The 286,508-nt window shown below is 47.1% G+C and overlaps 9 protein-coding genes, 1 long non-coding RNA gene and 1 other non-coding gene across 23 annotated transcripts; 5 read left to right on the top strand and 6 right to left on the bottom strand.

The window, feature by feature from the left end:
• Positions 1 to 8,648: 8,648 nt before the first annotated feature.
• Positions 8,649 to 16,491, bottom strand: Nd-b18 (NADH dehydrogenase (ubiquinone) B18 subunit). The gene is made up of 3 exons (XM_077693025.1): positions 16,253 to 16,491; positions 13,279 to 13,447; positions 8,649 to 8,861 (listed from the first exon to the last, which is right to left on the bottom strand). The coding sequence occupies exons 1-3, from the start codon at positions 16,383 to 16,385 to the stop codon at positions 8,762 to 8,764; spliced, it is 402 nt and encodes a 133-aa protein (XP_077549151.1). The 5' UTR covers positions 16,386 to 16,491; the 3' UTR covers positions 8,649 to 8,761.
• A 185-nt stretch (positions 16,492 to 16,676) lies between these two features.
• LOC144162476 (serine/threonine-protein kinase Nek8-like) lies at positions 16,677 to 45,576 on the top strand. 5 transcript variants are annotated; one of them, XM_077693017.1, is made up of 16 exons: positions 16,677 to 16,935; positions 20,988 to 21,193; positions 23,856 to 23,911; positions 25,214 to 25,390; positions 26,914 to 26,963; positions 27,057 to 27,138; positions 29,677 to 29,888; positions 32,591 to 32,655; positions 33,581 to 33,744; positions 36,156 to 36,276; positions 37,174 to 37,250; positions 37,372 to 37,489; positions 40,270 to 40,420; positions 41,863 to 41,993; positions 44,011 to 44,142; positions 45,165 to 45,576. In XM_077693017.1, exons 1-16 carry the CDS (start codon positions 16,889 to 16,891, stop codon positions 45,335 to 45,337), a joined length of 1,962 nt encoding a protein of 653 aa, XP_077549143.1. In that variant the 5' UTR covers positions 16,677 to 16,888; the 3' UTR covers positions 45,338 to 45,576. The 5 variants fall into 5 exon arrangements, with proteins under 5 accessions (XP_077549143.1, XP_077549144.1, XP_077549146.1 ...); XM_077693018.1 differs by having other exon boundaries at positions 33,581 to 33,741; XM_077693020.1 differs by having other exon boundaries at positions 33,581 to 33,648.
• Positions 45,577 to 48,277: 2,701 nt separating this feature from the next.
• On the bottom strand, positions 48,278 to 51,993 carry Alkb (alpha-ketoglutarate-dependent dioxygenase AlkB). 2 transcript variants are annotated; one of them, XM_077693023.1, is made up of 2 exons: positions 51,838 to 51,993; positions 48,278 to 51,780 (listed from the first exon to the last, which is right to left on the bottom strand). In XM_077693023.1, the coding sequence occupies exons 1-2, from the start codon at positions 51,973 to 51,975 to the stop codon at positions 51,019 to 51,021; spliced, it is 900 nt and encodes a 299-aa protein (XP_077549149.1). In that variant the 5' UTR covers positions 51,976 to 51,993; the 3' UTR covers positions 48,278 to 51,018. The 2 variants fall into 2 exon arrangements, with proteins under 2 accessions (XP_077549149.1, XP_077549150.1); XM_077693024.1 differs by having other exon boundaries at positions 48,278 to 51,460; positions 51,536 to 51,993.
• Positions 51,994 to 52,211: 218 nt separating this feature from the next.
• Positions 52,212 to 88,546, top strand: LOC144162480 (uncharacterized). Of its 5 annotated transcripts, none has more exons than XM_077693026.1 (15): positions 52,212 to 52,300; positions 56,216 to 56,440; positions 60,559 to 60,678; positions 61,090 to 61,287; positions 62,469 to 62,653; positions 64,012 to 64,139; positions 65,009 to 65,148; positions 70,142 to 70,334; positions 73,663 to 73,735; positions 75,392 to 76,851; positions 78,035 to 78,381; positions 78,471 to 78,652; positions 79,157 to 79,204; positions 79,931 to 80,047; positions 82,467 to 88,546. In XM_077693026.1, the coding sequence occupies exons 2-15, from the start codon at positions 56,255 to 56,257 to the stop codon at positions 82,543 to 82,545; spliced, it is 3,456 nt and encodes a 1,151-aa protein (XP_077549152.1). In that variant the 5' UTR covers positions 52,212 to 52,300; positions 56,216 to 56,254; the 3' UTR covers positions 82,546 to 88,546. The 5 variants fall into 5 exon arrangements, with proteins under 5 accessions (XP_077549152.1, XP_077549156.1, XP_077549155.1 ...); XM_077693030.1 differs by having other exon boundaries at positions 75,395 to 76,851; XM_077693029.1 differs by lacking the exon at positions 52,212 to 52,300 and adding an exon at positions 52,369 to 52,516.
• An 8,991-nt stretch (positions 88,547 to 97,537) lies between these two features.
• Klp10a (kinesin-like protein 10A) lies at positions 97,538 to 141,657 on the bottom strand. The gene is made up of 20 exons (XM_077693031.1): positions 141,459 to 141,657; positions 116,644 to 116,738; positions 115,277 to 115,345; positions 114,978 to 115,146; positions 114,626 to 114,899; positions 113,943 to 114,046; positions 109,729 to 109,891; positions 108,631 to 108,721; positions 108,168 to 108,231; positions 107,833 to 107,924; positions 106,359 to 106,501; positions 105,629 to 105,703; positions 104,977 to 105,112; positions 104,756 to 104,866; positions 103,776 to 103,843; positions 100,713 to 100,833; positions 100,279 to 100,380; positions 99,462 to 99,534; positions 98,985 to 99,047; positions 97,538 to 98,198 (listed from the first exon to the last, which is right to left on the bottom strand). The coding sequence occupies exons 1-20, from the start codon at positions 141,517 to 141,519 to the stop codon at positions 98,119 to 98,121; spliced, it is 2,154 nt and encodes a 717-aa protein (XP_077549157.1). The 5' UTR covers positions 141,520 to 141,657; the 3' UTR covers positions 97,538 to 98,118.
• Positions 141,658 to 142,794: 1,137 nt separating this feature from the next.
• Positions 142,795 to 179,023, bottom strand: LOC144162483 (dystrophin-like). Of its 3 annotated transcripts, XM_077693034.1 has the most exons (19): positions 178,863 to 179,023; positions 177,954 to 178,020; positions 177,528 to 177,664; positions 175,344 to 175,548; positions 173,429 to 173,514; positions 173,130 to 173,209; positions 172,213 to 172,287; positions 168,813 to 168,924; positions 167,710 to 167,764; positions 167,509 to 167,620; positions 164,836 to 164,951; positions 164,498 to 164,570; positions 162,738 to 162,823; positions 157,680 to 157,830; positions 156,087 to 156,297; positions 154,975 to 155,156; positions 152,931 to 153,108; positions 151,492 to 151,547; positions 142,795 to 149,082 (listed from the first exon to the last, which is right to left on the bottom strand). In XM_077693034.1, the coding sequence occupies exons 2-18, from the start codon at positions 178,004 to 178,006 to the stop codon at positions 151,537 to 151,539; spliced, it is 1,923 nt and encodes a 640-aa protein (XP_077549160.1). In that variant the 5' UTR covers positions 178,007 to 178,020; positions 178,863 to 179,023; the 3' UTR covers positions 142,795 to 149,082; positions 151,492 to 151,536. The 3 variants fall into 3 exon arrangements, with proteins under 3 accessions (XP_077549160.1, XP_077549158.1, XP_077549159.1); XM_077693032.1 differs by lacking the exon at positions 151,492 to 151,547; XM_077693033.1 differs by lacking the exons at positions 151,492 to 151,547; positions 178,863 to 179,023 and adding an exon at positions 178,542 to 178,820.
• Positions 179,024 to 179,213: 190 nt separating this feature from the next.
• LOC144162485 (plasminogen receptor (KT)) lies at positions 179,214 to 188,310 on the top strand. The gene is made up of 5 exons (XM_077693038.1): positions 179,214 to 179,333; positions 179,436 to 179,593; positions 179,680 to 179,810; positions 180,764 to 180,873; positions 184,982 to 188,310. Exons 2-5 carry the CDS (start codon positions 179,525 to 179,527, stop codon positions 185,122 to 185,124), a joined length of 453 nt encoding a protein of 150 aa, XP_077549164.1. The 5' UTR covers positions 179,214 to 179,333; positions 179,436 to 179,524; the 3' UTR covers positions 185,125 to 188,310.
• On the bottom strand, positions 187,930 to 226,005 carry LOC144162484 (spindle assembly abnormal protein 6 homolog). Of its 2 annotated transcripts, XM_077693036.1 has the most exons (17): positions 225,867 to 226,005; positions 225,532 to 225,665; positions 225,129 to 225,183; positions 224,581 to 224,660; positions 223,870 to 223,963; positions 222,215 to 222,394; positions 217,306 to 217,503; positions 215,058 to 215,174; positions 211,003 to 211,118; positions 210,267 to 210,420; positions 206,009 to 206,163; positions 201,007 to 201,121; positions 197,096 to 197,177; positions 196,306 to 196,397; positions 195,399 to 195,494; positions 190,903 to 190,967; positions 187,930 to 189,234 (listed from the first exon to the last, which is right to left on the bottom strand). In XM_077693036.1, exons 2-17 carry the CDS (start codon positions 225,657 to 225,659, stop codon positions 189,027 to 189,029), a joined length of 1,935 nt encoding a protein of 644 aa, XP_077549162.1. In that variant the 5' UTR covers positions 225,660 to 225,665; positions 225,867 to 226,005; the 3' UTR covers positions 187,930 to 189,026. The 2 variants fall into 2 exon arrangements, with proteins under 2 accessions (XP_077549162.1, XP_077549163.1); XM_077693037.1 differs by lacking the exon at positions 195,399 to 195,494.
• A 12,955-nt stretch (positions 226,006 to 238,960) lies between these two features.
• LOC144161889 (uncharacterized) lies at positions 238,961 to 259,818 on the top strand. The gene is made up of 3 exons (XR_013320521.1): positions 238,961 to 239,425; positions 244,802 to 244,965; positions 259,529 to 259,818. It is a non-coding gene; the product is annotated as an uncharacterized LOC144161889 (long non-coding RNA).
• Positions 258,853 to 258,925, bottom strand: Trnat-ggu (transfer RNA threonine (anticodon GGU)). The gene has a single exon. It is a non-coding gene; the product is annotated as a tRNA-Thr (tRNA).
• A 5,402-nt stretch (positions 259,819 to 265,220) lies between the features above and the next one.
• Positions 265,221 to 282,911, top strand: LOC144162486 (uncharacterized). Its single transcript, XM_077693039.1, has 2 exons — positions 265,221 to 265,567; positions 281,908 to 282,911. Exons 1-2 carry the CDS (start codon positions 265,436 to 265,438, stop codon positions 282,142 to 282,144), a joined length of 369 nt encoding a protein of 122 aa, XP_077549165.1. The 5' UTR covers positions 265,221 to 265,435; the 3' UTR covers positions 282,145 to 282,911.
• The last annotated feature ends 3,597 nt before the right edge of the window (positions 282,912 to 286,508 follow it).

The raw sequence follows: 286,508 nt of genomic DNA on the forward strand, positions 1-286,508 counted from the left end.
CAGTGACGCTAAACACGGGCCCATTTGTGAACAACGGTGGAATTGCAGAATGGAGGAAGTGCGTTAAAAAAAAAAAAAAAAGGCCTGTTTAACACCAATGTGGATAATCGCACACACCGACAGTTGTGAGATGCATTATATGTTGGTTTCATTGTAGGCTTTCCCCAAGCCTCGGCAGTAGTTACGAAAGCACCAGTTCAAGGCCTCAATGAATGCCAACGTTGAGAAACTGAATTCACACTGCCAAGTGTTCGAAAAACGATTTCTTCCCACGTTCACTCTACCTCTGCTGTTCTTAATCAGCAGGGTTCAGGTTGCAACTGCCGAGAGACGGAGTTACCACGAACTTGTTCAAAATTTATGCTTTGTTCACACAGTCGAGTGCAGGTTGTTTGCAACAGACACCAGTTGTAAGAGCTGTAGGTGCACTCAAAGGGAACAAACACCTAACATGACGGCTAGCAGATACGATTGTTACTTGTACTTACATTCAGCTTCAATTATTAACCACTCGTACATAGGAATGCGTTAAAAAAAAATTTCCAGCGCTGAAAAACTTTACAAATGGATCAGGCACTTTCAAATCTACTTCGGGGAACGGATGGCCGCCAATGAACAGTAGCCAGCAAGTATGAAAAAAGCTAAGCCTATAGCTATGGTACGACGCAAGCACAACTGCTGCATTGATCAGCATAGTCTAGCTAACACCGTACATAGTAGTAGAGCAGAAAAGCGATTGGTTGTAGCGTGCAATGTGAACGGCAGTTCGCGACAGCAGAAACGTGACACAAACGCAGAAAGCAGTTGGGGATGGAAGCTTCTTGTGCACTACTCATTAGCTCCACTTTCGAGTTGAACTTTGTCTCAATGGACGTGACTAGTCCAGTGGAACAGCAGCAGCGCTTAATAGAACTTCAGTGAGTTTCAACCCGGTTAGTTGCTGGCCCCATGAAAGTGCATGGCTTCTGCGTTTGAAGGCGATAAGGACCAATACAATCCAGCAACGAAGAGAAACCACAGTATGATCAACCTTGCTGGTCGTTGAACCAGAGACGGTACTTTATTTACTTTTTACCTTCTGTTTGTTTTAAAGCTGGCTTTAAGTCTATTAGCAAAACATGCTGTGGCTTTTGGCATTCCACAGACCTGTGCCTGACAAAAAGTGCAGTGTGTGACGCAAACTGTCGAAATGGAGGGGGCCAGAGGAAATGGTAATAGCATTAAGACTGGTTTAAATAAATGTCCAATTGTGACGTCGGAGAGATCTAAGGGTGACGGTGTCACTAGTGACTACTAGAGTATGAGAAGACGGGAGCAGTTGGACCTTGAAAGTCTTGTTTTAACTGATGACACATTCTCTACGTGTTATAACCATGTGGAACTGAAATGTACTAAGCCACGATAAATGCCGCATAAAGCAGGACTCGTTATGTACAAATCTTTGGTTACAAATGTCAGGTTTGTCTACCTTTGGTCGGACACGGGGAGTAGAATAGACATGCCATGTCTGAACACTTATTGCAATCATAGCGTTTCTCACATATACTAGAGAGGCGCCTGGCGATAGCGTAATGCAACTTGCACAAGGCCATTAGTGTGCCATTGCACATTTACGGGAAGAGCAGAGATTAGCCGTCATGGAACAGTACCAACCAGCCCAGCTTGCAACACTCCTGCAGAGATTTGTATTAGCATCATAACTGGCTTGGCTTGGATTGTGTCAGTGTGAGTAAAAACACATGTAAAGTGTACCAAAAATGGCGAGAAGGGGTTCATTTACGTAGGTAGGAACTAAAAAAGTTTTTGAGGGCATCCGCATTTATGCAATGAGAATGAGATACGAACCGACGTAGCATTAGTCCGTCATTAAGGAAGAGTTTTGGAACAGAGCTGGTGCACTTTGCGTCCATGCTCTCCAAGCACTGGAAGTCAGCCAAGAGGGAGACAAGGGCCTCGTTTACATGGTGGCAACAGAAGCGCAATGGCGCACCAGTGAGCACAACTGGTGGACCTTTTGACCACGGTTGTTGGGGACGCGTTGTTTGCTTGGTACGCATTTCATTTTTTTACTTTCATGAGCAAAGGCCCCTCTTTCAATACGTTTTGTGATGCCGGGGATTGGCCGACCGACGACCGAGCGCTTGGCCAGTGGCCACCAAATGTCAGCCAGCTCGAACGTAAGAGCCAGTACAATTAAGGCAGACTTGCCTGATGGCAAGCTGCGCTAGTTGGTACGATAGCACAGTTAGATAACACTTGACATCAGTAACAATTGAAACCGACTCATTGGCACGCCTCCTCCTCTCTACACTCCTGTAGGCCCTGCACCCAATTCCTGTTTCAAGTGAGTTCTCTCTTCTGGCTACTGCATTGCCATTTTCGGTTGGCGGTGATGACCTCCTTCCATGAGCGCTTGATGGGCACAGCTAGTACAAACCTGTTCTGGACGGCCTGTGCCTGCAAAAAGTCGCTCAATAATGCTCTCATGTTAAATAATGTGCCCTTTTTTCTCTCTCTTCTTTTTAGCTTTAGTGGGAGGACTAAATGAACTATTTCGTCTGTGATTCTAATGCACCAAGTCAGCCATTACACTGAACTTTTGCAATGCCATACGAAAGCACATTTGAATATTGAACTTTTGTGATACCATATGAAGGCACATTCTGATCATCTCATGGTTACTATAAACAAATAAATTACCAGAACCATCCGTAAACATTACATACACATGAAAGAGCATCTGCAATACGGTCACCTGATGCGCCAATCATAAGCAGAGAAGCTGTGTTGATGGGTGACTACAGTGCACTACGCGCCAACACAATGCAGGCGGTGAGGTGCACCGTAGTGGAGGGCTCTGGATTAATTTTGACCACCTGGGGATCTTTAATGTGCGCCGAAATCTCGAACACACAGGCGTTTTTGCTTTTTGCCTCTAACGAAGTTTTCTAACGAATCTCCAACGAAATTTTCGCTTCCATTTTTTCTCTCCATTTATTCGTTTCTATCTGCTGCTGATGATGATGATTTGATGATTTCTATTGGTTTCCCCTTTGCATCGGGGTGATGACATGTCATCTTACCAAAAAGGACTAATATACATATGTTTTACACTTTTGGTTCAATACTAGCGCTGCTTAGGGCAAAAGCTTATTAGGCACAAAATACTTTTTTTTTCTGTTACAGGTGGTAACTGTCCTAGGCAATATTCCCCTCTCTGCTTTTCGTCCACCAGCATTCTAATCTTCTTTTCGTCCCCTCGACAGCCTTGAAGGTAACTTCCTCTGTGATACCCTTAAATTCTAGGGCTTCTGAAAGCCCAATATTCCCTTCATGTAGATTTGGATGGATACCCTCACATTCTAACACGATGTGCCGCATAGTTTCTGTTTCTTTTCCGCAGACCACGCATACCCCATCATTTTGTGAATACTTCCCCACAAAACTCTTAGTTCGCAGGCAACCTGCTCTAGCCTCAAAAAGCAAAGCACTGCCCTGGGAATTATCGTAGAAATTTTCCTTTCTGATGTTCATCTTCTCAGCCCTGTACATCTCTAACGACGTTTTAGCTTCCATTTTTTCCCTCCATTTATTCATTTCAATCTGCCTTGCCTCTTTTTTGGTTACCTTGGCTGTTTTGGATTCCCCACTGTTCTTTCCGTATTTCATCGTTAGCCTTCTAGTCTTTCTTAACCACTGCGTGTCCACGCTTTTCAAGTATAGGTACCTAAAAACCTTAGCTGCCCACCTTCGTTGATCCATTGCCCTCAACCTCATCTCAAAGCATATTTTACTCTGAGCTTCTCTAACTTCAAACGACGCCCAGCCCATATCTCCCTGAACTGCTTCATTAGTTGTTTTTCCATGCGCGCCTAAGGCCAAACGTCCTACCGTTCTCTGGTTTACTTCAAGGCCTGATAGAACGTCGGATTTTAAGCAGAGTACAGCATTCGCAAACGTGAGACTCGGAACCATTACTCCTTTCCACATTCCTCTTACTACTTCATATTTGTTATACCCCCACAGAGCTCTATGCTTCATTATAGCTGCGTTTCGCTTTCCCTTAACCTTAAGTTGCTCCTCGTGAGTACTTAAGTAGTTATCCCCTTCGTTTATCCACACTCCCAAATATTTATATTCCTTCACTCTAGGTAATTCGCCTTGCTGGATAGACACTACGTCGGTGGTAGCGTCATTGAAAACCATTATTCCTGATTTTTCTGCACTGAAATTTAATCCGAGGTCAGTGGCTTCCTGGCCGCATATATTTATTAGCCGCTGCATATCGGTTTGGTTATCAGCTAAAAGAACAATGTCGTCTGCGTATAACATTCCCGGAATATGCTGTTGTACCACTTCGCCTTGCAGTATATGGGTTAGGCTAAACCCTACTTGACTTTCTTCCATTTTCTTTTCTAACCCTGCCATGTAAAGCATGAACAGTATTGGGCTAAAAGGGCACCCCTGTTTCAGTCCCCGATGGATGTTGACCTGCTGGGCGCATTTCTGTCCTTCCCAAGTAAGGTGCACTCTATTGTCTTTATAGATTGCTATAAGGAACTGTACTAACTCGTCATCTAATCCCTGGAGTTTCAGCATCCTCCACAGCCGTTCTCTGTTTACGTTGTCATATGCCCCTTTAATGTCCAAGAACGTAATCCATAGTGGTCTATTCTGTGCTTTCGCAATTTCAATGCATTGCGTTATCACGAACAGATTGTCATCCAGTCGCCTGTCTTGTCTAAATCCATTCTGCAGTTCCCCAAGTATTTCATTTTCTTCCATCCATGCTTGAATTTCTGATTTTATCGCCTGCATTACGAATCTATACACCACTGACGTTACTGTGAGTGGTCTGTATGACTCAATACTGGCTTTGTCTCCTCTGCCTTTATATATTAAATTCATCCTACTTTCTAACCAGTCCTCTGGTACTTGTTTGGTTTCTATTACCTTATCTATTGCCCTCATAAACGATTCCTTACTTTTAGGTCCAAGTAGGTTTATCAGTTGCATTGGTATTCCGTCCGGGCCCACTGCTGTCTGGGGGGAAACCTTTTGCTCTGCTTTTTTCCAATCAAGGTTGCTCAAACTTATTTCCCTTTCCGCAGTCTTTTGTGGCGCTGATGTTATCGGTGCAGGTTTCCCTACCACTATTGTCCTAAACTTCTCACTAATCACTCAATGAATATGCGCCAATGCGTGCTCTCCTTCTAAATGTTCCCCCTCTTCATCAATCAGGAATTTTTGATGGTTATCGTTTTTTGAGCTTAGTGATTTTACATGGTTCCAAAACTTCTTGGATGCGCTTTTGTCCTTCTTCCGTATTTCTGACATCCATTGTTCGCTTTTCTGCTTGATCTTTGTTTGCACCATTTTCTGCACTTCTAGATTTTCCCACGGTAGACCTCCCACTTCTCCTTCACTACCTCCGGTTCCATACCAGTTCTTTTTGCTTCTCTATGTTCTCTCGACGCCTTTCTTCGCTGGTCAATAGCCTCTTTTATTTCCTTATTCCACCAGCTTCTCGGCTTTCTCTTCCCTTTCCATCGGTTTCGTTCCTTTGCTTCATTCATCTTACCCTTTATGAACGCAATCATTTCGCCATAATCCCAATTTTTGCCTGGGTATTTATTGATTTCATCTTCCAATTTATCAGCGATGATCTTTAACTGCTCATTATTCAAATTATTTCCTCCTATTGTACCTATTTCTGCATTTGTCCGGGTTGCGCCTCCAAAGTGCAAGCTAAACCGCTTGTGGTCGCTTCCTGAGCTGTCTGTTCCATTTTCATCTATCCTCATTTCCCGCAGCCTTCCGTATACTGTCTCGGATACTAAACTGTAGTCTATGCTGGACTGTCTGTTACCGCTTTCCCACGTTATTTGTCCGTCACACTTGCTTTCCGTGTTTACTATTACAAGCCGATTTTCCTGGCACAGATCTATCACTAGAGAACCGTTGTGGTCTGTGTATCCATCCAAACCTTCTATATGGGCATTCATATCTCCAACTATGATTATTTCGCCCGAATCTTTGAACTCGTTTATATCTCTTCTCAAACAGTTTACCATTTCCTCATTTTCCTCCCTAGCACTACTTCCGGTCCACAGATACACCACTCCTAACCATGTATTTTTCCCCTCTATGGTTTTTTCCTCTATGTATTTTTCCCCTTGTTTAATGAGCATGCCAACAGCTCCCCCTTTCTTCATTCCTGTGGTCCTGTTGCCTTCATGGCCCCTTCAAGCTTCACCACACGGCACGCCCCTTCGCGTTGGCTTTCTCGCACGACGCCGAAGCTGTGTGAACAAGCCCAACACATGTTAAGCCTTGCGGCGAACAAATCTGCGCTGATTCTGGTGCATGTCAGCTGAAAAAGAAAGCTACCTGTGCAAAATGAATAGGCCAAATAAAGTTTTTTGCCAATACAGTGGCATGAGTGAGGTACCAAGAGGTATTACTCGATGGCAATGCTTACAGTAATGTACACGTGCCGCAAAAATTGGATGACAGTCTCGTAAATTTGAAGGAATTTCTTCTTCCGTAAGCTGCCTGGCTGTATTGGTGTATGTTTAAAGGAGTCCTCCCTACTAAAAAAAGCTTCCTGTAAACCGCTGTCATAAAGCCAGTACGACAAATAATTTGCGATATTCCCAAATCCTTGTTCCGGTTACTTATGATGGCACCTGTACAAGTTTTACCAGCCGCTGACATTCCTAACAAAGGCCTCTTCTCAATGGCTGGAGGGACTGCAGCCCATCAAATGTACTTCTTGTGATCACAGAATGTTTAGAAACCCACATTCTTTTGTGGCAATATATGCTAAATTTTTGTTCCACTGCCTTTTCATTTTGTATTAATCTCTTATCTCTAACTTTTTATACAATTTTCTTATTCAGCAATAGGACATGACCACGCAGACGTGTTGTCTCAACTGCCTAAGATAAATTCTTTTTTTTTGTAGCTATGTTTTAGAAACTCTGTATAAAAAAAACATTTGTATCCAAAAATTTTCAATTCGCACTCCCAAATTTGATATTCGCACACCTTTACTTTGCCAATTGGTCTAGTAATTTATTCTCTTAAGATAAAAATGAAATAATTACATGTTAGGGTTAACTGCGGTGCAGACTTTCTCGTGCGTACACAAGTTTACCGAGTCTTCTGATAATTTGTTACTTTAAAATAATCGTGAAACAAGTACAACATGCTTTGGTGGGGTATAAGGAAGTTAAATGTTTCATTCCAGCTGGCTTTGTCCATTAAGATCATAGAAGAATTGTAGATGAAAGATGTCTGTGTAATTTAACCGCTGTAAAAGAGAAAGATAGAGAGAGAGAAAGAGAGGCTAGGAAGAAACGTGATTTCATTTTCTCTTTGCTACAGCATTTTGATTTCCTCCCTTTGCAAGTAAACAGTTTCATCGGCATTTCAGCTGCACTTCACATGTTCTGACACTCACTAAAACGTTGTAAGCCAAGCCAATTACAAAGCTAACACAAATCTGTACTCCTCCATAACTCCAACTGCGGTACATGGTGGTGGCATCAAGTTTCCTCTCCATTTGTGACATAAACTTTACGGTTGCACTAGCCTAGATAAAATCGAAGTACTTTCACTGACACTTGCCTTTTACCTTCGGTCGAAGTGCTCTTAGTACACTCGGAAACCGGATGGCGCACGCTCTCTGCCGGTCTACAACCTGGCGTCTCTACTCTGTTAAACGTGTCATCCATGTGGTATTAGTGACATCGGCTGAGCAGCAACACGGTCTCCTTCAGAAAGTCGAAACATCGGCCTGCAATGCAGTGAACAAAACACTGCCTTTTGCACTCCATGCTAACGCGTTAGGCCTCTGGACCCACTGTGCCCAGTAACGTGCACACTAAGTGGTTGTAGGAAAAAGGTAATGAAGCAAGCTAGAGAAGGGTTAGAGATGTTTTTTTTTCCCCATGATGTATTCACATTTTTTGTGGCCCTTGTGTGGTTGGCAGGTTCTTTTTTTCCCCTTATATATATACAGCAACACCTCATTGCAAGAAAATATTCCAATTCAAATTGTTGCTTAATTCGAATCATTCACAACACCAATCCGGTACATTTCAGTACTTCAGTGTTTCAGCACCACTGCTTATGTCAGAAAATGGATTACAAGAAACTTTCTTCCATCCCCATGACTTTTATATAAAGCTTTGCTTTGTTCTACTGCCTTAACAAAACCTGTTCTCTGATGGCATAGCATCCCCTATATTTTTCATCAGCCATAAGCACTATTTTTCCATAAGGTACCGTGTGTATCAAAAAGCTTTTAGGCACTGTGCTTGGCATACTTAAGTGAACTCATACAAAGTTTCCCGGAATACACACGAACTGGAAAAGTAATTGTGGTTCAATAACAGAGGAAAACAATCCTTTGAGCTATGTGTTAAACTTGTTCCTTAGATTATATTCCAGGTGTTGTGGCCTAGAAACCTTAGACAAGGGCTGTGCCTGCCTAAATTCGATGGTTCAGGCCCCATGCAATGGCCAGTGTTTTGACCTGACAACCGCATTTTTAGATTCCAGCCACAAGTGATGTCATGAGCAGTGCTTCGAAAGAAGACACTTATGGCCAATGGGAAGACATTGCTTGTAATCCAAAAAAGTCTTGGGAATTTTTCTTTTTATTATTATACAACAAGAAGGAGCTAGCAGTCATACAGCATCTTTCACGTCTTGGCAGAGCGTTCCCAGAATGTGAGCCGACGTATGTTCGAACTCACTCGTCCATTTGCTCGGATAGCCTCTTCTTGGCAATGCGCTCTTCCCTGGCTTTTAGTCTCCTCTCTCGTTCATACTCCTTGTACCGGATTATGTAGCTGAAACAGCAATCACAGATTGGAGCAAGGTACAAAAACGAGCACCCCAAATGCACAGTGATAGTAACAAAAAAATAAAATTGGCTCCAATCCACGCTGTGAAGGCGGTTGGATTGCGAAGCTGTAAAGGACACCCACAGCGATTACCCATGCGGCGTCACTTAATATCCCACACGTGGCTCTACAAAGAGTGAAACCAGAGACTCTGCCAGCCGTTACCTGGGATTCACCGGGGCGGCATCCCGCACGCAATAACGTCGGCAGAAAGAAAACGGAAGGGGAGTGTCTTTCAAAGGGTGAGGAGGAGGGTGGCACGTATGGAAATGGTGTCATATCTCTCACTGCCTCTCCCTCACTTTTGTTTCATGTGTTGCCTCCAAAAAGCGCCCTCCCCAGCCGCTGAGTCAAAACCACTGTCTGTCTCCCCGTCTCTATGTGTGGGCATAGTTTAGTCAGCAAGATGATGGGCTCTTGCTCCGCTTCTCTTTGGGCCCAGGTTCGATACCTGGTGGTGCCAGTAGTTTGCTTGAGTAGCCTGGGTGTAGTATCCTGTAGTAACCTGGGATGTTTCTTTGTGTAGCCAAGTAGTAGCTGGCAGTTTTTTGCTGACGTGGACACGAAAATTTCCTTGGCTGGTTACACTGCTTCACAGTAAAAATCTACTGGCGGATTTCTATACACAACATGCCTACAGACTTTCAAAATTTGTGTTTGACAAAGCACTTCTAACTGCGATGACGATAGGTGAACTGCAATAACAGGCCGTAGATAGATGCAATAATCCAGTGATGGGGGCAATCGGCACAAATGGCTCAATTTTAGCTGTGGTCCTTGCAGTAATGCAGCGCCGCATCACTGTTCTCACAACATTAAGGTGAACAATTTTGGCTGTCTGCAAGTTTTCTGATTCTAATTAAGGGGTAACACGCGGAGGCTACGCCTGAGCCACAAGGCACACAGTAGTGGAGGGCTCCGGATTAATTTTGTCCACCTGGGAACATTTATCGTGCACCAAAATCTTGATACATGGATGTTACCACTTTTCACCTCCAAATGAAAAGCAATTACTTCGGCCGCGATTGAACCTGCGTCTTTGGGCTCAGCAGCACGTCTTAGCCACTGAATCACCCCGGCAGGCCTGATTGATGGTTGATTGATTATGAGGTTTAAATCACTGACGCTACACAGGCGCGCCGTAGTGGAGGGCTCCCGATTAATTTTGACCACCTGGGGATCTTTAACAAGCGCCGAAACCTCATACACACGGCTGTTTTTGCTTTTCGCCTCCATCAGAAAAGCGGCCGCCGCGGCCGGGAATCGAACCCGCCACGGCAGGCTGTCTGCGAGTCTTGTTTAGCCAACTACGCTGAGTTAGAAAGCATGTGCAACAAAACATTTTTCCCAATGCAAAGTGAAGGCGAGTTACAAGAGAGAGAAAAGCTGAAGGGAGGAAGAAAAGCAATTGATATCTTAACAACCTGAATCCGTGTGAATCCCTTCGAAATTAAAATTAAATGTGCTATCAGTTGGAGCAGTAACATGCCCAACACGTGAGGGAGGGCAACAAACAGTTTTGGAACAGTTTTGAACCCATGTTTGGAAGGAAAACAACAATCAAGACTAGAAATTGGTTTTGCGATCCGCAAGCGTCATTACTCTAGCAAGTCATCATGCAGGTCCTATCATAAAACCAGAAGAGCATCAACAACAACAAAAAATGCATTTATTGCAAAATATATGCCGAAGGCGTTAACAAATTATGTACAAACAAGAACAGGAATCAAAGACTACAGGCAATTACTATTTTTGAATGAGTACCACGGCTGTGGTCAAACCATGACAGAAATCCTGTTGACCTGAATTTGTTTTTAGCGCCCACAGCGAAAACGTTATCACCTCATCGGTGACTGGCAAAGAAAAAGAGAAAGTCACTCCACAGTGCAACTGACCATTCATCACAATTGCAGCTTCACCTATGAGCGAGCTATGAGCACAGGCTATGGTACGGCGCACAGCACTGCAGAGGATTGGTGAAGTAGCTAGAGAATGATTAATTTTTATCCGAAGTGACCTCCAGTGCAGTGTCAACATGGGCTACAGGATGGTGGTGTCGCTACACGAGCAGACAACAATAGACGAACACACGAGTCCCACACTAGCCCAATTCTACGTATGTATTACCCAATACTGCACATGTCAAAGTGTTACAATAAAATCTGACACCACTTATGCAGTCATTCTGCTGACCATAAAATTTACACCACATTTGCGTGGTCATTTTTCAGTCTCTCTTTTTCTTAACATCTCAGCCCTTCCAGCTGTACACAAAGATAATCGCTAGTTAGGTAGGTACTCCCCAAAACCCCTTTCCTAAAACTACTTCCTTGTCTTGTCTGGTTGTTTTGTGTGTGTGTGTGTGTGCACGCGTGCATGCACTTTTATTCAAGCAAAGTTCTAGTGCATTCTGGTATTTGTCAAGCCAGCTGAGTTTTAGTTTGTGCTGAATACAGTAAATCCTTCTCTTTCCCAGGTTACCTTTTCCCCTTTGTTCGAGTTAATCCGAATGCACCAACTCAGCCAGAAAACAGCACCCCCGAAGAATTCGCTAACCGCGCAGAATTGCTCTTGGATTGGTTTTCAAATCTCCCTGCTCCTTTTCACTCTAATGGATATCGAGATGCTAGAAGGGGGGCAAAAAACTTAACCACGTGTGCCGTCTTTAATGAACTAATCAAGCGACTTGTATATACGTGTCGACAGCCAAGCTTAGTCCAGTTTCAGTTCAGCATCCACTTCAGCATCGTAGATATGTGCTCAGAATAAAACTGGGATGGACAGGAGTTGCCATTTAATGCAAAGCAACAATTTTTCGCTACAGCCTTATCGCCCCAGAAAAATAAATAAACATAACACATTGTAGAAAAGAGTCATTTAAGGGGGCCATGAAGACAAAATTTAAGTTTGGTTCGTTCGAAAGATTGCTTCGTCAGAATTACACTGACAACCCCTTTGAATGCCAACTCCACTAAAAATAAGCTATACAGTTAGGAAAAAAGAGAATGGCCACGCAACCCACCGACTCATTTCCTGCACTAGAACCTGACGTATTCTGGGCAGCTGTGCTGAGGCCGGAAAAGCAAATGCAAGTTAGGCAGGGCTTATAAGCTTGCAGAACGAGCTATTCGCGCTTAAATTTAATGCATGTTGTTTTTATAGCAGTAAGAATGGTGTGGTAAGTGGTAAGTTAGGAACGGATGTGTAAACATAGAAGCCCCAGCGCGTACTGCGCGCAGAATGCTTGTTATAGCCGCACAGCAGTTCAGTGCTTTGGGGTTGTCTCACACAAAACTGGCCGATTGGGTTTGTCGCGCATACCCAATGTTTCACGAAACGATTACTTCCAATCGTAACAAAAACAAGCCAGGTGCAAATCCAATCAAAAACAGAGCGAGTGCAGGCAGCAGGCCTGAGCGGTATTGTGACGCCATCTAGAGGATGGACGGTAAACGAAAGACGTTTTGGTGTCCGCTGCAGCCTAACACACCTAACTTTTGTTTCAAATACCTGCCCTGGATACATCATCAGAGATGTCACAAAACACATGATCTAGCGGAAGAATTGAAATTTTGGTTTAAATTGTGTAATTTCTCGGTGAATAAAGCGTCGTTTGCTGCCGGGCAAGCGCTGGAAGCACTATAAAACAGCTACTCTTTCGAAGAAAACAAACTTGCATTTTGATTGATTGATTGTAGGGTTTAACGCGCCGACGCAACGCAGGCGATGAGGCGCGCCATAGTGGAGGGCTCCGGATTAATTTTGACCACCCGGGGATATTTACGCGCACCGAAATCTCGTACACACGGCCGTTTTTTCTTTTCGGCTTGTATTTTGTTTTCATGGCCATTTTAAACACGCTGTTTTTCCTGAAACCATTAGTGAATAGAATAGGTTACTGAATCACATCGTCTCCGTTAAGTGTAATGATGCATTTCCATGTTCGTTTTCTTAAGCTCCGGCTAGTTTGGCTTGTCGAAGCCATTGTTTGTTTACTTGCTTGCTTTTAGGTAAGTTTTCCTGTTTTCTCGCCTCCAGAGTAGTGCCATTGAAAAGATGCTGTGGGTGAAATAATAAATTAAATAAATACATAAATTGCCCTGACAGCCATTCGATCCGAGAGAACCTTACACGCATGATCAGAGAATTTCCTAATGATGTAAGAATTGATAGTACTACAAACACAGCATGCGTGAAAAGGAAGAAGAAATAACGTAACGTAATTTAAAACAATCAATGCAAACAAACAAAAAAAAAAAACAAGAAAAACGCCTATGCATTTGTACACTCCTGTTCCTGATTCACCACTTTTGGTAGCAAAGGAAAAAAAAGGCGAAAGATGCGGAAAGAAAACCGCACTCACTCATCGTAGACGCATGCGTCGTACTCGTGTCTCTCGTGCTTGCAGGTTGTCACGAAGGGGAAGCGAGCTCTGTAGCACGCGTACAAGTCTATTAACTTGTGCGCACAGTAGTCCTTGCCTTGCGGATCCAATTTAGCCGAGTACATTTCCAATTCCGTGGCCTTCATCTCTGCACACACAAAAAACGGCGAGTTTAAAAACCAGCGGTAAGATCGGCATTCATACATAGATGCAAGTATTTGTCAGCGCCAATTCCTGCCGGTTGATTTAAAGCAATAATTTTGAGGGATGGCGCACGTTTCAACGGTCGGGAGGGTTGAGTGTGAGTCTCTGAAAAAAGTCGCTCCACGGTCAAGTGCTTGTCTTGATTTGCCAAAGCTTCGGATCCGGGCGACAAGCACAACTACTGAGTGTCGTCACTTCCCTGTAAGACACTCAAGCTGCTCAGTTTCTGTGTTCTTGGTGCTTTCTGACATAAAACTTTTTTTTTCCACTTCCTTGGCTAGGTCCCAGTGCAACAGCCTGTGTGGAAATGCAGCACTGGTAATGGAACAGTGTAGAAAAACTAAAGCCGTTCCACTCAGTGTGAAAGCTGTCAGAAGTGCAGAGCAGTGATTCTCCATAATGAGCTGCAGCGCCGTTATCCGCTCACTGCTGCCACCCAATGCATTTCAAACTTCCCGCCTTCGCAGTGCTTGCGCGCCCCCTGCCCGAAACTGCGCCAGCGAGAGTTCTGTTCTGTTTTTGCTGCTTTAATTTCGTATGCTGGAGCTGTTTTGCGTCATTTCGTACGCGTAATTTTTTTTGCGCGGCTGGAGCCTTTCTGTGGCATTTCGAATGCGCCATTTCTTTCTTTTGCGGCCGCTTTTTTCGCGTACTATCGTCAAAACCAACCCAACGAGCATTCCTGACTAAATGATCGCGGGGATAATTATGTATATTTTGCCTGAAATGTACCTGCAGTTTTCTTTGCGCTAAACAACAGGGAGATGTATGACAAGCGCCAGCGGTTTACGAGGTTCGAATGGTTATGACTACTTAAACCGCGTGGTTTTCGATGCCTCAGCGTGATCCCCTGACGACGGTACTTCAGGCTCTACTTGGGTCCGTTATTTCACTGCGCCGCCTGATTCCGGCAGTCCCATCGACTGTTACCGAGCTAAAACGACAAGGCTACAAAGTGCTCTGCACTTAAAACTGCCATATGGCTGTCGCCAATGCGCTTGCATGTCGACACGGCTTTCACATATGTCTCATATGCCTTATTTCAACTGCACATGATACCACAGGTCAGACATGACGGAGGCGACAGTAAAGCATTCCACATGCTCTTCCAAGTCAACTGCCTGCGAGCGCTGTGAACTGGCACGCAAGACTGCCGTAGAATGTCATACCTGAATGTTGAACCACCATTGAAAATGAGCACTACAATGCTGACAACCTCAGACAGGTTGACAGTGCTGATCTTAACCATGAGAAAGAAATCCGGTGCAAGATAGGTATGGCCTAGGGTGTACTCAGCAAGCACTCTTAAATAATGAAAAGTAAACTACCTCTATCACTCAAAAGAACCAATGCATCCTGTCGGTGATAACATTGGGAGCGTAAACTTGGCTCCTCACTAAATAACTGGAAAGCAAACTTAGGTAAACAGGCCATAGAACGAATAATGTTAGGAATAACACTCAAGGAAAGGAAATGCGCTTTCTGGATCAAAGAACGAACTGGAGGAGAGGATATCATAGATTAAGTGAAGGAAAAGAAATGGAGATGGACTGGCCATGTAGTGAGAAAAAAATGACAACCGTTGGACCACTGGAGTAACAGAGTGAGGGGTCTAGAAGAAGGGGAAGGCCGATTATTCGATGGAGGGACGAAATAAGAAAATACGGATACAAAGAATGGATCCGAGCAGCGCAGAAAACGAGCAGTTGGAGGCCAGTTCGGAGAGGCCTTCGTCCTGCAGTGGACCTGATCAGGCTGATGATGATGAATGCTGCGGCAGCCATTCCTTGCGGAGTGCCTTCTATCCAGCTCCGTTCGATTCTGTCAGCGTCACCGCAAAAGCTACTTGGGTCAGTGCATTTGAAGTGGCTACCTGCCGTCGCAAATTCTGCCTACTGCGTTTCAAAAACTCTCAACAACCAACTAGCAAACAAACAGCCTTCGCTTTTTGTCAATTGTGACCCCAAAAGCCGCCTTGCATCCAACTTCAACGGCCCTCTCCGCTGAAGTTCGATTTGGTTTTGCTGGTTGATTCAGATTTGTTTTGCTCGCTGTTCATCTGATCTCCAGTTGTTAACTACAAGCACAAGTAAACGCAGCCACTTTTGTCACGAGCAAAAAAAAAAAAAAAAACTCGTTTTTAAATACTTTGCAGCTAACTGCGATTCTTGGCTGACCTTCGCGTCTTGTCTTAGAGTAATGCTGTGCGATAACTTGGAAAGCTGCAGAACTACCCACAAGGTAGCACTGGGTGTATATTAAAAACAGGATAACACAATAGGATAACTACAAGGGAGCACCGCCGAAAAGTGCAGAAAATGTAGACAGTTACACTAACGTATAGTCTTCTTTCGCTATTGCATTAATTGCAGGTCGAAGTGCCAAATGGTGTTCACAAAACCCCGTGCACTCCGGCAACTCGAGCTTCTTGACAATACGGACGCTGTGCCAAGCACACCAGTAAGTATTTTTGCGGCTTTTTCGCGTCCGCTATGAACGAACGCTTGCTTCTGCGTTAAACATTCGGCCATTTGATTCGTTAATGGAATTCACGAAGGATGTGAGCACGCATTCGACGAGCATCAATCGCGCATGCTGCCGGCCGCCAGCACCGCAGGACTCTGCGCTGCCTCGGGCTTCGAAAATGCTGCTCTAGCAGTAATAATAAAAAAATTGTTTCGAGTAGTTGCCGTGCAACAGCAAACGCAGAAAGTTGAAGCCAAACAGCACAGATCAAAGATCGCCTCACCTCTCGGCTTTCTACCGTCCGGGAATCCGAGCATGGGATCGTATTTGGGCTGGTAAGTTTTCATCTCGGTGCTTGGTATGGTCATCAACGGGTTCCCGTTGGTCGTGGTGAGCGTACCGTAGTACTGGCCCATGCTTGCGAAGGTTTGCCAGAAATTTTCCGAAATAAACGGCCGGTCGCGCCGAACAACCACGACGTCCTTCGCTTTCAGATGTCCTTCGTGGCCCGTTACAATCCTAGGCCTGCTCGCCTTCTTTGAAAGATAATTTAACTTCAAACCAAATTAAAGTAATACGTTTACAACAAAATACACAAAATAATTTTAAATATTACCTAAATTTATTTTATTTATTTATTAAATAACTCATGTCGCTACTAGTGCCAAAAAAAAGTTTAGCTGTCATCATCATGAGTCGCTAACGTTTTTGGACATGGAGGAAAGAATACCTTTTCTTTCCTCCATGTTTTTGGATGTTTTTGCCCGCGCAACAGGCCGCTTTTTAAAACGGCGTAATGTTCAACTTTTCCTTTAGCCTTTGTCAAATGCGAAGAACCACAAGATGAACTCGTAAACCTTGCAACTTAACGGAGCGCCGTAGTCTTTTTTTGTGTGCGCTCTGGCGTGCAGGAAGCGAAATGGATGACTACGAGAAGATCGAAGTCGTCGGACGAGGAGCGTTCGGGTATGATCGTGCGGCAACTACCACGGATATTGTATTCTCATAACAAAAGCACCGTCGTGAGAAAGCAGGAGAGAAATTCGTTAAAGCGACAATGTGTCTGAATGTAAATCGCTCCTTTTGGCGCTGTAACGAACGTAACCAAATCTCTGCGCTGCAGAAACGGGCCCCAACGAACGGCGATCCGTTCATTCGAAAGATTATACGGAAAAGATACGGAATTCAGTTGAGGAGCGACTTTTTACGAAACACCGTCCCCTAGAGCCCGTTTTTGAAATCGCACGGCCATCCCAAATAATGTCATTCGGTACTTTAAGGCCTTAAAGGGACACTGAAGTGATATGTAAACATTGCGGGTTTACTTGCGCAAATTGTAGTCCGGAGTCCCCAGACCATGTTTCGACCACCCTGGGCGCGTTTACGCGATTTTATTTAGTAGAAAAATTAATTCGAAAATGCTGTCCTCCTCTCTTTACGCTCACCCATTTTCTGCGGCGTTTTCGTGTGACGTCGAGAGGAGCCGAGCTCGCAATTGGCTGCGCTACTGCACGGCTCCCCCGCCTTCAGACAGTCAGTCGGCCCAGCGTTTCGTCCGCCGGCCGCCGACGGGTCGTCGCAATTCGTTCGCTCAGTTGAAACGAAGCCAGGACACGTTTGTGAATGGTAGAATCTGCCTTTCTTTACTTGGTTAGTTTGTACATTGTATCTAGCTCCAAGTCAAGGTCGCTTCACACAAGCGCTGCACAAGCGCATATGCGACGCTTCGCTGACTGGTACGCCAGTAGGAAAATATAAGGCCTCTTGAAGGCGGGAGAAGAGTCAGCGAAGTCAATATAGGTACTAAGGAAATAAAATCAAATGATATTTTTACAGTACAGCGTAAAACTAGGGTGCGGGAAGCACTTTTTTGCGCTGGGCGAACAAGCACAGCGGTCAGCAGCACGACTACGCATCTGCGAACGCTTTTCCGTCTACGAAATGCAATTGCTAGACGTGAGCTATTGTGGAAACTCAGGCGACGCTTACTGCACGAGCGCAATACAACAAATAGTCACCTAAGCTGCTTGAAATGCCAAAACTAAATAAAAGTGTAAACTAGTTGTACAATATATACCCTATATTACCAAGGCCAGCAGAGCCCGCTCCGTGGCCGAGTTGTTTGGGGCGCTAGATATGCCACCGAAACTATTTTGCAAGTCAGGAGTTCGAATTCCCGCGGGTACGTGCTTTTTTTTTTCTGTAAGTTAACTTTTTCGTTTTCCGCCGATGTTTTCTATATTGAGTTCACCTTTTTTTGGGCCGCAACGTTCATGGCTCCACGAACTAGTTCACAAAACGCGCGCAGGCTGGCACTGGCGCGCTAGCGAGTTCTCGTTGGCGTGCTGTTGCCATAAGCACCGACTGCTTGCAGGCAGTGGGCACAGGCCAGAATGAACAGACCCTTGGCCTGGTGAGAACACGCTTTTTACGATACAGGCATGAGGGAGGCAAGCTCCAAATATGGGGGAAAAGCGCATGACATTTGGGCGTCTGCGGGTACGCGGAGGGCGTTCATGCACTGCGTAGGTTTCGGCTAGTGAATGCTACGATTCCAAGCCGTCCTAGGAGGCTTATCTTTATGCATTTTTACAGCTGACAACATGGCAGAAGCGCCGTACGATGATTACTGAGTTATTGAGAATGCCCATTCAACAACACCAACAGTTGTGTTTTACAGAACCGAAACCGAAACTTGTTTGGTTGCTCACCTTGGGCATCGTCCAATCACGGTGCCCGCTCCTCCTAACGTCACAGCTTTAGTTGGTGCGGCCGCCGCAAACCGCGCATGGTAGTTTTTCTTCTTTCGCGCTTTGTAAAATAATTACCGATTTGTCAATCGTAAAAACAATGAAAAGTGTGCTAATTTGAGCCAGTCTACGCAGTGCAAGCAAAAACGGGAGCTTGACAAATTCACTTCAGTGTCCCTTTAAACACTGAATGTCATTTTTCGTGTGCGTGTGGCGCGGGTATAAGTCGTACAAGGCTTGAAGCATAGTGAAGCTGGAGTATTTATTTTTATGTTATAAGCCCTAAAGGACACACCATCGCGCATTGCATTAGGTTTGAAATTGCTTACTTACATGTTCCGTCGCTGCTTCTAACTGGGCTAGTAGTATAGTCATCCTCATATCCATCTATATCGTCGTCTTCCTCATGCATGACTGGCGGGCCCGGATCGTTTTGTCCGCAGGCTTTCACATTTTTCCGAAAGTGGAACGCGGCAGCACGTGCTAGAATCGGTGGCAACCGGCTTCGCAAACTGGGCGTCTGCAGCGCGCGCGAGCTGTCTTGTGCTCCCCCCTTGAGGCGCGTACGCACCTGAACTGTTTTCTTGGTAGTTTTTACGAGCGTCAGCGCTATCCTGGACGATTCGGATTCGCCTGCTCTGCCTCGGAAGCTCTTGCCAGCCCGATTTAGTTGCTTCAAATTGACCAGTTATCACATCGCTACCCCGGTTAGGGCAAGGTAGCACCGGCATTTCTGGCCCTACTCCCATGGTTGAAAATTACAATCCCACAGTGCTGCTTTATGTGCAGCCCTGTAGTTAAACCTCTGTCACTATCCAATTGACTGCAAGCTTGGCATGAAGGTCACACTTCAACAGTTAAGCTTTTATAACACCGCATTCAGCTGCAGCATTCACTTGTTTTGTTGACATCGTTACACCCTGTAGCGTGACACCTGTAATAGCGGCTTATTATTTTTTTAACTGGCTCTTTAGCCGTGCTTGTTACATTTTCTTATTCTGCATGCACATTGTATCCATATGGACTGGAGTCGCTGTTTCTGATGTGCATACCATTCGCTGTGTTCCTTGGGCATGCACTTAATCTCCGGCCCTCGGTCTAAGTATAGTCCGTAATAATGAGATGCGTAAGCCTGTAAATATATGTCACCTCTATCATGTCTTTCCTCTCTATGAATCTGTCATCCTCTGCCCCAACTCCCACACCAGCAGGCATTCCGGTGTTTACCCCTAGGTGTGACAATTTACGCCTGCTGGTGGTCTTCCCTTTCCTTTTTCTTGACAATAAATTCATTCATTCATTCATTCAAGCCTGATGTCCATACTATGTTTTGAATCAGGGCCCTTGGGGGGTAGTGGTTCGGCTTAGAAGGAAGAAAATAAATGGACTGGAGATATTATTGAACCCATCTAGGGGTTCACCTGTACAGGTGACCGGTAAAAGGTGCAAAGGCTCGTGGGTTCGTCGTCTGCTCCCGAAACTGCCAGTTCGAAATCTCTCCTGCCTCCCGTACGCCGGCGGCTTTCACGCGAGTATGTGCACGCTGTTTATCTGACACAGGGTGCCTCCCTTTCAGACTAACCCCTAGTAAAGTCAATTGTTGTTATTTATTGAATTTTTGATGCATGAGCGTTTTTTTTTTTTTTGTTGTTTGTTTTTCAGTAGAAACAGATAAACAGCAAGTGCACACGTGCGTGATAGCCGCCAGCGTGCGGGAGGCCAGGAGAGCTCTCGAACCAGAAGTGGTGCGACTCTGTGGGAGAAACCAATGTACCCATGAGCCTCTGCGCTTTTCACCGGTCACCAATTCAGCCCAGTCCGGGGGATGGGGATGTACAGGGGGAGATAGGGTAGAGGAAAGTATAGAGAGGTAAAGAGAGGACAGAAAAGAAGTTAGGGGGTTGTCGCTATGACTAGGACTACCCTGCACGAACTACAACAGAAACACAACATGCTGCGTCCGGGAGGAGGATCTTGACGGGAAGAGCTGCCCATGGTCCCAAGTCTGGAGAGCTTGCTGGATGAAAGGCAGTTTTGGGAAGAGAAAGCCTTGCCATTGTCATGGAAGTGTGAGGGACGTTATCATTCAATGCTTGTGCTCGAGTCCTCAACAGCAGCCTCCTATGACGTCGTACCCTGAAAACTTTGCCAAATTCTGGTCACGCAAAAGTAGTGCAGCGCAGCTGTTGTGGTTAACCACTAACTTCTGTAGCTCGTCCGTGTCTTGTGTGTCAACCGGCTTCCTCCCTTCGTTCTTGCGGAGTGCAGGGTGGTGACGCTGTACCTGCAGAAGTCGACGCAGCGGAAGGTGGTCATCAAGCACATCCCCGTGCAGCAGATGTCCGCGGAGGAGAAGGAGGGCTCCGTGGTCGAGGCCAAGGTGCTGGCCATGCTCCACCACCCAAACATCATCGCCTACTACGACAGCTTCCTCGAAGAGAAGAGCCTGGCCATCGTCATGGAATACGCTCCGGGTACGCTCGAGGGGGACAGGCCTTCCTCCTGCAGTGGACCTGGATAAACTGGTTGATGATGATGATGATGGTGGGGATGATGATGACACTTCGGGCGCTCCTGGTGCGCCTTATACTTGCAGACCTTGCTGGTGTCTGGACCGGTGGACATTGTGCAATGTTGGGGTTGTGTTCGACGACTGCAATTCATCGCAGAATGTGAAGTCGGGATGTACTGTCATGATCATTATTATCATCATGACCCTCTTGATTGTCAGGAATAAGCTGCTCCGCATGTTAAAGAGACACTGAAGTCAAAATACACGTTACAAAGAGGGGAACAGTGCAACACAGACGAAACACAAGAAAATGACAACCACGAGCACTGACAAAGTGGCAACCATAAGTGTTCAGCGCTCGTGGTTGTCACTTTCTTCTTGTGTTTCGTCTGTGTTGCGCTGTTCCCCTCGTTGTCATTATGCACCAACTCGCCCGAGCATTAACCATTGCAAAAAATACAAGCTGCTCTAGATCGATAGATTAGCTCACTGAGAACATAATTATACCACTCCTGCGCGTAGGTTTTTTTCAAAACAAGGTAGAAAATGGTGAAAACATGAAAGACAGGTGCGCCTCCGCTAGCTACACCGCGCAACTTCCACTGGAAGTGCTTAAAGGAGCCATGAAGAGAAAATACAACTTCGTTTAATGAATTTGAAAGAACTAGGATTCAGTATCTCACTCAGCTCTATTACAGCCCCAAAAGATGTTTTTTAACGAAAAAAAAAGCAAGAAGTATTTAAAAACTTTCAAATTTTGCACCACAGTGACGTGTTATGAGCAAGAATGACGTCATACGGGCCAACAATAAAATATAATTTTCAGTGCGTTAACTGCACGTTAGCATTCAAGTGATACGGTCAAATGGAACTGGAGGCCCCATTGCAGACGTCCAGTCATGTGTCGTCGCGACAGGTCAGTTAGGTGGCCGCCAATCACACAAACAATGTTCCGTGATGTCATAGACAAGTTGCGGGAAATTGGCTAGGGGGTCGCCATGGCTTCACACGTTTTCTTTAATATCTCCGTTACTTGTTCGAAGATTGCGATGATATTGGTATCATTGTTATCGGGACTAAGCAGTCTTTCTAATAAACCCAACTTGTATTTTGTCTTCATGGCTCCTTTAAACTGTCTGCCGTGCGCAACGTCTTTTCTGGCTGCTGCTGGGTGGTGCTACTCGTCCATACTTGGGGCGGCGGTACCGCTTTTCGAGGAAGCATGCAAGCTTCCTCGAACGGTTGGTTTGACGCAACATTCGCGGGGCCTCAGAAGGACAATATGTTTTTCTTCAACAAAGCGTCAATACTGATCACAAGTCCCATAAAGGAACATTTTGCTTCACAAACAGTGACTGCAGTCGCTGTTTGCATCACGTTTGATTAGTGGTTTCTCAGCATTGAAGGCATTTTTTGGCACCGAATCAGTGCTAAAATGGGTATGGAAAGGTCAGAATTCCGATCGAAACCAACTTGTTGGTTGCCGTCAATGTCCCCTTAACAGTGGAACGATGAGTGTGATATCACCCTGCTCCTTTTAAAAGACGCTAGGACTGTTTTTCATAGCCTTCACTGAGTGTAAGCTCAGTGTAAACCGAACTGAATATATTATATAAGCATTCAAGTCCAAACACATATGATGCTACACTGGCTGCACACTAGTGTGGCACCAGTGTAGATAAAATAGAATAGCCCTAGTGGCATGTGACTAGCCAGGCGAGTAGAATAACGTACACCATTGTCCCTGTTGAAAAGAGTAATTATGATTCCTCTTCCTATGATGGAAAGAGGGATATGATGTCCTGTGAAGGCACATAATTGTGACCTCTTCAAAGGCAGATTGGCAAGTTATCTTCGCACTAATCTGTATGCTGGATTGGGAACAGGTGTAGGTGTTTTTGTGCACCCATGTATACACCTAATACCTGAAGTCATATTCTGTGTGTGTTTTTTTTTTTTTTGACTAAGCAAACATACCTTGCATGTGTGAAACAATTAAAATATGTATATATATTGGCGACAGAAATAGTTCAGGCATTTTTTGCACATACCGATTCCTTCAAACAGATCAAAAAGGCACAACCATGAAAACATGATTTTTGAGTCTTACAGGATGCTTAGTATTTTCTGTGAGGAACCAGACGAAAATTAAAAATGGCTGAAATTAAAAATACCGAGCGATCTGCAATTTTTGACATGCAAGTGCAGGATTAGCTGTGATATCACCACCCAAGAACGAACTGAGGGCTAATTTTTTGCTCTGGGTGATCAAATAAACGTAGGAATAGGTTTTTGACTTTGGAATGAGAGGGCATGTAGTCGAAGGCTTGACGCAATACCGTCTTTTCAAGTAGCGTAATGATAACATAGTTTAAGGGCCACTGACTTGTGAACAAGGGAGTAGAGTTGCTCCCAAAACATCGTTTTGATTTTTCTTGACATGGTCAGTGACGCAAAAAATATATCCTAGATTTTGCAGACGCGATGTCATGACGCAAGACTAAATATCGAAGGTGATAGTAAATGTATGCACTCGTGACACATTTGGAAACCAAGTGTATGTTTTGTCCTGTTGAAGATAAATTGTATTGGGGTCATCCTCACGGCGTCAGTACTTCTTGCAGGTGGAACTCTGTGCGATTATCTGAAGCAGAGAGGTCGTGCTCTACTTTCTGAAAAGGTAACGTCCGCAAGCCATCCAGTTTCTGTAGCTTTGACATTTCGTCTCACAGTGCCGTTTGATAACAGGCGTTCCTCACTTTGATGCATGGTATGAGAGTACAACTGACATTTATTTTATTAAGGTGAAAACCTTATCTGTCTTATTCGAAGGTTTCCCTCGAATCACACAGGCATCAATGCCATTGACGCAAATACTCAAGTGAAGCAAGGAAGGCCAGAAGCAAACCAAAGAGTGCCAGTTGTGATAAGAGATGGTTGATAATCACTAAAGTTAGATAATGACTGACCAGTGATTGGTAGGAGCGATTATTAAGGTGGATTACCGTATTTACTCGCGTAATGATCACACTTTTTTTTCCAAAAATAGGATGCAAAGTTAGGGGTGCGATCATTATGCGAAGTAAATTTTTCGGGAAAAAGTTTTAGCGCAGAAAATGCAAGTTGCAGGTCAGAATGTTTACGATAAGGCTCATGAACATAATAAACATAACAAATAACAACTCCACTGATCACCGAATGACCACCGAGTAATGCAAAATGCAGTTTTTTCATTACGGAACCTGCCGGAACGAGTTTTGCTGTGAGGTGAGAACAGGTCGACCAATAAGTGGCTGCTGCTGTCACAGTGTGGGACATCAAGACATGGCTGCCTGCCGACGCAGCAAGCCAAGCGCGTTTTTTTTTATGTTTTGTGGGTACATTAAGTGCATTTAGTGAGAGTTTCTTCCGCACCAATAATGAACTCATGCACGCTTGCCGATATCTCTAATATCATCAAGTCCGCGGCAGTAACGTAAGCCATGTCCGCTTTGAAAAAGGAGGAAACTAACGTAAGCAGGACCATCGTCATCTAGACTTGGCACACAACGACATATGGCTGCGGCAAGTTCAGGGTGCGATCATTGCACGGGAAATAAAAAAAAGTCATATTTTGACGACGAACTTAAGGAGTGCGATCATTACGCGAGTAAATACGGTAAGTTTAGGATAGATTGAGGTGAGTTAAAATGGATTAGGGTGGAATAATGACTGAGTAGTGGTTGACTCTAATGATTAGTCAGGTTGGGTTAAGGTGAATTAAGACAGATTAAGGTAGTAATTAGGATGGGTTACAGTGGGACTAATGTGGACGATGGTGGATTGACATAGAATAAGATGGGTTAAGGACAGTGAAATAGCACAGCCACTGTTTCGACATGCGGACGTACATACATAAGAGGTGCCCATCACAATACGCCAGGCTTTTGGTTATGAAGCACGTTAGTGTACTAACAAATTTTTTTTTTTCCCTTGTCTCCAGGAGGTACTGCACTACTTTGGGCAGTTAGTGCTCGCTCTAGAGCACGTCCACTCCAGGCAGATCCTGCACCGGGACCTCAAGACGCAGAACCTGCTCTTGAACCAGTCCCGAAGCATCGTCAAGGTCGGCGACTTTGGCATCTCCAAGATCCTCAACAGCAAAAGCAAAGCTGAGAGCGTAAGCTCCTTGAATTCATTTTTGTGTCAGGCCTTCTTTTCTTTTTGAAATCCACAGTGCTGCGGTGTCTGTATACTTTAAAACGAATTTTAAATGCGCGAGTATTTCCATGTGGATTTGGCGAGGAACCCCGTTCGTCCGCCTGTAACGCTTGGTATGTCACAGTTTCGCCAAATATAGAAATACCATCAATAAAAGGCGGTAGGGCCTTCATACTTTGAAATCAGCCTCGTTATATTGCCTCTAAAAATGTCTTCCGAGCAGTGCATGCGAGTGTAGGAGTGAAGCCTATTTGAAGGGGCACTTAGTGTACAGTACAATTCAGCAGTTCCAACTTTAGAGTTCTGGCAATTTTATTTTAAAATTTAGTGTGGTTCATTAACCCAACTTAAATCATACTGGGGCACACGGATAGGTTTGCACGGCATCCATGTTACAAACAGTGACGATCCAGTAATACAGTTGAACCCCTTTATAAGAGACACGTACCGGGGAGCAGTTTCTGTCTCTTATATCAGATGTCTCTTATAAGCAGGGTACCATTTTTTCACTTACTAATCAGACCCTAGTTCAATGTGGGCACCGTATGACTAAAATAAGCTCAAAAGAACGCTACAGCATGTTGCAAAAGATCTATTCTAATTTATGTTCGTCCCCCAGAATTTATGAAACAGTTCTGAATATCTGTTTGCTTCATGACTGTATTTACACTGTATTTTACAACCGATTCTGCAAGCTTTTTTTTCTTTCCTCGTTTGTGGAAGGTGAATCGTACATGTTGAGTTCACAAGCCTGATGAATAGGCAGAGCGCACAGCTTCTTCCGCTGTGGGCTCAGGCTATTCATTATGCTTGCAGGAGTCAACATCTGCGATGCTTCTTGATTGGGAGCTATGCGAGTGGGAGAACCCGCATGTGCAATCGCACTCCATCCAATAGATTGCAGTAAGCTTCAACCACTTCTGTAAGTTGCATTTCCATTGGCAGGGCTTCTAATCGTCATTTCATAGCTGACTGAACCACTGTGTGTTTGCTGAAGTTATAATAAATAGTGACTGCAGGCGTCTGTCATTCACCTGTGCTTCCAGGATGGAAGCAACTGCAATTAGTGACTGGTGGCAGTGCGTCTGAAGTTAAAATGTCTGTTACAAGCGAGATTATTGATTAAAGTTCAAGGATGACTTGTCCCTTATAACCAATCTTCTACATCCGATGTCTGTTATAAAAGAGGTCGATTTAATGGGAAAGATAGGGCAGCCAACCATGTGGGTCAATAGTGTCTCTTATACCCATTTGTCTCTTACATCAGTGTCTCTTATAACGAGGTTCAGCTGTATTGCAATCGTAATAAGTTTAGAAGGCATTAGCGAGAAGGATGCGTAGTGCTGGTGTTTATTAACTAACTGTCATCGAAACGAGCATGGCCATTAGTCATCATCTCTTACTACTTAAAACATTATTCGCTGTAAGCAAGTCTTTTGTAGAGTGATGAAGTGTGGCCTGAATAAGTTGCCTCGGTTTCAGTTGGTTGGCACTCCAAACAACCTTTCACCAGAAATCTGCAAAGGACAACCGTAAGTGTCTCGTTTTAATGCAGCGACACCTTACTCCCGGTACTTTTACTGTTTGAGTGGTAACGATTTATTTCCGGTTTGGAACTATTTCAGCTACAACCAAAAGAGCGACATCTGGGCATTGGGCTGTATCCTGTACGAGCTTATGACACTCAAGAGTGCATTCCAAGGCGACGTGAGTGTGTCCTTTTGCCGTGCAGTGTGAGAAAGTACAGTCTTTGTCAAAATTTTCTAGTAGGCCACAACTAAGCTTTCTCTACCACAAAGAATTCAAAGAACCTCTAAATGTGACAAAATTATTTTATTACAATGAGAAAGAAAGGCTCACTTCCTCTAGCTTTCTGGCACAAAACGTTGCAGCCTTGTTCAGGACGTAAGCTTGTACACTGAATTTCTTGCGCTTTCAGCTTGGCCTAGAAAATTTTGACAATGACTGTACTTTTTCGGTGCCTCGTAAGAAACCACCATAAGGAAATGGTGGTTGAGGTATTCCACCATTCATGCCAATTAAGATAACAAGTTGAGTTCAAAGCTGGCATTGCCACATCACATGGGAGCCCGAAATTCCAATGCACTGAAACCTGAGTTCTAGTATATTCGTGAATTGAATGAACTGCTGCATGCACTGCAGAAACACTCAGGCTTTTAGACACGCCTTTTACAGAGCAGTCTATATGTAATTGATGATATTGTTTGTCACAAAACATGTTTTCACATTCATCAATTAATATTTTCGTTAGTATCAAAGTGGACGTAGCAAGAATAGGCTGAACTGGTTGAGCTTGTCTTTATGTAGCGCTGTAAGCATATTCCTCAGTACATACCATGCGGTGCTTTTTTATGTTACTTGTTCAGTGGGATGCCAGTTTCACACAGTAAGCGTGGAACGCCACAAAACTTTTCGTTAATCTGAAAATTGTCACTTTTGACTAATGCAGAATGTCTCGTGACAACAAGCAACCTATTTTCCGGCAATAAATTCTGCTCTGCCTTGTGTGTGGTTGATAAATATGGTCATTATGCGCGACTTCTTGTAGCTTGCAATAGGCCTTTCGCCCCCTCAGCCAAACATCTTGACGTGTTTCACTTGTGATGCCTCGTGGCTATAGCCTGGACTGCGCCTACCATTTAATCAGTAGTCCGCCTTTTTATTGTCTTTTCGCTCTCCCGGTAATATGTAAACAAGTCGCAAAACGTGGCATTTTCCTATTTTCTGCCTCTCTTGTTCAGCAAACCTCCGTAAAATAAGGTTGTGCAGTTAATTTTTGTTATAAAGTCAACTTCTCAAATACATTAAAATTCGTTCGTAAAACTGGGGAAACTTGGAAAATCGGGCTTTGTAAAAGTGGGTTTCAACCGTGCTGGAAATGCAGTCACCGCAACTGGCAACACGCTAGATTTCAGAACGCCCTGAACACTAATTAGCTGCAAAGGGAAGTTACACTAATTAAACTGCAGTCTCAGTTGGCACATTTTGTTTCCTAAATCATACGCCCTATATCCTGTTTCTTACCTCAAATTACGTGGTTTGTGATCTGCATACCTCGAAAAGCTGATCTGTTTCGTGATCACATGCTGTCAATTTCACACACAGCCAAGCATTTTTGTGTTGGTGGTATTCAATTGTGGGCACCAACACCATGCCATCTCGTCATCTGAAGAAGCAAGCCATGCATCTGCCAGGCAGATTGTGATGCTATATATCATGGTTTCTCAAAGTGGGTTCCGTGGAACCTTGGGGTTCCGCGAGCCACTGATAAATTTTCCCTGGTTCCGCAGTCGCAAAGTCTTATATGGTGAACTTGAGGTGTGATCGATCTAAGGAACCTCCATTACTCACGCCCGAGTGTCAGTAAGCACATCTCGGCGCATAGCAGAAACGCGCGTGCTGCGCAATAAATCTCGCCAGCAGCTTGTAGCCAGCCAGACTCCGAAAACGGGCCACGTGGTTAGACTATTGCACTTTAATCTCGGCCTTACGCATTTCTCCTGTTTGGAGATAGGTGCCGCTAGCGTACGAATTCGCGTAAATTGCTTGCTTTTGAATTTATTGCACGTTAATGTAGCATGAACGGAATGAAAAATGGCGGGAGGGGGGGGGGGGGGGGGGCGGTTCCTCGGCACCTAACGGAACTTAGCAGGGTTCCCTGGGACCAACATGCTTGAGAACCCCTGCTATATATTTTCGCTCCCCCTTTTTTTTTTCACACTCTCTCTCTCTCCTCACACAGTCAACCATGAATGTGTTTAAACTGCTTGCAGGTTACCAGTGGGATGTCTCTAACATGTCTCTAACATAACTCTCCTCGTGCAACCTGAAGTAGTTCATACTTCATCTTTTTTGCACGGTTTTGGCGTCGTGTGGCAAAACCAAGTTTTAAGGGAAGCATGCAAAGAATGTATAAAGGTTTGCGGCAAAAGCCTGCGCTTTGCATTCCAAATCTGACAGAAAGAACAGATCTCACTGAAAACATGCTTTCAAAGACAAATGCCTCTTGATAAACCTCTTCTAAGAACCACCTGCGTACAGATAATAGGTCAGGAAATTCTACGCTATTATTTCCATCTTTCTGCCGTCTTCTATCGCCAGGTTTTTACTAACACCACTGTTACTGTCACTGCGACAGCAGCAGCAACCCTGTACTGCTCCGTGCCGCACCCTGAATACTGCAGCACTGTCCTCGCAGAGTTGACGATGCTCTTTCCCGTGCAGCACGTGCCGACCATAATGATGAAGATCCTCAAGGGTTCGTACGAGCCCGTGCCTGACCGCTACAGCGCCGCGCTGCGTGGCCTGCTCGATCAGATGCTGCAGAGGGAGCCCTCGCTGAGGCCGACGGTCCGCCAACTCTGGGGGCACCCCGTCCTGCTGCCGGTCATCGTCAACCTCTGCCTCACCATCGGATCGCTGCCCTGCGTGGCGGAGTAAGTCCGGCATACCTCTCGCGCTCTCAGAGTCCATCAATGTACACCACATGTAAAACTGTGCTTCGGAATCGGAGCCGTGCAAGGCTTGTGCGGCATCTAGCGGACAAAAACTGGACTTTGCCAAACGTTTACGTAATAACACAGTTCAATGAAGTAAGGCTCACTTTTCAAAATTAGAAACATTAAATTAGGCAGTTTTCACTTATGTTTCCACAGTTTTTCTTTTACGACTTATGGCAGCAGACGCAAGCACTCGAGTACTACTGGATTTACTCGCGTAATAAGCCCACTTTTCTTTTCTTCTCTTTTTTTTTTTTTTAAGAAAATTTAGCATGATATGGGTGGGAGGGTCTATTATGCGGGAAAAAGTTGCAACAGATTTTCGAAATATGAAATTTCATACAATAAAGATGCTAAGCGAAGCGCCATGAAAACTTTACTTTTGCAGTAAAAATACGTAGGTAAATATGTAATGATATATATTTTTTTTTAATTCACAACATGCAAGTGGCCCCCTACTTGCCATGAAGCTGTCCTCCTCACTGAAGTCGCTTGCAGTTAGACGTTTGTCATCGACCCACAGCACACATCGTCTTCCGTGCTGCCAAGGCACTCCAAAACATCTTTTTCCACACTGGGAAGCCTCCCTTCTTTGGGCCCACGAAACACACGGCGATCCTTGTTCATCACCGAACCTCTTGTTTTCGCCAGTAATGTACATGCACTGGGTCAACACTGAAGTGCCGCCCAGCCATGCAGTTTCCGTGTGCATCAACGCATGCTGCACCACCTTCAGTTTAAAACTGGCTGTGCAGCTCATGTGCTGGCCCATCGTACGGCACACACCAAGAGCATAAAAATCATAGAACACAGCTGAATGACAAAACCATGGAGTGTAATGGTGAAGCCCTGGAACAGCACAGAGCAGGGAAGGAGTGTAGAGTACATTTGGTGCTTTGTTTGCACACCGCAGTGCTTTCATGGCTTTATGCAAGAAGGTTTGTTTTGTGTTCAGCAGGTAGCACTCCACAAGCGTGCAATTTCTAAATTGTGAGCCACGGCATCATTTGCACTCACGTCTCTGACTACTGTGGAGATTTTGTTTTGTTACAATGCTTTTTTGGCATTTCTGCGCATACTGTGACGTGATATCAAATTACTGCGATTGTTGACGGCATCAGAAACCATGCCAAGGTAACAATACATCAAACAGTACCTTTTCTATTCCCGCTGCATTTTTATGCACGGTAACAAGAAAGTAAATTCTCAAGAAGAAAAAAAGGGGGGTGGTGGCGGTTCGTTATGTGAGCGGGTTCATTATGCAAGTAAATACGGTACTTCAACTTTCTGTCGACAGATGGCAGGCTAGTCAACTTGCCCCTGTTTGCCCTCAGTGCGGGGGGCCAATTGCAGGCCGCTTTTTGAAACATGCACCCTATGGAGAATTTCACAACTGGTGTATATTGAGGAACTTGTTCATCTCCTGGCAATGCTTAAAGCTAGAATAAAAATATTTCTAAAATTTTAAATACTCAAGCACTTTATGAAGGCCACTAATCATGGCTAGTGTGTGTGGTATTGTATAATCTGATATAAAAAAGTTGGGATATACAGTTGGTATAAATAAAAGTAATTTTATATATCAGTGGACCTGTTGCTTGACAGGGAGACAAATTATGAGCTGATTACTGCTTTTGTTAAACCTTAACTAATTTTTTCCACCCCAATGGCTATGCAACATGTGACACTTCATGTACAGCAGAAAGGGCATTTCAGGTACTTTTATGCCTATCTTCAAACACAGTGTGTCGGCAGCTACTGAAAATCTGGGTTTGCAAGTTTCAGTAGGTTGATCTCGCAACCACTGTCACCAAACTCAGCTCAGCACAGCAGTGTATAAAAAATTGCCCACACCGCAAAGCTAGCTTGAATTTGTAGCTGACAAAATTTATGCAATTCGCAGGTGTGCAGACATGTGGCTGCACTTTTTTCTGGTTGCTAATTAATCGTACACAAGAACTATCATGTGACTGCCTATAACTCGAGCTTTAAATGTGCAAATAGTGTAGTGGGATACAATAGTGGCCATCACCGGACTCATTGAGAATAACCCCTAGGCCTCTCTTCCAAATGCTGCATAAAAATATGTTTTCTTTGGCAAGTGCAAGTGCATGACCTCCACCTCGCAACTTTTGCCATGACACTCGATCGAACAACGCAGTTAGAAATATCTTTGGCATTCAAATGATCAAGAAAAAGACACCTTGCTATTGCAGCATTTTTCAATTTGAAATTGTTTACTGCATTTTACGCTGTACATGCATGCAGTTCAAATTTAGAAAGTTTGCAGAAAGATAGTGCAGTTCGTACCTTGTGATGCTCTGGTAAAAACACTTTCTCTAAACGTTATTTCAGTGTTATGTGCATTCCAAACTGATTCAAAAGGGTACTTCTTCCCCAAAGTTGCTGCATATTTGATTTTTTAAGCGCCTAAGACGACATACTAAATGTTGTGAACTGCTCCAGATCAAGGTTTTTCTGCGCCAAAATCGAAATTTTGCGGCTCCAAAAACTGTTCCCATATCTGTTTGGGCTGTCTCACCCTTGTGCATGATCTGATGTGCAGAGCTTTCTGCTGTGCCATACCATCACCGAATGTGGCCAGTTGTGTTATCACGTCAAACTGTTTGCTTTTTTAGGAAAGACCACCAGTCATCCACGCCGTCCCTGACGAGTTTACGACCCCTATCCCGTGCCAGCTTAGGTAACAGTCTTCGTTCTGGTCACAGTTGTTAATTTGTGTTAACCACATTATATTGCTCAGCTAATACCAGTTACAAATAACTATCGCTCTGCTTTTTTTCCGCTGTACCAGAGATTTAACAAATATGCTTGAACTGGGAGGAAATTACAAAAGTGCAAGGGACTGCAGACTAAGGCAATTTATGAGAAAAATTGAGGAAAAAACAAAATTAGAGCACACACATGACGAAAAACTTAATCGATGACAACACATTCGAACTTTTACCCTCTGCTCTCTTGTCACTTTGTGTCAAAGGCACTTAGCTTTGTATCAAGTTGAAAATTATTCCTTGTCCTTTGGCTTACAAATCTTAGTGACGTGAAGCTTTGGACTCTGTTTTCGTTCCTTGATGAGACTGGTGTCATTGATAGTGGTGCAAACATTCGCGTTTTTAAACTGTTTTAATATTTTTGCTGTACTTTATGCCCACAAAATCTTAGTGACATGAAGCTTTGGACTCTGTTTTCGTTCCTTGATGAGACTGGTGTCGTTGAAAGTGGTGCGAACGCTCGCGTTTTTAAACTGTTTTAATATCTTTGCTGTACTTTATGCCCACAATCACATGCCACTTTTGTCTGTCTCTTTATCATTTTTTTTTCTTTTTTTCTCACACCTATTGCTCTCTCTTCTCCCAGCACGTGTTTATCCTTTCTACGTCTCATCCCTTCTGCAGTGTAGCCTGCACGCACTCGCATATTCCAACAAACCACTCTCTCCTTTTCGATAAAGGTAACTATCTATCTCTGCATTCGCCACTCTTCCCCCACTCTTTTACCAATCTTCGGAAAATGTTAAACTTTTTCTCCCTCCTTGAATAGTGAAGTTCTTGTGCAGTCGGTGTCGTGACTTATACCAATAGGTTTGACAGGAACTGTGCGCCTTTCAGGGGACCTGCCAACGTCCTTGCTTTTCTGGGAGCGCAGTAATACGGTGGCCACAGCTACCAGGCTGGAGGTATCCAGTGAACACGGTCCCATCACTGAAGTGGCTGCTGGATTGGATTATATCGTTGCAATCACAGCTGATGGAAGTGCCCTTGCCTGGGAGGTGGTACTGCCATAAGTTCCCTTTAAAGGAGCCATGAAGAGAAAACACAAGTTTGGTTCATTCGAAAGATTGCCTCGTTACAACCATAACGACACCACTTATAACGCAAACTTCGCTCAAATAAGCTACATAATTAGGAAAAACGGGAATGGTCATGCGACCCACCAGCTCATTTCCCGCAACAGAACCTATGCCGTCACATGGGCTAAGCTCTGCGATTGGCGGAGGCCGGCAAAAGCAAACGCATGTTAGGCAGGGCTTACAGTTTGCATAGCGAGCTAAATGCCCGTGAAACATACTGCACATTCTTTTTATGACAAAGAACGGTGGAGTAAACGGTTGAAGTTCCGAACGAACACGCAAGCGTGTGCGCCAATGCGTACGAAACAACCGCCTGGCCGAGCTCGACATCTCGCCGTCGCGCAGACGAATTTTCGGGTTCGAGGCGCTCTGACCTTGGAGGAAAAATGCCGTAAACACCGCGCATTGACGCTCGTATCTTTCTGGTCGAAGCAGAGAGCTCGCGCGAACGGCTTTCCATACACAACACCGGCCAACTGGCATAAGCGATACTGCTACTGAAGTTGAACTATTATTAACCGTAATACAAATACGGCACATACGTACCAGTCTGTATTCGTCCGTGGCGACGGCGCTGACGAGGCAGCGGTGCCGACGGCAGGGCGTTCGTCTGTTGTGGCTATCGCGGAATGGTCGCTTTCCCGTCCACCGCGTATCCCACAACTCTTGCCGCTCGTGCACTTAGAAGCGTTGAGCGTTCAAGTGGTGTGAGGTTGTTAAATGCAAGCCGGAGCTCCTCGGCGAGAGTTTTGTTCTCCGGATCAGGCGATTCCATGACTAGGGCTGCGGGTGCACTAGGTTTTACTAGCATTTTTAAAATGGCCGCCGTCTCGGTCGACTCCCGCGTGTGGGTGCTATATGGAGTCGACATACTAAGTATCTGTTTCATGGACCGGCCCGTGTGACACCATTGCTCACGTCACCAAATGTGCAATTTTAGCGGGAGATTTAAAATTTTGGCTTAAATTGCCTTATTTCTCAGTGAATAAAGCATCATTTGCTTCCGGGAAAGCGCTTGGGGTACTATGAAACACCTAATCTTTCGAATAAAACAAACTTTTGTTTTCTCTTCATGGCTCCTTTAACTCCTTTTTTTTTCTTTTGTTCCCTCGTGGTCTGCCTCCACACACGGAGTCGGACTGGGCTTCAATAAAAGTTTTACTCTCTCTCTCTCTCTCGTAACCTCATGTTCACAAAACTATCAATGCTTTCGACTCATTAGCTCACAGGTTTAAACTTTCCGCTCATTGTGTGTCTCGTCCCATTTCTAATGTAGAACAGGACCAGCTTTTCTTTTTGTTGTTTAGCACTTAGATATGAGAAGCGCAGACCTAGTGTATAGTTGTCGGCAAATCTCTCGGGCTTAGTGGGCACTGGAAAATGACCAAAATTATAGAAGAGTCACAAGAATCTCTTCATTATCATGCTTTTTTATTGTACATGCACTTGTGTTTGGACCTAGTATTGTTTGAAAAAAAAAAAAGTGTCCAGAAAAACATGTTATCGGGTAGTACCATTTACAAGGCTTGAAATATAGGAAAAAAAAATGAATTTATTAGAGTTTGAAAAATCCGGCGGTGACTATGAGCTTCATTTTTAGTGGCATCACTCGGGTGTTCTGAAGCATGCTTGGATATTTGCTGAATGTGCCAGGCCATAAGGGACTGAAGGTTTCACAAAGATATAGTACTTCACTATATTGCCAAGCACCAACTCTCTTATACAGTACAACCTGATGGACTCATTTTTCAAGACGTTTCAAAATAAGAATGCGTGATCTCGGAAAATGTCCTTTGAGGAAATATGTATTCTGAACTAAAAGAAATTATTGCAGGAATAAGCTTTGACAGCGTAATGTCTGAGAAAACGCCGTAAAACTGGGAACGTGCGAACAGCACAGGAAGTTCTAAATTTTGAATTTATTTGCTTGAAATTTCAGATAAGGCTCACTTTTATGTTTAGATACTAGTTTGAATACTTTGCTTATTTTTCCTGAATCAGCGGACTTTGAGTGAACAAAAGTATGTAGTGCACAAATGCACTATGCCTTATTTTATTAGTTCGTGCAATTATGTACAGGAGTTGATAAGAGGGAGAGCTTATCGGACAGGGATTTAATGAGCACGTCTTTTGAAAAGCGCAGATGCAAACGACACAGTTAGATGCTTCTTTCGCATGCATCAGCCAATATTTTCTTGTTCCAATCTACACCTTGTTTGACTTTTAAGATTGGCATGAAAGCAGGTGTGACGCTACAGTGTGCGATACCCTGCCAGCATGCTGAGTTTATCCTTCGTACACGCCTGTGTTCTGACTGATTTAAACTATTCCAGGCAGAAGCTAAAAAGACTGGACAAGGAAAGGAAACTTACGAACTGAAAATATTGAAGGACAAGCCCGTGGACCGAATCATCCACGCCAGCTGTGGAGCTGATTTCATCATCCTGCTTTCAGGTGCAGACCTTGGCAACAAAATTTTTACTTGAAAAAAAAAAAAACAAAGAAAAACTGCTTTTTTGTTGTAGCCTGGACTTTATATTTTGGTAACCTAAGAGCGGCTGATAGATTACACCATTCTAGTCTCTGTTGAAGCATGTTTGCTCTCAAATTATTTTAAGTAAAAACTCAGGAGGGATTTATTATAGTTTAATGCTGGAAATAAAGCAATTTCTGGCCAGTTTCGACGGCTTTAGTATTCAGTATCCAGGGCCACTTTTTATTATCCTACTCTAAATGAAAATATTTCTGTTACTCGCAGCCGTGCTTTGGAGCAGGACAAAAGCGTGTTTTGGTGAAAATTATTTCTGAATAGAACCTCAAGCACTGTACAGCTAACTTGCGCAAAATAGTGCAGAAAAGCTGTGCCTAATGAAATTATGTATCCTTGCTGCCTAGCTATTTCCCCCGGTATGCACTCCAACGACCAAATGTCAAACAGTATAAGATTAAAACATAATTTCCCCTGGTATGCACTCCAACGACCAAATGTCAAACAGTATAAGATTAAAACACAATGTCTGTAATTATGGACTGCTAATTCTAGATGACATGCAATGTTGAAAATGGCGGTATCGGAATTCCCCCTCCCCTCATCTTGTTTTCTCACTAACATCAGGCATGGATCACCTTTTGAGTGTTGATGAGTAGGTCATTATGATGATGGTGGCAGCATGTTAAGGTGTACCTATTACATACACGGTGTTCGGTGTTACACGGTGTTACATACAGATAAGCAAATGGATCCATGGCCCTCTGCTGTGGTCCACTTCATAGGCCAAGTGTAGAGTTTAGGGTCCCAAAACCCCAACATGAATTTTCTCTTCTTGAATAAACACTGACGACTTCTTGCAGAACGCAAAATGCTCCTGTCATTTGGCCGTGGGCAGTCAGGCAGCCTTGGGCATGGATGCCATTCGGACGAAAAAAGGGTATGTTGCGCTACAGTTCTCAATCCACAGCTTGCTGGTGTAATTTTCTGCTCCGTATTCACTCAGGAAGGAACTCCTTGAGACATCTTTCAGAAGTTCTCTCGTTTCTCGTCTCGAGCAGCCCAAGATTGTGGAAGCCCTGCTTGGCCACAAGATAATGCACGTGGCCTGCGCTGCTTCGCACGTGCTCGCCATTGACGAGAGCCACGACGTCTATGCCTGGGGAGATGCCAGACACGGTTTGCGTCACTTTTGCACGCTCCTTCGCTTCGTGTACTTTTTGGACTCTTGTGTGGGAAATTTAAATTTAGGCGGCTGAAATTTGTACACATTGAATAGAAAAAGAATGTTCAAATGCTTGCATGGTCACACTAGTACAACTGAACCACACTGTTGGCGTCAAAGGTTTGCGATGAATGAGAAGAGTGGAGAAAATGACTACTGCACTGCCTGGTGGAACGGCATGGGCTTGATGTGTGTTGAAGGAACACTGAAGGCAACCAGCAAGTTGGTTTCAAACGAAAGCTTGAGCTTCGCATTGCCATTTTAGCGTTGATTCAGGGCTGAAAGATGCTTTAATTTCTGAAAAATCGCTACTCAAACACTCGTCAAACGTGACACAAATAGCAGCTGCAGTCGTCGTTTGCGTCACGATAAACCAGAAGCAAGCAAGGCAGTGGTATATAAAGCAACTGAATAAAACGCTGCCACGTACAGAGTGGTTTGGTTAGTTTTGGTCAAATCTGTCGTGCTTTCCCATATTCCGACGTCCTTTGCCGCTCCGGACCGCTAAGCAGAATGTTCCTTCAAGGGATCCGTGGCCAGTATTGACACTTTGTTGAAGGAAAACATTATATTTCCAAGTCCCTGCAAAGGTTGGCATTGAACCAACTCCTTGTACATAGCTCGCAGCCTTACTCGAAAAGCGGTACCGCCGCCGCAAGTATGGAGGAGTAGCACCGTCCAGTGGCAGCCAGGAAAGACGTTGCGCACGGGGGAAATTTTAACCACATCCGGCGCAACTTGCGAAATACAGCCAGTGGCAGTGGCATGTGCCTTCACATTTTTGCTATTTTAGTGTACAGCACTTTCGTGCCTGTTACTGTAGTTTGACGGCAGCATTGTCCACACTACCAAGTGAACGAGAGAATCAAAGGCAGAAAGAAGACAGAGGAGTGTGGCCAAAGTGTGAGGGGGAGGGCGGTATGCCGGAGCAGTGCGAGACACTCCTCACCAACGACACATGGCGAAGGTGTGAGGGGGAGGCAGTGAGACATGGTGGGTCGTTGTGATCCGCTGCAAGATGATGCCAAAGCATCATCTTGCAGCGTTATCTTGCGTCATCTTGCAGCGACAGCGACAGCGCGTGCCGTCAAGCACTCGACGATGAGGCGTTCACTTCCCAAGAGGCAGTTCACGGTCCCTTCCCGAAACGCCGATTGCAATAATCTTGTGTCATCTTGCGTCATCTTGCAGCGACAGCGACAGCGCGTGCCGTCAAGCACTTGACGATGAGGCGTTCACTTCCCAAGAGGCAGCTCGCGGTCCCTTCCCGAAACGCCGATTGCAATAATCGCGCCGCTGACGCTGACATTTGCGCAGGAGGTTCAAACAAAATTTACGACAACATGTTCAAAGGCAGTGGTGCGCTGTGAGATCACGGCATTCACTCGTCCTGCGATCACTTCCTAAGGCGCAGGAGCTATGCGCCGTGACAGAGAAGTCTGCAGCTCGCACTTCGCACAAACTTCACATTATGGAGTATAGTAATTGTCAGCCATTTTTCTACCTCATTTTTAAAAAAAGCTACGCATAAGAGTGTTATATTCGTGTTCTTGGTGAGCCAATCTATCGATCTAGGGCAACTTGTATTTTGACTTCAGTGTCCCTGTAACGATGCTTGTTTTCCTTGAGAAAGCAGTCGTGTAAATAAGCAGTATGCTTTGCAGCCAGTTTAGATCACCAATTTGGTAGCTGCTCCTACAACCCAACAGGAATTTGCAGCCAGTAGCAATTGCTTACTTCAGAAGGGGGTCTACCAATAAGGACAAATTGTGAGCCTCAGACCGAGGACCAGCTAAAATAGGGAGCTTTTATGTGCACACAGTCAAAGAGCCTTAGCCCAACTTCTGGGTCAGTGCAGAAACTAAACTCGCACTTGTTTTGTTTGGAATGACCGTGAAAGGACCTACAGTTCTCGCTGCCTCTTGTTCATTTACTCATTTTCGAATGAATACATTCTTGTTTCGCACACTCCCCCTTTGAAATAAATCTACTAGACGCGCTTGCTAAACCTCAAACCCTAAAAGCAAGCATTGCAGATCTGGGCTCCCTAGTTGACTCAACCCCGCACACCTGAGGCTTACGCCGCCCTTCCGTGCCTCATGCCTTGTAACTCAGTGGCGATCTGATATTTTGCTACAATCCAACTAGCCTGCCCTTCGGCACGCCCAGCACAAGCTTCTTTTGTACGGCAACTGTGCCAAAGAGCACTAATGCCCCCAGAATGCTCCTTAGAACAGATTGGCTATGTTATTTGTCTGGCAACATTCTTGAAGTGCAAATCTCACGCAGCGGCGACCTGCTACAAAGGGCACAACCACATCGCCATCATCATCATCACCATCAGTTATCAGCATTGTGCCGACTTGATTCCAGCAAATTTCTGCGCAGCGGAGGAATTGTTCACTCCGCTGCTGAAAAGCCAACTGCAGTACAAATTTTGACTCATTGAAAACCCCATTTCCACTAGTCTGTGTAAAAAATGGACACCATCCCGCCCTGCGGAGGTGGTCGTCCAGCGCAGCTACTGTAAATTACTACACATGCTGATGGTATGAAATGTTCGTCGTTGTCTCGGCGGGCTTGTCGCATGCACTCGGCTTCTGTGGCGGCAAATGCTGAATCCTGACGCATGCGCTCAGCGTCCACTCCAGCACTGCGCTAAATTTTTTTTTGTGTGTGTGCCGGAAGTTGCTCCAAATCTTAACTTGGCTGGCCTACCAACGCTCTTTGGCAGGGATGCTGGGTATCGACTTCTCCCTCGCAACCAACCTCCCCGTGAAACTGGAGCTCCCCGAAGGCATTCGCCCGACGTGTTGCTTCTGTACGTCAGACAGCAGCTACCTGGTGACGGACGCTGGCGAGCTGTGGGCTTGTGGAAGCAACAGGTACCCGCCCCCCCTTTTTTATTCTCACATCAAGAACACAGCTGGTGCATAGAAGTGGCAGTTATAATGCTTTAAAACAGCGGTGTTTAACCTTGGGTGCATTGGGTATGCCTTATGGTTACCGTATTTTCGCACGTATAACACGCCCCTGCATATAACCTGCATCCCTCCTCCCCCTTTCCGTCGACGAATGAAAAAAACATATATCCCCGTATATTGCCCACACATTTTATACATAAAAAGAGGAACCAAAGCTACTACTCAAACAACATTACACATTTGTTTTTGCAAAAGAACTTACGTAGTTGGCTACGTAACTAGAGGACTTGCTGCGTACATTTTTTTAGGTTGGTATATTTTGAGCTGTGTGTGCAAAATGAGCACTGTCAGTGGGATAACAGTGGCTTAGTTGCTGTTACTGCTGTAGGGGCATCATGGCCCAACACGCATTGCGATGAAGCTGCACCAACGGAAATACCTCGCATATAATCCGCACCTCTACTTCACCCCTGAAAGTCTCGCATTTTTGGTGCGGGTTATATGCGCGAAAATACGATATTCTAAATTTATGGGGGCACGATTGGGATAAGGGGGCAGGTCAATGCATGGCATTTGTTGAAAGGCTTGTGCGTGCCTTGCTTGGCAGTTTGTTTGGCAGGTGGGGCAGGTGGATAGGCTATGCTTGCTTTGCTTTTTGGCACGACCTCAATTGTTGTGTAAAAAAAGCTTACGTAAGAAGGCATGCAGTGTAGGGTGTGCTTTGTGGCAAAGCCACCTGTTTGCTTTGTTCTTCCCCGCTAATTTGACTCATTCAAGGAATTAAATGATAACAGACGCATTTACATTGACATTATGTGAATAACATTTCTCTGTGAATTTCTACCTGCCGCGGTGGCTCAGTGGCTAAGGTGTTGCGCTGCTGAGTGCGAGGTCGCGGGTTTGATTCCCGGCTGCGGCGGCCGCTTCTCTGATGGAGGCGAAAAGCAAAAACGCCCATGTGTATGGATTTCGGCGCACGTTAAAGATCCCCTGCAGGTGGTCAAAATTAATCCGGAGCCCTCTACTACGCCGCGCCTCATCGCCTGCATTGCGTCAGTGCGTTAAACCCTACAATCAATCAAATAAATCTCTCTGAATTTCTTGCCCCCTAATATCATAATCCCAGGGCAACTAACGCCTAGTCTTAAGGGGTGGCATACATTAAGTTAGGTAAGGAAAGAAACCAATGATAGTGAGTGGCCAAAAACAGCCTCAACACTTCCCGTTTGTAGTTCTGTCTACAACTGAGTGGTCTTCTGCACATGTCCTCCATGACTCCCAGAAAGGTGTGTGAAGCCAGGGTTCATATGCAAACTCTCTGCCCTGTGTCCTTTTTTGACGTTATGGCTTTCCTCTTTCTGGACTATGCGCTGTATACCTGTGCACAATTCGTCTTTTCCCAGGAACGGCAAGCTTGGAATCAAGAACGGTGGCGCAGACGTCGAGAGGTTCACCCAGGTTCCTCAGCAGCTTTACATGGGGAATCACGTGATCCAAGTTTCGGGAAACGAGGGCAGTACCATCATCTTGACAGGTCAGGGCACCTAATTCACGGAGCTCTCCCAGGAAAATAGAATTTTTAAGCACCACGCACAATTTTACCCTACTTTCGTACTTAACAAGCACACCTTCTTTAAAGCAATAGCTTTCTTAGTGGGATTGGTGGCGTCCTGTCAAAAAACTAGTGCGTTTCCCCATTAGCCAGTTGGTCGACCGAAAAGCTGAAACAGTTGCTCGAAAATCTCGAAAAAGGAACGCTTCTGGATAAGACAATACACGTATCGATCGTGAAGGAGCACAATAGTATACTTTCAGCTCATAGAAAATTGTATCGTTATACACTTAGATCATTCACAGATGCATTTACGTAGCGTGCGAAAAATCATCGCGTGGCTTCGTTCTTCGTTAGCAATTTGGGTCTCGCAAGGTTCGACTATTAATTGGACGCACTTTTAGCGAAGGTTTTGACGCACTTTCGACCCAGTTTTGATGTGAGAACGCTTTCGTGCTTCTCTCAACTTTAAAAAAAAATGCTGTTTTTTTTTTTTGTTTTTTTTCCTCCCCGAGGGGTTTCTTAGTTGAGTTCTGGTGCTTGCTGTTTCCAAAGCAAAGAAAGTTTCCTTTACTAGACCATCTCGGAGCCCACATACTGTCTTTGCAATGCTACTGACAGCTCTGTTCAACGAGTTTCTTATTTCGCACAGTGAAAAAGGGACTCAGCCACCTGCAGAAACAAATTTTAGTGTTTATTTTTAAGCTTCAAGGTGACCTACGTGAGAGAGAACCTTGCAGAATTCACAGATCAACATTCACTGATCATCATCATCATCATATTTGATACCCGCTGCAGGACATAGCTTAACAAAGTGTACTGTTGGGCGAGTTGGTAGTTCATTGTAAAAGATGCTACATCACGAAATAAAACACAGACACAGAAAGACGACTGGACAAGCGCTGACTTCCAACAAAATTTAATACGATGAACCTTGCACCTTTTTTTATACACATTGTTCATGTTAACATAACTACAAAAAAATTCTAATCTCTGGTATTGCACAACCATATCAGCACACGTTCAATGCACTTGGCACAATCTATACAAACAACACGTCACGTCATGCCCAAAGTGCAGCACGCGTTCGAAAGGGAGTCTATCTCTTTTTTTGACAATACAATAGACGCCCGGCTTACACATTTACTACCTGCCTTAAAATTTCGTGCGCTTCAATAATTTTTCGAGTAGTTTGATTACCGCTTCTTCCTATCACCTCGCACATTTCAAAGTGAGGTTTGCATCCGCAAGATTTGCAATGCATGGTCAAAAACCCATTGTTTCTTTTTTTGACATTGTTGTCGTGCTCCCTCAATCGGTCATTAAGGCATCTGCCAGTTTGACCGACATACACGGACCCACATTTCCTCAGGGGAATGCGATAAACCACCCGATCCACGCATGGGACGTACTGTGTACGATGCTCAAATCAAACTACTCGAGAAATTATTGAAGAGCGCAAAATTTTAAGGCATGGTAGTAAATGTGTAAGCCGGGCGTCTATTGCATTGTCAAAAAAAGAGATAGACTCCCTTTCGAACGTGTGCTGCACTTTGGGCATGACGTGATGTGTTGTTTGTATAGATTGTGCAAAGTGTATTGAACGTGTGCTGATATGGTTGTGTAATACTAGAGATAGAATTTTTTTGTAGTTATGTTAACATGGAGAATGTGTATAAAAGGTGCAAGGTTCATTGTATTAAATTTAGATGGAAGTCAGCGCTCGTCCCGTCGTCTTTCTGTGTCCGTGTTTTATTTTGCGCTGTAGCATCTTTTATAATGCAGAACATAGGCCTCTCCCATGTTAACCCAGTCACTCCTATCGTGGGATGTCCCAGTTCATCCTCCGTCCCATAAATTTTTCATTTCACTCTCCACATCGAATTGATTGTGTTCCCCTACTTCTAGTCCCCTCTCAATGACTGGTCTGATCGCTGTAAAGCGGTGTCGACCCCACGCAGACAGCAGTAATTTTCTTTTCAATTTCACCTCTACGCAGACGTGGGCATGGTCTTCTTACTCGGGATGACATCCTCTACGAGCAAAAGTGCAATTTCCAGGATGGTATCTCTGGAAGAGCGAGCCACGCACATCGGCTGTGTCGGCAGCATGTTTGTGGCCGTCATTAAGGGTGAGTCATTATGCATGCACATTAGCTGCTGTCTACACAAGGCACTGATGAGTGTTCTCCAGGTTGAAGCCCTGGCTCACGCATAAATGCCGTATTTTTGCGATTCTAGGCACCCTCCCCTACTTTCGAAAAAAAAAGAAAAAAGTTTGCATGAGAATTTAAGCACCCCTAGCGTGGAGAAAAGGAGGTGTTTAGAATCGAGTAAATATGGTATACCACCCCCAAGCGCAGGAAACAAAAATACCTGAACATAAATACCCCAGAAAGTGGACGGGAAAATAGCCCCGCCGGTAGCGTAGTGGTCGTCGCACCAGACGCGTATTCTCGAGGTCGTAAATTAGGATCCCACCCGGCAGGTATTTTTTTTTTCTCCACTTTCTTTCTGTCTTTTGAAATTATCTATCTGTTTCAACGACCTACCACATCCTCCCCTTTGCTTTCCAAGGTTTTCTTGACTGCCAACCCTTATTTCTGTCTTATTTTCAACGAGCCCCTCATTTCCTATTCTGATTTGGTATATCTATGTGTATACAAGCACATACATAATAGGAGCAAGGATAGAAATGCTGTTTAGAGAAACAAAATTTTCTTACTGACTGTTTACGAGTTTTTCTGAGGTAAGCAGAAAGAATAAATAATCAAAACTGCGTTCTTCCGAACCATCCTAACTTGTCCCTTGCTGCACACTGACGAATATCCCACTCCTCTAATCTGATTAGATTTGCGAATGTTTGGGCAGGCGATTTTGTAGTAGTATGTTGTTCCATGATGACGTGAAAAAAAAAAAAAAACAGTTCCATGCAAATATATTCAGTGTAGAGTGTTTGACCATTTCTGCAGTTACGCACACGCGCTCTTTTACACATGCTAAAGGTGCAAAGTTCCGATAAGTACGGTTATGTGCTGGTGTTATTGGCAGACATCTATATCATCTTCCTGGTGTTCTATAAAAAATTGCTTCTTAGGCACAGAGAACCGTTGCAAGCTTTATTTATTTGTTTCTTTTTTTAATCACTTCGCAGAAATCAAGCTGGTACAGTGGAAGCAACTGAATCCGGACAATTCACCGGTCGAAATCATCCCAGCTCCCCAGTTACCACAAGGCGTCAAGGTCACTTCACTTGCCTGTTCTACTCGTGGAATTGTCGCTGTTGTCACAAAGAGACCTGAAGCTGTACCGAAGAGGAATACCTGATTTCGTCTCCCCAATTCAACGTCGTTAGTTGACCTCTGCCCAGTATTTTTGCGAGGCGATGATCACACAGAGTCATGTGTTGTTTCAATTTGTGTTGTAATTATAAAACTGATTTTGCGTTGATTTAAACTCACAGGTTTGTTGTACAGTGACACCCGAAGACTGGTGTTTCGATTGTCTAAAAGATTATTCACTATTCTTTGTTGCATAGTCGCCCAGAATAAAATTTTAAAAACAAACTGGCAATGGAAGAGTAATATAACTTTCTTAATGACTTTACTGGCATGACAACCACCACTTGTATTAAACAGAGTACAGTCTTTGGAGAAGTCAAATGGGTTACCGAGAGAGCTAAACAAATTTTTCAGAAATGTTAAAAATGCTGGACTCCTCAAAACTTTCCGATATCACTGAAAAACTTTTCATTATCAAGAAATTAAACATAATATAGGTACATGTGGGTTTTCTTCATAACTGCATAGTTTGAAATGACAGGAAGAAAAAATAAAATCTCTCAGCAATAAAAAAAGATTTGCCTTGCAGTTAAGTGTGAATCCTAAACTACCAGTAAAACAAATGATCACATAATCACACGTGAGCTAGAAAATAAAGTCACTTGCAGTTTGTGACTACAGCCAAACCCCGCGATAATGAAATCCCATGACTGCGAAATTCTCGCAGCAACGAAATATTTTCGGATTATCGGCGAGCATCCACAGAAGCCCACGTATTTTGTATCTCTTGGCAATGAAATGTTTTTGGGCAACGGTCTGCATTAATGAAATTCGCTGTAAATACGGTCAGAATGTTATCTATCCATTTGAGGCTAACAGTGTCTAAAAAGTGCTCAAATGCGTTTTTTGCACACTCAAACTGCGTAAACTTCAGCCACGACGCGCTTGCATGGGCGCCGCCCATATTAGTTTACAAAAAGACCGTGCAGCAGGTGACCGTGGAGGCAGCCTCTCAGGGACACCACCAGGGGGCGACACATAGTGACTCACGGCATGGCTTTGGCTTGGGCTACGCTAGCCGGCTACCGCCCTACCACATGAATGCGTGCATTTTTATAAGATCCCTCTGCCAGCCCAAAAACAGAAGTTTTTATCGCTACAAGATAAGGCAGTCATCACTGCCCAAGTCAGGGGCCCAAGTGGAGGAAGGAAGGATAGCGCTGACGATTTTGGAACCGCCTGCAGCTCACTCTTTACCATTGTGAAAAGCAATGCCGCCACTCTTCAAAGGGGCCGTAAAAAAAAATATATGTTTGTTTTATTCAAAAGATTAGATGTGTCAGTGCCCCCAGGGCTTGTCCATCAGTAAACGATGCTTTATTCACCGAAAAATTACACAGTTTAAGCCAAAATTTCAATTCTCCCACTAAATCGTGTGTTTCGTGACATCTGCGATTATGTATCCAGGGCAGGTATATGAAACGAATATTAAGTATGTCGACCAGGGCTGCAGCAGATGCCCAAATGTCTTTTGTTTACCGTCTGTGCTCTAGATGGCACCACAATACCGCTCAGGACTGCTGTCTGCACTTGATCTGTTTTTGATTGAATTTGCACCTGGCTTGTTTTTGTTACAGTTGGAAGTAATCGTTTTGTGAAACATTGGGTATGCTCGACAAACAGGGCCACGTAAAACAAAATCGCTTATGCCAATTGGCCAGTGGCGTGTGAGACAACCCCAAAGCGCTGAACCGCTGTGCAGCTATAACAAGCATAGTGCGCACAGTACGCGCTAGTGCTGCTATGTTTACGTGTGCGTTCGTATATTCCATTGTTTCACCCCACCATTCTTACTGCTGTAAAAGGAATATGCCTTAAATTTAAGCACAAATAGCTCGTTCTGCAAGCTTATAAGCCCTGCCCAACTTCTTTTTTTACCTCCGTGTTTTTGCCACGCGGCATATGATAGGGGGTTTAAAGATTGGAAGAGAGAAGAAAGGAAGGCATAATAAAGAAAAGAAAGTAGAGTGCAGCTTCTCTGCCTAACTTGTGTTTGCTTTTGCTGGCCTCAGCCAATCACACAGCTGCCCATAATACCTCATAGGTTCTAGTGTGGGAAATGAGCTAGTGGATCGCACGGCCATTCTTTTTTTTCCTAATCCTATAGGTTGTAGTCACTGGTGAGGCACGCATGCAGGCAACCATGCAAGTGCGCCATCGCTGGTTACGTCGAGCTCCGCGAGATGGTGGTACTTGTCCGTGCTAAGCACATAATTTGTGTCGGACGTTCCAAACTCCACTCCTCCAAACGCAAAGTAATGCCTCGACTCCAACGTGAGTGCGACTAATAATCTATCTGTTGACACCACTGTTGAGAATCGGGTTGAAACGAAGCAGACGACGCACGCCAGTTTTTTTCTTTTTTTGCGGCGTGCGGGCGCAGTGGCACAAGCCGCGCCATGTCCGTGGCAGCTCCCAGTGTTGCCAAGCGAAGAAATCGACAGCTAAACTTTTCAGTGAACACCACCTATAGCTTATTTGAGCAAAGTTTGTGTAAAAAGCGGTGTCAGTGTTACTCTACCAGGGCAGTCTTTCGAATGAACTAGACTTGCATTTTGTCTTCGTGGCTCATTAATGGTGCACGTGTGAAAACAAAATAGTGACGGCTACGGCCTTTCTGGACTTCGACAAAGCTGTGTCACTTGGTGTTGTGAAGAGAATTAGAACAATGAGGTGCCACTCTCTGACAAAATTTGTCAACAGAAGAAGTTGGACTTCGCTTGCACGTTCAATGCCGAAAACCAAAGGGAAAAGCGTGCAGAGAAGGCAAACCTACAGGATGTTTCGGATGCGTTTGACACGATTTGGTCGTTCTTAGGCGCACATCACGACTGGAAATGAACCACTTCTGGTAGTGTGAGAGCTGCACTGTGAAGTTGCTGCTAGGTAAGGCTCGCAAAATGTAATATAACCGGCTTTCAGAAATAAATATTCGGTTTGCAAACGATTTTTCTGTTGTTTATGTTTTTTCTTGCAGGAACAGAATTCTTGCAAAAGCGAATTTTTTGGCTTTTCCCAGCAGTTTCGTTATTGCGGGATTCGACTGTAGTTAGACGAGTGCGCTGTAAATGTCGTCTCTACCTAAGTGCATGAACTGTGCAAATCAGACTAAATACAGTGCTCTTTGTTTGCCTGAAGCTTGTACAGTTGCAATCCAAAGTAATTAGAACATGGGCAGACCAATTAAAGTGTACATCTCTGCCCTATAATCCTTTGCCTCAAAGGGTGCGTTAAGGAACACCCTTGCTAACTGAAGATCCATTCAGGCTTGCAACAGTTGCCATAACACTAAAATTTTGGAAAATTTGGTGATATTTATAAACCATTTTTTCTAATTGCTTTTGAAAGTCAGCGTATAAAAACCACCACTGCTTTTGCCACTTTTAAAGGTGGGGGATTCTGCCAAGAATAGATTTGGTTGCGCAGTTACATTGTATTGGTCGACTTGAATGCACCGTTACTGCACAAGCTAACAGAGGAAATAAAAAAATTCCTATCTCATTCAGGTTTTACAGCCAACATTATAAGTCAACATCCAATTTTTTAAATCTAGCATATAGTAAAGGAAGTTGACTTTAATGGCACGAATATGGCAGTCCAAACCTTGTGACAATCCGCTACTCGAAGAAAAACAAAAAGAATAATTCACCCCTCCCCCTTTTTTTGACAGGACTGAAAAATTACCTCATCAACCTTCAGATATTTGAAAAAAAATAAAGAGAGATCTCGTGATGAGTGATCTTTATTACTGGCTAATTTTTAGTGCGTGAATATTGAAGCAGTTATTGCATCCCTTTAGTTACTAGATTCGATTCAGAGCGTAATTTTGCTCATTCAAAGCGCAATTTGCCATGGGAAGTAATTTTCGGAGTTTTTGAAAAGTATATGAAAATTTCAAACAGCATTGAGTTGGCTTTGGCACAAAACGCACCCTTCTAACCTAGGCGCGATTTATGTCCTTAAGTTGGTTTTCCCGCACGACGACAGAGTTGTGCAAAAAGCCAAAAAGTCTAAAACATGCTGAAAATGAGCACAAGCTTGGACTTGCGACTGCGGAGGACAGTTTCTCTTGCATAGATGGAAATGATGTAAATACAAACGAAACTGCCACACTATAAAATCTGGCAAGCACCCACAAATTTCGGCTTCTAGCACAGCACAAGAACCCAGCAATCAAAGAGGCATTAAACAATTAGGGCACAGTGCACAGACCAGAGGTGTGTCCAGCTCTAGTAGCGTAAATTGCAATACTCTGACAGCCCCATTAGTTCTTGGTAGCATTCAACGCCTCAGGATCTGTCTGAAAGCTGTTTGCACAAAGCATCGTGCACTCTTTGATGCGAGCAAGGTGACGTCATCCCTTGTTGGTAGTGCTTTCGTTGATGCACAAATCATTAGGCCGTGACAGAAGTTTTTGAGCCACAAAGAATTTAATGAACAAGCTTAACCACTAGTGCAATCGAATTATTTGATGACAGCGAAACAGAAAGGTGCTCTTGCCAACTTTCTGGCGTTTAAACATTTCAGTCAGAGGCAAGAACTCTTGGCGTAGCCTAGAAATTTTTTGCAAAGACTGTACCTCACCGTACCAGTTGGTAGGGTGGCTAAAGGCGCAGCTCATTGGAGAGCCCCTCCCCTTTCAGAACATGCCGAGGGACTCAACTTCTGCGTAAAATCTTCCAAGTTTATTCGTTGCAATGTTTCCCCTCGCCCCCCATTCTCAGCGTTTAAAGCTAAGCCTTCACCCTCTCACCGATGTCGTCTGAAGGGCACCAAAAATGCATTGCAGGAAAGCAAACTGTCCCTGACGATGATCATCGATGAAGTGAAAAAAAAATTAAAATGCTTCCCATGGTCGGAATGGAAGCTGGGTCCCCTTGCGTTATGAAGCTGACATCTATCTGATTGCGTCATTCCGGCACGGTTGAAGCAATTCAGATTTGGAGGGGGGGCATGGACATGCCAAATTAGCCAGAACAAATCAACTCGCTTCTGAGTTAGCTCGTTTGGTGCTGGACTTCATTTTGGAAAGCTTTGTGTTCCCCCATCGTTTTCATTGTGGCAGAGGGGTAGCTGTCGTTTTTTTTTTTTTACTGAGTACCACGTGTAAACTGTGTCCCACACTATAAAGGTGTTGTTACAGTTGTTTTTTTGCCGATACCAGATTCGATGAGTCATACACTATAGCCTTCATGCATGTCATATTGAAAATACTTGTCTTCAACGACATTACATTTGCAATCGCATTTTGCTATTTGTATTTGATTCATGTTTGAAAAATATTCATATTAAAGTGGGCGGGCCTTTCGTAAGGCATTGATCGAAGTTTCACATGGGCGTCCAAGTATGAGAGGCAGTGGCAACATTACTGGATCTAGAAACGTTAGGCAGTGGCGTGTCATCCGCTTTTCACTAATGGGAGAGGTGAAAAGGACCCATGTCCCACATTTTCGGTCTCCATTCATGAAGGAGTGGGGGAGGAGCCAATCTTCGTGATTTCATGGCCTTGCTATCACTTATGCCATTGCCTTCTTCTAACAGTTCTAAAAAGAAACAAAAAAGCTGCGAGAACGAAATGAGGCTACATCGCTCTCAATCTAATTTCTGAAAGTTCACTTTTCAAAGCCCAGCCAAGCTCGCACAAAACCTGTGCGGCATGCTCAGTCATCAGCTCTTAGCGAACACCTGCCTCACGTTGAGGTTAATCCTGTGGTTCGAGAGGTAGCGCGCTTCGGCGTCCCAATCACCCACCGCACCGTCGACACCACACTCCTCGGCCGCAACACACCACGGCGCGTCGTCTTCGCGCGACAATACGAGCGGAACAGCGTGGTACGCCAGTCTAGACTCCCCGGTCATAACGACCACATCTCCGCTTCTGAGAAACATCGCCGTCGGTCTCACGTCTTTCGTCCGCCCCCCGATGAGGAACACGGCAGTCTGGCCGAAACTAACGGAGAAAAGGGGCGATTCCAGATCGAGCTCTGAATGGTCCACGTGGCCGCTCAGGGTCGAGTTCATGGCGTAGTAGTTAACGATCGCGGCCTCGGGTTCCAACCCCGGGTATCCGATCAAGGTGGCGAGCTTCTTGACCAACTTCCTAAGGCAGCTGGGGAAAGTGGAGACGTTTTTCAGGTCGTATACCTTGGAGTCCCAGTCGTGGTGTAGCCCCAACGTGACCCACCTGAGGTCCTTGTAAAACGGATCGTCTGCGGGCGAGGCGGGAAAGGCGGCCGGCGGCCGAAGCGCCTTCAGGTTGGTGACGTTCGGAGGGTTCGGGTAGGATCGAAGCGTGCGGCTGACCCAGATTCGCTGTCCCAGCGGAGTGAAGGGGTTTGGAAGCACTAAGAGACCTGGATTGGCCGGCACTGAGTAACATATCAGCTCTGCGTCGGTGACAAGTCCGACGTCTCGGCAGTCGGGTGTCGTCTGCAACCAAGAGTGCACTTTGACGGGGAAGTCGTCGGGCCTTTCGAAATCGATTACCTTCGACAGATCCGGGCGGATGGCTCGTCTTTTGAAGTACTTGAATTCTTCCCTAAATAAGTCGTTGTTGCCGCTTGAGTTCATGTTTAATGCAAAGTACGGGCAAACTTTTTTTCGATCGTAGGAGCTTTGCTGCATGCGCAATGGGCCATTACTCATTAGGACACAAAGCCTGGCTTGGATTGACACGACTAGCTACTCTGCAACATAATAAAAACAAAATAGCAATTGTTTGTATTAAACAATTAAAAGTTATTTCATAGTTTAAAACATTTTATACTGAGCGTAATAAAAAGGATCAACTTTTATATGACGGAAAACCGCATATTAGTATTGTCGAGTTTTCTGTGCCGTCCACCAGAGTCGCCGCGTTCGCCTCCTCTTCGCCTTCATGTTTACTTTCCCCTTTCTCCACCACCGCACATCCTCCAGCATGGATGGCCTGCGTGCAGCATCCTGTTAGGTAAGATCTTTCGACATCCCCGGCGTCCCGCGTCAAACCGTTTTCGCCGCCGTTGACCCGAGTTGGTCCGGATCGCCCTCCGGAGAGCGAGCCTCGCTGCACCGGCATCTCGTCGGCGACCCCCAGGGCAGCGAAATCGCGCTGATCGCAACACCACGGCAACTCGGGATCTCACATTTTCCTCTCTCCTCCGCTCCGGCTGTCGCGAAAGCTACGGTAAAACTCCTCATCGATTGAGCCGCGCTGCTCTCTGGCGATGAGGGGAAATTCTGGTTTCTCACCGCAAGCAGCGGGACGTGCTTCCTAGCAGCGCTAAGCGCCGCTTCGTCGACACCTCTCAGCGCCGCGAGCTCGATTTCGTCGGTACGCGAAAAGTGTCCGCTCCGTTTTTCTGTTCTTCGCCAAGCGGGCCAGGAATTCCTCAGAGCACGAACTAGACCTCGCGCTGCGTCAAAACGCTGGCAGGGAAAAGGAAAAAAAAAAAAAAAAAGCATGGTGGAGAAAAAAAAATCGGGGCGAAGAGGGAGAAAACGCGTTTCTCTTATTCTTACCAAAGAAACACGTTCTCTCTTCCACTTTGCTCTTTTTCTTCCCGTATGGCCTCGTTTCTGTCGAAACGCGCGTTGAAAATGGATACGAAATGACTATAATTGGACACGGGCGAGAAATATTCCTTCGCCAGGGCCAGCTGTCGATCACAGCTCGTTTTTTGAGGCAGGGGTCGGCGCGCCGCAAGCCCGGAGCGGCGATCGGAGCAATACCCGGCGACCACGGTTCGGCGAAATCGGCTTTTCTGGCGGTCACAACTACGCGCCGTTCTCAGAACGGCTCTTAATTGAGCGGCGTGCGCCGAGGCGGGGGGTCATTTCACTGCGCGCGCCGACGAAGATCGCCATTCAAACGCGATTTTGAGAGTGCACTGGAGTTGCCAGAATCAGTCATCGTGGAATCGGGTCGCCGGCATCACCTGATTGACCCGGGCGTAAGTGAAGTTGGCTGCGTCCGTGCGTTGGCTGCGGATACCCTCTAGTCCGGGGTATGAATGTCCTAAAAGAAACTGCCTTCGTCGGTAGCCAAGCGCGCGTTCGGCTCCCCCGTAGCACGTCGCGGAGATGCGTAATTTAATGCGTGAGTCAACTCATTTCCTTCCGCGACTCCGAAATTCCCTTCCTCTTTTTGTGTGTTTCGTTTTTCCCGGAGCGACGACCGACACCCTTATCAGCATAATTCTCGCCTATCAACCGCACCCTTCACGGCGGTGCTCTCAAGGGCTTCGAGTAGACGGCAGCGAAAATGACTCAAAAACCGAGCAGCATTTCAGTCGTGGGAGACGCACATCAGTCGGCTAGGCGGATGTTTTCGTCCACAACGTAACTGCAAGAGCTTCCTAATGGAGATCAACGCGAGGTCAGAGATCTGTGTTCATTCCAAAAACTTTGTTAAACTGTCGCATGAAACTGAATCCTTGCTGCTCTGTTAACGATGCTTCCAAGCTAGGTTGTGCCGGTAAAAGTGCTGCAAATGCATATATACGTACGAGGGTCTCTTTATTGGTTTCTGGAAAAGATGCTGCTACATTCTTGCATTGCGGCGGTGTGAAAGTACCATCTGATTCGGAAAACTTAGCATGGACCACAATAATCGCATAACATGTAGCGACATCGTGGCATGACTTTTCACTTTGTTTCTTGGTTGGAGCTCAGTGTTCTGTTGAGCATGTCAGTATCCTTACATAACGTCAGTCTGCGTCTTAATTAGACCTGTTTTTGCTAAGTGTGCTAGTGTTGCGCTCTGTGGCGTGAGAAGCTTATTTGCCCAGTTCTTGCATTTTGTAGCCACAAGAAAACCACAATTTTTTAGGCCGTAGAGGGTTCGCCTCTGTTTCTGAGTGTCCTGGTGGTTGTGTCGTTAATTATTGTGAATTCAGAGTTACTTAAGCTAGCTGTTACAGTAGCTGCGGCTGTCCATATTTACTTATTGGGAGGCCGCAGTGTTGCAGTTGCTGTACATTCAGCGTCTGGCTGCGTTGCCAAAACATCGCCTTGTTTCTTACTTTTATTGCGTAGTTGTTTCTCACATAGGTACTGTTTACAGTTATCGTGTTGTGTTTGCTAACAGAACTTATGAAGGAATGGCTAGTTTAGGGGTTGGTTATTTATTACGAGACTTGGTAGAATTGCTGCCAAAGCTGGATGAAAAAAGTTGGTGCAATTCAGGTACAGCCATAAATCACACCAGCTGCAGTTTTTCATTTAAATAAGCTGTGTCGTCATTTCATATTTGTAGAGTTGCAAATTTTGTGTGTAAGGAGTCTTTTTTTTTGTTTGTTTGTTTCATTTGTTGCCGACTGATTGGAAGCTCTCCCGTGAAGATCTAATTCGTTAAACAATCGTATGTTGCTCGTAGAAGTGTTCTCGTGCAGTCCTGTGGTATCTAGCTATGCTTACCTCAGCGTTAGCACGTTCGATTTTAAAGTGAAGCTTTAGTGTTCTGACTGACAGCGTCTGTAACGCGAAAATACGCTGCAGGAAAGCCAACTTTCTCTGACGATGATGATGAATGATCGTGGGTGACATGAAAGAGAAAAACGCTTCAGTGGCCGGAATCGAACCTGGGTCCCTTGCGTTATGAAGCCGGTGTCTATCTGATTGCTCCATTTCACACGGTCTCGAAACTCGGTCCAAACTCAGACGACAACCAAAGAATCTGTCACAAGAAAGCTTTGCGTTCAACCGTCGTTGTCCTTAGACGCAGAGGTGCATGATTTCTTTTTCTTTTTTTAACTTTGTGTTGATTTCCTTCATGCCCAACCCACCCAGAAATTGCAATGAGTGCTTCCGACTTCCAGTTTTTAGACAACAATCAAGTGTTATCACACTGCAAATCCTTTCAGGTGTCGTTGGAGGGTGCCTGTAGGTTGCAGTGCCAGTTGCCACGTTTACGCTGCGAAAAAAGCATTCGTAAGCTGTTGCCTGGCTCAAAGCTTCTGCTTTGAAAAGTGCCATGACAAACTCACCGTTCCTGCTGCTGGTGTTCCTCTGCAAGGAGCAGAAATTAATGCTCTTTGTCGTCTGCCATCACAGAAATTTATGAAAATAAGAAAAGAAGCTTAAATAAAACAATGCACTAACCTGACGAAGAATTCCCTCACTGTGCCATTTTCCTAGTTTATGTTAGTTGCAATTCTGGCAAAACCTTGTGGCCTCTTGTTATTTTTGTTTCCTTCTCCGTATATTCAAGAGCATGTACCATTAACAACTAAAATTCCAATATCTTTGTATCTGAGTTTTCGAGGGCTGTACACAGAAGTACTCAAAGCTGTAAATTCATATAATCCTTAATGAACTGCTATGCAAGGCCTCGCAATTTGAGAATGGGGTTGCACACCAACGCCCCTATGCAAGCACATTCTCTGGTATCACTTGTGTATGTGAACATTGCCATTTCCCTACAAGGATGTCCAGTTTGGTTGAAGGACCCACGTTGGGATAGTCGGTTTATGTTCACTTAAAAAAAAAACACTTATGAAGGTCGTTGTTTACCACTCAACCTTCGTCCGTGTATTTTTTGCACCTTTACAAATGGGAACTGTCCCTTCTCTTTGGAGCTGGGGAGAGCGACAGATGGTGACGCACAACAGTGTCACTCCTATCATGCAGCTGGCATCCTCTCCTCCCGTTTCCGTACTCGTCTACCTTCTGTTCTGTTTGTAGACGTTCTTCACCAAGCTTCATCACGTCTTGTCTTGGCTTGTTCGTAGCTGCAAGAGTGTGGCACTGTGACTGTGCACGCTGCCTACTGCGTGCGCCTCACAAAAGAGCAGCGGGGCTATTCGTCTCGGCTTGTCTCAGCTTGGCTGCTAGAGTATTGTGGCGCAGTGGCTGACTGCACGCCCCCTCCCCCCCATTGTTGCAGGAGCAGTGGTGGCCCCGAGCTGGCGGGGCATGGCCGGCCATGGCGGCCATAGGCGGGGCAACCACTGTGTCGGCGGCGGCAGTGGCCGAGGGGGGCGGGGGGGCCGCGCCCTGCTGCAGCGGCTCCTCGCGCTGCCCCGAGCCCACGCCCCCCGTGGTGGCGCCCGTTGTGCCGGCGCCCATTAGGGCCGGCCATGGGGACCAGCGGCTCGTCTCGGCCGCCAGGGTGAGGAGCTGGCTGCTGCCCATCCCCAGTGTTCCCCATTCCCTACTGGTGATGTTACCTATCAGCATGGAGGCGGGAAGCGAAAACGCCCGTGTGCTTGAGATTTAGATGGTCAAAACTAATCCAGAGCCCTCCACTACTGTGCGCTTCATAGCCCGTTTTGCAGCTTCAATGTATTAAACCCCGAGATCAAATTTTGATCCCTATCGGTGATATTCCTATCCCTAAAAACCACGTCGGCAGTTGAGGTGAGTGGTGGTGCTCCCTGTCTCCAATGTACCCCATGCCGAACACCTGAAGCTAAGACGTGAGCCATGATGCCGCCCAGCTACGAACACTTAAAGGAGTACTGACACCAATTTGCAGCGTTAATATTATTGCACAGTTCACTTCCTTTGCTGAGCGGCCTGCGACGCGAAGAACATACTTTAATTGGGCCTCATTTGTTGCGCCGACGAAACAGCATGGAGAGCGGCACTCAGCAAATGGACATCAGCATGACATCATCTCGTGGTAGCGAAAAGAAGTGACACGGACACCACTCATCAAAAACTCGTGTGACGTCACTTGGCGTGAGCGGCCCCGCGAGCGGCGCCTGGGTGCTGGCGCATTCACAAATGGGTGCACGTAGCCAGAGCTACAAGCATAACCGCTGCCCAGAAAGGCACTGTTGGCAAAAAAGGCTCCACACACTGGAAAGGAAGCGATAGTATAGCCTGGAATCGCAATAGAAGTCGCCATCAGGACCTTTATTGAAAGCGGTCATCGAGTTTCCGCCGCAGTGGTAGGCCTAGCACCTTCAGGCAGCTCAGCCGTTCAGCTCCGGCGGCGGCGCGGTCGATACAATGCCCCCACCGGCCTCCGCAGTGTTTTGACGTCCACGCAAAGCGGTGAGGTCATGCCTCAATTCTGTCATATGCGCCTTTCGGACTGAAAGCGCGGAAATTGAAACAAACGATTTTCAGGCCGTTCAATGTAATTAATTATCACGCGCTGAAGTATTTAAAGTGCTTTGTCGGGTTCACCAGACTATTAAGCATCGATAAAAGCAATAATAATGGATCATAAAATTTTCATGTCAGTACTCCTTCATGGGAAGTGCAGGGAAAAATAAGACTTGTCGTATTGGCATTCGTACATATATGCCCTGCTTTGCTCACTTCTCTTTACTTCGGCACTTGTTATGACTTCTACCAAGTGCTAGAACCTACACATGCTTGAATTTTTCACCACTGTAATTCATTAGATGAGTAATTCGTTAAGGGTGGTGGAATGATGCGATCTACAGCGAGAGTACCAAGCTTGTTGTGGCGCCTTTTTACATACCTGCATTCTACTTTTCATCTTTCACAGTACGCCGGTCATGTAAGATCCTCAATGTTTGCAATGGACTGTAATTGGCGGTGCAAACAAATTGTGACAAGAGGATTGATAACCCGTTGCTTTGGCTCTCTGAGATGCCCTCCCTTGACAGGGAATTCTGTTTCTCACATGGAAAAAAAAAAAGTCACTATGTTCAGCCAGAAACAACTGTGTTTTGTTGGTGGATTCAGATTTGCTTGCTCTGCCCTGCACTGTGTTGGCCTTTGGTGTGTTCGATTGCTTACTCTAGACTGACAGCTAGAACTTATGGTGAATTGAATGCAACATATACTCAGGTGCAAACGCACGTCAAACAGAGACTGGCCATCCTACAGTAGCAGAGGACAGTTGATAGGAACAGCTTCTCTTCTGACCTGTTTTCGATTCATTTAGATCTTGACTAGCTCTATATCCTAGCTTGCTGAAAAACTGATATCAGTAGCCAATGAACTGTGCTGTGCACATGGCTCGCAGATGAACTGCCAATAAATCTATTGAAGGCTGGCTTAAGTGCATGGCGTTGCATTGGGACTGATTTATTGCAGCCTTAATGTCTCTTCTCCTATCTTGTTGTATGTACTTAACTAACTTCACAATATGGCGTCTCAGGAATAGTACTTGCTCATATTCCTATTTAAAGCACATATATTCCTTGTCAGGTGTGGAGTGCTTTGCTGTGTGATAGAATTGCCGGTGGTAGTCCAAGCAAGGTTTAGCTTGCCACAGTGGCTGGCAGCAGTCTACAGTTTCATGTCTTTTTCGTGGGGGCTCTGGAAGCTTTAATGAAAGCTTCCAGTCTGATTTCTGGAAATGTACGGGACTTTGCACACAGTTATAGTGATTTCACTTGGAATAGCTAAAATATTGGTCATGGTGACTGTATTCTTGATGGTGTGATGCTTGTATATGCCGGGAGATATTTTGGGCGGCCTGTTTTTGTGTCGTCGAAGCTCGAAGCGTAATAACCTAGGGCAGCATTTCCAAAACTAGGTTATCCCTGCAACCCACTAAAAGTGTGAAGTATTGCATCACAGCGTCCACTTTCCCTCTTTCTCCTTGGCTTTTCAAAATGTTCGGAGGGGCTCTCGGTTTAACTGTAGCCAATATTTAGAAAATTGACGCTGAAATTTTTGTTTTATATCTTGAATGATGAAAAAAAAATGCCAGAAGGAATGTGTGTTTTCAGTGGCTAAAGTGAGCTTTTGGCTGTTGCTGGAGCACAGTTTCTCCGAACGAGGTCATACTTTCGGCAATCAGTTCCTTTTTAATTTTATTTCAAAAAAACCCTAAAGGCCCTCTGGGGAGGGTATTACATAGGGTAGGGAGGTTACACTGGTGTCACAAAAACTACAAAAAGAACAATTAAACACAAAAACTAAAAATGGCAAAAATAATTTACATCGCTAGAGTGCAAACAAATAGGAAAAATTCAGGAGACCAATAAGAACAGCTATTGTTACAGTAACTAGAACAAACTACACAGATTATAACAACATATAATGCCATACGTCGTTTGACAATGCAAGAACTGAGTGAAAGGAGGCAGTGAAATGATACATATTATACATTGATATTTTGCTCAAAGCATTAGTAAATTTCATGGTATTCAGTTCAGTAACAATGTTTGATGGTAGATTATTCCAGTCTATTGTGCTACGAGGAACAAATGATTCGGAAAAAGCAATGGTACTTTTGCATGAATGATCTCGGCGCGAAAAAATGGCTGCGGGTTCACAAATGAGTTTGTTACGAAGGGATATGTGGTAGTACAGTTCATGAAATAATGCTAAGCGAGATATGTTGCGACGATGCGATAAGGCTTCGAGTTCAGCGCGATTTTTTAATGCGGTTACGCTGGTATAGGGTGAGTAATCATAAAAGATGAAGCGGACAGCATGGTTTTGTAAGGCTTCTAAGTCATTTATTAGATATGCCTGATGAGGGTCCCAAATGGCGGCCGCGTACTTTAGTTTAGGACGAACATCATCACTAAGAGAAGCCGTGTTTAAGTTTGCTCAAGTATGTCACTACAGTGGGAAGGAGCATTGCCAAAGTTTAAAAATAACCATTCAAAACTGTAAATAGACGTTTAAAGGGATGCTGAAGTGAATACGTTGGACTCACCTTGTGGCCGCATTTTATGTTAAACTATGTGTAAATATCGTTGATCTGACTGTTCAGTGGAAGGCCAAAGGCTTTGTTTATCTGTCATGCTCGGAAGAGCAGCAAGCACCGGGTGAACTGCTGCAGTGATGTCACGGTGGTTTGCAATGCTTCTTGGTGTCATCTCAGTCTTTGTAGTGTTTATTTGTCACCCACTTTGTGGTAAAGGTTGACCTTTTGTTCACTTGCACGCACGTTCCGCAGGCTTGATGTGCTTGTGGGGTTTCAAATTTTGCCCTGGAGTGTGATGGTTTGTTGTTGCAACTGAGGTCAAGCAAATTGGCAGGGAGGAGGACGGTTCAAAGAAAGAGACTCTTCTGGGCAAACTTTTCCAGCTGAAAAAGGGGGTGGGGTTGTAAATAACCTTACACATTCCAGGCTTCAATTTCACTTTAATGCCACTTGTTTGCATGTTTTTATGGGAAGCCTAGGGGGAGTAGATTCTACCAGGTTAGAAACGCTGGTCTAGGGACCCGCATTCGGTATATAGGAGCACCTATCTAGACAGATCGGGTGCCGCCTCACTTTTTTCTCCTCTGTTTGTTTAAAAGTGGTGGACGTTTATAATGTGTGTGGGCCCTGGCCCTGTGCAGGACGGGGACTTCAAGAAGATCCGTCGGCTGCTGCAGAAGCACAGGGTCAATGTCAACGCCCGGGACCCCTCGACGGGCAATACGGCCCTCATGGTGGCTTCGTTAGTCCAGGACCCGGATGTGAGTCGCGTGCGCCTTCCCTCCTCTTCTTCCTTTTGCCGCTTGTTCCAAGTGCTTGCACCACTTGGGAAAAAATGGCTACTTCAGCAAATAGTGCGTTCTCTGGTGGGTGGGGAGTGTGATAAGAAGACATGGCTGTGCGTGAAGCATGAATTTTGCAATGTGGGGGTCTTCGTGCCACTGGGGCTCTTCGCCCAGGAAGCAACTAGGCATTCATTTTTCTCATATATCCCCGCGGTGTGGTGAGTCCGAGACCGCGGATCGAGGAGCCCCGCTGTGTTGACGAGCGAAGACGTATCTGGTGTTCCATTTTGGGCGGGGGCGGGGGAAAGCTTCCTTTCTTCGAAGACAAGGAGCCTCTGTCAGAGCGGGCGTCTGACCCGGCCACCCAATAACCAACGCGCGGCGCAGGCCATGAGCGAGCTGCTGCAGCACGGGGCAGACCCGACCCTGCACAGCTACACGGGGCAGAACTGCCTGGACTCGCTGCCGGCCTCGCTGGTGCACCTAGTGCTGGGCTTCCCCGACTACCTGCTCAAGGAGAGCCCCCACCGGAGCAGCGAGGAGCGCCGCCTGCTGCTGGCCGCCTGGAGCGGACAGCGCGACGAGGTCTGCTCGCCCTCCTCCTCCTCTCTGCATGCCTCGCCAGGAAGGGGCTCTCGGCTTTGGTTTAGCACACAGCAAGCGAGGTCGTAGCGGGGCAAGTTGGAATAAGCGACACTTGGAGATTGGGAAGCAGACTCGGGTGGAAGACATTCAAATTGAGCAGAAGGAGGGTTGGGCAGGACACGTCGTGTGTGTGAAGGGCAGCAGGTAGACCATCCAGGCAATGGCTACCAAGGGATGGTAAACAAAATAGTGCCAGGGACCTGATGAAGGAATGAATTAAAGAAATTCAAGGGCAAAGATTGGACTCAGTTGATCGCGATAGAAGGGGCTGAAAACCTGAGGGGGAGGCCCTCATCCTGCAGTGTACACAGAATAATGATGATGATAGTGTAGTCGTGAATGTGTGCTTGCAGTTACGAAGAAGCAGGTGAGTGCAGCTTTAGATGGAAGCGGCGTGTCATCTCATGCCTATAATTATGCACAGCCATTTGATGCAGGTTGCCAAACTCCCCATAGTTCTGGGCATCGAAGACAGGTCCCCTGTTTGTCCCCATCCCTGGGGACAAACGGGGGCAACTGGATTAGTCTGCCCCGATAGAAAGTCGAAGTAGTAATCAGCTGTTTGTGGCTGCTTCCACAAGCTGTAGAAAAAATGCCATCAGAACATGAAGAAACATTTCTAACTAAATATTTGCTCATTTGAAAACCAGGTTTTATTGAATAGATTGCGCTAGTATTAAAAGGAAATATTGTGGTACTGGTTCCCAAGAATGCTGCTGTTCCCAAGAATGACAGAGTCTCCGGAAGCGCACACCTTTACTTGGAGTCCCGAACCAAAAAGACTGATCCTAGCCACATCCTGCTGTGCACTCAGCCGCGTCTGCCATATTCTAATCCCGTTCGTACCACATCTCTCTCACCCGGCACACAGTGGTGCGGATGGCCGCTGCAAGGGATTGACCACATTTAGCGAAGTTCAGTTCTTGTCCCCTAGATGGCACACCAGTACGCGTGCTGTTCATTTCCGACGAAAGTGGAGTACACGCGCAGGGATCGGATTCAGACGCGGGGTTTCACAACTAGTCTATGTTAAAGAACGCTGTCCGTGCCTGTTTTTGTTCATTTCTTTGCTGACTGGCAGCACGAAGAGCCCTGCCCCTCTCTCCCTCCCCCTCCACCAGGTTCAGCATTTGCTGTCCCAAACGGGCAACGGTGGCCTGGACATCAACTGCACCAATGCCGAGGGCTCGACGCCCCTGGTGCTGGTCTGCCGGGACCTGGCCACCTTCCAGGAGCTGGCGTCGGCGGGCGTCCTGCGGTCGTACGACCCGCTGGGCGTCATACGGGTGCTGCTCGACCACGGCATGTGAGTCTCCTTCTGTTGGTGCACGAGGAGCGCGTGAGGTCGGCCGAGGTTGCTCCGTGACTGTTTGAGCTGTTTCGAAGTTCGCTAAAGGGGTCGTGAAGACAAAATGCAAGTTGGGTTTGTTAAAAAGATGGCTTTGTCCCAATAGCAGTAGTACCCCTTTTTACCACAAACTTCCAACAAATAATCCAGATATTGATGAAAACAAATGAGGCAGCAGCGACTCTCCAGTCACTTTGCGGCGATTCATCTACGCCGTCAGAGAATCTTGTTTGTGGGATTGGCGGCCACTGACGTAAGCCATTGCCAAGAAACATGAAGGGGTGATTGCAGTGATTGTAGTGAGCGGTTGTAGTTCTGTCTGATCATATCGCTTGAATTCTAACGTGCAGTTAACAGACTGACGGACGGCTATGTTTTTAGTTTTTTCTCTATTGCATCGCTGCTGACGTCATGCAGCGCGAAATTTGAAAGTTTCTCGATGTTCTTTGCTTTTCTTTGTTTCAGTAAAAAAAATGACTTGTGCCTGAGATTGAGCTGACTGGGTCACCAAGGGCTATTTCTTCCAAATAAAATGAAGTTGTATTTTGTCTTCATGGCCCCTTTCTTGAAGAGAGCGATAGAGTTTTGGTTTTGGCCGCTGACAAAGCGAGGCTTTTTAGAGTATAGTTGACATTACCTGCATGGCCTATTTTGCTATTAGCATCTGCCCCCTTTGTGTTGTTACAATACTTTTAAGTGAGTTGCTACAGTTGCAAGCACGCATGCGCCTGTTGTCGAACGGCAGGTGCCATAGCCAAAGTGAATGGTGAGTTCAGAGTCGCAGGCCAGGAGTTGATGGGGCACACTACTTTAATGCTTTTGGTGCACTACAAGACCCTAACACCTGCCATTGTTTGCCTTAAAGTTTCACAAACCCACTCACTAGTTTTCAGATTCCAGATGGATGGTGAAATATAAACACGAAGAACTGGTTTATGGTTTCCAGTGCATCACAGGTGGGATGCAGTATATGTAGCCTTTGAAATGTATGGCCTACAGGGATGTAACACAGTTTCTTCAGATTTGCATGCTCAGAACAGAAGTTTGCGTAAGACCGTGCACGATACATCCACGCTTCTAAGTAATTCGCATTAAAAGAGAGGGCTGTGCATCGTTCGAGCTTGTGTCAGCACGGTAGGCCACGGGCAACTTTGGGAACTTAGAAGAGAGTATGTTAACATTCTGGTGTGCAAAAGCAGCCGTGGCCTGTGTGGAAACATTCAGGGATTAAATTTTGAGACACCGCACATTCCAAGGTCTGAATAATTCTTTTGTCTCATATTGCCGTGGTGCCCGGTTGGGCGTCTACTGTGCAGCCTCATTCACCGGGATGTCAACCACCAGGACCGTCAGGGCAGGACGGCCCTGCACTATGCCTCCCACACGTGCTGCGAACACACCGCGGCGGTCATTTCCCTACTTCTGCAGAACGAGGCGAAAGTCGGTAAGGAGGGGTCTCACCCCACCCCTTCAGAGAGTTGTCCGATGTGGAAAAGATGAAAGGACACCTGTCTTCTGAAGTTTGGTCAATTCTTTTAAGTGATGAATAGGCTAGCGGAAGAAGGTGCGTAGTATGTAACATTGCTTGCTTTGTAGTGAACTTTTTTTTTTTAAGTATTTGCCTTCTTCCTTGGTCTGCTCATAACATCATGGAAATTATTTGAGAAAGTAGCAGAATTGCAAGGCTGGCGGTGTTTCTGAGCACGTTCCCTGCTTGTGGATATGGCTATCTTACTGTGCAGTGCAGTTTTTCTTTCGACAGCGGGATTAAAAATGGCCATCATACCACATGGAAAATAAAAGTAGTTTTCTTGCAACGCAGCAGATGGTGGTTGGGGTCTGGCAGCAATGCCTGAAGTTTGGTTCGAAACGAGCCTTTGGATTTCTTGACTGACGTTTTGTGGATGTGGGCACGTTCCCTGCTTGTGGATATGGCTATCTTACTGTGCAGTGCAGTTTTTCTTTCGACAGCGGGATTAAAAATGGCCATCATACCACATGGAAAATAAAAGTAGTTTTCTTGCAACGCAGCAGATGGTGGTTGGGGTCTGGCAGCAGTGCCTGAAGTTTGGTTCGAAACGAGCCTTTGGATTTCTTGACTGACGTTTTGTGGATGTGGGGCAGAAAGAACGCAGAAACAGACGTCTTTCAAGTGAGCAAGGCTGTGCCTGCCAACTGCAGTGGTCGACAGTAAAAACACTCAAACACTTCCATGTCTATTCAGGAGCTTTGAAAGGCAAGCTGAGAAACTTTCTGCGAAGCTGTGCGTCTGCAAGCGGCATTCCTTGACACTGTTGGCGCGCATGATTGCAGACATCAAGGACAAGCACGGGTTCTCGCCTCTGCACTTTGCGAGCCAGGCGGGATCCGTGGATGCCATCCAGCTGCTGCTCGATGCTGGGGCCGACCCGAGTGCCACGGGTCTCGGAGGCATCGCTCCACTCCACCTGGCTGTGAGTCACCCTCCATCTTCATCTCCTCCTCCTCCTCCCCCTAAGTCGCCCTCCGTCTTGTTGTTGTTGTTCCTGTTCCTCTCTCTCTTCTTCTTTGCTGACTCGGCAAATCGAGGCACTAATTTTCTCTACACTGGTTTACCTTGTCAACCACAATCTTTTCTCCTTTCATTTTGATTCTACTTTTCAAAGTAGACCTCTGTGCAAGTAGTGACTTTTGCTTTTGAATTGAAACATGCGGCCGTTTGAATAGCTTGGAATCGAAGCGAACACTTTAGTAGCAGTTGGCAATATTTAAACTGAAAGAAAAGTAAAAATGTATAGCTGAGTGCTGCAATTGTTGGTGTCAGCAATTTGACATTGCTTACAACATAAAAACGCAACTACATAATGAAGCAAGCCGCAAGCATGCAGTTCTAGCACGGGAGTGTGCCTAACCGATTCATATTCTGCCAATCCCCCCTTGTGGGGTACGTGGAGAAGCTAGTCTTCAGTGCAATGTCCAACTACATTGCAATGAGAACTGGGAACTACGCCACTAACAGCCGTAGCAAAGCATGCAGCCAATACGTTATTGTGAAATTTCTAACACATTCCAGGAAATGTGCAACTACTTGCACGAAATTATTGTCCAAACTCTGGGCCTCTTTGTTAATCCCAAATTCACTGCAGACTAGCCCGTGGCTAATCATTGACAAGTAAATCAAAGAAGCAGTGTTGTTACTGCAAATATTCATGTTATTTCTTTTTTTCTGTTGTCTAGGGATGGGCGAATGTCAGTGTTGTCGAATGTTTGATCAAATTGCTCTTCATTCGTTATTTGCTTCGATCCGAATCCAGGTATTTGATATTTACGAATCATTCGGCGCTCCCGAATAGGCAGCCAAAAGCCAAGCTTTTCGGTCAAGCCTTCCAAGATGTCATCCCAGGCTTGTTGCAGGACCCCACCAACGCAGACATTTCTGTCATCAGTGCCAAGTTGTTGCCTTGCCTAGAGGTTCGACGAGTGCTCGGCCACCATCACACTTTCTGTTCAAAAGCAGCACTGAAACTACACCACTGCTGACATAGCGGCACCAAGTTGACGCACATGTTCTTCCGATTTGATATGGAATTTGCAGAACCCTGTTCAAAATGGCAGCCTGTTGCCATAGAGATAATATACTGACTCTAGAGGGAAAGCGCGCCGTTGAGCCAATGCATTGGAACCGTACGACACACGGTGGCAGACATGATACAACGATTTGAAGGTTGCCAGCTGAGCTTTTCCTTACTAAAAACGGCGAAAGCGATGGGTTGTAATCTGGCAACGTGCTACTGTGGCGTTTCCGCGTCCGGCTAGCGAAGCATGCCGGGAGAAATTGTAACATGGCGGACCGCTGGCCAGGCAGATATTGTGTAGGCGGCGTCGACAGCATTGCGTAGTTTATCTACTGTGGGTAGGTAACCGACGTGTTTTCGGTTTAGCGTACGTGCGAGTTGTATGTACTGAGACTATTGGAGCAAGATGTGGCAACGCTCACACAACACTTGCGCGCAAGCTCGAATGCGGCTGATCGCATGCGCGAGGACGCCAAGGAGTCAGCTGATCCGTACTGGGTGCACAGAATAATGAATCTCCGTATGATCTCCTTGCATTTTTGCGCTGTGCCGCTTTATTTGCCATTCTGTGACATTTTGCGAGTGGCTCAATGCTTTTCAAACGAAGTGACGTGAACTGTGGCTTTAGCTCAATGTAAAACCTTTATTGACACACTAAAAAACATGGGCCAACGCTGATATTGCCGGTGAGTCGCGGCGCTTTGAAGCGCAGGAACGAAAGAGCACGGTCGATCGCAGGCCAACGGAGTGGAAGAATGCATGCCAAGGTAGTATGCGAAATACAGCCGGCGGCGTGTCCCGTTTTCCATTCTGTCTGTATTCGTCAAGTTCTAGCTGCTTTCCACCGCTTCAAAGGGAAAGCTTGCGGGACTGAATGCGCAGTATTGAATGGGCAGTAATTTACCGCACAGAGCGCGCGAGGAGAGAACATTGACTGATTAAATAAGAAACCGCATTTCGTTACCTATTTTTTCGTTCTACCTTCACGAACGTTTGCGCGAAAGTTCGAAGCACTAAAAGCTGCAAAAAGTTCCATGAATAAAATAACTCGAACCGAACTATTATAAAAGCTCCTTTTATATCTCTTCCAACGGGAACGATCGCTGGCTGCCACTCCGTAGCCTGTAGTGAACTTGCGGTAGTCAAGGTCAGATCAGAATCGCTGTTCCGGCGTCAGTTCAGGGGCAATAAAGAATGACAGCCTCGCAAGCGCCCGGGGAGGCACTTGCTCAGCGCGTGAATTCGAGTTGTACCGGTTGTACACATTTTGTACGCACGCAGATCTGAGCTGGAGACTGCACACACACACTGCGCAAGTCAGGCGCAAGGGCCTCGCCAGTTCCTAGCACACAGAAAATCGAAACCAAAACTGAACTACGCAATAACTCTTTCTCTGCTAATAAGAGCTTAATTACGCTAAAAGTTTTTTTATAAAGCTAGTTTTAATTACTGAAGCAATTATTTGTAACTATTTTGGTTCAGTTCTTTGTTTTAATTAAATAATTACGGAACAACTTTTTAGAAAGCTGAATACAATTGATCTGGCAACCATAAAAATTGTATCATGTCAGCGCCCATGATTCGTACGGTCTCGGAGCTCGCTTTACCCCCCTGCCTGTTGCATGCACTTTGGTTGGCTATGGCCGCGGATACTAAGTGGCTGCAATGCTCTTTTTGTAGCAGAGCTTGTAGGTGGTGCTAAAAACTCTAGCCAACTGCGTGTCACTTTTACATTTTGGCGACTACTTATAGCGTTTGAATATAAATCTTCTCATCTAATTGGATCAATCAGTTTTGTATTTACATATATTTGTTTTCAGTATCTGTTTAGAACTTAGTAAATTAGATTCTAGTTAATACGGCAGATCACTGCATCATCTGCTGCGCATTGGTGCAGATATCAACTGTTTTTCAACGAATAATTCGAAATTACTCGACCAAATCACTATTTGCTTCAAACCTCAAATTCACTATTCACCCATCCCTACTATTGACATAACTTACCACATTCTCCTCTACAACTTGTGTATAACAATAAAAGCTTGGTCATCATCATTACCACCACCACCAGCCTATCTACGCCCACTGCAGGGCAAAGGCCTCTCCCATTATTCTCCAATTACCCCGGTCCTGTGCTAACTGTGACCAATTTATCCCCGCAAACTTCTTGATCTCATCTGCCCATCTAACTTTCTGCCGCCCCCTGCCACGCTTGCCTTCTCTAGGGATCCACTCTGTTACCCTTAATGACCAATGGTTATCTTGCCTTCGCATTACATGTCCTGCCCACGTCCGTTTCTTCTTCTTAATTTCTACTACAGTCGAACCCCGCTACAACGAACGCCGCTTCAACGAAATTTTCGCTTCAACGAAATATTTCCAATTCCCCGTCAGCTAGCCATAGAAGTCAATGCAACAAAGTCCTTGCCACAACGAACCATTTGTCAGGCTCGCTTTCGCTTCAACGAAATTTTCGATGATTTGGGCTGGGTTTGAACAATTATTTGACAATAAAATAAGCATAGCGCCAGCTATCTGTAACTTTTTATACATTCAGGACGCTTAGTTTCACCGAAAATGCGCGTTGCGACCACACCACCACCCAAAACAAAAAAAATAACTCATAGGCGCACGCCATTGCTTGATGGTGATAACGATGTGGCTGGCCGTCTTTACACGAGGCGCAGGTCCGCTTCGCCAAGGCGGAGCCCCAGAGCTACAGCCAATCCGTATCCAGTTGAAAATGGTTGAAATTGCATGAATGTGCTCCGCTGCTGGCGCGGTGCCGTCACGTATGCGTTGTGAGCAGCTGTCCTTGCCGTTTTCCTTCTACCATTCTTCATAGCCAAGAGCGAAAATCATGTTTGCGCGTTTGGTCTTGAAGCCTAGTCATCCTATCTTAGTCGCGAGCGCGCGGTCCCGTTAAATGCAAGCGCGCGCGTCTTGCCTGCCAAGGTCAGTAGCTGCCGTGCCCTGTCAGAGGATAAGATAACGGCACTGCTCCTGCCACAAGCGAGAGGGGGGCTTCCCACGGCCTAGCAGCTATCTGCAAGTAATCAGCTCGGTGGACACGCCTTGTTGTACAGCGATACGTTTTGCGCGTGCATATCTTCACCCCCCTCCGTAACGCGTTCTTTGGGTGGTGAAAAAACAGATAACCATTGGTATGTTTGTTATCCGAATAAACATGAGTTATTGCGCGTCACTCCTTTTTCTAAACGTTGTATTATGCTGCCAATGTTGCGGAAACGCACGGGGCTATTTTTCTGGCCTTTCCGTGGTGTGTTGGGGCAGATTTCGCCTCAACGAATTTTCGCTTCAACGAAATTTTTCGCACGTCCCGTCAATTTCGTTGTAGCGGGATTCGACTGTACACGCGTTTGTTCCCTGACCCACTCCACTCTATTCTTGTCCCTTAATGTTACACCTATCATCTTCCGTTCCATTGCGCGCTGAGTCGTCCTCAATTTAAGTTGAACCCTTAAATTAAGGACGACTCAGAGGTGGCGTAGAGGCAGAGCATCCGCCTCGTGTGCAGAAGGACCGTGGTTCGAATCCCAGTGCGAGAGACAATTCCCACCGGATTAAAAAAAAAAAAAAAAAACGCGTATTGAGGGAATTGCAGAATGGGGCTTGGGGTGCGGCCTGACCCCGGCAACCATTGCCGGTAATGCACTACCTCACCAGAGCAGGATTGGCCACCCTGGTGTAGTAACGGCCACAACCTCCCATGAATACGCCAATTAAAAGCTTGGTAGACCTTGCAAAAGTGCTGCAGGGCGGTCGCCCTGCTGCACATGTTGTGTCGCCTCCTTGTATGCATTTTACTGTGCCCCAGTATCGTTCAGCAAGTGGCCCAAATGCACCAGCACTTGGATGCTGCCCCTCGCAGGCGTCGGCGGGCAAGATAGCGGCGGTGTGGCTGCTCCTGGAGCGCGGTGCGGACGTGCTCAGCTTTGCCCAGGACGGCAAGTCGCCCCTGTGCTGTGCGGGCAGCACGGACGTGTACAGCGTGCTGCGCAGGGCCGTGGAGAGCGCCCTCTGCGAGAGGGCGGACAAGCTGAGGCTCACGCCGCTGGAGCACGGTGAGGGGGCCAAGCAGTTGGGGGGGACCTGGGGGGGGGGATCCCTCTTAATCATTCCTTCTGTCATGTCATGGCACACAGTGCGCTAACGATTTCCATACCAGCGCGGTGAATAATTTGGGACGCAGCCATGATTTAATGTTGCATTTGTGGCCTGTTTGCATGGCGTATTCGTGCAGACGTGTGCACATTCTGTGATGTAATTCTGGCTGTGGATGGGCATGCCATTCAGCTCCTATTTCTTTAAGAGGGCACACTGGTCTTAAACCATAATGTTTATTTTTACATTACGATGATAAAAATTGGAGGACATAAGTAATTTTTCATTGTGATTGTAGATATAAAATTTATTTTTGTGTAAAACGGCTACCCTCAAATTTATTCGGATTTTTATATTTGATTGTTTGACAGCTTTCGTGAAAAACTGCTGGAGGGATGCAGCTGAACAAAGTACCAGTGAACTGTGCACAAACCAAGGAGCACATTAAGACTAACATCATCATTGTTAGTGCTAGTCTGTACCATTTGAAATTTGCACTTGGAAGGCAAAACTGGTTTTTCTGGTTCCCACCTCCCTAACCCAAACTTCAAACGGTCATAACTTCTACTACAGACCAGATAGAATGATACTGTTAGCCTTATTGCACTCCTTGGTTTGTGCACAGCTCACTGGTACCTTGTTCAGCTGCATCCCTCCAGCAGTTTTTTTTGCAAAAGCTGTCAAACAATCAAATATTAAAATCCCAGTAAATTTGAATGGAGTAATTTTACACAGAAATAAATTTTATATATACAATCAGAATGAAAAATTACATGTGTCCTCCAATTTTTACCATCGTAACTGTAAAAAAGAAAGTTTTTGATCAAAGACCCATGTGCCCCCTTAAGGGTAGAGAAACTGTGTTATCAGCATACGTTTCGAAAAGAACGCGAGGGAGAAATGTACAATCCAGAAGAACGTACTATCCGGTAAGAAACGTACTATGGGAAATTGTCAGTGTTCACAATTGAGAGCGTTGTAACTGGGAAATCGTATGAATCGAGAACGTATCAATGGGGTTCTAATGTAGCTCGTTTCTTATCCTCCTCGCGTCACCAGTACCTCAGAGCTCAGTTGCTGAGCAAGTAAAATGGTGGAGGAAGGATACAACCCATGAACACTCAAATCAGACTTTATGGCAGGCATGCAACAATATGCTGTTCTTCTTATTAAAGTGGCGGTATATTTAGTGCGACTTCCTTGGTCAGAGAAGACAAGGTGTGCGCATTTTGTTTCTCTGTAACAGGCAGCTGCGAATAATCTAGGCCTCGGTAAGTATTTGCTTCTTTTGTTGGTTCCATGCATCTACAACATATCCTGCTGTAAACGCGGGTGTTATAACTAGGGGTGTGCGAATATTCGAAACTTCGAATATTCGATTCGAATTTTTTGGTATTCGATTCGATTCGAACGACACTTTTATTGTTCGAAATATTCGAACCACCCAAAACTAAAAAAAAAAAAATCAGAGCGTGTCTGTATCGGTGTTTATTTACAGTGGACTCTTGATAATACGATTCTGGGGGTGCGAATTTCGGGATGATACGAATTTCCGTAAAGTCCCGGCGAAATTGCATCGTTTGCAATGGGAAACATTTCGGCTGTTACGAACGGACCTGCGCGGCCCGGCGGGAGATACGAACGAGCCGGCGAGGCACCCGACTGCCGAACGAGCAAGTGACGGCTCTCGCCTCCTGTTTGTCACTCTTTCTCCAGAAACGGCCGGAATGTTGTTTTCTGCTCGCGAAAACTCTCTGCGCACGCCCAACGCGCTGACACCGCCGCGAAACCACCCCACGCTGCGCGCGGCGCGGCTGGCGGCGTCAACATGGCGTCGGCTCCAGTTGCGAAGTGGCGCGGGCGCTCGAGCGACCGCTTCTAACAACTCTTTAAAATGCGGCTCAAGGGAGACACGAAGTTGCTTGTGCGGTAAAGGAGCTGATAATGCATACGAAAACGGTACTATAAAACATCATCCGCGCCGCTAGTGAAAGCGCCCATAAAATATTTGCCGGGGTGCTAAGCCTAACCATCTCCGGCGGAGCCAAGCCGGCTGTCTCGATCTCATCGCAAGTAGGCTCCTCCATTCTGCCGCGCGCGTCGTGCGTCATTAGAGAGTTTTAGCATAGCGGCTCCCGTACGCTACGCTAAGGTTAGCGGGTAGCGGGACCGGACTGCGCATGCGCGCGCGGGGAGTGCGAGGAGGTTGCCCCTCAGCGGAGGGAAAGAGCGGGCATGGCGAAGGCAGGCCGCGCGGGACTAATCCACCCCACCGTGACGAATTTGCTCTCCCCAGTCGCGCCCCGCTACCCGCCGCCGCAGCGGAGCACGTTATGCTAAAACTCTCTATTTTCTGACCGAGGTAGGCGCTACCGCGGGGGCGAAATCGTCGATGTGGGCGTGAAAATACAGCGCTCGCAGAGCCGAGGCGAGCGAATCGCGTGCAAAAACGCACCATGCGGTTCACGCTTGGCTGTTGCGGCGTGTAGCGAGCTTGGGCACAGCGAGTGAGGAGACGAGCGCGAAGCTTTACGTGCTCCAGAAAGGACTGCTTTGCAACACGGGGGTTAAAGAAAAACAGAAAAAATCACGAATTTCTTCACGCGAAAGTAGGAAAAGAAATAAACGAAAACTTTTTTTCAGCGCTAAATTTTTTGGTCTGCATTGGTTCATACGAATTTCGGATGATACGTACGAATATTTTTCGCAGTCCCGCGAGATTAGTATCATCAAGATTTTACTGTATCAGCGCGCGGCAATGTGCACGGGCTCGGGCATGCCAGCTACTAGTGTCTCAAGTGAGCGGCTGTTTTCGGTATCTGGTAAAGTGGTGACGAGCAGGAGGTTGTCACTGCTCCCCGAACATGTCGAGCAGTTAACCTTTCTCCATGTTAACATTTAAGTGAGTGTAGACCTTAACCTGTTGAGTGCAATGGTATTGTGTAATTCCTAATTTTACTTTGTGTAATTTGTTGTGCAATAAAGTTGCAGTTTTTGTGTCTCTAGATGGTGAAAACTTTAATTTTACAAAAAAGAAATAAGTATTCGTATTCGAAAAATATTCGAAAAATATTCGATTCGATTCGAACTTTGTTTTTATTATTCGAATTCGCTTCGAAATTAAAAAATTGATATTCGCACACCCCTAGTTATAACACAATGCACTGTTACTGGGCAACCAGTAGAGGCCGCTCTTGTACAAACGCAGGTCCGTTGCACTAGTGTGCCTGTAACTCGAGAAATGAATGCCAACATTCGCTCATCTGACTGACGATTCTTCCATTGCAGAAAAAAGAAAACTGGGACAACTGATCTTGCAATCAAGGAGTGTTGCTGCTCCAGGAGAACAGAGCTCACCTGGGTAAGAGGCCCCTTCATTCGAGCGACAATTCCCTCCTGTGCTGTTCAAACCAAAAGAAACTGTGGTTTAGCTACTTACTGCGCCTTTACACATGCATTCATACCTTACGTAAGCTCTGCAGACTTCAAAATGTAAGGAATGAGAACTCTTTGTAACACTGTAGTCCTTCGTATCATCCTAACATTGTGTTTTGAAAACCAGCCTTTTAAAATTTGCCACCAGTTGCCTTATTTACTCGAATTTAATGTGCCCTTGATTGTAGCATGCACCTGGTTTTCACGACCGGGGAAAAAGAAAAGGTGTAAAAGTTCTCTTCATGGGGCAAATTGCTTATGTGTGCAAGAATTTTTTTATCACTCTAGGGCGGCTCTCATCACCCTCGAATCACAAAATGCTGCATGGCAAATTACACATGGTGGCTACCCTTCCGAACTGAACTGATAACATGCCCACCACCCACCAGATGTATACAATTGCCTTCTGTGTGCACCTTTGCGTTGCTGTAGTGTGGAACACCTTGCATGCAGTAGATGCTCTCCTTCTTGCCAAATAAATTAACCTACCGTAAAATTCTGAACAAGCGCCCCCATCCATCCATGCAAGTACTCCTCTTCCTAAATCCACGGCTAATTTCAAATTTCCATGCCATTCTGAGAAAGCCACCCCCCCTTCCACTTCACTCCACAGTGTCCAGACCCCGAAATCCACTGCACCCAGGTGACAGTGGCTTGCCATGGCCAGTCTATAATCCAATCCAATCCAGTCATGGATAGCAGCCCGTTAGCCCAATCTCTACGCACCATTTCTCATTTTTTTTCCAGCGGTGTCGATTTCTTTTGGCGACAGCATGTGCTTGATTTTGTTGCTGAGGCATGGGCTGCTGTAACCGAAGATAGTTAAGTATGGTCCTTTGGGTCTGGGGCATAAGGAACGCACTGCATGCCTCAAAGGAACATGACCTGCTAGGTGGATTGGCAGGGCACCAAGAGACCGGGGCAGACTTCAAGCGGAATCCTGCAAATTTTTGTTGTGGACTGGCTCAGAGGAGTCTTTTGATGGTTTTGAGAGTGATGACTAACATTCCTTGGCAGAATGTGCATTCCGCATTTTTTTTCCTGGCAAGGTGGGTTGTTGTCGTCGCTGCCATCTTGAATTGTGGTGTTGTTTCGGGATAGTGTCCCCTCCCTACATTGCCGGTGATCTCGACTCGCTTGCTTGGAATTTTATGGTAGTTGCCTGTTTTTATTTATTTATTTTTTTAAAGGGTTGTTGTTGTTCAAGCAATCTTGAATCTTTGCTTGCACAGGCGTGCCATTACGATCGCCCTGCAATGCCAATAATGATGAGCACCATGCATGCAATTTTGGGACGTATTTTTCAGGGAAAAAAGCTGCATGTTAAAATTGAGTAATTACATTAATGCTTTCATGGCTGCTCATGAAGTATACGTGGATGGTGCTCTTGTTTTGTCAAGAAAGTAGCAGAGTGCTTCATTCCGTTTTGACAGAAGGGCAGCTTTACTTTTTCTTTTTTTCATAACTGTTGTCTTCAGGTTTCCTTTCTTCTTTGAGAGCACGTTGCCAGATGGAACGCATGCTGAGAGCGTAGCCGCGAGTTTGCTTTCACGCCTCTCACGCGATGGCCGTTTTCGTGCAGCAGCTCCACCGCCAAGGAGGAAGGCTCGAGCAGCAGCGACAAGGAGCCCAGCGAGCCCGAGGCGGAGGCCGTGCTCAAGACCAAGGGCTCCTCGCACCACTCGGTGCTCCGTGGCGGGGGGGACCCCTCGCTGTCGGCGTTCCGTCGCTACCAGCCGCCCAGCATGGTGGCCCCCCACCAGCTCCCGGGCTGCTGGCGCCAGAAGTCGTCCCACGGCGGCTCCCACTTCATCCCCGTGCGGCCGCGCGACCACTCTTCCGACGACGAGGTGCGCTGGTGCGCCGAGGGGGGCACGCTGGACAACAGCAGCTACCACCGCCAGAAGACCATGCCCTCCAACACGCCCCTCGAGCTGCCGCTGGACGCGCACCTCGCGTCCATCGTCGTCGTCGAGACCAAGAACGGCATAAACGCTGACATGGAGAACGCAGCCGAGGAGAACATCCTCGAGGCGAGGACGGAGAGCCCGCTTGCAGAGTCGGCTCGCACGGCCGCCTGGGTCTTCGGGGGCAGCACGGAGAACGTGGTGCCCCCCAAGGAGATGTACGCCAAGGTGCGCCCAAAGCACCGCGGCGGTGGGGCCGAGAGCGGCGAATCCGAGTCGGCCGACGACGAGCAGAAGCAGTCGGCGTCGCGCAGGCGGCCGGCGGCAGCGGGGCAGAGGCGGAAGAAGACGCAGCACTACGCCAAGAACTACCACCTGAGCCGGCTGAAGCTGCGGCCCGAGCTGACCGCCCGCAGCGTACCGGACGTGGCGGCCACCGTGCCGCCCAAGACAGTTTCCGTGGCGGGACGACAGCAGCCGGAGGTGTCGCTAGGTGCAGCGGAGGACGCTGGCTCACAGAGGACTCCCGCTACTTCATCCACGACAACGACGACAACGACGGCGGCGGCTCCGGCCGCCGCACCGCCCAAGTTTTCGCTGATCACGAAGAGCAAGGAAGGCGGCAACCTGCGGCCCAACGGATCGCGCATGCCGGTGCCAAGCACCCGGGGGCTGATGAGCAAGTTCCTGCCGCCGTGGGTGACGCGCGACGACGTCTCGTCGCACCTCTCGTCGGCTTCCTGGGTCTACCTGCCGTCCCTCTCGCCGGAGGAGGGCGGGGACGAACAGCCACCGCGCATGTCCCTGCCGCGGAGGGAGGAGCCTCTCGCCGAAGTGGCGGCCAAGCCCAGTGAGCAGCCGCAACCGCCTGCGGCGGCGACACCCACGACGGCGGCGACGACAACTACAGCCAAGTCCCGGCCCGAGGGGACCCACACGCTGACCTGTGGCAAGCGGGGGAGTGGCATGGAGGGTTCTGCGTTCCACACGGTCAGCGCCAAGGGGAAAGGTTCAGCGGCTTGCCAGCACGCGCCGGAGCAACGGGTGCCCGTGCCGCCGCTGCCCAAGAACCTGCACGACATCCCGGCCTTCCCCGCAGGGCCCCCGTTTCCCTGGATCAAGGGAAAGCTTATTGGTACGTGTCTTAATGATTGTTTGTGCAAAGGGGACACCCGCTGTATTTCAGATATTCATTAGGGGTGTGCGAATAATTCGATTCGCAAATCGAATATCTACTATTCGTTTTTCAAATAGTCGAGTGGAGTTTCCGAACGTTCCCTGGCTTTGTGAAAGCGAGAGATGTCGGCTCACACTAACGCACTGCTGCTACACCGTCTGCTCAGCAAGTTTCATCTAAATCGCGCTTTCGATGAGCGCGCCTTGCAGAGGCCGTAAATTCTATCCCGCTGCACGGAGTAATCTGCGATTGCGTCGATAAGATCTTTTTTTCGAGCGGTCGCCGTCGACTCTGGCCACCATTTTGAATCGCGTGACCGGATGTTTACATGTTCGGGCAGCTTCCGATAAAGACCACCACCATTTTGACAGCGCTTCCGTTAATTTAGAATGAAAAGCAGTTCTGGCTTTTTTTAATGCAGTTGGTGTATGGTTACTGCATGTTTACTTGTTTTTTAGACCATAGTGGATAGTGCAGGCTTGCCCACGGCGACTGTTGCGCGAGCTTTCTTTCCGCTACATATTATTCACGCTTCATGCTGCTTATGTGCTTCCGAAGAAGTGCCTCATCGTGGTTTATGATTGCTTTGTGCTCGCTTCTGAGTTACGAGGCTCTGATTAGTTGTTGCCTATGATTGCAGTACAGCAACTGCAGTGCAAGTTTACTCTTTTATTATTATTTTTTTTTTTTCCCAAATGCATATTGCGTCCACTTCGGATTCCTGGAATACCGCCGATGCAAGTTGAAAAGTGCGTTCTCCGGGTTGAAAAAGAATGTCATGTCTCCCAAACATGCGAAGTAGCTTCTGCTTTTGCAGAAAAACTTATAAAAAATCAAGGCCTGTAAAAAAAGTTGATATTCGATATTCGATTCGATATTCGGCTTTTTTTCCGAATTTGATTCGATATTCGATTTGAAAGTTACTATTCAGCATTCGCACAGCCCTAATATTCATGGCTTAAAAGCAAGCACGATAGCCCTATTGTAGGCCCTTATTGGCCATGCTACTCGTGACTGGTGCCAGGCTCTCTTTTGATACGTCGGCGAAGAGCACGTTGGTGCACCGTAGCGGTAAAACGAGGCACCGGCCGTTCGAGAGAGAGAGAGTGACCCTGATGTGGGGACACCCCATGCGATGCAGGCAAGGGGGCGTTTGGGCTGGTGTGGTGCGGCCTGCGCAAGTCCGGTGGGGAGCTGGTGGCCGTGAAGCAGTTCCAGCTGGGTGGGGCGGACGTGCTGTCGGCCGTGCAGCTGGAGGTGGACATCCTGCAGTCCCTCAAGCACCCCAACATCGTGGCCTTCCTGGGCGTGCAGCAGGAGGAGCAGCTGGTCAACCTGTTCCTCGAGTTCGTCTCCGGCGGAAGCCTGGCGGCCAACCTGTCCCAGTTCGGGGCCTTCCCCGAGACGGTGGTGCGCCGCTACGGCCGGCAGCTCCTCCAGGCCCTGGCCTACCTGCACCAGAGGAACGTCATCCACCGCGACATCAAGGTGCACCCCTGGGTCCTGTCCTGTTCTTCTCCGAGAAGGGACCCATGAAAGGGACGCACGTCCTTTCTCCTTTCTTTCCCCTCCGGCAGGGCAACAACGTGATGGTGTGCCCCGGCACGGGCACCATCAAGCTGATCGACTTCGGGTGTGCCACCTTCGAGCCCTCGTCAGCCGACTGCGAGGGCCTGGTGGCCAGTGCCCGGGGCACTCCCTACTGGATGGCGCCCGAGGTCATCTGCCAGGAAGAGTGCTCGCACAAGTCGGACGTCTGGTGCGTCCTCGGCCTCGCTTGTGCCACTTCCTTTTCTTTTTTATTTTTTTCTGGGTTATGTGTCAAGTCTTGTTTGTACCTTTTCATGTTGATTTCAGCAAAAGAAAACAGGAAGCATGTCTTGTATATATTGTACTGAAACTTAAGTTTTGTTGATTTTCTTAGTAAAAGTGTATGAATGTTGAAAATGCTGAATACATCGCAAATAACGGTATTATTCAACTGAATATGCAGTGAACTTTTTAAACTATAGCATAACTTTTTATTAAAAGATGTTGATTTGATTGGCTTCCCAGCCAGTTTTTATGATTCGTATTCAATTTGCAGTAAAAAACTTGACAGTCACAGTGGTAAAGAATGCATGGTCGGAGCCATAACTTAACCTCTTTTATTTTAGAAGCATTTTGTACAAAACTTGCTCACGCATTTTCCAGTGTTGCCTAAAACCAGTGAAATTTGAGACTACGGTACATTTAGCTGATTGCCTGCCCTTCTGTATTTCAGGAGTGTTGGCTGCACTGTGATTGAGATGTTCCAGACAAAACCTCCTTGGTAAGTCAGCAAACAAGAAAATCTTAACGAATAATCCGCAAAGCTACGTTTCTCATTAAACGCTCTACTCCGCACCACAAAATTAGGAAGTTTTGTTTTTTCAGCTTGGCATTTGGTGATAACAGGAAACCCTGAGAGTGCCGTGGAAACGGGAATAAGGCTGTGTGTAGTGTAACCATGTTGCAAGCAAGCTCAGTAGAATGAAGGGCAAGATTCTCAATCTCAACTGGTGTTGTGAAGTTCTGTGAAAAGAGGGAGCATACAGACTTCATTTCAAGGGCAAAGAGTGATAGCGCGTGTGATCACCGAGCCTTTTAACAGCAGACCTGTCGTAGGCCGAGCCTTTTCGTCCGTCTGCTGTAGGTCGTGCGTAACGCAGGGGTAAAAGCAGGTTCCCAGATTCACCATTAGAGGGCGCAGTGGTCTCGCAGGCGTGGGTTCCTCTCCCTTTGCTAGGGAGCCTCGTGCCGTTGGCGTTCAGCTGCAGATTTCTTTGCGCGAACTGTTGAACTTGCACGGCGACGGCGCTGCCATTCTCAAACAAGCGCCGTTTACGTTTGAGCCGACACAAGACTTCACACTGGTTCGACCTGAATTGTATTTTTACTATTGCGCTGTCATGGGGTCGTGTAGCTTAGACTCCCTCAATTTGAAGTGAGCCAGAAATGGCACTTGGTTTAGAACCAGCCCTTACATCCTTAGTCTAATGAAGGGTCCTGGTTTCAGGTACGAGCTATCTCCCCTGGCGGCGGCCTTCGCCATCGGCCAGGGCACAAGTGACCCGAAGTTCCCGGACCAGCTCAGTCCAGATGCGCGGGACTTCATTCTGACATGCCTCAAAAGGTAAGTCCATCCGGAGCAAACCAGTCCTTGGTGGGGGAATTTTTTGCCACGAAAAAGACTACCCGAAACACGTTTCAGCCATCCAGATTGGCTGGAATTTGACTGACACATTTATTTTTTCAACCCACTTACGTAGCATATGTTCAATAAATAATTAAGTGGCATTGAGGCAATTTGGTACAATAGCAGGTTGCGTATCTGCTTCGAAAGTTTTCTGGGCTTTCCATTTGCACATGCTGCCTTTTGCCAACCTTAATTAAGTGCTTCACTGGCCAATCTGAAGCCAACTTGAGGTTCTACTTGTTTGGGCACAAGAATCAACTCTTGGGCGGGTACTAGTTCGAGGCAGTGCATACTTCAGAAGTTTCTTTTATATCTTAGAACTTGCCTTTCCGTCAAATTTTGGGTCGTCCTGCATGTTCCTGTTCACACCACCGCATCCACAGATGTCAGTATTGTCGAAACCTAAACTAGTAGTTGGCGGAGACAGCTGAAGCCAAGATTAGCCCGAATTTGGCCGCAGGCACCATGTCACAGCACTCGGGCTGAGCATCAGCAAGGTTGCAGTGTGTACGGTGATGAATTTTGCAGTTTTGCTGTTATGCCCATAGCGCCAGTTTCAAGCAATGCAGCAGTTTTACAAGGGGGTGTGCTTGCCATTTAGCAATTGAAGAGGGGTTGAAACAGGGCGTATATGCGTTTCCTAGTCAGTGCAGCCAGCCGTCACCTGAGCTTGCTTATGGGGGTTATATTACAGCATAAACATACCTAAAGCATACAAAACCACCCGAACAGAAATAAATAACAGCCAAAATGGACCTGCAATGATTGAAAACTACGGTGTAGAAAAATATTCAACAGAAATAGCCGAAACCGACCTAAAAGGGGAAAACCCGCAAAAACGGTCAAGAAGCAGTACCGTATTTACACGATTGTAAGTCGACTCGAATGTAGGTCGACCCCCCAAAATTGCATCTCTCAAAAAAAAAAAAAATGCGAGCGCCGCCTAGAAAATTGTATCACAAGCATGGCCTCCGCAATTTGCTGCCGGAGGCGCGCCGCCGGAAAAGCTTTTGTATAAGCACCCGGAATAACCATTCGCCGTGGGTTGAGCGGGAAGAACACATTCGCTGCAAGATGACAACCATCGAAGCGATTTACTTTTGAGCGACTAACTTCTCACCAACGCGTTCGGAAGTCTACTGAACAATGTGATATGATTTGGGCTACGTTAGCGCCGTGCATTGAATCAAGGGATTCGCTAATACTCATTTTGTTTATTAGAGTTGAATAAAACACTTCTTGACGCATTTTTGCATGCGATTTGTGCGCGTCGGCGTTGCGCGGGCGACTTTTTCACGCCCGTGGCGACGATTCCGCGCGCGCGGCACCTTCTACTGCTTTTAAATTCTACCAGTTCTACCTCGGTAAAACGGGCGCCGAGCGCGGCAGCGGTAGGAGCCTGACGACGCGGTGGAAGTTTGATAGCGCTTGGGACAGCCGGCTGGCACCGCCGTAGATGTTTAGGCTTACCATGGTGACGGATATTTGACTGGCGCTTTCCCTAGCGGTGCAGATAATGCTTTATAGTGTCGTTTTCGACCACATTATCAGCTCCTTTCCTGCACAAACGTCTTCGTTTGTGCCTTCAGTGATATCTTAGAGAGCGGTTAGAAGCGGTCGCTGGAGCTACGCGCACCTCTTCGCGAATAGTGCCGCCATGTTGCCGCCGCCGATCGCGTAGCGCGCAGCATGCGGGTGGTATTCGCGGCAGCGTCAGTGCGGTGCATTTTCACGAGCAGAAGACGCCCCATGTGGTTCATAGTTTAGACCATAATTATGGGAACGAGGGTGCAAAGCTGTCCCCAAGTCGTAGCACCCCCGATTTCTCGTTTCTCTTTCCATTACTAGCGGTAGACGGTTCGATTTCTATTCTAAGTCGACCCCCCAACATTGGATTGTCAAATTTGAAAAAAGGGGTCGACCTACAATCGTGTAAATACGGTAGCTGAAACTGACCAAAAGGCAACGAAAATACCTAAAATCCCATTTATAATGCATAAAGATATCATAAATAGATTATACGTATGCGTGATAACAAATGTTAATATTCAAATATGACAAACTCTTGAAAATGAAAAAAAAAAAAGCGGTAACGGGATTGGAACCATGGTTAGGATGTTTGCTTTGCAGGAGCGGAACTACTACACTACGAGACCAAGCGGTTGTGAGCGGTTAAATTGAGGGCCACAAGCATGTGTGCATAGCTTCAAACATGCCCCTAGATGGCACCATGCGTCGCTTGGCTGTGCTGATTAGGAAACGCCTGTGCGCGAAAACGGGCTGAGGAACGAGCAGAGAAGTACTCCGCTACCATTTGCGCCGCACCCCAATCTCAGCCACGTCCCCATCTTTGCAGGTGCCCGGCAGAGCGGCCTACGGCGGAAGAACTGCTCTTGCACCGTTTCCTCCAGACAGGAGCCATCGAGGACCTGTAGTGAGAACTGGGCACGCCTGGTGGCATTACTCGACTACTCGGCCGACGAGACGGCAGATCCAAAGCCACGTCCTGCCCGCAGAAAGCGTCTGCAATCGCACCGGCCAGGGACGCTCGCTCTCGAAGAAAAAGACTCTTTTCTTTTCCCTGTGGTGTCGCACCACTCAGTTTCTGGAAACCGGAGCAAAGCCGAACAAAAGGCGGTTGGACGCCGCAGCAATATACCGGCCTTGGCGCCATACTCACTGAATGGGCGCGAGGCTGTGTGTTTAGGGGTCACAGGTCGTTGAGGTTAAACAGGTCAGAGGTTAAGCAGGTCACACTTGCGGAGATGTGTGAGGAGGGAGAGGCTTTCTAGACTCGGAACGTAACTTGTACCTGTCGCCGATGGCACGTTATCAGTGTAGAGCTCACATTAGTGTTACTTTTTCCTTTCCTTCCCCTCCCCTACTCGGTGCATATGCGGTAACCCAAGTAACACTTTTGCTCAGGTAAGCCTCTCCTATCTTCTTGGCGGCCAAAAAAAGAAAAGGAGCGAACCCAAGATACGTCCCCCAGCAGCACCCAGTCAGGCAGTGGTGCTCCGGGAAATTGTAATCTAGCCTCCTCGTTGTTTTGGTGTTTTTACAAATTTAGTGATGTTCCTTTCTTTATTATTGTCATCGTGTACACAGAGACGAAGTTATTTATTTATATTTAAGAAGGCTTTTTATTTGAAGCTGATACAAATGTATATATATTTTGCGAAGTGCTGGCTGCTGCCTCCTTCCCCCCTTTTTGTGTTGTCTAGTTAGCAGTTGTCAACGTGTGTTTGTGAAAATGGAAGAAACAAAAAAAGGCATCTAGGTTTTACACCCCCCAAATAACTCGGGCTTCTCACTAACTCTTGGGCAGCTTATCGGAAGGAAATGTTCTATGCTTCGACTTTTGAAAAAAAAAGTAACAGGTGCACTGAACAACTTTCCAACTTGGCTTGTGAATGTTTGTGTTGCTCACGAAATAGGGATTGGTGTCACGTTTGTTATGTCTGGGCACCGCTGTGCACAGTAACGGCAATGGCTATGGATTGGCTGAATTGGCCGAATTGGCTGAATTGAGTTTATATTGAGCACTGCAGCCTAACAGGCCTGTTAGGCAAGTTGTTTGGCTGCGAAAGGTGAATGCAATGCCCTTTGCAATGTTGACATCTTGGGTTCAACACGAGGCATGCATTAAATTTTTGTGGGAATTTGCTAGAAATTAACAATTCTGCATATCTTTCTCGAATTGTGGAAAATTTCGCCACTTGGCAGAGGGTAATCATCCACTACTGCATTTAATCACGGCCAGCGCACTACCGTGCACTGCAGTGCCGGTATTATGAAAAGCGGTGGGAAAGCTGCTTTGTTGTAGATACAGTTCCCAGAGGGATTATACCTGTGAACACACTGAACATGATGATCGCACCCGCGTGTAATGTTGTCTTTGAATGACCCCGCTTTTAGGACTTCTTTAATGCGAAAGCGTTTCTTGGCCAGGTCGGTGAAAGCATGCACCCAGTTTGCGTCCTCAAAAAGGTGCCCACAAAAGGCCAACATTTGGTGCAGCAACACTCGGTGCAAGCTCAATTATCATTGGCTGTAATGCGCTCCATAGCGCGTGCGTCAAAAATAAAATTCCATGTGGGCACAGGCGTAGCATCAAAAAGGAGTGCACCCTAACCCTGAAGTGAGTCTTAGGCCTAGCATTGACATCAACATAGACTTGTCGACGAACCTAGCCAAAAGATATGCTTTCGCGCTCTCACCCATAAGAACGTGCTTAGAGATCTTTTCCAAAAAGTACGCCCTGATTCTGCTTTGTACCTTCAGTAATACAGCTGCCATGAAACCCTGATACCAATACGCTTTCTTTTTTAAGCTGTCCTGCGGTCAATTCTGCCACAAGCACTGTTTGTTTTCGTTCAGTAGTGCATCACTTAGGCGTACAACGGGCACTCGGTGATCGCGATTTATTTCTAGATGTACAGTTATTGTGCAGTTTAAGAAAGGAGCAGTGTTTTCCATTGTGTAGGCCCCCTACTGATCCCTGCACAGATTAGTGCACGTTGTGGAATACTAGACATGTATGGCAGCTGTTGTCAGAATGCATTGTGAGAATTTCATGACACGTCGTTGCATGTTCATCTATTCTCTCAAAGAAGGCAGGTGTGCTACACTGCATTCTAGGTTTTATTGAAGGGGTCCCAAAACACGTTTAGAACATGGCCGATAAACTTTCACAATCTTGTGTGGGCCTCCATTGCCAAGGACATCTCAGTTCTCCAACAGACTTGTAGGCCATCTTCCACAGAGCAACTAACGTAATATGCCGACCTATTCAAGTTGCATGTTTTGGGCGCCATTCACAGCTCTATACGCTCTTGAATGACTAACAAATCTGTATTGCAATCGAGTTCTTATCTTTTGAGTGAATTGCATGTTGTGAAAAGAGCAAATAGTGCTCCAAACGGATCGGTTGGCCGCGAGAGTATATAGATAGCACCAGACTAAGATAGACACGTACGTCATGGCTCAACTGAAGCCACGCATTTGTTTAACGCAAGATAAGAAATGACGGACTTCCCTGTAAATAGTGCGACTGAAAAGACGAAACAATTTTTCCCGCGACGCTACCTTCTCATGTACGCGCAGCTTTTAAAGCAGAGAACTCTCCAGGCTCAAGTTGCACAGCACAGCGGTTAGATAGCGTAGACTTTCATTGCCACACGCGAGTGTCAAACTAATATTGCGCGTCTCAGAAGAAAATCATTTATAATAATGCTCAAAGGTTGTTCACGTACAAAACTACTAACAAAACTAGATAGAGCATAGTAGTGGTAGTTTTGACGGTGAAACCCGCAAAACTATAAGGTTTGTTTCGCTTTTAGAACAGATTAAACAAACACATTAAAGAGACTTGCAGGAGCAAATGCCAGTACAGTTAGTACTAGCCTTTTATGTGAACCGTTGCAAAACCAAAAGCCAGTTTCTTGCATCGTTGCGCACCGTCTTTTGATATGTTAGCCTGGAATGCTCTGTGCCGGTCGCTGCCATTGGAATATCTAGGGTGACCAGACAGCTAGACTTGAGCTCGAGGCTTTTACTCAAATACTGTAGTCGACCTAGTCAGTGATCCACAAAACTCATTATCAGGCTCGAAGAGGATGCGGTACATAGCTTGAAATGAACCAGTGGACAAGAAGTAAAGTTGCATGCAGAAATACTACGATTTTAATCAATTTCTCAACTATTTGTAGCAATACTGCCAGTGTGGGCGATACTCATTACCTATAATACATTGACCTCATTAAAATGGTTAGGTGTCATTGGACCAAAAACATCCTAGTATTAAGTGGTGTGTGAACAAAACTAGGAGTGTGTGGGAGTTTGGTTTCGTAAACTGGACTGATAAGATAGGACCCCTGATAGTTAAAATGTATTTTTTATGATCTGTTCGTGTCTTGATAAGCAGGCCTACATTTTAGGGGAAAGTTTTCATGAGTAGATCTGAAAAGCAGGAGACGTTGAAGACCTGTTGGCAAAACTTGACCACCAAGTAAAAATTGTAGGCACAAAAAATGTTGCTTGCAGTGTCGACGCCTAGCAAGTGAGGCAAGTTTTCAACACTTGGGTCATGCCTAAAAAATAAATGAAATAGCATGAAGCATTAAAAAAAACTGATTAAAATATGATTAATAAAAGTAGGGTTTCATAGATCAGTTTCAAATAAGCTTATGTAAACAGAGAACTCCATTTTAGATCAACAAATCATTGATCAAATTGCAGATAAGCTCATGTAAAAAGAAAACTGCATTTCAGGTGAACAAATCATCAAAATAGTGTGTATTCGTATCTACTAGGAGTTTATTAATGCACATCCCAAAAAAGCTGTGCATAATTAATGTTGAACATACCTAGGTATTGTGTTCATATTAAAAACAACGATTGAGGTTGCTGTTTGGGGTGGACTCAGGAAAAGGAACTCTGAATACTCAAAACCCCTTCACACTCAAAGTCTCCTACCTCTTGTTTATTTTTATGAGTAAAAACAGCTGCCATCTTGTCTCCTTGGCCACTCGTCACTCAGAAAGAAAGAAAAAATGCTGGTGCAAGTTGAGCCTTGGTGGTTCTGGTGCAAAGAGTTTTATGCTGCGACCTGTAGTCAGGAATGTGGTGCTAGTGTCTGTGCAAGTTTGAAGCGCCTTTGAACTTGTCTTGGCTTGCAACGTTTCTGAAAAATTTTTTTCCCTCTTTTTTCAACAAAACCACAGTTAGTAATTACACTTCTCTTAAGTTGTAATTGGCCACAGGGTGAAAAAACAAAACCTGCTAAGACCATTCCACAAAAGTAGTCAAATTAGGCAGTAATTTAACTGCATTGATAATACCCGCCGCAGTGGCTCAGTGGCTAAGGCGTTGCACTGCTGAGCACGAGGTCGCGGGTTCGATTCCCAGCCGCTGCGGCTGCTTTTCTGATGGAGTTGATGGAGGCGAAAAGCAAAAACGCCCGTGTGTAGGAGATTTCGGCGCATGTTCAAGATCCCCAGGTGGTCAAAATTAATCCGGAGCCCTCCACTATGGCGCGCCTCATCGCCTGCGTTGCATCAGCACGTTAAACCCTATAATCAAATCAATGTACATTCATAATATCTTCGAAATTATTCCAATTTTATTCCTAATTCAGTTTCCGCAATAACACGATCAGAATAAAAATGAAAGTGCCCTGGTGTTGAGGTTTCTGCCCATGGTAAAGATTTCCAAGTGACCAGAATTAATCCAGAGCCCTCTGCTACAGCGCATCTCATGGCACAGGTGTAGCGTCAGCTCGTTAAACCTCCAACATTAACATGAAAACTTCATCAGAATAAGGTCACCCTTATTATATAACAATTACCAAAGCCTGCACAAAGAAAAAAGATTGAAAGAATTTTTAAGATTGCGCTGAGTACAGTTGGTCAAAGTTAATCCGGAGCCCTCCACTATGGCTCTCCACATAGCCAAGCTACAGCTTTGGCCCATTAATTTAAACCCCACAATCAATCAACTGACCAGCATCTATCTGGCTTCCCAAAAGGACGTTGTAAGCCAAGTCTTAGCGGAACCGACACCACTACAAGTTCACAGTTGACTGTACAACTGCAACACCAAGCCCCCCTGTAGGTAGCCTACCCTGCAAAGCTCTGTTGTTGTTTCTGACGGGGCACATCTTCCACATTGAGAGTTTGTGTCGTAACTCGCACCACCGCGTTTTCTTCCGCAGATAAACCATGCAAAGCTCCTCCAGGTATTCTTCCCTCTTGCAGTTAGCCCAACCGGACGAAGAGAGAATTCGATCAAGAAAATGCGCGAAGGGGGGAAATTTTTGTATCGCGGGGTGGGTGTCGGGGTGCTCTGTACATACTGTAAACACGACTTTTTTGTGTGATACACCCCAGTTACCCCTGAAGATAGGTGCGGCAACAGAGCGGGCCGCGGAAATAAATTTTTGGCGGCAATGTTGTTGAGACCCTTGCGGCTGTAAAGATGCATTTCTGGGTGTACAACAATGTCATGCACTGGGAGAAACCTTTCAACGCGTAGGTTTGGGCGAGTTGGTAATCCATACTGAACGTTCACTGCAAAAAAAAATCAGAATTGTGTATCTTTCTGTGGTCTTCGTCGCCTTTTTTTGTGCAGTGAACGTTCAGTGTGCAAAGGTGTTCGGCAAACATTGTTGTGCAAAGGGTTTTGAAAATGGTCTGTGCTTTTGAGCTGGGAGCTCCTACTTGCTGTGCTTGTGTTTGTCGTGAAACTGTGAAGAAAGCGGAATGTAAAGGCTGTATTTTGGCACATTGTGTAAAGCTACACGTGACGAAAAAAGAAACTTGTTTCCGTCTTTCTGCTAGGAGGCTCTTGACAAACTGAAATTGCTGCTTGCTGCTGCCCTCTACGTAAAACAAAATAATTAGTCCATGTTATCAAATAAAGAAGTCTAGTATGCTACTGAGGTCCGTTTGTCTTCATTGGGAATTCATGGTGCACGCAAGACATTCTACAATTGAGTCGGGAGGGGACAGCTGGTGGTTTGTATAAATCATGTCTTTATTGCACATTTGCTTCGCAGCTACAGTTAAGCCTTGATATAATGAGACTAGGTGTAGCAAAATAATGAATATAACGCGCGAATTGTAATTCCCCTTGAAGGACATGGGTTCGATTCCCGGCTAAAACAGCCGCTTTTCTGATGGAGACAAAAAGCGAAAACGCCCGAGTGTTCGAGATTTCGGCGCACATTAAAGATCCCCAGGTGATCAAAATTAATCCGGAGCCCTCCACTACGGTGCGCCTCACCGCCTGTGTAGTGTCGGCGCATTAAACCCCACAATCAATTAATCAGTAATTCTTCTTGAAAGTCCCCCATAGAAGCCACTGTGTTTAAAACTTCGTTTTAACGAAGTAAAATTTGCCTGCTACGCGTTATAACAAACAAATTTCGTTAGCAAATAAAATTTTGAGCCAATTTCACAACGGTGCACAATGCGACAACTACACGTATTGTGGGAATTGTGGAAACCCGCGATCCCAACTCGGTACGCGGCTAGCGCTCCGAGACCTCAAGGCTCTTCGACGATGGCGCGGCAACAGTCTTGCGCAATAGGGTGGCAACTACAGGGGGAATTGCTTGTGCCCCGTGAGATGTCGCCACTTGCGCCGAGCGAGGACAGCACGGCGTGCAGCAGCGAAGCAACCCAGCGACTTCCCCTCCAGCCTGGACTGACCATCGTCGACCGGTAGCGCCAGAGTCGCCGCTTGAACAACGCGGGGCCCATCGACGACACAGAAGGGTGGTTTTCAGAATACAGTCAAACCCGATTATAACGAACCCGGACAGAGTGAATTACGCTATATATTGAACAAAAGCAAATCTGTTACGAAAATGCATGTGAAGCATATTCCTTATAACGAAGTTCACATCGGATATATTGAACTCGGCGTCCGTTGTCTCGGAGCGGCGATTGAGGTGCTGATTGGCCATGATTGAGATGTTGAGCCTCGCATAGACCGACGTGACGCCCGACACCTTCCGTAACTGTTTCCGACGGACGGGATTCACGACGGAGCTCATCCAGCCAGTGAGTCCAGACCAAGATGGCATCATCGGTGAACTGCTGGAAGAGCTCGCCAACGTTCCAGCTGCTGTGCTGAAAGGAGTGTCCTCAGAGGATTTCCTGAGTGCTGACGACGATGTTGCCGTCATTGTAAGCTTCTCGAGCGCACACCGCCACCAATGTCATGGCAGCTGGTGCTGCTGCAAGCACAGAAGAGATTGAGGATGTCACAACGTAAAGCCACCTGACGCATTGTGAAGTGCTTTTGCCAGCCAATGTTCTCCGCCAATATTGCTTCGATATTGAGGCACATGGACTTGAACTGGTGCAAACGATGTCTCTTGTAGAAAATGCGGCGCTAGTTGGTGCCGCCAAAACGAAAGTGAAAACAAAAATCACCCCTTTCTTGCGAAGTAGGCACAGTTAAGGCGGAAAGTAGCTTTATTGCATGCAATAAATCGATTGTTTTGTGTAAGGTAATAGCGTACTTTGTGTTTGTTTCGTTATGTGGGAATGGCAGTGGGGGGCGGGGTCCCGCGTATTGCGAACTCGTAACAAAAAATTCGTTATAGACGGGTTCAGCTCTATCGTAGTGGGAATGGCAGTGGGGGGCGGGGTCCCGCGTATTGCAAACTCGTAACAAAAAATTCGTTATAGACGGGTTCGGCTGTATCGAATTATTGGCTTTATCGAACTAATCGCGGCGCATATTACAGTTCGCTATACCCGTGTTTGACTGTAAACCCCCTTGGAGGTTGGCCACCGGTTACCTTTGCGTCTTGCCTGCCTCCCACGCTGGCGCTGTAGACGCGGCTGCCGCATATAGAGGGTCATCCGAGTCAGACCCACACCACAGTATTTAGCAGTTCACAACTCCCGCCACGCATCCTCCAGCAGCATGCGCAAAGCTGGACGGCGCGCCATGCACGCGTCGGCATTCCCACTTGCTTCTCGCGCTGCACACGGCACGCAGCCAATGCACACGGTGTGTTCGCTGGCTGGCGCGATAGCTGGGTGGGTGGCGCCACCACTCGGTGCTCCCATCGTTACTGGAATTGGCCGGCGCATTAGACTACGCAGCCTTACGTTCCTGTCCAGCTCGGACCCTGCACAGCAGCTTGCGCTGCTTAGTAGGGCCAGGGCTGGCCAAATAGCTTCTGGGGTCCTTGAATGGGAATCCGACCCTTGATATCTCCCCCCTTTCTCTTACCCCTTTTACAAAATAAAGCTTACTACTACTTACACTTTTGTCATGTTTGCATTGCCGTTTTTGATGTTGAGGTGGTGTTGCGAGCGAACATGTACCGTGAAATGAAGTCTTGGTAGATGTGTTGTGTTAATGCATGCTGTATTCTTTGTGCTATGTCTGCCGTGTGCACTTTGCACTAAAAATGAAATCAACGCTTCTTTGCACTGTTCCTGTATTAGTTCATCAGTGTGCACAAAAGCTGCACTTGCTTTTCTGCCTAGAGTATTGCCCTTGGGCAAAATAAAATGCAATAAACAGACACAAGGATTGGTGACAATAAATTCATTGAACGCTGTTTTCCTATTTTACGTGAATCACGTTCAGCAGTGAACTAAGCTGCAGGCATTGCTGATCAACACATAGTTCTCATTGTATTAATTCCGGTAGTTGCAGCGAGTGATGAAAAACTGTAACAGATCCAAACAATCTTGCGATGGTGATCCAGCAAAGTATTCGAGAAAAAAAAATATTAAAGAAAACAGGTGCGGTAGCAGATCGCAATACTCAACAAAATACGCACACATCAACACGCACAGTACAGGTGTTGATCATAAAATCGCCGGCTCCAGGAAGCGACATTTAGCCGCGATCCCTAAAAATATCCCCGCAGTGCACAAGAAAAGAAAGCAACATTGATGTTCACAGTCATCTACAAAATGCTCTCTCATATATCCCCTGCTCGGAATGGGTAACAAGATTTCAAGACATGAAAAGTATTACCTGATAAACAGCAAATACAGAAACATTTTTCCTACGACGTGTAACTGCAACTGTGCCACCTCTCCTCTTTATATCCTCTCCATCAATGCCATCCCCTTCCCCAGGCCCAACCCCCACACCAGCGGGCTTTACACCCCTAGGTGTGACGAATTACGCCTGCTGGTGGGCTTTCCTCTCAATTCTCCAGGCAATTCATTCACTCCTTTCAGAATGACTGCTTACAAGCAAAGTCCCTTCAGCTATCGCAGGCGTTTTTAATTTTGTATGAAAATCTTGCATCCGTCAATCGTTTAACCATCAATGAAACGGGCACTGCACATTCTTGTCCTCTTTGCCGGCTACTGTTCGGTTCCACCATCGGCACATGTTAAGATAAGAACAGTCGACAACCGTCTTCCGCGCACGGCCATACAACGAAATGCAAGCACTTCCTTTACGCTCTGCATCATGTGTATCCATCGTGTTCACTGGTTTAGAAAAATCCCGCGAAATGGTACAGCAGTCTTATTGCACGGTTCCCAGTGGCCCAATCACTATGTCGCAGACGAAGGCTGCGTACACGATTGGTGGATAGAGACGACGTTTTATTAGAGCGCGGCTATGTCAAGCACAGTGCAGGCTCCAGTGAGGCGCACAGCTGGCTGTCACAGAGCGCAAAAGAGAGAGAGAGAAACAACTTTCGCTGAGCCCATTTCAGGTGACGCTAGCAGGCGTCAGACGGGGTGGAACCCTATTCACGAGTCCCATATGAGTCCAACAGCTCCTGGCCCCTGGACGCGAGCTCTTGCTGCGTCGACAGGTCGGGGCTGGACATCAAGATCTCCCATCGCTCGGGTAGGGGGGGAAGGGGAAGGGGGGAAGGGGAAGGGGTAGGGAAGGTAGGGGATTCTTGAGCTCAGTACACTCCGCCAGTATGTGCGGCAGGGTGCCTTCCGTCTTTTTGCAGAAGTGGCAGATGGGGTCGTGTTCTGCCGGGAACATCTTGTTCAATAAAGCTGGGTGCGCCAGTGACCCCGCTTGTGTGCGACGCACTATTGTTTGTTGCTTGTGGTCCAGTTGCTGGTGCGGCACGGGAAGCCTGCACCTGGCGCTCCTGTACAGCGTGGTCATCTCGCGGTAGCTCGTAACTGGGTGCTGTCGCCCCGACTCGTCATCGGCCCGGTCTGCTAGTTCGCGGGCGTAGTGGTCGGCGAGGGCGTTGCCTTCCACTGTCGAGTGTGCCGGAACCCACACGAGCTCTACGTCTCGTCCCGGTGGGCTGCGCTTTGCGAGAATTGCTAGGGCCGCGTGGGAGACGATCCCCTTGCGGTAGTTGCCGTAAGCCGTCTTGGAATCTGTGACGATCGTATGCACGTCTCCGTGCGTGAGGGCGAGAGCGATGGCCACCTCTTCTGCTTGGCTGGCATCTGTCGTCCGTAGCGACGCGCTGGTCACCAGCTTGTCGATGGTCGTGACGGTGGCCACTGCTTTGCTGCTGTGCTGGGGAAGTGAGGCATCCACGTAGAGGACCCGGGGGTCTGCTTCCAGCTGTCGGGCGAGTGCCTGTGCCCGCGCGGCACGCCTCTCGTCGTTCCTGCCGGCCTGCATATTGCGCGGCAGGGGCTTGGTCTTGAGCGCTTCCCTCCACGGCGGAGGTAGAGGGTGCTTGGGTATCTGTGGTTCGATGGGCCAACCAATCTTCCGGAGGACTGCTCGGCCGTGCTCAGTCTGGCTCAGTCGCACTCTCTGGTTGGAATGATGAGCCTCTATGAGCTCGTCTACCGTATTATGTACCCCCATGTCCAGCAGCTTCTGCGTAGACGAGTACTGGGGCAGGCCCATAGCCGTCTTGGTGGCTTTCCTTATGATCGTGTCTAGCGTATTCCTGTTCGCCTTCGTTAGCTGGAGGTACGGGGCCGAGTAGGTGATGCGAGACACGATGAACGCTCTGACCAGGCGGAAGGCGTCGTCTTCTTTAAGTCCTCTGTTCCGGTTCACAACGCGTCGGATCATTCCGGTGACCTGTTCGGAGGCCATCTTGATCTTAGCAATGGCCGCTGCCGCCTTGCCGTCTCGTTGTAGCAAGAGACCGAGGATGCGCAGCTGCTGCGTGGGCTTGACGTCTAAGCCGTCGATGGTAACGACCACATTCGGCTCGGCATCGTTCTTGCGTCTTCTGGGCTGCACGATGAGGAGCTCAGACTTCTGGGGTGCGCAGCACAACCCGCAGGTCTTGGCGTATTCGTGGACCGTCGTTGCCGCACTCTGCAGGACCTCCTCCGTCCAGGCTTCGGATCCCGCGCAACTCGTCCACACCGTAATGTCGTCGGCATAGAACGCATGGTCCACGCCGTCGATCTGTTTGAGTAGAGTCTACTCACAGAGCGCAAGGCACTGTGCAAAGACAGGGGAGGGAGAGACGCCGGCAGTGGAGAAGATTATAACACGGGATGGGGCTGTAAGCATACTCCCTCTGTAGATGGCCATGCTTCATAGTGCAACACAGAACGGGGGAAACACGCGTATGAGCCAGAAGTTGAGCTGAGTAAGGCTGAACTGGGCTGTTGCACAATTTTCTTATAAATCACAACTATAGCACATTTTATTGCAGACGTCACTTTATGTGTTGGAACAATTGTTATGAGGACCAATCCAAGCTTACGCTAATCTCCTTAATAAAGGGGCCATGCAGACAAAACACAAGTTTGTTTTATTCGAAAAATTTGTTTTATAGAGCCCCAGCACTGGTCTGGAAGCAAACGATGCCGCATTTGCGGAGAAATGAATCGACTTAGGGTAACATTTTGATTCTCCTGCCAAATCGTGTTTTCGCGACGCCAGTGAACTTCCACTGCGTCATTCGGCTCTGCAGCCTTAAGGGGGTAGTTGGGTCTTTGGGGCCAAAAAAACGGTCAAAAAAAGTGTTTTCTCAAAAATGACATTTTTGGCCTCCACGGCCATTTTTCTACAAGTCTGTAAATTTCCTCATCAAAAGTCACCATGTTTTTTGTTATTATATGATAATAGCATTTTAAAGTGCACTCTAGAGCTCAGTTAGCGCAGAATTCGATGGTGAAACAGCGCTTTTCTTGCAATGCAAAGCTAGCGTTTCATCCTCAGATATCTTGGCACCCAGAGTAGGTACAACATTAATTCTTTTTGCTTCTGATACCGAAATGTGTGGAGAATACAATGTTGGAAACAAATTTTTCAAATGGAGGCTTTGGAAAATTATTATTGCGTTCAATTGGCACCACCTGCGAGCCATTTCTGGCAGAGCACGGGAGAAGCGAAGTTCCCTGTGTTGTAAAATGACCAAAAATAGCTGAATCAAAAAAGTTCTTCCTATGTTGTATTGCGCATCAGTACTTCTATGCTAACGTGTACTTTCGTAACCTTCACTGTTTACCCCGCCGTTCTTACTGCTGCAAGATGAATATGCATTACATTTAAGCGCGAATAGCTCGCTCGGCAAGCTTATAAGCCGTGCCCAATTTGCGTTTGCTTTTGCCCGACTAAGCCACTCGCAGACCTAGGCTCATATGAAATTGTAGGTTCGAGTGAGGGAAATGAACCAGTAGGTCGCATGGCCATTTCCTCTTATCCTAATTATGTAGCTTATTTCAGCAAAGTTTACGTTAAAAGTGGGATCAGTAAGATTCTAACAAACGATCTTTCGATAGAACCAAACTTGTGTTTTGTCTGCATGGCTCCTTTAGAGTCAGCACACATCTAAACGCCGACTCCTGGGAAGACATTTGCTGTAAAGCCATTTTTTCAGGGGCAATATAAGCCGTCTTATATGAAAATACGGAGGTCCCAAGACCTTTCTTTTATTTCTGGATAATTTGTTCATACGGTGAACACATGCCGCTGAGCAATTTGTTGGCGTTGGCGCGAGACCCTGGCTGTAATATACTGCTTTTTTTCTTTTGAACATTACCTGCAAAAATCGCTTGTGCATCAGACCCGTAACGGTAACAAGGAATCTATGGAGCAACGTGGGTAGAGGTGGGAAATAACAGGGTAAAAATAGCGAATTGCGACATAAAACACAGGAGTGTCAAAGAGAATCTGTCATCGTAAAATCGAGGGCATGTCTAAAGAATCTGTCCAGTACTGTCCAGAACTTCACAGGTGATGCATAAATGCCTTACACAAAAAATGGAATATCTAGTCGTTTAGCAAGTGAAAGGTTTGTATTAATCGCAAGTTGTCTGAGGCAGACCTGTTGGTAACAATAAAGAGTAGTACAAGGGAGTGGGTGTGTAACTGAAAGTCATGCTGGTGCTGCGAGATGACAGTCCAGTGTTGTTCTCAGCCTGAAGGCTTCGAGAACGGTTCTGACCAATGCTTGTGCTGCCACATAAGCTGCCTCATTTCCAGGGATTCCGGCGTAACTAGGCGCCCACGAGATAGAGGCATCGATGCTCTTGGTTTCTTGGATCTTCTTGACCCAAAGACTATATGATAGTTGACAACATTTCAGGAAAGCTTTGGGACTGCACGTGTGAATGTGTACGTGCTTGTGCGTGTGAAAGCAGCATATGCTTATAACTAGGCGAGAGGATGATACTTTCTAGTTCTATAGACTGAAAAGGGAAGGCTACACAAAGCTGTTTGGTGCATCACAGCATAATTCCTCGCACATTAAAGCATTTTGCCGTTTACCTATTTCCGGTCAATAGAAAAAAAAAAGACATTCTGCAGCTGCTTTTTGCCAGCTTCAGTAAACCTGCTCAGGCCAAACCTACAACCCAATAGGCCACAAATGCAAGATGCCTTTCCGAATTACAGAATAGCTTCATTAAATACAAAGCGTCAAGATTTAGATTTTTTATTTCCACATAGTAGCAATCGACTCACATTCAGTGTCCTTACATTATATCAGCATCCATTTATTTGTGGCTGTAGGAGGGGGTTTAAAAGCCGTGTGCTTCATTACTTGATTGCTAAGCTTAGTCTAGAACCTTGGTTCATTTGCAACAGATGGCAGAATAATAATAAAAAAAAGACAGAACTGTGCTGTCCAGTCGCAGTTTCATGCTATATGCTCTCATTTTTTTTCACCCGCTTCAATGGGCAATGTTTTGTATGTTCAAGCACTGTATGTATGGAATAAACATGCTAGCAATGTGCTTAAGCTAGCAATGTGTTTAATTTAGCGCTACAGACTCGACAGTGTCATCACGGCCTAAACCAGCCGATAAGCAGGAAGAATGGTGAGAAAGAAAACACTTTCGAGCACTCATTTCGTTCAAAACAAAAGTGCTAACAGACCAGGAAAACTAACTGCTGACACATTGCAGGCTTGAATCTAACAAGATAACATTTGCTACTTGCCTCTGTGTCAATGTGCAACAGCCCCTTCAGGGCTAATTAGACCCCTGCCCACAGCTCGGAGTTGCATGCCAAGGTATTAACATAAGACTATTCTGAACTCTAGTCGCTTCCAAGAATGCTCACAGACACTACAAACGCAAACTGCTTGGTCACGTTCTACAGTCACTAGCCTGGGATTTAATGCAGAACTATGGTGATCTGTTCTTGAGCCACGATTCAACTAAAAAGGAGTCTAGAAGTACTCTCACTGAATTTTAAAATGAGGAAAGTCTGTAGGACCAGCCCTCAAGGGAGTCAACTAATGGGCATTATCTGTACTATGAGAATTGATGCAGTGTTATTCAACTCTACCAATCCATTAACCTGTTCCAAACCCTGCCAACACTGGGATTGTTCATGCAGTGCTCACAAACTACCACTTGCCACAAGAACACTCGCACCAAGGCTTGCCATGTAATCCACTTTGGGAGCTGAACTCTTGTACCGAAGCTACACCAACAAGAACCCTCCGAGAGGAGCTCCATTGCAAGGATCTTGAACGCCAGACGTGAGCCCAGTGATTTCAGAGTCTCAGCGAATCACTCCGAGTCGTGGTTCATGGATGCAAGAATTTATTGATCTACGATTAGCGTGCGTGCGTACGCATGAAGTCAATGTGGTTGTAAAAACAAATTACAAGGGAGAGAGAGGGGACATTGCATTGGCGGCCAACGTGCAGGCGAGTCAAACTACGAAATAAAACACTAGAAGCTGAGACCGCACACCTCACCCGGTATTTCTTTTGTTGCACCTACAGTCGAAAAGTAGTGGGGGAGGGGGAACAAAACATTGTCTATTTACACAAAACGATGACCGAGGGAGGCGTGTCGCAGAAGTTAAAACACGTGTACGTTTATATCACAACATAACTGGTCGTCCATGTATCGCACATTTAAAACTAAAATAAAACGGGGATCAGTGGGAGGGGGAGAAGAGCGGCGGGGACAGCACCGAGCTTTCTTGCAGGGTCAAGTATGTACAGGGTGGGGGACGTCGATAGAAGAAGCAGGTTGGCAGGAGAAACAAAAGAGAAAAACGACACTGGCTTCTTGTCAGGCAAGCGGCATGGAACGATCAGAGCCGTTGTTCTTGGTCGGGGCGGCGAAGTGGTGGAGATTGGCGGCCTGGTCCTCCTTTCACTTCAGGTGGGGCCGCTTGATGTTCATGCTCATCTTCTCCTCCTCGGCCAAGTGCTGCTGGAACCCGGTCACCTTTTCTGCAAGGGAAGAGAGCGGCAACCGTAAGGACTGGGGGCAACCACGAATGAGAAAGACTAGCGATGCACTAAGGTCAATCTTTTCTACAGCAAAGCTGTTATAGGCTGAATTGAGCAAAACTGCACGTCAACACCGTAGAAAAGGCTCGAGAAAGTGAACCTTGCAGCAAATCCAACCTTCTGGTGACTGAACCTAATGTAGGTACTGTGGAACCCTGATTGGGACCACACAAAAGCGCCGTATGACAGGTGTATGGCAAATGCCGCCCTCGTAGACTGTCTCACGCGACAGGTGGGCTAAGAACTTATTTGAATCGCTATATCTAGCACGTTCTCGCAAAATGTGCGAACCCCCAACTGAAATCCTAAATTTCTAAAAGGTAACCACCTACAGTACAACCCCGTTACAAGAGACACTCAAGGGACCGAGGAAGCAAGTTTCTTGTAACCGAGGTTTCTTGTATGAGAAGTTGCCAACACGGCAAGCATACGAAAACCAACCAAACTGTTTCCATTCGAATGTCTCTTAGAACAGCGTCTCTTGTAATGAGGTTTTACTGCATTCTGTTCATTCAGTTATATAACTGTCTAATTCGCAATTGAGCATACTTCCTAACATGTTTTGTTTAGTGAACTTGGTCAATTTCATGACATATGTGACATGTGTATCGTGTACACATTGGCATTTTTAGTGCTTTTGTGGCATAAACTAGTTGAAGTGCGTTTTGTCTGCTCTAGCTTTGTCTCCGTGGTAACGTTCGCTAGTACGACGAATTTAGGGCTCACCGTTGAATTTGGAGAGGACCTCCATTTTCTCCGCCAGCAGGTCCTTGAGCTTCTGCACGTACACTGCACAGGAAAGATGAAACATGGGAGTGCATGAGTAACCCCACAATTTTTCCCTTCATTAAGGCCCCAATTTAAGGCCCATGAAAAACTAAACGAGGTTAAGAAAAAAAAAATTCATTAACTTCAGGCCTCCTAGTGGAAGAGTACCTCTGTACACAACTGCTGGAGAGTTTGAAAGTGTTTCCTTTCATTTTAGACCGTTTGGTCGAATACTCTGAATTGCACTCGCTCGACCAGCACTGCCCAGTCCTTGCAGTTTCCCTGCTGAAAGAGGGCATGCAACAGAACCGCCCATGGACTGTTCAACTTTTAATCACTCGACCCAAAGCTCCATTTGCTTTCAAACGGCATCAAAAGCCCAGCCCCTGCACTGGCCACACACCCAAGGAAGTCCAGTTAAACACCACCACTCACGGTCGAGGTCGTAGTCCACCTCATTGGTCATGGTGAGCAGATCCATGTCCTGATGCGTCCAGGCTTGAGTGGCCTGAACAGGGCAGCAGACGCAGCAAGCACATCAGCCAGACAGCCGGCGAAGAGCACGTTGTGGAATTTCGCAAGCAAACGGAAAAGAAATTCAGATTTTGTTGCCAGGTTCACAGGCATCCTCAGCAGCAATTGAAAAGGACTAACACCTTCCTTACTGACCTTGGATGTATTTTGAAAACAATTTTGTATGTATTTTGACATGCACATGACTCGTTGCATCTCTGCAGGTGTTCAAGGTTTTCGCATATCAGCAAGGATATACACATGTTGGATATACACATGTTAATAGTTGAATTACGCATGCCATGTTTATTACTCTAATCCTGTTTTTCCTTTTCTGTTCAATCCACGCACCCATTGTTATACTGATGAGACAAGCTGTTCGCTTTCTTTTGATTCAAGAACTGCTGTATACCTGTTCTAATTTTTGTATATTTTCACCGTTCCTGCTATTGCACTGCAGGGGTTGCAGCACGTAAAAAAGAAAAAAGAAAGAAAGAAATGCTTGTTGTATACGAAATCAACAGCGTTAGATTGGGAGGGGGGGGGGGGGACAACTGACACTGGCTTTTTTTTTTTCAGTGAAAAGTTGTTACCAAATTTCCAGCACCTGCCCGGAAACAGCGCATAAAAAAAAAAAAAAAAAAAGTAGCTTCATCGCGCTTAGGAACAGTCGTACAACGGCTAAACTATGTCGCAAGGAGAGACGAACAGTGCACCAGGGGCAATGGCCACTACTTGCCTCGACCACTGTTTTGTGCAGGTCCAGGATCTCCTCTTCCATCTCCTGGAGGTGCGAGATGGCTTCGTGGAATGTGTACATCTCCCCCGACATCTCCACGTCCTGCAAGCATTGGGAAGGAGGGGGAGAGAGCTACACAGTACTGCAACTGGCAGAGCAGGCGGCTGCACTGAGTGGCAGAATTTTCAAGACAACAATAACCAAAGAGGGACAATGCTCAATTTGCAGCCCTGTGTATACAACCTCACCTACTTAGAAGCACCTTTCTTTGGAAGCGGGTATATTTTGTAGTAGTGTCACTGGCTATGATGTTCCCAGACATCAATTGAGAGGCACAGGTGCTTTAAACGGAATCTTTAACACATTCGAGAATTGAGGCATCACAAAGGGCAGGCCTGTTTCCCCAACACCAAGAGGCGTGGCGGGCAACTCACGTCGGACGCCCGCAGCACGGCCAGGTTGTCGTCCTCCTCACTCTCAGGGGCCATCTCTTCGTCCTCATTGGAGGAAGGGGCCTTCAGCTCGGGGCTGTCCTCCACACCCAGCTCCTTCACCCTGCGCACAGTCACCACGGAGGACACAAGTGTTGACACGCGACTGTCGGCACACCACGAGTATGTAGCTGGGACTCAACGCATGCAAAAGCGAGGTTGCAGAACCTCGCGTATTAGGGGTTCTGGCTGTCGGAGTCTCCTGCCATTGTCATTTTATGTAGTCACAGCACTAAAACACCGGGACACTCGTCTCCCAATGCCTCGCGCTAGAGTGCTTCATGCTTCAAAGGCACGAGACTTGCAGCAAAGCTGTGTACCTTTACCTGAACTCGGCACGATCTGTAACTTAACACCATGAACATTGGGACGAGGGAGAAGAACCCAAGAAATACATTATGCATTCAGACTTGGATTAGCTACACGATTGCATATAATAAATTTAGATATGTATATAGTTGAAACAAAATAGTCCTCTGCCTCTCATTGCCCATTAGCAGCGATTTTGCTGTGGAAAACACTGGCACACACTGCATGCTTCGTCAGGTTTCACTTTAGTAGAGATGGCTTGGGATTTTTTTGTATCTTGGTGCAACTTATCAGCCGCCAACTATTTTCCCTCCAGCAGCCACAGTGCCGGACGCACTGCTGGCTCTATGTACGCTATCACTGGCTTCGATAGAAAAGTGTGCCCTGCAATCTCCACCAGCAACCATTACCGTATTTACTCGCGTAATCCTCGCACTTTTTTTTCGGAAAAGTCAATGCGAAGTTAGGGGTGCGAGAATTATGCGGGAAAAAAAATGCGGTGCACAGTGTTGCCAATTTGCCTTCTGCCAATCCCGCTAAATGTAGCGGTCGTTTTTTGTATATGTAAGCTCAGTGTTGCCAACAGCAGCTATTTCTTTTTATTTTATAATTTACAACGTAAACAGTATCCCGTCGATCAGCGATCATGAAATTGCCGCCTTTGCTTTCTGGCGCGCGCCCTATCTCGTCGTCGTCATGTGCGTGCCCTACTTGTGAAGCTTGACAGTAACGCACGTTGAAGTCGGTGACGCCGAAGTGCCTGCCTGCGGCGCGGTTGCCGTGTTCGATCGCGTACTCTATCGCTTTCAATTTGAAAGCGGCAGTGTAGCTCGCGCTCTTCCCCATGGCGACTAGTCTAGTTGCGCGCACGCGAAACCGGCGCAAGTACAGTGCGAGTAGCGTGTTAGGGCGCCTGGATGGCCTTGGGCACACAGCGCTCTCCGCCGAACGGAGAGGCGGCGGGGGAGGGCGCGCGTTGGAGAGCGCGCGCACCATGCGGGTTTCGCGAGCGGGCAACTTTCGCCGCTGCAAAGTTGGGGGTGCGAGGATTATGCGAGGAACCAAAAAATCCAAGTTTTGGTGGCTCACATTAGGGGTGCGAGGATTACGCGAGTGCGAGGATTACGCGAGTAAATACGGTATTACTCCTCACATCTAGATTAGGTAGTTTTTGGAACCAACGGGGAATAGTGAAAATAGAGTGCTCAATTGGTATGCGTTAAATCTAAGATCAGTACAGGACTGAGTGGAATACAAACCGACAGTGTCAAGAAAGGTGTCATGGCAAGAAATCGCCACGACAAAAAGGACAACCACGACAGGAAAAAAACGTGCACAGCTGATGACGAAGACGCGCTCTGCGGGGTACGTGTTAAACACCCCGAGGCCACAATCATCATCAGCGCCTCGCGGGGTCATTGACCCCCTATTCATGAGCCGGCCAATCGCAAGGCGCCAGCGAGAAAAAACCGAAGAAGGAGCGAACCGGAGAACACCGAGCAAGAGGGGAGTGAGAAGCGTGGATCGCGACCGGGATGCGCGGTGGTCGGGCGACTGGACCTGTGCCGTGCCCCAAGAGGTCATCCACGACTGCAAACCCCAGGAGGTCGTCGCAAGGAAATCGTCTCGCCAGGCGTCGGTGAAAGACAGCGGTGCGCCCAGAGAGCCGCGTTAGTCTTGATCATGGAACGGGAGTTCGGAGCACGCTGCACCGTTACGGCCACGACACACTACATGGACCTTCGAACACCGAAACACACCACGACTGCGTATCTGGGACGTGAGGTAGGGCAACTCCGTTCCAGCTGCGAACGAATATTGTGGACGTTCCCTTACCGTACTCTGTTCTCGCCCTTCAATCCCGGACTTTGACCGTTTTCCCCCGTTTGAACCAATTATCGTGTTAAATACCGCATGGTCGCAGTTTCCGGTTATTCTTTGGTTTAGCTCCGTCTTCTATGGTGCGATTTTGAGTTGGGTTTTGGGTTATATAAACTGGTCTCGTTTCCAAAGTTTCCCTTTTCTATTTATTATTGTCCAACGAACCTGACAAAAGGGAGAAGACTGAAAAATTACTGAAAACGGTGTTCAAACGATAGTAAAAACCCGTGTTCCCCTTTCTTATCCCTGTCTGTTCACAAGTTTCACTCGTGTTGAGTGAAGCTTAAGGTTAAGGTTAACTAGCTGCTATCTCCATTTCGCCTCAAGACCATTCGAGACAAGTAGGCCAAACGCACTACATGCAAAAGTGAAAGTGTCACTGACAAAGCTGACTCCGTTCACATGACCCAAACCAGATTGACCTGGACATTGTGCTTGTCACGCGAGAGTAAACAAACTTATCAGTGGTTGTTACAGTTTTTATCTGAATAAACACGTCATTGAGTGTCGCTCCTAAACATTGCATTATGCGGTCAATAATGCAGATAATATACGGGGGTAATTTTCTTGCCCTTTTGCGGAGTGCTGAGGCAGAATTTGGCATGATGAATTTCAGTTTCAATGAAATTTCACAAGTCTCGTCAGTTCCGTTCGGAAATACTGTAGTACAAGCTGCATATGTTGTACGTTTGCTACACCTTTTGATCCTTCACAAATGAGATGTCGTGCTGAAAAATGTAGGATTTCTGTGACTGCTAAGACAGTGCGCATGAATTGCGAGCGACTGCTGACAAACGAGTGTCAAATTGGACCCACCTGTCTGCATAGCGCAGCGTGTTTAGAGAGTGTTCACAGGAGCTCAGGCCTGGCGAGATCATGGCAATCTGGACATGGGGGAGAAAAAGAAAATTGAGTATTTGGTTAGGAACCTGCAAGCAGACAACAGTTCAGGTGCCCGTGTACCAAAAAGACCAGGCATTTGGGCCAGAACAGGCATCTCGACGCGCACCCCAAGCCTGTAAGATGACATAACCACGGTGATAACCACACCCAGTCTCGTGTTCGCTAGAATGAAGTCACCGTGAACTGAACCTGCTTGGCCCACGAGGGTTGGATCATACATGCGATTGTGACCCTGTACGGAACACCACACATGCAGCGTGGTCACTGGTAGCAGTGAACTACTCTGGCTGCATTTTTGAAAAATGAATTCACAGACCCCCTCATTGGCACACCAGTGTCATGTTTTTTGAACTACTGCGAGGGTGTGAATCGAAGTAGTGAAGCTGTAGGGCATTCCTGCTCATCCACTCAGTTCCTTTTGAGACAACCGACACCAACAGAGGTGTACAAAGTGAAGCACCGATGCAAGGCTCTATCGCGCTGACATGAAGGCACCAACAGGCATCATCAGCATCAGCGACATCAATGACAGCACATGCGCATCTCCCTTTCCTTTTCATTTCTACATTTAGGTTAATGCCACTTACGAAAAACACACCACTGTACGAGACTGGTGGCAGTAACAGTGACGTTTAGAGCATTTGGGGAGGAGGGGGGAGAGAGAGAGAGGGCAAAAGCAAGGAGGGCCAAAAATGTTATAACGCCCAAATGGTTTCAAAGGCCACACGAAGGATGCACCAAAGTACTGCCTCCTGAAATAGGAGCGACAGCACATTGGCGGCAAGTTGGCTCGATTTGCATCAAGCGCTGCTTCTGCATAGGCGAACGACACTGACAGAGCCGAGCTTTGTTGAGGAAACAACAGTGGCCCCCTCCCCGCCACGTTCACCCACCATGCAGGTGCGAGAGTTCTCCCCGATGAAGGAATCTCGGAGGACCTGCGTCAGCTTGGAGGCCCGGAAGGGCAGGTGGGCGCCCCGGCGACCAAGCGCCCGGATGCACTCCTGCGACCGAGAAACGAGAGGAGGAGGGGGTTGGCGTTGCACCGAACACTCACGCACCTGCCAGCAGCGAAACAGAGCCGCCTCTACTAGGGAATCGAGCCTCCTCCCACCTTGAGGGCCAGCAGGCTCTTGTTGATCTCTGCGCCCTCCATTCGCGTCTGCCGGTTGGCGCTCGACGTGTCCGCGCCCCGCTCGTTGCCGGCCAAGTCGATCAGGGAGAACTTGCCGTGCAGGCGGCTGGACTTCCTGCGTTTCAGCACAAGGGGGGGGGGCAAGGCACACTCCTTAGTAGCGGAAAGTCCGCCGAGACGGCACAGGGAACCACTGCGCCGTCCACGGACAACACAACCATGGACAACACAAGCACTGGAATTGCCACACATGCATTGTAGCTAAGCTAGCTGGAGCAGTTGTAACGTACTGGAGCGTGCTTGCAACGGGAGGCCACACAGCCGGACAGGCAGGCCCCTGAGAATGGAACTGGGAGCTAAGCGGGGCTTTGTTTTAAAACTGGGCCAGCTGGATCGTGTTAACTAGGGCCGGGAAACACAGGATGTGTTAGAGTTTTCCCCCCCTGGGTGTACCACGGATGGCTTCATTCGGACCAGCTTCCAAGTTCCAGGAAGCGTGGCACCCTGCTCTACAATCACGCTCCTGCTTCGCATTTTACTGAAACTCGAACCCCACCCTTCCGAACACCCTTTTTTCTGCCTTTCTTGCACCAAGCTCAGAACAGGAGCCGGGATTTGGTGCTGTCCCTACCTGAGCCTCAAGATGATCTGGAACACAGCATGGGAACGCGAGGAGTTCTGATTGGCCGATGTCTGCCCGGATGTCCTGCAGAAGAAGAAACAAAGGTGTAGGGAAAAATGACACCTCATTAAAGACTGCAAATGCATGCAAAGGGGAATTGGGGGATCACAGTGTTAACACTGCTAACACAGCACACCCTCCCAAGCAAACTGGTTCAATGCTGCAAAAAGGTTCTATTTACAAGGGCGCAATGACCCCTCGCAATCCAACCCGCCCTTACGAGGGCCATGAAGAGAAAATACAGATTTAGTTCAACTAATTAGAAAGACTGCTTTGTCGCCATAACAATGGAGACACCCTAGCCACTTTCCGGCGATTCTACACCATCACAAAATCTTCCACAACTGGCAGCTTTTACTAAGACATGACTGGACGATTGTAGCGAGGCCTCTAGCTTCGTTTGATAGCATCACTTCAATGCTAACGTGCAGTTCACACAATGAAAATTTTGTTTCTAGGGCAGGCCCACACGACCTCACTCTTGCTTATAACACACCACTGTAGCTCAAAATTTCAATGTTTTTCTATACTTCTTGCATTTTCTTGCTAAAACACGTTTTTCATGGCTGGAATGGAAGCATAGCGATGCACTAAAGCCTAGTTCTTCCAAATTAAGCAGACTTGAATGTTGGCTTCATGGCCCCTTTAAAAACAGGAACACCAGCGCACGCACACGCACCTGACACTGTTCCCATGCTGGATGAGCTTGAGGACCTCTTCGACGGAGTCCACCTCCTTCTCGATGAGCCCCACCACCTGGACCTGCTGCTTGCCGTCCTCCAGCACTCGAAGCTTCGCCTTGCCGTTGAGCAAGTCAAAGACCTGCACAACAGTGGTCACAAGAAGGTGAGAAAAGCGAGCCAAAAAGCACACTGGGCGCATTTTGCCGCGAACCGCGCCTTATCTATGGTTGGAGAAAACACGTTACCTTCCCTTTCTTTCGTATGCCCCACAGGCTGTTGTATGCGATGGGGAGAGTGCTTCTCCCCGACGTTACTAGACTAGAACGTTCCTCCTTCGATTGCCAGTATTCTCCGTCCAACTCCATGGTTACAGAAAGAATTGAGTGGAAAGGTAAATGCTCGCAGGGCAAATGCCGCTGCATTCAATCGCCCAACACTTCTCAGCACACACCACTCCACTGACCAATTCTTCGACGTTCGCTTTCAACTGATTGCAAAGCACAAGTTCGCTCCAATTTGTTATTCCTCCAAAAACCCCACGTCCTTGGCTGCATCATAGTATGCTGCGAATAGACAAGTTTGCAGGACACAGCTTCAGCTAGCAAAAGGTACTTCTTAGCTGCCCAATGGTTCAACAAGCACAAGTGACACATGGCACCACAAGGCATGCCAATCAAACACTTACCAGAAGACCAGCCAGCGAGGGAGAAAAAGACAACTTTCCCCGCCTGAAACTGCATCCTGCAAACTTTCGTCTGTTAGTATAGATGGTATTCACTGAAAAGTTCAGCAGTCGATTTCTTCACTTGGCAACACTGGAAACAGCCACGTACATGGTGCGGCTTGTGCCACTGCACCCGCACACCGAAGAAAAAAGAAAAAGAAAAAGAAAAAGAAGAAAAAAAAAAAAAAAAACACCGGCATGCGCCGTCTGCTTCAATTCAACCCAATTCTCAACAATGCTGTCAATAGAGATGTTATTAATCGCACTCACATTAGAGTCCAGGCATTACTTTGCATTCGGTGGGGTAATGTTTGGAACGTCCAACACACGTGCTTAGTACGGACAAGTATCGCCACCCCGTGGAGCCCGACAAAACCAGTGACAGCACTTTTCCATGGTTGCCTGCATGCGTGCCTCACCAGTGAATGCAACCTATAGGTCTTAAAAATGGCCCATTCCAAACAAAACCGGATGTCACTGGAAACGAATTTAAGGGAAACTGAGCGCTGAACAGTTCAAACTGAACAAGGCAATGTGTTCAAATGTGCAGTATTAAATCTAGTCATTGTTACACCCGTCAACAGAAATGCCAGCGCAGAGGCAGAGCCTTTACACCAGGTTAAGTACACCGGGAGTATTGGGGGAACTGGGTACAAAAGTCGTGAAAGATTTATTGCTAACGAGATATTTGCAAACCGCAGAGCTCGCACGAGCCCTGCAAAAGTCACAACAGAAGGAACACCTACCTTCCCACTGTAGATCTCGAAGAAGCTGGAGGAAACGACTAGGTCTTCATTCTTGTATTTGGGAGACCTCAGGAGCCTGAACACATCCTTTGCTGCAAAAAGAAGGAAGAAGGCATGGTCACCAAACAGGAGATTCCCTGTAACTCGCGAAGCTACAAGTACCAGTTTCACACAATATTACAAGAATCACAAATTGAACAAAGGTGGAGAGAGTAAAAATTTTGGGCAAGAGAAAACAGAAGCATCTGAGATCTCGGATAACCGGAAATATGCACATCATAGTTTGTGCACTGTACCAAGGTTGGAATGGGGGGGGGGGAAGCCAAGCTACTCACTCGCTAGTGCATAGATGCCTTTTGTGCAGTCCTGCGTCTTGCCAGAAAAGTCACCACCCATGGTCTGCAAAGGTCACGAGGAGAGCGCACACTGCAACTACACGCACTGCACAACACTGGGCCCCGCTATACTGATGTAAGAACAGCACAGCAATTGCTTGCTGGCCTCTCCACACAGCCAGAGGGCTTCAGTATCAGACGGACAACTGTCCATGTGCAGTCTAGCTTGCGCATTTTTTACCCCTCCTGGGCATACTACACGCTAAAATTTTTGTACTAAATTGAAACTGTGCAGCTGAGAGCGTTGGAACAGAATTAATGGGCAACACACAATCACGCAAGTAGGAGAAAAAGAAATTAGACCTTAAGCAGTAGACCAACTGCTGTAGCAGAGAAGAAAGAAAGGCAGTGCCAGAAGGGACAAACCAGTGCTAGAATCAATGCTGGGAACGAGAGCACTCACATGCGTCTTCCCACTGCCCGTCTGTCCGTAAGCGAAGCACGTCGCCATGCCCCCGTCAAATATCGTCTGGACTAGTGGGCGGGCCGTGTACCTAGAGTAGACGCAGGCAAGAACAAAAGCATGGCTGTTTAATATAAAAGAAAGGACAGTGAAGGGATGAATGCCGCAAAGTTGTGCAACAACAACAAAATGAAATTGCAAGACTCAGACAGGCACTTGCACTGTAAATACTAAATAGCAGCAACTTGCTGTCGTAACTAAGCAATCATGAAAAGTCCCTGCCCAGCCGTGGTAACCAATCCAGCCCTTCTCGGCACATCGAAGAAGGGCCATTTAAGTTGACTTCAGAATGCAGTGCGTTGTTAGTTTCCGAGAACTACTTGCAAATACTGTCAGTGGCTTGCAGCACAGCCTTCATAGTGGCTTGCAGAATAGTCTAAAAGCGCATAGCGAGGACCCTTGTGCCGCGTTAGCTAGTGCAGTGGTTCTCAAATGGGGGTCCGCGAGAACATATGAAACATATGAGGGGTCCGCCAAGCCTCGCTCAAAGCTACCCCCCCCCCCCCCCCCCCCTCTCCCGCCATATTTTTCTTGATATTGCTAAGTAGCACTTTCTTGCAATGGAAAAAGGTGGCTTCGCCACATTACGTGTACGCTTAGTTTCTCCGCGTAGCACATATTTTAACATCTGCTTTTTGCACAGCACGCCATGAGAAGAAAAGAAACAGACACAGAAAAGGCAGACTTAGATTCAAGAGCAAATTGTTCAGCATTATGACGCGCATTGTCATTAACGTCAAGCAGAAAAGGCGGGAATCGGATAAGTGTGTGGGCAACGCAAGCTGCAAGTACAAATTGTTTGACATTACGACACCGATCAACATATGCTCCATCGTGGGGTCCCCCGTCACTTTCGCAAGCCCCAGAGGGGTCCCCGGGGCAGTAATGGTTGCGAACCACTGAGCTAGTGCATCAACGCAAATACATTTCCACAGGGCTCGGCTAGAGATCAGTATCACAAAAGTAAGCCTACCAAACGATAAGTGCTTCCTGGCTTAGCCATGCTCTAAAACAACGCCATGCACAGCAGACACTCACTTGTAAACCAGCTCGTTGTTGGCTGAGTCATCAAAGGCATAGTCGAAACGGAAGGTGGAATTCTCCAGGAACTTTGTGAGGTCGACCTTAGCCTTGGGTTCGTGGACAACAATAAGGTCTCTGTTCGGCACTGTGATGACGTCCACTTCTTTGCGATTCAGCTCTGCAGACAGAGGGGAAGGGAACCACACAGCTCAGTCACAGCAATCAGCCAGAATCATCAGGTAACACAAACAAAAACTAGCACCTTCCGCCACCGAAAAGTGGGTTGCTCTTGGCATTTGTATGCACTGTGCCACTTTCATTCGATATGCTGGGGGCGAAGTTTCCAGTTTTGCTATTTTCAGGGGTGAGACAGCCCAAAGAGATTTGGGAGCAGTTTTCGGAGCAGCAAAATTTCCATTTTGGAGCAGAAGAATCTTGATTTGGAGCATTTAGGGACATTTATTACATCGTCTTGTGAGCTTAAAAAATCATAATTTTAGCAATTTGAAGGGTCAAGTACACATTTCAATCAGTTTTGAATACACAGAACACTGAAACAGCCTTACGTGAAAGAATTTTTTAAGAGTATCACAAAGTTCTAACTCACTACCTTCTTCCTAACTAGTGATATTGTGTTGCGGCTGTATGCAACACTGACAACAAAACTGCCGTTAACATTATCAAATTTAAGGGATCTGCAATAGTGGCGTGTTTTTTTACCGTTTCAATGCTAAAATTATTATTTTTGTAATCCCAGGCTGCGTTGTACAAACGAGTCTAGTCACGGCAGCAGTTGAGCAACTTCGAGCTAACGGTCGCATAGCCCAACCAGCCTACCCGTTGCAGTCCGTGGGGCGCACGTTCACCCCATGGTTTTTTGAGTAGCGTTACTGTTTAGCCACCTAGATTTTGGCATTAAATTTCACTTCGCATACATCAAGTGTTATTAGTCGCGTGCTATGGCAACGCTGCAGTCCTGCAGCCATTGGGCGCTGCCTGAACAGGTCGCGGCGCCGCAGCACAGCCCGCAACTTTCGTGTCGACCGTTCTACCCCCCAGGCTCGCAATCACGCTTCCAAGCACAGCAACACTTCAGCATTTTATAACACCACAGTGAGCCAAAAAAGTTCACTTCACAAACCCGATTATAGATGCCCGCACCGCGTTTCGCACTCCAGGACAAGCCACGCGGAAGTCTTAGGCCCCACATTTCAATGAACTTTTTTTCGAGCCGCACAACTCCTTGTAATCTCGCATCAATCTCAAACCATAACCCCGGGTTAACGTCACTGTTCAGAGCCACAACTGATAGAATTAATAGACTGGAACCCAGCTGATTGCGTAAAATGAACCAGGGAAAATATCGGCGATGCGCACTGAGCGCGGAAGTAGGCAGTAGCAGCCGGATCAGGCGGTGGCCATGTTTGTAGCCACAGCGATTCCCAATCAGGAAGGCCGTTTCAGCGAACCCGGACGGAAAGCCAATCGTGTTTTAGAAGCTATCGTTTGCTTCATTTCAGTCTTTCTATTTCTGCCATTTCGGTGTTTGCAATTGACTGACAATAAAAGTGGTGACCAGGATGCGCGAGGCTTTCGTCCCCGCCGGAACTGACATGAGCATCAAAATCCGTGCCTTTCAGGCTCTTCTGGAGCAGTTTGGCGCAATTTTCGCAATTTTCATGCTTTTGGAGCAGCTTGGCGCAGGAAAATGGAATTGTATCAAAAAGGCGCAATATGCGCAGCTGTCTCACCCCTGTATTTTTATGGATTCCAGACTGCCTTCCATGCATGCATGCATGCATATAATACCGCAAGCACAATTTTACACTGGAAAAAAAAAAAAAAAGGGGGGGGTCCAATATGTAGTTCAGTTCGTCTAAAGGCAGCTCACCCACCAAGGCCACTGCTTGTGGACATAAATATTCACTGATAAAATGCCCGTACTTGTACGCGTTTGCTCTACACAAATATTTGGTACAAGTCTCAACATTCACCCCCATCCTGCCATTATCACACTTCAATTTGAACACTGTTCCAGTGGCATACCCAAGATTTGGACAAATGTGGCTACAGCCAAACACGACCATATCAAACCCATTTACATTGAATTGTTCTTTATATCGAACTATTCGAAGACACTGCATTTTTACTGTGTCTGGAAATAGCAAAACTACACTTACAACAAAAAATATCAGCGACAATTAAAGGGGTCCTGAAATACCTTCCGCCGATGCGTTGATGTACATGTAACCAAATAAAGCAATGTATTAGCAATCTCCTCCCGCAAGAATTTTGTTCAAGCGATGAGTATTAGCTGAGAAATCATAAATCAAAAACCGCGCATTATCGTCGCGCCGCGTTTCCTCCTCCTTTCAACTTACTCTCCGCTGTTAAAGGCGAGCGAGCCTTCCCTCCCATGATGCTGCGCTCCTCCGCGGTGACGTACTTCCGCTATTGCGCTTCTCACACAGCCGTCTGCTACGGGCAAGATTTGTTGACACCGTGAATCCCGCACTCAGCCCAAGCGAACGAAAAATCTGGCCCCATGTGTGCGGCGGCCTGGCCTTGCCCTTTCGCGGTGTACGTTGGTGCAGAACTTTGCTATCGGCGGCACGCGACTTTTTATCGGCGGCGAACTCGCAGCCGCACGGGGAGGATCGTGCGCTCGCTCCCTTGGATGCACAGCGCACTGTTTATCCAAAAAGCGCCGTATCAGATGTGGCCCCGCTGGTGCCGGGTCTTATTTTGTGGCGGTGGTAATTCCTGCCGGCGGCATGTGAAAAAGACATTTTAAACTGATACAGAACCCGTGCACAAAACGCCAGTTCAGCTTGGGGCGACGCGTGGTGGAGAGCGGCAACGTTGGCAAAACATGCTCCGGCCTCTGAGCTTTCTAGCGCTAGAACGAGCGCCATTTCTTTGACAATATCAAACATCGGTTGCCCTGGCAACAAGGCACAAACCGCTCTAGAAGTCAGTTACGGTTGCGTGATCCCGGTTCAGCTTGGGGCCCCACCTCGCGGCATATGCGCACTGCAGGCATACTACTCACTCCCATTTGGAAGTGCGAGATGCGTTTGGCATTACAGGAGGCGATTGTGTGTGTGTTGTGGACGCCTTTGTTTCACGATGAAATGCGACGTTGTGCTTCTGCGGGTGGATAGTGCTTCCCATGGTCTGGATTATCTTTCTCGAGCGGCGTACGACTCAACCTCGCATGGGGTATGTGCAGTGTGCGTGGCTAAAAGCCATCTCGGCTTGTGCGCCAGAGTTAAGTGACTTGCTGTTCGTCCCCGCAAACCGCGCGCGAGGTGAGTGCCGAATTTACGAGGGGCAGGAGGAGGCAACCCATCGTCTGTCAGTCGCGGTTCGAACTTGCAACGCATGTTGTGGCGTTGTGTTCGTTCGAAACACATCTCTGGATTGTTTGGAAGTTGAATAAAATGTATGCGTCAAACCCGGGCATTCGGCTCAGGGCGTTCTCTGCGATTGCAAGAAAGAAGTGCCACGGGGTTTCAACGCTTTCTTTATGGAACGTACTCAAGTAAGAGAATATCCATGTCGTGTTATGGCCGTGTTGCATTCAATACGAACGGTTAAGCGTTTGTTTACACTTGTTTCGTTTGTTGTAAAATGTCCAAGCACTCCGGCACTCCGCTGGCAGAGCAGCCGGCGAGCCGCCGCTGAGCAGACGACTCATCTCGTTGCCGGAAGTGCGTGAAAAAGCCGCCCAATAGCAGGATGTCTAGCTCCTGACGAACATCTGGGAATCGATGATGTAGACATGTGAAGATGGCGGCGTCCAAAAACACGAAGGAAAGGGTGAGAAAAAAACGACAAACTTTGTAACAAAAGTGTGAGCTTTCCGCTGCGCGTAAAAGAGTAATACTTGGCACAGATGGTGTTGACGACCCAATCTAACGATTGCGCTAGTCAATTTATTGTGCTCAAAACGCCTTTCAGGGCCCCTTTAATATATCGAACGAGAAATGCCACAGAAGTGCCCCCCCGCAAGGCTGGCTGTCCCGTGGGGTGGAAGTGAAATTCCACCGGCGCGCCATTCAAAGTGCCCGGCCATTCATGGGCAGTGGGAGGCCCTTTCCCTCCCCTCACCTCGCTCTCCCTATCGTGACTGCGCCATCACGCCATGTAGCGCGAGCTTTCGACAACCCCCCTTGCAAATAATGAGCCCGGTCCACCCGCCATGCTCGACATCTGGCCGGACTTGCCTTTTTTGTTAAGTGGCCTCTTTCGCACGGCGACACAGATCTGGTGTACCTCTGAGGGGTCATTCATGGACAGGGGCCGGAAGTCCAGGCCGGACCTGTACTCCCTGTAGAGCAGACGGGAAAGGGGAGGAGGGCAACTTTAACGCACTGCAGGAGGTCAATCCACAGAAACTTCCACTTGCAGAACAATGCTTTAGCTACAGACCTTGGGGACATTTCTGCTTTCTTAAGGAAGAATGCTCTTCGAAACAACCTTTTTTCATTTTGATTTGCTCTAGAGGTTTTGAAATGCGGATCGTACATTCTTCCTGCAGATTTCAAACATACCCTTAGTTTTACAAGGCTAAAGGTGGTCATGAAAATTGGGCATGGATGGGTCTAATGCCATTGCCAAGGCCGGCTTACACCTTCCTCAGATAGAAAAAAAAAAAAAAAAAAGTGGCATGCAGTCTGCTGTCAGGCAATTTAAAAAACAGTGGCCCACCGAATTTTGGTTTCACCTGCCCTTACAGAAGACATGCAAGATTGGAAAATGAAAGAGTGTCCCTGAAACGTGTTGGCACTTTTAGAACAGACCAAATGCACATCTCATTTCCCCCGCCACACAGGTGCAGCCCTAAAGGACGGCCCAGCCAAGCAGGAAGAGCGTGGGGCCAAGGGTCGCTCCCTGGGGGCTCCCCCACCTGATCATAGAGAGGAACTCCCAGTTGGGGTTGCCTGGGTCCACATTCATCCTCTCCCGCTTCTCCTCAATCTGGCAGAGCTGGCGGGCCCGCCGCTCCTCACGCTGCTTCTTGATCCGGTCCACCTCCTTGACCACGTTGGTGCGCCGCCGGCTGGAGGCGTTCAGATCCGAGGCGCTGCCGCCCCCGCTCGCAGGAGGACCCATCGACCGCTGGTTCTGTAGCTGCTGCTGCCGTGCGGTGGCCACTGAGTTGAGGCCGTCCTTCTCGGCCACTGAGGAAAGAGAAAGCGGCGGCAAATTCACATTTCGCCGCCGTAAAGAAGCGAGTGAAGACTAGAGGGGAGGCTCACGGGAGGACAGGATGCCAGTGGACCTGGCGGTGGGGAGGGGTGCGGGAGGGGGACCCATGGCGCGGTCGTGGCCGTTCTGCTGATGGAGTGGCGGCCGAGCCAAACTCCTCCGGTCCTGGATGGTGCCGGACTTGGCCGACGCCAGGGGCACCTGCGTGTGCCTGGGGAGCTGCGCAACAACAGGGAAGCGGGGAAGCCGCTCCGTTAGGATTTCAAACAGCAACTAATACAACCCAAGCCGGCGAGCTGTAGCCACCAGCCCACAAAGTAACCAAATAAATGCCAGCCGTGCGACTCACCTTTTTGACAGAGTTTCGGTTCACGTCCTGGAGTCCCGGGTTAAGCGCAAAGACTGTGCTGAACTCGAGCTGGGAGGCAATGGAAGAATATAAATCACCCGTCATCACCTAAACCACACACAATATTAAGCAGGTTAACACACCCCCTACAGTCCTACAAGACCCGGAACATATGCAGGAAGCCTTTTTTTAAAAACTTAATTTGATCTGATTTTGCAGTTACTTTAGCTTACCACATCTTTTGCTTGCACTATGCAGTGTATGCATTGCACTGGAGTTACAGCATCAGCAATAGTAACAAAGTACGGTGGCAAAATATTTAAGAACTCTGGTCTTCACCGTCAGAACACCAGTGACTTAAAACGTAGATGCACCAGCTCCGGGAGGGCTGCGACAGTGATATCGTTTCTTTGTTACTGACCACTGACTGAAAGCCACCGATAGCGCATAAACGAAGGGAACGTATCACTTCCTCCTCGACACTGAACCCAAGGTGCCGCCGGCCAAGTTAGTCGCACTGCTCGATGCACAGCCGCCACACAGGCCTCTTCAAACGGGTCAACATTACTTATTGACCTCCTTATTGACAAAAAATTGTCTGCTCTGAGAAGCCGTAGCTCAATGCAGTAGCTTCGCTGTGCCTGAGTCACTCCTAGCCAATCAGGGCTTGCTCAAAATGGACAAAACTTCAAAATACTGCCACAGTATTAACAAGCTGCAGCATCCTTCAGAACTCTTAAAGATGGTTGGGACATGCAAGCTTTTACTTATCTCAAAATTTTGCGCTATAAGGTTGAGTGGTTGTTAAAGCATGTTCAATTTGAACTTGCCAGATCTGCATTCATTTTTTGCATTTGAAATGTGAAGGCACTCAGAAGTGTAATGTGGGGGCTTATTAGATTTAAAGACTGGATTTTTTTTTTTTTGCCAATATTGGGCACGGTTAGAGCCTTTGCAATGACAAAGCAATTGTGACAGTTGCCCTTCCCCGGTTGTAACCGGAGGACAACACAAGAAATGGCCCCACAGTCACAAATACGCATTAGACAGTTCGGCACAACGCATTAAGACATAAGCATTCTGGGGAACTATGTGTTGGTGCATTCTCGCAAACTAGAGAAAAACCGGTGACAAAACAAATCGGTGCAGCAGTATCTCGGGGGGGGGGGGGGAAGACTTTAAAACAAGCTGGTGGAAAGGTTAAGCAGGTTCAAGAAACAAATTTAAAAACGACAGCCTCCACCTTCACAGCCTATTATTTTGCCCACAGGATGCTCAAAACAGAAACGCAGCCACGGTAGCAAAGAGTGCTACCACCACTAGGCAGGCAGAAACGTGCCAGTCTAGAGGGTGCAGTGCCCACCCACCTCCTTGCCCTTGGTCTCCCCCTTCTCGTACCACTCCGCCACTATGACCTGCTTGTCTGTGTCCATGCTCACCACGGTGGCCGAGTGGATGCGCCCTGCATCAGAGGAAGACAACACATGAACATCCATCCCCCACTCCTTCGTCAGACACTTAGCCGCTGCGAAGTAACAAGTGGTGGACAGGGTCAAACCATCCACAAGTGCCAGGCTAAGGGTGCGGTCCCTTAGTGTGTGGTGTAATTTCCAGAAAGGTGGGCTCAAGTGCAACGTGTTCCAAGATGTTGCACCGAGCTTCGAAACCTCCGGCCTTATTTCAGCTTTTGACGCAAAGGCTTTGACGTGTGCACTTCGAACAGCATTTGAACATTGCCCATTCTTTCTGTCCATGTCAACGCTCTTGAAAGATGCATTTAGTAACACAATGGCTGCAACTTTTGCCAAAGGAAACTAGTTGGCCTTGCCTGAACAGAAGAACAGGTCCCTGTGTACAGGCCCGTACACAACCAAGCAATACTCCCTGTTGTTCGGGAGTTGAATACAATTAGGACATGAAACTTCAGCTTCACTCAATTTTCGTGAATTGCAGATCAAAACGGATCACTCAGTAGGAGTCGCCATGAAAGACATACGAAAACCACATGGTATGAAAATCCCTGTCAATGGGACAGTGCCAAAAAGCACATTCACCCAGTTGCTGCACCAATTAGACTTCGGAGGTGACATACAACTTTGATTAATATGAAAAAATTTGAGGTGGAGTAAAACATTGTACCAGGACCGTTCTTTAATTTGGCTAAATATACAGGAAAGAAGAAAGGTGTGGAAAGGTCCTGGGTGCTTCTTCCTACACATGGAGCAATAACAAACGACACAGGTTGCAGGCTTGCAGAAGAAATAAGCTTTAATTATAGCTTAAAACCGTGCTTGTCCCTGCAATATGGCAACTAAGAAATGGCAATGGCACGAAAACTTGCAAGAAGCTAAAGTGGTTCACAGCAGCCCAAAGCCCCAGCCGCCAGGTATGTGGAGCCATCACTTTTGGTGGCTCTTGCATTAGTAAGACAACTAGCCCTGGCACCCACTTTTAAGAAGCATTACAATGTGCAGGCACTAAGGAACTGAGAGTCTGGCAACAAAAGGACTGCAACTGCATGTGGGCTATAAAGTTGCCAGACTAAAAAAAGTAGTGCCGTATTTACTCTCGTAATGAATGCACTCGCATAATGAACACACCCTCAACTTCAGTCGTCAAAATTGAGTTTTCCCAGCGCAATAAACGCACACCCATCTTTTCAACCCTGCAGTCCCACCAACGGCTGTAGTGTAGCTTTCCCTCTTCACTCGCTCCCACTGGTGATGATCAAGAAATGGCTCTAGGTTACATGCGCGGAATAAAGCGAACGAACACTTCGGCGTGGAGTCGTGGGACAGTGTCACAATGACGCTCAGCCGGCTGAGTCTGCTGAGCGTTTAGCCCTACTTTTTTTTGTGTGACAGTGTTACTTGCTTTTCTGCTCGTCTTGCAGGTTTCGTCGGCAATGGGCCGAAATGGCAGTTACACCGCCAGTTTAAAGTTAAAAGCTCTGGAGTGGAGGGGGGGGAGAGAGTTTTGCCACCTAAAGCAAAACTGAAGAGCAGACAATACGCCCTACAACGTTTTACCAGGTTCAATTGGCAATGACCCAACTTCTAAACCCTCTGTGACTGTGCCTATTTGCATGGAGCCCACATATCGACCCCAGGATTATGGCTAAAACAAGCTGCACATCCCAGGATTTGTAGCTAGTTTGAGCCGCAAAACCCAGAAAATTCCTACAGAGTGGAAGCATCATTTTCCAGTCTTCTGAATGGAGCAATGAATAGTCAGACCCACCCGTTGTTAAAGAATAGTCTTTATAGTCCATTTAAGAACCACCTTCAACGCTAACTTTTTCACTGCATAGAAGCCATACAGACAATACCTGCAGAGGCATTTAGAGCCACAAAAAAAAAAAAAAAAAAGTGGGGGGGGGGGGGGGGGGGGGGAGGGAAATAGCCAGAAAAGGCAGATTTACACACTGCGGCAGAGAGCTTCCCACGGCACAAAATACAAGTCCGCAAAATATTCAAAGGTCCAGAAAAGACTAGGCCTCATGGTCACGTGTTCGGACCGCCCCTCCAAGGCAACCCGAAATTACCGCCTTGAAGCGACAGCACCATGGAAAACAACTTTTCTCGTTCCTCCCTTGCAACAATAACATCCCCGCCATTGTTATTTTTCTTTGTGAAGAGGGAGACTCGTGCCAGCTTCCTTCCGTCCTTGAGGTGGAATACATTGCGCCGATTTTTTAGGTTTTCGAGATGGAGCGGGTGCAGAGAGAGAGAGAGAGACTCCTCGTCTTCGTCACGCAAAGGCGACAGCGCCAGAGCAGGTAAGGGAAGAATTGCAAGAGCGAAGGAAAAAACGCGAAGCGACGAGGGATGGGCGCTTTGCGCAATGCCGTCTCGCGAGGTACCTTCCAGACGCTGCGCGAATGGAGGCAGACGGTCAAAGCAAATACGTCAACGCGACGCGACGACAAAGGATGACGGGGCGAGGAGGAGGAGACGGGTCGTCCCAGCGTGGCGCGAGCTCCCCGATCCCCACGTGCCCGAGCGCTCTCCTAGCGTCGTCCAGCGTGTATGTGGCGTCCGTTCCGCCAGCCGTCGCCGCATCGTCATCCCGTTAATGAGCCGGGCGCCAGCAGATGCATTGTTAATGGCGGCGGCGCTTTATAAGTTACCACTTCCGCCTGCCTCCCCCCCTCTCCCAGTCCCCGTACCTCGCCGGTAAGATTGTGATGCAGCCAGGCGGCAAAGGGCGGCCGAGCTGGGAAACGAACTGCTTCGTAGGGCGAAAATGTCTCATTGGAAGGTGACCTTGCATGAACCCGGGGAAGGAGGCCAGAAGCGAAACGATGCATGCAAGGCGGGTTACGGATGCCATTAGCGATAAGCAGGGCCGATTAAGGTAAAGGGGATTAACTGCAGTGTCAACAGGTGGAGGTGTAAAAGGTATGCCCGTCACAACGGTACGCCACGATTCAGCCTCCAAAGTACGCAAGCAAACGAGTGCTTTGAGAAATGTTGCGACCAGTAGACACGCGAGCGCTCGAAGCAACGAACAGCTTACTGACCGGGCCCCAGGCTTCATAGAATTGTCATTTCACTTCAGGAACGAACGTCGCTGCTATCAATGCAGCACGCACACTTCGATCTACTCACCGGCGGAACGCTAGCAGCGCAGAATTCCGCTCAACTCGGCGATGTTCGTTTTTTATTCGAACAACGAAATTCGCGGAAGGGGCAATGAAGACGAAATACAAGTTTCATTTATTGAAAGACTTTCCGATAGCAATGGTACTGCCTATTTAATCGCAGACTTGGAACGAGTAATTCGGATAAAGAAAATCAGCAGTGGCTTAGCTCGGCCATGCCAGGATATGCGTAGCCTGAGCTGAAGTTCAGCTAGCTTATTCTTAGGTTTCCTGGTTGTCTAGGATTAGCCGATTATCGTGCTTACTGCTGCTAAAACGATTTCCAGTCCAGTCACTGCTCCTCGCGCATGCGCAGCACGGCTCTCCAGGAGCCACGCGAAACGGCCATCAAGCGGCTCCGGCGCACCGCCAGACTTTGCTACGGCGCAACGGAGGCGCACAGCTGGGCACGCGCCGGCGCTAGTGCGTCTGCCGCGGCTATGACGTCACTCCTCTCGAATGCGCAGACCGGCGAATGTGCAGACCCAATTCTCTACACTCCCGTACTCTAATTGGATCGGATATCCAATCCAATGCAATCCAATTTAATCCAATCCAATGCTCCTCGCGCTTGCGCAGCACAGCCCTTCAGGGTCTACGCGAAACTGCTCAACCTCGGCCAGTGTAGCTTACGCTACACAAACGCGGAGCAGTAGCGACTCCCCAGCCATTTTCCGGCGATTTCTCCATGACGTCACGGAATCTTGTACGAGCGATTGGCGGCCGCTGCCAAGAAACATGACCGGCGATCGTAGTGGGGCCGTTCCGCGTGAAGCTATCGCTTGAATGCCAACCCGCATGCAGTTAACACACTGGCAGTTATTGAGCGCTACAGTGACGTAATATGAGCCGGCACTGAAAAGAGATTTTAACACGAAAGTGTTTTATGCCAGGATGCACCATTTCACTGACGTCATATCCGTCACGGACATGACCCCAGCCATGGAGGAAAGAAAAGCTACCCCATGTTGCGACCGGGCGGGGGCACCCGATCCTTTCTTCGTGGCCTCCAACATACGATGGGTAGCGTGTATGGTGCGAGCGGCCAGCCGGTGTTGCAGTCGTGAAGAAGTCCAGAGCAGTAGGGTAACGTAACTGTTTACTTCATAGCGAGAGGTGAGCCGAAGCCAAAAAAAACATACAATGCCCCGACGGGCGAGGTTACAATACAGGACTAGAGCAGAGCGACCGCATGGATTCGCTGCTCAGGCAGGAATGATTTTCAACGTTTGTGCTGCCTCTATTTATACCCAAAAAACGCCCCCAAGAGTAACACGCCACGAAATCACAGACACGCACACACTCTGTCCATAGTTGGTGAGTCACCCATGGCTTCGTCCCACATGGCGTCCGAGAGGGGGGAGAGAGTGTCCTTGAAAGGTGCCGGGGTCGCGCTATCAACTGCTGATCGTGCCGATAGCGAAACGTCTGAGCCGGGAAGGTCAAGGCGACGCGCAGGTGCCTGAAGGGTGTGGCGAACGTCGTGGCTTTGCACGTGGAAGCTGATAGCTGCCGGAGGTGTGTTGCAAAGCGAGGTGACTGACCCGGCATGTCGAGACACGAAAGTATGATTCACCAACACGCGGGCGCACATGGTCGATTCCCACGTGGTCGCTGATGCGGGAAAACACGTGTTGCTGGCCGATTCGTAACACCCAGCACACCTTAGCCGAAGCGACCCGCCAGAAGAACGTCGCTCGCCAAGCACAGGCAAATCATGCCCAGCTGCAGATTTCGCTGCGCATTTCGCTTTCATGTTCTACCGATTCCTATGACAGGGGAATCAACCACAGATTAACATTTCTTGCGTCCTTTCAGTTTCATAGGTGGAACGGGGCGGAGCGAGTTAGAAAGGGCCGATTCTTTCAAACTGAACAAAGCTGTATTTTGTATTCATGGTTCCTTGAACGAAGGTGACTTCCGCAGAAACTCTACTGACAGAAGGGGAGCGCTGCCTGGCAAGTTTCTTCGCGTGGGCCACCTTAAATCAGGCCGTAGAAAAAATGCACGCGCGGCCGCCGTTCCCTGACGGCAGCGACAGGCGTCCGTCAACAGTCGCCGACGTCCGGGCTGCGTCGCACGCAGCCGAGGCACTAAACAATGCGCCCGTTGCGGGGGTCATTCACCCACATAAAAAAGCCCCGCCGCGGCGTCTTCGCTGCTCGTCACACGCATGTGCTAAATTATGCTTCTCAAAGAAGATAGTCCTTCCTGGGCTACTTGAACAGGAAAATTTTGGTCTGTCTGACTCGATTCAGCCAGCCGGCCGAAGTGAAACAAATGCCGCACAATAGTCATACTCGGAGTCAAGTGAACGGATGGTGGGGTTGCCTTGACCAGCTCAGAGAGGTGGACGCAGGAAAGCCACCGACATGCCAAACAGAACACATTTAATACACACTGGAAAAACCCAAGCGCAAACCACTCAAATCAATTGCACAAACCAGATAACAACCAAACCTCAAACTAAATATCCCTAAATGCAATTCAGAGCCAAACCCAAAAGGATCTACAATAAAGTTTCTAGATTACTAGTTCAGATACCCTCATCAACAAAACTACTAGTTGTGTCCTATGACAAGTGACCCTAATGGACTGGCCTACCCCGCAGTCGTCGGCGCTGACGTGTCGCACGCGTTGCGTGGCCGCGACTCAATGGTAGCCGTCCTCGTCTTGATTCTATGCCGGCATTCGATGCGCTCGGTCGTTCCTCGGACGGCATGGGCTCCGCGCGTCCTGAGGTGTCCTCAGTCTCTACCCCCTGGTAGCCGCTGGAGGTCCCAGGTAGTCTCGGCCCGAACGTAGCTCTTCGGAGCCGTTGAAGCGAAGGTCGACGGAGCGTAGAGGCTGGCCCTAGGTGCCCGACCGCCGCCGCTGGGGCCACGAAGACGCAGGTTCGTGGATGCCGCAGCCGATGCGAAGTCGGCCCGCTCCCGCCCAGGATTGGTGAGCATAGCAGTTGGACCAGCCACGTCCCCCTGGCTCGTTCCTTGAAGCTCACGTGCTCCTGCCGCATCCTGGTTTCTTGCCTCTCCCTCCCTGCTCCTTGTGCGCCCGGCTTTTAACAAACCCTTTGGGCTTGAACGCGGTGCACTCATTGGCTCCTTGCCTTTTTATGTCCATATATAGCCATCGCGCCACTGGTCTCCTGCGCGGCGTTCTCTAATTGGCCGACCAGTGCGCTGACATATTTGACCATGATGCCTCGGGGTTTCGGCGCTGGCGTTCGTTCATTGGTTATTTCCTTCAACGTGCACAACGTGCACGCTACCAACACAACACATACAACACTACATAGACGGGCTTCCAGGCACACCAAAGTGCTCACACTGCGACCAATACCCCAACAATGAACACACCCTCTGGACATGCCCAAACATACAAAGCACCCTGAGATCTTCCCTGCAACCAATTCCTGCCACAAAGCGCCCTCCTTGCTGGGAGGCATGGGTCACACCCCCTAAGGAGCTTGAAGAGCTCTACTGGACCACGCTGGTGCACCACGTTAAAAACACGCCAGGACTATAAATAGCCAGGACTATAGTCCCTGCGACCTAACCAAGAAGCCGAGCAGTCCTTTGGACAGAGGCTTCAAAATAAAGTTTATCTCTCTCTCTCTATCCTTGGGTGCAATTTCAGTTTCTTTGTTCCTTTTTTGCTTGGGGGGTTTGAAGCATCGGGAGTGCCCTTGACATATGACACAGCAAAATCTAAACGTGCAAGTCCGGTTTATATGTTCATACTTTTCAACATCGTTCTACAAGAACAGGAGATTGCGCAGATATAAGGCAGAAAATCAACACATGAGTGATATTTGGAGTTTCCCTTTATTCAAAATTTACGGGTGCTTGCTTTTTGCGATAGCAAATAAAACTGCAGAAAACCGTCGCCTGCTGTTACCCGCGCTCCCTTGCGGAATTCTCAAAAATCAACAGCAACGAAAGGTCCCACTAGATGGGTTTCGCGTTCCGCGAAACCCAGTAGGGTAACGTGGTTCTATAAACGCTGTAGTGGGGGGCCTCGATTCACGCGCGTCTCCGCCGTACGGCAGCGCTGGCATCGAGGCACGCAGCCTGGAGCAGTGGAACGCTGTAAATTTAAATTGACTTGATCAGACCTTTAGCGCGTTATCTTGGGACGAACGAGACGTGAGAGGAGCAGCATGAGAGGTGAGCGGCAAAGAGAAGGGATGCATTTACTTGCCAGGGGGGCCAGTCGACTATAGTCTTGCGTCGACATTTGCAACGAAGTAGCAGATACGCGGCCAATTTTTTTTGTTGCTATGTCACACCAACTTGTGCTGTAGCGATGCCTCCACATACAAGACGGGTGTAGATGCCCTTAATTACTATTTTAACGCCTGTGCTACATTAAAGATCCCTCCACTACGTAGCGTCGAGTGTAGTATCGGCACGTAAAACCCTTCAAATCTGAAAAATTCACGCGCTACAGGGACACTCACAAACTGACAGATGCCTTGCGCCATAGCCAGACAATGCATTCGAAGGCCTTCGAGAGGTAAAAAAAAAAAAAATCTGCAGGGCGGAAATACTGCTCGTGGGAAAGCGCGGGCGGTGCACAAGGTAGACTCGAAATCCGAGACCCGTAATCGACTGCCCTGCAGAAAACGCACAGTCCCAACGCGGTGCCCGCGGAAGCAAACACGACACGTTCCGCCTTGTTTACAACAGCGACCGCGGCCACTCGTTCAAAGACCTTGCCGCGGGGGGACAACCGTATATTTTGCAGCGCCGACGGCCGCTGCAACTCGCACGCAACCCGCGATCCCTGTGGCAAGAGTCGCTGCCTCCAGAGCGTGGGAATATTGCGTCCGCGCTCGTCCAGATTGACACGGCACGCAACGACTGCGGTCGGAAAAGGCACCGCGCGGCTTTGGACGTCCGTACCGCACGTCTGGACACGTGACCCGCCACGAGTGGGAGAGCGCGTTCTCGATAGCCGTGCCTCGTTGGTCCGCATCGCACGCAACAAACGACAGAAACGAAACCTCCAAGGAACTACGATAACCCGAGGAGAGCGTTATTACGAGGCGGGCCAGAAAAGGCGGTCACTGGTACGCACAATTTGGCTTTCGCGTCGCATACATGCGCGAGCGGCGGCTGCCGCGATGGGGAGCAGCAATTTTTCTTGGCGTTAAAACAGGCCTCCCCTATCTAATCATCCACGCAGACACCGCGATAAGTGCAGACTCTTTCCAGGCCGAAGGAAGCTTGTACAGCGAAGCCGTCATGTGCACGGGTCTGACCAAAATTTCGCGAGCCTATGGGGTTGCCTCGCCAAAGAATAGTAAGCACTAGCTTCAGAGCTAGTGCGAAATGCTCTGCAGCTCAGATCTTGCGCGGAAAAACGCTGAAACTGGCCGCTAGGACAACACCGGCATCACGCCGGGTTTCATTTACTCGAGGTTCACAATGAAAGTTGTAAACGTTACACAATTACCGTCGCCTGTCGGTAAGATGGCCGTCTACGGAGGGATAATGGTTACGTAACACGAATGGAACTCTACCGAAACGACTCCAAAACAAATTATACGCGAATCTTTTTAAAGGGATCAGTAGTAAGGCACCTTACATAGAATCAAAATAGCTGCCCACCAATACAGCTTCACTGATCTTCCGTCTTCACAGTAGTGGAAGCGCTATATTTCTTTTTAGGGGCGGAGCCCCTTCTGGGGCTGGGGCTGTTGGCGTCTCCTGTCGTCGTCGTAATCGTCGTATCATGTAGTCCCGGTACTAAAACACCCGGAAACTCATTTACGCGTACCGATAGAGAGAGAAAGAGAGAGAAAAACTATTTTGGAACCTGTGTCCAAAGGACTGCTCGGCTTCTTGGTCGGGTTACAGGGACTATGGTGCTGGCTATTGTCCTGACGCTTTTAATGCGGTTCACAAGTATGGTCCGATAGAGCTCTTCAAGCTCCTTAGGGGGTGTGACCCATGCCTCCCAGCAAGGAGGGCGCTTTGTGGCAGGAATTGGTTGCAGGGAAGATCTCAGGGGGCTTTGTCTGTTTGGGCATGTCCAGAGGGTTGGGGTATTGGCCGCAGCGTGAGCATTTTGGAGTGTCTGGAAGCCCGTCTACAAAGTTATGTGTTGCGTTGGTAGCGTGCCGGTTTGTGCTCGTCGAATGAAGACAGCATCAGGGCGGGCGAATTTTCTGGGGTAGGGGAGGGTGGTTCTCTGATGTCCCGTTAGTATCTTCTGCGAGTGTGATGCATTTCTCGGCGGTACTCTTTTGGGTCATAGAAGCGAGGCCATGGTTTGGGGTGCCCGGATCATAAGAGAGCAGCTCGGGCTAAGGCGTGGGCCTTCTCATTTCCCTTTACACCTGCGTGTCCAGGGACCCAGATCACAGTAGTATGAAGCTCGGGGTGGTTGCACATGATGCTGGCGAGTGTATAGCGCATGTAGGGGTACATGCGATTCTCTCGTAGATGGCGAATCGCAGATTTGCTGTCGCTATGACCAGTTTTGCTTGATCGTGGTGTGCTTCTATGGCATTGACAATAGCCTGAAGCGCCAGAGATGTCGATGGTGCGAGGGCATACTTGGCTACTGCGGAGAGGACGTCGCTACGAAAAGCTGTCGTTCCGATTTTGGAGTCTTGTACGCAGCGTCGGTGTAAATGACCGTAGTTCCTGGGGAAAATGTCTGCTTCAAAGACAAGAAACCTTTACAACAAAGCTGTATACCTCTGCCCCCCCCCCCCCCCCCCTTCCCCAACGGTTTCATTTCCGTTGGCAAAAACGTCAAGGCTCCAAGAATACACTTACACTGCATGCTTCGCCCCCTAGATAGCCCGGGATTTTTTTTTTTCCATTGCGCGAGCAGAGAACACTGCAATGCGCAAAAAACGCGGCTTTGCCGAGGCGGCGCTAGACGTTCTACAACACCTTGGCGCGTTATTGCAACTGAACCCCCGCCACGCGCACTGAAAAACGCGCCCGGTTTTGCGCGAGATACCAAGTGTTTCCGCAGCCGGAGAGTTGTGCAAAACACGAAGCCGGTCCTTGAGCCACGCAGCGGCGCGGTCGAAAATGACAGCCTCTCGCTCGTGCAGTGCCGCCGGGTTTTCGTAGTGGTAAAGCCCGCCGACGCTCCGTCCTTGGTTACGGAACGTAATAGGTTTTCGCGACCAAACAACAAAAGTGGGAGAGTTGCCCAGATCTTTTTGTTCCTTCCACGTTGACTGTCAAGCGTGCTACCCGAGAACAGCCGAGTAATAAGTACCACGAAATAAAAACCCGAAACATTTTCTAAAAAGTGGATTATCTACAGTCATTTTAATTTTAAAACAACCTGCACTTGTAACCTTGTGCCAGTAGCGACGTTTCTATTTTTTTTTACGACGCTTACTCAAGCAGCTGTGCATAATAAATTGAGCTGCGTAGCCAGCCAACCATACAAAAGCTGCGCCCAAGATACAAACCCGCAATATCGTCATTCACCTGCTTTTAATTCCATTCGCAACAAGAAAATAGATGGCGAGTCCAGCCCTCGCAAACGATGGACCACCCAACGTGGTCGGGCGACGCTTTGCTTCTTTAAAGGCAACGAAAAACTTGTATTTACTAGACCCGGTCCACCAAACCGAAAAGTAGGCCGAACAAAAATGCAGCTCGGGGAAAAACACGTAACCGCTGGAAAGCAAAACATGCCCGTAAAAAAAAAAAAAAAAAAGCAAGGGAGTTTGTACGTAACAGATGGAAGGCTTTTTTTTAAGAGTGTCCATTGTATGTTATTAAACATCATGTGACGAGTGCTGTGCTGAAATAAACATTCGTTATACGTCCGCCCTTGCCTTCTTTTATTTTTGTTAATGCTTTCTGCCTCGCAGAGAAAGTTGCGTTGTGAAAGTACATAGTGTCGCTCGTCTAACTAGACGACGGAAACTTTCTAAACACAATCGCATCCCACAAGACGAGGCGTCCTTCGAAAGCGCTTGCATACGGACGCGAAAAGAAAAGGAAAGGAAACCCGACATCCGGGAGCTTCATTGCGTATTCATGCAGCGGTAACCAAGAAGCAAGCAAGGCGGGAAACAAAACAAGCGGGCACTGTGCCCACCAACTAAAACGAGTTTGACACCGACGCCGCGAGTAAAAACAGGCCCCAACGGCTAGAACAAAACAAGGCGCGAGACCGCGTACCGTTACGCAAGCCGCGGATCGGAACGCTCGCCGGAGAACGCCCCTCCATTTGCCTTGCGACTGATCGGACAAAAATAACCTGAATAAAATGCCTCGACGGCGGGAAAGGACTACAAGAACCGATTTCAAGACCCGCAGAGCCGCGACTTGACCACAAAGTGCTTAAATCACAAGCAGCCCCAAGTCTACATCGTTTCCTAGCCAGACAAGATCTTGCAAAACATTTCAGAAACCGCATTTACGATAAAGAATACAGAGACGCAGTGAAGGAAGAATCGAGGTCCCTGCAGAAACAACGTGTATTGGAGCGAAGTTGCGCACGGCAATAAACTAAAAAAAAAAAAAGGCAAAAGTACCAGTGAACAAAGCGACGTGCACATCGAGCGTCGGCGAGGCGAATGCCGCGGAGTTTGCGCTGCGTGTACGTATGTCGGAATGCTCTGTTTACCCGAAATATCCAATTGGATCGAGAAAATTGCCGATTACACAAGGTCAGTCACGTTAGTCAAACAGGACTGGCCGGCGTGGCATACGGCAGAAGGCGTAAACGCGCGCTCCGCTTGAACCGTAAGATAGCACGGGAGCGGCTAAGCGCTGGTAACGAAACGAGTCAATTCACTGTTCGTGGCAACGAGATCGGCGAGCTGCCACCAAGTGCCAGCACAATGTTATGAAATACTGAATGAGTGCTCCAACAGTGTTTAAAAACGGTGGTTGATTCCTCCGACATATGAATCGGTAAAACACGAAAGTGAAATGTGCAGCGAAGTCTGCAGCTGAGCATGATTTGCGGGTCGACAGCTGTCTTGTGGGTGCGCTAGGCGAGCGATGTCCTGCTCGCGGGTCGCTTCGGCAAAGGTGTACTGGAGTCATTTCCGTGACGGATATGACGCCAGTGAAATCTATAGGTATCACGGCGCAAAACAAAATATAAAACCCGAAAACCAACAACCGTAAGTATAATGTACTCTGTTTAGTACTAAATGGTATTAAAGTACTAAAGGCCAAGCTGACCAGTTCAGCACCAGAGCGACAGCGAGCCCTGGTGCAACGAGCTCTGGGCGCAGCTCGGACTCGCGGCCTCCTGGACTTCGGAGGCTGAGCACATCGTGGTGTGCACAATAAAAGTTTATTCCTCCTTCTTCAGTACTAAAGGTTGCTTCCCCGCAAGGAGACCCTGTGCGCAGGGGTGCACCCTTACAGGCCGCTTGCCTCGTTGTACTGGCGTCGGATACGACATCAGTAAAAATTTTGTGTACCCAGGAATAAAACACTCGTTAACCCTTTACGATCCAGACCTATTATCCCATTTCTGGCCGTTCTGGACCAGAAAGTGGGTAAAATTTATGGATTAGAATGGATGGGCCTTTTACCCGCTTGTGAGAAGAGCCGCGAAAATAAACGAACACCCACGTCGAGCTGCCCCGACAGCAAACCACTGTGGCTGTGTTGCCGTGTACGGCTGTGCCAGGCATGGCCCGACAACCGACCGCAAAGGGTTAAAAAACCCGCTAACTTGAAGGGCCAAACACGTGTGCGGAGAGCGACGCGTTTTTCCCTCTGGAAGACGTTTTTGAGGCTGGAAAACGCGTGCGGAAACGCGTCGCCCTCCGCACACACCCATTTTCGCAACGTTAAATGATGCGGAGAAGCGACCATGCAGGACACAAGGGGGCTAGGTATGTAAAGTATTCCCATCAAGGACCAAGAAGACGACGGAGGAGACGACGTGCTCATGCCACGCGAGCGCACGATTCTCCCGCCATTAAACCTGCGTGTTCCGACAGCCGCTGTGTCTCGTCTGAGCGAAAAAGGTATAAATGCGAAATCTCGTGTCACGTGAATGCGTAAGCATTCACCAACGCCCTTTGTGCACGACTCGCGCGCAGATGTGCTGGCGTTCTCAAAGGGGTTGCGCGAGACGTAATGCGTACTGACTGCCACACAACCACGACCTAATGGACGTTCAGTCGCAGGTCCCTCCGATTTGCCATCTACGCTTCAGCTTCATCCCAATGATGCCACTGGTAATGGCGGCGACGTCGCTACCTCTATCGCAACCACTCGTTCAGCAATACTAAAGGATTTGAAAAGGGATCAGTGTTTCAACGCTATTTTCACTGATTTCACACGGCACCAAACGTCCTCCTAATGAACCCCTGTATCTTGCCCATCACTCCGCCTAGTGCCTTTCAATTTACTAACACAGCGCCCCCTAAAGTAGCGCTACCAAGCCTACGTCACGTGTCACCTTTAGGGCAAACTCGAAGATATCCACCCTACTATACTGTCGCGAAGCCCCCTTTCAGTTTGCGCTTTTCTAAGAAGCGCAGGCGGAGCGTGTCTTCGCGCGCTGGACGACCGGAAGACGCGGCTGTCAGGGGGACCAAGGGTGACATAACGGAGCAAGTTTAAGTGCCCGAAAAGCGCCCAGCCGATGACTGAAGCGGGGCAATTTCGGCGATAGAGGAGGAAACCTCTCGAAGGAAACGACGGGCGGGTCGCGGAGTCTCTCCAAATAAGGAGCACGCGCCGACGACAGTGTGGGCCGAGGGGGCGCATTTGGTGGGACCGTTCTCTTTCGCTCGCGGCCAGGGTCGGCCCGCCGTGAGTCAGCTCGTGCGCCGGTCGCCCTTGTTGGCCGACGGTGCCCCCTCTCCGCTTCTCGGGGCCTTCGGAAGGGTAGTGGTGCGCCAGCCGACGCTTTACGGGCCGTCCAGATTGCTGCACGGTCCCGTGCCGCTGCTGTGTGCCAACGTTGCGGTGTGCGGCCGCGAGCTCGCGTTGCTCCGGAACACTTGTACGTACTTACGTCACAACGCACTGTCGCCATGAGTAAAGAGCTATGAGAAGAGGCTGCAGGTAGATTCTATGCTCCCCCCGGCTCACCCTTCCCCCTTCAAACTCCTGTAGAACACAACTAGCCTCGCCCCCCTTCACATTATCTCCCCTCCGTGGTGCACGGGACTGCAGTGAGATGTCACACGACCAGGAGCAGGAGTTGCACCTACGGCGAAGCAAATTGCCCATAAACATCTGCTCGGGAAAACGTGTGGAAGTTCAGGAACACCTGGACAGAAAGCGTCAAGATGCGATCTAGAACGTCCACACTGCGATTTCGTTCTGCTACTGGCCGAATGAAGCCGGTCGCAGCGCAACAGTATCGAAGCCGAAGGAAGGAGAATGCGCACAACCAGATCAGATATCCCTCCATCACACACTGCCCTCAAGCTACGAACATCAGACACCACAAATACCTGCCCTCCATCCCACTAGATGCTACATATCGCACCCCACCGTACATTCCCTGCCATGCCGCTTCTGCAAAGCCACAGGGACAGTCTTTCATGTGGTAGGGGGCTGCGCCCACGCCCCACTACATTCGCACGACCTCTCGCATTCTGAAGAGCTTTGGGAGAGGGCTACGACCAGCTCCGACCTGAATGACCAGCGCCCTCTGGCGTTGAGGGCTGTTAAGGCCAGAAAAGCTCAAGGGGTCAGGACCCGGGACTCCTCCCCATTGCTTTTCGTCATAAACATGCTTACCCTCTACGACATCACGATGACCGGCAACCGCATACATCTGCTTTCAAAACAACCCTAGGGGAACACTTCAAATGTCGGCAGTAACGCACATGCTTCACATGTTCTGACAGTGCGACAGCACAGTACAGCGGGTCACATAACATGGCTGCATTGTGGGCCATTAGTGGCGCTGACTGCCCACAGACGCCCTTGCCACGTCGCCTGCCTAAAAAGCCAGTTGGCTGCTGATCTGTCTTACAGTGGGGCTGTTGGCACGACCTCGGCTGGGACACCTTCAGAGTTCGCTACCCGTGTTAACAAAAGCCACTCCTCAATCCGCAGCCGAAGTGGCAGGCTGAGAACTACACTTGCACGGCTCAAGATGTGGCCACGAAAGCATCGCCATCCTTTCTCCTCCTCCCCCTTCATTGCTATAACTCACAGCCTTGGCCAACGGCCCTTGCTGGGTTTACGTTTAGGCTTAATGTTTGGTAGCCTTGACGACAAGCTTTTCAATGAGCAAAGCAGTGTCAAACTCAACACATCAACCAGCAGATTCAGGACCTAAATGCGAAACGTTTGGCCTAACCTCCATCCAGTGCATACACGACCATTGCTGCTGTTGCTGTTCCCCCACTGATGTACTGGGCCCAGTTTGCGGACGCGCTGAACGCCGCCTATTAAGTCACTTCTTAATCCACAATCCTCCCCTCACAATGACAAGCTGATGCAGAAATTGCGAAGCATGGTCACAATTCCTCACCCGCAGAGGAGAGGGATAAAGCTAGCAAAGAACGTCACTACACGCCCACCAAGTTCCGATTCTGCGACCAAATGACGGCCAACTTCGCTCGGCCTATAGACAATTTCGTCCTTTCCAATCAGCTTCAGGTCAGTCACTGGGTGTTCTCTCCGTCAAAGCACAAAAAAAAAAAGGCACTGAAATGCGAGATTCTATGGCCTACACGCCAACCATGCAACAGCAAATACAAACTGAAACACGAAACCTGGGAACATTAACTTGCAGGTATTGTTTCGGAGGCAGAAGAAACAGGAAAAGCTTTCGTGCAGGAAAAGCTTTCGAGTAAATTTCCTTCATCCCAAATGAAAGGGCATCACTTAGAACACCTTAACCCTAAATGGTTGTGCTGATCGAGCCCCAGAACTTTTGAAATATGAATTTTTAGATGTACCAGCCATAAGTTTCCTGCCAAAACACACTTTTAGCTGCATGCAAGATTAAAAGAGCTATTTAAAAACTTGTCGAAAAACTTTTCCCCGGCATAAACAACAATAACAGGGTGCAACCTTTCCTATTCCTTCATCCGGTTTTTGAACCGCGCGTTGAAATCGACGGAGTTTTTTTGGACATGCGTGGCCTCCGCGAGCCGATCGCGGAGGCCACGGGACATTAACTCAGTGTCCCGTTTAACCACTACGTGTCACCACATTTCAGACTTTAGGAATTATAGTGCAAAATTAATTTCCACCTGTTTATTTAGAAATTCATTGCAGCTACCTCAGTATGTAAAACGCTGGCTTCATATAAGCGAGACGGCATGCGCTCCAGAGAAATCAGTTCTGTCCATTTAACTCTTTCGTTACCACGGGAAATTGACCAATTTTGAGGGGTCTGACTAATTTTTTTCTGTGCTATACATATTGGTTAGGCACACATTAAAGCGGCATGAAATGCAGATGGTTCCACGCGCTTCCCAACGACACCAGTTTTAATAATGTTTTCATAAATAATGATTACGAAAAAAATTATCGCATTCAAAATTTGTCAAGGCGTCGAAGAAAAAAAAAATTAAGTGTATAATAAACCACCAGTAGTAGAAAAAAAATTAGAATATACATTTTGAAGCTAAACATTTCAAAAACCCGTCCTAGAAAAAAAATTGAGTTGCGCGGTACAATTTGTCAGATATAAAAGAAAATGTTGGCCCGCGTGGCGTACGTGCCTTGTGGTGAAGCCCAACCACTATTTCAAAGTTTGCTATTTTGGATGGTTCTCTAGAAGAAATCTGGTGGTTTTACATCATAAAGGCCCCAATTAGCCTCCACGTGACGTAAAAACACCTGGACAATGATTATGACCAGCACAATATTGAAGGCAAGCAAGCGACGCGAAAAAATCCGCTTGGAGTTGAAAACCTAACTCTTCGGTGAATGCTTGTTGAAGTTCTGATAATCACTTATCAGTCAGAACTTTCATTTGCGGTTTATTATGTTCCGACTCGCTATGGTAGCCCTGCTTGCACGAATAAGGTACGATGCGCTAGAATCGTGCCCAGCAAGCTTTCACCAAGCCACTGTTGGGTTATGAAGCGAGTTCAGCACTACGAACCTACTACATTGCAGCGCCAACTAACAATTTCCAAAAGAAACAAATACAAGGCTGTTGGAGACTTTGCCAGAATAGACAGTACTACTAAGCAGCGACACTAGACCTCCGGAAATACCCTCGTATGAAACCTAAACCGGCCGGTGAACAGCTGCCGGTGTTCAAGGCCAATTGGAAGCGTTCTCGTCTGAACTGATATCACGCGCCATTGCTGCTGCTTCACGATATTCACGTCGAGGCTCCTCGCTCTTGTTGCTCGCCTACCTATCCTTTTATCACCCTTTCTCCTCTAATCTTTATATACCCCTCCTCCCCCTCCCCCCCGCACTGGGTTGTATGCAGGTGAGCCCCCAGCTGGGCTCAATAATATCCCCAGTGCATCTCCTTTCCTTTTCACTCGAACCACTTAGTTAGTTAGTTGAACTGATATCCGACGACCTGATGTTATCTTCAGACTTTCAGCGGAAGATCTTATCGCAGAAGCAAGGTGTAGATAACTGGAAGCACAAGCGGCATGCTTGTTTCGAGGAGCAGTATCGGCAACGGAGGCGCCACGAAAAATGAGCATGTAGTTGGGTAACTGCGTAGTATCGCCAAATATGTATTTCGCAACGCAAAAATGAAACCGAAACTGATGGAAACTGGCTGAAAATGCCAGGCACACTTGCTAGACATGCGGGGGACCATCAGAAATAAGCTTTGGCAGAATAAAGCTACCCTTTCTCCGAACTAAATATCACTAGTGAATAGCTGGTGTCATATTCAAGTAATTATCACCTCTCAACGCTGTTGGATTACAAAGCTGACAACATTGTTGGGTACTTGACTTGCCAGGAGCCTTTTGACAAAAAAATATGGTACTCAGCCTAACCATGATCTGCATCCTTTTTTTGTCAAGTGCAGCAGCCACGCCCCCCTTTCTCAAGAACACACCTCATTTCGCAAAAAATGACGTCAAAAATGTTAATGTCGCCGGAGGGGGGAAAATTTAAACCGATTCTAAAAGTGCAGTGCCTAGACTAACCACTGCCCGCATTAGGTGTACGACAAATGACTACAACATGTCAAAATAGGCAATATGAATCATCGATTACCGGCGATCGATTCGAATAGGCGTGGTAACAAAAGAGTTAAAGGACTACATCGATGTGGGTGTTAGTGCAGGGATGCGCTGATAGACACCATTTCTCAGATCAGAAGCACAGAGCATGTCGCGACAATGAGGTAATCGAAGCACCAGTGCGAGCACTATGCTGCAGAATTCATGGAGGGGTTGACCCCCCCCCCGTTCAGTTTTGAGGAAGGTGAAGAGGCCTTAAAGTGGAATGCAGCGTAAATTATGAGACTCAGCTGCATTCCAGAGTTAAATGAACACTGAAGCAAGTTTGCCTTAATCAGTAGATTATACTGTTGTGAATACAAATGTACCACTCGCAGCAACAGCAATACCAAAACCACAAAGAAGTGTCGACGCCACATCCACTTCGCCCCCCCCCAAACTTTGCGACACCACAAATTGCGAATGTATGGTGAAACAGGATGGATGGAGTTTTTTTTTTAAGCGCTTTTCTGAATCAAACAAGGAGGCAGCAGGGCCGTGCAAGTGTGAAATAAATGTATGCAGGGGCTTTTCATGGCCACACGCTTTTGAAGAGACTTCCCCACAGAAAGCACACACAAAATATGATGCCTAGGTGGTAGGCTGCGTTTGAGTTATTGTGTGCAAGCACAGTCAATGTACGCATGCGTGCAGGCGACCGCAAGAAACTACCGCACCTGCACACCACATAGTGCGTGTACACATTAAGCGGCCAGCGGAAAAAGCAGACATTAGCATGATCAACCCAAAACGAAACACCTGCCAGATAAGCAGCAAGCACATGTTCAACGCCTGCTCCCAGGTGGTGGCACGTCCTGCGAATCCCCCCAAAAAGCTTGCAACGTCACCCTCTCCTGCCAATCAAGACCGGGAGCTCGGCGGCCAATTCTTCTGTACGCCGGCCCCACCAAGATGACATCAAATACACCCTTCCCGACTGGCTCAGACGAAATTGAAAGACAACGAGGGCAGACTTTCAGGAAGATGGCGACGATCGAGTAATCCCGCGCTCAGCTCGTTCTAGTCGCGTTGCAACGTGCTCAGAAATGTCGAAGAAAAAGAAAATGGGAGAAATGGCAGAGGGAAATGCAAACAAGGCATCATTGGCTGCTGAACAAAAGCTGAAAGGGCTACCAAACAAGTGATCTTTCAGTTGAAACAAGTTATTCAGCCTTCAGTGTCCCTTTAGGCTCTGGCACCTCGTCTGTTTGTGTAATTTCCCTTGTTCTCTGTTTCTGTGTCAGGCAGGGCACCTCTACACGGCAAGATGTTAAAACACCAACTAGCCAACTCTCAAGCCTTGCTTGCTGGCCCCTGAACTTTTGAGACTGTGCCTATCCCACGCACTTCCAATGTTTCAATGCATCCAAGCCTCTCAAAGCACATTTTTCCCGGCACTTCTCAGTTAAAGAGTGCCCGCAGCACTTACCACCAACTATTTAGAATATGTATTTCGGGGTAAAGTCTACTGTAAAAGCAATCTCCTCCCACAAGAATGATCAAAATCAGTTCACTATCACCGAAGCTACACGAGATGAAAAATCGCGCGCGATTGTTCCCTTTCAACTCAACCGCGAACTGCGCGACGAAACTGCACAATCTCCCAGACAGGGATGGCTTGTGGCATTCTCTTCGGCGGCCTGCGATATATCATGGGCCGGGGATTTTTTTTTTCGGCAACGAGGAGGGGTCTACTTCCAGTTTGGTGCAACGAAAAAGCGAGCATTGGTGCCTGCTTGTAAGCGAGCGCACAGTCAGGTAGGGCGTTTCTGAAGCAATAAACGTTGTCGAGTGGTCTGGTTTAAAGGGAAGTATTGAGTTAGTCACTCAAACTTTGCAAGTACTCAAAGTACAGAGAAACTCCAAAACTGTAGGGGTTCTGGCACAGAAGAGGTTGATGCACAGCGCCGATGACGGCGGACAGTCATAGGAAATGCGAGAAATAAACAGTGAAGTTAACCAGCAACAGCCACCATTGTAATGCAAATACAGAGGTGCATAATGAGGAAAACTGAAGAGAGCAGGGTTGGTTTTGCCACGTCTTTTACGGTGATTTGCGAGCTTATTGCTTTACGTGCACATGTAATACTTGGCTCAGGTATTCTCGCCAGTGTCATCTAAACAACGCGCAGGTGTATTTGCACTGCTCAGAGTGTTCAGGATCCCTTTAAATTCAAGCCCGTGCTATCTATACTGCCTCATTCATAGCTTTACCAGCATGACTGCCTAATGCTACTTGGCTACCTTTTGGTCCCCTTCTAGCACAATTATCACTTTACAAGTGCCTTGCACACGTCATTAACTGCACCCCCAGAGTACTCTCGAACCATTACGAGCCCATTTTGCTTTCCTCGAATTTTTCTATTTGCTTAATGCACGTTGAAATAAGACTTCCCACTACGCAACTGAAGGGTGGTTGCTTGGGTAGATAACACGATTCTACTTGAAAGCACAAACTTGCAAAACAACAGCAAGAGGACGATGTCACAAGATCTTTGCGTCGTCGCCCTCCAGCTGCTTTCCTCACAAGTTTTGCACTTCAAAATATAACTTTTTATAAAAGGGTGGAAAGCTGGGCGACCTGGCAAGGTGGCATCTTGAAACAGCACAACATGGACGAGGACGTAAGAAGTAGACAAGACGAGCCCCGACTCGCAACTAGTTTATTTCATTGAAAGAGCATAATTTATCACTTTGGCTTCAAAGGAAAAGAAAAGATGGAGAGAGAACACCCAACAGCAACCCTAGCGGGCACACTCTTGCTCCCCTGCAGCTACTACAAATGATAACCGCTGGGGCAATCACGATTTTAAAAGACGCGGAATAATTTCCAGCCCAGCAATCATGCATCATAGCACGTGCTAGATAAGAAGCCACATTCCTTTTCACAAAGTGTAATGGACGGCTTACTGACGACTACTGGCAGGGAAATAATCGAAGTGTTCCACAGCCGAAGGTTGGGGGATGCATGCGTCAGTAAGCCGTCTATTACACTTTGTGAAAAGGAATATGGCTTCTTATCTAGCACGTTGCTATGATGCATGATTGCTGGGCTGGAAATTATTCCGCGTCTTTTAAAATCGTGATTGCCCCAGCGGTTATCATTTGTAGTAGCTGCAGGGGAGCAAGAGTGTGCCCGCTAGGGTTGCTGTTGGGTGTTCTCTCTCCATCTTTTCTTTTCCTTTGAAGCCAAAGTGATAAATTATGCTCTTTCAATGAAATAAACTAGTTGCGAGTCAGGGCTCGTCTTGTCTACTTGCGTCCTCGTCCGTGTTGCGCTGTTTCAAGATGTCAAGAACTTTTTATGTAGTCATGCACCCAAGTAAAATTTGTACCGTTCCACTCAGGGTATCTTTCCCTGCTGAATCATGCTACGCTCTATCCACTTCATTGTCACGGTCCATTGCTCCCACTTCTCGGAGCTAAAATGTGGGTAGCAATGCACAACCTCTTTGTCACAGTACTTGCAAGCCTTTTGTATTGTCTACCAACACCTTGTCATTTGCATACGTTAGTCATAGAGTCTGCCGTTACACCAGCTGTTGTCTGCAATGCTGCAGCAGGACGAGGCCAAGTTCGCATTTACCTTTCTATTTATTCACATACACCATATACAACCGTGGAAATGGGGGCATCCCTGCTTGAACCATCTATGAATGTGCATAGGCACTGTCCGTTTTTAGCCTTCACATGCAATTCGTACCCAGTTATCCTGTACTCTAGAGCAGCTTCGCATCCATAAGCAATGGCAACTAGTAAGTTCTCAAAGCTATCTGAATATGCAATAAAGCTAGCCACACCCCGGCCTCCATCAACAAAATACCCACACTGCGAAGGGAAAAAGTACGTGCTTGGTGATGCATAGGTTGCTCATGACATCCCCACCATTTCGTCTAGTGCACTGCCTTCAAGCGTTGCAGCAGATAAGAGCACCAGATCAGTTCAGCGTTTTACTGCGCATGTGTTCACCATGTCAACTACAGTGATGTTAGCGCAAGCCATGTATAGGGGGGGGGATGACTAAATGGTTCGCAACTCTGAGCATTAACGTTTAACGTGCTTTTGCGAAAGCAACGCCCTGTGATGGTAAATTATCTGAAAAAGTCAACCTTGCAACAATCTAAACCCCACAGATTGGGTGCTGCCACCAAACACCAGTACAGCAGACAAACTGAGGCTTCGAGGAACTGCTACTGAAAAGGCTGGACCAAAACTTCGATGCGTAACTAACCAAGGCCATAAACAAGACCGTAGCAAACTACCACACTACCAAATACCTACTGGAAATAGGAAGTGCTGGTGGCGCGAATCCAGTGCACATTTCGTTAAAGGTGGCCTGGAACGAGTTTACGTTTTGTATTAAGGCAACCCCTTCCCAAAACAGAAAAACGGGCAGAACGCATGGTGCAGTAGCCCGGCACGACGGCAACACGTGCCTTTTCCGAAATTACTGGGTTTATACTTCACCGCGCAACGAAGCGAGGAGAGAGCCGTTGAACCGCGACAAAGCGCGCGCCAGTGACCTCAGCCTCCTTTTCAAAGCAACAGAGGGGCTCAAACTCGACATTTCTCGGTTAACCCTTTTTTTGCTTTTTTAACGGAGGTCATTCCCTTCCGGAGGAGGCGACGGCTACACCTGCCGGGTCGTCTGCTAAGCCAAGCCCACCGGCGCGTTTTAAACACACACACACACACAAAACGAGTTCACGGGTGGAGGAGGGACCTCAGGGGCATTAAAAACTAAACGTCGCGACGCTGCGAAACTAACAATGAGGCATTGCTCAAATGTCTTCAAAAATTAGAACAGTACAAACAATGCGGCGACAGGAGTGACAAGAATTGGAAGAGCCGACAAGCGTGAAGACGCGAGAAACCGCGAGAGAGGGGGGGCGGATCGCGGGGCCGGAAAGTCGTGACGGGTCTCGTCATACGCGAGACAACGGCGAAATGAGGAGGGAAGGCAGAGCAAAAGCACGACAGCGAGCCACGTGGAAACGGAACCAGAGTAAACAAGACACACACACACACAGGACGTTATCCGCATCTCGGAGAAGCGCGCGAGCGGAGGGTGAGGGACCGCGCGCGCGCAAGAAGCGGGCAGGCGTGGAGAATCGAGACTCACGGAAAGTAGACCGCCCACATTTTCTTGCTCTTCCAAGAGCCGGCCAGAGGAGTAAGTACTGGCGAGGGCAAGTTTCTCGTCTTCGTCCGACTCCGCCACCCGGCCGGCCAGTCCCGCCCTCGATACCGCCGCACTCATCGTTCGTGTATCGTGCAGACTCGGTCCGTAGCACGGAGGCTGCCGTTCGCATGGCAGCGCATTTGACCCCGAAATGTGTACCGTGCGTCGATGCAGATCACAAACGCGCTGGCCGACGACCAAACAACGCGCAGCGGTGCGCACGGAGCGGGATCAATACAAAAAAAAAAAAGACAAATCGACCAGGAAGCAATGCAGAGATGAGCAGCGCCTGCTGAATGAATAGAATAACAAGAAAAAAAACGCAGCAACGTTTAGACACATACACGTGCCGCTAGCAACGGAGACCAGACAGCGTTTAAACAAAAAGAGCTAAACGGCCGTGAATGTCTACGTTCGGCCTTGAGGGGGGAGGGGCGCAATGATTACCGAAGGGGGAGGGGAGGCCTGAATGTCCGCTACGCTAATTCGTTTACGTATTTTGTTCCCGTTTTCGTGTCGCTTTGTCGGCGCGATAGAGTTACGCCGTATTGCCGGTGTCTGTCTATTCAATGAGCGGTGCATGTCACGACAAAACCCCGCGGTTGACGCGACGTGGTGGCGAAGCTGCGCAGGGGATAACACGCCTCGCACTGTAGTAACGGACTGTAGCCAGCGTTCGACTTATATGAGCAGCCAAGTTTAGAGCTGCCAACAGCCTACGTACGGCTTTTTTTTTTTTCTTTCTAACGTCCTAAAAAAAAAAAAAAAACCGCTTGCATGGCTTCGGGACAGCCCTGAATCACTCAGTGGAGCTCGCAAGCAGAGTGCAGACCCGTAGATTTGGGACAGACTTTGCAGGGAAGTTCCAATGCAGAATATAAATTACGCAACAAATTTGTATGAGCACGCAGTATCCAGGCGAAGTGTTTTAATGCTGCTACGACAAAAAACCGCCCTTGCAAGGAAACAAAAAAAAATTTAGAGGGTCTGGCGACAGGCGGGGTAACAGCGACAGACGACGGCTTGCAAGTGTGGACCCGCCTGTGCCTACTACAACAAAAAAACCACGAACTTACTTATTCTAACCACGCATTTTGCAAACTGAACTACGCGGAGAAAACGGGTCAGGAATTTCGTTGTTGACGAGCCCAGCGCTCGCTGGCTTCACCTTAGGGTTAGGTTCAATGAAACGTCCGCCCAATGCTCGGGGGAAACTCACCATCCGTTCTTTGGATGTCCACGCTGGCCCCTATTTTAAGTCCGCCGATTTGAGCCGCCATTGTAATGTCCGACACAGCACACCAACCGTACGTCCAACGCAAAGACACGCTTTTTTCACTTACACAACCACATTGACAGTAAAAACTTGAATGCAACGGACTCCCTCAACAGACACAGTTTAAATAGCACTTCTGTGATTGGCCATTGGTCGCTATCTCCGCTCGTCTCATTGTGGCCAGTTTCGTACTAATCGGGCTGCCACAAGCAGCGAAATAAATCGCAAATAGTACAATTCAAATTACCAATTATTTCATTTAAAAATATAACCTAAATTTGCGCCACACTAATATATTGCTTATTTTATTATTTATTTTAAAAAACAAATATGGTAGAAGAATTGTTATTTGAATTTTACTTTACATAAAACAAAGCTCAACTTTCAGCAAGACATTAGCTTATTTTGTATTTATACGCTTAAAAGCATAAGTTATGACACAAATAAAAAACGCATTTTGTTATTTGGTTTCGGTTTCGAATTTCGGTTTTGTAGCGCTAGTGCACTAAGCTCATGATTACATGCACGTCGAGGTTTTCATCAATTTTCCGTAAATTGGAGTTAATCACTGAAGAACAAGCACCGCCCTCTAGTTACACGCCGTCATGTGCAGAAACTATATTCATGCAGAAAATAAAATACGTACGACATTGTGACGCAATCGATGCAGGCTGGCCAAGTCTTTCCAGGTTATCGGTCTATAAATTTACGTTAGCTCCAAAACTATTTCGCTCCCACATGTATTCCATCACATCGGCAATCTTCATTCGTCATCAAACTACAGAATTGTAATAAATTTAATTAGCTGGAAAATTTAATGAATGTGTTTCATTAGATTAATTAGGCCTGTGTTAACCAGTGTGCACATTAGTGGTAAAGTTTCTAATCACTGTTTATGATATTACGTAACAAATCACACAATTGGGGTGAACGGGCCATGAATATGGTATGCCTGAAGTAGCCAATAGATTCTATAGTGCTCAAACTGGCGGAATTCCTAAATAACGGTCCCAAATTTAACTCGCCTGTTTGATTTCGCATGTCATTTTGGAATTGCAAATAGTGGGCTTGTGCTGCCATTGTGTGCAAGGCACGTGCATTAACTTCATAATAGGTTGTCTCATCAATGAGGCTCTACACCTTCCTCCCAATGATTACACATACGCATAACTTGCTCGCTGCTTTTATCTACAGCATATCATCAACGCTTCACTGAATATTTTTAAAGCGTTTTCAGCCCACTACGGGAGTGAACACAAAAAAAGGAACAGGACAAGGCTTTTGTACAGTACGCATGGCTTTATTCAGGAATGAAACAATTTTTCAAATAATGTGCTAAATGCTAACAAGATATGGCCCCCTTCGCTTACCATTTCAGCCCAACAAGCGAAATCCAAGACGATCAGTCCACTCAAATGGCTCGGCGCACCTTAGCTGACATAACAGACATTATATATTACGTTATGATATCAACGAAGATGCCACAACACTAAGAATGTGCTTTGGCTGAAATAAGACGTTATTAGCAATGCATCGTTACAGATAAGTTGTAGTTAAGTACCCACTCCCCCGCGTGAACAGAGATAATTAGGCCACAGCAAATATAGATGCAATCTTTAAGTTACCCAGGTGTCCCCACAGTACGAATGATAGCGACAACAACCTCTAAGAGACAATGAATGCACGCACCACACATGCACGCAAAATGTACAATGTCACTTCACCAGGGTTCGAGAGCACAAAAGAGAGCATTGCCCAACTACACATTTGCAGCAACTAGGAAGACAAAGTTGTCAATTCAGATTTTGCTTTAAAACTTTTGACAGGAAGGCAGGTCTCACTGTTTCAACAGCCAAGAGACCAGACAGCCAAAATGAGACACACTAAATTGTTCAACAGCAAAAGTTCACAATAACAATTTCGAAGTCGTTGAAAATTTTTTTAAACCTACTTGGATTGGTCGTTATTGGAGAAAAACGCAGTTCGATACATAGTGGCAGAAACAGAGACAACCTCAGTGTTTAAGGCTCACCAAGTATCGTATACCGGCAGAATTTTGTATCGGCACACAACAGAGCTGTACAAAAGCTTATAGACGTCAATGGTTAAGCAGCCAGAGTTATTCAATATATGCAGCTGTGAAACTAGATTCTGCATATCGACAAATGGCCCCTAATTTGTGCCCTAGTATCAGTCATGTGTTGACAAGAGTTTGAACTACTTAGCAGACAATCTAGCATGATGTTCAGAACATTATGCGAATTGAGCCTAAAATTAGAGACGCACAAATCAAAAAAGTCTTCACCAGCGGTAGGCATTCTCTTCAATGACAGAGGTAGCTTGGAGAAAAATAACTTGCGAACATTGTTCTCCACATGCTTGGAATACAGGGTGTGCTTTTCAGCAGTTTCGCTATTTCCAGTCACTAATACGAAGCGTACTACGCAAAAGTAGTGCTCCATACCGTATCTGCATTATTCCAACCCGCAGCTTTTTTGTTTAAAGTAACCTTCACATTAGTGTGCACGTTACAATTGGGCTCAAAGCCGACATCGTCTACAAAGTGGCTAGCAGAATTTCCATGTACACGAACGCCTACAAAAACACTATTCAATCCAATCAAAACAGAACTTTCTGTTCAATTCCTTCAGTAAACTTTCCTGCATGTTACCATTGGGGGAACGTTAGAATCATGCGAACATATCTGTTAGCTTAATCAATCTGAAGCCCACACTTGTTTTGTGGGTCACGGGTTCGATTCCCGGCCGCGGCGGCCACTTTTCTGATGGAGGCAAAAAGCAAAAACGCCCGTGTGTACGAGATTTCGGCGCACGTTAAAGATCCCCAGGTGGTCAAAATTAATCCGGAGCCCTCCACTACGGCGCGCCTCATCGCCTGCGTTGCGTCGGCGCGTTAAACCATACAATCAATCAATCAATCAATCACTTGTTTTGTGCAGAGCTTACATGTGTTAGGTACTCGCTCTGCATCGCACAAAACACCCCCCCCACCGCCTACCCCCCAAAAAAAAGAAAAAAAAAAGAAAATGAATGTGTGCTATGCGGTGCAGTCAATAAAATGAACATGTCTAGCAGCAATCTCAGCGACTATTATTCTGCTAATCTTCGCAATATTTGGCAAGGTATTTGAAAAAGGAATTCAACATTTAGGATGGTAAAAGCGTGCTGCAGATCGAATTAAATATCAAAATGCTATTCGCCAAGTCTTCCAAGTTTCCTCTACACAAAATTGTTGAAGTGGCCAAAATAGCTCGCTTTTCATTGCTACAGAGGAATTTCATGATGTTCAAAAAAATGTGCTGGAATTTGTACTCGGTCGTTGAAAGCTTATTTTTTCCCCACCAGAAGTTGAGCAAAATCTGCATGTAAGCAAGCACCGTATTCCAGAACTGCCATGTATTGAAGAACCCTGGCCGCCATGGCTGCAGAACAAAAAATGCAAGTCTGGTTATCCTTTTTCTTTTCTTATTTTTTGACATAATCGGGACACGAAGCTGATGTAACAATGAGTTTAACAACAACGCTACCAAGACTTGCGATGAAACTTGGCCAAAATTGTAACACAAACACAGCCTGACGCATCCTCAAGACATACGGTTCGCAACACGACACTAAAAACAAGACACACTGGGCAGGACACTTGCGTAAATGCACACAACCCTCTTCACCATGGTGGTGATACATAACCAACCAACATCCAAGACCGAGAAAACTTGCATTTCAAGAGACAACCAACTCCCGGCAAGACGCAACGCCCCATTCGAAGCGTGGCATGCAGGCAATATTGATGCTGTAATGCGACGACACTACAATATGCACAACCCAAGACATACCGTCTTCGCACGATCCTAAAGCGCAGGTGTGTTTACTCATGACAATTTAAAAAAATAAAGTAATGCCAGCTCTACCGCGTAGATGTAAAAGACATGACACCAAGTAACAGGCAGAAGACATTTTACTTGACGCATGCACCTGTCGTAGAAGAAAACCCCCCATTTTTTTTTCCTTCATAAACTTGCTTATCCAGCTCCTGCTCGCATAAAGCTAAAGCGGGGAACACTGAAAGCAGATTTCGGTTTTGAGCGCGATTGTAACACGTACATTAATTTTAAGGCCACGTTTAGCAAAATAAGGCGCGCGTTAGAATCGTGCAAGTACGGTAACCGACAAACCTTGCAAGTCGCACTACAATGCATGACACATATTACGGCTTCCCCAATTTCGGTAGTGCACGAAAATCTGGCCACCTTCGAAGAACTCGAACGACATCTTCGTTTCAGAAGAAATGACCACATTACCAAACAACGAAACAGTCCACACAACATAAAAAGAAAGGAGAAAGGACAGGACAATGCTAAAACTTAAAAACCACCATTAAAAGATGCCACACTACTGCACTACATAAAAAAAATCATTTTGGAGTTTCAAACACCTCGTTTTAGCCCGATGTCATTTGCGAAGCATGCAAGCGCTAGTTTAGCTCATCGTAATCAACTGGGGCTGTCACAATGGCAGCCTCACAAACTTAAACCATGCCTACCATCACCAGGCAATTAAAAATATTAATGTTAATTAGTAACAGCATTGATAACCACGCTACTCCTTGCACAGGCAGTTTGGCCATCCCTATAACAAGGAAACTGCGATTGCCACAAGTGCACACACTAAAAAGAGGCACCTCTACCTTTTGTTCTGAGCGCTCTAGGAACTTGCTGAGGTATGCACAGTTCAGCCCGAACTCGTTTTCTCACGCGCAACAGCTTCTGTGAGCGGCATCCCGACTGTGACGCAGGACTACACTTTGTTTCAACCACAAGTTTGCAAACTGAGAAATCTGTGGGTTTGCCAGCCAATGAGATCACGCGACTCCTGTCTTCAGAAAACCCATCCTGGAAGCAAAAAACAAGAGCTGCGGAAATTCTGAGAAAAACGGCGCCTGCTGATACTCTCTCTTAGGAGCCCACACGCCTTTTTGTTGTGAAGCAACATATTGTGTGCTTGCTTAAAAAGACCTTTCACTACATTAGCAAAGCATCATAACACTGCATCGGAAAACTGGTGCTTGATTCACGATGATAACATCTTAGAATTCAAAGCACTGATGAAGGCACACATTTTTTTTTGCAAGCAATTTCAGTGGTGAGAGGATTGGGCAGTAAGGAAGGGAATTGTGCTGAAGCACATTAGGTCGAGAATGTCCCGTTTGACCTGTGGAGGTCAGCCCTTCATCTATCACCATCTGCAAAGGCATGGTTATGGTGAAACGGAGCACTGGAGTTGAACGGGCTTCAAGAAAAATCGGAACTTACTCAGGAATCTTCACACGATACTTTCGCAATATCATCAGTTAACAGACTGGCACAAAACTCACCCCGAAATTGAAAAAAAGGGATGTTTCACTAATGCTAGATTTCAGTGATGGTTTTACTTGGACGAACACTTGTGGCAAGTTTCGTCAAATATTTGTGGCAAGTTTCGCCGAGCCCCAAAGCTTGTAGAAAGGGGGAAAAAAATATTCGACGAAAATAGCTCGTAATCTGTCTTAGGCACTTAATAAGAGTTTCTTGACATTTGATGTCTCAAAGAGTAGCCATTCACAGGAGACGAAGAGCTGGCCAGTATACTTTCGTGGCTTTGCCACCTGGGGGGTATACTGTAAATCTTAATTAACAACAGCCAAATAATTAAAAGCTAAAAAAGCAAAGATCATTTCTGACTCCCTGGAAGCAGGAAAATATATCTGTAAAAAGCTCAGCCAGCATCTAAAAGAAAGATTGAGAGATACAGCATTCATCTAACAAGCAACAGACCAACATCATTTCTCTCGATGGAACCAAGCAGAACGCAGTCAATGCATTGCCATTTCCTCCAACTTTAAGAGCACCACTCCTCAAAAGGACTCAGAGGCTGAATTCGGAGAGTGGCATAAGGCACAATTATCTATCACAACAGTCCATTTTGATTTGGTTGCATGCAAGAAATGGGGGCACACGTCGAGTGTAAATAGTAGCTGCTTGCCCCAGAGTGACCCCGATCGACTGAATTGATCCAACAACGAGCGTAGAAACAGCAGCACTTGTGAAAAAAACACAAGTGCACATCTGAAAATGTTCAGCTGACAGGTCTCTGTATAACTGCTCTGCCAAAAAATGGCTGTTAAACAGCAAACAATGGCACATTGCTGTCTTCTCATTAACAGCTGCCAAAACTGTGCAGCCGCAAAGGGCATCTGCGCAATTTTAACAAATTCCCGTAAAGGGGAATAAATTGCCACTTTATTCGCACTGAAATGTGCGAATAAAGTGGGCACTGTGCTAGAGGTGAGCGCACCATATCTGCTCTGATGCATAATAAACAAACCAAAATCGTTAAAAAAAAAAGGTTATTGCATAACCAAAGGAAAAGCTAAAAGACCAAGCTCATCCCTTCAAAACTACAGACTGCACCGCGATTTTGGCGTGAAATGAGAACAATATAGAAGGGATAAGAGATCAGGTCTCTAAATGCAGCCATCAAAACCCCTGAAGGCAGGAAGACAAGCTAAAAACAGGTTGCTGATCTACTTCGGATCTTCATCAAAAAATGGTCGTCCGAATACCGCAGCTGCAACAGACAGCTTGGTTAGTAAGAATGCTGGAGTAACTATAAACACCTATCTTTTGAACTGCATGAATCCATGAAAAGTAGGAATAAAGTAGGCATCGCATTACTCGCAAGCACCTGATAGCCGCACTAATGCAAAGTACGCAAATCAAGTCATGATGAAAGGGTCGTTCCCGTAACAATACGAAAGGCTAGGTCCCGAGACGATCCCTTAAAATCTGCTTAACAATGCATTGCGAATCTAACCGCGAGTGAAAATAAAAACTAGCGGTTAAAACAGAGAAGACGAATAAAGTGGCTGAAAACCTGTAAACCCAGCAGTGGCAACCACGCCACTAAGGCCATTGCGTCGGCGCAAACCACCACACGTAGGGCACACACAACTGAAGCCCGTGCCAATCGCTGAGCGGCAGCATACTTGGTACTTTGGTAGCTATACATGGATTGGCACTTGATGAAGGATGAACGAGCGACATGTATGTATACACTTCTCCAGCCCTAATGTCCACCATTCCCGAAACACACCAACCACTGTCAAAACAACTCCGTCCATTCACATGCACACACTCCACTCCAAACCCACCAAACACTACCCTGCTAGTAAGCTGAACAAAAGGAATTCACAATAAGGCACACTTTACAGCATATGTCGAAGCAGCTTACAGTTTGACCGAGGGTCGCGGGAAAGCAGTCCATCGCCTTTCGTCAGATTGGGGAAACTATCGACAGAAAATGCTGCAGTACACAATGCACGAACACCTCATTGAAGGCCATAAAAAAAAAAAAAAAAAGGACAAGACAAGACAAGGGAGACAGAAGGCAAGGCGACCGCATCGAAAGTCCGATCCCTCCCCTTCAGCAGGTCTGCTTCATCCTGTCCATGACCTGTTGAACCTGGTTGACAGTCTCCATGACGTGGTTCTTCACCACTGCAGAGTTGTAACCTGCGAGAGAGAGAGAGAGAGAGTTTCCAACTGGTCATCATTGCTGCTTGAATCCTTCATTATTTTTCTTAAAATACATGAAACACTGCACAAACCAATTTATAATTTAACACCGCACTTCTCAACCCAAAGTGCAACAGAGCACAAAGGACTCCTGGGTACTCGTGTCAAGGCACGCACTCGCCTTGTGTTTGCTACTACTCACGGCGCCAAAGGTGAGCAGAGAAGCCAACTTGCACAAGGTAACTGTGGTAGCTGCTGTGAAACGTTGAAATGCCGCCTGTTATAGCAGATTTCCTGCGCATACAGATGCACTATACCCGCATGTACGGACAGATTGTGTCACACTGCAGCTGTAATGGAAGTACTTGCACCGTCTTAGCCCATACGTTCTTTGCGAATGCCATCCTTGCTCCACATAACTGTTAATCTCCAACGCGTAGAAAATGGGAAATCACAGCCACAAACGTGGTAAACAGCTGCAGTGACGATGGGAAGCCGGCTGTGATGACCCACAGCTGCTTTCGAGACATACGCTAGGAGGCTTCCGACGGCGCTCTACAGGCAGCGCTCATGGCCCATAGGAGGAGAACTTGGTCGTGAGTGCAACAGATGCTGCCATGCACAGCATCAGCCCTGTCACCGTCCCAAGCTGGCAAGCCACTGTATTCCGCAGCTTTGCAAACCGCTCGGCAGACAAGGATGGAAAGATGGGCTTCTCTGATACGCGGCATACAGTGGAACCCCGATAATACGACTTCCAAGGGACTGCGCGGAAGCGTCATATGACCGGGGTGTCGTATTATCGGGACACGGGTAAATGCCGACCTAGCAGACGGTCTCACGCGACCGGTGGGCTAAGAACTTACTTAAACTACTACATTGCGAACCGCTAACTGAAATCTAAAGTTTCTAAAAATAAAACGCCTATTTTGTGCCCTGCCCCCCCCCCCCCCGGTGTCTGTGCGTGGCCGAGCAAATTGAGGGGAAAAGGCGAGTGTGAAACTGCCAAGGTCAAACGAAACGAACGATAGTACAAGGTGGAGATGGAAAAAAGGCGGCAAAAAAAGGAGTGGAGCGACAACATAGCGACAACATAAGCAGAGAACAAAGAGATAGGGGGGGAGAGAGCAGTGTAACAGGAAGAAACTTGGATCGAGCGGGCGAAGAAAGCGGGTGTTCGGTCATCGCCGTGGAGTTTGCATCGTATGTATTTCCGCGGTTTGCCGGGCACCTGGACTTTGACGTCTCGCAGCTGGCGCGTTGGCATTCTGCTGCCGCGTGGGGCCAGTACCCGCGTGCTCGCTTGCGTCTGTCAGCAAGTGGTCTGGCCCGCCTGCGGACTTTCACACATTAAGCAGCGTCAAACGGTGGTTAAGAATAAAGAAAGGTCGGGACAAGGTGTGAAGCGGTGTAAAAGATGGGAAAAAAGGCTGGTTTATCCTCGCCAGGGTCTGTCGTATGAAGCGGACAGCGTGCACCCGATCGTCACATCATCGGGGTTTTTAATGCACTGTTTGCTATGGGAAGTTTGCTGGGACCACGGAGATCCGTCATAAGAAGCAAGTCGTCGTAAGACTGGGGGATGTATGAGAGGGGTTCCACTGTATTGCTCGCACTGTGCTGCGAGGGAATTTGTCGGCTTCATAGTGTTGTTGGAGACATTCTGAATGTAGAACGGCAGCCTGGCTATAAAAATAGCTCGTAAATTAACTTTAAGTGTTTGTGATGCTGTGGTGAGATCATGGTGACACCGTTAATTCTCAAGCAGCGGTAACAAAACAAGTATTGCAAAAAAGCAAAGAACAGAAGAAATTTCAAAATGGGAAATGCCAAGTTTCGAGCAACTAGCCACAAAGCATTAAGTGCTACGAAGCGTTATAATACTTAGCAATTAAAAGGAAAAAAGGAATACAGAAAACAAGGCTTCTTTCAGCTTCCACTGGTGCCCTTCAGTCTAGCTGTACACCTACACTACTGTATTCATCAGGCAATCATGCAACCAATGCTTTTATCATGCAAAACCGCATTCAGTGTGAACGTTCTGTGAGCAATTAATGCCAGTTTGAAAAAGACGCAATAAAATTTAATAAAATTGTGTGCACACCACAGCGACCAAATGCCCATGCCCACTAAAGAAAGCCTATTAGCCCAGCACAGCATGTCTTTGTTACGATAATTACCTTGAGAGCAATGTTTCGAATGCTTAACATGCACCATCTAAACTACAAGTTCCCCTTGAGGGAACATTACAACCACTTGAGAACAAACACACAATGTAATCATGCACGGTGAAGGCGTTCGCTATTGCCAACACAAAGTTGCTTCACATCTACCCTCGACACGTAAAGCAACACTACTACGGTGCCTGGTGACACATACCCCCGAGCATTATTGGCGTTTACTTACGATTACCCAGAATTGCGTGCGGTCACTTAGAAACTGAGACCCAGATCAGTTTTTGGCTACAGAGACAAGGTTAGGGTGGAAGAAAGAACAAAAGAAAAGGAGGATCAGCTTGTAATCTCTAAATGAGCTGCTTACTGTTCAAACATGAGGCAACAGTTCATAAATACAGTCGACGGAAAAGAGTCAAAAGTAACTTTTATACCAACATTGATCATTTTAAACGCTAAAGGAGAACTCCCACAATTATAGAATAAATAACTGCAGTGTTTATTCCCATAAAACAGTGCTCTGCCCTCATCTAAAACGTTGTGCGTGTATGCACATGCCTGCACGTGTGCTCGCACAAGTGGGTTGGTAAACCACTTAACGCCCACCAACGCACAAGTTGGCTGCTGGCTGCTATTTTAAGCCTATGAACATGACAGAAGCAACACATAATAAAAAACAAAAAAAAAATGTTTTCCTTATTAATTGAAGGACATAATAAAGGCATGCTATCATAGCATTGATAACGGCTTTTGAACAAGCTGCACTAAATGTATTGCACCATTATTCCTTCTTTCTTTAACTGAAAAAACTCTTAGTAACTTTTGGCTCGTTTTTAAAGCCTGAACTTGAAACGAAGCCCTTGACAAGTATGAGTTTAAAAGCATGCACATAAAATTTAGTCTGTGAATTATTTTCAGAGTTAAACCAAAGATATGTAATGAGCTTCAAGCAATGCAGTCAATTTTGCACTTGAAACAAACAAGCAGAAAAAATAAAAAAAAGAAAAACCAAGAAACACTGCTATAAAACTCATTTCATCCGAAGGCACGCAATGCAGAACTTCTTGGGCCTGCATTCTTACGAAAAGCCAAGGTTTTGAAATACTGGATTACTGTCTTTGCCCTTGAGGCGCCAGCATTGGTGACCTAGTTTTTTGGTTAATGGGTAAAATGAAGCAGCATGCCTACACGATGCTGGCATAGCATACCTCTTCCACAATTAAAGCCATGCAGTGAATACTTCAGCATAGTTCAAACCGTAAAGTGGATGCCGGAAAAGGGTCATCCCACCCCACCCCTTTTTTTAACGAGGCAATGCAAGTTACACACAAAGGGAGCCAGCAATCCCCAATGATAGATTCTGTAACCAGATTTGAAATGTACGTAACGAAAAAATAAAAAGCGTGAAGGGCCCCCGCTAAGACAGCCTGACCCCACCACTTTCCTCTGGCTCCAGTATTTGTGCGACTATCAAACACACGTCTCAAGTTCTTAATTACACAACCGGGGATCAGTTTTTGTGAGCTCTGATTAAGCCTACGCGAACTGGAAGCCTGAATCGCCGCATCAAGCAGAAATTCAGCACCCCGTTTTAACCCTGCCCTCTCGCAAACCCTTCACAGCTGGCGAAAGAAGTCCACAAGGTCCAGCAGTAAGTGTCGGACCACTCACCCTGCTTGGGCTCCGAGAGCAGGTCATCCAGCTGCCTTAGGATGCTCTCCAGCTCCCCATCCAGGGGCAGTCCGGCGGGCCGGCCATTGCCCATGACCGTCTGGCTGCCGGGGTCTTCCAAGAAGCTCGACGGCACCGGCCCCGTCAGGTCCCCAAAGGTGCACTCTTTCGCCGAGTCCTTGTAACACAACAGGAGAGAGGAAAAATGCTTAAAACTAGGGCTTGAAGGGGCATGGAAGTAAGCGTAAGCTTGCTGAATTCCTTATCTGCAGCTGAATTGTGCCGTTCGACTGGAGTAACCCTTTACTACACCATTTAGAGAACGCCGAGGCCAGTAAAGTGAGAAAGTGCTTAAAAGCGGGCCTTGTAGGGGCCCGGAAGTGAACCTGTTAGAGCCTTATTCGCGCCGTTCAACTGACATAACCTTTTGCTTCATAACTTCGAAAATGTCTGGGCCTTGGTTAATTGGCAAAGCGTGGGAAGATTGGAGAACCAACCTTGGGTGCCTATCATGGCATGATGCTGTCATCTTAGGCTTTAAAGGGGCCGTGATGACAAAATACAACTATGTTCAATTTGAAAGAACTCGCGCAGCTCCATCTCCAGCCACAAGAGGCAGTTTTTAAATGAAAAAAAAAAGGGGTGAAAAACTATCGAAGACCTTTCAAATTTCCCGCCACAGTAACATATTACAAAAAGGGGCGACGCAATAGAGGCAAGCACTAAAACTTTTTTATCACCACGTTAACTGCACGTTAGCATTCCAGCGATACTATTATAGTCAAATGGAACTAGAGGGCCGGTCCCATGTCTTGGCGGTGGCCTCAGTTAGAGGCCACCAATCCCACAAACAAGATTCTGCGATGTCAGCGAAATTGTCGGAAAATGGCCGAAGAGTCGCCACTGTTTTATCTGTTTTCCTTAACATTTCTGCCATTTTTTCTAAGTTTGCGATACAATTGGTATCACTGTCATTGGGACAAAGTAGTCTAACAATCCAAACTTGTATTTCAGCTTTGTGGCCTCTTTGAAACTGGGTGTTGTAGGGACACAAAGGTCCTTAATCGTGGCTGAATTGTGCCGTTCAACTGACGTAACCTATTTATTTCCCCATTTAACGAAAGTATGGATCCTTAGTTTATGTGTACAGCTCGTAAAAGATTAGGGAACCAACTCCAGGTGCCTAGAAGGGCTGCCCCCATATCACTGCAGTGCTAGGTTTCATTGTAGGATGGTAATGCTATCGCGGTCTTCAATATTTCCACTGCCACTTAGTAGGTAGTTGACATCAACTCTTTGTTCAAGCACAGCTAACGTAGGTTGCACACACTGACCGTCTGCCAGATCCCTGCTTACAAACCACACTTACATTCACTAGAAAGGAATCTAGTGCTAGCATCAACGTGACCCACTCGAAACCGCCTGTGTCCCCGTTGGAATTATGGGAAAAGTACAGATTTTCATTTGCTTTACAATCGACTCAGTTCGTAACATTGTACTAAATGTAACACCACGTACACCGCAGTAAAATCGACAAAAGTGTGTGTTTACATAGGTAGGAAATAACACATTGCAGCAATGACAAAACTTACATTGAATGCACCCCTTTTCTTTTTTTGCACCGGAACACTTATCCTCTGCGATTCGCCTGCCATACCTAATATTTAAGGGCCAAGCCGACAGTTATGAGGTAGTTTTAGCTTTCACAATACCCCACGAAGGCACGACTTAATTGTCTTATTATTATTCTAAGAGAATAAATTATCAGGACAGTTTGTAAATGTTGTATTCGTACGACAAAAGATCCGCAGCGCTGTCGATCACACAAACGCAGTTTGTCCGACCCTGCGAACTGTTGACGCCCGTGAATTGGCAAGCAGCAAGTAGCAGCAAAAGCGCTTTTAACGCATTTTTCTCGCAACTGAAGGTGGCCTGATAATCACTGTGCACTTTAAACTTACAATGTAATCAGATAATGTTTACAAATCGCTTCTCTCCCGGAGACAACAGTGGAAAATTGCAGATGTGCCGAATGAGAGCTCACCAGCGGATCCCTGTTTCCACAGTGGTTGATCTCGGTCGTCGGGGCAGCACAGGCAATGGGTGATGGCGGTTCTGGAAGGGTGGACGAACTCGCTGCCGCGTCCCGACGCAGCTCCCAGACGATGCTCGGAGTCGAGGGCGGAGGCGGAGGGGGCGTGGGGGCGCTTAGAGGAGCCTCCAGGGCTGATGTCGATGCGGGAAAAAATGTAGTAGCGATTATCCGTAATGTTCCACAACCTTTGCATGAATCGGATGAAACGTGCATGCACACAAAAAACACGCAAATTTGTGAAATAAAAATCTGAGATTTTGATTTGCCCAAGAGCTTTTGACATTTTGGAACATTAGGAAAAGTCCATTTTCTCCTGCTGTTCTAAATCTTACTTCGATTTCGCATCCAGAATAATGTATTATGTTACGCTGAATGTTTTAGAACAAGGTTTGACTGTATGTGTTTCTATTGCTTGATGTCTATGGCAGCTGCTTGGCCAAGCGGTTACACTGGAGGCGTTTAAAGGGCACAAGAAGACAAAATACACGTTTTGTTCATTAGAAAGAATGCTCTGTACTGATAGCAGTAATATCAATCTTATCGTGAACTTCAAACAAATAATCGAAATATTAAAAAAAAAGCAGACGAAACAGTGGCGACTCCCCAGGTACTCCGGTGATTCGCGATAACGTTAGAGAATTTTGTTTGTGCGATTGGTGGCTGGTGACTCAAGCCACTGCCAAGAAATGTGAATGGGCAATTGCAGTAGGGCTCCTCTAGATCCATTCGATTGCATCACTTGAATACAGACAAAATGCTGATCCCTAATTTTTGAGTGCTGTCCCATAATAAGTCACACAGTCCATACATATTTCTGCAGAGTGAACTTTGAAATATCTTTAATATTTTGCCCCCCGCCCTTTTTTTTTTTTTTCGGTCCAAAAACGTCTTTCGTGGCTCGAATGACACTGAGTGAGTTACCAACGGCTAATTCTTCCAAACTGTACAAAGTGGTATTTTGTCTTCACGGTTCCTGGTCCTAGCCCAAAAAGCAACCGGGCAGTAAGACGGCCTTTTTTATTGCATCGGCACACCTTCCCTTCGAATGCGCCTTGGCTCACCTTTGAGTCCATTGTGGATCTCCACGAACCGGTCCATGCTCTTGCACGGCAGCCGACCGCCGTTGGCTGGGGTGCTCTGGAGCCAGGCAAAGTTGTTGCCCGCGGCGTTGGCCGCCATGCACGGGTGGTGACCGGCCCCGCCGGTCACTACGCCGTTGGGAGCGGCGCACATCACTGGGTCCGCGCCTCCCATCTCCTCTCGAGAAAGCATCTGCGCTCGCACGCAGCGACAAACAGACCAGAAGCACCCTTAAGCATTTGCACTCAAGATTAACAAGGAATCGTTCTGAACGTGCAGCTCGTCAAAGGCCCCGTGCTGCCGAAATGCCGGCATTGTTGTTGGCGTCGACCGTGAGCGAGAAATTTGGTAGCGCCCCCTTGGATGTTGTGCGAGCAGGAAAAGAAAGCTTGGAGGTGCCGCTGGCACAACAAAGCAGTGGTAATGAAATGCAAACGGAGCTTGATATCATTTGCTCTCTTATTTGCCAGACCTGAGAAGTTCTGAGCAGTGCAAAACTACTCTCACAATAGAAATTCTATGGGCAAATAAAATACAGAGCTGTCCTGGAGCAGACCAAAATGACAAATAAATGAGGTTTGCTGTAGCATTCCACGTTAGAAGACAAAAAGGCGTCCCTTTGTGTCTTTTTTTGGTGTATTTTCTTGTTTTCACTTTGTTAAGTATCTCTGACTATCCTCCATTTGTAATAAAAAATGAAAATGAAATACGAAGAAGACAGTAAAAAGACGCGCCTGAATGACTCAAGGAGACTCGAGAAATCACGCATTTGGTTATTTTTCAGACACCTTACAGCGGCTTCGTTGTGCACCTTAAACACAGCTTAGGTTCCCAGTTACCTAAAGGTCCTTTCTGCTATCCACTGTTGCCTTGTCTCCCACTTTTTATCAATTTTCCTTCTTTTACCTGGTGTAAGCTGTCTAAAATGGTTTAAAAAGATTTCACATTTTTGTTCCCTGCCTAGATTGCAGTGTAGTATGTCTGGCAACCACGTAGCTATGCAATGCTTATCAGAAGCTGCGATGCAATGCTTCTGATCTTCTCAATGCTTCGGAAGCTGCGAAAATGCAATGCTTATCAGAAGCTGCGATTTCTACTCCCACCATAGTGTGCTCGTGTAGATAAGCATAATTCAACGAATGAAAGCACGAGTGGTGTCAAAATTTTTCAAAGCAAAACAGACTTTTTTTTTTTCTAATGTGGGGTTGAGAGGGGACAAAAACGATGCCCGAACACGACTTCACGTAACATCAGCAGCCTCACACTCCCTTAAACATCGTTTACAAGCCTGTGTTAATTAGTACGCTCGTCTTACACATGCTCGGTTGCATCTTTTTTGCACAACATCAATGTTTCACAGGAGAGCCAACCCAACAGTGAAGAAGAAAGCGGCGTCACTTGCAAGCACTGTGACGAAGCCAACTTTTGCACGGCTGCTAATGCTTTGTACGTATGTTTGCATGTCAGTGCATGTGCGTTAAAAAGAGAGAGAGAAAGATAAAACTAGTTGGGGTTCACTCAACACACAACAAGGCCCCAAAAAACGGATTCACCCCCCCTGGTGGTGCCCCCACCTGTAGCAGTCCGCGCATGCGCTTCAGCTGGACCTCCACTTGTGCCAGGTGCTGCTGCAGGTAGCGCTGCCGCAGGGGGGATGAGGGCACCGACGACAAGGGGCTTGCCCCTGGGCCCAGCTCCTTGGCCGCCACCTCTCGGGCCAGGTTCCTGAGTGGAGGGTGGACGGGGGACAGCCACTCATTTTTAGTAGAGTGCACGATGTTGTCCCCCAGCTCGCATGAAAGCCCACGTTTTATACAGGGTGTCCCTACTATCACGCACCAAGATGTAAAATAAAGAAAGAAACGGCGTTACTCGAAGGAAGCCTAGTGCATAATTTCTCTAGCATAGTTGCCAGTAATTTTTCCGTTAAGCCTTTGAGGTCCGCAGTCGGGGTATGCCCGACCTGCATGTTCAGGGTTAAATTTCACAGTTTTTGGCCGCCATCTTGAATACCGCGCTGGATGTTTACTGGTGGGCAGCTTGAGTAAAAAACAATGGCCGCTGCTTTTGTTGCTTTTGACAGCCCTTCCATTTTCTGGCTTTTTAAATGCAGCTGAAGTAAGTTTATTGCACCTTTTTGGTTTTTTGACCCACAGGGGACAGCACAGGCTCGTGCGTGGTGAATGTAGCGCGAGCTTTCCTTTCACAATGTACTGTTCACTCTTCACGCTGCACATGTGCTTCCAAAGTAGTGCCTCGTGGTGTTCCGTGATTGTGGCTGTGCCATGTTTTCGCGTCATATTGTTCATGCCTGCACAGTGCTCGCTTCGAAGTTACCAGGTACTGTCTAGTCGTTGCCTACGGTTGCGCTACAGCAACTCCAGTGCAAGTCGTTTTCGTTTTTGTTTGTTGTTTAGTTTTTGTTTTTGTTTTCCAAATGAGCATCGTGCCCGCTCCGGCCTCATCGAGGTTCGGCCACTGAACTGCTGCAAATGAGAGTTGAAAAGTGCGTCCTTCAGGTTGAAAAAGAACGTCATGTCTCGCAATCATGCAAAATAGCTTCCGTTTTTGCACAAAAACCTACGAAAAATCAAGGCCTGTAAAAAAAATTGATATTCGATAATCGATTAGAAATATGCTATTTGGTGTTCGCACACCCCTAATGAAAACAGCTCCGTTTTTGGTTTCAACGCGTGATTCAAAAACCGCATAAAGGAATATGGAAGAATTATTGTTTTGGGTGGGGACAATTTTTTGATCCCCTCTTTTCATCTCAACTGCAGTTAAAAGAGTGTTGCCGCACAGCTCACTGCCATGGTTGCCAGCATTCATCCTGGCTCCATACGCAAGGCTCGCAGGTCTAAAAAATTCCACTTTCAAACTTTCTAAGGCCTCACCGAGGAAACTGTTTCAGTTGAATGTGTTCCTCAAGTGACGCCCTTTCATTTGGAATAGAGAGCATGTACTCCACAAAAATCAGTTGTCTGTCCCTCTAAGAAGCTGCTACCTTCCCCACTCCCAAGGAGGGACCATCCGGTTTCTTGTAGTGTCCAAACACTGCAGCCATACGAGATTCAAGCAACAAGATTCAAGCATCTGGCAGGGCTAGATACGCATCTTGACTTTACGGCTCACCAGCCAACCAGTTTACCAGCAATCCTGTCAGATAAAAAAATAAAATGTGTCGGTCACTTTTTAAGTGCGAATGCACTTCTTAAGCGAGCCTGAAGCGTCCGCCGCCGTCCGCATAGCAACAGCTGCGGGTGCGCGCGCTCCTCGTCTTCCTTGGCAACGGGGGGAGATGGGCGCGCGCTGCCTGGCCGCTGACATGGCACATACCCACGTGGGGGATTGGCCAGGAATCTCCTCGTCTTCCTTGGCAACGGGGGGAGATGGGCGCGCGCTGCCTGGCCGCTGACATGGCACATACCCACGTGGGGGATTGGCCAGGAATCTCCTCGTCTTCCTTGGCAACGGGGGGAGATGGGCGCGCGCTGCCTGGCCGCTGACATGGCACATACCCACGTGGGGGATTGGCCAGGAATCTCCTCGTCTTCCTTGGCAACGGGGGGAGATGGGCGCGCGCTGCCTGGCCGCTGACATGGCACATACCCACGTGGGGGATTGGCCAGGAATCTCCTCGTCTTCCTTGGCAACGGGGGGAGATGGGCGCGCGCTGCCTGGCCGCTGACATGGCACATACCCACGTGGGGGATTGGCCAGGAATCTCCTCGTCTTCCTTGGCAACGGGGGGAGATGGGCGCGCGCTGCCTGGCCGCTGACATGGCACATACCCACGTGGGGGATTGGCCAGGAATCTCCTCGTCTTCCTTGGCAACGGGGGGAGATGGGCGCGCGCTGCCTGGCCGCTGACATGGCACATACCCACGTGGGGGATTGGCCAGGAATCTCCTCGTCTTCCTTGGCAACGGGGGGAGATGGGCGCGCGCTGCCTGGCCGCTGACATGGCACATACCCACGTAGGGGATTGGCCAGGAATCGGGCGTGAGAAGGGCTAATGCACCCGCTTAAGGGGGGACGCGGCTTTCAACTTCGGAAAAATGACCAAAACATCGTTTTTTTGAAACCCACATATTCGGCTTCTACGTTTCCTATTCTATGCGTCTGCAAAGTTTTTAGGCTGATAAGCGTCGCAAAGTGGCATAAAAAAATACTTTTGTCAGGCGCGGTGACAAACTATCAGCGCAAAAGGGCGAAAAAACGGCAATTTTCGGAGCGCTCTATCTCCGCACCGGTGCCACCGGGCGCGGCCATTTTGATATGGTTAGATCGGCCGAGCGATCGTCTTTCCGGTTCTGCTCGCCTCTTTTATCTTCGTTCATTCACAAACGCACAAACGGCAGAAAAGAAACGACGCACAAACGAAGCTAGAAATAGATGCTGAAGCGCTATTGGTCCTCGGTCGGGGCGCGGAACACCGACCCTCCTGATTGGATGTCACGGGCGCAATGCAAGATGGCGGCCGCCTGAGCTGCGTAGCGAGCGGGTTGAGTTCTTTCGCCGCTTCGCTCGGCCGAGTTTCTGTTCAATCTATGGCATTCAACACGGACGTTATCGCGGTGGGAATGCCGGAGATAACGAGCCAGATTACGGGAAGTTGTGTGGCTCGAAAGGAGGAGGTCATCGAACGCTTCGTGGTGCGCGTGACTCTACCGTCGCCAGACCCCGGAGGGTGACGCGGTGTGCGCGCTTGCAATAGCGGTTCGTGAAGTGAACTTTTGGTCGGGTTTGCGATGTTTACACGCTTAGTTATTGCTGTGTTTTGACTGTGGGCTCGCTAGCCTTGAGAAAGAAACGGTCGACGCGTCAAACGCTGCGGCGCGCACGGCATAGCCGACGCGCATTGGGACAGCACATGACTGGGCAACCGGTTACGATTGAACGCCAGTAGTTGTAATTAATGCCTGCGTCGTTAGATTTAATCTTAAAAGCGACCTGACCAGCCATATCAGCTGTAATCAAAGTTCGATATGTCGCGGTAAGCGTGTGCTAAGATGCGCGCGAGCCATATCGCCTTTCTTGCGCAACGTTTCCCGTGCACTTGTAATTTTCATGCAAACAGGTTTGAGTTAGTAATATAGGAATAAAAATATGTTCTCTGCATTAAAAATGTACGTTTGTCGCAGCATTTAACAGTGATTTTTTAGTGAAATTATTGATTCCATTGCTCAGGGCATACTGGCTTTGCTGTGAGAAATATTGGATGCCTTGAATGTCAAAAGTAGTAAAAAAATATGCTCTTGCATTGAAGTTGGGAGTTATGCAGAATACTCTACCAAGCTTCAAAGTAGCTCATTTTCATCCTTGTGGTATGCAAACTTTTGGCAATGAACACCTGCACGTATGAGTACTAAGTTGCTGTGCCAGGCAAGATGATAAAACATAAAAAAAATCCAAAAATGTTCAAATTTAAGTAAAAAAAATGCTTAACTTGTTGCCATGGTGACAACACTGCAAAAGGAGGCTGTTCAGTGCGATACAGCCAACCAGCTAACCTACTTTGCATTGAAAGCCCATTGAAACCTATCTCCCCCTTCATTTGATCTGCAAAGTGGGGTATGTACTCTTCACAGAGGAGCTGAAAATGATATTTTCTGGAAAGAGAAAGGCTGTGAAAGGCACTCCAATTTCAAGGCAAGGCATTCCAGAAGCCCCATGTTCAAAAGGACATGAAAGGCTACAACCGTGACGACTTTTGATAAGTGAAACCTATGTTGCAACTTTGGAAGCCGTTTTCTCAAAACAGTTTTTTTTGCCACCTGTGTCGCTTGTACCAGGGATTTCTTTGTGACCGCTGGGTCTATTTTGATTCCGTTTCTTGCATTACATTCCTTGATGAACAGTTCAGGTCGTGACACTCTTGGTTTTCCAGATTTGTTTTTTGTGATTTTTTTATTCACATAATCGTTCACAGTCAACATGCCTATTGCACATTAACCTCTAAAAAAATGAAAACTAAAAAACATTGTGTTGTAAAAAAAAAATTCTAAAACTGTCACGACCTCGTCCATTCATTTGGGAATGCAAAGCACTTCGAACAAATTTTCTATCATGTTTTATAAGCCGCTCAAGCTCGGTACAAGCGGAACAGAAAGAAAATTTAATACATAAAAAAGTTTTCAGAATATTAGCTTGAAATTTTTATGGTGTTATCACGGAAGCATTTCCAGTTGCTGTGCCAATTTTCATCAAAATCCACAAAGAAATAAAAAAGTTGATTTTGAAAGCCACGTCCCCCCTTAAAGGAGTACTGACACGAAATTTCAAAGCTGAGATCCGCTCTAGCAATCAAGTACAACGACAACACAAATAGGTGTCTGTGAATAAATGCATCTTTCTTTCTTTGTAGTTGTGTGTGTGTGTGTGATCTCTCTTTCGCGAACATTACCGAACCGCGCAAATTCAACTCGTGCATTCGCACTTTCACATTCTTCCCCTCGGGGAAATGCGGGGAATTTTTTTGTATCGACGAACAGGTGCTTTTGTCTCGATGTTGATTCACCTAAAGCTGCATTTCAAACTACTGGCTCTAAAAGGCACCCCAACAAACAGTATACCCCAAGAGAAGACCTGGAGCTCAATTCCACTCCTTGTTGGAGCAATGTCCTAACCTGTTTTCTCGCTCCAGCCGTTCAATGATGCTCTCCAGCTCTTGCTGGTGAAGGGTGTCCAGACATGGTGCCATGTGCACGTTGTTCTGAAACAAGCGCAAAAAACTATCTCGGTGAACTAGTTAAAAAATGCACCTCTCGATTTGTTTCACACCATAGTATCGGTTCAGCCATGTGCCAGGCTGGGAAAAAAAAATTTTTTCCAGTCATCTCCCCAACCAATAGCGCACGTGAGCCGTACAAAATTTCACGCAAAGAATGTGGCAAAATGACGTGACACAATTCATTCGAACCTCGTTATAATGAAGTAGTATCGGGACAGTAATTTAGTTTGTTATATCCGATATTCGTTGTAGCCGTAGAGCTAAAAATTGGTTCAAACCAGTCGGTAATCCGGCTCCCGCAAAAATCCTTGATACAAAAACACATTATTTCTATCTTTGAACCTACTATAAACAATGTAGCCCCTATCCTTCTCGTGGCAGCATTTCAAGCTCAATGATCCAGAACATGAAACGGGAAATTACAACAGAACAAAGCTGATTTGACAAAACAGGCCTGCGTTTCCATTTTTTCGACGAAGGATGTGATCTTTGTCTGGCGGCAATTCCCAGCACTGAGCAGGATGAAGTTTTCCACAGTGTCCACGAACAAGGGTCCTTTTCTACTTCAGCAGTTTCGGACGCCGGGAGTTTTTCCAAGTAGCTTCTCAGCCTACTGGTCAAACATTTCTTCGTTATGTCCGATAGTGCGCGCGGCCCTCACTGTTTCACTTTCGTTATGAAAGAATAAGGGCCACTGAAATGAAGCGTGACCAACCACAGTTCGTATTTAGTTCGCTATAGCCGATAATTCGCTATATCAGTGTTCATTATAACGAGGTTGAACTGCACACGCTCCTGCTAAAATTTATCAGAAGCTGTTTTTCGAATTTTCAATCCGTATGATACATTGACCATGGCAGTTACGTGAGCTGTATTCACCACAAAATGTTGGTTCTGCCCACAGGACCGTGCAGGTGAAATTCAACTTTGATTCGCAACTCGACAGAATTTCATTTGGCATGAAACAAAATTTGCACCGCCCCAAAGAAATGTCTTTAAAGTGGCACTAAAGTGTGTTTCGAACACTGTTTAATTATTTTAAAAACAGTTTACTTCCAGTTGCTCTTCTGTATACCAAGACAAAACTGAAAAAAGGGATGCAAAAGGTATTGAAGCACTTGGCGAAAGCCAGCCCTGCCTTGTGCATAAAATTGGGAAGGAGAAATCTCGAAATTGCCGTGTGTAAGGAAAGATCGGACTTGTTGAGAATACGGAAGGGTGTAGTCCCTATCCCAGCCATTATCTAGCTATGAGGGCCATAGCAGGAACAGCAAATCTAAACACATACACAGGAGAAAGCACAGGAAATAAATGAAAATGTAATGTAGAACACAGGAAATGCACACAGTTACCATATATATCAACACAATAGGTTTAAATACATGGTAACAAAACTCAAGATTCGGATTCTTAAAAAGAAAACAGAAGAAAAGCCAGATAAAAGTTAATGGCAGCACAAATTTCACGATACCTTCCAGGGAACTGATCATCTTACTGCTTTGTCTTCGAAGGTTAGCATTTATTGAATACATTTTTTGAAATTCTACCAAGAGAAATTCTAGCAAGGAGAGAATGGTGGGATGCAAATGTAAGGCAGGCGGTATTTTTTAAATATACACACGCGCCCATGCTGGTGACAAATGCCAAGCAACTCACAGTGACAGACTTGACGCAGTCCACTTCATCCGACTGAGGGACTCTATAAGCCTTCGGGCTCTGCGCTGGCGGCCTGCAAAAATAATGCATTCAGGATGCCATGCTCAACCACAATGCCTTCTCCACTTGAGTTCACCGCAACGATACGACCAAAGACTACGCATCACACACAAAATGCACTGTTTGCACTTTTTCAATAAACCTTTCACATTTATATTTTAAACAGATATGACGACAGGAAGAAGGGTACGTCTTTTGTTCAATTCAAATCTTTAGATTATTCACATCTCTAAATCACCATCAGCAAATCGTCAGATGGTGTGACTGCTAGCACCTACTTGGGCTCTGGGTTGGCTTGCAGGGGAAGGTAGCTGGGCCTCGGCTCCCGCTTCCAGCGCTGAATCTTCAGGCTGATGGTCTTCAGGACGGCCTTGACCTTCTCCCAAGAAGACGTCTGCGAGTGTCACGGGGCACAGCACAGCCAAATTAAATAAGCTTTATCTAGTCAGGTTTTAAATGTGCGCTATGTAAACGGGGAGATGGGGAAGGGGAGAGGGCAGCGGGCACACTGCTCATTAAAGTGAAAGAGATGAGGAAAAAAGAACACTATTTCTATACCAACTCTATCGGCGGGTTGGGTCAACAAAAGAGTGGGCCAAAATGCTATAACGAACACACCACTGCGCCACTTCCTCAGCCATGGGCGCACCTATGTAACTCACACAGAAAGACTTAACAGCACTTATTTGTGAGGCAAGAAGATGAAAAAGAAATGCATAAAAGCCACCAACCAACAAACAGTACCCAAAAGCAAAAAAATCTTGACTAAGATTCCTTCTGCATCAAAGCTTCTAAAATAGAAGATCGACCTAGAGTAGGATAAACAAAAGCTTTCAGAGCACCCTTTTTGCTTCCAGTCATCAAAAAAAAAAAAGAAAAATTGCTGCAAAAGCAATTAGCCACGGCACATGGTACTGAACCAACCAAGCACCAGTGTGGCCAAGTACCAGCATGCCCAATCACCAGGGCGGATGAGTACCAAGCTGACCAAGCCCTAGCCCAGTAGGGCCAATTACCTGTATGACTAGGTACCACTGTTACCAAGTATCACTGTTGCCAATTACTCGTACAACCAGAAGCCATAGTTACGAATTACCAGCATGACTCAGTACCAAAGAGAAAAAAGACTAGCACAGGCCGAGACCGGTGCCGCCAATTACTGGTATGACCAAGTACAGTGGAACCCTGATGATACGTCTACCAGTCTTACGATGACCCGCTTCTTGCAACCGATCACCGCGGTCCTGGCAGAGTCCCCGTAGAAACAATGCATTAAAAACCCCGATTATACAATGATTGTGTGCATGCAGTCCGCTTCATATGACTCATGCTGGCGGGGGACAAACCAGTGTATTTCCCATCTTTTACGTCGCTTCGCCGCCTCATCCCGAACTTTCTTTATTCTTAAAATCCATTTGGCACTGCTTCACCCTTTCAGGGTCACGGACATACATGTACATCCTCTGCAAACACCTTCGAAATGGTCAATAACGAACATGTACGTCATCACTTGTATGTTTAAAAAGCGGGCCTTTTTCGCCAACTTCTCTTGCTTGGCATGTGCTGCCACACTGCGGAAATACCAAATTATTTTTTTTTGCGCCGATGACTCTTGTTTTTATTTTTTTATGATTTACTTCAGCGGCGTGCCAGCTATCGCTTGCGCATCTGGTAACGAGGGGGCGCGCTGGGTATCGCCCACCTAAGGCCCCTTACGCCCACCAGGCGCCTCTCGCTTCTTGCGCCTGCCACAGAAGGCGCCTGCGAAACTGATGAGGCTCTTTTCTCCTTTTTTTTGTATTTTTTAGGAGCGGAGCGCAGTCTATCGCTCGCGCATCCGGCCGCGCGCGCGGGCGCAGTGGCTGGTTTTGGTATCGTCCTCCGGCGCTTCCCGCTTTTCGCACCCACGAAACTGATGTTTATCTGATTTCGATTCACTCAAAAGGTGCCGGCCTGTTACTCTCTCGTTTTTATTTGGAACTTTTCTTGTGTTACTCGTGAATAAACCACATGTACGTAACAACACAAACGATTTTTGTGTCACTTTATGGTCACCCTAAAAATATTACCACACTTTTTTCTCGAAATAGATTCATCCGAAGAATTGAAATCAGCAATAACAAAAATCGACCCTGGGGGGTCGCATTTGATGAAAAAATTCGACCCTCAAAGGGTTAATGTGCAGAGGTCCGCGGGCGGGCCCGACCACTTGCTGTACAGACACAAGCAAGCAGGCCGGCACTGGCGGACGGGAGTTAACCACCGACGGCCCCACGCAGCAGCGGAATGCTATGACACGCCAACCGCGACAAGTCAAAGTCCACGTGGCCGGTGGACCACGAATTTGAAGCTCCCGTCGAGCCGACGAATGTGAAAACACATACGATGCAACCCCACGGCAATGGCCAAACACCCGCTTTCCTTGCACGCCCAATTCAAGTTTCTTCCGTCCATGACGCTCTCTCTCCCTCTATCTCTGTTCTCGGCTTATCAGCGTCTTTCAAAGCCATGTTGTTGCTCCACTCCTTTCCTTGCCGCCTATTTTTCCATCGCCGCCTCGTACTATCGTTCGTAGCGCTTGGCCGCGTCGGCCTTCCGTGTCTCGCGCGCACATGGGCTAGCGCAGCAAGGGAGGGGGGCACAAATTAGGTTTTTCTTTTTTTTTTTTGGAACTTGGTATTCTAGCTGAAGGTTTGCAAATTACGCGAGAATGCACTAACTATAGTGGTTTTAATAAGTTCTTAGCCCACCTGTCGCGTGAGACCGTCAACTAGGCCAGCATTTAACCATTACCCCGGTCACAGGACGCCCCCGTCATAAAACGCTTTCGCGCGGTTCCACTGTACCAGCGTTGGCAATCAAGTACCACCATTGCCAATTACAAGCGGGTGCGTACCACCACGGTCAAGTACCAGCATTATCAAGAAAGCACCAGCCTGACCCAAACCTACCTGCTGGCAGTGTTCCTGCATTCGGTGCTTGATGGAGTGGTTTTTGCTGATGTTGCCGTGCAGGAAACAGCTTTGGCACAGGTCGTAGTTCAGGCACTGAAGGCACTGGTACCTGTAGCAACAGAGAAAACCAAGCTCCATCATTTCCACCCAAAAGTTGCCCCCAGTGCACAGCAGAGAAGGGGAAAGGAGGAAACTTACCTCAGACCAACAATGGGGTACGTCTTGCACGCTCCACACTTCATCGGGTGCGCAACTGCACAACAAAACAAAATCAGAATAAGAATACACGACCCGAACTTTCAACAAAAGTAAACGAGCAATTACGGTGAAGACTGTAAACGATAAAGTTGACTCCACTTCACTTACAGTGCTTACGTTTTCCTACGACCTGCAAAGCACAGCAGTCTCACTGAGACCTCAGCACAAGAGTCAATGCCCGCTCCTGTAAGCATTTCTACATATGTGTAAAATAGTGTCGAACAGGCGTACAATGCTAACATTAATGCTTCGTGCCTGTCACTGCCGCTCCGACTTCTTCACCCACTTTAATTTCCACTCCAACTTCTCGCTTTCATGAGCATAGAAACTGCGTTAAAAAAAATAATAACATTAGGATCAAGATGTGCTCCTAACAAGTACCGTATTTTCCGGTGTATAGGTCGCAGTTTTTTTCTGAAATTTTCGTAGGTGCGTCTTATCCACTGGTGGAATAAATTTGGTACGTGGTGACCATGCGTGGTTCGCGCTCGAAAAGGTGCCTGTGTGCTGCGTGATGTCAGTGCATGGTCTAAATGAATGAATTATTCGTTAGCGAGTCGGAGGGAGAAGGCTTCAATGGCTTTGCCTAAACGCCGTCTGGAAGTACATGCCATCTGTGTGTATCACTAAACTATTTGTGAGAAGTTAGTTCTGTGTAGACTTTTGACGGTAGATGCACGTGTCTAGCACTGCTTACCGGGGGATGCGTTCAGAGGCGGTGGTTGCCACAACCATGTACTTTCGCCGCACTTTCTAACGAACTGATCCTCTATGAGCTTACTTGACTAACAAGTGACTTTTGTACACCGACGAGTCTAATACACCGGTGCGACTTATATACATTTTTAATTTAAAAATTTGACGTTTTGAGGGGGATGCGACTTAAACAAAAGTGCGACTTATAGACCGGAAAATACAGCATTTAATAGGGGGGCTTCAACAATGCTTCCAGACAGAAAAAAAGGGACATATGTGTATGTACATACACAAGAGCGCATCTAAACTGCGAAGAATAGAGCGATAAGGGCGGCCAACTCCCGTACCGTTTTCGGTGGACCTCATCCGGTAGAACGTCGAGATCCAAACCAGGTTCTGTGGTTCCCGGAGCAGCCAGTTCAGGAACATATCGTCCGGTATGGCGGGCAGTGGCGCAAGCTGCAACAGGCCACAAAACCAATCCTCTATTCTTGTTTTTTTCCCCCAGTGAAACGAAGACCACAATTCCCCTTTACAAGTTGTGTATAAAAATAGCCGCTATTTCGCAACACCATTCACAGATCAATGTCAGGTAATTTCGAAACTGATTTGCTTCCTTTTACTATACTTGGGACTGGCAGTGCGAGCATTGTCTAAAATAGGAAGAACATAAATTTTGCGTCACACCAACGAGCACTGTTAAAAACTTTTTGGAGTGTAGACTCCCCCCCCCCCTACGACAACACTGCACGTGGTTTCGAACTTATGTACATCTATGAGTACAACTGCGGCTACACAACTGATGGACAACACATAAAAACACACCACTTTAGCTTCATTACGCGTAATTTTGTTTTTCACCCGGAAATACAACTAAAACAGCATGCACGTGACAACAGAAGCTGAAACTAACTATTCTATCAACAGTTAATCACCATCAATACCAAACACGATGGACTACTGCCATATTGTTTAAGCCTTTCAGCCAGCACAAACAGTACCTCGGTATTCTCTAGCCTAATATTGTCTTTTTTCAGCATAGATACTGTTTTATTCCGTCTTTTCCAGAAAGGGAGATCATATCTTAGAGGGAGATCATGTGGGAGATCATATCTTAGAGCACAGGGCTCTCTAGCTCAGTTCACCTGCACTACGCTGTAATTTACCAGACTAGCAGAACAACTCAGCCTCAGATTTATAAAGCTGACCCAAATGCAATCCTGCCCTGTATGGCTGACAACAGTATCAGTTCAATGATGTTCTCAGTAACTACGAACAGTACGAAAGACAATGGTCTGCCTGTACTACCTCAGATTTCAATGACCTCCCATCTCAAATGACTCTCCGCTTCCTTTCAAGACCATACCCTTTTAATAAGACTGCTCGAAAGTGGGTGAGTGTTACAGAGTAATAAAAGCGACAGGCCAATAATCGAAGCACAGTGCTTGAAACCCGTTCTTGTCATATTGCATGGGCAATTCACTGCTTCCCATGGGCAAGTAAGTCCACACAGTGTAGTGTTGCTCACTTCTACTGAATTTACTCTGGCAATAAATTTCCTCACACAAGGCCCCAGGTTCAATACCACCAGAAAGCAACATGGTGCCATTTTAAAGCCCCTTCCCAAGTGGCTTCAAGCCCTTGCGGTGGCCCAACTGAAGCCCAACCGGAAGAAGCTTTCACAAAAGCCAACGAGACCTGATTAACTCAAGCATGAGGCAGTGCAAAATACGCAGCCGTACAAGCACAATTCTTTAGGTATCCTCGCAAATGCACACACCAGATGCCGCATCTACAACAAGCAAGTTTCTCGATAGCTTAATTAACAGGAATTAGGACGACATCTGCTTAAACTAATTGTTTTGAGAAGCCGCTTTTCATTAAGGTTATCAAGATGCCTTAACAACACAGGTAGAATAGTACGCGAGGGCCCAGTTGTCCGTCACCTGAAGCAAATGTGAATAAGAAAAAGAATCCTATTCATCACAGCCAAGACAAGAACAACTGCACGGGCATGCAGACTGAGCAGAATTGCAGGCCCCCTTTCTAGTGCGACGTGGGCTTCATCGCAGAGCTTGGGTGTCTTGTGAGGACATAGAAGGCAATTACCAAAATTAAGCAAAAAAATAAAGGGGGAGCAATGAAGATTCTATGCCCAATCCACAAAACTACCAAGTGCTGTGTTGACAGGACACAAAATACTGCGTGGAAAAGCCCACAGCTGGCTATTTTCGTAGCAACACACCTTACACTGGCCTCAGTAGAGAGCTCGCAAGCAATTGTGAACACAACCAGCTGTCGCCACCGATTGACAAATGTGTTATCTAAAGAAAATAAACTGCTTCTTTTTTCCCCTCTGATAAACCTATTTTCGCTTCCCCCTCCACCAACACATACAAATAAAAAACAGAGAGAGAAAGATAAGGTAAAGCAAGCAAAACCTGACGTACAGCTAAAGGAGGCCATGTGCGGGCGCAATATTATCGATCCGGCGTACTTATCACTACAGCAGAGGCGTAAAACATCTGCCAGGTCAAAAAGCGCACAAGAGTCGCATTGACCCTTATCACAAGAGCACACAAACACCTTATCTTATCAATGCCAAAGAGACCCTGTTGTGACAGCGTCCAAGAGGCCATCGCTGCATCGCTTGGCACTATTTTACGCAGCGACGCCTTTTCGGCTCCTCTGAGCCTTTCAATTTTGAAGAACCGGCAAAACATTGAAGTCTTCGGGTGGCTGCGTGACAATCCTAAGCACACTGACCCACCTTTTTGGTTTTTCTTCTTTTTATCTGAAGATAGGTTATTGGAAACATCTCAGACTACTTCAGCGTTCACTTACCGCGTAAGCTTGAAGAGTGGAAAAAGAGGCGCAAAAAAAAAAAAGAAGAGAAGGACTCAAGATTACCATTTTGGCTATGTAGGCGTCTAGACCTCATGCGAAACATTTGGTCCCTTACCCAGCGCACAATGCAGAGAATACAGCGAAAGTTTATTTTCGTGACATGAACTTTTTTAAACACAGATAAAATACAAAGTACTTTTTTTTTTTTTTGCTTGCAGCCAGCACATACATCATAATCGTAATTTGAAGACAATATATCAAGTCTCTGATGATGTCTACGAGTAAGCCAACCCCGAACTGCCCTAAAGCATGATTTGAATGTTGTATAAACGTAAAAGGAAGAACTCTCGAGAGGGGCACAGATGATAAATACAATCAAGCTTTTTTTTTTTTTTGCGGAGTTATCAGATATGGTTATGGCTGTTGAAAACACTGCCACAAAAAAAAAAAAAAAAAAGAACAACAACAACAAAAAGAAAAAAAATCTCTTTGCCCCTCATTTTTGTATTTCGGTAAAGAAACACATCTTGTTTTTTGGAAGAAATCACAACTGTCTACCCACTGGACACATTTTACTACGAAATAAACACGCAAACATTTCTTACTCCGAAAACCGAATTAACAACTTTTCCCTCAAACTTAGCACGGCTGAAATGTAATCCCTCTTCTGTAACATTCATTTATTGATTGGAGCAATGATCTTCTCAAATGCCAGCTGTGCAGCTGAAGTAACAGATTTATGCTGCCCTCCTTCCTTGTTTCTCGCCCCCTCATTGCGATATCCTTTTATTTTAGTTTGTGATGATTACCTCCACCCAAGTATTTGCACCTCATTAACAGCTAAGAATTAGGTCCTGTAAAGACGGGCCAATTACACTTTGTCGTCCAATGATTACCCACCTTTCGGCAGCTTTCCACGGCGGCCGGGACAAAATGTGCGCCAAACGACAGCTTTTCACCAAGGAACTCTGGGATCTGCAAGTAAGCAGTACGCAACGGTGTCTGTACTCAAAAGAAGACAGGTTCAGCTTGAAGGGCTGAATACGAAAGCTCGCAAAGCAGCAACACTGAACGGAACTGTTTCTCTACGCACGGAAAAAAGAGGTGCTGAGTAATTAAGCAGACGTTTTCTGACCCAACTTTTGTGGCAAAGATTCACTGTCAAGCAGCTTCTGATGTAAGAAACACAAACAGATGTTAAGTAACAGCAAAGTGGGTAGGAGTTAATCCAATGTTTCTACCTGTTCAAAAGTTCAAATGAAGCTCTACCTGGCCTATGAGTTGCACAGTAGAGGAGGGCTACAGATTATAAACTAGAGCATCTCGAAGTAGTGCAAACTCGACACAGACGCAAGAAGGAAGTAGTCAGCACTGTCTACTTTATTTTCCTTGCATCTGTGTTGAGTTTGCGTTACTTCAAGATGCTCAAAAACCACTATCAACTGGAGAAATTGTCGATCCTTCTATAGACTAGACTGCCTCCAGGAAAGGTACTAAAATTTTGTATGCTCTGCCATTTCTGTCTCTTAGGCGTGCAAGTTTAACATAACGATCACGCTTCAGTGTTTAGAAAATTTTTGTACTTGCATACATTCAGGGAGCGTTTGATAAGTGTAGTTACAAAAGTGTAAGGTTTGTGCGTAAAAATAGGACCAGGATTTTTTTTTTGTTATTCAAAAAGAAAAAGGCAATTCATACCATATTTTATAACTCTATGACATCTACTAATTAGGTTCCTATACCTCTCTTTCACTTGCTCCTCCAAAAGAGAGAGGGGAAAAAAAATAGACAGCAACTAGTGGAAACAGTCTGCATACCTTTGAGATGTTCTGAAGGAAGCTTTCCAGCTCTTCATAGGATATTCGGTGACTGCCATCCTGAAGTTCGTTGCAAATGTCTACAGAGAAAAAGAAAAAGGTAATGCCGGGTAAACCAGACAACTTGCACACAGCCCTCATCCGCAAGTTTAAAAACTTTCTCAAACGACAGTGCCCGCTTTAAACGCTTAGTTTGAATCAAGTTCATTCCCCAGTGGCTTCATTGTTACTCAGTGGCAATTATTATTTCCTAGCCACTCACACTTAATTATCATTATTATTAGCAATTATTAACTCACACTTTAGCTTGTCCAGGAGTCGGCCCGCACAGAAGACGAACAGGGCTATCTTCATCTGCAGCACCTGAATCGTGCCTTTGCGCTTGCTGTTTGGGAGAACGTGCAAGGGAGAATTAGAAACGTCCACCACTGCGTTAATAACAATTATAAATTAATAACGATTCATAACACACATGCAGACCGACCAGGCTAAAACTTTCGAGACGTCAGGAATCATAACTAGGATCATGCTTTCAGCACCACCCCGCAACTTTTTTGATCTAGATTTTTTTTGTATGCAGCGCAATACAGGCAGCAACACTACCTGTAATGATACCTTAACCTTTTACCATCATTGGGTATAACGATCAAATTTTGCTCTTTTTGCCTCCAGTGCCCCCTTGCCCTCTGTTTGAGCTGCACTATTCAACTAACTTATCAAAAAATTTTTTTTTCATTTTGTTAAAATCGCTTTATAAAAACTGCACTGTATCAAATAAAAAGAAATAATTTAATTGCACAAAAGTTATGAGAAGGTCACAGCAGCAGAGGGGAACTAAAATAACGATAGCTTGTGTACGATTGCACGACAAATAGCTCGGACGTATAGACATGTACACATAGAGATACAGACAGCAGTGTGTGTCTACATCTCTTGCACCCATGTTTTCTACTGCGCAATTGTACTCACGCTATCATTATTTGAGTTCAAACACAACTGCACAATAAAAACACTGGTGTAGAGACACAAGCTGATAGAGATATGGACACAACCATGCCCATATCTCTTACATGTGTGCTTGTTATTGCACAATCATACCCAAACAATAGGTTACCAACGCCCCACAATGCTATTTTTATTAAAATAAAGATAAACGGTGCAGTAATAGCAGACTTCAACACACTTTAACTCAGTCAGTCAGATGCACTCCCAGCCCCTTCCAAGCTCCACCCAAAAGCCTCAACACTGAAAAGTTTGTTCCCTTATTTGGATGACTTTGACCTCATTTTGAAATTGTGAATCCCGCGACACAAGCAAAAAAAAAAAGAAAAAGAAAACAAATAGTCCACCATTGTACGCAAAGTCCATGCCAGTTTTTATTTCTTTACCTCTTTCCTCCCCCACCTCTCTGGGGCCTTTTTTCCTATATCCCAAATCCTAAATGGGGAAGCATGTAGGCGATATTAAACGCTGGCAAAACTTCCTGCCTTTTCAATAAACAGCCTTCTCGCCCTTCTCTACCAAGGAGCGTGATTGCTGTGATATCATTTTGCCCCTTCACAGAGGCAAAAGAATCAAACGGGGATAGAACGACACTGTCCTCAACCGGCGGAAGATGATGTGATGGGGAAGGGGGTTGACCTGTGTTTGCCGGGGACGGCAAGGGAACGCAACCCCGAAAGTGGCGTAGGGGTCGTCTGCAGTTTGTCCCGCCCGTGACTGCGAGACAACAGCGCCGCACGCGACACGGGAGCGACTCGTGATAACGCAGGCGTTGGGGGGCACACACACACGCCCCGAGAAAGGAGGCCATTCAAAATTTAACTTTCAAACAACGAACGATTCTGAAATCTCTACGATGAAAGGCCTGTCTGCAGTTTGACTGCGAAAGGCATTAATTTCAGTACATCAACTTGGGCCACAGCCACGGTTAAACTTTCCGGCCTTCTCACCCATACAATAATTAGTAAAAAGGACAACTGGTAACTCGTTGAGCACTGAGCTCTTTACAATCGGAGTAGACAAAGCAGCACACTAGGAATTACTTGAAACAGAACAGCGAGAGAATTCGAGAAATCGGGTTAAATACTAGTATTTGGGAGAATTTCCTCCAAAAGCCTAATATTGCGAATTAGTAAGGACGGGGGCCCACCTATCTTCGTCCAAAGCAGCAGGGGATCACGCGAGTTGTACGCAGAGGAAGGGAGTACTCACGAGTCGAAGAGGTTCTGCAGGAGGTTGAGGGCAAGCGAGGCCAGCAGCGGCACCTTCTGCTGGTGCACTCCCGGCGCCCTCTTGTAGAGGTCTTCCAAGATGGCCTCCACCTGGGCACAGCCCAGCAGGAGCTCGTGCTGCGAGGCGCCTTCCAGGCCGTGCGCCCCAAACACGCTGCCCAGCATGGACACGTGCACGTTGCTGACTGCCAAGGGGGCAAGGGAAAGGGGCGATTAGGAGTGCGACAGTGGCCAGAAAGAAGGGAACAGCAAAGGGCATACGATATGGACACATGGGTGAACACTGTACTCCATCTGTCTGTGAGTGCTCGCATAACAAATGTTGGAACTTTATTTCCCTGAAAAGAAAGAAGTGAGCGCACATGATGGTAGAAGAGGACGATGACGAACGATGGCGGCAATCGGACGTGTTCTGTGTGTATTCTAATGTAAATACAGTTCTTTTCCCCTTACCGAAGGCGTTGGCGTCACGACAACATACATATACGAGTGTATTTATGCATGCAATTTGTCGTAGCTAGCATAGAGATAGAATTAAAGGGTGAAGTGTCCTACACGGATGAGAACACACTGAATGCTGCTGGTTAACGCAACGTGTTAAGAACTGGTATTTCTCACACTGCGGTAAACTGATTTAGCAGGTTTAATCAGCCAACAGTGTAATTACTATTATTCTAAACTTTAAGACGCGGATTAGAAACTTAAATCGTCTGGTGCGGTGCTCTTTTTGTGTCACTGCAAAAGTAGCCGCAAAGCTTCGCAACACAGGTATGAACATACTTCGCACGCTGGTGGTTTCTAAACTGATGCCATCATGCTTGAAAAAAGAGGAACACACGGCAAATACGGCGTATAACCGAACAAAAACACAAGGAGAAAAACAGCAAGCTGAATACTCCCGCTAACGTTTTTTTCCCCCAAGCCATTGTTTTCGACGAATTGAGGGGACTCTGATTTCCAGGGGAAAAAAAAGCAAAATGTCAACTTTATATAGTATGCTACTTTTACTAAATATGTACAAGTTCTGAAGAACATACTCGCTAAATATTACAGTACTCCCAAGAATGTTTACTGGAATGTCACACTGAGGTCCTCCAAACAACCGTTTTGATTTTTGGCTTACATTTCCGAACTTCTTTTTTTGCTTTCATTAAACATTTCTCAAAAACTTTCCTACCATGGGACCAACTGTTGCCCCCGTATGTTGGGCTGCACTGGTAAGATTTGCATAATTTTGTTCAATTCAAAAGGTTATGAATTGGACAGTGCAATAAAAGTGTGAAGACGAAACACTTCGTGGTACAACTATAAAATATTCTATAACTCATTTCACGAAAATATTAGTACTTTACAACGAAAAATTTCATACGGACTTACTTTTGGCACTAAGCAAGTCAAAATTATAGCCGCACAATTGTTGAACACACTTGTTCTTACAGAACACAAGGACATTTAAAGTAAACTGTTCAGTGCTTAGCAGATTACAAAGAAATTTTTTAACATCAAACTTAAACAACATTAGAAAAAGAAAACTGATTGCATATTTGCTCTTAGCATGCAAAAAAACACGGTGTGAAAATTTCACGTGCATAACTTCAAATGCAATGCAAACAGACAAAAAAGGTGAAAAGTTTTCACATTAGGAAGGCAAAGCAACAGGGTGTAATCCTGTCTAGTACCTACAATAAAAGAGCAGTTTTAATTGGGTCCTAAATTTAAACGTTTATTTAGAGAGCATGTTACAAGAAACCAAGGCTGGCACCCTGCATCAACACCGCTTACTGCGTTATTCATGATTAAAAAACAGAACCCTGTTTTAATGAGTTAAACACACACAACCAAAACCTTTCAGATGTTTGTTAGCTAGTACCTATCGTTCATCAACCTGCCGTTGCGGCATACTTATTATTGCTCCAAAAGCAGCACTAATTAGAGGCAAACTGTTACTATAGGCATGCACGTCTGACGTAGAAAAACACAGCCCTCTGACATATCTGTGTCCTTTTTCATACAGCAGCTGTTGGACAGTGCTGCGACCGCACAAGCAACAAAACAAAACAAAAATTTCCCCCACAGGAAATGCAACAGACGGTCTGCCCTCAACGCGACTTGAAACATCACCCCTGAACTATGCCCGGCAGATTTTCAGCTCCCCGTTACTCACATAACAGTTCCTTTTGAAGGTAGATGAGCTTGGCTCCAGTTCTGTAGGCGGCGTACTTGATGTCGTTGAACGACGTGAGCTTGTCGATGATGAGCACCATTTCGGGGTGGTCCCATTGCGTCTTCTCCTTGCGGTGGCTGCGGTATTAGTTATGATTACGACCACTTGTAGCCGTTTTAACGTCATGCAGACACTCCAATACAACTACGACAGATATCATTTTTGTTCCACTGCTATACTCAGACCCTGAAATAAAACTAAAAGTGCTTTGTTGAATAATTAACAACTTTCTAGAGCTGCTTTGACAGGCATAAAAATTTAAATTTTGTAAAACCGAAAGCAGACGTGTTAGCCCGACTTTAATTGAATGTCAGAACATAATGTCCGCAGTTTAAAAGCAGAAAAAGACGAACACGCAGCACTTACTTGACGTAATAAGGGATCCCCGTTCCAGTCTCCTGCCTCTCCCAATCGTCCATCTCGTCACCGTTACCTAGCGTAAAATCAAGCGACAACATTGAGTCGGTAACGGTTTTCCTGAATATAAAAACCACGAAAAGCGAACGCCACGGGGAAAAACAAAAGGTCGATGCCCCTAAATTCGTTTACGACGCTCAACAAATTTTGAAGAAAACACGCGAACGTCCGGCGGCGTAAAAATTAAGTTAAACTCGATTTCCTGTACGCACTAAAGCTCGTACACGAGCGCGCCTCTAATAAAACGCGCGCGACCTGCTTTTTTCTTTTCCAGATTGAGGGGAGAGTTTTATACGTTCCACGCGCAACTCGTATGCATCACACGCCCGCACTCAGGGCAGCGCGCAGTCGAAGGTGACATCGAAACCGGCGGGGGTGCCCGAACGCGACACCCCCGGAGCGACACCCAAAGCCGCGACCGCGGTCTAACTTCCGCGAACGTGCGATTCGGCGGTTTCGACGTGTTTACTTGAGCGAGAGCCGCCTACACGTTGCCCTCCAATCCCGAAAGCCCGGCGCGCCCAATGCCAAACATACGGGAGCGAACTCATCGGCGATCTGCGTCCGTAGAAAAAGACAGCAGCGTAGAAACCCGAGGTCAAAGCGGACGCCGAAACAACTTTCGACTCCTCTTTAATGTCACCCTTTCACAAAAACGCGATCGTGCCAGTTTCGCTCAAACGCCCTGGCGACAGAACGCGCCGCGCGATAGCTGCCGTACGACCTCAGCTCAAGTCGTTCGAGTGCCTCGAACTTGCTAAAAGTGGGACGGAGGGCGGGCACTCGTAAGAAAAACAAACCGCTTCGCCGACTCCGATCACGTTGTCACTTCATTCACGCCTCCGGCGCGCTACTCACCGTGGACGCAGTCACTCGCCGTGGCTATCGATTCATGATCGGAGTCGTGGTTATCGCGCACAAACAAGTTTGAAATTAAATGCAGCGTTTATCGCGTACGCGAGAACTCGGAAGCCATTTTCAAATCATCACAGTGTTGCTAGGCCTTGACTTATCGCTTGCGGCCACTCCGAAAGTACCAGTAGATTTAAAAACTTGGCAGTGAAAACAAATGAGTCAATTATTTTATTGCCTAACAAAAAACACACACTGAATAAAAATATGTTAAAATTTGTGTTGAAGTATACATCTACGGAATGTAAGAAAGCTTGCGTTGAAACAGCGCATTCATTAGTGGCGACTTGTGCCCTCAGGAGGCGCCGAGTGCAAAAAAGAGTTCTGCTTCAAAAGAAGGCCACCGCAGTGCTCATTATGGAAATTGCGTAGAGAAAGTCTGAAATATTCAAATATATCTACCATTTTTGTTCACCTGTAAGTAACCCAGAGCCCTTAACTAAAGTAAACGCTGCTTGTGCATCGTGATTGAACGTACTAAGCCACTTACCCGCAGCTTTCGGTTCCTGACGTGGACAGGTAGTGGTGCTTCTGGCAACGAAACACGTTTATTTGCGGCGCTACCGAAGGGGAAAAAGTAGTATTGCGTTGTTTACCAAAAAACGAGGATGGGTACTACGTGGAGCCACCCTGTCGAGAATACCGTCAAGCACCAGTTGGAAATGCAAAACCTCCAAGTAAGAGCTCGATCGTACCGCTTTTTAAATTTTTTTATCGACTGTTGATCTTTATCTGTTGCCGTTGTAACGCTTTATTGCCGCAGCTGGAGAGACAGATCTACATGAAGCACCTGATGCACCAACGAATGCTGGCTCTGAAGATTGCGAAAGCCCGGGAGCTTTTCTTTTGGCTTACGGCGTTTTATGTCGTCTCCAGTGCTGGACTTTTCGCGGGGTATGTATGCAGTTTTTGAGCACAGACCGCGCACAGCGGCTAGAAATCGGCCGTTTGCGCTGGAATATTTCTAGGACATAAGCTAGTAAGATGGCTTGATTTTCGTCGAAACTTAAGTGAGGCAACCAAAATTGAAGATTTGAAGAACCAACTGAATGTAAAAAAAAAAAAATTTTTGCAGCATTACATTTGAGGCAGCCAAAATTTACAATTACTACAAAAATAACTACACCTAGAAAAATTACGCAGAAATTTTTTTGCCAGCACAATGCCCGGTCAAAAAAAAAAACCCAAAATAAGATTCGGCTACATTGAAGGATTTAAGTGTTTCACGACTGATCAGCATATGCAGTGCGTGCACTGACTAGCATCTTAATCATTAAGAGCTTCACGGCACATCACATTTACAGGATTTTTGATCACCGCATAAGCTGAATTGAGCCTCTCGTGGGAACAGCTGAATTGCTAGATGCACATACCACGGTGGTCATATCAAGGGGTTAATGTAGTAGCAAAATATATTCAAGTTTAGAACATGCATGTTTTTATCCACACTAGTGTATTTAAATTTCTCTAATTCACACCTCGTGGATGGATGTTGTCTAAGTAGGCACCATGCTTCATCTTCGGTTTCTCAGCTGCGGGAACTTCACAAAGCAGCTACCAGCACTTTTTGTTCCTTGTTGGTGTCCATTTGGCCCTGAATGTGATAGCTGTGCGCAGCTTCTGATAGCTGTTTCAGTCACGAAGTGTCCAATTCCGGTGACTCCAGACAAGGCTTTGAACAAGTTTCACTTGAGAAGCCTGCAACCATTCGGCATTGGGTCCTGGAAAGTTTGTTATTAACCACAAACCAGCCAACACCAGTTGCAAGTCTGGTACTGTGTAACAGCTAGTCCAGCTCGCAACCTCGGATGACGAGAACTTGTCCGTTTTGTCGCCCCTCGCGACAGGTTTCGACGAACCAAGAGGTTGTCTCTGCTGACACCCATTCTACCCATGACATTCGTGCTGGCTTACCAAGGCGACTTGGCTTACGGGAGCAAGCTTGTACGGATCAAGGGTAAGCCAACAGCCTACAACAATCCCCCAGTGCACTTTGATTTAACAGAGAACTAGGATTGGCCGGCACAGTTGTCAGGACACATTAACCACCATAACCTTCCCTTCCCCAACCAGGGGTTGAGCCATTCCTCATATCCCTGTCAGACTTTCACCCACACGCGGAGTGGCACTGCAAAGCTGCTCCTCAAGAAAGACTGTGTTGGGGGGGGTAAACAGTAGAATAGGAAGCACAATCGTGGACTCCCTCTGCAAGGCTGTCATCCGCATCTCGTGTTAGTGAGGAGTGCTTCGGGGAGCGTGTGTACGTATTTAACTGTTGACTTTCATCATGTTCGTTCTTCGAAAACGACCTATGGACTTTTCAACCAAGTAGTTGTAGGCAGTGCCATCGTCAGCCAAAGACTGCTGCAGCATGCTGTGGCAGTCATTAGCTGCGTTGGTTTGCACAGACCAAGTTTTGCTTACAGACCAAAGTAGGGCACTTCTGCATACCACATAGTCCCATCGCAGCCAGTGGGGATGCCATCGGCGCATACCCGCACTATAGTGATGCTGTCCGCTGTAGGGGTCACCAATGCTCAAAATTTGGTGGCTTTTCAGGGGCTGTTCTTGCACAGCTTTTTTTTTTTTTTTTTCATTAAGTGTTGTGCCCGACAGTGACAGCTGCAGCGAAACAGAAAAATGCATGCCTACCTTAGAAAACGTCAGAGCAGGGGCCTATTCATAGGCAAGTGTGCTTGTCGTAACAAATAGCCAGTGGCATAAGAAATGTTTTGGGTGAGAGGAAGTGAGGCGAGGGGGCTGAGAACGACACTCCGGAAAGTCCCAACACTGCAAAAATGAAAGAAAAAGCATAGATACCAAAGACCCCTGATGTGTGTTGTGGGCAATAGCCTTAAATGTTTACTTCACGCTACAAGTATGTCCATATAAATTGGCTATGAGCTTCTAATAGTCATTGTCCAATTCCCTCGAGCGGGTATGCAGATAATGCAGGTGGGCACGTTGACATCACCGCCAAATGGGAATTTGTGCATTGACCGTGTCGGCTGTCATTGTCACTGGCAGGCCTATCCGAGTCACTATGTTGTCAAAGGGACCCTGCAACACTCTTTGAGCAGTGCAAGTAAACCTGCGCGACGCTTAGCTTACACTACCAGAAATACCCGAGTGAAATATTGCACGTGAAGCGGTGAGCGTGCAAATCGCTGTGAAGGACTACGAAAAACCAGCCGCGCTCTCTTCAGTTCTCCTCATTATGGACCCCTGGCATGGCCTAAACGACATCATTGAGGCCATAGCTGTCCGATCGGCTGTCACTGGTCAACTTTGCGGCTGATTTCTCGCATTTCCTGTGACGATACGCCGTCTTCAGCGCTGGGTGCAAACCTCTTCTATGCCTGAACCTGTGGGCACAGTTTTGCCTTTTTTTTTTCTTTTGTGCTTTGAGTGCGCGCGGGGTTTGAGTGATGAGCTCAATACTTCCCTTTCAACCAGACCACTCGACAACAAACGTTTATTGCATCAGAAACGCCCTACCAGCAGGAGCGTGTGCTTGCGAGCAGGCACCCATGCCTGCTTTTTTGTGGCACCAGATCGGAAACAGACCCCTCCATGTTGCGGAGAAAAGGAGAAAACTCCCTGGCCTGCGATCTATCGAAGGCCACGGAAGAGAACGCCGCAAGCCGCCCCCCTCTCTGGGAGAGAGCGCACAGCTTTCATTGCATTGTCCACAGTCGATTTCTCACCGCACGTAGTTTCTGTGATAGTGAATGGATTTTCACAATTCTTGTGGGAGGAGATTGCTGGGAGAATAGACTTTACCCCAAAATACATTCGTAGTAGTCAATGGTACGTGTTGCAGGGTCCCTTTAACCCTATTTATTTATTTATTTATTTATGGGTACTGCAATCCCCTGGAGGGATTTTCGCAGGTGGGTACAAGAGACGGAAATATTAGCATATAACACCAGGCAAACAAATGGAACAGTCACTCACATTTCATATAGTAGGCAGCCATATACCACAAGTAAAAAAAAAGAAACATCACTTGCGTTTTACAAACGTAATCAAACGTAACAAAAATAGTACAGATGAAACATCAGTCTCATTTTATCAAAAGAAAACCAAGCTAGCACAGAAGTAAAATTATTTTATCTGCTATTCTAGACCAGCAGCAAAGGATGCTAAAGATTGTTTTGTAACTTGATGGTTATTTAAACTATTCCAATCCTGCACAGTTCTAGGGAAAAAAGAATATTTGAAGCAATTATTGCAGGTACGGAACGGAGTTATTGTACGAACATGGCGTTGTCTAGTGGCGTAACCTGAAGAAAATGAAATAATTTTTCCAATATCTATCTTGTAATGCCCATTAACTAATTGGTATAAATATTTTATTCGGGATATGCGGTTTCTTTCTGAAATTGAGGGTAAGTTGGCTCTGACTAACAGTTCAGTTACCGAGGTGCGTCCATAACTGTTATATATGAAGCGAACTGCTCTTCTTTGTATTTTTTCTACTTTATGAATGTTAATTTGAGTAAATGGATCCCAGATCACCGCTGCATAATCAAGTATGGGTAGGACTATTGATTTGTAGGCAAGAATACGGACGGATGGAGGTGAAAGTTTCAAAGTCCTTCTTAAAAAGAAGAGTTTCTGATTAGCCTTGGAAGTTACTATGTCAATGTGTTTTGTCCAATTAAGATCGTTGGTTATCCATAACCCAAGATATTTGTAGGATTGAACCTTGGAAAGAATGGCATTGTTTGCAGAGTATTGAAAATTTAATTGGTTTTTCTTATGAGAAATGGACATGTACACCGTTTTTTCAAAATTGATTGACATTTGCCAAGCCTCGCACCAGGAAACAACCTTGTTTAGCAACTCGTTTAACAAAACTTGGTCCTTTGGGGATTCCATTTCAGAGTAAATAATGCAATCGTCCGCATAGAGCCTAATATTTACAGGGATATCATTTACTATGTCGTTAATATACAAAATAAATAGAAGGGGACCCAGAACCGACCCTTGGGGGACGCCAGAGTCAACAGCAACCCTGTGAGAGGAATGATTTTTAAAAACTACAAATTGTTCCCTGTTTTTCAAGTAGGCCGATATCCATTTAATAAGTTGATCATTCCCGAGAATTTTTTCTAACCTTGAAACCTTGTCAAAAGCTTTCGAAAAATCCATAAAAATTGCATCGCTTTGTTTGCCATTATTGAAGTAGCGAAGTCGTGTATTGTTGATACCAATTGTGTCGTTGTTGAAAATCCCTTCCTGAATCCATGCTGATGTTGGTTTAAGATATTATGTTCATCCAGAAAATATGAAATACTATTGTGGATAATGTGTTCGAGAAGCTTACAAACGGTTGATGTTAGCGAGACACGACGATAATTTTTGACACTCTGCTTGTTTCCTGATTTATGGATAGGCTTGACTCTGGCTGTTTTCCAGTCGTCCGGAACCTGGCCTTCGCGCAGCGATTTTGTAAAAAGAACATGGAGGTACTTCGAGATCCATTCAGTGTATCTCTTTAAGAAAGCGTTAGGGATATTGTCGGGTTCAGAAGATTTTCTCATATCAAGTTTCACAAGCATGTTCAATATGCCCTGTTCACTAACAACAATATCGGGCATTCGCGGCGAAATAGTTTCAAAGATCGGTAATACAAAGTTGTCACATATTCAGACTATGTTAGGTAACATTGGCACTGAGTGTAACGATGTGCCTAGGAATGCTAAACTATGTTGATATAAAACTACATGCACTGGCATATGAGGCTAGACTTCAAAGCATAATGTTAAGCCTAATGTTAGGCCTAACATCAAGTTGCCGTACACCCCTTGCAGCCACATGATGCAGGGACATCAGACCAGTGCATACCCGCGTTCGCGGTCACATGACGAGTCACAGCTAATGGGGACCATAGGCCAGTGTGTACTTTTGTTACGGGATGAGAACTGTCGGTGGATATGTTGACATCTCAGCTAATGAGATTTTCAGTACCACCGTAGTTGTGTCGCCGCATTTTCGCAGAACATGGTATGTAAACCTATTAAAAAAAAAAAGTTCCAAGGGACCGCTTCTTTTTCCAGGCGAGGCAGAAAACATCATGGGGTTTGAGAAAGAGCTGCTGGAGCTACCCTGTGGCGTCCCGACGGTCGGCGGCATCGACGAAGCCAGGGAGAGAGCAAAGGACGAAGAGAGCTTCACCAAGGCACACGACATCTTCCTGTGAGGCCTTGTGAGGCTCAGCCACACCCTACGCCTTCCCTCGTGACGACGGCCGCCATCCACCTACACCCGAATTGGTGCTACCGCCATCGCGGACTTTTCTCCTACGGGGTCGAATTTTGGCGAAACCTTGTCTTCCCTGGCACGTTGTGAAAAGGAAGGTTGGTCAATTGTACTTTCACTGCTTTGTTGTAGTTCTGCCTGCTTTTGATGACGAGCTAGTGATGACATTTGAGCGTGTAGACGCTTTATCAAGTTACTAAGCCTGCAATTCATTCTCTGGTGCTTGTTTGTTTCATAGTTCTTATACTCTTTCCTGAACGCGTACGAACAATTCTGTCAGCAACTTGTCATCGCACTGGTAAAATGTGCTTTGCTTCTCCACGCGTTTGTTCTTACTGCATTGTCAGGCTTTTATTTATCAAAGCTACCTTTTTGGTTTTTATTTTTCACTGAGTATTCATAGTTTTGCATTTTTAATGTAAGACACGCCAGCTTTCACAAAACACGAAGGTTGCTGCAGCGGGCACTGTTTTCGTGGTGTTAGCAGTCAGGGAAAATGCACCTGTTAGCTCATAGGCACGCCGCTTAAATATGGTTGCTGTTATGTTCGGCCTTTTTGTCTTTCATTTTTTGTCTATGTATACATGTGTCCACCTGTTGACATCAGTTTGTTGGCGTACGATGGAAGCTGTTTACAAGTCTTTCAATGGACCGTTGTTCAGTCGTACGTGCTTTGCTGTTTGTGTGGCTGTAGTCACTTTGTAGTGGAGCCCGTTAAGTGTGTGTTGAATGTTTTGTGTATTTAGTCACTTTGTAGTGGAGCCCGTTAAGTGTGTGTTGAATATTTTGTGAATTCATCTAGGCAAGTTTGAGACAAAAGTAGTGCCGTCATGTGCTTTACAATGCATTGCGGTGAAATGTTAAAATTCGAGTCGGAACTATTTAAAATTTCGGATTATTTGGAGATAATACGTGACTTCGTAATCCTTCTCAGATACTTATATTCCTGCTTAGTTCAAACGAATGCAAGTGGCAAAACTTGGTTATTGGTATCCACCATTTGGTTCATGCGAACAATGGGCTTTAGCACTTCTAGTCTCACCAACGAACAGTACTGTGCAGTTTAAAGCGGCTCAAAACATCACTTTTTCTTACTGTACTGTTTACAAACTTGTATTCAAATGTTTTTCCACATTTTTGTTCTAGTCGTTTTACATTCACTTTAAATCTCATTTTCATGGCACCATGGTTGTGTAATGAACACAGTTCTTGTTCCTGCATCGAGCTTAGTGAACGCTACATATGCAGTATTACTCATAAATGACTACATTTTTGCATTAATTTTTACGATTATATTTTGTTATGAACAATGGCATTGCAGCTTTGTCGTCGTTTCAGCTGGCGTGCCATGGGAACATATTGCCACAGAAGTCAGAAGTGAGAGCTATGGCTGCATCTTTTTAATATTTTGCTGTTTGATTTTTTTTTTGGCAGCCTTTGTAAAAGAACTGCTGGAGGGACACAGGTGAAGAAGGTACCAGTGAACTGAGCGCAAACCAAGGAGTGCAATAAGGCTAACAGTATCGTTCTATCTGGTCTGTAGCAGAAGTTGTGACCGTTTGAAGTTTGGGTTCGAAATGTGGGAGCCAAAAAAAAAAAACCGGTTTTGCCTTCCAGGCCCAAACTTCAAACGGTCGCAACTTCTGCTACAGACCAGATAGAACGATACTGTTAGCCATATTGCACTCCTTGATTTGTGCTCAGTTCACTGGTACCTTCTTCACCTGTGTCCCTCCAGCAGTTTTTTTACAAAGGCTGTCAAAAAAAAATCAAACAGTAAAATAGTCTTTTAGACCAAAACAAATTTTATATCTACAATCAGAATGAAAAACTGCATACGCCCCCAATTTTCATCATCATAACTGTAAAAATAAACTATTTTGGTTTAAGACCAGTGTGCCCCCTTAAACAATAATTCCCGAGTAATGGCAGTAAGATTCCTAGCCGAAAAAAATTGCACAACATGACCTGCTCAACCTTTCAAATAGAGCAAAGTTGTCTCGTGGTTCCCTAACTACTACTGTTCTGTAGCTTTTATTATTTGTTATTCTTTAAGATAATTTTAATTCGTGCTTGGCAATTCTGTTGCTGTTGGCTGCTTGGGAACATCGCTGCCTTAATACCCACAGGCATTTGCCATAGTACAGCAAACTATGCGCCTGCAGAAGCCACAAAATATCAGCCAGGAAGTGAGAAACAGCCACGTTTATACACAAACAATTTATATACGCTGGTATCAATTGAATAGTGCCTGAAATCAAATGTGGGAAAGCACAAAACTATAGCGTAAACATATTGTTGTGCTTGGGCATTAGGCTGAAAATGGCTTTAGAGACACCAGATTCTCTTCAGAAGGCATAACAAGTGTTTGAAACCGAACAAACGCGAATGCCTGACACTCCACAGCAATTTGGCATGAAACAGTGAGAAGACACAGGATGTAACTAAGAGCAGACAAACACAGCACTGTGCCTGTACTGTTAGTTCTGTCCTGCGTTTTTGTGCTGTTTCATGCCAAATTGCGTACCAGCTAGCCCACCTACAATTCTTGTTGCGGTTCACTCTACACCGAGCTTTCGTCACTGTCTGCATATCTTAGGCACTTGCCACGATATTGAGCTTGTGTAGCACTTGTATTGAATACAGTGAGCCCTCATCACAGCAAAATTGTATTTGTAGGTGACAACTTGCGATGGTGGGATAAAAATCTTTCTTGAAAGTGAAAGGTGAAACATATTAGACAGTAAAAGGTAAAACATTCAATGTATTATTTTTGTCAATCCTTAACAGCATTCAGAAAATTGGAATAACAGTTTCAAGCATACATAGTTTTTTGCAGCTTTGCGTTACACCATGATGGTGTCCGTACATTGTGGGATTTTAGGGGTGCTTAATAGCATTACTAGCAGAATGTGACATTGAAAAAGCGAAGACCATAGTGTTCAAATTCAACGGCTTCAATTTGAAATTCACAGAACACAGGCTGGGCCAAACTGAAAAAATGTCGAAATGTCGTTTGCCATGAGGGTTTTCTGTGTATACAAAATGCAGACTCACTCACATATCTGCGCTTGCAACCCCTGTACATGTGTACTTCTAAACATGCAATAAAGCTTGTTGAGTTTCACTGGTTTTGTCTCCTCAGCAGTGCCAGCGAGAAACACTGGTATTTGCGTTCGTGGCCGTTCCTTTACGCTTCAACCAAGAGCCACACCAACCGCAGGCAGTTATGACTCAGCCTAAGGTTAGGAGTGGTGAGACGTGCAGGCTCCCTAGACTAGGGCATTGTCAGGTGGGAACTACATGGCGTTGTCCAGACAACGCTACTATTATATGAACTTAAAGCTTTACTTACTGGCATGCTTCAGCAATATGGCAGCATCCAAGTTGGAATTGTTCAATCCACATTTCAGGCCAGACACAGCTTCCAACCGAACAAGTTGTGATAGGGCGTTTTGTGCATTGAAAAGCTTGGAAGTCATTTGTTCATCCCCCTAAAACTACTAAACTAAAACCCAACAGCTGACCTTTCACAACATGACTTGCACTATATTGTGGCTAAATATGATGAAGGGAGGATTTCTCGCTTACATGTAAACAGGACAAGTAAAACCAGAGATCTGGGTCCGTAGATGAAACGACGCTTCTCAACGTGCACCTATTTCCTTTACCCCTTTTCTAGTCCCAGAGTCCTTGTGTTGCGGAAAAATAGTACACGGAACAGGACGTTGTTTTTGTGCAAAATGTATTCCTTCACCGTGTTACTTCGCTCATACTTATATCTACGCACTTTCGATTCAACCGGTAAATTTCGTTTTACTATACAGGGGAGAGGGAGAGATGTCAGGAGGGCCTGGTCGTGGAAGCAGGGTAGTGCGGCCGCGCCGGGGTGGTGGTAGCGGGCGCCACCTGGCGGGTGATGATGGCAGCTGCTCCTCCTAGGGGCATCTCGGGAGATGTCACTGCAGCAGCAGCAGCCATGGCGCCAGGCAGCCTGTGTGCTGTGGGGTCACCCATGGGCTGCAGGAATCGGGGGTCTATGAGGGGGTCCCTGTCGAGGGAGAGAGAAAGAAAATGAGAAGCCTTAGTACTAATGTGAATGCTAGGGGTAGCATTCTAGTGAGGGGAGGGAATGTCGCTTGGTTATTTTATGGCAAAGTTGTCTTGCACTGGGTTCTGACCGAAATTGCGTGCGTCTATCAGGTTACATCGACAAAGAATCGTATGCGTTCACTTCAAAGCTATGCCCCATAGCTGTCAATCTAATGTAGGTACCTCAAAAAAAATTCTACGAGAAATTGGCCAGTAAGAAGACCCTATGATTACGTCGCGTTTCATTTACTTGTCCTAATCCTCAGTGAAGTTATAAAAGTTGCAGAACTCCCGTCGGCTGTCAATACGTGGCCGTATACAAGTGGCGTAGCCAGAAATATTTTTAAAAGTATCACACGCTCTCACCTCAAAAAAAAAAAAAAAGCCCACGCCCGAACAACATTTTGGTCATTTTCTCAGCTTTAGTAAAGTTTTGGGGGTAGTTCTGACAACGACACACACCCCCGGCTACGCCCCTGCCGTGTACAAAGAAAATGTGGCTACAGAGAACGGCTGTATCTCTTGTTTTATCAGAACTATCACTCTCCTGAAACAAATCATATGGGAATTAATTTAGCGGTAATTCTAAAGAAGGTATGCGCATGTGTCTTCATTCGATAAATACAGTAAGTCAGCAAACATAACTCAACATGGTTATCCACCAAAACAGCTTCACTGACTTTCCGTCTTCACAATAGTGAAAGAGCTCTAAATCTTTTGGCTATCTTGAATATTTTTATTTTTAAACGGATTTGTTTGTATCTCAAAATTTTTTTACTCCTGTTTCTCCACAGCTTGTGCCCATAGTTTAGCCATTACGTCAGGGTCAAAGTGGACACATTGAGCTTGACGTTGTTTATGCTGTTCAGCTTGACAATGTGACACTGAGCATTAATTTCTGGCGAACTTTTTATTTTTAGCCTGTCCAGTCTATAAAACTACCCGGAGTCAATAAGGCCATGTAAACCAGATCCTGGGCTATAAATACGCTTACCCCCTCTCTACATGTCGTTCTCTGTACATCCGTTGGAAACAGCTCCCACGCTCCCCATTGCCATTTACGGCAGCTCTTTCTAGCTCGTGCGACATTATTTCACTCTGTGAACGTTATTGACAGAACAACAAATGTTTCTTTACGAGATGGGGCACTAGTGCACTTGCACTAAACAAAATTAAGAACGACAGGAGTGCCTAGCATGAACCAATCATTTCCTGTTCAAAAACTTCTGGTGTGTGGGAACTTTTCACCCCTTTACGACAGTGGTTTCATGCTGATGTGACACGCAAATTGGGAAATAAAATAAAAGGAACTTTTTCAAGGACCCTTGCTGAAGTGGAGGGGAAATAATTCATACTGCCCATGCAGTGTGTCTGCAATGTGCCTCCGTTGGAAACAGTCACTGGATCCAGAAATTAAGCAACTCAGTGTTCTGCCTGAGGGCAATGAAACAGGACAGTGATGCTTCAAGCATACATACCCCACCCCTCCCTTCTTTATTTTTACTGAGTAGCCTTCATTGATGTGGTAGCAGTGTTCAATCACCTTCTGGAATTTTACGGAAATGATGCAACCTAAAACCTTTTTGAGCATTGCACGTACTATAGCGGCTGCATACATAATACTTACCCATTCCCTTTGGGCACAACAGGAGATTGTTGCCTGACACCAGGGACAGCGTTAGAAAAGGGTACCTGCAAAACATGTACAGTGCAAACGCAAGATACAGTAGTCCCTCGTTAACTCGAACTCGGATATCTCGAAATATCGGTAAAGTCAAAATTTTTTTTCGCCGTGCATTTACCTCCCATAGGTGCCATGTATTTGTCCCCCTTTATCTCGAAACGCTTTTTCGGGGGACCACAGATATCTTGAAATGTTGACAGAGAGGACACAAAGCAAAGTCCGCTATAGACAGCTGATAAGGTGTTTGTTCTAAGCTTAGCTCCCACTGTGCAACGGACGCAGTCGGGAAAGGCAAATTTGTGCTGTTCGAGGCGGACGTTCCTATTACCAGAATGCAATCCGACGCCTACATCACTGAAGAGAGCTGTGGGCGATGCAGCAGATCATGAGAACGAAGAGGAGCCTCAAGAAGTGCCTACGACGGCAGAACCGACAAAGATGCTGCGCCTGTTTTGCAACAAGGTAGAATGTAGCAATGGCAACCAACAACTGATGTGATGCATGGAGCAGGCTTGAGAATGCTTTTCTGGGACCAGATACGACCGTGAAACAGGCGAGCACCCCGCGGTTCTTTTTTTGATTGATTGTAGGGTTTAACGCGCCGACGCAACGCAGGCGATGAGGTGCGCCGTAGTGGAGGGCTCCGGATTAATTTTGACCACCTGGGGATCTTTAACGTGCGCCGAAATCTCGCACACACGGGCGTTTTTGCTTTTCGCCTCCATCAGAAAAGCGGCCACCACGGCCGGGAATCGAACCCGCGACCTCGTGCTCAGCAGTGCAACGCCTTAGCCACTGAGCCACCGCGGCGCGGTTCTTTTTTCCGCAATAATAAAAATTGGTTTTTCCTGCAGACATTTTTGCCTTTATTATGAAAGCACCCCTGTGCAGTGGAGCTTTTGCTACCAGCATCAGCTCTTAATTCAGCGAGCTGGCCACAAATTTTCAGCATTTCTCTTAGCTCGAAACTCTGCTTATCTCGAAATTTTCAGCGTATTTTACGACTTTGAGTTATCGAGGGTTTACTCTATTCCTAGAGGGGCAGCCATTGCACTGCTGCTCGAAAACCTCTGTGAGAGTAAGTGATCGTACACCTGTATTTTTTCTACAACTTCACGGGGCCACATTTAAACTGCTGAATTGAACACAGTCATAAATACACATTTGTTAGAAAGCCAAACTTGTATTCAAAGTTTCTTCTAAAGCTTAGCTTTTGAAACCTTGTCCCTCTTTCTACAATTTGTTTCAGCAATTATGAGCATGCCAATCTTTTTCCTTTTTTCACATTTCCTCAGTGTGACCCTTAATGTTGAAACAAGCAAAAGAAATGGCGCTATACGGGTAATTCAGAGCAGAGTTGGAATGCATGCACTCGCAAATGAACCTGGTGGCATAATGAACAACATGAGTGGAACAGCAAAGTGGTGGAAAGGTTGTGTTCACATTTGTGCGCTAGTGATGTTGACAAACTCTGTTAGCAAAGTTGACTGATTGATTGTAGGGTTTAACGCGCCGACACAAAGCAGCCGATGAGGCGCGCCGTAGTAGAGGGCTCCGAATTAATTTTGACCACCTGGGGATGTTTAACGTGCGCCGAAATCTCGTACACTCGGGTGTTTTTGCTTTTCGCCTCCATCAGAAAAGCGGCCGCCGTGGCCGGTAATCGAACCCGCGTCCTCGTGCTCAGCAGCGCAACGCCTTAGCCACTAAGCCACTGCAGCGGGTTGTTTGCAAGGTGCCTGCAATAACTAAAGATAAGGTGGAGAAGACATCCAGAGGGATGAAGAGAGGGAGAGGGAAGACAACGAAATAACCGTGGGTCCCGTAACAGAGAGGGGAGACCCTGCAGCACTTGTAGAGCTTACAGCAAAATGGTCCTTGGAATGCCTCAGGACTTTCAAGCTGCCACTACCCCTAAAAGACACCAACCAATTTTAATTCATACTGTTATGCAAATATTACACGCCAGGAATTACAACCATGCACCTGCATCAGCTATGAAGTTAAAAGAGGAGGAGAAACAGGTTGAATTCGGGCTGGACATCCACCATCTGCGAACCGATTTGAGATTTGTGTGTTACTGGCATACACCCTCTAACTATTGTAAAAAAAATTCTTTACGAAGGTTGAGGTTAAAGAGCTGAAGAATTAGAAACCCATCAGCCTACTCTCTGCTGTATACAAAGGTAATTAATCTCATAAGCGACACCCTAGGTTCCCAACAACGCAGAGAACAGACAGTAAAGTTTGGCGTCAGGTTAGTTGGTGGAACATCATTTGAAAAGGTCGCACGAGGCACCTTTCTCAGAGATGAACACAAAAGAATGCACACTTTGTCGTGTATGTGCCGTCTTCACGACAAAGTGCACGACACAAAAATAAATACACCATGTCGTCAAGACGGCGAAAACACGACAAAGCATGTGTTTTTTGTGCGCGTTTCTGTGAAAGGTCTCTAGCATGACCCTTTCAACAGAGGAAGAGCTAGGATTTAGGAAAGGCTATTCATTGATGAGTCACGTTCACTCTATTAACCACCCAGTAGAGAAACCTACAGAGTACAATCAACCCCTTTAAATGGCATTTATGGGTGATGAAAATGCCTCTAATTCAGTCAACAATGCCACAGTAATAAAACCATTGAGACCAAGGAGTACAGGAGACGTTTACAGAGCTCTTAGAGGACATATATGAAGGCTGTTCAGGCACAATTATCTTCTGCGAAAAGCTAAGAAAGCTCCTTATCAGGAAAGGCATCGGACACAAAGGCACCTTCTCAACAAAATTATTTACAGCGTGCCTCGAGGGTATTCAGGAAGCTCAAATGGGAGGACACAGACGGGCAAGTAAATAGGAAACACTATTGCCACTTAATATTTGTGGATAACGTTGCTTGTCCAATTAGTCAGAGGATGAGCAACAAAAGATGCTGCAGGAACTGTACTGCTGCTTAGTGATACGATTAAAGACAAATACCAGGAAATCAAAAGTAATGCCAAAAAGACATATGCAAAGACCCTCCTCCCTCCCCTTTTGCTTTGGTAACGAATTACAAGAAGAGGTCGATGAAACGATCTGACCCAAACCACGAGAATGAAATCAGGCATAGAATTGCTATGCGCTGAGGTTGCATTTTTTAATCACTCTCAAATAGTGAACAGAAGGCTACCTATGTCACTAAAAAGAAAGGCACACAATCAGTAAATACTCCTGATGATGACTTCAGTGGCAAAGACTTGGGGACTTACCAGACACCGCTATGGTGTACTAGGAGAGAGAGGTGTGTCATCCAGGGCTGATCCGGGAAGTCCATTTTTCGATGAAAATTTCTGCTGAGGAGCTCCTGCTGCCAGCAGCACCTCTGGCAGCCACTGCTTACCAGTTGGCTTCACGAGTTTTGCTTGCTAAATTCATCCTTATTTACAGCCTTAAAATAGCCTTATTTCTCCATTTTATGGCATAAAGTTTTATAAAGCTTCTTTTAAATAAATGTTCAGTTTGGTTTAAAGAAACTTTTAGGTGGCGCTGGCTGCAACAGTTCTCTGGGGAACACCGGCTCTCCGTACAATTCTTTTCATCGCAAAAAGGACCCGCGTTCCCTATTGGTCCGTCCCCCGCATGACACACCTCTATCTTCCAGTACAGGGGTTGGTAACCTGCGGTGTGGCAAAATTATGCGGCCCCCAGCACGTCGTCAGAACCCTCACTCTATCTGAAGGCTGACACGCCAGTTTTGACCTCAAATGGGTTCAACAGGAGATAAGGACAGAGAATCAATCACTTCCAGTTGGCATTGTCCCCTATCTTCCCACTTAGCCAGATTTGTCAATGCTTGTCAACTATTTTTGTGAGTTCGCTGATTTTTTTTTTCTCTTTGCCTCCAAGAAACAGAGTGGCCACTGAGAGACTGGACTAGAAGTAGTAGAAGACCAATAACTCGTTGGAGGGATAAGAATAAAAGTCGGGGGCAAGGAATGAATTCCGGCAGCCCAGGATGGGAGCAGCTGGAAATCAATAAGAGAGGCCTTCGTCCTGAGACAGGCCGATGACGATGATGATGAAGGAGATAGATATATATAGAATCAGTACACGTGCAGTGATTTTTGAATGAGAGAAGCATTTCTCGGGACATTTGTGGGAGTAGTTCTCTAAACATGGCACTTCGCATTCCACAAGCATTGACCGTCAACGTAGAAATACATTGTGCAACCCTCCAATAACTTCTATGCACTACGCAAACAATTTCTGAAGTTACAATTCTCAGGACTACTATAAATCAAAATTTTGTTCTCTCTAAAAAAGACACCACTGAACAGCAAGAGAAGCCGACATAAAAGCACATAGCTAAATAATTATTCCTTATAAAACACAAGGGTTTCAACTCTCTCACTTGGTGGTGTTTTCGTTTCAATTTAATTTGACCACCAAAGCACACATACCTGGCCTTGCAACAATGCGGCCGTTCCGCCAGTGCCGGGAAACGCAAAGTTGCGGGCGGTTGGGTACGTTGGCGTCTGGCCAAGCGGGCTCGTGAACTGGAACAGGACGAGAAGCAGCAAGAGGCTTTCGCAGGTTCCCAGTGGCCTCGTTATAGGGGCCATGACGACACACTACGACTCTGTTCAACTTGAAAGAACTGGCCTTTCGCACCTAACTCAGCTACATTCTAGCCATGAAAGACGTTTCTCTAACGAAAAAAAATGCAAGAACTATGGAGAAACTCTGAAATTTCTTGATATGGTGACCCAATATTGGCAGCAGTGATGCACTAGATGCCAGCACCGTGGACATAGTCATTATGGTGTTAACTGCACATTCGCAAACAAAACTAGAGGCCCCACTACAGTCTCCCAGTCATGCTCCTCGGCAGTGGCTTAGGTTTGACAGCCACCAACCGCACAAACAATTTCTGCTACATCTTGATTCATTGATTGATTGTAGGGTTATAGCGCCGACGCAATGCAAGTGATGAGGCGCGCCGTGGCGGAAGGCTCCAGATTGATTTCGACCACCTGGGGATCTTCAACGTGCACCGAAATCTCGTACACACAGACTTTTTCGCTTTTCGCCTCTATCAGAAAAGCGGCCGCCGCGGCCGGGAATCGAACCCACGACCTCTCTGTTACATCTTAGAGACCTCACCAGAAAATGGCTGAGGAGTCGCCACTGCTCTATCTATTTTCCTCGATACCTTGAAGTTTGCGATAAAAGTAATGTCACTGTCATCAGGAAAAAGCAGTGCGGTCTGTTTAAAGCACCAAACTTGTATTTTGTCTTCAGGGCCCCTTAAAAAGACGGACAAGCGCTTTCCAAACAAGGACGATTCGACTCCCTCCAGTGGCCCACCTGCTTGCTGGAGGACAGGCCCACAGGGCTGCCCCGCTTCTCCTGTTGCTGCGTCTGGCAGGCGTTCAGCTGCTTGTTCAGCCACTGGATCACTGCATGAGAGGGTGGGATAAATCGTGGGCCGAACAAACGCTAGCTCTTTTATTCTGCAGAAACAAACCACGCACTCTTTCGAAAACCGCTCAAAATGGAAACAGGGAGCAGGAGAAAAAAGAACCCGGAAAAACCGTCCCGAGGGAAAGCCAACTTGGGGGGGCACTTCTGCGGCATTTCGCATTCGATATATCGGTTTTCGATGGTATTTTTGTTCGATATAAACATAGTTTTTGCTACATTTTCTCATTGTAAATGCATCGTGTCCAGAAATAGTTCGATATAAAGGATAACTCGATGTAAGTGGGTTCAATACACTGGGGTTTGACTGTATACCTAACAAGTTTCAAGCATTCAAATTGAACAGGTGTTCAATGAGCTGAAAATATACCGATGCCATGAGGTACACTGTGATGGAGAGCTATGTTGATATCAGTTAGAACTGCTCAGGTATGTTCAATGAGAGCTAAAATCTTGTCCACACGAATGTTTTCGTATCTCGCCTACATCAGAAACACACCGCCCAGATCTTGGAATCAAATTCCTGGCTTCAATTGTAGCAGCAGCACGAAGTCTTAGACACCAAGCCATCGTTTGTATACTAAACAGCAGCATCTGAGTAACCACCTGCGTGCTATGACTGAAACGAATACCCCTACTGAGACTCATACCTATCACCTTTCCAGGGCCCTCTCACCGTTTTCGTTGGTCTTGACCTGCTTCTGAGATTCAGCCAGCTTCTGTTGTGCCTCCTCCACTTGCTGCTGCGCTCGTGCCAACTGCGTGAACAAGGCTTCGCTGTTGGAATTTATCGCACCAAACCTCTAGGTATTGGTTTGTTTGTTTTTTTCAAAACGACACTGAGGGCTACAAAGACGACGTACAACTTTGCTCCGTTTGAAAGAGTGCCTCGTTAAAATAGCACTCGCGCCAATTTTCCAGCAAACTTCAATAAAATAGAATGTGCAATAAGGAACTCCTTTAAGTATTGATCCTACTTCAAAACTTGCAGTTGGCACTGGGGTCCATGAAGACGACATGAATTCATTCGGTTCAAAAGACTGCCGAGACATGCAACATAAAATGAAATATTTTTGAAAATTTACACCTTGAACTAGTACTGGTTGAGATTCAAGCTAGAATTATTTCGCTGCAATAAGGTATCTGATAGATGGCTATACATTCTAAACATGAACAGGAAATCAACATATTTTGGAGGCAACTGGTACGCGTACCAAAGACACTGCCACATATCTGAGTGGCTCTTGTAACGGCACAACAGCACTTGAACTGAAGAGAGATGGCATTTCATGTTATGTTAGATGAAGTGGATTAAACACCACTCCCCCTGTGGTGTCAGCAAAATTTCTCACTGAACAAGATGGCAGTGAGCTGCCCAATCTCTTGAATAAAGCAAAGTAACGAGTTATTTTCACGGAACCTTTAACAATTGCCATTCATCTGAATGGGCTTCATCGGATTCTATTCAATAGGCTTATATCTGGGGCGGTATTTGTCTGTTTTGAAAACGTCCATTTTGCGTCCGTTTTATTGCAATGTACTTTCAGTTGTAGGCAGGGTTAAGGTCGACTTTTGTGCAACTGTTCTTGTGAACCCATTTTTAAAAAACTAAACCTATTTTAAACCATCTTTTATGTGTTTATTGTTCCGCCCGCAAACCAACAACAAGGCGACGAGAAATCGTCTGCTCCCAATTGTCTGCTCCGAGAGGCCACAGCTCATAGCTCTGCCGTGCTTGCTTGGCGTCACATCCGGGTATTCGCTTTTAGCCAATCAGGGCTTGCTCAAAACGGACACTTTTGAAACGGACACAAAACGGACAAAACACGAGAATACCGCCCCAGGAAAAACTATGACCGCTATACGCAGCAGCACAACACTGCCTTAAGGGGGGACGTGGCTTTCAAAATCAACTTTTTTATTTCTTTGTGGATTTTGATGAAAATTGGCACAGCAACTGGAAATGCTTCTGTGATAACACTATAAAAATTTCAAAGTAATATTTTGAAAACTTTTTTATGTATGAAATTTTCTTTTTGTTCCGCTTGTACCGAGCTTGAGCGGCTTATAAAACATGATAGAAAACTTGTTCGAAGTGCTTTGCATTCCCAAATGAATGGACGAGGTCGTGACAGTTTTAGAATTTTTTTTTTACAACACAATGTTTTTTAGTTTTCATTTTTTTAGAGGTTAATGTGCAACAGGCATGTCAACTGTGAATGATTATTTGAATAAAAAATCACAAAAAAACAAATCTGGAAAACCAAAAGTGTCACGACCTGAACAGTTCATCAAGGAATGTAATGCAAGAAACGGAATCAAAATAGACCCAGCGGTCATGAAGAAATCCCTGGTACAAGCGACACAGGTGGCAAAAAAAACTGTTTTGAGAAAACGGCTTCCGAAGTTGCAACATGGGTTTCACATATCAGAAGTCGTCACGGTTGTAGCCTTTCATGTCCTTTTGAACATGGGGCTTCTGGAAGGCCTTGCCTTGAAATTGGAGTGCCTTTTACAGCCTTTCTCTTTCCAGAAAACATCATTTTCAGCTCCTCCGTGAAGAGTACATACCCCCCTTTGCAAACCAAACGGAGGGGGGATGGGTTTAAATGGGCTTTCAATGCAAAGTAGGTTAGTTGGTTGGCTGTATAGCACTGGACAACCTCCTTTTGCAGTGTTGTCACCATGGCAACAAGTTAAGCATTTTTTTTTACTTAAATTTGAACATTTTTGGCTTTTTTTATGTTTTATCTTGCCTGGCACAGCAACTTAGTACTCATGTGCAGGTGTTCATTGCCAAAAGTTTGCATACCATAAAGATGAAAATGAGCTACTTTGAAGCTTGGTAGAGTATTCTGCATAACTCCCAACTTCAATGCAAGAGCATATTTTTTTACTACTTTTGACATTCAAGGCATCCAATATTTCTCGCAGCACAGCCAGTATGCCCTGAGCAATGGTATCAATAATTTCCCTAAAAAAATCACTGTTAAATGCTGCCACAGTAACGTACTTTTTTAACGCAGAGAGCATATTTTTATTCCTATATTACTAACTCAAACCTGTTTGCATGAAAATTACATTACAAGTGCACGGGAAACGTTGCGCAAGAAAGGCGATATGGCTCGCGCGCATCGCAGCGCACGCTTACCGCGACATATCGAACTTTGATTATACCTGATATGGCTGGTCAGGTCGCTTTTAAGATTAAATCTAACGTCGCAGGCATTAATTACAACTACTGGCGTTCAATCGTAACCGGTTGCCCAGTCATGTGATGCTCCAATGCGCGTCGGCTATGCCGTGCGCGCCGCAGCGTTTGACGCGTCGACCGTTTCTTTCTCAAGGCTAGCGAGCCCACAGTCAAAACACAGCAATAACTAAGCGTGTAAACATCGCAAATCCGACTAAAAGTTCACTTCACGAACCGCTATCGCAAGCGCGCACACCGCGTCACCCTCCGGGGTCTGGCGACGGTAGAGTCACGCGCACCACGAAGCGTTCGATGACCTCCGCCTTTCGAGCCACACAACTTCCCGTAATCCGGCTCGTTATCTCTGGCATTCCCATCGCGATAACGTCCGTGTTGAATACCACAGATTGAACAGAAACTCGGCCGAGCGCAGCGGCGAAAATGAACTCAATCCGCTCGCTACGCAGCTCCGGCGGCCGCCATCTTGCGTTGCGCCCGCAACATCCAATCAGGAGGGTCGTTGATCTGTGCCCCGACCGGGGACCAATAGCGCTTCAGCATCTATTCCTAGCTTCGTTTGTGCGTCGTTTCTTTTCTGCCGTTTGTGCGTTTGTGAATGAACGAAGATAAAAGAGACGAGCAGAAGCGGAAAGACGATCGCTCGGCCGATCTAACCATATCAAAATGGCCGCGCCCAGTGGCACCGTTGCGGAGATAGAGCGCTCCGAAAATTGCCGTTTTTTCGCCCTTTTGCGCTGATAGTTTGTCACCGCGCCTGACAAAAGTATTTTTTTATGCCACTTTGCGACGCTTTTCAGCGTAAAAACTTTGCAGACGCACAGAATAGGAAACATAGAAGCCGAATATGTGGGTTTCAAAAAAACGATGTTTTGGTCATTTTTCCGAAGTTGAAAGCCGCGTCCCCCCTTAATTAAACCAAGACAACTGTCACTCATGCATCCCCTGTTAGCATAAAAACACCCCAAACCCCAACGTTTATTCTGTGTTACTTGCATTTTCCATGTGGTCAATTATAAAAAGTTACTTTTTTTTCTTCCTTCCCTTCTTTTTCCAACTTCCGTTACGCCCAGTACCAGCAAGTTGTTTTTAAGCCGGCTGTACCTAGGCAGAACCGTCATTTCTTTACTGCAACAGCCAAAGCAAAATCGTGACACAAACCCGAAAGTGTGCAAATGCCTTCTTTAAACATTTGGTGAACATTCGGTGAGAAGCAACATTCGGTGAGAAGCAAACTGCACACTACTTTCAACTTCCCCTTCGCAGCAATCCCACATCTGTTCCCCTTTACCATCTGCTAAACTCCTGTCCAACTCAACACAAGGCTGATAAACTGAGAGGAGAGGGTTCCTGAGGAATGGATGAAGTTGCCTCACCTCATCACCCTTCTTCTTGTTGGCAAGCTCGAGGTCATCAATCTTTCGCACCAGGCTCTGCACTTGCTGCTCTTTCTCGGTCAGCACGTCCTCCTGCTTCGTGATCACCTCCGACCTGCATGACGGCAAGACGACGGCGACCATTGAAACTTTTGCTAACTTGGCCGATTAACTGCCGCGACCTCATCTGAAGTCCATCTATGCGTACACGCTTCTCCCTACAATCCCCATCTATCATTCACCTTTTGTTATTAGCAGCAAACAGAACACAGCGACAACCAGGCAATCAGTAAAATTCTGTTGGGGGGGGGAACAGAGGGGGGTGCATGCTGAAGATAAACCTTGGCTATGAGGAGGGCTCCGGATTAATTTTGACCACCTGGGCATCTTTAAAGCGGCCATGCAGACAAAACTAAATTTTGGTTCATTTGAAAGATTGCCTCTGAAACCACTTTTAACGTATATTTTGCTCAAATAAGCTAAATAATTAGGAAAAAAGGGAATGGCCATGCAACCCACTAGCTCATCTCCCGAACAGAACCTATGATGTCATACCGTAATTACACGATTGTAGGTCAACCCTTTTTTTTTTTCAAGTTTGACAATCCAATGTTGGGGGATCCGACTTAGAATCGAAATCGATCGAACTTGGTGCCGCTTGTAACGGCAAGAGAAATGAGAAATCAGGGATGCTACGAGCTTTGGAAAGCATAACACCCTCGTTTCTATGGTTACGGTTGAAGCGTAGCATTCACCATTCCATACATTCCGGCGTCAATAAAGGTGATGCCGACTTTGAAAGTTGGCGTTCCCGATCTGTGCCCTTTGTCCACCGTACCTAGAGCGGCTAACCTTTTACCAGCGCTTTCGGAAGTGTACTGAACAACGTGATATGATTGTGCCTACATCAGTGCCGTGCATTGATTCAAGGGATTCGGTAATACCCGCCGCGGTGGCTCAGTGGCTAAGGTGTTGCGCTGCTGAGCACGAGGTCGCGGGTTCGATTCCCGGCCGCGGCGGCCGCTTTTCTGATGGAGGCGAAAAGCAAAAACGCCCGTGTGTATGAGATTTCGGCGCACGTTAAAGATCCCCAGGTGGTCGAAATTAATCCGGAGCCCTCCACTACGGTGTGCCTCATCGCCTGCGTTGTGTCAGCGCGTTAAACCCTACAATCAATCAATCAAGGGATTCGGTAATACTCACGTTGTTTATTAGAGATGAACAAAACGCTTCTTGAATGCGAGTGACGTACTCGCGAATCAAAGGAATCGTGAGCGGCCAATTCTATCAGCCGCCATCTTGTTTGTTTTGATATCGCGTGGCAGTTGGCCGCTGCCGGTAGCTTCGATGGTTGTCATCTCACAGCGAATGTGTCCTCATGATTGGAAACAAAGTTTTCCGCTCAACCCACAGCGCATGGTTATTCCGCGTGCTTATATAAAAGCTGTTCTCTTTTAACCTCTACTGTGCGCACCACAAGTGTACCGTTCTTGTGGGGGCGTCGACCATTGATGGAAGAGCCGCCGTATGGGGGGTATTGGTAGTTCCCAAAAAAGCTTCTCTTTGTGATGTGATTTACTAGGCAGCCGCGTTGCTGCGTGCTTGTGTCACTTCTGTGTTGAGCTGAATCATCCCGTCTGTCATGAGTGCCCTGGGCCCAGAGAACTCTCTCAGCACTCATTCACAGCAGTGTTCACAAGGGCTGCTTTCTGCGCTCGCCTTTTCTTATTCTTCTTTTTTTTGAGAAAGAGAGAGAGATGCAATTTTGGGGGGGTTGGCCTACATTTGAGTCGACTTACAATCGTGTAAATACGGTACGTGCCAGCTCTGCGATTGGCTGAGGCTGGCAAAAGCAAACACAAATTAGGTAGGGCATGTAAGCTTGCCGAATGAGCTATTTGTGCTTATATTTAGGGCCCATTCTTTTTATAGCAGCAAGAATGGTGGGGGTAAACACTGGAAGTTACGCAAGTACAGGTAAACATACAAGCACTGATGCGTACTGCTGTTGGTACTGCGCGCCCTATGCTTGTTTTAGATGCACAGCACTGCGGCGCTTTGGGGTTTTCTGATGACAATGGCCGATTGGCGTAAGTGATGATGTCTTACGTGACCATATTTATCCAGCGAACACCACGTTCCACGAAACGAATATTTTCTACAGTAACAAAAACAAGCCAGGTACAAATACGTTCAAAAACAAAGCAAAGGCAGAAAAAGGCCCGCCATGGTATGGTGGCGCCATCTAGGTTAACTAACGGTAAACAAGGCTCCGCAGCAGCATGAAGACCTGTTCTTGTGATGTCATTGCAGACGTCATGAAAACACGATTGGTGGGAGAATCAAAATTTTAACTTAAATTGATTAATTTTGCAGTGAATAAAGCATCGTTTGCTTCCGGACAAGCGCTGGGGGCACTATAAAACAACGAAATCTTTCGAATAAGATAAGCTTGTATTTTGTCTGCATGGCCCCTTTAATGTGCGCTGAAACCTCAACACACGAGCGTTCTTGTTTTTCGCTTCTTTCAGAAAAGCAGCCACCATGGCCGGGATCAAGCCTGCATCCTTGGACTCTGGAGCACGAAGCCTTAGCCACTGAGCCATTACAGCAGGTAGCCAGGCAATGCTACAGAGATGGGCTCAACAAAAATAGAAAAGAGTTGGCCTTACACGAGAGCCTATTTGTGCTCGAACCTGTCTGCTCGATGAGCGACTTCCACCTCATGATCTTCTCCTGTTCTAAATTACGCATGGCAATGATGCCATAAGCTTTAAAAGCAAACTTTCCTTCACTTGCAGGCTCTGAAAAGAAAAGAGGTTACCTACAATTTCAGTCCCAAAGCAGTAATGTATGGCTGAAATCTGTTGCAAAGTCATTCTTTGCGAGTTAAAGAACATTCGTGAAACACACAACAGTAGCTCTTCCCGGAAAATCACAGTGAATCTCTCGTAAACAGCAGAAAATGGCTCAATTTTCAAGGAAGAAAATACGAACGTGACCACTTGTTCTTCACCCTACATGCCACTGAACCAGAACGTTGTACAGATCAACATTACATCACGAAAAGCAAGCGCAAATGTGCAATGTGCTTGAACAGGAGTTTGTCGAAATCGAGCACATCGACACTGGATGCTGCGATTTAACGGTGGAAGGCTGAAACGGGCCATAAAAACAAAATACAACTTCGCTGAGTTTGAAAGAAGTAGTCTTTGGTAGCTCACTTGTCGCCATTCCACCCACGAGAGACGTTTTTGCAACAAACAAAAAAACCGTGAAAATAATTGAAACACTTTCAAACAGGGATGGAACACAGGCAGGAGTGAAATAGTATGGGCCAGCACTACGAGCACAGTTATCACTGTGTCAACTGCATGTCAGCATTCAAGTGATCTGATCAAACAAAACTAGAAGCCCCACCACAATCACCTAGTGATGTTTCGTGGCGGCCGCTTATGTCAGCGGCCGCCAGTCTCACAAGCACTAGTCTTTGATGTCATACAGAAATCGCTGGAAAGTTGCCACAGCTTTTGATGTTTTCCCTAATACAGTGGAATCTCGGTCATACGAATCTCAAGGGGCGGCAAAAATATTCGTATCACCCGAAAATTCGTATCATCAGAAAATGAAAAAAAAAAATGGAATAGTTCCGCGCATATGACAGGCGGCGGCAACATGGCGTCGGCTCATGCCGTGAAGAGGTGCAAGTAGCTTCAGTGACCGCTTGTAACCTATTGTTAAAACGCTGCTCAAGGTGTAAACTAAATTGCTCATGTGGGAAAGGAGCTCACAGTGTGTGAGAAAACTGCGGTATAAAATGCCATCCGCGCCAAACATCCGCGGAGGTGGCCCAGCCAGCTTCCTCCATGTGCGAGCGCTTCGAAATTGCCGCCATGAGGCACACGTCCCCCCATTGGCGCAAGTCGTGAGGCTCCTGTGAGGCTCCTCCCACTGCCGTTCGCGGCAACGATGCAGAGGCTGGCACCGGGGTGCCTACCCGAATCGTCAACTCGGTAGTCAAAAGAAAGCGTGCTCATCGTCGACGCGACGTGCGCACACGAACTGCATGCGATTCGTGCGCGTCGGCGTTGCGCGCGCGTTATTTTCACGCCCGCGTTGACGATTTCGCCCCCGCTACAGATTCTACCTCGCTCGGAAAATGACGCCCGATGCCGCCATGTTGCCACGGGCAATGCCGCCGCTTGCCGCGCCGGGGGCAGCATGCGGGTGGTATTCGCGGCGGCACGTTTTCGTGAGCAGAAAACGTTCCATGCGGTTCACACTTCAACATAATCGATGCGAAAGTGGCGCAGGCAACACGGCAAGGCGACAACGGGGTAACAGAGCGCGGGGCATAGACCTCAGAAGCGAGGAATGCGGAGAAGGCAAAATGGCGAAGGCATTCACCGTCGGAAATGAGGGAACGTCTGATTGCCGTGGTTTATTCAATAAATGTAATACAAAATAAGGAAGCTGGAGGCACCCGAGCTGCAGCCAGCGGAAACGAAAGATACAGAGAGGAGAGATTGTAGCGGGAGATAAAAGGGAGGGAGAAAGACCAGGCGTCGAGAGGGCGAACCAACGCTCCCGCCTCCCGTCCACGCCGCAGTCGTCTGCTCGCGGCTGGCGTGTTCGTATCACCCGCACCGGAGTGGTAAATGCGTACGGATCATCCGAATTTTTTTACATTGCATACAATGCATTTTCGCCGGGGAATTTTGAAAATTCGTATCACAGCGAAATTCGTATCAACCGAATTCGTATCACCGAGATTCCACTGTACTGCCATGGTTTGTTCAAAGTTTGCAATGAATTTGGTCTTACTGTAATTGGGAGAAAGCAGCCTTTTTAACAAACCAAACTCGTGTTTTGTCTTCATGGCTCCTTGAAACAGGAATACCTTGGAGGAAAACTCGCCTCCCTTCCCCCCCTCCCCAATCCACACAACGCACACCACCACAGAGAGCGGTGCACCATAGCGCAAATGGGGGAAGCAACTGGCCTGTGCCGCAGCTTGGAGTGGTACGTCCTGAGCTCCCCCTGGAGGCGCCTGATGATCTCGTTGCCCTTGAGGACGTCCTCGGAGAGCGTCTTGACGGCCGCCTCCCTCCTCGACAGCTGCGCCTGCCGCTGCTCCACCAGAGACTCCGCCTGGCGCTGCACACGTTGTTGAAGAAGGGATAAGTTGCAGCTTTGGATACACGACAGCAATGTCGCCCATACGACGAACACGCACCCAATCGAGAGGTCTGTCCTCTGACCAATAACATAGCATTTTCCTACTATCTCCCCTACAGCGAGTTATCAGCTACCCGTAACTCGACGGGAGATAAAATGAGGAAAGATGCAGGGAGATAAGGGTTACCTGCAACCTTTCTCTCGCCTTCTTAGTTTCCTTGTTAGATTGGAAGCCACCTCCTGTTACGAGTCGACCGTGGTGTATGTGTTGATCCGACAGCGCACAACGAGACTCGTTATCAGGCTCTTCTGCACAGCGTCAAGCTATTGTGAAGACCACTTATAGGACAGAACTGTGTAAGTCGTACACATTGTGACACTCCTGCAACATCGAGAATGAGGCACAGCCAGAATTCTCTTGCACAAGCACGGGCTTGCCGTGGCGGCTGTTCGCAAGTCATTGTGTTTCTGCTTGACCGTGTTTTCTGCTTCGAATGTGCTAAGGCTCACTTTGACCGTTTCATTGGAGACTATAAATAGGCCCTCTTTCTGACGAGGGGGCAGTGCATCCTGGGGCACTGAGAGGAACGTTTCTCTGCCTGTTCGAATTGTCATGTTGTAAGCATGCCAGTGTAATGCTACCCATACCATCGCTGTTCCCTACTCGCCATGCATTAAAACAAGTTAAGCGTGGCTTTGGTTTTTCATCGTCAGAACGGAGGAAACTCCCCTGCTAGTCGCTCACCAACCACGCTACCTCAACATGATGGAGGGTCAAACTGGTACGCCTTCATTCTTCTAGCTCTCCCACGCACTCTCCTACATCCCAATCGCCCGTCATTTGACAGAAGGTGAGGGAGAAAATACAAGAGAGAGCTCGAGGTGCACCCTTGGCATACTCCTTCGTCTGTTTGCTCCCGCATTACTGACCCCTCCACCTTCCCAAACAATCGATTAAAATGAGAAATGCCGCCTATTCTGCAATACGAACCAAACCTCGAAACACTGAACTGTACTTTCGTCAAACTTTGGCTTTCATTTTTTCACATCATCATCTGCACATTCTTTCACGTTGACATCCTGATACCCTAAAGATTATTGCATCATCTCAACTGACCTCTTACAACAAACTCTGTCAGTCAATGCTCAAAATGATGCTGAGCCAGCAAAAAAAAAAAAAAAAAAAAACATAACTCAAGACATGACTTCTCTAAATTTCTATTTTTGATTACGAGAACACATATGAATTTAAAACTGGCTTCAACTACTGATTAGTCTCGTAGTCCACTTAGAAACTACATACTGAAGGGCAACGCCACCACTAGAAGGTCTGTTCCTAGCATGAATTTGTAAAAGGCAGCAAGTAGCTAACAAAATGCATCCAGTCAAGATGACGGTCATTTAATGCATATATATAATCTGTCTCTATATATACACGGTGTTATGTTGATAAATGAGCATGTGTAAAAATTTTTCCGGCATGAACCACTCCTTCGTTCGCGCGCAAACTTTACACGAAGGTTGAATTTCTTTCTTTGTTTTGTTTAATCCCGAGAACAAAAATGGCACTTGCCTGCTTATTTAAGGGGACGTGCTCCTCCAAACAACTTTTTTTTTAATAATGAAGTTAGGAGGCTGAAATTTTCACAGCTTATAGAGATTGAGCTCCTCTGGTCATATATGTAATCAGATTTTGAATAGGTGCTCCGGATAAAATGTTACGCAGCATGACTTTCAGAAAAATGGCTTTTTTGTGCACACTTTTTTTTATAGTAAAAATTTTTTCTGAAACTTTTAAAATAGCCTAGGTGGTTCCTTATGAACTGCAGAGTGCACAAATCTACCTGAAAAAGCCTCATTATCATTTTCCTCATCACGAAAAAAAAATTACTGGTAGTGTGCCTTTTTTTGTTCTGTATATTTTTGTTTTATGACCGTCAGAAATATCTAAGGACACAAATTGCATAATGAACAAGATTTGTGCACTCTACGTGTTATAATGAACATCTGTGCAAAATTTCATCCTGATACGACAACTTTAAGTGGGAAAATAAGTGTGCACAAACTCAGAAAACGGACAAAAACAACAAGCTGAGAAAAACGCAATTGAAAGTTTATTTCTTTGGCAGACTCAGAAATTCTTGCTCGAACAACATGAAATTTGGTGGGGATACAGTCTGAAATGTCCACATTGAGGTACTAAAACTAGAATGCTCCTGCTGCATAAGTTGCACCCTCACGGTTTTTGCTGGGGTAGTCCTTGGTATGGGATTGTTTCACCAGGCTGCGGCAATGGGGCTAGCCTTAGCAGTCAGATTTGCACACATCTGCCTGATCCTCCGCTGGTCACTTGCATTGCTTAGTCTGACCAGTTCTTCTGAAGGGAAGATCTGACCAGTTCTTCTGAAGGGAAGATTCCCAGTTCTTGGAGAACTTGCTCAAAACTAGTGTGGCCTCTGTTGAACCACAACCCTGCGAGGGCAGTGGCAGTCTCCACTACAGTGAACTGCAGGTTGTACGATAGCGTCCTGTGCCAGATGCGCAGTGCTGCTTCCGTCTCCATGGCATGGGATGAGCAGTCAACATTTTTTTCACACACAAGAGGCACGAAAGGCTTGCCACACTTCCTCCTCTTGCTCATCAAGCTTTTGGTGGCGGCTACAAGTACAGGTAGTTTGACAGCACCTCAAAATCCAGGCAGAGACCAGTGTCAAGAGAAATGGCAGTGCCAACACTGTTGTGGCTCGTGTCTTTGCTTCTGCCAAGTACCATCAAAAATCACACTGAGGTCAGTCTGACCAGCTTGCAACGCAGTTACTTGCCTTGCTTCAGCAAGGTTGTCTGAGACGCCTTTTGTGGCCGCAACATGAACTTTCTTGGCAGTGTTGTAGAACGTCTTTTGATGCTGTGGTTTTGGTAGACCAAGAATGGCACAAAACCTGCACAGCTGATCGTGTCCGATGCCAACCGCGCGTGCAGCGAGTACCGCTTTCACATTGACGGCGAAACTGCAGAGTTCCGGTTCGCGGCCTCCGCGACCGACGGCGGCAGCGCGCTGCGACGAGTAAACAGAAGAAATCACTCCCGCAGGGCACTTCTCGTTTTTGCACTTCAGTTCCAGTACCGATGCGAGGCCCTTCCGCTTGTTCGCAACCTCAACTACGACGAGTTCGCACTTCCCGCACGTCGCGCACACGGCGGCACTCAAGGTCAGTCAGAGCGCCGACTCCACAGATAACTGCACCGCTCCCGTGGCTGGCTGTCTCCTCACCTTGGAAGGCTGCCGACTTCTTCTCCGATGCGCTTATAAAGCCGATATCTTCGCTGATAAAATCAGCCCCGCCTGGTAGAGCCGCGCTTGCAACGCTTGAAGGCCCGGCGCCGTTAGGCCTCACGGTGCCGGTCGTGCCGGCATTGGCCGTGGTCGTCACAATGCTGCGCCGCTTGCGCTTTCCTTTGTACCGGCATGAAGTACGCTGCTTCCGGCGACAAAAGTCACGCTTCTCCTCACCGTTCACGATTAAAAACACACGATAAGGAAATAGAAAAGATAGCGCGAAGTAGCGAACGGAACGATGCGGGCGATGGCGGCTCACAAGCGGCAAGAGCCAATGGCGGTCCCGCTTTCGCGTCACGTGATTTAAATGCCCAGTGGGAGCTCGCAAAACAAGCGGGAAGAAACATTTTTTTTTATTTTTTTTACGCGGAGATACGAAGCTGGCGAGCGGCTCAATCGAGAGAAGAAGGCTTGATCTACCTCTCTCAAGTGACCAAAATGGCGGCGAGCCACGCTGCCGTGCGGAATAAATTCTCAAACCTGGCCGAAATTTGGCTTGATTGCGCGATTTCTTGGGTCACCGCGAGTCATTCAGACACATTTTTCACTAAGTTCTCGTTCGTATTTCGTTTTCATTTTTTTACCCATGAAAGAAGGGTAGTCAAAGATGCTAATGCAAGGGAAAACAAAAAATCGGTATATTTCGAAAAAATCGCGTTTTTTCGACCCGCGTGTCCCCTTAAAAAGTTAACAGAAATGATTTTTGCCTATGCAAAACCTGGGCAAAATCGATCTTTGTTTTTACCTTTTTCTGCTCGCAGATGTCAAGCAGCCCTTTGGTCTCAGCCAGAAGTCGAGACTTCTGCAAGACCTCTGCCTCCAGTTCGGAGACCCGCGACCTGAGAGCAGTGACGTCCTTTTCGTTGACCTGCTTGTCGGCCTGGACCGAGTCTTTTTCCCTGCAACGATGAAGCACTGTAGCTGGCAAACAACACCAAAAAGCATACATTTGTGCAAAAATAAAGAAAAAGAAACAAAGAAAGATGGTAAACCGTGGCACGTTGAACAACAAACTTGCAGATTAACGCTGAATCTGGCCTGGGGTTATGTTGCAAAGTTCAGCAGATCTATTAACTGCTCTAGGTTTAGGAAAGCTAGTGCTAAGTTGTATGCACTTTTTTTTTTGCGGTTTTCCAGAGTACCTGTCACTGGACTTGCAAGCAACTACAAAAACTATGTTTACAGATGCCTAGACACTTTTTGAATTATATGCAGTTTTTTTTTTTTTTTAGTTCTAGCCGAACGACTGCAAGATCTCATGCAAGGTCAATTTTAAACTCTCCACCAGTAAAGCTAGTAGAAAACACACTGCCTGGCCTCTTTGTTGCCCTCTTCCACTGTCATGCCATAACAAAATTTGGCCATAAAACCGAGCCCTGCAGTGATACAAAAAGTCACATTAGTGCAGAAAGGCATGCAAAAAAATAAATAAGCAGTCATAAACAAGGCCCACATAGTAATATACACCGGGTGCTTCGTACTTTGAGAGGACTTCCGCAGTCCGCTGGCACTGGCCCACGGCGGCTTCCAATGTGGTGACTTTCAGAGAAAGGTCTCTCGCAGACTGCTCAGATTTGGACAGCTTCTCCTGAAGATCCTGAACAGCAAAGAGAGACGCCACAACGTCCTTCACCATGAACAAAAAAGAAACCAATTTTCAAATTTCAGCGCTTGCTTTCCGCACAATCCACCACAGTGTTGAGGCCAAAAAACTTTCCTTGCCTCTAGGGCCATACTATGGGAGGCACAAAAGTGCAGTAATGCACATATTTTACAGCCAATGAGAAGAAAGCTTGGTTGACCCAGTCAAATAACAAAAAACAAAAAAATAATTGGGTTCAAATGGTTTATTCAATGGGTCTAATTGGATTCTGTCTTATCCAACTGGTATTGATGGAAACCAATTGCTCACATTTGAAATTCTTCACTCCTATTGCGCCGTACAATTGAAAATCACATTTACAATTGTGCCTATCAATCACATTTACAATTGTGGCTACAACTGGAAATAGACTTTCCAACTGCAGGTACAAGTGGAAGTTTCACTGCCACTTGGAGCTGTATTTGGGAGTTTCATTTCCACTTGTAGGCCAAAATGGAAATTATTTAGTGCTGTCCTCGTTAGGAAAACAATTGAATTAAAATTAAATTTGATTTCTACCTCAAGTGCATGCCTCTTATGTGTGAAACATGTTCCATGCAAATTCATCCTATTCACAATGTCCACTACTTGGCTAGCATGCTGCAGAAATTTCAGATGGAACCCGTGTGCTGGCACTGATGTAATGCACTCACTGAAAATTCATAACTGCAACTGCTGGTGGGTGGCCGCAACAGATAAGAACACCCAGCGCGTATCATCCTGTGCTCGCAGCGGATGGAGACTTAGTACAAACAGGCTTAAGGCAAAAGCAATTAATTCCGATAAGACCTTAGCATTCTCGTTGTCGCCATCGTTACATCAGAACACAAAGCACTTAAATTCCTATTCTTAGTTCAGGTTTATTCGCAAGTGGCTATTCCTAAATTCTGGCCTCAGTACATGCTTTCAAGACATTCCCCACATCGTCGCCATAATGACTGTTTTGTGCGCCTATTGTCATACTTCGATTATCAGGAAATGTCGAAACTGCCTGACTTAAAGATTTTAAAAAAGTTACATGCATTTTAAATATGTTTTAATACGTTCAACAATTTTTTAAGGTTAATACGTAAACGCATTTACAAATTCCGACGAACACTTTTAATATGCATGAGCCTGGATTACTTGGGCAGAGGTTTTGTATAAAACAAAACATACAAAATGGCACCAAGAATTTGGACCGCGAGTGGTTGTATGGTCGCTCATTTTTTAAGTGGGTGCCCTCTGCTATATTTTGTGTGTGTATGCGAATTTGATGAGCCCCACAATTCGCTATCAGTTTTAAAGCAAGTGCATCATTTGTGGAGCTCCAGAACGTGAAGGCTTCTACGACGGCGCTTCATATCTTCACACAAGGTCAGGAGACAAACATGGGGATTTGGCTTGGAGTTTCACGCCCGTAGGTGCCTTTTTATTCGCCTAGGGACTTTCGCAGTTGTCCTGTAAAACATTTACATACTAAAAGGTGCAGACAAGGTCAACGAGCTGCGCTTCCATTTGTTGGAAAGGCGACTCGGTGCCGCTCAAGTGTGAACCGAGTTTATAAATGGGCATATATTAATGTGCGGGGACTATTGTTATCTTGTTTTTTTTCTTTAAGTCTTGTATGTATGGCTAATTCAGTGTTTAATGGCTGTGCGAGTTTTGAAACTATGTCATTACTTTGCAGGTATCACCACTCTGACTCGAAAAATATGCTGGAAACGTGAGCTAGCCAGTTGGACATCGCTTTGTGCAATAATGCAGATCAACCAGAATTCATGGCTTTGTGGTTTTTTCAAGGTTAATTCATTGCGCAGTTGTACAGTGACCAAATGCGTGCAATAGGCCAATCATGTTTGCATCCAATTAAAGCTCGGGTGCCAATAGCTTTCAGTGGTTCCACAAACCAACTGACCCGAATTGTTTTATTTTGTTTTTTTAATTGGGTACCAAAACATAACTGGAAATTTTAAGTGTTATTAATAGGAAATCTCCCCATTTTTTTTGTTTGACTGTGGACTGCTACAAATCGTTTACCATGTAAGTGAAGGTAGGGTGCCATTCAGGCTTCTGCACAGACAGTAGCATCTGGAGCAAGCCAGATTTTGCTGAAAAATACTTGAAGCACAGGACACGTTGAACCCAAACCGAATGGGCTTGCATACAGTAAATAGTGTTTTGGAGATGATTTTTATTTTTAACGTCTTAGGCCTGATAGCCATTCCCTAGATTCTACACCGATCCTCTGCTTGAACACGCGCAGGTCTACAGCCACTGCTCTAATGTTGGGGTCATTGACCACCATTACCATCATCATTAACAACCTCCTTCTACACTTTAAGAAGTTTCCATCAGCCGGTTTCATCACAACACTTTAGATTGGCCAACGAATACAACAGAGTGTGCAAACTAGGTGTATGGTGAGACCCAGCATCTGCTTTCACTCAAAAATGGGATCTGCGCTGGAATAGAGCGCAGAGCAAAATGTCACCACACTGCGTTGTCCCTTCACAGATATCAATTTCGAGTCGAATCATTTTCTGGGCCTCGTAATTCGGCAACTTAGCACACTTGGTCCCCCTGATTGGCCCTTCTACAGTGCTGTGGTGAAGCAAACTTTTGCGATAGAGAACTTGATGATGGGCACCTCACAGCATGTGCACGTGCACTAGCAACACATCGAAACACCAGCAGGGATTCTTTCATTGCCCTGCTGAATTTCCCTGATTGCATAGTGGTGGCACACTGCTGAGTGGCTGATGGGACAGAAATTTTGACCCTGTCAGGTTGTTCTTCTTTTCAAACAGCAATTAACCGCCCGCGTTGGTCTAATGTGTCGCACTTTTGTGACAGCCTCCAACAACTTCTTGTAGCTGACAACAAAGAGTTTCAAGCTCACAGGAGTGTATTCCCAAGATCTCCCTACATATTACCCATCAAAAGCTTCTAGCAAAAAAGAAGGATTTGTTTAAAGGAGTACTGACACAAAATTTTCGTGTTACGTTTTTTTCGCTGCTATGCATGCCTACCAGCCCACTAATCATAGAATGACAGATTATACGGTCGAGCGCAGCGTAAACATTCATTTACGGCGTCGTTTATTCGTGCCAGTTTCGGTTTCGACTGAAAAACGCCGAGCGGCCGCCATAACAGGATGTATCACATGACGTCACCATTCTTGCCGCATCGCTGCCTCTCTGGAAGCGCGCGCAAGCGAGCGCACGCGCGCGTCCAGACCGGCCGAGGTCTTCGCCGTCTCCACAGGCCCGGGCAGCATGACGTCAGTCCCAAAACCATGACGTGTACACACGCCCGAGCAGCGCGCGCCAACCACAGCCAGCGCGTCGGCTTTGTCACGGGAGCCCCAACGTCGGCAGTTTGGGGCAAGTAGCACATGATGTCATGTCGGCCCGCTCTGGGCTTTCTCGTGCGGGCGAAGATTACAATGGATTTTAAATATGTTTCGCTGAACTGTTGCTGTTAAAACTTGCAATGAGATATCTCCTGATAAAAAGGAAGCGTTTTACATAGTTATCACAGCTTTGAAATTTCGTGTCTGTACTCCTTTAACAAAACTTGTTACTGAGCGAGTTGGTACACACTTAAAGAAAGAAGAAAACGTGGTGCAAACTAGATGCAGACGAACGAGAGAAGATAAGACAGATACACGCGCCAAAGCTCGCAGGAGTGTGAGCTTTATCTGACCTGTACCTGTCGTATCTCTCGTGCGTCCAGGTCTAGTTTGCGCCGCGTTCTAATGTAGCAAAAAAAGAGAAAAAGAAGCTGCAGTTTGCAAACATAGTCAAACTATGACTGTGTCAGCAGGCCTTTCCTCTTGAAGGGAAGGTACCGATCAGGCTAGCTCATAAACAGAGGTGGTGGAAAGCGAGCCAAGAGCCGTCGCGTGCCCACCTTGTTGAGCGCCTCGAGAAGGGAGACCTGTGCCTCCAACGTCTGGACTTGCTTCCGGAGTCGCTGCTCCGTCTCTCTGTGCTCCAGGTCTGTGCGGAACTGCTGCTCCGAGCTGGCCTGGGTTTGTGCGAAGAAGGACAGGTCAGCACAAGATGACACAACAGGACCGGAACAGAGAGCAGATCTATCAGCATGAAGCCTTCAAAGCACTGACACCTTCCAAAGTCTTTCACTTGAGCGCCTTTACTCGTTTCTTTACTTTCTACTTTGTCTTTGGAACTAATCTTTTTTACAGAAGGTCAAACACTGCACGCAATACCTCGGAGTGTACGGCACAGAATTCCATAATTTCTGCCGCATATAAAAGCGTATAAATTGGCCAGTGCAATAAAACCATAGCGCCCTAACATTAATTTCTAAAACAGACAATACTGTGTAGTTTAGTTTCTAACCTGATTCATCCTTGATTCGTTTAACCTGAGTGACCTTGAAGTTTTTTTTTTATGTGGAGCTGTATAGAGCTAGGGCTGCGTGCACTTTTCCTGTGTGCGAGTAAGACTGCCTTGCGGCAAAGCCAACACCATTGCAAATGCTCAGCAGGAACTGCTGTAGCTCTCGTTTTATCGAAGTTTTTCTGAACAAATACTAAACACCAATTAGCCACTAAGACGACTCTATAATTACACCCAGTTAACGTTATGCGCCATAATTACTTTGTAAACATTACACGATTCCTGCGTGCTGTCAATACAAGGGCATCTACAAAAGGGGCATGGTTACAGAAAACGCCTGTAACCCCTGTCAATCAAAACTTTCCTGCAACGATGCATGTGAAAGTAGACATGTTTCGTTTATTTGTCATTATTAGTAAGCTCACAATAAAGAAGCTCATACCCTTGTTCAAAATTCTGCATCACTTCTGTGTCGTGTTCTAAACGGCTTCGCTAGCCATCCTCCTTACAGAGTAGAATGACTGATAACTTCTGAGGCGAAAGCCTTATATCTCTGTTTCATCAAGCGTGTGAGGTACAGAAAATCGTTGCGATGTACACAGAATGGCGCAGAAAATTGGAGCACAAGGCACGAGCCACGGGGTTGCGTGCCAAGAAAGGAGAACAGCAGTGCAGTAGGAGGGCTGTGGGAAAGGGCAACGCAAACGCAGCCTGTGCCGCGAAAGGGAAACAGCAATGCCAAAAAAGGGTAGGCCGCTGCCGCACATGCAACGCGAGCGGCCTTGAGAGGTGAAGAAACCGACGGGGTCCTGGTGACGGCCGGTGAGTGGGATAAGCTAGCGTCACTAAATAAAGGCTTTTAGAGTATCGGCACTCTTTTCTCTCACTGTTGTGTGCCGCCAGGATTTTCATTGGTCGGTCGGCACCACATGATATTTGTTTACATATGGGCACAGCCATTTTGTTTCTGGGCGCCTCTCCTCTCTCTCTCTCTCTCTCTGCTGCGCAACTGCTAGAGCGGCCGGTCGCACTCTGCCCGTCCCAACTGGCGGTGGTTTCGTTGGGAGAGATGGCAACACTGCAAGCCAGAAACAAAATGACCCCCAAACACTTCCGGGCGCACCATAGAGTTTCATAGAGGGAAATACATACTAGAGGGAAATCTGTTGCTGCAGTCGCGGGCCGCCGTGGGCGGAGCCATTGCCGCTAGCGACGTTCCTCGCCTGCTTGGCTTAGCTAGCCATACAGCTTCTCTTTTGTCTCGAAGCCAAAATCAACAAAAAAGGGTAACGTTTTTTTTCTTGTTCATCGTGCATAAAGCTTCTACATAATCACTGACAAAGTAATCTTTCTGGAGGTTCAATTTTATAATAACGCGACAAATTTGCTTAATCTTCTGCAGTAATATTGTTGCTTTCTTTTAGAACCAGAGGTACCTTTCCAACCTGTTTATGAGCCATGCCAAGGACAAGTGGAACGTGCCTGCCCGGTACATGATGGAACGCTCGCCGAAGTGCGGCTCGCCTAGACAGTGGTGCCAGATTTCCCTCTAGTGTATATTAGTATGAAACTCTATAGGGCACACGAAGTAACGGTACTCTTAGGTGTAGCTTATTTAGTGACGCTAGGATAAGCTTTGGAGGGTGCTGTCCAGGGGGGCTGGTCAAGCAGTGACAGGTGCAGCCGCAAAGTTCAACAGCGGATCAACCGAAGGTACATTCCAAGAAAGTTCCAAGCACCCTCCATAACTTTTTTTTTTTTTTCCTTCACACACGGAGAGCGCCAGAAGGACTCACTTTGCGCGCCTTCTCCCTCTCAGCAGCGAGCTCCCGCTCATGCTGATCTCGCAGCGAGGCGATCTGGGAGGCGTGCAGGGAGCGGCTGTGCTCCAGCTCCCGCAAACGCTCCGCCGCTGACTCTTGGTACTGGAGCACCCGGGACTGGAAGTCCGTCTCCGAGTTCCGGAGGGCCGCCTCCAGCCGCCTGTTCTCTTCCTGCATCAAGGGGGAGAGAAGGGTTCTGGAAAAACTAAACGGGGCCCACTGAAATCAACTGGAAGCAACAGGCACAAATTTGAGTGGCCTTGGTAAACCTCTCCTTGAGTTCGTTAACAGGTCAACCTACAAACCTCAAATCTTTGCGGACAACACAATTGTGGCCACACAATAAAAGAAATGGAGATGGAATAAAATGCCACAACTTGTGTCAGCACAGCTTTGGTTGCGCTCACAGAGAAAGAAAAGTTCTTTCTGTGCACTGCACTGTCATGGTTGCGTGCCTGGAGGTGTATAAAGGGCCAGAGGGAGGGGGAATGCACTTCAGGTAATAGTGTCAGCACTGTGTGTCATGGCATTTTTGTTGCCCGTGAAGTACTAGCATTAGCGGATTTATCCTTAAACGAAGCGAATTATGGACCAACAAGCTCAGATTCTGCCTATCCTACTTTCCGTGACAAGCGCGCTTTTACAAAGACAACACGGTGCAAGAGTTGCAGAATAGAACGCCCACGGTGGTTGGGTATAATGCTAGAGCTGCAACGCTTGATAATGGCGCTTCCCGTGAGGCCAAAATTTGCGAATCATAGACACAGAACCCAAATTTTGTGGAAAAACATACATGCAGCTAAAACAAGGCTGACCTTATCGTGTTCTCTGCTTAAAGTCTGCTGCACCTCTGCTGTTGCAAGGAAAATGCTAGAAAATAACCTTGCACGGCAATCAGTAGGCTTTATTGCAGGGCATATTATATTAGCAATTTCCTTTTGTGCCTAAGGCATGACAATTTATTTACTGTAAGCATGTCTTGTGCTTGTATGCAAGTGCTTTTCTTGCAAATTCAGCAATATCATACAGCAAAGTCAACTTGACTATAAAATGTCAGGCACAAAACTCTAAAGGTTACACGGTAGACTGTAGTCAATTAAGAGGCACACTTAATTACAATAACTTTTGAAACATACCAAACAAACCCTTTCCTCTTCTTGTAATCAACCCAACGCAATAAAATGTAGGAAGCTTACGTTAACGCATAAGACTTGAAGGTAGCGAAGCTGTATGTAACCTTCGCAACCACCGTGAAGGTTTAAGTCCACGATTGCAGCCGATTTGCTTTTTCGCTGTCGCAACGACAATTACTCCATCATTGTTGCTATAGATGTGAGCTTCCTTTTTCTTCTTTTTTTTTTTTGGAAGTGATAATCATTGGACATCATCTTGGAGGGCTGTACGCTATGCCACCTCTTTCTCGTTCCGAGCAAGTCTTGCCACGAGTATGGCGAACGCTCTTTTTTTGTTTGTTTGTTTTTGTTTTTTTGCCAATCTCGACCAATCTCACTAAGCTTGGCTGGGCAAACGTGCACTGGGGCCGCTGAGCGGTCATCGCCACGCATGCACACATGAGCGCTCAGCATTTTCTTGTCTTTTTTTTAAACTGCCGGGCAGTCGCCACAATCTTGGCCAATCTCCCAAGTGGGTATGCTTGGCTTGACAAACATGCGACAGGAACGCCAGGCGGTCGCTGCGAGGCACGCACCTACGAGCACTCGGCATTTTCTTGGTTCTTCTACCTGCTGGGCAGTCGCCGCAATCTTGGCCAATCTCACGAAGTGGGAATGTGGGTATGCTTGGCTTGACAAACACGTGCCGTGGACGCCGGGTGGTCGCCGTGAGGCACGCACACACAAGCGCTCTGCATTTTCTTGGTTTTTTAAACTACCGGGCAGTCACTGCAATCTTGGCCAATCTCCCAAGTGGGTATGCTTGGCTTGACAAACATGCGACAGGAACGCCAGGCGGTCGCTGCGAGGCACGCACCTACGAGCACTCGGCATTTTCTTGGTTCTTCTACCTGCTGGGCAGTCGCCGCAATCTTGGCCAATCTCACGAAGTGGGAATGTGGGTATGCTTGGCTTGACAAACACGTGCCGTGGACGCCGGGTGGTCGCCGTGAGGCACGCACACACAAGCGCTCTGCATTTTCTTGGTTTTTTAAACTACCGGGCAGTCACTGCAATCTTGGCCAATCTCCCAAGTGGGTATGCTTGGCTTGACAAACATGCGACAGGAACGCCAGGCGGTCGCTGCGAGGCACGCACCTACGAGCACTCGGCATTTTCTTGGTTCTTCTACCTGCTGGGCAGTCGCCGCAATCTTGGCCAATCTCACGAAGTGGGAATGTGGGTATGCTTGGCTTGACAAACACGTGCCGTGGACGCCGGGTGGTCGCCGTGAGGCACGCACACACAAGCGCTCTGCATTTTCTTGGTTTTTTAAACTACCGGGCAGTCACTGCAATCTTGGCCAATCTCCCAAGTGGGTATGCTTGGCTTGACAAACATGCGACAGGAACGCCAGGCGGTCGCTGCGAGGCACGCACCTACGAGCACTCGGCATTTTCTTGGTTCTTCTACCTGCTGGGCAGTCGCCGCAATCTTGGCCAATCTCACGAAGTGGGAATGTGGGTATGCTTGGCTTGACAAACACGTGCCGTGGACGCCGGGTGGTCGCCGTGAGGCACGCACACACAAGCGCTCTGCATTTTCTTGGTTTTTTAAACTACCGGGCAGTCACTGCAATCTTGGCCAATCTCCCAAGTGGGTATGCTTGGCTTGACAAACATGCGACAGGAACGCCAGGCGGTCGCTGCGAGGCACGCACCTACGAGCACTCGGCATTTTCTTGGTTCTTCTACCTGCTGGGCAGTCGCCGCAATCTTGGCCAATCTCACGAAGTGGGAATGTGGGTATGCTTGGCTTGACAAACATGTGCCGTGGACGCCGGGTGGTCGCCGTGAGGCACGCACACACAAGCGCTCTGCATTTTCTTGGTTTTTTAAACTACCGGGCAGTCACTGCAATCTTGGCCAATCTCCCAAGTGGGTATGCTTGGCTTGACAAACATGCGACAGGAACGCCAGGCGGTCGCTGCGAGGCACGCACCTACGAGCACTCGGCATTTTCTTGGTTCTTCTACCTGCTGGGCAGTCGCCGCAATCTTGGCCAATCTCACGAAGTGGGAATGTGGGTATGCTTGGCTTGACAAACACGTGCCGTGGACGCCGGGTGGTCGCCGTGAGGCACGCACACACAAGCGCTCTGCATTTTCTTGGTTTTTTAAACTACCGGGCAGTCACTGCAATCTTGGCCAATCTCCCAAGTGGGTATGCTTGGCTTGACAAACATGCGACAGGAACGCCAGGCGGTCGCTGCGAGGCACGCACCTACGAGCACTCGGCATTTTCTTGGTTCTTCTACCTGCTGGGCAGTCGCCGCAATCTTGGCCAATCTCACGAAGTGGGAATGTGGGTATGCTTGGCTTGACAAACACGTGCCGTGGACGCCGGGTGGTCGCCGTGAGGCACGCACACACAAGCGCTCTGCATTTTCTTGGTTTTTTAAACTACCGGGCAGTCACTGCAATCTTGGCCAATCTCCCAAGTGGGTATGCTTGGCTTGACAAACATGCGACAGGAACGCCAGGCGGTCGCTGCGAGGCACGCACCTACGAGCACTCGGCATTTTCTTGGTTCTTCTACCTGCTGGGCAGTCGCCGCAATCTTGGCCAATCTCACGAAGTGGGAATGTGGGTATGCTTGGCTTGACAAACACGTGCCGTGGACGCCGGGTGGTCGCCGTGAGGCACGCACACACAAGCGCTCTGCATTTTCTTGGTTTTTTAAACTACCGGGCAGTCACTGCAATCTTGGCCAATCTCCCAAGTGGGTATGCTTGGCTTGACAAACATGCGACAGGAACGCCAGGCGGTCGCTGCGAGGCACGCACCTACGAGCACTCGGCATTTTCTTGGTTCTTCTACCTGCTGGGCAGTCGCCGCAATCTTGGCCAATCTCACAAAGTGGGAATGTGGGTATGCTTGGCTTGACAAACACGTGCCGTGGACGCCGGGTGGTCGCCGTGAGGCACGCACACACAAGCGCTCTGCATTTTCTTGGTTTTTTTAAACTACCGGGCAGTCACTGCAATCTTGGCCAATCTCCCAAGTGGGTATGCTTGGCTTGACAAACATGCGACAGGAACGCCAGGCGGTCGCTGCGAGGCACGCACACCCGAGCGCTCGGCATTTCTTGGTTTTTTTAACTGCAGTCAGGAAAAACTACGGTTTGCTAAACAGGTTCGCAGTTTGAAAACTTCCACTACGAACAAGCTCTTATCACACCAACAGGGTTCCCTAGCCACTCCGCCCGAGTTTGGTGCGTGTGCTTCACAGCAAAGCCAACTTTTAGCACCGCATGCCAAGGTTTTAGAGCGAAAAAGACACAGGGTAGGTCTGGACATTACTCGCTCACAAGTTCTTAAAGTGCCATCTGTGCTTCCACCCCCCCCCCCCTCTTCTGGAGAATAACTGCCCTAACTTACTGTTATCTCGGTATTTTGTATTGGTACTTTGATATCTTTGTAACTCTGTATTCTTGCAACCATTGGCTTCACTTTTGCCCGCATTTTCAGTAACCCTTTACCACTTTTTGCATTTATTGTTGGTATCGTGCTTCTTCTACTACATGTTTCCCCTCGTTTGGAATACAACCAGTTGTAGGTGTGCCGTCATCACATCAAAGTGTACGTTTTTGTGCCTGTCTTCATAATAGGTCCCAGCGCAACTCCCTGGATGACGTTATACCAGCTAAGCCTGACACCAAGTTTCACTCAAGCTCACACCCTAAAGAATGCAACAATCTTGAGGTGCCCACCTTGAGCTGGCGCATGGCAGAGGTGAGGTGTTTGCGGACAGCGCTGTCGGGAGCGGGGCTAAGCTTGAGCGACAGGTGGACCAGGTGCTTGAAGGGATTGGTCTCGACCACATCCAAGACGGCGGGGTCCGAACCCGTGCGGCCGTGCACCAACAGGGACAGCACAAACCGGGGGCTCTCCTGGACAAGCCAAGACAAGATAAGCCAAGACACAATGTGTGAAGGTTGCTAGAGAGCTGACGTCAGCTGGTGGGTGCTTTACACTCCACTGCTGTCTGCGCCCAGATTCTGACAAGCCTACGTTACAACGGCATCGGCTAGACGCTTCCAAAAACCAAGATATTTTCCACATCACACACGTCAATCAGTTGCTTAATTTAACGTTTAATTCCTTTGCATGACCACCCTGGCCGCTTTTCCATTGTACATTGTATTTTGTGCCCTGTATTCGTGACCTGTAACCCTCTCCTGCATCATCCCCCAAAGGAACTGCAGTACGTTAAAACAAATTGAATAAAATGTTGTGCACTAGCCTTACTATCCAATGGACAAGTGAACACCCCAAAGGTTCATGGCAATCGGCTCATTGATTATGGCTTGCCAACAACGCGCAAAAACAGTAATCAAATACATTCTATTTTCTCTCCACTTTTATCATGACTGCAGGCCAGATTAAAAGACAGGAGCGCTGAAATATGCACTTGGATTGGTGCTGCCCCTTCGGCACATGTTGAAATGCACAGGAAACAAGACACAAGTTATTCTCCGATTATTTGACAACTTTTTAAAGGCCAACACCTTTCACGATACTGATAAACATATTGAAGGAGGGGCAGAACCCAGCAGAAGCCAGTAACTGTACAGTAGTAATTGAGACGGCAGAAGCTAGTGACGAAGAACAGTGCCAGGCACTTTTTTGGTTTTCTTATAAACATCTGGTACGTATTCTCCTGAAGAATCAATGCTCATAAAACAACGTGAGGCATCTTTCAACAACTCTTTATATTACTTCCCCACGATAAATGAATCAATAAAGAAGGCCATTTCATGGAGTCAACCCCATATTAAAATTGTTTACGGGTCAGCCTACAAACAGACAAAAAACAATATGACGATACACAGCACTGACGTGTGAGTGCTGTGTGTCATTCTGTTGGGCTTCGAACACTCTCGCCTGTAGCACCACACACCAACTAGCCAGGGTGTTTTCTAGCAATTCGTTTTCTTGCTCGCGCGGCATTCTTTGCATCCCTGACGCTGACCGAGAGGATTCACGCTCCTACGACACAACATTGTCCAGCAACGCACTTATTGGCTACCACCAACGCCTGCCAATGGCTTCAAACAGCGGCATATCTGTTTTCTGATGGCCGACACCCTCAACTGACAGGCTCCATACATACACCCGCAACGCAAGCCATCAAAGTGGGGAGCATATATGTTTACGCGTGAAAAACAAGGGTCACTTCTCCCTTATCCTGTTGCACCAGGGCCCAATACCCAACGCATGACACAGCGCAAAATGCTGCCCCATAAAATGTATCCTGATAGTCCGACAACAGTCTAGCGAGATAACCATGCCTAGTGTGACTAGAACGTGTGCGTGTGGGGGCTGCGTACCAAAGAAAAAGAAATGCAGCAAGAAGTCTGCCAACCTTGTGCTCATCTCTGGTGCACAGGTCGAGGAGGTCAACAAACTTTTGCGGGAATGCCAGGAAGTCCACAAGCAGCCCCTGTTGCGACTTGAGACTGCAGAAGGTGGGAAGGGGATGTGGGGGAGGGGGAACACGTAGAGACATTGTCATTAAATGTCTCACCTTACTGTTACAAACCTACAGTACACCTTTAACAGGAGCCAATCGGAACGTCAAATGCAGACAGTGACCTGGTGTGTCCCTCTCCACATTCAACCTACTCTACTGTGGCGAGTCCACATTGTGGAGGAAAGGAGCCCATCATCTAGGAAGATGAGGAGCAATCCCAGTTCCTTACAGCTTTCACTCAAAGATATAGGACTGGAAGAATCACTGCAAGGATAGAATTTTATGGAGAGGCACCAGTCGAGATCCAGAGAAAAATTTCCACCTTTGCTGTGCACCTCCTTCCTGCCTCATATTTGATCATGCACGGATGTGTATGTTCATGGGAACAAGGCATTTGTAGAGCCACTTTGCACTCATTTCTTCAGCTAGTTTTTGAGAACAGCTTCATGACCTATCTAACGACAACTGCAATGATGTTTTGGTCCCACATACAGCTGCTGCCCAGCAAAAATCTAAGCACATCGCAGAAACGCAAATCTAAAGCAATGAACTTCTCACTGATACCCCAAAAGAACAGAAATAAAATTGGCAGGCAAAACTTGCCTCTGGAAATCTTCGTCTGTGAGAGTGAGGGCATAGACAAAAAAAGGATCTGCGTCGTCTGTCAGCTGAATCTGCAGCTCCTTAAAAAGGAGGGGTGAGAAAAACAAAATGAAGTGAAAGTCCAGTCCACTTATGACAACAGAGATGACAGCTATAATAAATGCAATGTCATATATCTCCCGATGTTATAAGACAACGGTGAATGTTACGACTATTCGCGTTTTCATTAGATCTATTGCAGCAGAATGCATTACCGACATATTCTACACAACACATGGGTGATCAGTTGATCCTTTACCGCATGCACTGAGTTTTGCGCTGTACTGCCAGAACACTTGCAGGCCAGACTTACACTAAAGACACTTTCTTGCACCGAATGCAATCAATAGTTAACCACTGGTTCTGAATTCCACCCTGGTTTATACTTCTAGGCACTACACCAATTGCGAACGGTAAGTTTGCTTTAGAAACTTTGTAACTAAAGAAATAAAAAATATAAAAAGAAGCACAGGATCCGAGATCTAATGACACGACCGACAGCTGCTCACCTTTCGGCCGACGCTTGAACTAGCCTGGCGGACTGTGAGGCACAAGGAGGAAACCCTAGAAGAACGAAACATTTGGCGTTGTTAACTCTCGGCAGCTCGATCGTTGCCTACCACTCGTACCCTCATAATGTGAATCTGAACTTTATTACTTGAACCCTCTAAACGCAGACGTGTAAATCGCAGACAGGTGTATCAAATAGGAAAGCTCTCGTCAGAACATATTGCTTTTAGGTGTAACCTCTGGAGTGTCGGCCTGACGAAAGATTTTTTGCTTTTTTGCAGACACTATCTTGCCTTTCTCTCTCGTTCTGAGGTCACATGAAACGGTTAACATTTCAAAACGTGCCTACTTGGCACAAGCGAGTTTATAGTCCGGCGGTTCGAAAGAATGCACGAAACCCACCGTCGAGCTGAAGCGCAGAAGTCGTCCTTGAGCTGAACGCTCAGAGTGCGGCAGTACAGGCTCTCCCCCTGGCTCGAGTCGCCTACGCTGCCTCCATCCGCTCTTCTGTACTGAGAGTCTAGGATCATTTTGACCTGTAAACACGGCGAAATGCATGCAAAGAAGACGGCAACAGATTTCCGCGGCAATGTCAACCTGCGAACGACACAGAAGGCATTCTTTTTCGTGAAGACGCGACGCGTTCGAACTTTGTTTCTTGTTCGCAGTTTGATCGGTAACCAGTACAAACTATTTCGTTCGCTAATATTTTGAAATAATAGTAAATAAGTACGAACCCCGTTGACAACGCCATCGAGCACATTGAAAAATATCACGCTTCCCTCCGATTGGTCAGTGAGTAATAGCAGTAATGGAGTAAAAAAGACAAAGTTAGAATTTTTGTACTAAAAAAACAGTTTAAAATGTCGAATTTTTTATAATAAACATACAATTGGTAAAACATTTTGCGATTGTAACGCTTTTAAACAAGCACTAGTTAGTTTCGGTTTCGCTGTGTGGTTACCAAAAGCTGTTTCAAAACCGCTTCACACATGGAGTTCACTCTCGCCACAAACCGTTTTAGCGTAATTTTCTTGAACGCCCAACACTTTTCTTCGCAGCAAATGAAATAATTTAATGTCTCAGCCTCCGTATAGCGCCCTGAGGGAGCTATATGAGGGAGCTATAATTATCAAGCGTTTTCGTAACATATATTGTTAGGGCATATGAAATAAAAAGACAGAAAGAGAGTACTCCCTATATTCATCTGTAGATGCACGGCCCTCTTTCCGAAACTGGACTCGAAGTTTCCTGTAGTGCACTCGCAACATCGAAGAGACCTCCGATCTTCCCTTTCCTGTGTCGTACATCTGTCCTATTTTGGCCGTATTGTTTCCCTGTTACTAATGGCGCAATAAAAAATAGTACTTATGCATTGTATTTAAAATATAGACTTGCAGTTTTTTTTTATTATTCTTCCTTTCAACTTCTTTTCTTTTTTTTTTTTGTTACAGCGAAGCGTGAACGGTTAGAATTCTGCAGCTTCCCGGCCCCTCCGGAGGCGGCGATGTACTCGCCACCGCCAATTGTACTCCAAGCCACCGTCGACGCTTATTAGATGCAACGCATCTCATTCTCGCCCCTCTCTGTCCTTCCTTCGCCTGTCCGGCGTTGTCCGCACAGCTGCGCCTCTCCTCCTCTCCTCTCTCCGATAGCGAACGCTCTCTCCCAAACAACTGCGGGTTGGCGCAGCGCGCTCTCACTCCGTTGCTAGGCGCTGGTGGGCGGTGCTGCGCTCGGCGCTGCGCGAGCTGCGCATGTGCAGTACTCTCTCTCTCCGCGCTCTCCTCTCCTTCGGGCGCTGTGAATATAAAGCGGCATGCCGCGCTCCGACGGTCTCAGTCGACGGTCGTCGCGTTACGCTTGCACTCTCTCGCAGTACTCGACGATTGCTTGATGCAATCGTCGAGCCCCTAACTGTGCACTTTACGGACCACAAGGCACTTATTCTCGTCTGCAATAAAGGCCGTACCTGAGCATACGTGTACTGCATGTGCATTGCATGGTGAAAATGGAAAATTACGCCCACCTCCCCTTCGCGTGAGAATCCCTGCAATAAGCGTAATCAATACGATGGAAAACGCCAATGGAACCCCCCATGAGATGCGTTGCATCACACCAGGGTTCCCGCGAGGGGAGGTGGGCGTAATTTTTCACAAGTTGCGCGAGCGGAAACTGAAGGAGCGTGGCGCGCAGAGAAGCACGAATGGGCGCGAAAACAACGGAAAGCGCTACCAGAACGTGCAGCCACCGCGCCTGCCACCTCAAGTTCCACCTCGTCGATTAGCTGCGAATCCTTCCCGGAGGAACAGCAATTTGCCCGCTTGGAACGCCGACGTGAGCCAATAACAATAAATAAATAAATTCACAATAGAAAAACCCCATTCGCAAAAACACAAGCACATCACAGGTTGCACCTTTGTGCGTGTATTTCGGGGGGGGGGGGGGGATTTTAACGTGGACGTGCGTCTCACGCCGTATGATGCGACTTGACTGATGTCCTCCATGGTCGAGCGGTTTAGGCTTGTGTTACGCACAGTAAGATGCCTACAACGCGACAGGGAAACGGCCCCATGTTTTCCCCTAGAATAAAACAGTAGCCCTCCCAAGTTTCATTCAGAGAATTAGCTAGGGAATGGCAAATTAAAAACGCGTGTTTTGTTTCTTGCACTCCTTACGCCCATCTTCTGGTCATCTTGGAAGCTAGGGCAAGGGCACTGGTTTTTATCGAACGCGCAGACCGGCTGCCATCTCAAAAATAAATTTGAGAGGTGCACGCATATCATTAACGAAGCCGCGGGAACCGAAATATGAACCCTTCAAGCATCAAATCAATTAAGTGACGATACCCGCTCGCTTTTGAAAGTTGCCAATGAGCATTAACAGGTGCAGCAAATTAAACGAACCGAGGCGTTCCTAACAAACGTACGGAAACGCGATATCGTGCATGCGTCAACATTTCCCCCGTTCAGTGGCGTCTTTCCATTGCAAGCAAGCTGGCGTAACGAAACGCCGTTCAATGGGGCACCTATAGGGCCAGCTCCTCCAGTCACTACGTATCCGCACTAATTGGGCCGGCCAAAACCCTTATTGAAGTACCAATGCTACCAATTAAGGTACACTCACAGCCAAATCTGAGGTGGACGACGCAATGGAAGGCGCTTGGAGTGCAGCCCGATGAACTCTCTCTGCGTTTGGCAGAGACAGCTTGCTGGATTATTGCTGCTGTTGTTGTGGCTCCTTCACTGATGCCGCATACCCACGTGGGAAATTGGCCAAGAAACGGGGTGGCTCTTCGGGGAAACCTCATAGCCGTATACAATGTCAGCCTGCAGAATTGATCAATTCTAATTGGGGAAACGGCCGGCAACAGAATTATATAGAACTGGAGAAGAATCAGAGGTTGATGTCATTTTTAGGAGAATAGGCGAAAAACCAATTTTTTTTTAACGGGTGAACAGGACAGGCGTCTGGTCTCTGAAATATAAGCGTGAATGGCCGCAACCACGTCCCTCTGTGACAAACCTGTGACAAAACCCGAACGAAAGGAGCACATGCATCGACAGAGAATGGCTGCAGCTAGATACCGTTTCCTAATGAAAAAATTACGCCCACCTCCCCTCGCGGGAACCCTGGTGTGATGCAACGCATCTCATGGGGGGTTCAATTGGCGTTTTCCATCGTATTGAATACGCTTATAGCAGGGATTCTCACGCGAAGGGGAAGTGGGCGGATGACCGTCGACTGAGACCACCGGAGCGCGGCATGCCACTTAATATTCACAGCGCCCGAAGGAGAGGAGAGCGCGGAGAGAGAGAGTACTGCACATGCGCAGCGCCGAGCGCAGCGCCGCCCACCGGCGCCTAGCAACGGAGTGAGAGCGCGCTGGCCAACCCGCAGCTGTTTGGGAGAGAGCGCTCGCTATCGGAGAGAGGAGAGGAGGAGAGGCGTAGCTGTGCGGACAACGCCGGACAGACGCAGGAAGGACAGAGGGGCGAGCATGAGATGCGTCGCATCTAACAGAAACCGCTGCAACACAAGAAAAAAGGATCAATCGTTTCTCTTTCACCGCAATCAGCACAAAGGCCGGAGTGGATGAGACCAGCGCGATGCAAATAAAAGTTAAGCTGTGGTATTCTACATCTGATGCTGGTTAAGGTGACCTCACACTGGCGGGATTGGCAAAATTGCGCATCCCAAGTGTGAGCTAGGTGGGCATAGTCGTCCAAGCATGTGATAGCACCTTCTTGTGTTATCCATAGCCGTTGGAATCTGCAATAGCAAAGCAAGTTCTCGCTCTCGCACAAGGGTAAAGAAGAAATGATAGCGACGATGTTCCTTAATTGCTGAGAATCATCATCGGTTGGAAGGATTCAGGAAAGTTTGCCTAACTGCTGGGAACTGTATGAGAATAATTTAGAGGGTTGGAAAGAATTTGAGCATCTGAACTGGAATGCGCCTCTGCCCCCTTTTTTATTTTCAATGACCTTATCTGTTTCAATCGCATCATAACAAATTTCCCCGGAGAAGCCATGTTTTTTTATAAATATTATCCTGCTTAAAAAAACTTTTTTTTCCTAATGCTTTTTTTGTCAACCGTTCACAGATCGCTTGATGATGGAGGGGTCCATATGGCTTGAAACGAGCGAGGTGAGTGAGTGAGTGAGTGAGTGAGTGAGTGAGTGAGTGAGTGAAGGGTATTGAAGTGGAAGTAATGTAAAGGAAACGAAAAAACAGGGTTGGCCTCTTGTAAGTCTAGAAAGCGGGGCCAAGGGGCGGATTTTTTTTTTCTTTCAGACTGTGAACTAGCGGCGTAAAGAACGCGTACCCCGTAAAACGGAAGGGATTGGTGAGTGGACCAAGACGGTCTCCGGAACACCCTCAGCTATTGCACCATTTTAATGACGGCGCAGACGGAAACGCTGCGAGCATTGTTTGCCTCTTTAGCTATCTGTGAAACCAGAAATTCATGAAATTTCTCGTGTCATATATCCCCACCAAGAGATCGACTTGTCGATTTTCTTTAAAGCAAAGCTTTCTAGCTCTACCAGACAACGGTTCTTTCGTGGCGTGCGGGACAACAAACTCCCAACGCGGCGGAGGCAGCGGAGTGTGTGTGTGTGGGGTGGGGGGTGGGGTTTCACTCACAGAGCACACTGTAGATGGCGCGGCGAATTTACCCAGCGTTCGCCACGCGGAAGTGCCTGCTCGCCGGCGTCGGCGCCACGGCTTTGTCGTCCGCTTTAGCGACGGTTGTTTTGGGCCTGTTTTGGCGCAGCTTTGCGTCCATTACGCGTTTCCTTTGCACGGCTTGATTAACTTGTTCGACAGCACCTCCAGGATAACCCGCATCCGACGGAATTAAGCGGTCGTACGGCAAACACACGTTAAAGGCCAACTGCACTCAAATTTTTTCTTTGTCGAAATAAGTAGTCTATGCTCTTAAAATCACCATGGCGAAATCCCTAGCTTCGTAATCACAGAGAGCGCTAGGTAACGCTGTTCAAAATACCTCCGAGCAGACGACGTTTGCACCTGGCGGAGAGTCGCCGAAACAAGTTCGGAGCGGCCTGTGACGGAGGTTGGGGAACCTGTCCCGCGAAGATCGCGCTTCTCCCGCGACTCGCAGGGCGCTCCGTCGGCCGCAGGGATGCGCTCGCCCGGGGTTTCTCTGCTATACCAACGCGCTGTACCGCCGTCGCCATCACATGTTTAAACTAAACGCATAGGCAGTAATATCCGCCATTTTTTTTTCAATGAAAAAAAAAGAGATTAGAAGCCTTCAAACTTTCACGCGCTTGCGAACGTCTTGGTGTCAGAAAAGCTCTTTTGACTTGACTATATTATTTTTACTTAAAAAAAAGGTTCGAAACGATCACTTGCCTTACATTTGTCATTCCTATTGCATTTATACCACAGAAAAACAAAAGATATTTTATAAGTTCTTGACCACTTCCACTTCCGCGTCCGATATTGGCCATATTTGGGCTGGCCCAACGCCACCTCCATCCTTTAGACCTTTCCAAAAGTTTGACGACCTAAATAGAGTTGTGCACGCGGCTATAAACAATTGTGCGACTTTTGGTTCACTCGCTAAGTGAACCAATTAATATCAGCCTTTCTGGTAGTAACAAATACATCGGCACAAATATCGGCCGTCGTCTTTGCGAAGTGCGAAAACTAACGAAACTGCTCCTCTCCTAAATAATAGACTAGATTTTTTTTTCAATTCCCAAGTGAAGCGTTAGATTTAGTTTATTTGAAAGTAAAATGTTTTCACCAGCACCTGTCTCTGTGGGTAAAGTAGAAAACAGCGGTAGATAGGAAATGTTTTCGTGTTTTAGTGCATCATTTGACTCTGTAAGTAGCTTATAGTTTCAGACCACTTTTATAATTCGATTCTCGTTGTGCAGCACGGCGAAAAATACTGGGCCGATATTCACGAAACTATTTGTACGGAATGTATATATAGTAGAAATAGTGATTGATCGCCGCCCGCGTGCGGTTTGTTCCCTTCAAAGAGAGCGACGTGATAGCCGAGGCGTCGGCTATAACGGAAGCTGCTTTTCGAAATCGTACGGGCAAGTAGCTTTGTAAATCAAGGTCTGCTCTTTTACTTGCAATGCCAAAAACTGCTACTCCGGCAGTTAATATGATGTAAAAAAATTACTGTCGGGTGGTCTACTTCATCTCGACTGATAGCAATGGGATGCCGGAATAGCGCCTAACTCCATTATCATGAGCATACGTTAGTGGAAGTTCTTCAGTGGAAATAAAAATGCGAAACGCGGCGCTACCAAGCGCATTTGAAGGCGGCTCTCAGCGGCCGCCGGTCCTGGCGCGGCCGCTTCCGTTCCGCCACGTACGTCACGTCCGGTCGCCGGTAATGGCCGCCTTTTCTATTCAGTTTCGGTTCCGAAAACGCCAACGTCACGAGACGTTTGTGTCGCGCGCGTTGATGTTTGAAGCGCAGTATTTTGCATTTCGCACCCTTTTTATATGTACTATTTGGTGACATTATTTTTACGTTCTCGAAAATTTGGGTGCAGTTGGCCTTTAAGGATGGTTTGCAGGGCGGGAAAAGAAAATGTACAAACCACATACAGACATATGGCCGCTAGAGAAACGCTACCTTTTGTGCACTGATTGCCACGAATGGGACTCCGTTTTCTAAATTGGTGAATGCCAATTCGGTTGTACGTTTTTTAAGAGGTATGACAGAAGGCGAAAGGAGCAGCTGGCGGTGATAAATAGCGATTATAAAAGTTCCCTGAGCTTCCTCACAATTCTCAAACAAGTAAACTAACTAGTTTTAAAATAAATGGGAATCACTAAGCCCACATGACGAATTGTTTCGGTCTCTGCGCTTGTGTCGCGTGGTAGTGTAGCCCCAAGCTAGCCCATCAGGATGGCTAGGTTCCGCTGTCTCACCGCTCTAAAGGCGCTCCTCCTCGTTTTCTTTCTCCCGACTCACGGCCGCGGCCGACGCTGCTGCTACGTGCGTGACGCCAACCCCGCGAATTCCAGATAGTTTTAGCATAGCGGCTCCCGTACGCTACGCAAAGGTTAGCGGGTAGCGGGAGCGGACTGCGCATGCGCGCGCGGGGAGTGCGAGGAGGTTGCCCCTCAGCGGATGGAAAGAGCGGGCATGGTGAAGGCAGGCCGCGCGGAACTAATCCACCCCACCGTGACGAATTTGCTCTCCCCAGTCGCGCCCCGCTACCCGCCGCCGTAGCGTTAGCGGACGGAGCACGCTTTTAGCGTGCTCCGTCCGCTATGAGGATTGATGATTGCTATTGGTTTCCCCTTTGTATCGGGGTGATGACATGTCATCTTACCAAAAAGGACTAATATACATATGTTTTACACTTTTGGTTCAATACTAGCGCTGCTTAGGGCAGGCACAAAAAGCTTATTAGGCACAAAATACTTTTTTTTTCTGTTACAGGTGGTAACTGTCCTAGGCAATATTCCCCTGTCTGCTTTTCGTCCACCAGCATTCTAATCTTCTTTTCGTCCCCTCGACAGCCTTGAAGGTAACTTCCTCTCTGATACCCTTAAATCCTAAGGCTTCTGGAAGCCCAATATTCCCTTCACGTAGATCTGGATGGATACCCTCACATTCTAACACTATGTGCCGCATAGTTTCTGTTTCTTTTCCGCAGACCACACATACCCCATCATTTTGTGAATACTTCCCCACAAAGCTCTTAGTTCGCAGGCAACCTGCTCTAGCCTCAAATAGAAAAGGACTGCCCTGAAAATTATCGTAGAAATTTTGTTTCTGATGTTCAATTTCTCAGCCCTGTACATCTCTAACGACGTTTTAGCTTCCATTTTTTTCCCCTATTTATTCGTTTCCATCTGCCTTGTCTCTTTTTTGGTTACCTTGGCTGTTTTGGATTCTCCACTGTTCTTTCCGTATTTCATCGTTAGCCTTTGTGGGGGTCATGCCCCTCAAATCGGGGCGAGAAGGCGCTAGCGACGTCCTCCTCCTTGGTGGGGCGAGGGCGATCCTCGCGCGCTTCCCTCCTCTCCCTACGAGGCGACGGGGGATGCGCGCAGGAGACTCCCCGGGAGGGACGCGCAGCGATCGCACGGTACGTAAATGCCCTTCGGCCACTTCTGGCCGTTTCTTGCATTGGCCGTTGTTTCCCACTTCCGTGGGTCACGGCACCCACCGTGTCGATTAGCGCATGCCTCGATTTGCGTCATTGCGTTCATCTAGGATGCCCGGCGAGTCTCCGCGGGCATATTCCACTTCTTGGTGGGTTGCCCCCGCGTCCGCAATGTGACGGCTTGCGCCGTCTGAGGTCAGCGGACGAGCGCCGATGCCGCCCGGTCGAGTCCAGTGGCTTGGAAATGTGTAGCGGCCACAGAGAGCCCCCTTCCCCTACGTCACAGAGCGTTGCGGCCGGCCAACGCCGGCGGACGCTAACTGCTGCCCGACTACGGGCTGGGCACACGCTGACGGCTGTAAGCCCCAGGGGCTAGGTGCGTAGTGCAGTGTAGCGTTTGTATCGTGATTTCCCGCGTAATAAACCCCTGTACTATGAAACTGACTGACAACGTACACTCGCGGCGAGAGTCTTGGCTCGCTCTCGAACCCGTTGTGGGCAGAGTCTCTCGGCAGCGCAGTTCGGTGCTGCGCGAGAGCAGTGAGAATAACGACGGCGCGTTATTCTATCATTATATTCTGTTCCTTAATGCAAATGGCAAGGATTAAGGATAAGGCGAAGCCCACACCTTCTAGTCTTTCTTAACCACTGCGTGTCCACGCTTTTCAAGTATAGGTACCTATAAACCTTAGCTGCCCACCTTCGTTGATCCATTGCCCTCAACCTCATCTCAAAGCATATTTTACTCTGAGCTTCTCTAACTTCAAACGACGCCCAGCCCATATCTCCCTGAACTGCTTCATTAGTTGTTTTTCCATGCGCGCCTAAGGCCAAACGTCCTACCGTTCTCTGGTTTACTTCAAGGCCTGATAGAACGTCGGATTTTAAGCAGAGTACAGCATTCGCAAACGTGAGACTCGGAACCATTACTCCTTTCCACATTCCTCTTACTACTTCATATTTGTTATACCCCCACAGAGCTCTATGCTTCATTATAGCTGCGTTTCGCTTTCCCTTAACCTTAAGTTGCTCCTCGTGAGTACTTAAGTAGTTATCCCCTTCGTTTATCCACACTCCCAAATATTTATATTCCTTCACTCTAGGTAATTCGCCTTGCTGGATAGACACTACGTCGGTGGTAGCGTCATTGAAAACCATTATTCCTGATTTTTCTGCACTGAAATTTAATCCGAGGTCAGTGGCTTCCTGGCCGCATATATTTATTAGCCGCTGCATATCGGTTTGGTTATCAGCTAAAAGAACAATGTCGTCTGCGTATAACATTCCCGGAATATGCTGTTGTACCACTTCGCCTTGCAGTATATGGGTTAGGCTAAACCCTACTTGACTTTCTTCCATTTTCTTTTCTAACCCTGCCATGTAAAGCATGAACAGTATTGGGCTAAAAGGGCACCCCTGTTTCAGTCCCCGATGGATGTTGACCTGCTGGGCGCATTTCTGTCCTTCCCAAGTAAGGTGCACTCTATTGTCTTTATAGATTGCTATAAGGAACTGTACTAACTCGTCATCTAATCCCTGGAGTTTCAGCATTCTCCACAGCCGTTCTCTGTTTACGTTGTCATATGCCCCTTTAATGTCCAAGAACGTAATCCATAGTGGTCTATTCTGTGCTTTCGCAATTTCAATGCATTGCGTTATCACGAACAAATTGTCGTGCAGTCGCCTGTCTTGTCTAAATCCATTCTGCAGTTCCCCAAGTATTTCATTTTCTTCCATCCATGCTTGAATTTCTGATTTTATCGCCTGCATTACGAATCTATACACCACTGACCGATGATGATGATGATGATGATGGTGATGATTCCTATTGGTTTCCCCTTTGAAGCGGGGTGATGACATGTCATCTTACCAAAAAGGACTAATATACCCATGTTTTACACTCTTGGTTTAATACTAGCGCTGCTTAGGACAGGCACTAAAGCTTATTAGGGCCAAAATACTTTCTTTTTCCTGTTATAGGTGGTAACTGTCCTAGGCAATATTCCCTCTCTGCTTTTCGTCCAGCAGCATTCTAATCTTCTTTTCGCCCCCTCGAAAGCCTTGAAATTAACTTCCTCTCTGATACCCTTAAATCCTAGGGCTTCTGGAAGCCCAATATTCCCTTCATGTAGATTTGGATGGATACCCTCACATTCTAACACTATGTGCCGCATAGTTTCTGTTTCTTTTCCGCAGACCACACATACCCCATCATTTTGTGAATACTTCCCCACAAAACTCTTAGTTCGCAGGCAACCTGCTCTAGCCTCAAAAAGCAAAGCACTGCCCTGGGAATTATCGTAGAAATTTTCCTTTCTGATGTTCATCTTCTCAACCCTGTACATCTCTAACGACGTTTTAGCTTGCATTTTTTCCCTCCATTTATTCGTTTCAATCTGCCTTGCCTCTTTTTTGGTTACCTTGGCTGTTTTGGATTCCCCACTGTTCTTTCCGTATTTCATCGTTAGCCTTCTAGTCTTTCTTAACCACTTCTAGTCTTTCTTAACCACTGCTTTTCAAGTATAGGTGCCTAAAAACCTTAGCAGCCCACCTTCGTTGATCCATTGCCCTCAACCTCATCTCAAAGCATATTTTACTCTGAGCTTCTCTAACTTCAAACGACGCCCAGCCCATATCTCCCTGAATTGCTTCGTGTGTTTCCATGCGCGCCTAAGGCCAAACGTCCTACCGTTCTCTGGTTTACTTCAAGGCCTGATAGAACGACTGATTTTAAGCAGAGTACTGCATTCGCAAACGTGAGACCCGGAACCATTACTCCTTTCCACATTCCTGTTACTACTTCATATTTGTTATACCCCCACAGAGCTCTATGCTTCATTATAGCTGCGTTTCGCTTTCCCTTAACCTTAAGTTGCTTCTCGTGAGTACTTAAGTAGTTATGCCCTTCGTTTATCCACACTCCCAAATATTTATATTCCTTCACTCTAGGTAATTCGCCTTGCTGTATAGACACTACGTCGGTGGTAGCGTCATTGAAAACCATCATTCCTGATTTTTCTGCACTGAAATTTAACCCGAGGTCAGTGGCTTCCTGGCCGCAAATATTTATTAGCCGCTGCATATCGGTTTGGTTATCAGCTAAAAGAACAATGTCGTCTGCGTATAACATTCCCGGAATATGCTGTTGTACCACTTCGCCTTGCAGCATATGGGTTAGGCTAAACCCTACTTGACTTTCTTCCAGTTTCTTTTCTAACCCTGCCATGTAAAGCATGAACAGTATTGGGTTCAAAGGGCATCCCTGTTTCAGTCCCCGATGGATGTTGACCGGCTGGGCGCATTTCTGTCCTTCCCAAGTAAGGTGCACTCTATTGTCTTTATAGATTGCTATAAGGAACTGTACTAACTCGTCATCTAATCCCTGGAGTTTCAGCATTCTCCACAGCCGTTCTCTGTTTACGTTGTCATATGCCCCTTTAATGTCCAAGAACGTAATCCATAGTGGTCTATTCTGTGCTTTCGCAATTTCAATACATTGCGTTATCATGAACAGAAGTGGCCGCTGTGCCTTATCACCGTAGCCGGATGTTTCTCCGCGCGGCGCAAGTAGGGCGTTACTGGGAATATTTTGAACATGGCGTGAGCCGTTCCCGTGATTTTTTGGACTTAATATGCTTATAAACGACTCCAGTGACGACAAACAAACTGCGTGAGACAAGGCAGACAATATCACGCCTTCATAGCAAACCCCTTTCAAAACGCGCGCGCACTGATGGCGGAGTGATACACTACATGAGGTGGTGCCGTTCTTGAGTTGTACCCGAGTATACAATCACAGCCGTGGGTTTTGTCGGTGGCCGTAGTCCTCTGCCACCGATCAGAAAAAAAGAAAAAAAGGAAAAACAAGAACATGAGGTGTCATAAAGACCCGGCCAAACGTGTCTGGGGATTCACCCGTGGTTCATCTGTTTTAAAGGGACCCTGCAACACATTTTCGACTTTTTTTTTTTTTGAAATCTTAAATGCTTGCAGAACGTAGTCACCCTACACACCCAGTATAGATTAGGGGTACGCAAAGTACCTCAGCCAAAAAAAATTCCCCGCATTTCCCCGAGGGGAAGAATGTGAAAGTGCGAATGCACGAGTTGAATTTGCGCGGTTCGGTAATGTTCGCGAAAGAGAGATCACACACACACACACAACTACAAAGAAAGAAAGATGCATTTATTCACAGACACCTATTTGTGTTGTCGTTGTACTTGATTGCTAGAGCGGATCTCAGCTTTGAAATTTCGTGTCAGTACTCCTTTAAGCGGGTGCATTAGCCCTTCTCACGCCCGATTCTTGGCCAATCCCCCACGTGGGTATGTGCCATGTCAGCGGCCAGGCAGCGCGCGCCCATCTCCCCCCGTTGCCAAGGAAGACGAGGAGATCCCTGGCCAATCCCCCACGTGGGTATGTGCCATGTCAGCGGCCAGGCTGCGCGCGCCCATCTCCACGTGCGCGGACATCGCCGGTGGACGCAGGTTCAGGGTCGCTTAAGAAGTGCATTGCACTTAATAACTGCTCTATGCCCATCAGACTTGCAAACTCACTCAAAAGATTCTCTCTTTCCCGGTCTTGACGTTCTTCGACGGCCCGAATTGCGTTACTGAGGCCATTTAGCGGCTGTTGGCCGGTTTTTCCTTCAGTTGCAGCAATGAACGCTTTTTGATAGCAACTTTAAAAATAGAGCCACAAAAAAAGCAGAGACGGATCCTGTGCGACGAGCAAATCACGCAGTGCCGCTCCGTGGTGGCGATGACTGTAGCTTTCGCAGTGCTTCCAGACGCGAAGGAAAGTGTGAAAGCGTTTATCGAAAGTGTTGCAGGGTCCCTTTAATATCTAGGTTGTTTAGTCGAAGTTTGCAATGAAATCGGTGTCATTGTTATCGGGCAGAGCAGAGCAGAAAAGCACCAAACTTTTATTTTGTCCTCGTGGTTGTTTTAACGAACGTACTGCCAGCACAAAGAAAACCTTGCAGCAGTACTTAAAAGCGCCGTCCGAGTCGCTTCAAAACGCTAGACGATGCCCCACCGTCTGGCTTGAAACCGGAGACGGGCGTTGAGGCAGTTGAGGCGTGCATGGCGCGACAGAAGAACCTGCGATCGAGCCGCCGTCTGATCCGGTCGTTCTCTCTCTCTCTGCTCTCAACGAGAGCGACCGAAGTAATGCACGTATGCGCACTTGACGCCATGGCCCTGTGGTCTGTTGTGAGCGCTTAACACCCCGTTAAAGACAAGGACCAGATATCACTGGCAGTTTTAACAAGATGTTTACATCCAGAACTGTGGCCGAAATCTAAGAGTGCAAACAGTATATCAATTGCGTTGACGGTTAAAATTAAGGATATAAGGTTTGGAAGGGGGCGTGAAACGAGTAACGGGCTTCCTCGTTTCGTTGGTGTTGCCAGCCAAACCTGACTCGAGGATGGCGACTGCTGAGAGCGTTGCGGTAGGCATTCTTTCTTCCATGGCGGTAGGGTACGAAGGGCGCTGGGCGAATGGTGGTTTCGGTTTCACACTCACCGTTCGGGCTCTTGTATTGACTTGGTGCACGAGAACGCGTCGATCGCTTGTTATTCGACGCTAGACTGGCTAGACAGCCAGGCGTGTACACTGGCGCAACACTCGTCCTCATTGCCTCTTCGGTCTTCAGACGGAGCGTTCCTTGCACCGGTGAGCTTTGCTTTTTTTTTTTTTTTTTGCACGCCTTGTTTGTCGTGTAATCTTGAGGTACTGTTGGTCATTACCTTGCCATTTTGTTTTCCTGTGGTCATATGGATGACTTAGAAGTCATTAAAACGACATCATATGATCATATTTTATTTCCTTGAAGACCCCACAAGGGGGTATTACGTAAGGGGTGGATATACAGGGTATCAAAAACATTTGCCACATAAGGGGTTGGTATACAGGATATAACAAACTTTTGCTACATAAGGGGCGTAATTGAACTTGTAAGCATAATTAAACTTGTATAATTATTTGAAGAAAACCTATCCTTAGATAATTACCCAAATTCCAGTCTGTCCCAAAGGACATTAGGCAGTTTTAGCATATCGTTACCGTGTTTGCGTTACCGTTTACCGTGTTACCGAAAGCCGGTGGCGACGGTGAAGCCTGTGCCGGTAAGTTACCTTTCGCGGTACCTCTCGCGCTGCGCAGTCGACTCCCGCAAACACGGTAAACGGTAACGTAAACACGGTAACGATATGCTAAAACTCTCTATTGTTTTCATTAAAAATTCGGGGCGCAAATACCGACAAACTTTCAAATTTCTCAGCACACAACGCCAGTGATGGCATCGGTTGGGAGGTACTACTACCAGCCGAGTAACTGCGCTTCAATCGCACAATCGTGATTTTTGTTCTTTTTGTGTGCGTGTGTGAGGGGGGAGGAGGTGTCAACATTCGCCAACGCACAAACTACACCCTGTGGCGTGATAGGAGGAGCATTAAAAAAAATGTTCCTCGCCACCTTTTCATCCTTCTTCATTGTAACCCAGCTTAAGTGTTCGAAGTTCGCTTTAAAATTCCCATGATTGTTGCCATTCTAACGTGGCAAGCTTTCGAACGAACCACGCTTGTGTTTTTTGTGTTTTTTTTTTTTTTCATCATCGTGCCGTTAATCATTCTTGAGAACGCTTTGGGAACTGAGGCTAGCTCAAGATGCTGCAGAAAGAAAGAAGGCAGCTGGTGTACACTCAAAAGTAGCGCGATCTAATTTCAACAAACTCGTGTAAAAGACATACTGGCCTGGATTAAGGGAAATAATCGAACGTTTTATGGTGCATTGTCCGGTTCAGTACAGCGCTGGGTCGGGGAGTGAGGGGCTGCCTCCTTCACCCGGTTGTTACCGTATTAGTCTTGTAACGTAGCCTGTACAGAATGGCAGACAGGTAGGAAGGCTACCTCAGCATTTAGTATGGAACTCTATGAGCTCAGCAGTGATCAATCCCGAAAAATAAAGACAGAATGAGACACGACTTGGGGATGTCCAGACTGCAGGCAACGGTGCAGGCACTTATATGAAGATCATGTTCTCTTCGGCGTTTAAAATAGTCACCTGTTCTTGAGTGTAGTGTGAAGTGGCGCGTACGTAGGTTCGTCTTGAAGATGAAGCAGAGGCGCGCCACAGATATATCGTAAATATTGAGCGATTCCTGTAATTGTTCGTGGTGTATGGGGCTCACTCACGCAAAGAAACAGTCTCCTTTAACTGAGAAAGCAATTTATTTATTTATTTATTTATTTATTTATTTATTTATTTATTTATTTATTTACCGTAATTACCAGATTCTAACGCGCTTCCGATTCTAACGCGCACCCGATTTTCCTGGCAAAAAAAAAAAACGAAAAAACTTGCACCTCTGATTTGAACGCGCACGGAACTTTGTGAGCAAGAAAACCGAATGCGAGAGAAACCGGCGATTTATTTCTCGAAGTAATCTCATTCATCTCACTCCTCGTCGCTCTCCGCTGACCACAACATCTCGTCCTTGGTGCCATCAAACGCGTTCGCGATGCCACACTTCTTCAGGAACGAACGTCCAACCATGGTTGATGGGATCGTGGCCCACGCCTCGCACGCCCATCCCGCGGGCTTCTCCAGAGGCGCACGCTTCCGCCGACCGCTCGTTTTGAACGCGTGAGAGCCACTGCTGCCATTGCTGTTATCAAGCTCGCAAGTGGAACGATTTGACGATTTGTGTGAACGCCGATAGGGAAACTTACGCCGCCTAGGCGCCTATGCTTCCTGCGTCCAAAAAACACGGAGGAAGAAAAATGTTCCAAAAAATCGTTGCTAAATGCTTTGGCGCCATCTTGAGATGGCGATATGGCGATGGGTGGGACAAAATTTCCGCTGTTTCGGCAGTTTCGGTTTCGTATCCGATTCTAACGCTCATGCGATTTTTCGACCTATTTTTCCGGAAAAAAAGTGCGCGTTAGAATAGGGTAAGTACGGTATTTATTTATTTATTTATTTATTTATTTATTTATTTATTTATTTATTTATTTATCATTACCTTTGTGCCGAGGGAGGATGGCATGTAGTGTGATACGCATACACTGCACTCGCGCATGCAATAGCGTTTACAATGGTACTTTTTTTTTCACCAGGTTGCGACATTCCATTTTTACAACAGCACAGAACCGGCACTTCCGAAGTGGTGCAAAGCAACAATTAAATATGGCGACGGATTTCACACTGCACATAAAGCAACCTAAAACATTCCGAACACCCGTTACTTACGTAAAACGATGTGTCTAATCATCTTTACAACACTTCGACACAAAAAGCATGGTTTAAAAAAAAATCACGAGCCAAGGTGTATGACCAGCGAAGCACACGACACAAAGGCTTCACACGGTATTTTGAGCAAATGTACGTGTTAATTTACTGCGAACTAACTAATCATGACAAGTAAACGAAACTCGGCTTAATGATACCGTAGTCTTAGCTTCCAAATGCCGTGTAGGTTTCGACAAATCAAGAGTTACAGCTGTTCTCTGAAACCAGACTCATCCGGTAAGTGCCCATGCATTTACTAGCAGATGAGAATTCTGTAAAGTTTAGAGCTTCCCCGTGAACTAACAAATTACACCAAGTAATTGAAACCCGGAGCAACGATTGGGTAGTCCTGGTGGCCAATCGTTATAAAAGTGTATTTGGGAGAGTTTTGATAAGAGAAGTTACGGCTGTTCTCTGCTGAGCTGATGATGACGATTGATGATTGCTATTGGTTTCCCCTTTGTAGCGGGGTGATGACGTGTCATCTTACCAAAAAGGACTAATATACCTATGTTTTATACTCTTGGTTTAATACTAGCGCTGCTTAGGGCAGGCACAAAAGCTTATTAGGCACAAAATACTTTTTTTTTCCTGTTACAGATGGTAACTGTCCTAGGCGAATCCCCTCTCTGCCTTTCGTCCACCAGCATTCTAATCTTCTTTTCGTCGCCTCGACAGCCTTGAAGCTAACCCCCTCTCTGCTACCCTCAAATCCTAGGGCTTCTGGAAGCTGAATATTTCCCTCATGTAGATTTGGATGGATACCCTCGCATTCTAACACTATGTGCCGCGTAGTTTCTGTTTCTTCACTTCATTCGTGATAAAGTTGGCTTTTCCGCAAGGTGGCTCAGGCGCAAGAAAAAATGCGCGGAGTCCTATTCATACAAAGGTTCACTTTAAAACCTCTAGAATTACCCGGGCTCGAACTCAGGCCGCTAAAGTTGGAACCAGAAGCTGTACCTCGAAGCCACGGAAGCAAAACGGTGAGCTCAAAGCGAACCAGGAAATGTCGCCAAGTGCGTGCAGGAAGTGAAGGTGCTGTACCCTCTCAGAAACGGAATGCTGCCACCAAAGTTACGCGAGATATGCAAGAACGGGATGTAATAATAGGAATGACACAAATAAACAATAATTCATTACTTAAAAATATTTTTTTTATTTAACTGTACCATTTCGTAGTGGTATATAACAATTCGCACTTCTCCATACAGGGCGGTAATAACAGGATTACAATTCCACGCAAGCGGTACAGCGTTGTATGGGGGAAGGGAAAAGAAGGAAAGGATCTTTCCCTCCACTCCCACACAACTCGCCACTTGGTCTCCCTCGTCCTCCCTCTGTTTCACGGGCGCTCCCTAGAGTTCCTCTATATGTAGCTCCGCTTCCCGTGAAGAGCTCTAGCGCCCCGCAATGCTCGCGAATTCTACGTCGCCTTCAGAATCCCTTCTTCGTAAGTGCTAATGCGGCAAGACACCTTTAATTTTCAGGGCATGGAAAAATTCATACAAAATTCAAACAGATCCTAGGGCCGCCATATTTTTGCATAAGACGGCTTATATCGCCCCGGAGGAGGGGGGGGGGGGGAGGTGTCTTTCTAGCAATACATTTGTGTTTGTGGGTGAAGCCGACTTTAAAAATATTGGTATAAGCTTGGTCTTTTGGTCTTTGTAGGCTGCCTCTCCACATCGCGTGTTGCGCAGTGAAGCACGGGCAACTACGGAGGGAGTATGGTTTCCGCAGAGTCCTTCAATGCTTCTCTGGTCATTAAACTCCCGGCCAAGCTTCGTACGGGGACAAAGGCTACCCCGAGGGGCGCAACCGCAGATCGGAGGGCATCGGGCGGCCGCCGCTGCTCTGTAGACAGACCGGCAGGCAGGAACGCAGTAGCAGAATGCCCGTTCGCACCAAATTTTTTCGCCACTCACAAAATGATAAGTCCATTTGAACGGCCCACGACACGTAAAGCGAGAGCGCACTGCTGATATGGCGGCGAGCGTCTGTTTTATCTTACTCTGGGGTCCGTACCCTGCCAAACGCGCTCTGCCAAACGCGAGGTTGTCGACACGGATATCGTGCAATGGTGGGGGTTGGCACGGACGATGAAGCATCGCCTGCTCCCACTTTTACTTGTACATAACATTGGTATTGCCGGGGGCTGCCTGTGAGGATCACGTGGACAACGCTCTTGATGGTACCATTAGTGAGGAGCTGAGTCTGCGCGATCCTCTACTCCCGTTATACCACTCCAGCGAAATCCCGCCGATCTAAAGGAACCAACCATAAAGGCAAAATACAATCTCTAATGTGAAAGAACTAGACTTCGGAGACAAACCCAGCTCCATTCTGACCACTAAAGACGTTTTTACAACAGTAAACGCGCACGAAATATTTAAAGAATTTCAAATTTCCCGCTACACGACGTCAGCAGTGACGCAATAAAGGAAAATAGAGTTATCGGCGTGTTGACTGCGCGTTAGCGTTCAAGAGAGACGATGAAAGGGAACTGCAGGCCCCACTGCAATAGCACAGTAATGTTTTACGGTGGTGCCCTTCGTCGCTGACCGGTAATCGTGCCAATGAGATCCTATGACGTCATAAGGACCCGGCGACATGGCCGTCGGGAATGGGGCGCCTAAGTCGCCACTGCTTCGTCTGTTTTCCCTAATATCTAGCTTAGTTGTTTGAAGTTCACGGTATCACTGTTATTGGAACAAAATCAGTTTTTTCCCAATGAACCAAACTGGTGCTTTGTCTCCCCAGTGCGCAGGAAAGGCGGCAGCGAAGAAGGCGCGATGGATCCCGTAGAGACAGTCGGTCGTCTGGCCACCGGGGTGATCGTGACCATTGTGCTGGTCGTGGTGGCTGTGGTCGTCGGCATCATCGCCTGCTGCGTCTTCTGCATTCGCGGTTGCCAGCGGCAGAGGGTGCGTAAGGTGCTAACGCGTGTCGCAACACACTCTTTGCGCATGCGCAGGGGTGGATGCATGGTTTGCCGTAACAAGTTACAGGTTCCGGATTTGTCGTCTCGTGCGTGGCAAAGACCAATGCCAGGGGATGCCAGGAGATCCACCTGCCTTTTATCATTTTAAAGGCACCTGTATGTTTCAGTGCAATTTCTTCATTATTCTGCCCGACGGAAATAATCAGGACCGCCTTATGCGTGCGTGAAGGGTGGGGGGGGGGGGGGGGGGGGGGGGGGGGGAGGGAGCGAAAGACAAAAATAACTCTGCAGGTCGGCAAATTACCGGTAATTGACGTTTTGTTTTTAAATTGCCCCGAAGATCAGCCATTTTGCAATTGCGAAGTGAAAGAAAAAGAAGAAACGAATCGGTAAGTAATGAGAAGTACGGCATCTCTCGAAGTCTTTGTATTTTTAATTTGTGTAAATTCCTTGCTTTGTCTTTTTTTCTTGCGTTGCTGTTTTTTACTTTTCCTCCTTTCGTTTCCTTTTTCTTCCCCCTCACTAGAAATTAAATCCTGCGTACGCCGCTAGTTTAAATGGTTTCGTAGAAGATGGTTCATCTTAAATTTTATCCCATATGATTTACGCAAATCCGGAGCGCAAGCCTTGCCGATATGAACATTCCGGTTTAAAACTGTTACGTATTGTATGCCTATAAAAGTTCAGGTATATAATTATACAGAAATATAAGTATAAATAACTCTATTAGGTATCTAGGTATATAGCAGTAAAAGTACACATATAATCGTTAACTTCAGTTAAATACTTACCTTCGTGGTTGTTCCCTGCATAACCTATATACTGCTTTCTGATAGATAACCTATACTGCTTTCTGATAGAAACGAGACGCCAGACTAAATCCTCTTAAAATTTCGTCTGCTCATGCGACCAGCTCCTCAACGTCCATCGGAGCTCCCTTTTCCGTCCTATAACTTGTAAGTTTGCAAAACCGAAATATATTTTCTGGCACCTATGTACAAGTCCCGCTCCCACTCTCCTACCAGAGAAGTTTTGACCCGCTGAACCGGAGAAAAAGAGAGCGCAGATCCCGCTTAATGTTTCATTTTCTTCTCGCAGGATTTTTATTGTAATATGCGCGTTTCTGTCAGCGTTACAGAGCCTTCGCGTGCACCACGGCACATGAGAAACTTGGACGCATCAATGCCGCCTGTATAACATTTCCTATTGCGTCAACCAAACAGCCGCTTTCCTGCTACACTCTCCCTCCCATTCCCTCTCGCTAGCCTTTCCGCGTGCGTCCGGATTTGGCAGTGGTAGTAGTAGAACAACGTTATTTTATAAACTATGGGGTGGTGGGAGGAGGGGTAAAAAGATTATAGCCAGGTACAACTTAAGCACGGTAACGGAAGTTGTAGCTGCGCCTCAACCCCGAAGCCGGATGTTACTCCGCGTGGCGCAAGTAGTGCGTTACTGGGACTATTTTGACATGGCACGAGCCGTTTCGTAATTTTTTGGACTTAATATGCTTATAAATTATTGCAACGACGACAAACAAACTACGTGAGAAGATGCAGACGATATTGCGCAGTAATATCAATGTCGTTTGAAAACGCGCGCGCCCGTTTACAGCTAGCCGGGTCCGTCGCTTAGGCGGAGTGATACCGTACATGAGCTATGGCCTGTTTTAACTCTTTCGTTACCACGCCTATTCAAATCGATCACCGGTGATTGATGATTTATATTGCCTATTTCGACATGTTGTACTCGTTTCTCGTACACCTAATGCGGCCAGTGGTTAGTCTAGGCAATGCACTTTTAGAATCAGTTTAAATTTTCCCGCTCCGGCGACATTCAGATTTTTCACAGCGTTTTTTGCGAGCGGAGGTGCGTGTGTTTTTGAGGAAGGGGGCGTGGCCGCTGCACTTGACAAAAACGCATGCCGCGCGTGGTTAGGCTACATTACCATAATTTTTTTTTTGTCAAAAGGCTCCTGGCAAGTTAAGTAACAAATAATGTTGTCAGCTTTATAATACGACAGCGTTGAATGGTGATAATTACTTGAAAATGACACCAGCTATTCACTAGTGATCTTTGGTTCGGAGAATGGATAGCTTTATTCTGCCAAATCTTATTTCACATGGTCCCTCGCATGTCTAGCAAGTGTGCCTGGCATTTTCAGCCAGTTTCCAACAGTTTCGGTTTCGTTTTTGAGTTGCGAAATTCATATTTGGCGCTACTACGCAGTTACCCAACTACAAGATCATTTGCCATGGCGCCTCCGTTGCCCACTACTGTGCCTCGAAAAAGGCGCGCCGCTCGTGCTTCCACTTAACCCACGCCTTACTTCTGCGATTACAGCTTCAGGTGAAAGTCTAAAGATAACACCGAGTCGGTGGATATCAGTTCAGATGAGGAGAACGCTACCAATCGGCCTTGAACACCGCCAGCTGCTCACCGGCCAGTTTCGGTTTTGTCCGAGGGTATTTTCGGAAGTCTAGTGTCGCTTCTTAGTAGAGCTGTCTATTCTGACAAAGTCTCCAACAGCCTTGTAATTGTTTCTTTTCGAAATTGTTAGGTGGCGCTGCAATGTAGTAGGCTCGTTGCGCTGAACTCGCGCCACAGCCCGACGGCGGCTTGGTGAAAGCTTCCTGGGCACGATTTTAGCGCATCGTACCTTATTCCTGCAAGCAGGGCTACTACAGCGAGTCAGAACATGATAATAAACCGCAAATTAAAGTTCTGACTGATAAGCGATGATCAGAACGTCAACACGCATCCACCACAGAGTTTGGTATTCAACTCCAAGCGGATTTTTTCGCATAGCTTGCTTGCCTTCAATATTGTGTTGGTCATAATCATTGACAAGGTGTTTAGAAATCACGTGAAGGCTAATTGGCGTCTTTAATGATGTGAAACCACCAGATTTCTTCTAGAGAACCATCCAAAATAGCAGAATTTGAAATAGAGGTTGGGCTTCTCCGCAAGGCACGGGCACCACGCGTGCTAAAATTTTCTTTTATATCTGACAAACTGTACCGCGCAACGCAATCGTTTTTCTAGGACGGGTTTTTGAAATGTTTACCTACAAAATGTATATTCTAAATTTTTTCTACTATTGGTGGTTTATTATACACAACTTCCTATTTTTCATTTTCTTTGTCACCTGGACAAAAATTTTGAATTTGATAATTTTTTTCGCAATCATTATTTATGAAAACACTATTAATACTGGTGTCATTGAAAATCGCATGGAATCATCTGTATTTTATGTCACTGCAATGTGTGCCTAACCAATATGCATAGCACAGAAAAAATGTTTTGTTAGACCCCTCAAAATTGGTCAATTTCTCGCGGTAACGAAAGAGTTAACTTGTTCCCGAGTACAGAGGGAAACTTAGATTTAGCAGATTTAGCAGCACTATGCCTTGCTCTTCGGACCAAGTTTACCTGGTCATCTAAGGTTGAACTGGCCAGAACTGCCTCCCGTGTCAATAGCAGGCAACGTTTTTAGATTCTAGCAGGGTAGTAGGGTTGGTGTTGGTTGTCTGGGGCCATATAGTACGAGTCACGTTCTTTCCTTCTCTTCTTTCTCGTTCGCCTTGCTGGTCGAGCAGCAGATGGATGCTGCTGACTGGGGAATGAAGATGAACTCGTTATCTGCTGGCACCTTGATGATGAGACAACTACGACATCTGAGAGAAGAGAATGTTTATTGCGTCTCCTGCTCTATTCACAGTGTATTTACAAGACGTTATATAGACCTTCTGAATGCAAAGGATTCTGTGCAGCCCAATCAAAGAACAGCACTTTCTCTTTCGTGAACTTCCGATTGGCTGCAGATGAAATGTCCCGCCCGTGTTCCTTCCGGCCAATTATCCGATGCAAAACCGCCTCTCTCAAGGCGATCATTCGTCGCTTGCGGTCTTGCACGGTCCTTGCCTCATTGTTCGTAATTCAAAGGGTCACCTCGAGCTGTATGGATCCTCCGCAATGTGGTAGTGCTTTGCCGTTGTGCATTGTGGTGCAATCATCGCGCCACCCGCGAATGCGCCATGTTCACTAGCATTGTCTTGGGATATCGCATGTCTGCGGCGCACTCGCACGAGTCCCTCGCTGTCCGAAGGCAGTTCATGTGACGCAACAGTCAGCGTGGTTCGGCGGTGAGTGGCCTTGCCGTCTCCTGGTCGCCGTCGCTTGGTCGAACAGGGTGCAATGTAGAGGCAATGATGAGACTGCACGTCTTTCAAGTGGTTGCGGGTCTTTTCGAACCCAACAGTAAGTACGGCACTCTCAGGTTGCGTGAAAAAGCGTGAACTTTCCTTTGCACTGCTTGCAGTGTTCTTGTATGTTATTTGAAAACACCAGTGCTGAGCGTGACTTGTGAATAAAGGTATTGGTTTGTATTCGCCTTAGTGTCTGCGAATCGTGGGTGTTGAGCTCCGTGTGAGGAGATGGAAAAGTCTGCCTGCTCTGTCCGAGTTTGGCAAGCTATTTGCCTTGTTGTTCCGGAGGCAAGGAGTGGTATGAATGGCCGCGTCTGGAGCGGTACGTTGGGTATCTCGCAGCCCTGTTTGCCGCCTTATTCCCCTCGTGGCCTAGACGCTAGTTTACATTTCGGGCTTTTGTCATCTTCGTGGGGAGAAAGTGTTTTAGCTGCCTGGGGATTCTTCCAGGCGTGATGTTCATAACTGTTCGCTTGGAGTCTGAAATGATGCTCAATCCTCGGTTATTCTTTTCTGCTATTGCCACGAGAATGGCTCTGCATGGTTTCGGCCTCCTCGATGCTCATGTTTCTCATTGTGAGGCAGTCCCGCAGGTCGCCTTGGTAATTTACTACAACCGCTGTAGAGTTGGAGCTGTCTTTTAGGCTTGCATCTGTGTATACGGTGTTGGTATGACGTTGGAATTTCTTCCGCAGATATTAAATTCTCGCCGGTCTTCTGTCGTGTTGGAGCTTAGGGTTCATGTGCTTGGGCAGCGGGAGCGTTTTGATTTTGGTGTGTTGCTTTGGGAGGAGGTCGGTCATTGCCTCTGGGATATTTCTCTCTGGGGAGCTGCCGATTCTCCATGGACCGTGTAGTCTTGGTGCGGACAAGTCGTTGCTTTTAATATAGAGCGTCCCTTATCTCGGCAAATGTGCTGAATGTGCCCACCTAATAAAGTTTTTCGTTTGCGTCATATATGGGCAGACCCAGAGCGCCTTTGTATGCCGACCTGATAATAGTGTTTATTCCAACTGTCTCGTATAGTGAGGAGGATCACCAAAGCCCAGAAGGGCCTACGCGAAGGAGAAACCTTACGCATAATGCAAGCACTCTGCAGAATCTCTTACAGTTTGCCGTACCATACGATACGCAAGAAACAAGAAGAATAAACCTCGGATTCGGCAGCGTCCGTCGGGCGGCGCCGCTTCACGAAAACTACCAAACTATTTACAGGATTTGTCCAGCTATCACATGTTGACGTTATTACACCTAATGCTTAGGTCGATTGGCAGTAGGAGCACACAGTAAAACAACGAATGAGGCAGTGCAGGGAGACATGGGATGGGCCTCCTTTGAAGTGAGAGAAGCACAGAGCAAAATATGTTTTGAAGAACGACTTAGAAATATTGATGACCAGAGATGGGCGGCCATATTGAAATATTGATGACCAGAGATGGGCGACCTTTGCATGAAAAGCGTGGACACAGTGGAGAAGAAAAAAAAAAACAGAAGGCTCACGACAAAGTATACGAAACCTGGAAGTGCAGGATGAACGACCAAGGCAATAAAAAATGAACTGAAAGAATCAGAGACAACGACCTGAAAAAAGAGGATGGACGCAAAGAAGTCTTTAGATATCTACAGAATCTGGAAGCGGAAGATCACGAGGGAAAAGTGCCTTGATAATACCAAAGGGAGTGCGTTGCTTTTTGAAGCCCGGGCGGGTTGCTTGAGGGCAAAGACGCTTATACGATAGCCGGTACAGGAAGAACTGTGCGCAGGTTGTGGCAGGGAGCCAGGAACCATGCGACATATTGTAACGGAGTGCAAAGGTATCCGTCAAGTCCTCGGTGAGGAAGACATTCAGCTTCTGGAAGCCCTTAGCTTCAAGGTTGGCGGAAAAGTGACCTGGGCAGCAGTAGAGGTTAGTAAAAGAAGGTCAGAACGTTGGTGGGAAAAGAGCAGGCTTGGCAGTAATGAAATTACAGTAATTAAATTACTTTTTGCTGTAATGAGTAATGTAATGAATTACTTTTGAGTGTTATTGATTTAGTGATGTAATAAATGACTTCAGGCCAGTAATTTCATGGAAATTGCTGATTTCTTTCTCAATTACTTTTAACTACGATATAGGCTGTCCGCTTCTCTTACGGCATAGAAAGTTGATGAAGAAAAGTTGACCAAGTAGAGTTTCAATGCCCGGAGAGTCTCTGGGCATTGGAACTCTACGAACGCGAAGGAGCGCTTCGATGAGAGCTCTGCCTGCTTTCTCGTGCCTCTTCGTTGCCTTTTCATGCGTTGCAAAGTAATTTCAAAGTAATTTTATTACTTTTGAAAAGTAACAGTAATGTAATGTCATTAGTTTCGGCCACCTGTAATTTCTAATGTAATTTATTTACATTTTAGAAAATTCTAGGAAAGTAATGAGTTATGTAATTTAATTACTTTTTAGAAGTAATTTTGACATCTCTGGAAAAGAGCAGAGAACAATCTGGGAAGACATGCGAACAAAGTTAGACTAGCCCGAAAATTCCATGAAGTTTTTTTTTTTTTTTTTGGCGAGGTACAGTTGCGTTACGACGAAGATCGCTGTGCAACGCCGCCCTCCCCATTCCCTTCCTCCACCCCGCCTGGCCTTTGGCCTTCCTTTCTAGTAAAGTTTACAACAACCCCGTTACAAAGGGGAAGCCGCTAAGCATCATCATCATCATAATCAGACTTGGCAGTAATGAAAGCACAGTAATTTAATTACAGTAGTTAAATTACTTTTTTGCTGTAATGAGTAATATAATGAATTACTTTTGAGTGTTGGTAATTTAGTAATGTAATGAATTACTTCAGGCCAGTAATTCCATGAAAATTACTCAGTAATTACTTTTGAATACGACATAGCCTGTCCGCTTCTCTTAAGGAATAAAAAGTTAACCAAGAAAAGTTGACCAAGTAGAGTTCCATAGCCCAGAGAGACTCTGAGCATTGGAACTCGACGAACGCGAAGGAAACAACGCTTCGATGAGAGCAGCGCCTGCTTTCTCGTGCCTCTCCATTCCCTTTCCATGCGTTCCGGGAATGCAGGAGCATTCGAAGGGTGCCCGAAAACGAAAAAGTTCCTCATTATGTTCAACACAACCCTGTCCTCATCCGCGCCAGCGGAGCATCTTTTTAGCAAGGCAAAAGACACTCTGTCGTACAAACGGGGACACCTTTCCGATGCCCACTTTGAATCTCGGCTCCTTCTGAGGAAGATATCAATGTATAGCGCTGTAAATAAACTCTACATAAGTTGGTGTACAAACAAATATTTTTGAGATTGCAGTGTATATGTATATGAGTTGGTAGTGTATGAGTGACGAATTTTTGTTTTACTAACTTCAAAAAAGTAATAGTAATGTAATGTCATTAGTACTCATTACTTTCAACCACCTGTAATCTGTAATGTAATTTAATTACACTTGAGAAAATTTTAGGAAAGTAATGAGTAATGTAATTTAATTACTTTTCAGAGGTAATTTTGCAATCTCTGATCATATATCACCATCATTTAGGGCATGGAGGAAAGAAAGTATAAGGGGGAGCGCCACGGGACAATAGTGTAGCCTAGTCATAAAAATAAAAATAAAAACCCACGGTAAGTAACCCCGCCCCCCCCCCCCCCCCCCCACACACACACCTTTCGTCACATGACAGGCAAGCGGTAGTTCTTTGCGCCTAACGCCCGCTCATCTGTCGTGTGGCGCGAGCCGGCGGAAATGCGTTATGGCTATTTGTCTCCACTGCTCCCTTTGGAAAGCGAGTGACCTGATGGGAAGTGTTATATAGGCGGTTTTGTATACAAGCGCTTGCGTATATATATATATATATATATATATTGTGACGTGGCAATGAAGGCACTGCTCGTAATAAAATGTATTACAGTCAAATACAAGCCGGTGGGCAAAGCAGATCGAATGTCCCCGGAACAGCGCGCACGTCCGCAAGGCAAGCAGCGTCGTCGTCGTCTCCCAAGGCCGTGTACCAGCTTGGCAGTGGCGCATATCCCTGAAGGAGAGGTTGGCCATAGCTTAGCACTTGGATTGCTAATCTGCCAAGGCCCGTGACATAACCTCCGGCGGCGAGAGCACCGACCCGGTGCAAACAACGGAACAAGGTTAGAGGCAGCCTGGATCGCGGGAGTGGTACGGCTTCAGACGGGAGACGTGCACAAGTTGCGACGTTGAATGAGATGACGGCGAAGGCGTGAGGGGTCCAATTTCGTAGGTCACGGGAGTTACCATGCGTAGGATGCGGTAAGGGCCCGTGAAACAACACAGCAGTTTTTCAGACAGGCCGACGTGGCGCGATGGGGTCCACAGGAGTACCAAAGTGCCAGGGGCGAAGTACACATCGCGATGGTGCTGGTCATAGCGGTCTTTCTGGGCAGTTTGTGCAGTAGATATCCTGGCGCGGGCAACCTGTCGGGCCAAATCAGCGTGCGCGACCGCGTCTCGTGCGTATTCGGTTGTGAATATCCCCGAGTTAGGCAACACGGTGTCCAATGGTAAGGCAGGCTCTCGCCCAAAAAGAAGAAAGAAAGGGGAGTAGCCGGCAGCGTCGAGGCGAGAAGAATTATACGCAAACGTAACGTAGGGTAGTGGCACGTCCCAGTCGCGGTGGTCGGCGGACACGTACATGGCCAGCATATCCGTGAGCGTCTTGTTGAAGCGTTCAGTCAGTCCGTTTGTTTGCGGATGATAGGCGGTTGTAAGATTGTGCTTCGTACGGCAGGAACGGAGGAGGTCATCAATAACTTGGGACAAGAAGTACCGCCCACGATCCGTAAGCAGTTGACGAGGGGCCCCGTGGTGCAAGATTACAGCATGTAGGAGGAAGTCGGCTACGTCTGTGGCACAGCTGGTGGGGAGGGCACGCGTGATAGCGTAACGCGTAGCATAATCCGTGGCGACAGCAATCCACTTGTTGCCCGACCGGGACAAGGGGAAAGGGCCGAGAAGGTCCACTCCTACACGGTAGAATGGTTCTGTGGGAACATCAATTGGTTGAAGGGTGCCGGCTGGAAGCAAACGAGGTGTTTTTCGGCGTTGGCATAGATCACACGCCGTGACGTATCGCCTCACGGACCGGTATAGGCCCGGCCAGTAAAAGCGCCGACGCACGCGGTCGTAAGTCCGAGCCACGCCAAGGTGACCAGCTGTGGGCGCGTCGTGAAGCTCGCGGAGGACGTCAGAGCGGAGATGCTGAGGCAGTGCAAGTAGCTCGTCAGGCCCGTCCTCGCGAAAGTTTCGGCGGAACAAGATGCCATCACGAAGCATAAATTCACGCGTAGAAGGGTCGGCCGGCTTGGAGCTGAGGCGTTGGATGATCTTGTAAAGCGACGGATCACGGCGCTGATGGTCTGCAATGTTGAGCAAGTCCGACAGAGCGAATACGCCGGGGTCGTCGTCATTGTCTCGAGGGTCAGGGGGGTCAACAGGGTGACGAGACAGGCAGTCCGCGTCTCTGTGCATGCGACCAGACTTGTAGACGACCGAATAGTCGTATTCCTGTAGCCGTAATGCCCAACGACCAAGTCGTCCAGTGGGGTCCTTCAGAGTGGAAAGCCAGCATAACGCATGGTGATCCGTAACTACAGCGAATGTTTTGCCGTACAAGTACGGACGGAACTTGCTGACAGCCCATACAAGTGCGAGGCATTCACGCTCAGTGATAGAATAGTTGCGTTCGGCGTGGTTCAAAAGGCGACTGGCATACGCTATCACTCTGGTGCCAACTTCTTGTCGCTGGATCAAGACAGCTCCTATGCCATGCCCACTTGCATCAGTACGAACTTCTGTCGGTGCCGTATCATCGAAATGGGCCAAAATCGGACAACTGGTCAGACGGTTAATGAGCGAGGAAAAAGCCGTGGCTTGTGCGGAGCCCCACGAGAACGAGGTATCGGTCTTCAGAAGATCCGTGAGCGGGCGGGCTATGTCAGCGAAGTTCTCGATGAAGCGGCGGAAGTAAGAGCATAGGCCAACAAAGCTGCGAACGTCCTTCGCAGATCGAGGGACAGGAAACTCTTTGACGGCGCGCACCTTGTCAGGGTCAGGTCGCACACCAGCAGCGTCCACTACATGTCCGAGGATCTTAAGTTGTTGGCCGCCGAAATGGCATTTGGACGCGTTGAGCTGGAGCCCGGCACGGCGGAAGACCGCAAGGATGTCCGACAGACGTTGAAGATGTGTCTCGAATGTTGGGGCAAACACGATGACGTCATCCAAGTAGCAGATGCACGTCGACCACTTGAAACCGCGCAAAAGTGAGTCGATCATCCTTTCGAAGGTCGCAGGTGCATTACAAAGACCGAACGGCATGACCTTGAATTGGTACAAGCCGTCCGGCGTAACGAAAGCGGTCTTTTCGCGATCCATGGCGTCAACAGCAATCTGCCAATAGCCAGATCGTAGGTCGATCGACGAGAAATAGGACGCACCGTGAAGGCAATCGAGGGCATCATCTATTCGAGGGAGCGGGTAAACGTCCTTCTTAGTGATTTTATTCAAATGCCGGTAGTCAACGCAGAAGCGCCACGAACCATCTTTCTTTTTCACCAAGACGACTGGTGATGCCCACGGACTTGAAGAAGGTTCAATGACGTCCTTGTTCAGCATTTTCTCTACCTCGGTTTGAATGACTGCCCGTTCCGTTTGAGACACCCGATATGGTCGCCGGTGTATAGGGGCCGCATCGCCGGTGTTGATGCGATGCGTTACCTCCGAAGTCTGGCCTAACGGACGGTCGTCCAAATCAAAGATGTCCCGGTAGGATGCCAGTAGCTCGTGCAGTTGGCGAGCTTGTGAGGCGGAAAGGTCCGACGACATCATCTTCGTTAAGTCATCGGATGTCGGTGGATGATCTTTCGGACCGTCGGGAGGACTTGGGACATCAGTGGACACAGAAGAGAGCTGGCATCCATCGAGCGGACAAACAGTGGCCAGTGACATTCCCTGTGGAAGAACTTGGTAGGAACGACCAATATTCAAAAACGGCAAACTTATTTGATTTTGTGCGACCGTGACGACTGTATGAGGAAGCGCCACGTTGTGCTGTAGGAGAACGTCAGTAAGAGGGGAAACCATGTACTCGCCGTCGGGGACAGGTGGGCACGGGGACAAAGGAACGTAGGTTATGGCTTTTGGAGCTAATCGTAGGTGTTCGGCAGAGCATAGACGGTGATAAGGTTCAATGTCGGCAACAGGACCAATCGGCAGGTCAAGACGGAGGATGCCGGAGGCGCAGTCTATGAGGGCGGCGTGGTCAGTAAGAAAGTCGAGGCCCAGAATAATGTCATGAGGGCAGGCGTCCAAGACGGTGAATTGAACTGGTATTTTGTGTCCTGCGATGCCAACTCGAGCTGTGCAGAGACCTGCTACGGTGGGTGTCCGGCCGTCGGCGACTCGTACAATGTTGGAGGGAGCAGGCGTCATAACTTTGTGCAGGCGGCGGCGAAGGGGCGAGCTCATAACCGAAATGTTCGCACCGGTGTCTATCAGGGCGTCCACACGAATACCATCAATATCAATTTCCAAGAGATTGTGTTTCGTCGTATTAGTGAAGAGAGGATTTTCGGGCCAGGTCGGAAATGCAGCATCACCTCCGGGAGCTGCATGAGCTAGTTTCCCGGGGAGGTAGCGGCGTAAGAAGCAGGCGGAGAGGGGCGGCGGGGTTGAGGCGAACGAGACTGGCGACGTTGTGGGGACGGGGAACGGCCAAAACGGGTGGTCAGGGAACTGCCGGAAACGTCACGCTGCTGGTAACCAGGCATGAATTGGTGGGTCCTATCGCTGGAATAGCTTCTATCAGGAAACCTTGGCTGCGGCGGCGACGACCAGCGGTAACGGCAGTAGCGAGACACATGCCCGACGCGCGAACAATTGAAGCAAATTGGCCGGTTGTCAGCGGTACGCCATTCGGTAGGGCTGCGACGGCGGTAACGGGGTGGGGCGTCGTAACGGCTAGGCATTCCGCTCTGTGCGAAGGGAGTGGAGGAGCTTGCAGGAGCATGCGAGCACGACAGAGAACACACAGGGTGAATTCCCAGGTTGGCAACTTCTTCACGCACGACTGCCTGGATGAGTGCAACAGTCGGGGCATTTCGGGCATGGCCGTATTGAGGTGAGATAGCCGGAACCATGGCCTCTATTTCGCGGCGGACTATCGTCGTCAGAGGGTCGGTATGAGTCGGCAGGTCATCGGTCGGCGGTGGGCGGGGTGGCGTTGCCGCATCCGCACACGACGATGTTGCCGCGGTGTGGGGGAGGCGGGTGAACGAGTGCGCTACGCGACGACACTTCGCTTCTTCAAACCTGCGGCATTCCTTCAAGACGGCCTCAACCGAGGAGCACTCTTTGCAAATCAGCAAATTAAAAGCATCGTCCGCAATGCCCTTAAGGATGTGCCCAACCTTGTCAGACTCAGGCATGCTGGGGTCTACTTTTGAGCAGAGCGCCAAAACATCCAGAATGTAAGCCACGTACGACTCGGTGGATGACTGAACTCGAGAGGAGAGGTCTTTCTTTGCGGCAAGCTGGCGCGCCACGGAGTTACCGAACAAATCGCGCAGTTCCTGCTTGCACTGATCCCAACTGGTCAGCCTGGACTCGTTGGTTTGGAACCACACCAGAGCGGGTTTTTTTTTCAGATTTAGGGGTAAATTTGCCAACATGAAAGTGTCATCCCACCGGTTGTGGGTACTGACGCGCTCGTACATGCTGAGCCATTGATCAATGTCCTCATCGTCAGCGCCAGAGAAAAAACCGGGGTCGCGAGGTGGAGAGACAATGACTATCGGGTTGGGGGATGCAGGCTCACGGGTTGGTGGCATCGTCCCGAGATGGGTGTGACGTCCTGACCGAAGCTCCGTGTTGTGCCAAGACTGGCGGGACAGAGGCAGGGAAGTTGCACCTCCACCACAAGATGTGACGTGGCAATTAAGGCACTGCTCGTAATAAAATGTATTACAGTCAAATACAAGCCGGTGGGCAAAGCAGATCGAATGTCCCCGGAACAGCCCGCACGTCCGCAAGGCAAGCAGCGTCGTCGTCGTCTCCCAAGGCCGTGTACCAGCTTGGCAGTGGCGCATATCCCTGAAGGAGAGGTTGGCCATGGCTCAGCACTTGGATTGCTAATCTGCCAAGGCCCGTGACAATATATATATATATATATATATATATATATATATATATATATATATATATATATATATATATATATATATATATATATATATATATATATATATATATATATATATATATATATATATATATATATAGCAGAACAGAGAGATACGGGACGAGGGAAGTGCTATTCGGCTTTTTTCGAAATATTTAATAGGGCCGAATGACGTGTGCTTGTCACGTTTCTTTGATTCATTGATAAATAAGCGAAAATATAAGACGAGAAAAAATCCGCCGTTTACATATATATATATATATATATATATATATATATATATATATATATATATATATATATATATATATATAGCGAATCAGAAAATGGGAAATGAGGGGCTCCGTGAAATAAGACAGAAAATAAGGTTTGGCAGTCAAGAAAACCTCGGAAAGCAAAGGGGAGGTTGTGGTGGGTCATAGAAAGAGATGAAGAATTTTTTGAGTCGAAAAGAAAGTGGTGAAAAAATGCCCGCCGGGTGGGATCCGAACCCACGACCTCCAGAATACCGGTCTGGTGCGATAACCACTACGCTACCGGCGGGGCTGTTTCCCCAGCACTTTCTCGGGTATTTATGTTAAGGTATTTTTGTTTCCTGCACTTGGGGGTGGTAGCCAGCGCCACTCGGACTACTCGGGGTGAAGGGGACCTTCTTTTTAACCCCCGGGCCGTGACTCGAGTGTCTACGACATGTCGAGAGTGGTCGACCAGCGCTGAACCCTCCCAAGCCCCCCTTGGCACCAAGACTGCCAGAACAGAGGCCCTCGTTAAGCATGTAGCGAATCAGAAAATGGGGAATGAGGGGCTCCGTGAAATAAGACAGAAAATAAGGGTTGGCAGTCAAGAAAACCTCGGAAAGCAAAGGGGAGGTTGTGGTGGGTCATAGAAAGAGATGAAGAATTTTTTGAGTCGAAAAGAAAGTGGTGAAAAAATGCCCGCCGGGTGGGATATATATATATATATATATATATATATATATATATATATATATATATATATATATATATATATATATATATATATATATATATATATATATATAGGATCGTAGATGCACGCGTGACAGGCGGTGTCGAATACAAGCGCGTGCGTATATGGGATCATAGATGCACGCGTGCTGACGTGTGTGCACATCTTCCTCTCCAGGACGTGCACACGGTGGTGGTCCAGTCACCCGGCCACGGGGTCTCGCCTCCCTACCACATTCCGGCTCCGATGGGGGCTGCCCCGCCGGCTGAAATGCACGCCGCCAGCGCGCCACCTTACGTTCGCTAGCTGCAACCGGCTACGCAACCCTGCCAACTGCACAGGAGGTCGCCGTAAACAGAAACGGAGCTCGAGCAAATCGGTCACCCGTTCAAGAGAAAGAAATAAACTAAAGAAAAAACAGCGCTGATTGTTTCTTATGTGCCAATAAAGAGCTTTTTCGCTTGGTATGCAGTTATTCCTCGTTGCTATACTTTCAATGCTAACAAACGTCGTCGATACAGCGAGTTGTCCACGTCACTGAATCACATCGAAAGTTACACGAACAGTTATAGTTCGCCCGCACTTCCACTTAAATAAACATAGTTTAAAAGGAAAAAAAAAAACGTGAAGGGGGGGAGGGGGGGGGAGGGGTTCGGTCGCTTGCTTTTAACAAATTGCTGCACTTGTGCACTGAAAAAACTAAGTGCTAAAAGGGTGTGCTAAAGGTAATGCGTAGAATTTTTATACATGTTTCGAGTTTTCTCTGGCAATCTTTGTTTGCTGCGAGTGCTTCCGAACGTGCAGTTTCCTTTGCACTGCACTCGCGCCGCCCATTTGGAGACGTAAGATGTGACGACGCTCTCGGAAGTCCACGGGGTTCGATTTCAAGCTCCATTTCTGCTGATTTCTTTAGTTTATCTAGATAATTCATAGACGAAAAGTGTTCGTTTACCCCGGGGCGAGGGGGGGGAGGGGGTGGGGGTGCTGGGCCCTCTCGACCCCAGATGGTCAAAATAAATCCGGAGCACTCCACTACGGCGCGCTCAAGTCCGGATATAAAATTTGGAGCGTTAAATCACATAATACTAATTTTATTCTGAAATTGAGTGAATGCGGCTTGGCCTCATCTTGAGTGCTGAATGAACATGGTTCGCGGAAATATATATATATATATATATATATATATATATATATATATATATATATATATATATATATATATATATATATATATATATATATATGTCACAGAATTGAGCGAGGTAATAATTTAGTGGCCGATGGCTCGGACGGGAGGAGCGACAAACAACTCCCCCTTACGTGCGAATTCGAGAATGTGGTTCGGACCTGCTAACCGGCGATAGGTCCACGCCTGATTGGCCGCTGGCGTGAGGCACGAGGCGGGGCACGGGAAAACAGTTTCAAAACAACGGGCATTTACTTCACATTCACAAGAAATTCGAAACAGACAGACAGGAGGGTTGACGAGTTAATACACACTGCAGTTGACACCCCGTTGGGGTCAGAGCTGCCAAGACACCGACACGAAGTACATTAATTACAATGAAAGAAACGGTACACGCCGTTACGAGCCCGAGGAGAAGAAGACAGTAAATGAAGGGGACAGTAGAGTATACAATAGGCGGGGTTGGAGGCTTCCCCCAACTACTAACAATAGGCCCGCTAGAAACGCATACCGCGTGGTGCACTGAAGGAGGCTGATAAGCCCGTGCAGTCCGCTTAGGGGAATACAACACAGAAGATGAATAGGAAGAGTCCGAGGAAAGGTGGAGAAGGGGAGAACGTCTTAGCTGCGGTCCGGCCGATGGTCTCGCCGGGGTGACGGAGGCTGTCGGTCGTCTGTGGTGGGGCGCCGCTGATCAGCGACGCAATTTGGGTGAACTCCGGCCGCGCAATGTCGCCTCCTTGAGGAATCTTCGGGGGCCCGAAGTTCACCGCCGTCGTCGCTCGGTCTCCCCAGCACAGCCCTCAAGGCCGACGCCGCGTCCCGGCCGTACGTCCGGCCACCGCCAGTTCTCAGCCCATTCTCCCCCGGAAACCCCGCGCTGCACCACGCACACCGTCCACCGGGCCGCGCGTCTTCCGAGAATTCCCGGGGCGCAGCCTTCAGTAGGCCGCGGCACTCTCGCCCGCCTCTCTCCCCGAAACACATGGCCAGCCGACCCGGGTGCGACAATGGCGGCGAGAACATTCCTTCGCTTCGCGGTACGGCTCCTCTCGGCGAACGGCAAGAAATGACGAGCGGCAAAAAAAACCCGTCAAGGAGGGACATGAATTTCGCGACAATATATATATATATATATATATATATATATTGTCACGAACGAACGAACATGTATTAACGTTTCGGCAAGGCTTGCCCCAAGCCGAAACGTTAATACATGTTCGTTCGTTACCCTTTAGTCTTCTCTTTTACTGTACATTTTACCGGCCCCATTGTACTTTATTCTTTATTCATGCGCTATGTATATATATATATATATATATATATATATATATATATATGTGTATATATATATATATATATATTAATGATGTCTGCATGCAAGTGACGATGTCTTCATCCCTAAGAAATGCGAACTATTAAAACAGTTTCTTTTTCCATGAGTCATCAGGATTGACTACTGGAAAGAGTAGCAATACTGAGACAGAACATTCATGGGTACTTGACAAGCCGCCGAAGGGGTCACTGAAGACTGCATCCTTTTGTCAGGCTCAAAATAGCACGCAAGGCAATTTAAAGACTCGGAGGTGAACATACAGCAACATATTCGTCCCTGAGCATAGGTTATCGGCCCTCTGCCTGGACCGAGGCGACTGATTCGACCCCACCATTCCATGAACAATGAAGTTTCAATCTATCTATCCATCTAACATTCAAATATGTTTTATGCCAGCAGGCATCATCATCATCATCATCATCACCACTAGCCTATCTACGCCCACTGCAGGGCAAAGGCCTCTCCCATTATTCTCCAATTATACCGGTCCTGTGCTAGCTGCGACCAATTTATCCCCGCAAACTTTTTGATCTCATCTGCCCATCTAACTTTCTGCCGCCCCCTGCAACGCTTGCCTTCTCTAGGGATCCACTCTGTTGGCCTCGATGACCAACGGTTATCTTGCCCATACGCATTACATGCCCTGCCCACGTCCATTTCTTCTTAATTTCAACTAATATGTCCTTAGCACGCGTTTGTTCCCTGACCCACTCCACTCTCTTCTTGTCCCTGAACGTTACACCTATCATCTTCCGTTCCATTGCTGCTATCTCCGTCTCCGTTCCATTGCGATAGTACGCCAACGGGCATACTATCGAAAAAAATGTTTCTGTGAGTGTATTTACAAGCATTTTGTGTGAACATGGCGTTCAGTCAAAGATTTAAAAAATGAAATAAAAAGTACGGATGATGCAACCACCGCTGGTGCATCTAGCGCAGTTGTCCTACTATGGTAAGGAGTCGAAGGAATAACTGGAAAGTATTCAAGTGAGCCGTGCACGTCTGCGCCAACAATGATACAGTAAGCTTTTAGCCGCAATAAAATTTTAAGCACAGAGGTAGAGGCAACTCGAAAGAAACCTCGTCTGAATTGCACTGGTAATGGCGCTTTCGGGAGTAGGGGGCTCTGCGCACTCTTGAAAACACCGGAGGGGTGTCGGGCCCCCGTAGTCGGAGCATATATGCAGATCTGGAGCATTACAGTATGCCAACGAGATGCGGCAAAAAGGAGATAACGTCCTCCGTCTCCCGACTGGGCCTTCATCCCGATGAATACATCAGCGCTAGCAAATCTTCAAAAAATAGCGGCAAATTTTTTAACGATAATTTTTTCTCCGCCTGTAAATATCCATGAGGCACGTGAAATTTACTTTTTGTCAGGGATGGTAGTAAGCGCTCGCTATAACCGATTGATTGATTGATTCTAGGGTTTAACGCGCCGACGCAACGCAGGCGATGAGGCGCGCCGTAGTGGAGGGCTCCGGATTAATTTTGACCACCTGGGGATCTTTATCGTGCGCCGAAATCTCGTACACACGGGCGTTTTTGCTTTTCGCCTCCATCAGAAAAGCGGCCGCCGCGGCCTGGAATCGAACCCGCGACCTCGTGCTTAGCAGCGAAACGCCTTAGCCACTGAGCCACCGCGGCGGGTCGCTGTAACCGATTCACCTTATTCGAAGTTTCTTCACGGCATCTGCAGGGCAGGGTCAGCCACGGCACGTGCGGAGAACACAAGCTTACAGAGCGTCCTACAGGTGCAAAAAAAAAAAAAAATGGTGGGGTTAGCCTACAACAGCTCCTCTGTAAAAAGTAACTTGGCTTTAAGAAGAAAGCTCAGCTAGGAAACAAAAGCTTTAACTTTAGCTACACGCTGCATAAACAAAGGATACATGCTCGACGAATTTCCTGCAGCGTCCCATAAAAGGCGAAACGTTTACGTCGATCGTGCTTTTTTTTTTTTCGAAAGCACAACAAGCAAAAAGCTTCGACACTTCGCAGTAAAAAAAAAAATGCCACAAGGACGACTACCAATAATGGGGACAATAACTAATGAAGATGTTAAAAAAAGGAAGGGGGGGGGGGGGAAGTCAAACAGAAAAGAATTACTAGAGGGAATAAACAGACCCGAAAACAGTAACGTTACAGATACACCAGGCTTAGCAGAGAGGAAAATCTACCTGGTAAGTCCAATTGTTCTGCTTCTTTCAAGATAATTCACACTCGGGATCGAAGGTCTTTGTGGGAACGTAAACGCAAATTGATGAGACGCGTAGTCTGTAGAAAGGAAACAATTGGACATATTTCATCGGAACGTTGATAGCTACCATCTGAATGCATATGAGAAAAACTGCGTCCGTCGGAAGCGCTGTGGAAAAAAGGTAATACGTAGAGAGCAAACTGCAAAGCCGTGAAGATGAAGAAAGGGAGATCACAATATCGGCGGCGGAAAACAGAAAAGTAGAATAGAAGCAGAACACCTACCACCTGTAGCCAACAAAATGTACGGCAATAGTAAGTAGATAGGAGAATTCAAATAAAAATGGCGGGCAATCTAAGTATGTACGAGAAGCTGCGATTAGGTGGCTCACGCTATCACCGCGACATGAAGGGAATGCCAATAACAATCGATCGATCATCCCAAGCTCCTGCGTGAGGCGAGAGGGGTCGCAAGGACAGTTGGAGGCGCATGTTGTGAAGCAAGGGCGCACTCTGGCATGCGTGTTCTCTTTGTGTATTTTTTATCACTTTCCATTTTGTCGGTGACACGGTCGCGGTGCTGCAGAAAATCCCGCCAAAAGCTGCCATGATTTGAAGCGCAACAAAAAACACGGACGAAGAAACAGAGTAGACGAGACAGGCGTTAACTTCCAACTATTTTATTCGTCTACGCACGTGCTTATATTCCCTAGGAAAAAAAGAGGGCGAGAAAGAAGGAGCGTACACATAAGGAGCGTGCAATATATATAAGCACATGCGTAGCCGAATAACATAGTTGGAAGTTAGCGCCTGTCTCGTCTACTCTGTTTCTTCCTCCGTGTTTTTTGTTGCGCTTCAAATCATGGCAACTATTCACCAACTAGACCAGCAAGAAGTTCTTTCCCGCCAAAAGCGTTGTGTCGAAAGCGCTCTCCAACCCCGTTTTTTTTTTCTCCCTCTCTCTTTCTCTTTAACGCACCGCGTATCAGGTACGTTAGAGATTATGAGACTCAACTTTCATTTAGGAACAAAGCCCCCATGATCCTTCCTGCGGCTTCGTACTACACGCACAGGGGTGTAACAGCTGCTGCTTCGCTCTCGCCCACGTCAAGGTCGCTTTCGAAATACCGCGTGCAGGCACGCGTTTTGCTTCGGCGTCTACCGGCAGCCGCTGGCTGCGCTGCGGTGTCGCTCCGGCGTGCGCAACTGCGTAGAACCGTTACACGCATCATGGCGCGCGGACGCAGCGGGGTTAGAGCTGTCACATCCAACGGCTCTCCGCGCAAATAGAGAACTGAGGCTCACTCCCTGCGGGATACATTTCCGCAGCGCTTACGTGCCTGGCTGCCACTTCCAGCGACGTCCCATGTCCCTGCCGAAGGCGCTCTTAGTGACTTGCGTGATAGCCGTAGTGATCGTCGGATGCCTGTTCGGACTGTGCATCGCTAGCCTGCTGCGCCGCCACGGTATCTTCCCCCGAAAGGAGCGACCTATGCAGGTAAAGTAAGCATGCGCTCGCGTTGGGGGGCTTCAGTGTGTGCTTCTTGATTAAAACCACATACGAGGGTTTGGGTCTCGGGAGAGCTGCATGCCTAGGATGATAGAAAATGGCATACCCCCAGATACGAGTGAGGTTACTCTTGGCAGGTGCAACCAGCTGTCACTCTAAGCCAATCCCATGGTCTATAGTCACTACAACGCGCTTGATTGGCCAAGCGATGCAGACAACAATGACGTAGTAGTACAACTTTTATTGAAACGGGAGACCGCTGGTCTGAACAGGGGAAGGAAAAGGGGAGAGGGTAGTAAAATCACTGGGGCATGGAGAAAGTGCACTGGGGCAGTCGGGGCAGTAGTACAGTTTTTGGGTTTCACTGCGTAACTTCACGCTTATGAGGGTTCAGTTCTTTTCAGCTTCACTCTTGAAATGAGTCGGTGGGACAGCAAAATAGTCCATGTGGGTAGGACCGGTGAGGTCTCCGCTCAGACAACTCGTGCCAGACCGCTCTTTAGAGAATAAAATGCTATTCGGTGGATTAATTCTTTGTCAAGTTGCTGGGGATCAGGGTGCTGTTGTACGTGGTGCCGTGAATGTTCGGTGTTTGGCAAAAGCAGGACATGACCATACGAGATGAGTGAGGCTTGCTGAGGTGCTTGTGTGACAGTATGGGCATCTTGGGGGCAAATGGGGAGTGTACCATTTACGATGCATTTCGGGTGTGTAGGCTGCGTCGGTGAGAAATTTGTTCACAAAGGTTTAACTGGAGCGTGGTAGCGGTGGTAAAGCGCTCAAATACCCTGTTGGAGTCCTGTTTTTCAGCCGGTCTCTTCGGTTTCTTCTTCTACCGGTGGAGTCGCATCGCCGGTGGGGGTGTAGGCGACCGTGTCGGCTCTTCGTCAGGCGCCAGTGGAGGTTGTAAATGTGCACTCTCCTGTGCGACCTCATGGGCCGCCTGGTTGCCCGAGGAAGAAGGTTCATGGCCCGGTACCCAGTCAATGCGGACTTGTGTGTTGTTCCGTTGTATAATTTGCGCTTGGTATAACATCTGATAGAGGGCAGGAACCTCCGGGCGTGTTCAGGCCAGTCCGATGACAAAGCTTACGCTGGCGTCTGTGTAGATGTCAACTTCATTTTCGGGTCTTGTCGTCTGAAGGCGTCTGATGCGTTGTTGGCGGAATGCGGGATTGTTGCGCCCAATCGGCTTGCTCTGCGTAGTGGATATGATTTCCGGTCGACTCCATGAATCAAGTGAGGTGGGGAAAGTGCACGGTGATGGTGAGCTGCGCATGTTCCATGCAGTGATGACATGTCCTTGGTGTATTAAAGGACGTTTGAATTCAGCCTGCGCCTTGGCTTCGTTGATGATGTCCTGAATGGAAAGAAGGGGAACTGCCTGTTTGAGTTTCTGGTTAGGTGTGTGCTTGAACAAACCACTGATGGATCGAAGGGTTGCCCTGTGCAACACCATGGAGGCCTCTTGTGTGGCTTTTGGTGTAGATCATAGGCAAGAGCGCCGTACGTGAGTGCTCACTGTGACAGCTCTAGCCACAGTCAGGGTGGCCTTTTGGGTTGCTCCTCCGTACTTAACTGTTCAAAAGTCTGCGGATCGTGTGGAGCAGACTCTACCACTTTTGCTTCAACCACTGGAGCCATATTCCAGCGCTGTTCTTTGTTCCGATTGGTAGGCCGAGGAGGGTATATGGGTTCTGTTGCAGCTCGTATTTCATGATTTGCTATAATAACTTGTATGACGTCGGATTGAGCGGGTGGTTTGCAGCCATATACCGCCAAGAGATGGCTCTTTTCAGGAGCGAGCTGGAGTTCCATGGGGCGGCAAGAGTCAGCTCGAGGCTATGTGGTGAGGCTTGAGGTTCTACTGTTTTTTTCTCAAGATAGCCGAAGTCGGCTGCTTCAGTCCAAACTGTGACGTCGTCCGCATAAATGGTAAAGCGGGCAGGGTGTCGACTTCCAGATGTCGTGCCACCTTAGTCATGGCTAGATTAAATGGAACCGGTCCTAAAATCGAACCTTGAAGGGCCCCGCGGTCTATGTAATAGGTAGTGGGTTCCCAGCCAGGATGCGAGCCATAAATTGTCGGCGAATGACTATGTCGAGCGAATTATTTCACTAAAAAAATAGGCCTGCGCTGTGGCATCACGCACCGCCAACATGACAATAGGCATTCGTTGCGCAAGGACAAAGCGCAGATCACATTTTTTAGTAAAATTGTACGCACGTTGCTGTCAAATTTTCTTTTTTTTTTTTTGGTTACTCGAGTGCATTGCGGTGATGCGGAACCGCGGGAGTTCTTTTCTCTCTGATACACAAACAAAGCTCCCTCACCGGAACGAAACTTGGCAACCAGGCTGGTGCAGTATTCGGCAACCTCCTTACTAATCGAAGAGTAAACACGGCTCTGTAGAGCACGGCAGCTGTGGAGCACCTGACGAAGGTGGCGGTCAGGTCAGCGATACAGCAGAGGGTGCTGAGAATCTCTGAATGCGGCAGGCGCCACAACCTGTAAGCTCTGAGGCGTCAAGTGCATGGTCATCGTAATATTAAGCGAGGTGAGATGAACAGGTGAGAATTTTACGCAGTTGAGTAGCTCAGTTATTGTGTGCTACTATGGGCACCAAGAAAGGAAGGAGCTTTGTGTAGGGTTCTTGATCCACGGATAGATAGCAGGGAATTAAAGGGGCCCTGCAACACTTTTTCAACTTGCTTTGAAATCAGAAATGCTTGCAGAATGTAGTCACCCAACACACCCAGTACTTAGATTAGGGGGTTGCAGAGTACCTCAGTTAAAAATTACTCCTTTATGCCCATCAGATGCCCTGTAAATTTTTCTCTCTTTCCCGGTCTTGACGTTCCTCGACGGCTCGAATTACGTCACTATAGGCCATGTAGCGGCTGTTGGCCCGTTTTCCTTCAGTTGCAGCAATGTACAGTCATCAAAAGTACAGGGCCGGATTAGGGTGGGGGCTACGGGGGCTGCAGCCCCGGGCCCACAGCTGTCAGGGGCCCCTCTCGACCATATAAAAAAGTTATTGAGTGTGCTCGCTGCCCGCATTGAAAGTTGAAGGTAGGAGCTTCAACCTCACCTTCACACCGGAGCTGACTAACTCGTGACAGGTGTGGAGGAGTGGGGGGCCCTCACGCTATGGTTGACAACCTTCGAGTCCATTTCAATTTAAATTAGTTATTCCTACTCCTCTTTCTTGTTTTGCCGAGGTTTATGAGAATACGGCTCTGACAAAAAGTCTTGGGTACGCAGCTTGACCGGGCCTAAGAAGCCACATAAAACAGACCCCGAGCTCGGCTCCGGTCTTTTTCGCGACACAGGTCGGTTCGGTAGTTTTTTCGGTACGCGGACGTTTCGGCGCGCGCACGTTTCCGTATAAGAAAGGGTCAGGCATGCGAATAATGAAATAATGTTGGAAGAACATTGTAAATTGCTTAAACCTGAGGGTCGTTATATGTCATTATTGACAACTTAAGCACTGCCCTATCATACACAATTTCTGCCAGAAATTTCATTGTATAGCGCTTGACAAAAGGAACTTCATTGCGATGACGACCCGTTCAATAAAGCTAGTGGATTAGTTGAATCGCATAAGCGTGATAGATATATCGACTCGATATTTCTCGCTCAATGGTCAGCGTATGGTTATTTAAATGTTCAAAGGCTGTGTAGGCCACTGGCGGGGTCGTTCGGCTTCAGCCCATGCCTTTGTGCTGTAGCCTCTGCAGGCTGTCTGAGCAACAAGCGTTGCGGAAGCTATACGTCCGCGCTACTCCATTCGTAGCTAATTCTCAGGCGCCACTCTGTGTGGACACAGAGGCCGCCGGGCCAGCCCGAGCGGCTCCCTTCGAGCTGGGCAATCAGCAGGCCTAGCCGGTGTGAAGAGCTCAGGCGTGGACGCCAAACAAAGCAACAACAACGTCTGTTTCTGTTCGGGATGACGAAAGCTGTGCCCACTTAAAAACGCATCCTGCGTGCGGCCCCTTCGATGCCATCTTGAAAACGGACCTCCGCCGCGACTCGGGGATGTTAAGCCGCTTGTCCCCGTGGGCGCTTTTCGCTTTGAAATGAGCCGCCGCACGGCGCAGCGCGGACCAAAGGGCGGCCCGCAGTTCTGGTCGCGCTTGGGCGTGGCGACAGGAGGAGAGGAACACCCGAAGGAGCGCGGGAAAAACATTGGACGCGGCAGACGTGTTGAGGACTCGAAAACGAGAGGTCCGTCGTAGACCCCGAATCTATAGACGAGAAGCTTCAGCGTGTTTCCACTGCCAGTTACGACCGAACAACGACCCGACCGATCGACAACGAACTACTGACTGCTGGAATTGTTGCGCGGCACCGACGCGAGCAGCAGCGCGGGAGGGAGCAGAGACATTCTATCCCTATTAAACTGTTGTCTGATGCCATCTCTCGTGCTCACCTGTCGCTCTCCAACCCAAAGGGGACCCGTTAACGTGCAACGGCTTGCCGACTAGCAAGACCATCAAAGCTGCGCGCGCAACAGGAGTTTCACGCCGCTGAAAGTTCGACGGCCATGCGCAAACCCACGCATGAAGCCGACCGCTCCCCAGCCCAAAAAGCGACATTTTTTTTTTTTTTTGTGCTAATCGTGCTGCGATAGGAAGGTTGCGCATGGTCTAACCGCCGCGTGCTTTTTCGTCTGCGCGGGTAATCTACAGGATTTTGGCCTGTAAGCCGTGGCGGCTAACTGTTTGGCAGATGTCTGTGAGTGACAGCTGCCTGCGCTGACTTTGAGCCCTCCCGTATATGCAGGTGGATAACTTTACAATAAAATTAAAACTTTACAGGCTAAATAAAATATGCGTCTTGTAAGAAAATACTCTTATGTACCATGGCGTGTGCAGGCCGACACGGCGCTTCGATTAATTGTGAATCTGTGACGGACCGGCAATCAAACCATACTAACTTTTACGCCTCTTAAAATCCGTTATATAATACTAGACATAAAGCCGAGCAATTAGTTTCCGGAAAGCGTAAAATTATGTATAATTTATCACTGATCAGAGAGCATAACATGGGCTTCGAAAATTTTCGCATATTAAAGCGGAATCAACATCATCATCATCATCAGGGCCCCAAGGACGCAGTAGCCCCGGGCCCCAAAGTTTCCTAATCCGGCACTGCAAAAGTATCAACAACAACAAAAAGCGAGGTGTCAGCGTATGCCTAGAGTGGCAGCTTGCTACAGCGCCCAGGATAATCAGCGATGTTGCGCCGCATGCGCAGGAGCTGCCAAGAACAGAAAGCCAGCATCGGAGGTACCCATTATCAGGCGCCGAAGATGCGCCGGTGGCTATCGTAATTGCTGCTCCGTGCATAGGCTGGCACCGGCTTCTTCGTTATTGTTAACACTTTTGAGGACTGTACGCTTTTCGATAGCAACTTAAAAAAAGCCACAAAAACAAAGCAAAAATGGAAGGTGTATCTGAAGTGACGAGCAATTCACGCAGTGCCGCTCCGTGCTGGCGATAACTATAACTTTCGCAGTGGTTCCAGACGCGAAGGAAAGAGTGAAAGCGCTTATCGAAAGTGTTGCAGGGTCCCTTTATTAACTTGTACACCATTAGGAAAAAAAGATCGTGGTCGTGGTGATCAAGGTAATTATATGTTACGAGTTGAACTTATTATAAGCTTTGCACCGACATCTAGCTACAAGGATGAAGGTGCTGACAGTTCGAATCAGGAATAACAACGTAAATGTGCGTCCAGGCGACCCGGTTTCTTGCGCGGCGCGGCAAAATATCCAGCAGGTTTGACGCGTGCGGGGGCTGCGAACCGGGAGCTTTCCGCCAACCAAACCGGTTCCGGGTACGGGGGACGCATGCGTATAGACGCATCCATTGGCGGATCCAGAGGGGGGGTCCGGATGTCCTGACCCCTCCCTTAATTTTTTAATTTAAACCTCCAAGAAGATGACTACTCAGGTCGCAGAAAAAGGTGAATTGATGACTTGTTGTATTCCTTGTGTTTTTGCTTTCCCCAAATTTCAGTGAATAAATAAGGCTCCTCCTCCTCCTGCTCATCATCATCATCACCATCATCACTGATAGGAGCTGACCCCCCTCTCAGAAAAATCCTGGCTCCGCCCCTGGACGCATCCTATTGCGCTCATGTGTTTCGCCCATTTTAATAGAGAATAGAGAGTTTAGCATACGGATAGCGGAGGCTCCCGCTACGGCGGCGGGTTAGCGGGACCTGACTGCGCATGCGCGCGGGAAGTGCGAGGAGGTTGCCCCTCAGCGGAGGGAATGAGCGGGCATGGCGAAGGCAGGCCCGCGGAACTAATCCACCCCACTGTAACGAATTTGCTCTCCCCAGTCGGGCCCCGCTACCCGCCGCCGTAGCGTTAGCGAACGGTACCCGCTATGCTAAAACTCTCTAATTTTAGCATAGCGGGCTCCGTCCGCCAACGCTACGGTGGCGGGTAGCGGGGCCCAACTGGGCAAGCGCAAATTCGTTCCGGTAGTAGGGATCACTTCCGCGAGCCAGCCTTCGCCATGCCCGCACGTTCCTCCTCATCCTCCTCAACCTCCTCACCCTCCCCACGCGCGCATGCGCAGTAGAGTCCCGCTATCCCGCCGCCGTAGCGTGAGCCTCCGCTAGCCGCTATGCTAAAACTCTCTAATCAGTACACGATAATGACGGTAGGCTAGCGAAAAAACAGCACAGACGCAGGCAGGTGAACTTGCAGTGGGAAACTTTGGGACAGGTGGCCGGAATAGTTGAGGTAGTCCACTGATGGGATTTTCAGAATGAGAGGGAAGAATGCACAAAGATTGCATAAGGTGTCTGCAAACGATATTACAGGAAAGCTTGCTTTAGGAGTTTGACTGTGCTTTAGGAGTTTGATAATGCTTTAGAAGTTTGACTGTGCCACTATTTCTGAGAAATTCCAAGCTTATCGTATCACAAGAAAGGAGATGTGAAAGGGCTTAACAATCACGATCCATCTGCCTTGACTGAAGTCATAGCGCTGCCTATTCTTTTTTGTGTGCACGCCTTTATATTTGATCTGAGCTTGAACAACTTTTATTTTCATTGTTCTTTCTTGATTTTGCACCTGTCTTGTTACACGTGTGTTGACCTTGTCTGTTGTTGTTTGTACACCATACACATCTTGATAAACAAAAATCCCAGCCCCTTACGCAATGCCATCGAGCCCCCTTATGAGTCAATAAATTACACAAATGAAATGAAACCCGCACACATTCCTTTGCCGCTTCTCTCCATTTTGGCCACATTTCTTCCGAGCGCCAATCTACATTTACACTATTATAACGATTAAACGTGTTCACGACTTCGCCAATTATGCATTTTGTTTACGTGCAGAATCGGAGATTTTTCGCGGCTTTTTTGTTTCGGCTTGTTTTTTCCGTGTTCTTTTATTTTTCCTTCGTCATCTGAGGAAGATGTATACGTGGACATTTCTTTTTTCGTCAGTTACTTTTTAGTATCTTATTAACAGCGAGGCTGTCTAGCGAATCGTTATTTTTTATTGACCGTAGTTAAAAATAGCAAGAAAATCCTAAGCGCACGTGAGCGCATGGCTCGTGGCAACCTCCTGGCAGTTTAAAGATTGAACAAGGCTTCCGTGCAGTTTAAAGATTGAACAAGGTTGAACAGAGGTTGAACAGAAGGTTGAACAGAAGGTTGAACAAGGTTGAACAGATGTTGAACAAAGATTGAACAGATTGAACAAGATCGAACAATTGAACAGGATTGAACAAGCTTAAAGATTGAACAAGGCTTCCGTGCTGGAAGCCGAAACGTCAAGAACGATTTTTGACTGGTCGGCGTCTCGTGTGTTTGAAAAAAAAAAGACAATGCTGAGCGCTTGTGTGTGTGTGTGCCTCACGGCGACCGCCAAGCGTCCCCGCCGCCCGTTCGTCAATCCAAGCATACCAACTTAGGGAAACTGGCCAAGACTGCGGTGAGCGTCAAGCAGTTAAAAAAAACCAATAAAATGCCGAGTTTGGACGCTTGCAATGCGCGGAGTTGTGGAGGTGCGAATCGATTTTATCCACACTTTCAAAATCTAGCGCACCAATCATAAACCTCCACATGAAACGTCTCAACGTTGCTCAATGCCTCATAAAAAGCACGACAATTCAGCCGGCGGGTCATCACAACTAAGCAATAAAATTCCTTACTATACATAACATAAAAAAACTGAATGAAGTGACGGGCCTGCCAGAGCCGTTTCATAACTTTTTTTTTTCAAAAATATAATTGTTATCTTCTAAATGAGACCGCCCAGCTGACGACTGGGGCAGACCGGCATCCCTTTTAGTAAGACCGCCAGTGTTACAACGGCACGTGCATCCAATTGCCCCTTCAACGTCATGCGGATCCAATTAACAGATTCGAGCAAGGTGATACGGACGATGTCCGGTACTCGCTGGTGACGCTGTATACGGCGGCAGTCTTCCATTGCCGCTGCACTCGCATTATTGGCCGAGAAAGAAGCAGATGTGCGCAGTCGGGAAGTTCACTGGCAAGCACTCTGTGTCATTAAAGGGACAGACCACCGATTTTTGTCGCGTATTTGTTCTCTAGCTCATACGACAGCCAACGTTTTATATAGCCCGGTAACCACACGCAATTTATAAACAAATTGGCGGAAATCATTTCAATTTGGCACCAAACTTTCTGAAATCGGAAGGGTGGCGGTTCGTAGTGTAGAAACTTCACACTACAATATGTGTCCCGGTCACATGACTTGCAAACCTAGCAGCTACTGTGACTGCTGAAACTTTTATTCACTCATTGAAAAGCTTTGAACACAAGTATTTGTATACGTTTAAATTGTGTATGTATTTTTAAATATTATTTTGGAAACTTTTAAGACACGCCGTCCGCCGCCGCTGGGTTGCTCTCGGAGTGGCTAACTGAGCCTCCATGCCCAGAATCAACGGCAGCGTTCTGTAAACAGACCCAGTGAAGGAGCTTTGACGATTCTGCCTGAGTCAGGGAAGTTTGTTCTGCCAAAATATTCAATTTCAGTTTGCAAACACGCCAACGGCAGCTTAAAAAAAGGAATCGTCCGGGGAGAATCGAACTGCCGACCTCCACAACGTGAAGCCAACTTCTACCTATCGTCCATCCCAACAGATAAAGCCTTCATGCACAATAGACTAGTGAATTTATAAGCTCATAAAGGAATAAGAAAGCCTGCGATTCACATTTTTTTTAAAACTGGGGGCAAGTTTTTAAATATCGCTTTTCATCTCGCACACAGACAAAAGCATGTTGCCGAGCTACTCTATGCCATGGTTGCCAGCATTATTTTTGGGAGGGCACATACGGCTCGTAGATCTAAAAATTTCTATTTATAAAGTCCTAGGGCGTTATCAGCAAAACCGTTTCTCGTTAAGGTGCTTTAAGGGATGCCTTTTCAGTTGGGATAGAGAACATATATTCGACAAAAATCGGTTGTCTGTCCCTTTAAACGAAAAGTGACCGTCGTCGTCGTCAACACGAATGGCACCAAAATGGCCGCCGCTGTAAAGAGTAAATGAATAAATAGAAAAATCCCGGGCCATCCCCACTAACGGGAGACCTGGGGAGGCGCGGAGCATGCAATGCATATAAGTATATTCAAAGATTGTAACTCTCTCTCTCTCTCTCTCTCTCTCTCTCTCTCTCTCTCTCTCTCTCTCTCTTGCCACACGGCGTGCGCTGATTGGGCGCCGGAGAAGCGCCGGTGGGAGGAGCGATCGCGCGCTTGCTGAGGCGGTGGCGCCCTCTCTTGTGTTGAACGGGATTTAAGCAATTAAATGAGAGCTATACTGACCGTAAGTTGTTTTCGCGTCACACGCCGCAGCATGCGTTATAGCGCGAGGCGTTGGAAAACGAGTGTCCCGGTGTTTTAGTACCGTGAATACATGAGACGACAGGAGACGCCGACAGCCCGAGCCCCTAAGGTGCTTCGCCCCTAAAACACATTATTTAGCTTTGTGTGGGATTGGAACCGGGGTCTTCATAACAGGAGGCGAGTGCGATTACCACTGGGCTAGAACGGATTTTATTTTTTGTAACGATAATTTTACTTACTCATAAATACACAATGTACGTAGGTTCAGTTCAATGTACGTAGGCACAGTTTTCAGTATTCAGTAGTATGACATCAAACGTGGTCGGTTACAACTTTGGTAATAAGTTGACAATGAAATTACACCGACGAAAAACATAATTCACGGAAGCGTAGACATTATCTTCTCTGGTACCCAAAGTTACTCGATTGGTCATTAAAAAAAAAACTCGAGACTAAGAAAAGGGGGAGTGGAACTCTGGCAACAAGTGATATATATGTCATGACAAAAGAGAATCTGTGGGCCTCGTAAGCCGGCGCCAATCTCGCGTGTATACAACAGTTAAGGGGAATTGGGCTAGACCGTAATCATGGCAGAACGGAACAAGAATTTGTGACATGTGCACGTGGCGGCACGTGCGTAGAACGGGTGGACGCGGACTGTGCTTGTCGGAGGGATTCGCGTACGAAAGAACGAAAGCGAAGAAAGATGCGCGAACACGACGCAGTAGATAGGGTACTCTTGGACAATCGCTGGATTTCGCCTATAAACCAGGTAAGCATACCTAAGTGTTCTTTATGTGCTTCATAAAGTTGAATCCGGGAATATCCAAGGCTAAACGTCGTCATGCGGCACGCGGTGGTCCGTGAGCCAGAAAGCTGGACCTGTTAGGTCTCGAGCACCTCACAATAGTACCATATTGCAAATTTATGTCCTAAATGTTTTCTTCGATAATAAATGCACAATTATAAGGTTTATAATAAATGGACGGGCAAAAGTAAGCGACAACGACGTTGGATGATTTTATAGGCACCTACTAACTACGCCGCTAGGTCCACTTTCATATTTGCGGCGTTGGGTATGCGTGGTATCATCGCATTGCGGAGGCCCTGGGCGCGATTTCCATCGAGGCTAAAATTTATTCACTTTTCTTTTGAACTTAATTTACTTTTGCTTTTGTTCTGTATGCGCTGTCGGCCATCTTGTCTGCTCTATTTCTCGGTTACGACGGCACCCAGGATGCCGGATTTAGGAAGTGCCGATTTAACTGTTGCTTTCCTATTAACAGCAGCAGCAGCAGCAGCAGCAGCAGCAGCAGCAGCAGCAACAACAACAACAACAACAACAACAACAACAACAACAACAACAACAACAATAATAATAATAATAATAATAATGTTAATCACCGAGGCTTGCCTTTAAAGGGTGCTCCACTGCAAATACATTTACGCTGTGGTGAAGGTTACCCAAAAGCTTTTAAAGGGGTACTGACACAAAATTTGAAAGCGACATAACTTCGGAGATAGATTCCTGTGAACAAATTCACATCATCTGCAAAATATCAGCGGCGAATACAGCCTAGAACATATTTAAAATCAATTTTAAAGTGTGCGAAACGCAAACGAGCAGCCCGCAGAGGACCACGCGCAATCGACATCCCGTGGATATTGTGTAAATAAACAACATCCAGACACGTCACGAGTTTGAGTTTGCCGCTTCCGCACTGCCGGCGTTTTAAATGCAGATAATTTCAGTAACTCACGATGACACCCGCGTTGACGTCCGTCGTAGTCCGCACCGTCGTTGTCCGCACTCCTCCCCCTACACTATATAAAAAAAATTCTATCCGGCGCCTGGTTTCGATCCCTCGACCCTGCGGGCGGAACGCAATGTACATGGTGCTCTACCCTATGCGCCACAAAGCCGACACAGAATGGGAGGCTACGAACGCGCCTTATATCCTTGACTCATTCAAACTACGTCAAGAAGCTGCTGATACAACGCATTCACTACCACCAACTCCCCAAACACTAAACGTTAACGCAATACACCCACCACCTCTACGACGCATTTACTCGAGTCCCCCTCGCGGGGAGATGGGCCCAATTTTTTTCGCCGGCTCGCCGCTCCAATCGGAGGGCCGGAGGGCGGAGCTTCTGCTCTCGAGACGAACGACCCGATCGTTGGCGGTGGAGGCGCCGTGATTTCGTCGGCTCATCACGCAGTTGACCGCGACCAAAGTTCTACAGCGATTCCAGGCACTCTGTTTCTACTATTACTTTTTATTTACATTGGATGCTAAAACGCGCAGGAGACACGAAAAGCCCACTGAGCGAGCCGCACGGTCGCTGTGCAGGCGGCGGCCACGGCCGCGAAATGGCCCAGGCCGGCGCAGGTAGCTCGACGAGTGATAGCTTGTTACCTCTGCCAAGTCCCAACCTTGGCAGCTTATATGAGAAAGGGGTTAGTGATGCGATGGCGGGTTGCATTAAAAATTGTAATCTGCACTGCTTACGAGAGCGGCAATCGAATATCCGTCGCAGTGCTAAGCCGAACACATCTGTAGGCGGTCCTGTAGGCAGACCGGCCGGCTGCTCCCAGCGCGCGTCTTGCCCCCCACTGTCTCAAGCGTCGCGTGTCGTTCTTTAGCCGCGGTAGCATTTGCACTCGCAGCGCCTGCGTCACGTCCACGGTCGCTTTTTAATTAAGCGGCTCACGAGATTAGTACGTGGGGGCATTCGCAGAAACTGCCGGTGATGCGGATTTGACAGTGCTACGGCAGCTCTGCTCTGTGATATCCCTCCGACGGTCACGTGGTCAGCTTTGTTCACACAAAATCCATCGTTTCGCGGCATTCGCTGAAACCGAAACTGCGACTGGCCGCATTGACAATACCTCTAATTAAACAACCGTCGCACGCTGAAGCAAATGAGGTTTCTACACGTTATAAGTAGGTCACTAGCTACTTATCGCAACAAAAAAAAAACAAGATGCAAAATTTTTGTGTCAGTGCCCCTTTAAGACTGGCGCAAGTGAAGTCAACATTTTGCACAACGTTGAAGGCACAGCAATAAAACTGCTGGACGCAGCTTGACGGGGCCAGGGGACCTGAAACAGCACTAAATAGGATATCAGGCGGGCGAGCATTTGATTACATTACCTCATCTGCCAAGCAAAACCCGCTCTGTCTTTGCAAGTGGCTGCACCCATATTAAAAGGACCCTGCAACACTTTTGATAAACGCTTTCACTCTTTTCTTCGCGTCTGGAAGCACTGCAAAAGCTACAGTTATCGCCAGCACAGAGGGACACTCCGTGATTCGCTCGTCGCATACGCCATCCATTCCTGCTTTGTTTTTGTCTTTTTTTAGATGCGACGCATCTCTTGCTCTCGGGTATGTCCCTCCAGCGTCGTCGCGGCGTCCGCACACCACATGCGCATGCGCAAACTCTCCTCCGTTCTTCTCGCCAACAGCTGTGTGCAACGCGCTCTCTCTGTCTCATCATAACAGCTGCGCGCGCTTGGCTGACGCTTCTCTCGCATTTGCTCTCGCTGCGCATGCGCAACTCTCCTCCGTTCGTCTCCTCTCCTTCAAGTGCTGAATATAAAGCGGTGAGCGCGCTGCGCCGGTTCAGTCAAGTGCGTTCGCTTGACTGCGCTTGACTTTGCTTGTGCTTCGCTTGACGACGACGACTCCGTTGCTTCTTCCGATGTAGTGCGATGGAAGCAACAGTCCCGTCAGCGAGTGGTTTGACACAGTCGAGTACCAGCGTCACTCCAAACGCTGATGGCAACGTTACTTCAACTGAAGACAAGGCTGCGAAGCGACGGGCACGTGACGCTGAACGTTTCACGCGATTTAGAGAATCAATCCAACGGAAACGCCAATTGAACCCCCCGATGCGTTGCTTCACATCAGGGTTCCCTCGCGGGAAGATGGGCGTAATTTTTTTAAGTTGCTATCGAAAAGCGTTCATTGCTGCAACTGAAGGAAAACCGGCCAACAGCCGCTACATGGCCACAGTGACGTAATTCAAGCCGTCGAAGAACGTCAAGACTGGGAAAGAGAGAAAAATATTTTGAGCGAGTTTCCAAGTTATCTTATGGGCATAGAGCAGTAATTTTTGGCTGAGGTACTTTGCTACCCCCTAATCTAAGTACTGGGTGTGTTGAGTAACTACGTTCTGCAAGCATTCAAGTATTCAAAAAAAAGTTGAAAAAAGTGCTGCAGGGTCACTTTAACAAGACTGCTAACCTGCAAAACATTCGTTAGGAGCGTTCTCACCTGCGGAAATACTGTTTGGGTATTTATTCAGCGACAAATATAAAGAAACTAGGAAATATAAAAAAGAAATGTATATTATTCATTCATAAGAAGCTCAAACGTCATAAATTTCCCACTACTGTGTACTTTCCCACTACGTTGGAAAATGGAGAGAAATAGATAAGATCAAAATTTCTGCAGCATGTGATACATCATTGTTGCAAAATAGATATATAATGTACATTCAACATTCACAATCGCAAGTTACGTACACGACGTAAATATGCGAATGCTTCATCAGAATTCAGTCATAATAGCGACGCGTTTAAAAATGGGTCATTAAGAAAAACACAACTTTGTTTAATTTTCAAGAACTAGGCTCTCGTACCTCACTCGGCTCTAATTTCAACCACGAAAGACGTTTTAACAGCACAGCTGTTGGTTGCGCCGTCCATACGAAGAAAAAAATACCAAGAAAAATCTGTGTATATAACCGGCAGGCCTCTCGTTCGGGGGCTGCCCGCGTCGCGCACACGCGATGCGGACAGCCCCCGCATCGCGTGTGTGCGTGCCTCGCGGCGACCGCCCAGCGTCCCCGGCGCACGTTTGTCAAGTCAACCATACCCACTTAGGCAGATTGGCCTAAATTGCCCCCCCCCCAAAAAAAAAAAAAAAAAAACTCCAGCGTTCGCCGTAATCGTGGCAACGCTTCTCGGTACGAGAAAGATACGTCATAGCGTACACCCATCGAAGGTGATGTCTAATGATTATCACTTTCAAAAAATTAGAGAAGCTCACACTCATAGCAACATTGATGGAGTGATTGTCGTTGCGGCAACGAAGAAGAAGCGAATCGGCTGCAATCGTATGTCCACAAAGCACTTTGATACGAAGCTTCCTTTCTCCATTGGGTGTAGCAATAAATCAGATTATCATATACTGACAGGAGTTCACCTCTTTCTATCAATTTCCGGAACATTTTCCCCAAAAATGCTAAACTTTTACCAGCCCGGCTGCTCAATCGTCTTCTCGAAGATTATTTGGCCTCTATGCAGCCAGGTGCTATAATTTATACAGATGCCTCTCAACGAGAAGAAAAATCCGGTATCGGAATATTTTCCCTTTCCCTTAACTGGACCTTTTCGGTTCGTCTGAGTGATTTTATCCCCATATTCTTTGCGGAATTCCTGGCAATTGTCCTGGCGCTACGAAAGCTGGATGTGTCAATTACATCTCCAATGATAATTTCCGATTCTTTTTCTGTATGCCTAGCCCTTTCTTCCCCTAAAGACACTCCCCTTCTGCGGACGTTTCGGTCACTCCTGCCACCTCACTTCACTGAAATTAACCTTCTTTGGGTTCCTGGTCATGCAGGGATCACATTCAACGAGACTGCCGACTCTCTAGCAAGGGTAGCACTTTCTGGGCCTGTAGTAGACGTCGTAGAGCCGACACCTTTAATAACAGCAGCTAGGTACCGTAGGATGCTGAAACTCCAAGTACAGCAAGAATCGGTTTTATTATCATTAGGGATTCTAATCATCTTAAATTCTCATGGAAACCTGAATGGTGCCCTTCACGCAACTTAGAGGTGGTTATTACAGCCTTACGTTGTCGAGTACCCAAGTTAAATAGGTATTTGCACAGGTCTCGTCCGGCGCCAACAGCTCTGTGCAGCTATTGCAACGAAGACGAGTCTGTCGATCACTACCTTTTGACATGCCGACGTTTTTCCCGACTGAGACGTCAGTCCCTGGAGGTGCCGCTTTACAGTTTGGGGATATCCCTAACAGTGCCGGCTATTCTATCGTTCGGGGCACCCGAAACGGGGTTCTGCCGCCGGGATGTATGCTCTGCCCTCCTGCGCTACATTGAAAATTCAAAACGATTCTCTTTATGATTGCGATTGGTCACCCTCGCTTTGATTTTTCATGATTTTTTTTTTCTTTTTTCTCAAAAATTTTTCCAACCGGTCTAAATTATCTTTCCTAAACGTCTCGTGATTAGATAAGAATTCCATTCATTTTAACCATCCTCTGTTGATTGGCCGATCCCCTGATTGGGTATGTGCCATACCTAAAGGCGCAACAACAACAACAGCAATCGTGGACTTAACCTTTGTGATGGTTGTGAAGGTTGCATGCAGCTTCGCTACCTTCAAGTCTTACGCGTTGGTGTGAGCTTCCTTCATTCTTTCCTCTCTACTTGTGTTTTGCAGACAATGGACCCCTACTATCCAAGCTTTCAAGACGGCGCGACGTGGTCGCAACCGACGACCGCCGCCCCCTATTTGGCTGGCGCCACCGTTCCGCCGCCAACGCCTGCAGGGTGGCAGTACCCGCAAGCTGACGCGTGCGCAGTGCAGGGCTGGTGTCCCTCCCCACCACAGGCGCCCTGGATGCCTCCGGCCCGCGCCCAACCGTATGTGCGGTACATGCCCCAACCGTACACGTAGCCTGCATGCGTGCAAGTCCGCGAATGTCATGGCCAAGCCAAGGAGCCCGGCGCCTGTCCCGCTATCGTTGGTTGTGCCGCGTGAGCTCTGAACATTGTTTTACAGCGCAGGAGTTTGTTTGCTCAGCGTTGTCGGGTTAACACGGCGTAGCTGGCTCGGTCGGGGGCACGAAACAATCGTCGTCGTTGCCGTATCTGTCGACGGAGTTTGGTCACTTAGCTTCGTCGACGCGTGGGTGGTCAGTAGATGAAGCAGTCATTGCCACAGCCGCCTTCGCCGCCTCGGGAGATTGGCCGGGGAGCTAAATGTGAATAATCGTAATAGCCATCTTCGTGTGCGGCATTTGGAGTGGCGTCGCAACGCAGTAGGTGTGCTAGGCCTGCTCGGCAATGTCTGACAGCCATGTGAGAGTAAATCAAAATTACCGCCCTTGGGAGAGACCTCCTCCTTGCCGGGGACATAAACAAACTGATCATAAGGACGACTGCGATGACGACAATTACGACGACTGTGATGATGATGATGATATAAAGCGTCACACGCGTTTCCTTCAAGAGCCACCAGCAGCGCGGTATCCATGAAGGCAGAAGAGCTCGCCGGCTCCGACGTATAGTTTCTTGTAATAAACATATTGTACCTGAAGTAAACAAACGCGCTGGAGCCTTCCAAGGATGAACGCCTCAAATATAAACGTGTATAAGTTATTGTTCTTGAAGTTTGGTCAAGGCGGTGTGATAAGCCGGCAAAATAAACATTGGTTGGGTATACAGGGTGTCCTTGTGTGAACTATTTTTGCTGGGACTCGGAAGAACGTACGAGTTCGGCTAAAAGCCGTCTTACGGCTGCAACTTTTCCCAACCAGTCGGGGTATCCAGCTTATAACGTTCTGTTGTTGTTGTGGCGAGGAGGACGCGCTTGGGCATGGCAGGAGTGAGGAGAAATGCAATGCATGTGTATAGACTCAGCGGTGCATCTCGTCAACAGGCGCTTCGATTGGGCGATAGCTAGACCGTACCCACCAACCTTTTTCTAAACTTGATGACCTGGAACGATACAGATATTTCTTGACTCGCTGTGCTTCCAATCGCTGTCATGCGCCGCTGAAAGTGGAACAGTACTATTCTTCGAACTTAAAAATTACATTAATACTTAAAACTTACGGCGAACTATAAACTAAAACAAGTTGTTCTGTTCGCTCGCCATCCGTACCAAAATTCTCCATTGGGTGTGCTTTTTATGTGGTAAGCATCGGAGGACGCTCCAAACGACCATAGATAAAATTTAGGAAGTATTTGCGTTTATCCAGTCGGGGGGACAGTGATCTACTGTTCCATTTCCGAGTAGGAAGAGTGATTTCTCTTTCCATGCAAGAAGGAGGTTCCAATGTATTTTATAAACAAAACAATTTCAGGGGCATTCACCTCATCACGATCTTATGGGACTTACTGATTCATGACCACGGGACCGTGCTCCGCTATGAAGAGCTACGTTCCAAACGGCCCAATTTGCTTATTTTAGAAATTTATCAATTCTGTGCGGAAATAATAAAAAAATAGAACTCGCTTGCTAGACAGCTACGGCCATTTAGAAAAACTAGCCAAAAGAAACTTTGTTTCTTGCTTTTATTTTTTTCATGCGCATAGACTTCAGTGCACAAACTTTTTTTCATAGACTTCTAAAATAAGCGAACTCTCGATTGATTGTGGTGTTTAACGGACCGACACTGCAAAGGCAATGAGGCGCGCCATAGCGGAGGGTTCCGGATTATAATTTCTACCACTTGGGGATCTTTAACGTGAGCCGAAATCTCGAACACACGGGCGTTTTCGTTTTTCGCCTCCGCCAGAAAAGCGGCCGCCGCGGCCGGGAATCGAATCCGAAAATAAGCAAACTATGCCGTTAGTAACATTTTCACGGATCAGTAAAACTTTTCCGATTGGATTGGTTGAGTTAATCTCACAGGAATGTGATATGTGAGACCCCCTCAAGATAACGGCACAATTCCAGCTGAGCGCTTGCAAGGGTCGTCGCTTTATTAGAGCATTTTAGCGCTCCGTTTGCCCCGTCTGTTCCGTTCGTACCGTGTTGACCAGGACCCGACTTGCGAATTCGTTCAGGTAAGGAGGATTCCGCGTTCCGCGGGCCGGCCCTCGCCATGCACGCGCATTCGTTACGGTGTAGGGTTTCCTCCTCGCAGTGCCCGCGCGCGCATGCGCAGTCGTGTCCCGCGGTTAAGACGGTACGAAGGGAACAGACGAAGCAGAGCACTAAGCATATGGAGCACTAGAGAGTAGAGAGTTTTAGCATAGCGTGCTCCGTCCGCTAACGCTACGGCGGCGGGTAGCGGGGCGCGACTGGGGAGAGCAAATTCGTCACGGTGGGGTGGATTAGTTCCGCGCGGCCTGCCTTCGCCATGCCCGCTCTTTCCCTCCGCTGAGGGGCAACCTCCTCGCACTCCCCGTGCGCGCATGCGCATTCCGGTCCCGCTACCCGCTAACCTTAGCGTAGCGTACGGGAGCCGCTATGCTAAAACTCTCTATTCTTAGCATAGCGGCTAGCGGAGGCTCACGCTACAGCGGCAGGTTAGCGGGACCTGACTGCGCATGCGCGCGGGGAGTGCGAGGAAATTGCCCCTCAGCGGAGGGAATGAGCGGGCATGGCGAAGGCAGGCCCGCGGAACTAATCCCCCCACCGGAACGAATTTTCACCTTCCCAATCGGGCCCCGCTACCCGCCACCGTAGCGTTATATCGGACGGTACTCGGTATGCTAAAACCGGGACACCGGCCGGCATCACAACGAAGGCTAACGTCACGTCGTACACGCTTTCCATCTGCTCTGATGCGGAGGAGAGGGAAGAGAAAAAAGAAATTTAATCAAATATAAATTAACCAGCATCTTCGTCTAATCCTTTATTACGGGATTTCGTCAGTTTAGTTGGGCCAAACTGAGCTAACTCGATCACAATTGAAACTGACCACGCCGAATCGACACGTTCACATGCGCGTTTCCTCTGCCGGATACATGCATGCAAGCCGCAAACGCATGTGCACCAATAAAACAAGCGAACAAAAAAATGAAGACATCTAAAGAAATCGCCAACATGTTTTACGCTATCAGTGCACGGATAGAAGACTGTGTCACATATCTGCATGTCAGAGAGCATGACGCAGTAATTAGAGAATTCAGCAGAGCAGTGACGTCAAGTTTTTACAAGGTTAAAGATTGTTAGTGACCTCTCAACAGCGCAAGCTGGATTAAATTGCAGAAACAACGCTAATGAGAAAAATTAACAACAGTGCGTTAACTCAATGTCCCAGCAGGACGCAGTGGGTCAAATGAGTGAGTATTACTTCAACTGTATACACCATATAGTCGGACAAGGGGCAGTGACAGTTTATGCTGGTATGCGTATACCTAAGACGTGGAAGCCACGATTTCGTCCACTAATTCTCGCATTGGTCGCTGCAGCGCGAAGGTTCCCATATACGCACCAAACGTCAAGTCGAAGAATTTACAGTGAAAGAACGAACAATTCTAGCCATCAGGCGCCTCGGAGGAGCGCCATTGAACTAAGGAAGTCTGTTGAGCGTAACGACTACCAGTCAACGCACTTGCTCGCAAAGCGACCCGTCTTCATACAGTAAGTGCGAACACTTATCGGTTGTCGTAAAATTTTCACCTTAGCAATGTCAGACCGACTCCCACAGCCTTCCTAGCCCACGTGCGTGCTTGGCTGGGTGTTTCAGACTTCACGAGGACGTGCCGGGCGGGCGTCATCCTTGTCAACGCATGTGGTGTCCTGGTCTTCGCCGGCTACTAACCACACGTCCGTCGAACGGCCCAACGGGAACTTTTCTAGTCGAATTTTCGTTCCAAGTACGCGGGTTCAGACGAGGAAGGCCAGCAGGCAGTAGACGACCATGTTGATCATGGACATGACGACGACGCGGTACCGGACGGCCTCGCGGGCGATGCCGCCCTGGCGTGTGACGAGAAACACGAGCACTGTGAGATAGGCCACCGAGGCGAGCACGTAGTGCAGCCGGCAGGCATGCCGGAAGTCTGAGGACTGCTGCAGGCCCGGCGACGTCAGGTGGATGAAGGCGGTCAGCGGCGTGGCGTACGTGACGGTGGCCACGAAGGCGAACGTGTGCGCGCTGAAGATGCACACGTTGAAGCCCCGGGCGTAGTGCGAGTTCAGGACGTCCAGGCCGCAGGCGGCGCCGATCGCTATGACCAGCAGCTCGACCTTGGCCAGAGGTGACATCCGAACCAGCGCATGGCTACCGCCGAGGTGGACGAGAACGCGCGGCGCCGGCCCTGCCGGCCCGCTGGCCCCTCGTCGCGATGGTGGGGTGGAAG

The sequence above is a fragment of the Haemaphysalis longicornis genome, unplaced genomic scaffold (genome assembly GCF_048455015.1).
Source record: "Haemaphysalis longicornis isolate Haplotype H1 unplaced genomic scaffold, Haemaphysalis longicornis Haplotype H1 scaffold_12, whole genome shotgun sequence".
Taxonomy (NCBI): Eukaryota; Metazoa; Arthropoda; class Arachnida; order Ixodida; family Ixodidae; genus Haemaphysalis; species Haemaphysalis longicornis.

Coding starts and splice junctions, on each gene's coding strand:
- Nd-b18 (XM_077693025.1), bottom strand. CDS start 16,385: ATGGGCCAGTACTACGGTACGCTCACCACGACCAACGGGAACCCGTTG. Junction 13,448..16,252: donor GGACGGTAGAAAGCCGAGAG/GTGAGGCGATCT, acceptor TTGTGTGTGCAG/AGATGAAGGCCACGGAATTG. Junction 8,862..13,278: donor GACGCATGCGTCTACGATGA/GTGAGTGCGGTT, acceptor TTGCTGTTTCAG/CTACATAATCCGGTACAAGG.
- LOC144162486 (XM_077693039.1), top strand. CDS start 265,436: ATGTCCCTGCCGAAGGCGCTCTTAGTGACTTGCGTGATAGCCGTAGTG. Junction 265,568..281,907: donor GAAAGGAGCGACCTATGCAG/GTAAAGTAAGCA, acceptor TGTGTTTTGCAG/ACAATGGACCCCTACTATCC.
- LOC144162484 (XM_077693036.1), bottom strand. CDS start 225,659: ATGATCCTAGACTCTCAGTACAGAAGAGCGGATGGAGGCAGCGTAGGC. Junction 224,661..225,128: donor GTTCAAGCGTCGGCCGAAAG/GTGAGCAGCTGT, acceptor CTCCTTTTTAAG/GAGCTGCAGATTCAGCTGAC. Junction 210,421..211,002: donor ACTGCGGAAGTCCTCTCAAA/GTACGAAGCACC, acceptor TCATCGTTGCAG/GGAAAAAGACTCGGTCCAGG.
- Alkb (XM_077693023.1), bottom strand. CDS start 51,975: ATGCAGCAAAGCTCCTACGATCGAAAAAAAGTTTGCCCGTACTTTGCA. Junction 51,781..51,837: donor TCCGCCCGGATCTGTCGAAG/GTAATCGATTTC, acceptor TCTTGGTTGCAG/ACGACACCCGACTGCCGAGA.
- LOC144162483 (XM_077693032.1), bottom strand. CDS start 178,006: ATGGACGATTGGGAGAGGCAGGAGACTGGAACGGGGATCCCTTATTAC. Junction 177,665..177,953: donor GGGATCCCTTATTACGTCAA/GTAAGTGCTGCG, acceptor CTAATACCGCAG/CCACCGCAAGGAGAAGACGC. Junction 156,298..157,679: donor GCATGCGCGGACTGCTACAG/GTGGGGGCACCA, acceptor GTGCGAGCGCAG/ATGCTTTCTCGAGAGGAGAT.
- LOC144162476 (XM_077693017.1), top strand. CDS start 16,889: ATGGATGACTACGAGAAGATCGAAGTCGTCGGACGAGGAGCGTTCGG. Junction 27,139..29,676: donor AGAGTGCATTCCAAGGCGAC/GTGAGTGTGTCC, acceptor TTTCCCGTGCAG/CACGTGCCGACCATAATGAT. Junction 36,277..37,173: donor TTTCATCATCCTGCTTTCAG/GTGCAGACCTTG, acceptor GACTTCTTGCAG/AACGCAAAATGCTCCTGTCA.
- LOC144162485 (XM_077693038.1), top strand. CDS start 179,525: ATGGGTACTACGTGGAGCCACCCTGTCGAGAATACCGTCAAGCACCAG. Junction 179,594..179,679: donor TGGAAATGCAAAACCTCCAA/GTAAGAGCTCGA, acceptor TTATTGCCGCAG/CTGGAGAGACAGATCTACAT. Junction 179,811..180,763: donor AGTGCTGGACTTTTCGCGGG/GTATGTATGCAG, acceptor CCCTCGCGACAG/GTTTCGACGAACCAAGAGGT.
- LOC144162480 (XM_077693026.1), top strand. CDS start 56,255: ATGGCGGCCATAGGCGGGGCAACCACTGTGTCGGCGGCGGCAGTGGCC. Junction 73,736..75,391: donor GGAGAACAGAGCTCACCTGG/GTAAGAGGCCCC, acceptor GTTTTCGTGCAG/CAGCTCCACCGCCAAGGAGG. Junction 79,205..79,930: donor TTCCAGACAAAACCTCCTTG/GTAAGTCAGCAA, acceptor TCCTGGTTTCAG/GTACGAGCTATCTCCCCTGG.
- Klp10a (XM_077693031.1), bottom strand. CDS start 141,519: ATGGCGGCTCAAATCGGCGGACTTAAAATAGGGGCCAGCGTGGACATC. Junction 108,722..109,728: donor AACAACGAGCTGGTTTACAA/GTGAGTGTCTGC, acceptor CGTCTACTCTAG/GTACACGGCCCGCCCACTAG. Junction 99,535..100,278: donor TGCACAAAACAGTGGTCGAG/GCAAGTAGTGGC, acceptor TGCCCTGTTCAG/GCCACTCAAGCCTGGACGCA.